Source organism: Ranitomeya imitator, chromosome 2, assembly GCF_032444005.1.
Source record: "Ranitomeya imitator isolate aRanImi1 chromosome 2, aRanImi1.pri, whole genome shotgun sequence".
NCBI lineage: Eukaryota > Metazoa > Chordata > Amphibia > Anura > Dendrobatidae > Ranitomeya > Ranitomeya imitator.
In genome coordinates, this window is record NC_091283.1 from 346,924,574 (window position 1) to 347,175,700 (window position 251,127).

General features: G+C 46.3%; 3 protein-coding genes across 3 annotated transcripts; 1 reads left to right on the plus strand and 2 right to left on the minus strand.

Moving 5' to 3' along the window:
• The first annotated feature begins 42,578 nt into the window (after window positions 1-42,578).
• LOC138667430 (uncharacterized) lies at window positions 42,579-44,412 on the plus strand. The gene is made up of 2 exons (XM_069755640.1): window positions 42,579-43,258; window positions 43,731-44,412. Exons 1-2 carry the CDS (start codon window positions 42,839-42,841, stop codon window positions 44,256-44,258), a joined length of 948 nt encoding a protein of 315 aa, XP_069611741.1. The 5' UTR covers window positions 42,579-42,838; the 3' UTR covers window positions 44,259-44,412.
• A 6,566-nt stretch (window positions 44,413-50,978) lies between these two features.
• On the minus strand, window positions 50,979-211,874 carry LOC138667432 (uncharacterized). Its single transcript, XM_069755642.1, has 3 exons — window positions 211,743-211,874; window positions 52,309-52,757; window positions 50,979-51,829 (listed from the first exon to the last, which is right to left on the minus strand). The coding sequence occupies exons 1-3, from the start codon at window positions 211,846-211,848 to the stop codon at window positions 51,029-51,031; spliced, it is 1,356 nt and encodes a 451-aa protein (XP_069611743.1). The 5' UTR covers window positions 211,849-211,874; the 3' UTR covers window positions 50,979-51,028.
• On the minus strand, window positions 113,483-114,871 carry LOC138667431 (formyl peptide receptor 2-like). Its single transcript, XM_069755641.1, has one exon. The coding sequence runs from the start codon at window positions 114,869-114,871 to the stop codon at window positions 113,912-113,914; it is 960 nt and encodes a 319-aa protein (XP_069611742.1). The 3' UTR covers window positions 113,483-113,911.
• Window positions 211,875-251,127: the final 39,253 nt, after the last annotated feature.

Here is a 251,127-nt window from a genome sequence, read left to right on the forward strand (position 1 = left end):
ACACATCTAGATAAGTTCCTTGGGGGTCTAGTTTCTAATATGGGGTCACTTGTGGGGGGTTTCTACTGTTTAGGTACATCAGGGGCTCTGCAAATGCAACGTAATGCCTGCAGACCAATTCATCTAAGTCTGGATTATATACGGGGCTCCTTCCCTTCCGAACTCTGCCATGCACCCAAACGGTGGTTCCCCCCACATATGGGGTATCAGTGTACTCAGGACAAATTGGACAACATCTCTTTGGGTCCAATATCTCCTGTTACCCTTGGGAAAATACAAAGCTGGGGGCTAAAAAATAATTTTTGTGGAAAAAAAATGATTTTTTATTTTCTCGGCTCTGCATTATAAACTGTAGTGAAACACTTGGGGGTTCAAGCTCTCACAATACATCTAGATAAGTTAAATAGGGGTCTATTTTCCAAAATGGTGTCACTTGTGGGGGGTTTCAATATTTAGCCACATCAGGGGCTCTCCAAACGCGACATGGTGTCCCATCTCAATTCCAGTCAATTTTGCATTGAAAAGTCAAAAGGCGCTCCTTCCCTTCCGATCTCTGCCATGCGTCCAAACAGTAGTTTACCCCCACATATGGGATATCAGTGAACTCAGGACAAATTGCAAAACAACTTTTGGGGTCCAATTTCTTCTGTTACCCTTGGGAAAATAAAAAATTGGGGCGAAAATATCATTTTTGTGAAAAAATATGATTTTTTATTTTTACGGCTCTACATTATAAACTTCTGTGAAGCACTTGGTGGGTCAAATTGCTCACCAAACATCTAGATAAGTTCCTTATGGAGTCTACTTTCCAAAATGGTGTCACTTGTGGGGGTTTTCAATGTTTAGCCACATCAGGGGCTCTCCAAACACGACATGGCGTCCCATCTCAATTCCAGTCAATTTTGCATTGAAAAGTCAAACGGCGCTCCTTCCCTTCCAAGCTCTGCCATGCGCCCAAACAGTGGTTTTACCACCACATATGGAGTACAAGCGTACTCAGAAAAAATTGGACAACAACTTTTGGGGTCCAATTTCTCCTGTTACCCTTGGTAAAATAAAACAAATTGGAGCTGAAGTAAATTTTTTGTGAACAAAGTTAAATGTTCATTTTTTTTAAACATTCCAAAAATTCCTGTGAAACACCTAAAGGGTTAATAAAATTCCTGAATGTGGTTTTGAGCACCATGGGGGTGCAGTTTTTAGAATGTTGTCACACTTGGTTATTTTCTGTCATATAGACACCTCAAAGTGACTTCAAATGTGATGTGGTCCCTAAAAAAAAATGGCGTTGTAAAAATGAGAAATTGCTGGTCAACTTTTAACCCTTATAACTCCCTAACAAAAAAATTTTGGTTCCAAAATTGTGCTGATGTAAAGTAGACATGTGGGAAATGTTACTTTTTAAGTATTTTGTGTGAGATATCTCTGTGATTTAAGGGCATAAAAATTCAAATTTGGAAAATTGCGAAATTTTCAAAATTTTTGCCAAATTTCCGTTTTTTTTCAGAAATAAACACAGGTAATAACAAAGAAATTTTACTACTATCGTGAAGTACAATATGTCTCAAGTAAACAGTGTCAGAATCATCAGGATCCATCTAAGCGTTCTAGAATTATAACCTCATAAAGGGACAGTGGTCAGAATTGTAAAAATTGGCCCTGTCATTAACGTGCAAACCACCCTTGGGGTTAAGGGGGTTAATATCTCCCGCCTGGAATGTCCAGGCAGCAGGGCAAAATTTTTGGGCACCCTTGAGACTCCACCCAGGCTCCACCTCAGCTACGCCTCCACCCTTCCAACCTTCCACAGTCCCACCGCCCACTCATGGAAAAACTTAACTTCTCCACAATGTCCTCACCAATCAGATATTAGCAGTTTCCATCAAGCACTAAATCACGTTCATAACCAGCAGCTTTTGTTCTGGACAAAATAATTTTTAAGCAGCCACCATTACATGGGCCCTACCCTACTCTAACCTTTTAAATATAAATATATTTCTGTGTATTTTTCTTCAAAGTAATGAGTCACATCCTTTTTTTAAAAAAAAATGACCATTAATACCACATACAAGGGACAAATACCATTGCACTATGACCAGACCACATATTACCAAACACATAGAGACCAAATATTACCCCGTACAAGGAACAAATACTACCACACCATGAACAGATCACATATTACCACCACATAGTGTCTGAATACTACAATACTGATCATTAATTTAAGAAAAACAAAAACACAATACTAATTAAAATTATGCACAGGAGATCTGTACATAGTGTACAGGTAATACAGTGATCATCGGTGACATTATGCACAGGAACTCTCTATATAGTATCAGTGTACAGGTAATATAGTGATCACCAGTGACATTATGCACAGCAGCTCTGTATATAGTGTCAGTGTACAGGTAATACAGTGATCACCAGTGACATTATACACAGTAGCTCTGTATATGTTAAGAATCAGGCTGCACTCAGATGTCATCCGAGTGCAGTCCTATTGTGAGTGTGACGATTCAAAGGGGGAAAACGGAAAGTGGACCCTCTAGACCGCGACGACGAACCCCTCCCGGATGAGCTGACCTGATAGACCGCCCCCTATACAGGGAGAGTTAGGGGCAGGCCCGTGAGGGACTATCGCCACGGAAGCTGGAGGACCAGGACGGGAGAAGATCAAGAAGAGGCGGAGATGTAGGACCACTGGATAGGGGAGTACTGCAGAGTCAGATGGGTAAACTGCAGCAGTACAGTGACTGGCGGAGGAACTGAGGAAATGCAGAGGCCAGCAGGATTCAGGAAAGACAGGATAAACCCAAAGTCAGAGGGAAAATGAACTTCACAGAAACTAAGAGTGGCCAGGAACACCTGATGGAACAAATGATAACCAGGCACAGAGGGACGGCAGGAAGCAGTTTAAATACCTAAAGGCAGGGTAGCACTTCCAGGTAACAGACCTCCAGAACCATAGAGAGGACAATAAGGAGGACCGACTTCCGGGTACTAGTCCTCCAGGACCATAGAGGAGATCAGAAGTGCACACTGAACCTGGTATTCGCGCGCGCATGAGAAGCAGAGGCCGGGAGCAAGCGCGGAGGGAGAGACGCTGCAGAAGGAGAGGCGCGCCGGGACGCTGAAAGACAGGACTGGGGAGGCGGCAGCAGCGGTATGAGAGATAATACTAGTAATACTGTGATAACCGGGGCCATTATACACAGGAGCTCAGTATATATTATTATTATTATTATTATATTATATTATTATACATTTTTATAGCGCCATTTATTCCATGGCGCTTTACATGTGAATACGGGGCAAATATAGACAAATACATTAAACATGAGCAGATAACAAGGCACACAAGTACATAAGGAGGGAGGACCCTGCCCGCGAGGGCTCACAGTCTGCAGGGGGTGGGTGAGGATACACTAGGAGAGGGAAGAGCTGGCTGTGCGGCTGTTCAGTAGGTTGAGGATCACTGCAGGCTGTAGGCTTGTCGGAAGAGATGAGTCTTCAGGTTCTTTTTGAAGGTTTCTATGGTAGGCGCAAGTCTGATGTGTTGGGGTAGAGAGTTCCAGAGTATGGGGGAAGCACGGGAGAAGTCTTGGATGCGGTTATGGGAAGAAGAGATGAGAGGGGAGTAGAGAAGGAGGTCTTGGGAGGACCGGAGGTCGCGTGTAGGTAGGTACCGGGAGACCATGTCACAGATGTATGGAGGAGACAGGTTGTGGATGGCTTTGTATGTCAGTGTGAGGGTTTTGAACTGGAGTCTCTGGGCGATAGGAAGCCAGTGAAGGGCTTGACACAGGGGAGAGGCTGGGGAATAGCGGGGGGACAGGTGGATTAGTCGGGCAGCAGAGTGTAGGATGGATTGGAGTGGTGCCAGAGTGCTAGAGGGGAGTCCAGAGAGTAGGAGGTTGCAGTAGTCGAGGCGGGAGATGATAAGGGCATGCACTAGCGTTTTTGCAGTGTTGCGGTCAAGGAAAGCACGGATCCGGGAAATATTTTTGAGTTTGAGACGACAGGAGGAGGCAAGGGCTTGGATATGTGGCTTGAAAGAGAGGGCAGAGTCGAGGATCACCCCGAGGCACCGGGCGTGTGGGACTGGGGATAGTGAGCAGCCATTGACATTGATGGATAGGTCTGGTGGAGGGGTAGAGTGAGATGGGGGAAAGATAATGAATTCTGTTTTGTCCATGTTCAGTTGTAGAAAGCGAGCAGAAAAGAAGGCTGAAATGGCAGACAGACAGTGCGGGATTTTGGTAAGCAAGGAGGAGAGGTCAGGTCCTGTATATAGAGTCAGTGTACATGTAATAATGGTAATACTGTGATCATCGGTAACATTATACACAGGAGCTCTGTATATAGTGTCAGTGTAGAGGTAATAGTGATCACTGATCACCAGTTATATTATACACAGGAGCTTTGCATATAGTTTCAGTGTACATCTAATACATTGATCACCAGTGACATTATAAACAGGACCTCTGTATATAGTGTCAGTGTACAGATAATATAGTGATCACTTGTGACAGTGTACACAGGAGCTTTGTACGTAGTATACAGTGTATAATGTCAGTGTACAGGAATAATATAATGTCAGTGTAACACGTTTACTCACCAGTGAAATCTCTAGCTGATGTCCTTCATCTTTGTTTTTCTTTTTCAAGCAGCACAGACTGCCATCACTTCGTCCAGCCAGGACTCATCTCTGCATAAAATAACACAGTTACCTAGAGCACCGCTTACAGAACACATTCCCCACTTTTTCCTTTTCTTTTACACTATTGAATAGAGATATGCTCTCGCCATTAATATATAATTGGTTATTATGCAACCCACCATTCCAAATATAAATTATAATCTGCCACTGTCCCCCACTAACAATACATAGCCACTTGTACTCTTTCCCCCAATTCATTACCAATTCATTACTAGTCACTGCATACTCAACATTCCCCATTATGTACTTCTCACTCCCCCAATTCATTATATTTACATGCCCTTTCCAGCCCAATTCATTATCATGTCTTCTTTCTCTCCAACCCTTTATTCCTTATCAACAGCTCTCCCCCACATTCAATTCAAACTGGTGTCCAGCTTTGGGTACCGGTGCTCAGGAAGGATATAATGGAACTAGAGAGAGTACAAAGGAGGGCAACAAAATTAATAAAGGGGATGGGAGATCTACAATAGATTAGCGAAATTAGGATTATTTAGTCTAGAAAAAAGACGACTGAGGGGCGATCTAATAACCATGTATAAGTATATAAGGGGACAATACAAATATCTCGCTGAGGATCTGTTTATACCAAGGAAGGTGACGGGCACAAGGGGGCATTCTTTGCGTCTGGAGGAGAGAAGGTTTTTCCACCAACATAGAAGAGGATTCTTTACTGTTAGGGCAGTGAGAATCTGGAATTGCTTGCCTGAGGAGGTGGTGATGGCGAACTCAGTCGAGGGGTTCAAGAGAGGCCTGGATGTCTTCCTGGAGCAGAACAATATCGTATCATACAATTATTAGGTTCTGTAGAAGGACGTAGATCTGGGGATTTATTATGATGGAAAATAGGCTGAACTGGATGGACAAATGTCTTTTTTCGGCCTTACTAACTATGTTACATCATTTACTCCCCCATCCTCAAAATTCATCATTATTTGCTGTTCCCAGATCATCATTTTTTCTCCCCACCACACCTTTAATTCCATTGCTGTACCCCGTTCCTCATTCTCAATTCATCATTTGCAGTCTCCCGTCACCTCCCCCACTTCATCCGTGCACCCCTCCCCTCCACTTCATGTGCAATCCCCTTCCCCCACTTCATCATGTGCAGTCCCCTTTCCCACCACTTCATGTGCAGTCCCCTTTCCCCCACTTCATCATTTTCAGTCCCTCTTACCCCCACTTCATCATTTGCAGTCCCCTTTAACCCCACTTCATTATTTGCAATCTCCCTACCCCCAAATTCATTACGTGCAGTCCCCTTTAACCCCTTCACCCCGAAGCCTGTTTTCACCTTCCTGACCAGGCCATTTTTTTCAATTCTGACCACAGTCAATTATGAGGCCATAACTCTGGAACACTTAAACGGATCCCAGTGATTCCAAAACTGTTTTTTCGTGACATATTGTACTTCACGATAGTGGTAACATTTCTTTGACTTGCGTTAGTTTGTGAAAAAAAATTGGAATTTTGGCGAAGATTTTTTAAATTTAGCAATTTTTTAACTTTTTAAAAAAATGTTATGCCCTTAAATCAGAGAGATATGTCACACAAAATAATTAATAAATAACATTTCCCATATGTCTACTTTACAGCAAAACCAACATTTTTTTTTGTTAGGAAGTTATAAGGGGTAAAAGTTGACCAGCGATTTTTCATGTTCTCCAACATTTACAAAACCATTTTTTAGGACCACCTCACATTTGAAGTCACTTTGAAGGGTCTATACAACAGAAAATACCCCAAACTGGCAGCATTCTAAAAACTGCACCCCTCAAGGTACTGAAAATCACATTCAAGAAGTTTATTAACCCTTTAGGTGCTTCACAGGAGCTGAATAAATGTGGAAAGAAAAAATGAACATTTAACGTTTTAGTCACAAAAATGATCTTTCAGGAACTATTTTTTTTTTTTCACAAGGGCAACAGGAGAAAATGGTGTCCTAATGTTGTTGCGCAATTGTCTGGAATTGAGAGCGAATGTCATGTCGCGTTTGAAGAGCCTCTGATGTGCCTAAACATTATAAAACCCTCACAAGTGACCATATTATGGAAACTAGACCCTTCAAGGATTTTATGTAGATGTGTGGTGAGCACTTTCAACCCCCAGGTGCTTCACATAAGTTTATAACGTAGAGCCGTGAAAATAAAAAAATCTAATTTTTTAAACAAAAATCTTTTGGCAACTATTTTTTTATTTTCCCAAGGGTAACAGGAGAAAATGGACTGCTAAAGTTGTTGTACAATTTCTCCTGAGTATGCCGATACCCCATATGTGGGGGAAAACCACTGTTTGAGCGCACGGCAGGGCTCAGAAGGAAAGAACTGATGTTCCGGATTGCAGACTTTTATGGAATGTTCTGCGAGAGGCATAGTTTTATAGTAATGATTATAATGCTTTTGGATTTACTGTTGTATGAATTTATAATGTGGTGTTATGTGTTGGATTGATGTGTTGGATTGCAGACTTTTTTGGAATGTTCTGCGGGGGTCATGTCACATTTGCAGAGCCCCTGATGTGCCTAAACAGTAGAAATCTCCCACAAGTGACCCCGTTTTGGAAATTACACCCATGAATGAATTTATCTAGAGGCATAGTTTTATAGTAATGATTATAAAGCTTTTGGTTTTACTGGTGTATGAATTTATAATGTGGTGTTACGTGTAAGTTGTGCGCAGTACCTCAGATTATAAAAGTGTGTTGTGTTAGGGTAAAAACAATTTTCATTAATTTGTGGACGTGTGGTACACTTTGAAGCAATTCTTCATGCAAAGGCCAGATTTTTCAGGGCAGGTTTCACAATTGTAAATCGTGCCCATTCGGATTCCCATCTTAGAGCACTCTCTGCACCGTTTTTGTGCTAGTCCTTTCCTCGCTGTTTGGTGAACTTCTCCTGGGAAGTATTGACCTGGGATAATACAGGCACTATCAGTTTCGGAATTACTTAGACCATCAGAAGTGGCATCAATTTCATCACAGTGGAAATAGTATAATAGGGACCGACAGTTCTTCCACTCCACCCAATGCAGCAGATGGACATGCAACAAGGAGTGTACATATTTAAAGAAATTAGGTCCTTACACCACAGAACTGGCATCAATTTCACCACAGTAGAAATAGTATAATAGGGACAGATAGGTTTTCCACTACACCCAATCTAGCAGATGGACACCCAACTTGAATTTTTCACATTTTTAAACATGAGGGCCTGACCCCACCAAAGTGGAATAAATGTCACGAGAATAGAAATAGTATAATTGGGACCAACACGTCTTCTGCTACAGCCAACCCAGCAGATGTAGACCAAACATGACTATTCCCATTTCCACAAATTTGTGTTAACATCAGCGGTAGCAGCTGCAACCACAGCAGGCACAGAAGCCTAAAGATATCACAAAGTGCAGCTATGTGACATTAATGCATCACACCAAAAACTGCAATATCGCCTAGTCTGTACATTCTGCGGTTGTGGTGCAAAACTCCTTGGAGATCCATGACTTGTTCATCTTGAAGAAAGTTAGGCGTTCTTCACTTTCAGGGAACATCTGGCTGTGCTTATTCGTCAGGACACCACTAGCAGCGCTGAAGACACGTTCTGAGAGAACTACTGCCGAGCACGATAAAAGACCAAAATGTGAAACGATCCAAACCCTCCCTTATGGCATTGATATTCAGTTCTAGATACTCTGCACCATCCTCTCCCTGCTTTCACCACGTGTAAGACTTGAACTCTGTTGTGTTGGTGCATGAGCTGGTTAAAAAAAAAAGTGTCAACGGACTCTCAGAAATTGCTTTTTCCACTTACACTACTGCTGCTGCTTATATTTTGGCATTGACGAATTGACGTGCCGAAGGTTGGAAGTCTAAAGCTGCGATGCGAACTGTGTGCTTCACTGCTGTCTTGGGAAAAAGCTCTCTTAAGGTTGTGTAAAAGCGTGCTTCGATACTCCAGCATTCGCAGGTCCCTTCCCAGGGAGGGAGGCACCTGGCAAAATTTGGTTTTATAACATGAATCTAACAGAGTGGCAACCCAGTAGTCAATATTAGTCCTAATCATAACTATACGGAGATCATGTTACAGATAGTGCAGGAAGAAGGCACTCATAGCCTCTACCATGAGGTAAAAGCACATTCTTTGCTGGTAGCTGGGTAAAAATGATGCTTGTTCCCTCTCACCAACCATGAACAACAAAGAGAGGAGGATTATCCTCTCCATCTGACAGTTGCATTCCCATCATCTCTTCCGCCTCCATTTGTTCCTCAGACCTTGCCCCATCGATAACAGTTTGACAGTCTGGAACTTAGGGACAATGCTATCTCTTGGTCATTCTCCTCTGCTTCCTCCTCTTCTTCAGGGACCACCATCTCCTCCCGCAGGCTATTCAAAGTCTGCCCCAGCATATAAATGACCAGAATAGTGATGCTGATAATGGCATCGTCAGCACTAACCATCTTAGTAGCCATTTCAAAACTGTGCAGAAGGGTGCAGAGGTCCTTAATCTGTGCCCACTCTGTAAACATGATATGTGCCACGTCCGTAGTGTGTTGGCCCAGGCTATATGACATACTGCGTCAGGGCTTGCTGCTGCCACAGTTGCTGCAACATGTGCAGTGTGGAATTCCACTGTCGATATCATGCATATCAACCTGTTAACTGGCATGGACAAAGAACTCTGTATCAATGCAAGTCGGCGACCTGAGGGGTGCGAATGGCGGAAATGAGTACACAGCTTCCATGCTTTCTGGAGCAACTCCCCCAGGCCAGGTTAGTGGCGGAGATATTGCTGTACCACTACGATGAGGATGTAACCCATGCAAGGCACATGTTCAAAGTTTCCCCGGCATAGAGCTGACATCAGGTTTTCACACACAGCCTTCCCTGGCTCCAGATTCAGTAGAGAATGCCACTGCTCTAACTTGGCCTGGATAGCTGTTCACAACTCTTGAGCATGTGACTGTGATCTCCAAGTCATATTAATTTGAACACTGCCTGATTCAAACCCGCAGGTTCTTGTGCACCAGGCAGCAGTTCTTCCCTCTAAGCTGGACATTTCCTTCCTAACCCAAATCCAAGTACCTGTGTTGTTTTTGGTTGTCTCCACTCTGAGTTCCTGATTGTCTCCACCCCGTTCGAACACCCAACTTAAACCTGGCATTATATTTCCTTCATTGCGAGATTATTAAGCTACCAGTCTTAGGTCAAGCTTCTTTTCATCTGCTGATCCTGTAAAATACACTGCTGTTCTTGTGTACTAACCCCTGGCAATTCCTGACTATGCTTCCTGCCCCTGTGCAGCACACACACTTGCTCAGTAGCTCCTGGCTCCCGCTGTGATACAGCTGAAGTTCCCTCATCCATTAATAGGACTCGTCTCCCCTCCCTTCACTAGTTAGTCCCCTCCTCTCCCCCAGGTCCAGTCTTTCTGGACCATGTTAGTTTCTACATGTCCCAGCCTACTGATCTGGTCAATGCCCGATATGATTGTGTGGTTGCGGACTTGGCTAGACCCCAATCACTGTAGCTGTGATCAGAATACACAGGGCAGGGTTTTGAGTGTGGCATCTACGTTAAGTGGAGCCGTGTATTGGCACTACCAGACACAGTTACTGTTCCAGTCATGGGGGACATGAAGACTCTAGACTTTGATGATCTTCGTGCTGCTTTTGATATCCCTCATGCTTCAAGTTTGTATGCCAAGGAAGCTATCCAAACAGCAAGTGATGAATAAGAAAACCATCTCTAACCATCAGGAATGTGTTGGTGAATCTGTCTTCGGCCCAGTCTTTTTCTGTCCCTGATGTTCCAGCAGTTCGCAGTATTGGGAATAACAACAGCCGACAGGAGTCATTTGAGGCATCTGAAAAGAAAGAAAATATCAATGGTCCCACTGTACTGCTGATGGGCCCTGATCCCCATGCTGTTGGACCACGCTATGGAAAAACTGAACCAGGATTCATCAATGGGGACAACTCACAAAGCTAAAAAAATGCTAAAAACATACAATTCTGCCCTTCACCTCTCCAAACAAACCTATTTCAACATCCTCATCACCTCCCTGTCCAATAACCCTAAACGTCTCTTTGACACGTTCCAGTCCCTACTCAACCCAAAAGAGCAGGCCCCAACCACGGATCTCCGCGCTGACGATCTGGCCAATTACTTCAAAGAAAAAATTGACCACATTCGACAGGAAATCATCTCCCAATCTCTTCATACCATGCACTGTACTCCCTCCCCCACTGCATCTAGTTCACTCTCTGACTTTGAACCAGTTACAGAAGAAGAACTAAGCAAGCTCCTTGCATCCTCTCGCCCAACCACTTGCACCAGTGACCCCATTCCGTCACATCTCCTCCAGTCCCTTTCCCCGGCTGTCACCTCTCACCTAACAAAAATATTCAACCTTTCCCTCACTTCCGGTATTTTTCCCTCCTCATTTAAGCATGCCATCATACATCCATTACTTAAAAAACCATCCCTCGACCAAAACTGTGCCGCTAATTATAGACCTGTCTCTAATCTTCCCTTCATCTCTAAACTCCTCGAACGCCTGGTCCACTCCCGTCTTACCCGCTATCTCTCAGATAACTCTCTTCTAGACCCTCTTCAATCTGGCTTCCGCTCTTTACACTCTACTGAAATTGCCCTCACTAAAGTCTCTAATGACCTACTAACAGCTAAATCTAATGGTCACTACTCCATGCTTATTCTCTTGGATCTCTCTGCAGCATTCGATACTGTGGATCATCAGCTCCTCCTCACTATGCTCCGCTCCATCGGCCTCAAGGACACCGTTCTCTCCTGGTTCTCCTCCTATCTCTCTGACCGATCCTTCACTGTATGTTTTGCTGGTTCCTCCTCCTCTCACCTTCCCCTTACTGTTGGGGTTCCTCAAGGATCAGTCCTAGGCCCCCTTCTCTTCTCGTTGTATACTGCCCCTATTGGACAAACAATCAGTAGATTTGGTTTCCAGTACCATCTCTATGCTGATGACACCCAATTATACACTTCTGCCCCTGATATCTCACCTGCCTTATTAGAAAACACCAGTGATTGTCTTACCGCTGTCTCTATCATCATGTCCTCCCTCTATCTGAAACTAAACCTGTCAAAAACTGAACTCCTCGTGTTCTCTCCTTCTACTAACCTACCTTTGCCTGACATTGCCATCTCCGTGTGCGGTTCCACCATTACTCCAAAGCAACATGCCCGCTGCCTTGGGGTCATCCTTGATTCTGACCTTTCATTCACCCCCCACATCCGATCACTGGCTCGCTCTTCTTATCTGCATCTCAAAAACATTTCTAGAATTCGCCCTTTTCTTAATTTCGACTCTGCAAAAACTCTTACTGTTTCACTTATTCATTCTCGTCTGGACTATTGTAACTCTCTACTAATCGGCCTCCCTCTTACCAAACTCTCCCCGCTCCAATCTGTCCTGAATGCTGCTGCCAGGATCATATTCCTCACCAACCGTTACACCGATGCCTCTACCTTGTGCCAGTCATTACACTGGTTACCCATCCACTCCAGAATCCAGTACAAAACTACTACCCTCATCCACAAAGCACTCCATGGCTCAGCACCACCCTATATCTCCTCTCTGGTCTCGGTCTACCACCCTACCCGTGCCCTCCGCTCCGCTAATGACCTCAGGTTAGCATCCTCAATAATCAGAACCTCCCACTTTCGTCTCCAAGACTTTACACGTGCTGCGCCGATTCTTTGGAATGCACTACCTAGGTTAATGCGATTAATACCCAATCCCCACAGTTTTAAGCGTGCCCTAAAAACTCATTTGTTCAGACTGGCCTACCGCCTAAATGCATTAATGTAAGGATCCCTGTGTGGCCTATTTAAAAAAAAAAAAAAAAAAAATGTTCTCATTCACTTTATGCAGTTAATAGCCCTCTGTGTCTGTACTGTTACATACTTAGGCAGTTAACTGGTTCATGCAGCTTTACATGAACACCCGAGCCTTACACTATGGCTGGTCCGAATAACTATAGCATTTGTTACCATCCACCTCTCGTGTCTCCCCTTTTCCTCATAGTTTGTAAGCTCGCGAGCAGGGCCCTCATTCCTCCTGGTATCTGTTTTGAACTGTATTCCTGATATGCTGTAATGTCTATTGTCTGTGCAAGTCCCCTCTATAATTTGTAAAGCGCTGCGGAATATGTTGGCGCTATATAAATAAAAATTATTATTATTATTATTATAAGCTACACAGAAAAAATAGAATCGCACAATGCAGAACTTTTGACAACTTTAACCCAGTTTAGCCCTATTTCTAGCCCTGAGGCAGAAGATTCAAAAGATATTGTTCTTAACAAACAGAAGGTAGCAGAGTCTCCGTACTTTCCACAGCCTTAGGCCGGCGTCACACTAGAGAGTTTTACAGATGTATGAGAGGCGCAAAAACTACGCATTGCACAAGGACCAATGATTTTCTATGGGGCAGCTCCTATCTGCCGTATATTTCTCGACCGTATTTTACGGGCATAGAAATCGCAGCATGCTGCGTTTTTCAGCGTATTGCGCAAAAAATCCGCCAATGAAAGTCTATGGGGTGAGAAAAATACGGATTACACAGGGATCATCAGTGTAACTTGCGAGAAATACGCACCGGTGTTCTAGAGAAATGCCAGCAATTCAGCGCGGTGTACAGTAAAATCACACTGACAGGTTAGAATAGAATAGATCAAATAAATGTCTACACAAAGTATAGGTATATATATGTCATTGAGACATATATATATATATATATATATATATATATTTCATAAAGAGCTAGATAGCAAAAGGCGGCAATTGAATTATCGGCTTTTCCGCTATCTCATTATCAAGCCCAACATGATATGAGACATGGTTTACATACAGTACACCATATCATATCCCGTTTTTTACATATTCCTCACTAATAATGTTACAGGGGGGGGGAGAAAAAACTCCAAATGATAGCCAAAGTCCATAAAAATGCTTTATTATATGTGGCATGAAGGTGGTGACAGCAACATGTGATCACCAGACAATAAAAAGCAAAGGCACTGGGAGCCTACAAATGCCATTAAGTTATATAGAACAATGTCATAGTAAACATTACTGGGCAGAGAAAGTGTATATACATGGTAGCCTCTATAACATGAAAACTAGACAGATGTCATTCAGGTATAGTCAGAGTAACGTACGGCACACCAAAAAAGATAGAATACATCACCCAGGCAGTGTTAGCAGATGCGGGGGATCCCAGCGCTGGGACGCTGGGATCCCCCGCATCTGCTAACACTGCCTGGGTGATGTATTCTATCTTTTTTGGTGTGCCGTACGTTACTCTGACTATACCTGAATGACATCTGTCTAGTTTTCATGTTATAGAGGCTACCATGTATATACACTTTCTCTGCCCGGTAATGTTTACTATGACATTGTTCTATATAACTTAATGGCATTTGTAGGCTCCCAGTGCCTTTGCTTTTTATTGTCTGGTGATCACATGTTGCTGTCACCACCTTCATGCCACATATAATAAAGCATTTTTATGGACTTTGGCTATCATTTGGAGTTTTTTCTCCCCCCCCCCTGTTATGTGTTTGTCTGATAGCTAGTCTATCATTTATTCTTGATATCCATGGCAAAAGAAAAAAAATTTTTTCGGACAAATAGTTACTGATATATATATTAGTTAAATATTTTTACAATTGTCCCAAATCATGTTTTATAACTTGCCACCTTATGTCGCCTTCTTAGTTATTCACTAATAATGTTAGTAGAGTCTGTGCAAAATTTGGGGGCTCTAGCTGTTAAAATAAAGGGTTAAATCACGGAAAAAAATGGCGTGGGCTCCAGCACCATTTTCTCCGCCAGTTTGGGAAAGCCAGTGACTGAGGGCAGATATTACTAGCCTGGAGAGGGACCATGGTTTTTGCCCCCCCCCCCCCCCCCGGCTAAAAATATGTGCCACAAGTCACCCTAGAAAAGGCACATCTGTAAGATGCGCCTATTTTGGCACTTAGCCTGTCTCTTCCCACTCCCGAGTAGCAGTGGGATATGGGGTAATAAAGGATTAATGTCACCTTGCTATTGTAAGGTGACATTAAGCCAGATTAACCCCTTTCTGCCAATGGACGTACTATTCCGTCCATGTGGGGTGGGCCCTACTTCCCAAGGACGGAATAGTACGTCCAGCGTGATCGGCCGCGCTCACGGGGGGAGCGCGGCCGATCGCGGCCGGGTGTCAGCTGCCTATCGCAGCTGACATCCGGCACTATGTGCCAGGAGCGGTCACGGACCGCCCCCGGCACATTAACCCCCGGCACACCGCGATCAAACATGATCGCGGTGTGCCGGTGGTGCAGGGAAGCGTCGCGCAGGGAGGGGGCTCCCTGCATGCTTCCCTGAGACCCCCGCAGCAACGCGATGTGATCGCGTTGCTGCGAGGGTCTCCCTACCTCCCTCCCTGCTCCAGGCCCGGATCCAAGATGGCCGCGGCATCCGGGTCCTGCAGGGAGGGAGGTGGCTTACCAAGTGCCTGCTCAGAGCAGGCGCTTGGTAAGCCTGCAGCCCTGTAAGTCAGATCGATGATCTGACAGAGTGCTGTGCAAACTGTCAGATCACCGATCTGTGATGTCCTTCCCTGGGACAAAGTAAAAAAGTTTAAAAAAATTTTCCAAATGTGTAAAAAAAAAAAAAAAAAAAATCCTAAATAATGAAATATATATATATATATTATTCCCATAAATACATTGCTTTATCTAAATAAAAAAACAACAATAACAGTACACATATTTAGTATCGCCGCGTCCGTAACGATCCGACCTATAAAACTGGCCCACTAGTTAACCCCTTCAGTAAACACCGTAAGGAAAAAAAATAAAAAACGAGGCAAAAAACAACGCTTTATTATCATACTGCCGAACAAAAAGTGGAATAACACGCGATCAAAAAGACGGATATAAATAACCATGGTACCGCTGAAAGCGTCATCTTGTCCCGCAAAAAACGAGCTGCCATACAGCATCATTGGCAAAAAAATAAAAAAGTTATAGTCCTCAGAATAAAGCAATGCAAAAATAATTATTTTTTCTATAAAATAGTTTTTATTGTACAAAAGCGCCAAAACGTAAAAAAATGATATAAATGAGGAATCGCTGTAATCGTACTGACCCGAAGAATAAAACCGCTTTATCAATTTTAACAGGAAGACAAGGCAAATGGTGTGCACTCAGGTCAGGGACAAGGAGGTGCTGGTAAACTGACCGTGAGGTCAAGTCAATCATTCAAAAAGGATTACCGCACACTCAAGACTGGTAAGATGCAAAAAGGTGTATGCCAATTTTATTGAAGAAAACAAAACAAAAAGAAGTGGTTGCCACATTTATATTCATTTGAAATAGACAAAAACCCGACGTTTCGACCCTCCCGGGTCTTACTCATGGGGTTACTGAAAGGCAAAGAAACTGTATAAGACAATGTTTTACATAAGGCAACATTATAGAAAGAAAAAAAGGGGGGGGGAAGAAAATTTACAAGAGGAGAGCAAAACAAGAAAACAAAACAGTACATGCAATAATAAAACACCAATAAGAGAACGAAAAGAACTATTATGTACAAAGCAACCTGAAAGGCGAAGGTAGTATGGTCAGGAACAACAAAAGGTTCTAGTAACAAGGTATAATAATAAACAAGGTATAATAATAGAAGCATGGTAACGAACTGTACAGTGTTTTACCTCAAGTCCTTTGACATAGATGCATAATAGTTGCAGTGGTAGGGGGTGTACGACAGATTCCTTGTTAAGGCACAACCTGTCATAGTGGCAAGATGACATAATAACTAAATAAGAATAAAGAGTAGGGAATGTCGATAGAACCTAACGGAGGAGGGTGGGATCCAGATATGTGAATCCAGTGTGGCATATATTGGAGAGTAGTGTTAGGTTATAGAGATAGGAGAGGAATAATAATGCTACGGGGGCCCAAGCGGGCAGATAGGAGATAATAGAGTTAGTCCAGCCATAGAGCTGATAGGTGTAGGGTACTGGGATAAAGTACCATACAGGGGAACCACATCAGCATTTGAAACTAGCAACACACGGGACAGAGTAAAAATCTGCTGTACCTTATAATAAAGCCAGTCCGGGCAGAAGTGTCCCGGGAGCACAGAATCTGGGTGGTGAGGGCCGTTAAACACCTAGTGGGTCTGTAAAAATAGGTACAGGTACGAGGGGTCAGAGGGTGATATCGGGAAAAAAGTGGCCGTAAATGGCCAGAGAAGTGGTGGCGTACGTATACCTGAAAAGGGTCCCTGGGAGGATTAGCGGCGCATCCCGCGCCTTGCTGCGATGTCCTGGGGGGAGACCCGGAAAGTGAGAGTGGCTGGGGCTGCCGCCCTCAAATAGCGCCGGACCGGAAGTACCGGATCGGAAGTGACATCGGAGCCACACCTCCGCACTGAGCTCTGTGTGACAAAAGACAGCATTAGAGCCATAGAGGCTCAACTATCTTCTACTCTGGCATCTGCGAATTGGACGAACCTTAAAGAGAAGACCGACAAGATTCTTACAGACCATCAAAAATTCTTGGAAGAGAAAAAACGTCAAAAATTTCAACGTGATAGTGACGATTATACCCATAATAGGGTCTATAGATGGAGCAATTCTACAGGCAACAATCCTTGGCGCCGGCCGTATCAACGAAAAACGGGCTCATTCAGTACAGAGAGCGACTCATCAACAGGCTCAAACAGATCCCATTTTTTATCGAAAGGCCGCAGGGGAGGTTACCAGCGTACAGACCAACAAGGAGATCGAGGAAAAATGACAACCCGGTCACAGGTAAGATACCTAACCTAGTCATTAACATTTCAGGCTATACGCACTAACCTGCGGAACTCGACGTACTGCAAAAAGGACTGTCATTTTGTCCCACTCCGATCTGGGATAGCTTCCAGCTGGAGAGGGACCTGCAGAGACTTTATCGTCTGGTGAGACTGAAGACTCACTTTGGGACAATGACGGGAAACTCCGAGAACAGAGTGTCTCCTAACGGGGACGTCTCTGTTGCGGAGATCCCTCTGACATCATTAGGTTTAAGGAACCCTAGTTCCTTCAACCCACCCCAGACCTTTCATGCTGTTGAAACGTTTATTTCATTTGTCGATAAGGATATCAAAGATCTCTCTCACCAACACCGTCTAGGTCTCTTCCCTACTCGTGCAAACCTAACACCATCCGAAAAACAGGCACTCACTTCTCTGCACAACAATAAAACCATTGTCATTAAACCGGCGGATAAGGGTGGGGCGATCGTTATTCTGGATCGTACACTACATTCCACTGAGGTGTTACGCCAACTATCAGATACTAATACCTATAGGATTATCCCAAGGGACCCTACTTTTGAAATACGGAAAAAAATTGAACATGTCATCAAAACCTATATTGATAGTGGTACCATTGACCAGCAAACAGCCAAATTCCTCTCCAAGCCCCATCCAACCACCCCGGTCTTCTATATACTACCGAAAATCCATAAGTCCTTAACAAATCCCCCCGGTCGCCCCATAGTGGCATCGACCGACTCTATATTATCACCCTTATCAGTCTTCCTGGAAAAAATCCTGACCCCACTCATTAAAAGTAACAAGTCCTTTATATTAGACACGGACCATTTCCTCAGAGTGTTAAGACAACATGGCAACATACCTCCAGATAGTCTCCTTGTGACTATGGACGTAAATAGTCTCTACACATCCATCAGCCATGAAAAAGGCATTGCGGCATCTAGATCACTACTAGAGAACTCCGGTAAATCCACCTCCTACATAAATCTATGCATAGACTTATTGAGATTAGTTCTTTACGAGAACTACTTCCTCTATGAGGATACCTATTACGTACAATGCCAGGGGACCGCGATGGGCTCGAACGTCGCACCGGCGTACGCCAATGCGTACATGAATTCATTTGAGGAGAGTTTCGTCTACACTGATGCCAGGTATAAGGAACACGCTAACTGCTATTTACGCTACATAGATGATATCTTCTTCATCTGGACAGGGTCCACCGATACATTACGGGCATTCCACCAGACCCTCAATTCCATCTACCCTGAGCTCCAGTTCACTATGCACCATGACTCCAACCAAATCTCCTTTCTGGACACCCTTGTCCGAAAGGATGATCAGGGCCTTCTATCTACTCATCTTTTTTGCAAGCCTACAGACTGCAATAGTCTTCTACACTTCTCCAGTAGCCATCCAAAGGCAACACGTAATAGCCTTCCCCGCTCACAATTCACCATGGTGGCTAGGATTGTCTCTGATCCAGGAATACTCCCCACATGCCTAGAAAACATGTCCCAAAAATTTAGGGAGATAAATTACCCGCAACATCTACTTGACCAAGAAAAAGCCCGGATCCTACAACCTCCACCACCACCTCTAGTCAATACCAACGAGAACAGGGTTCCATTTGTCCACACATTTCACCCGTTTATGCCCAAAATTGAGAGAGTTATTAACAAGCATTGGCCTCTCCTGGGTAAGGCCTACCCCAACATCACAAGCTTTTCCTCACCACCTCTTATGTGTAATAGGAGAGCCCCTAATATTAAGGATAAACTGGTTCGGGCAGACGTAGGCAGCCTACGCCCTACAACTAACCAGACTGTACTGGCTCCACACCGTTTAGGGACATTTCCTTGTCTCAACTGCGCCTCCTGTTCTAATGTCATCAGGTCGGACAGCATAACACACCCAAGGACAGGTAAGACCTTCCCGATCCGTGGTTACTATACGTGCAACTCTAACTTTGTTGTTTATGTTATAAAGTGCCCATGTGGACTCCTGTACGTAGGAGAGACCACCAAGCACATAAAAGATCGTATAGCAAGCCACAAATCGACCATTCGCTGCAGCAAAACTTGGTTACCGATCCCTGATCATTTTATCAAATGTCGACACACGATGGCACAGCTTAAATACCAGGTCATCGAGCAGGTCCCTAGACCCAGGAGAGGTGGTAACCACATTAGACAGCTCAAAATAAGAGAGACTTATTGGATCCACAAACTAGAGACCCTAAGTCCCAAAGGCCTCAACAGAGAAATTGATTGGTTACTATAACACTATGCTAATTCTCTAATTTTTTACCTTCCAGACACGTTAAGTCCACCATCCAGTAGGTGAGTTATCTAGCGCATAGTTCTAGATTTTTTGATTTTCATCAATTTTTGATCTTCATTTATCTTGTTTTCTTTTTTCTTTTTTCTTTTTTTGAGCATTTTTCTTATTTATCCTTTATTATTTTTTTATTTTTTATTTTTAATTTTTATATTTATTCTTATTTTTTCCTTTTCATTATAATTTTTATTCTTTTATTTTGGCTCATTTACTTATTTTCCCTTTTCCATTTTTTGGTATTTATTTTCATTCATTTTATCTTTGCTCCCAATTGTTTTTATTTTTTATTGGCTTTTATTTTTTACCTTGTTATCTTTACCGATGTTTTCATGGTCTCTTTCAGGATTTTTTTCATTATTTTCATTTTTTCTTTCCTCCTTGTTTATTTATTTTTTATTATTTATTTTTTATCCCCTCATATCCATCTCAGCTACTATTTCTTTTCTGCCGCAACATATAACTAGTTTTTTTTGCCCCCCTCCCTGTACCAACTTCCATCGCACTGTCTTCCTTCAGCGGGCCCCGCAGTACATCACAGGTTAATCACATTGCTAGCATCCATTACCAGGACAATGCTCCCATGTCCACCTCCTTTTCTCCTTACACACTCAGAAGCGCTTAGCCACTCCCACTCAAGGGCAACTTTTTTGCCCATACTCACACAGAGCTCAGTGCGGAGGCGTGGCTCCGATGTCACTTCCGGTCCGGTACTTCCGGTCCGGCGCTATTTGAGGGCGGCAGCCCCAGCCACTCTCACTTTCCGGGTCTCCCCCCAGGACATCGCAGCAAGGCGCGGGATGCGCCGCTAATCCTCCCAGGGACCCATTTCAGGTATACGTACCCCGCCACTTCTCTGGCCATTTACGGCCACTTTTTTCCCGATATCACGCTCTGACCCCTCGTACCTGTACCTATTTTTACAGACCCACTAGGTGTTTAACGGCCCTCACCACCCAGATTCTGTGCTCCCGGGACACTTCTGCCCGGACTGGCTTTATTATAAGGTACAGCAGATTTTTACTCTGTCCCGTGTGTTGCTAGTTTCAAATGCTCATGTGGTTCCCCTGTATGGTACTTTATCCCAGTACCCTACACCTATCAGCTCTATGGCTGGACTAACTCTATTATCTCCTATCTGCCCGCTTGGGCCCCCGTAGCATTATTATTCCTCTCCTATCTCTATAACCTAACACTACTCTCCAATATATACCACACTGGATTCATGTATCTGGATCCCACCATCCTCCGTTAGGTTCTATCGACATTCCCTACTCTTTATTCTTATTTAGTTATTATGTCATCTTGCCACTATGACAGGTTGTGCCTTAACAAGGGATCGGTCGTACACCCCCTACCACTGCCACTATTATGCATCTATGTCAAAGGACTTGAGGTAAAACACTGTACAGTTCGTTACCATGCTTTTATAATTATACCTTGTCTATTATTATACCTTGTTACTAGAACCTTTTGTTGTTCCTGACCATACTACCTTCGCCTTTCAGGTTGCTTTGTACATAATAGTTCTTGTCGTTCTCTTATTGGTGTTTTATTATTGCATGTACTGTTTTGTTTTCTTGTTTTGCTCTCCTCTTGTAAATTTTCTCCCCCCCCCACCTTTTTTTCTTTCTATAATGTTGCCTTATGTAAAACATTGTCTTACACAGTTTCTTTGCCTTTCAGTAACCCCATGAGTAAGACCCGGGAGGGTCGAAACGTCGGGTTTTTGTCTATTTCAAATGAATATAAATGTGGCAACCACTTCTTTTTGTTTTGTTTTCTTCAATAAAATTGCCATACACCTTTTTGCATCTTACCAGTCTTGAGTGTGCGGTAATCCTTTTTGAATTATCAATTTTACCAAACGCGGAACGGTATAAATGCCTCCCCCAAAAGAAATTCATGAATAGCTGTTTTTTGGTCATTCTCACAAAAATCGGAATAAAAAGCGATCAAAAAATGTCACGTGCTCGAAAATGTTACCAATAAAAACGTCAACTCGTCCCGCAAAAAACAAGACCTCACATGACTCTGTGGACTCAAATATGGAAAAATTATAGCTCTCAAAATGTGGTAACGCAAAAAATATTTTTTGCAATAAAAAGCGTCTTTCAGTGTGTGCCGGCTGCCAATCATAAAAATCCGCTAAAAAAACCGCTATAAAAGTAAATCAAACCCCCCTTCATCAACCCCTTAGTTAGGGAAAAATAAAAAAAATAAAAAATAGTATTTATTTCTATTTTCCCATTAGGGTTGGGGTTAGTGCTAGGGTTAGGGCTAGGGTTAGGGCTAGGGCTAGGGTTAGGGTTATGGTTACGGCTAGTGTTAGGGTTAGCGATAGGGTTATGGTTAGGGCTAGGGTTAGGGCTAGGGTTAGGGCTAGGGTTAAGGCTACAGTTAGGGTTAAGGCTACAGTTAGGGTTGGGGCTAAAGTTAGGGTTTGGATTACATTTACGGTTGGGAATAGGGTTGGGATTAGGGTTAGGGGTGTGTCTGGGTTAGGCGTGTGGTTAGGGTTACCGTTGGAATTAGGGTTAGGGGTGTGTTTGGATTAGGGTTTCAGTTATAATTGGGGGGATTCCACTGTTTAGGCACATCAGGGGCTCTCCAAACGCGACATGGCGTCCAATCTCAATTCCAGCCAATTCTGCGTTGAAAAAGTAAAACAGTGCACCTTCCCTTCCGAGCTCTCCCGTGTGCCCAAACAGGAGTTTACCCCAACATATGGGGTATCAGCGTACTCAGGACAAATTGGACAACAACTTTTGGGGTCCAATTTCTCCTGTTACCCTTGGCAAAATACAAAACTGGGGGCTAAAATATAATTTTTGTGGAAAAAAAAAAAGATTTTTTATTTTCACGGCTCTGCGTTATAAACTGTAGTGAAACACTTGGGGGCTCAAAGTTCTCACAACACATCTAGATAAGTTCGTGGGGGGGTCTAGTTTCCAATATGGGGTCACTTGTGGGGGGTTTCTACTGTTTAGGTACAGGCTCTGCAAACGCAATGTGATGCCTGCAGACCATTCCATCTAAGTCTGCATTCCAAATGGTGCTCCTTCCCTTCCGAGCCCTCCCATGCGCCCAAACGGTGGCTCCCCCCAACATATGGGGTATCAGCGCACTCAGGACAAATTGCAAAACAACTTTTGGGGTCCAATTTCTCCTGTTACCCTCGAGAAAATACAAAACTGGGGGCTAAAAAATAATTTTGGGGGGAAATTTTTTTTTTATTTTCATGGCTCTGTGTTATAAACTGTAGTGAAACATTTGGGGGCTCAAAGTTCTCACAACACATCTAGATAAGTTCGTGGGGGGTTTAGTTTCCAATATGGGGTCACTTGTGGGGGGTTTCTACTGTTTAGGTACATTAGGGGCTCTGCAAATGCAATGTGACGCCTGCAGACCATTCCATCTAAGTCTGCATTCCAAATGGTGCTCCTTCCCTTCCGAGCCCTCCCATGCGCCCAAACGGTGGTTCCCCCCCACATATGGGGTATCAGCGCACTCAGGACAAATTGCACAACAACTTTTGGGATCCAATTTCTCCTGTTACCCTCGGGAAAATACAAAACTGGGGGCTAAAAAATAATTTTTGTGGGAAAAAATTTTTGTTTTATTTTTACAGCTCTGCATTATAAACTTCTGTGAAGCTCTTGGTGGGTCAAAGTGCTCACCACACCTGTAGATAAGTTCCTTAGGGGTCTACTTTCCAAAATGGTGTCACTTGTGGGGGGTTTCAATGTTTAGGCACATCAGTGGCTCTCCAAACGCAACATGGCGTCCCATCTCAATTCCTGTCAATTTTGCATTGAAAAGTCAAACGGCGCTCCTTCTTTTCCGAGCTCTCCCATGCGCCCAAACAGTGGTTTACCCCCACATATGGGGTATAAGCCTACTCAGGACAAATTGTACAACAACTTTTGTGGTCCAATTTCTTCTCTTACCATTGGGAAAATAAAAAATTTGGGGGCGAAAAGATAATTTTTGTGAAAAAAAAAAGAGATTTTTTATTTTTACGGTTCTGCATTATAAACTTCTCTGAAGCACTTGGTGGGTCAAAGTGCTCACCACACCTCTAGATAAGTTCCTTAGGGGGTCTACTTTCCAAAATGGTGTCACTTGTGGGGGGTTTCAATGTTTAGGCACATCAGTGGCTCTCCAAACGCAACATGGCGTCCCATCTCAATTCCAGTCAATTTTGCATTGAAAATTCAAATGGCGCTCCTTCGCTTCCGAGCTCTGTCATGCGCCCAAACAGTAGTTTAACTCCACTTATGGGGTATCGGCGTACTCAAGACAAATTGTACAACAACGTTTGGGGTCCATTTTCTCCTGTTACCCTTGGTAAAATAAAACAAATTGGAGCTGAATAAATTTTTTGTGAAAAAAAGTTAAATGTTAATTTTTATTTAAACATTCCAAAAATTCCTGTGAAACACCTGAAGGGTTAATAAACTTCTTGAATGTGGTTTTGAGAACCTTGAGGGGTGCAGTTTTTAGAATGGTGTCACACTTTGGTATTTTCTGTCATATAGACCCCTCAAAATGACTTCAAATGAGATGTGGTCCCTAAAATAAAATGGTGTTGTAAAAATGAGAAATTGCTGGTCAACTTTTAACCCTTATAACTCCCTAACAAAATAAATTTTGGTTCCAAAATTGTGCTGATGTAAAGTAGACATGTGGGAAATGTTACTTATTATGTATCTTGTGTGACATATCTCTGTGATTTAATTGCATAAAAATTCAAATTTGGAAAATTGCGAAATTTTCAAAATTTTTGCCAAATTTCCATTTTTTTCACAAATAAACGCAGGTAATATCAAAGAAATTTTATGACTATCATGAAATACAATATGTCACAAGAAAACAATATCAGAATCACCGGGATCCGTTGAAGCGTTCCAGAGTTATAACCTCATAAAGGGACAGTGGTGAGAATTGTAAAAATTGGCCCGGTCCATAACGTGCAAACCACCCTTGGGGGTAAAGGGGTTAATAATGGAGAGATGTCAATAAGACGCCTATCCATTATTAATCCAATAATAGTAAAGGGTTAATAATACACACACACATTATGAATAAAGTATTTTATTTAAAATAAATACACACATGAGGTTGTAAAATCTTTATTATACACTTAATCCACCTGAAGACCCTCGTTCTGTAAAAGACCAAAAATAAAAAAGCAACAATATCCCATACCTTTCCAGTGCTCAGTCACATCCCATGCTGTAAATCCAACCATGAAAGGGTTAAATAATTTTACAGCCAGGAGCCTGCTAATGCAGCTGTGTTCCTGGCTGTAAAATCTGGGGAATGAATGGAATGCAGGGGAACGTAGCATCGTAGATTTGCAGGGCTGCGCCCCCTGCTGGTATAAACTCATATGAACTCTAGCGTGGGAATTTTTATGATGCGCTTTTTGTGAGTTTTTTCCGGAGCTTCCCAATGCATTAAATAGCGGCAAAAACGCAAAAAATCTGCAAAATTAATGAACATGCTGCGTTTTTTACCGCAATGCGTTTTTTTAACGGAAAAGAACGCATCATGTGCACAAAAATTGCATAATGCATTAAAAATGATGGGATGCTTAATGTATGCATTTTTTAAGCATTTTTATAGCGAAAAAACACGAATAATCCTGAACGTGTGCACACAGCCTTAAGGAGGGGTTTGGGATGCAGAAGCACCAAATATATGTCCCAGAATCTACTAGACTTGAAGTCCCAAACTTGTCCATGATTCTAAATTTGTAGGGCACACTGGAGTCATGAAAACACAAGAACTACTGTTTTGATCTTTTTAATGGCCTAATTGTAAGAAGGATGTGATAAAATATTGTATGTTTCCTCCTGTTTAACATGTGCACAGAGCAAGATGCCACAATGTTCTCTAGCATCAACATAGGGAAAGGGAAAAAGGAGTTAATCAGTGCTCACCAGAGTATCACAAGACCATGGGTGCCAGGTTCAATGTGGCTGGAATCCACTTGTAAATGCAGGCAAAGAAGAAAAACAGCACCAGGTGGTTCCCATAAAAAATTCACATTTGTCTTTTTAATCCATAGTTTGCAAAAGGGTAAAAAGCATACGTGTCACTAAATGTCAAGGGGTAAACATCCCCCGCACGCCTGACGTGTTTCGGGCTTCATGTCCTTACTCCTAGGCATCTAAAAATACAATGAACATACAAAGCTGATAACACATACACAAACCCAACCCCATATGAGAAAACAATTACAAAACAATGGATCAATCATTATATACTGGAATCAACCTTCGAATCTTGGTCTAAAAGAAAAAAGCAGAGATTCAATCATATAGTAAACAAATATCGTTCTATCAAATACTCCTCTTATCATAACTATGTAAAAATAGAACAATTCGTTGACACATATTAAATCATTTGCGATGTTAATAAGGTGTTACTGTTCACTATTACAACTATGAGGCAATGTAAGCACCACTGATCATAGGGACATTTATTTCAATTCCTTACAAGAAAAGAAAAAGACAGAAATCGTGTCCAATGAATTATATGTAGACATCAATTATGTTCATGTTACTGTGTTATACAAATATATTGCTGAAAAAAAACCATGACGGTTCACAAAATGCACACACTTGATATCATATCTACATCTATTATATTTATATAGAATTATCTTGTGTGCATGCAGGAACCTATTCACACATGCATAACAGCTACAAAGAAAACCATGACGGTTCACAAAATGCACACACTTGATATATCGGGGTTGGCTAGACATTTCTTGAAGGTACATGCATCGCGAGATCTATTAAGCCAAACGAAAAGAAAATATAGCATGAAACGACTATCGAGAGTTAATAGAACTCTCCACCATATTCTTGGATGGAGATGTTGTGCGACGTGACATGAAAATCCAGACCTCCAGGTGCCAAGCACCAAGCTCGTTGGATGGCGACAGCACTTTCCTCTCTGAAGATATCGCTGCTCTCAGTTCGGACTAACCCAGAGAGACAAGTCGAAGTCGGCAGTGCTAGGTGTGAGCTTCATTATTGTCACATGCCATGTTCACCATGGCTTCATTGCGTTTCTGCCGTAAAAAGAACCTCACCAAGATTTATGCTTCCTAAAGGTGATGACGTTTTATGAAAATGTGGATGAAAACATCTCGAAAGCAGCTTTACAGAAGTTTTGCCAGCATTTATGGCATTTATCTGACCAAGTAGCTGTCTTGTCATTGTTTGACAATGAAGGTGACCAAGAAACAAAAGCAAAAATGGTGACAAAAGAACGAATATATGTCGGCCCATGGGAAACTATACATGCCATCGAAGGAAGAACCTTGCTGCTCATTGTATGGTCAGTTTCTTTATTCCATTACTACTTTTGTACTATTTTTTCTTTTATTTCTGAGAAAAACGTTGATGATTTTATATCAATCAAAAGCAAAGATTTGTTCACTCGTCTCAAGATTGATGGATACTTCTTCATGGGAGACTAATACCGGACTTTCGGAGGCCAAAAATCGTGTATTAACCCTTATAGCAGTGAAATATACAGCTGAGAGGGCCGTAAAGTTAATGTAAGACTTCCATGGTCTAATTACTGCAGAGGAGGAAAAAAAAACTATTTTTGATACACTGTGTACAAGAACACAGAAAGTTGGACGAGGACTGCAAGAAAGAAACTTTAAAAAGAAACTATCCTAATTAAATATTGCAAGCGTATTAAGATATTATCTTTTTAAAGTATTTATTACTTTAATGAAAAGTAATAAATAATGAACGACTTCAATAAATTCTTGCTTTTTTCCTTCACAACATGAAATGTGAAATCATAGCTTAGTGACCTAATACTACTGAATTTTCCATGTATTAAAGGGAATCTGTCACCTCCTTTTTCACATATAAGCTGCGGCCACCGCCATTAGGGGCTTATCTACAGCATTCTGTAATAGTGTAGATAAGCCCCCGATGTAAACTGAAAGGTTAAGAAAAACAAGTTATATTATACTCACCCAGGGGCGTTCCAGTGCGGTCTGGGTCCGATGGGCGTCACAGGTCCGGCGCCTTCCATCTTCATGCGATGACATCCTCTTCCTTGCTTCTGTCGCGGCTCCTGTGCAGGCGTACTTTATCTGCCCTGTTGAGGGAAGAGCAAAGTATTGCAGTGCGCAAGCGCAGGGAAAGGTCAGCGAGGACCCTGAAGACGGAGGCGCATCAGTGGAACGGGGAAAGGTGAATATAGCAAGTGCCAGGGGCCTGAGCCAGCAGCGACTCCAGCACCTGACCCCCATAGCGTGCCGGTGTCCCCGCCTGCTCAGGCCACCGACACTCGGCGCCCAGCGACGATAGGTGAGTATGTCATTTTTTTTATCGCAGCAGCATACGGGTCATATTATGCTATGGATCATCTTATGGGGGCCATCAACCTTTATGGAGCAGCATACGGGGCATATACTATGGAGCATGTTATGGGGGCCATTAACCTTTATGGAGCAGCATGGGGGCTCAGGATGGGAGCAGCACAAGACAGGATGGGGCGCATAATGGGAGCAGCAGATTACAGAATGGGGGTGCAGGATGGGAGCAGCAAATGACAGAATGTGGCGCAGGATGGGAGCAGCACATGACAGAATGGGGGTGCAGGATGGGTGCAGCACATGACAGAATGGGGCACTGGATGGGAGCAGCACATGACAGAATTGGGGCGCAGGATGGGAGCAGCACATTGCAGGATGGGTGCAGCACATGACAGAATGGGGGCACAGGATGGGAGCAGCACATGGCAGAATGGGGGCACAGGATGGGAGCATCACATGACAGAATGGAGAAATAGCTTTGTAAGTGGGCACCATCACATGATATTCATAATAATATTCATCTGGGATCACCACCATGCATGTAAAACAATCATAGACACCATAAAGAAGAAAACAAGTACATGCATATAGTTGTAGGATCACCACACAACACAAGAAATAATTTCAAAAAATATACCAATTTTATTAGACACCACAAAAACACAGACAATACACACTTCCCTTAAAAACATTTAAAACTTGTTCCACATAGGACAAAAACTGTTAGATCCAAAATATTTCAGTTATCTAATACATGAATATATGAAAATATTTGAAAATGCCAACAAAACCCGACTAATAAATACCATTCTATATCAAAAAAGCCAGTAGTATATTTCTAATCGAGCAATGCACCTGGTTGTACATGCATATAGATTATATAATGTGGACTAGGGTGATCTATAGGGGAGACCAAAGTCCTAGGTGTAACCTGCAAATCACATGCCCCAATAGACCTCACAATCCTCCTCAGCATACTATGCATGTGTATAGTTGGTATTATAAACCACCCAGGGAAACAGATATCCAACAAAGTACTCCCCAAAGTCCAGAAATGACAGACCGGTCAAACAATGCCTAGCTAAAATGCTGGTTATACTTCACCCTATACCGTCTCATGGTCCACTACTGTCCTTGTTGTCCTAGATATAAGGCATAAGTCCGGGCAAAGTAACAGGACATGACAGAATGGGGCGCAGGATGGGAGCAGCACATAACAGCATGAAGGCACAGGATGGCAGCAGCACATGACAGCATGGGGGCGCAGGATGGGAGCAGCACATGACTGAACAGGGGCGCAGGATGGCAGCAGCACATGACAGCAAGGGGGGTGCAGAATGGCAGCAGCACATGACAGCAAGGGGGGCGCAGGATGGGAGCAGCACATGCAGAACGGGGGCTCAGGTTGGGAGCAGCACATGACAGAATGTGGGCTCAGGATGGGAGCAGCACATGGCAGGATGGGAGTAGCACATGACAGAATGGGGGCTCAGGTTGGGAGCAGCACATGACAGAATGGGGGTTCAGGATGGGAGCACATGACAGGATTGGAGTGCAGGATGGGAGCAGCACATGACAGAGTGGGGGCGCAGGATGGGATCAGCACATGACAGCATGGGGGCGCAGGATGGGAGCAGCACATGACAGAATGGTGGCGCAGGATGGGAGCAGCACATGACAGAATGGTGGCGCAGGATGGGACCAGCACATGACAGAATGGGGGCTCAGCATAGGAACACGTGACAGGATTGGGGCACAGGATGGGAGCAGCACATGAAAGATTGGGGGCACAGGATGGGAGCAGCAAATGATGGAATGGGGGCCCCGGATGGGAGGAGTACATGACAAAATGGGGGCGCAAAATGGGTTCAGCACATGACATGGGTGCTGTTATGACCTGGTGGTCAGGACACTAATGGACCTGGTGGATAAGAGCACACGGAATGACCTGATAGTTACTGATAATATAGGACGAGCTCTGGGACGTGGGAACTCTGCTGACCGCAATCCCTAATCCTATCACACACACTAGAAATAGCCGTGGATTGCTCCTAACGCTCCCTATGCAACTCGGCACAGCCTAAGAAACTAGCTAGCCCTGAAGATAGAAAAATAAAGTCTACCTTGCCTCAGAGAAATTCCCCAAAGGAAAAGGCAGCCCCCCACATATAATGACTGTGAGTATAGATGAAAATACAAACACAGAGATGAAATAGATTTAGCAAAGTGAGGCCCGACTTACTGAACAGACTGAGGATAGGAAAGGTAGCTTTGCGGTCAGCACAAAAACCTACAAAAAGACCACGCAGAGGGCGCAAAAAGATCCTCCGCACCGACTCACGGTGCGGAGGCGCTCCCTCTGCATCCCAGAGCTTCCAGCAAGCAAGACAACAATCAAAATAGCAAGCTGGACAGAAAAATAGCAAACCAAAGAAAAACAAGCAGGAACTTAGCTTCTGCTGGGAAGACAGGTCACAAGAACGATCCAGGAGTGAACTAGACCAATACTGGAACATTGACAGCTGGCATGGGGCAAAGATCTAAGTGGAGTTAAATAGAGCAGCCCACTAACGACTTAGCCTAGTCACCTGTGGAAGGAAACTCAGAAACACCCACAGCCACCAGAGGAAGTCCATGGACAGAACCAGCCGAAGTACCATTCACGACCACAGGAGGGAGCCCGACAACAGAATTCACAACAGGGTGCGCAGGGTGAGAGCAGCACATGACAGGATGGGGGCGCAGGATGGGAGCAACACATACCAGAATGGGGGCCAGGATGGGAGCAGCACATGACAGCATGGGGGTGCAGGATGGGAGCACCACATGACAGCATGGGGGTGCAGGATGGGAGCACCACATGACAGAATGGGGGCGCAGGATAGGAGCAGCACATGACGGCATAGGGGTGCAGGATGGGAGTAAGACATGACAGGATGGGGGCGCAAGATGGGAGCACCACATGACAGGATGGAAGCGCAGGATGGGAGCAGCACATTCCAGAATGGGGGTGCATGATGGGAGCAGCACATGACAGGATTGGGGTGCAGGATGGGAGCATCACATGACAGCATGGGGGTTCAGGATGGGGAGCACCACATGAAAGGATGGGGCGCAGGATGGGAGCACATGACAGGATGAGGGCTCAAGAAGAGAGTAGCACATAACAAGATGGAGGTGCACAAAACAGATTGGGGCTGCACATGACAGGATGGGGGCGCAATATGGTAACAGCACATGATAAGATTAGGGCACAGGATTAGGGCGCACAATGGAAGCAGCACACCAGGATGGAGACCATATACCAATATAAATGGTCGCCTCCTGGATGTAGAATGGGTTCATTAGCTAGTATATATATATTCCTCTGCCCCAGTTCATCTGACCTTTCTGCTAGGTGCAAACAATTATAAATTACTGAATAATTGTTCTTTATATCATTTATTTAGTTGTTATTGAAATATCTGGATATTTTAGTTTATACATATTTTATTCATATAATTTTAATAGTTTTCTTAATTCTTATACAAGTATCTGCCCTTTGAGTACATTATGAAAAAAGGGAACAAATGTTTATTTTAACCCCTTAAAGACCGCCAATTCGCAATAAACTGACATCCGTTAAAGGGCCTTATTGCCTCATCGCTGTTTTGAGATGGGAATAAGTAAAAAGCCCACCCCCTTGCAGCCAAAATTCCTGCAAATAACAGCTGTATGTGATAGTTGACACCCAATGGTATTGACCCCAACCAGTTTTGTAACCGATCGAGTCTGATAAAATCCTTAAGTATAGCTGTCAATCATGACAGCGGCATTTAAGTGGTTTAAAAGGGTTAAAAGATTCCCTTTGACACAATCAGACCCCACGATCGTAAAAACGAGTGCCAATCATTGCCATGATTCCCTAAGGTCATCTTATGACCCTAGGATACAGTGGCCTGTAAGATCCTGCTGTCAACAGGGTCTATGGGTATGTTTCCACGGTCAGTAAATGCGACGGATTGGACCTTGCGTACAGCCGCAGCGTCCAATCCGCAGCGTCCAGATGTCACAGCATAATGGATGGGATTTCATGAAATCCCATCTCCACTATACGTGCTCGGACGCCTCCGGCTTCCCTGCGTATACGCACATGTGGTGCGTGTTTCTAGACCACAGCATGTCAATTTATCGGTGAGACACTGACAGGTCTCAGGCACAGCACTACAAGAATACTGCAGTGCATGAGACCATCGATCAAGGTAAAAAATATATATATATTCCACAGTTGGACTAAATGAAAAAGCAAAAAAAGTTAAATTAAATATGTAAAGTAAAAAACCACTAAATCCATACAAAAATTACAAAAAGCCGTTTTGCCACTGAAAACCCAGTCTGTGTGCTGAAGCAAAAAAAAAGAAAAAAGTAAACATAATTGGTATCGCTGTGTCCAGAACGACCTGATTTATAAAACTGTCAAGTTATTTATTCTGTATGATGAATACCGTAAAAGTTGGGACCTAAAAGGTCCTGGATATTGGGACCTAAATTCATTGGCCCCTATCAAATAACCGTCATCATTAATCCAGCAGCATTTCGTCTTGAGCTACTTCTGCCTCTTAAAATCCACAGTGTCTTCCACAGGTCGTTACTCAAGAAATATGTGGAACCTCTTGAGTTTCAGATTTCAAGGATTCTAGATTCTAATCTCCAATGTCGTTCCCTACAATACCTTGTGCACTGGAAGGGTTATGGTCCAAAGGAAAAGATGTGGGTCTCGGCATCCGAGGTGAATACTCCCAGGATGGGTCATTCATTTCACACCTCTTATCTTGAGAAGCCTGGTCCTGGATGTCCAGAGGCTACTCGTAGAAAGGTGCTACTGTCACGGGTATGTCAGAGGCTGCAGACAGTTGCACTGCATCTAGCTGCAGAAGGTCTCAGCGGTTGGCAGTGCAGACTAGTGGCTACCTCCCCAGGCCCTAATTGTGTCGCCTGAATCTGGGTGGTTATTACTCCCAACTTCCTGTCCGGAGTTGTGGGTGATATTTTCTGTTTGCACTTTCCTGTTGAGGCTTGGTGCTGTAGTAGTCTGCTATTGTCCTCGTTTGAGTTTGGATGATGTCATTGTCTCTCTCTGAGTGTGTCCCCCTTGTTTCATTTATCCTTGCTGTATTTAGTGTTAGTGGGATTGACTAGCACTCATCCTGTCCTTCCCGATGCAGAGCTTATTGCCAGGGTCAGGCAGGAACTAGGCATCTTGCTCGGCGATAGCTGCAGAACCTATATAGAGATGATAGGAGAGACAGGGTCAGGTTAGATCTATCTAGGGGTCTCCACTTTCCCCTTCCCTAGTGTTTGGTTCCTGTTCGGTGATCCCTTCGTATTGCACTTTGCTTGTCCTGCACTGTGTGTGACACCAATCTAGCTAACTGACAAGTTCACTTTCAGCAACAGCAGCAGTACTAGGAGCAGTGGTCTCTCTGCACTGTGACACTGAGAAATTGGTGACAGCAAAACAAGATGTCTGCTTTTAGCATGGACAGGGTGTGACAAAACACTCTGGGATCGCCTTTGCTGGGGTCAAAGGTCACGTGGTTTGTGCATTGAATCTGAGGCGTACAGCAGGTTTTTGAGCAGGCTGACCTCAGGTCAGATTTATTAACGCGAAAGCAACATGAACAAAACAAAACATAAAAATAAATCCTAGCCTGTCCGGCACTAACTAAACAAATACGTTGCTATCTCAATAACTGGGGGGCTTCTCCCACCCAGCTAACATCACACAGATGTTGAGCACAGATCTTCACTCAAGTTTGTCTCACACAGGCAGGCAATCTGTGTGCCCCAGGCAGACGTTGGAAACCCCCAGCTGGTCATCTTTTATTCCTGCAATCATTAACCCATTAGCACCCTGAAGATACTGAGTGGCCTAATTCACATAGGACAAACACCTGGGCGAGATATACCTGCCTCCAACTACCACACCAGCATGAGTCTTACATATCCCCCCCCCCCCTCCTTGCTCAGACCACTCCGGTCGAGCAAGAACACTCTTGAAACAGTGCACTCGGGATAGGGCATCGGCGTTCCCCATCTGCACCCCAGGTCGGTGCTCCACCTTAAAAGAGTAAGCCTGCAGGGCAAGGAACCACCGGGTTACCCGACTATTACGGTCTTTGTGGAGGTGCATCCACTTGAGAGGGGCATGGTCTGTGACCAGCCTAAACTTCCTACTGGCCAGGTAATACTTGAGGGAGTCGAGAGCCCATTTAATGGCTAGGCACTCTTTTTCAACCACCGCATACCTCTGCTCATGTACATTCAGTTTCCGACTGAGATAGAGGACCCGGTGTTCGACTCCGTCCCTCACCTGGGAAAGTACAGCTCCGACACCAGTATCAGAGGCATCAGTTTGTACCACAAACTCGCTGCTGAAATCAGGAGTCACTAGTACGGGCTGAGAGCACAAAGCCCATTTCAGGCTGTGGAAGGCCTCTTTAGCAGCTGAGGTCCATTTTACCATGACGGAACCCTTCCCGTTGGTAAGATCCGTCAAGGGAGTAGCCATGGCTGCAAAATTGGGTATGAACCGGCGATAACAGCCGGCAATCCCAGGAAAGCCTGTACTTGTTTTTTGTTCACTGGTTGTGGCCAGCCCTGAATTGCCTGTATTTTGTCGATCTGGGGTTTAACCACTCCTCGGCCAATCACGTAGCCAAGTATCGGGCTTCTTCAAGCCCGATGTGGCATTTCTTGGGGTTTGCCGTCAAACCTGCATCTTGCAGGTCATCAATCACCGCTTGTACCTTCTGGAGATGAGTTTCCCAGTCCATGCTGTAAATTACGATGTCATCCAGGTAGGCAGAAGCGTACTGTCTGTGAGGCCTCAAGACTCGATCCATCAATCTCTGGAACGTTGCGGGAGCTCCGTGAAGTCCAAACGGCATATAGACATACTGGAACAGACCTTCCGGTGTAGCAAATGCCGTCTTCTCTCTGGCCGCCTCGGCCAGAGGAATCTGCCAGTACCCCTTTGTTAAATCCAGGGTCGTAATGTATCGGGCTTTACCAAGCCGGTCGATCAACTCATCGACCCGGGGCATAGGGTATGCATCAAATTTAGAAACTGCATTCAGTTTCCTAAAGTCATTACAAAACCGGATGGAGCCATCCGGTTTAGGTATCAACACAATTGGACTGGACCAGGCGCTGTGCGACAACTCAATGACTCCTAAGTCCAACATTGCCATCACTTCCCAGGAGACGGCTTCACGGCGGGCTTCCGGAATCCGGTAGGGCTTCACATGAACAGTGACGCCAGGCTCTGTGACAATCTCATGTTTCACCAACTTAGTCTGGCCAGGTTTTTCGGAGAAAAACTGTCGGTTCTGTAACAAAAATTGCTTAACCTCAGATTTTTGTCGTTCTGAGAGAGTCTCGGCAACCTGCACCTCCGGTACAGTAGGTGAACAAACCGGACGGGGCAGATCCGCCGTTAGGGCAGAGCGGTCTTTCCAGGATTTTATCAGATTCACATGATAAATCTGTTCCGGTTTTCTCTTACCCGGCTGGTACACTTTATAGTTCACTTCACCAACTCTTTCTCGGACCTCAAATGGGCCCTGCCATTTCGCCAGGAATTTACTATCCACCGTAGGGATTAGGACCAACACCCTAACGCCGGGTGCAAATGTACGGACCATAGCGCCTCTATCATAAATTTGCCTCTGGGCTCCCTGGGCCTGTAACATATGGTCCCTAACAATGGGCTTGACAGCGGCAATACGATCCTGCATTTGTGTTACATGGTCGATCACCGTTTTAAAGGGAGTGACTTGACCTTCCCAGGTTTCTTTTGCGACGTCCAGCAGTCCCCGGGGACGACGGGCGTACAACAGTTCGAAAGGCGAAAACCCTGTGGAAGACTGGGGAACTTCCCTAATGGCAAACAACAAATAGGGTAACAAGTAATCCCAGTTCTTCCCATCTTTGTCTATCGCCTTCCGGAGCATCTGTTTTAAGGTTTTGTTGAAGCGCTCAACCAGGCCATCTGTTTGAGGTTGATAGACAGACGTACGCAACGGGTCTATTTGTAAGAGCCTGCAGAGCTCCTTCATTACCCTCGACATAAATGGAGTCCCCTGGTCGGTGAGTATCTGTTTTGGAATTCCCACCCGACTAAACACTTGTACCAATTCCTTGGCGATCGTCTTGGTAGCTGTGTTACGCAAAGGGACGGCTTCCGGGTAACGAGTGGCATAGTCCACGATGACGAGGATATGTTGGTGCCCACGTGCGGATCGGAGAAGGGGCCCAACCAAATCCATCCCAATTCTCTCAAAAGAGACCCCGATGATAGGAAGGGGTACCAAAGGGCTACGGAACTGAGATTTAGGGGCCGCGATTTGGCACTCTGGACAGGACTCACAATAGTTACGCACATAATAATGTATTCCAGGCCACACAAAACAATGCAATATCCTTTCTGTGGTTTTTTGTACCCCCAGATGTCCCCCCATTATATGTCCGTGGGCCAAATCCAGTACCTTCCGCCGATAAGGTTTGGGTACCACTAACCGTTGCACTGTGTCTTCCCCTTTTTTTTCTACCTGGTAGAGCAAATCATTTTCAAGAACCATATACGGGTACGCTAGCCTAGTGTCAGGTTCTACGGGTACCCCATCTATTATTTTTACATTTTTCCTAGCCGGAGTCAGGGTAGGATCTTTCATTTGCTCGCTGTGGAAGTCATCCACCTGGACTCCCAAATCTGGCAGGCAGGGTGCCGGATGGCTGTCTGCCTCTGCCTCTCGCTGAGGTTCCTCAGGTTCCTCCGTTTCCCCCGCCATGACGGAGAAGGGGTTACTAAAGGTTAGATTCACTAACCTCCCCAGCAACATCTTCCTGTGGGGTCTCCTCTAGGGACTCGGTACCTCCAGATGGCATGGGAGAAGATTCACGGGTACAGCTACCGTGAAGAAGCAACTGATTCTCCCACAACTGCCAGAAATAGGGAAAATCCCTGCCCAGGATTACATCCTGTAACAATGCGGGAACGAGTCCCACTTTGTGCTGCACTGACCCATAGGGAGTAGAAATCCATATGACCGCTGTTAAGTACGAGCGGGTGTCACCATGCACACACGTCACAGAAAACTTGTCAGACGGACCAGACGGAAGTGCCACCAGACTAGTTTTCACCAGAGTCACCACACTTCCAGAGTCTAGTAATGCCACAACATTTTTCCCATCAACAGATAATTTACACAGGTGTTTCACTGTATCATTTTGACCCGCATTCACACTCACTAGCTGTGTAACCAAAGACATGCGTTTTCTAGAGTCTATAACGTCGCACTGCATGGGTTCAGCGGTAACAGGACAGTTCGCAGAAACATGACCCTTCTCATGGCAGCGGAAACACCTAACAGGTCCCCTACTGAGACCACCGTCCAATACTCTCGGTCTCGGAGTGCGAGCAGTCCCGGACTCCTCCCCCACAGTTTTAAGCGATTTTCCTTCACCCGTGGTCCCTGGAACAGTCTTACCAGTTCCACGAGGAGGAGGCACAGACCGGGGTTTGGCGGTGTCGTCGGGAAGTCCTTCTGCCACGGAATAACGCTCGACCAACTCCACCAGTTGATCCGCTGTCGTGGGATTTCCTTGGCTTACCCACCTTTTCAGCGCTGGGGGTTGTACTCTCAGGTACTTGTCCAGGACAACCCGCTGGATTATTTCGGGTATTGTCAGTACCTCGGGTTGCAGCCATTTCTTTGTTAAGTAGATCAGGTCGAACATCTGAGACCGCGCCGGTTTATCTTGCTGGTATGTCCACTGATGTACCCTCTGTGCCCGGACAGCCGTCGTCACACCCAGCCGGGCCAGGATCTCAGCTTTCAGACTCTCAAAGTCCTGAGCGACCTCCGGGTCCAAATCATGGTAAGCTTTTTGGGCCTCACCGGAGAGAAACGGGGCGATCAAATCGGCCCATCGTGCCTTCGGCCACTTCTCTCTCAACGCCGTCCGCTCAAACGTTGTCAGGTATGCCTCGACGTCATCTTCTGCAGTCAGCTTTTGCCAGTATCGACTCACATGGATCCTTCTGGACTCTGCTTCTGGGTCAGCGTCAGGCATGCTCACCAGGCGCTGCGCCACCTGTTGGAGAAGTTGGCGGTCTGCAACCGTCATGTCCACTAACTCCTTCAGCTGTGCGGCCATCAAGCGATTAGCTTCGTGCTGTGCGGCAGTGGCCTGCTGCTGTACGGCAGTGGACTGTACTAAGGCTTTCACCACGTCTTCCATGCTGTCGCCTGTGCCACGGTATGCCCGCGTTCTCCACCACAATGTGACAAAACACTCGGGGATTGCCTGTGCTGGGGTCAAAGGTCACGTGGTTTGTGCATTGAATCTGAGGCGTACAGCAGGTTTCTGAGCAGGCTGACCTCAGGTCAGATTTATTAACGTGAAAGCAACATGAACAAAACAAAACATAAAAATAAATCCTAGCCTGTCCGGCACTAACTAAACAAATACGTTGCTATCCCAACAACTGGGGGGGCTTCTCCCACCCAGCTAACATCACACAGATCTTGAGCACAGCTCTTCACTCACGTTTGTCTCACACAGGCAGGCAATCTGTGTGCCCCAGGCAGACGCTGGAAACCCCCAGCTGGTCATTTTTTATTCCTGCAATCATTAACCCATTAGCACCCTGAAGATACTGAGTGGCCTAATTCACATAGGACAAACACCTGGGCGAGATATACCTGCCTCCAACTACCACACCAGCATGAGTCTAACAAGGGACATGTGAATTCGGCAGCCTATTACAGAAGATCTTGTGTCATGGCGTTGTGGATGTTTTCTGCGCCCTAATTGTATGCCGGAATGTACACACATTAACTTATTAAAGTAAAAAAAATTACATTGCACAGCTCCTCTGACCTAGACACCTCCCCTCCTCATCAAACAGTCCCCTTGTCACCCCTTCTAATCAAACAGCCCCATTATCCTAGCCAAAGTCATAACAAAAGCATTAATGGAAACGCAATGATTTACCGAACCGTTACCGGATTTTGTTGACTTTTGAGAAAAATAATGCTCGGGAAACCGAACATGAATCTGAACGCTCTACATTTGAGATTGGCGAACGTTTTCCGAACAAGTTCGCTCATCTATAGAGCGAGGAGTCATTTGTGATATTAGGGTTCCAACCAGTGGCGTAACTTAAAACTCATGGGCCCCGATGCGAAAGCTCCAACGGGACCCCCAAATATTAGAAATCTTTAATGGCAATAGTCTTTTTCTATAGGCCAAAGGGACTTTTGGGGCCCCCTAGGCTCCAGGGCCCGGTGCGATTGCAACCGCTGCACCTGTTGTAGTTACGCCCCTGGTTCCCCTGTGACAAGGTAGGGGCAGGATTGAGGTGCAATAGGGTTTGTCTTTACCACAATGGTTGACATATTTTGAAAATTTGGCTACTTTTTGATAAAACACGAAATTATGAAAAAATATTGGAAGTGACCAATATATCTGGAAACAGCAGCAGGGAGATCACGCAGATTCAAACACTGCCACCAATTTGTATGGAACAACACTCCGCTGCCTCCAATCATCAGGACAATTACGCAATTGACTGACGAGTGATGGACGAGACCAAGGCTGATGTCACTACTACACCAGTTAGAGGGGAACTCACAATGAACGTAGCGCATAAAAACCTCCAATTCCAACAGATGGAATATATATACAGTCATAGAGGAAAACTAAAATCCATAACAGATCTAAAGGGAATGGGGAAGAGCTGACAATTCAAACTCCCTTTGAAATAGGCCTTCACAAGGAGCATATAAGGATGAGGGAAAATGAGTAATAGCTAGGGAGAGAGGAACAAGTTAACCCCTTCATGACCGGAGGTATTTTTGGTTTTGTATTTTCATTTTTTGCTACTCTTCTTCCCAGAGCCATAACTTTTTTATTTTTCCGTCAATATGGCCATGTGAGGGCTTCTTTTTTGTGGGACGAGTTCTACGTTTGAAAGCCACCATTGGTTTTAACATATTGTGTCCTGAAAAATGTGGAAAAAAATTCAAAGTGCGGTGAAATTGCAAACAAAGTGCATGTGGAGAAACGGGGTCAGTGGGTGCTCTCATCCGCTGGCCCAGCTGTCTTTAGCAAGACTGCATGGACCACGGATCATACCCTTGAACGCCCGCTCTATCTCCCAGTGGGCAATACACTACACAGACAACACAGGGTTAAGGTAAAACAGTGTGGCAATACTTTATTGAACCACAACACACAATAGCAAACAGAACAATCCCACCATGGCTGGAATGGCTTGGTTACATGGGCGCATATAAAAGATCACTGCGTCTTCACTTATTTCCAGTATGACATGATGTCAGAGCTCCCAGGGTCGCTGCTTCATCTGTGGATGCACGCACAGAGAAGAGGTAACGACAAGCATAGGGAGATGACCAAGAACTGTGCATAGAGTCCATACAAGGTCCAAAGCCAGTTGACACGATGTCAGAGCTCCAAGGGTCGCTACTTCATCTGTGGATGCACGCACAGAGAATAGGTAGCGACAAGCATAGGGAGATGACCAAGAACTGTCCATAGAGTCCATACAAGGTTCAAAGCCAGTTGACACGAGAGTCACCACCTGGCTTATCTGACCATCTCCATGGAACCAGGCGACCAGCGGGTCTCAAACCTAGCTTTCTCCAAACATATCCATGGTTCAGAGATGGTCACTGGGTCAGATCTGTGTTCTTCCAATCGGAGCCGAAAACCCCTAGGTTGTTTCCTATAGAAACATAGATCAGTGTCCCTCGTGATGGTGCCATGATGAATTGGCTGCAGTCCTTTCTCTTGTCTGTTGGGTGGTTTGCAGAATATCCAGCTGGTAGCTCTGTGCTACTTTCATCTCCCAGGATGTGATCTCTGAGTCTTTTTATACCCAAGGCATGTAAGCTATTTTTAGAATTACCCAGGGGCTTTTAGTCCAACATAAGGTAAACAATGGTGGTGATTGGATTAAGTAGCACTATTAGCATATAAGCACACATCAATAAACAAAGCTTAACACACTCAATGTAAGGGTACCGTCACACAGTGCAATTTTGATCGCTACGACGGCACGATTTGTGACGTTGCATCGTCACTTAATTATCGTTTCAAACATCGTAGACTGCGGTCACACTACACGATGCACGGCGCTGAAGCGATAAATTCATGACGTATTTGCGATGTAGAAGTCGTATGGGACAGTCGTACGGTCGTGTCACACACGACGATTCAGAGCAAATTTTGCATAATCTGTGCGTGACGTTGTTCACTGGGGGCGTGTTGTGCTACTAGCTAGTGTGCTGATAGGCCAAAGGTTCTGTGCACACAATTGGTTGGAAAATTTGTCACCTGAGCGCTATTGTTCCCAATGCCACCTCACTGCTTTCAAAATTTCCTTTCTTCACTTCGTACTTGGACACTTGGTGGACCTGGACATTGGAATTTTGTACTTCGCTGAATATACCACGCTTTGCACCGCTGCTTCGAGGTATGTAAACCGCTTGGGCGTGGTGGATGGAACGCTGTATGGACGGCATGAGTGCTTCGTTCCACCGCTGAAGCGAAGCGGATGGTACACTGTTGTGACTGGAGGGCTACAATGTGGCAGATGGTACGCTGTTGTGACTGGTCGTGACTGGTGGGCTACAGCGTGGTAGATGGAACGCAGTTTGGTCGGCATGACCGCTTCGTTCCGCCGCTGAAGCGATGCGGATGGTACGCTGTTGTGACTGGTTATGACCGGTTGTGTCTGGTGAGCTATAGCGTGGCAGATGGTACAATGTATGGTCACCATGAGCGCTTTGTGTGGCTGCTGTGGGGAAGCGGGCGGTAGTGGCCTATGGCGTGGCAGATGGAAGTAGCGATGCGGATGGTACGCTGTTGTGACTGGTCGTGACTGGTGGGCTACAGCGTGGTAGATGGGACGCAGTTTGGTCGGCATGACCGCTTCGTTCCGCCGCTGAAGCGATGCGGATGGTACGCTGTTGTGACTGGTTATGACCGGTTGTGTCTGGTGAGCTACAGCGTGGCAGATGGTACAATGTATGGTCACCATGAGCGCTTTGTGTGGCTGCTGTGGGGAAGCGGGCGGTAGTGGCCTATGGCGTGGCAGATGGAAGTAGCGATGCGGATGGTACGCTGTTGTGACTGGTTGTGACTGGTGGGCTACAGCGTGGTAGATGGAACGCAGTTTGGTCAGCATGACCGCTTCGTTCCGCCGCTGAAGCGATGCGGATGGTACGCTGTTGTGACTGGTTATGACCGGTTGTGTCTGGTGAGCTACAGCGTGGCAGATGGTACAATGTATGGTCACCATGAGCGCTTTGTGTGGCTGCTGTAGGGAAGCGGGCGGTACACTGTTTTGGGTTATGGTGGCCTATGGCGTGGCAGATGGAAGAAGCGATGGTAGGCATGAGCGCTTTGTGTGGCTGCTGTTGTTAAGCGTTTGGCACACTGGCAAAAGTATTGTTTAAAGGACTCTTTGTCAACCATGTAATTTTTTTTTATACTTATTTTTCAGATGTCAAATCGTGTGGAGTTCATCAGGGATTTCATCGAAATTTATCAGTCTTTTCCCTGCCTCTGGAAAATCAAATCTCCTGAGTATTGTAACAGGGAAAAGAGGAGGGAGGGTTACTTAAAGCTCATTGAGCTTTACAATTGTCATGCACCCGAAGAGGCAGCAAACGAAGCAGTTATTAAAAAGAAAATCCAGGCGCTCCGCACGGTGTGGAGGAAGGAGCTGAACAAGGTTCTTCAGACTACAAGGTCCGGAGCTTCCACTGAAGATGTTTATGTGCCAAAACTTTGGTATTTTGAACATCTTAATTTTCTGAGGGACCAAGAGGTGCCACGGACTTCCACGTGTCTTCGCAACTTGGCACCTGTGGAACAAATTGTTTCGGAGAACCACGCCGAGCAGGAGTCACAAGGGCAACAAGTAAGTAGCTCTTTGGACGAAAGTTCACCAATGTGTCCTATAATTACATAATTTTTCTCTGCATTTTATGTTTTATACTTCTGATTATCACATCAGTTTGAAGTTGTTACAAAAACATATACACATAAGTAACCCTGTCGCAGTCAAGTATTATATGGGGAACTTAATATGTATGAAATGGAGATATATGTAAACCATACCATCTAAGCAATATAGAAAATAGTATCGCTTCAAGCTGCCGATGTACTCTTGTTGAGACTATTTAGACTATTAAATTTTTGTCAGGTTCCCCTAGCAGTCAGAACAGTGTAGTTCAAAGTATTAAATAAAAGGGAGGGTTAAAGAATATTACTAAGCTTAAAATATATTATAATCTTTTTTTTACCTACTACGAATATATAGTTTGGATGCGGTTATGGTGGTACAACTTTTTGTTGCCGGGTTCATAACTTGTTTTTTTTTTCCCCCCCAGGATGACAGTGCGCAGGAGAGTACACTGGACTGTTCACTGGACTGCACGACAACAGATTTAGTGGAGGCTGCACCTGCCAGGACTCAATCGAGGCAAGGTCAAAGAAAACGGAAAGCCACCTCAGACGCCTCACATGAACTATTGAGCCTTGCTAAGAAGGTGTTGACAAGAAATGTTAGCCCTGCGTTGCAGGGGTTTGGACACTATGTGGTTGACAAACTGGCCAAAATGGACGACAACCAAAGAATACTAGCAGAGCGTCTGATTATGGAAGCAGTAAACAGGGGTACAGATGGGGATTTGGACAAGAACACTTGTTTGGTCTCTTCCCGGCCAATACAGCGGACAGAGCCATCAAATTACAATGGTTGGTCACAGTGTCAGACATCGATGCGACACAATGCTCACGTTTCCCACTTCGGCCAGCCACCCCCTAATAACTCCTACACGCCAATACCGTCACATATGGCTTCGCCCATCAGGCACCAAAGTTTTCAGCCGGAACAATCGTCGTATCATAATTTGTGATTTCCTAACTTCTTTTACATTCCTTTTTATTTTATTGTCTTGTTAAAATAATGTTTCAAATAAAAGCTTTTATTAGAAATTCTATCACTACTTTTTGATTGGTGTGTCTCGATCACAGCACTGTATGAGGGCACAAATTAACGTAACAAATTCATGTACAGTTAACTAATACAAAAAAAATGGAATGATAGTTAAACTAAATATTTTTATTGTAACAACCAAAACTGTCTTATTGGCCCGCCTACAACTGCTGGCACATGTCCCGCAGCTTCTGCAGCTCCTCCATTGCCACATTGTGCTGCTCCTGAATCCGCGCCATAGTGTGGATTAGCTTTTCTATGCCGGCTTCAAGATCCTCCTTGTTCACAGTGACGACAGCTGTGGGTCAAAAAACATAACATTAATAACACAGTAGTCTCCCGATGTGTCTTTGCTTCTGTGAAGGAAAAAAAAAAATAACAGTCAGCATATAAGGCAATACTGACTTGGGGGGGGGGTGGAGGGGTGTTTGGGTTGGGGGTGAAAGAGTGGGCCTGCCACAAAATCAAAATAACTTTATTGTGGGAACCTACTAGGATGTTGAGGCACGGAGGGCACTTCGGGATCTGAGTCTGTGTCGAATGCCTTCTGCTGTCGGCGGCGGCGCTGTCTCTTTGCCTCTGTGAAGGGAACAAAACAAAAAAAAGGTCTGTCAGCATATATGGCAACACTGGCTGCCGGGGGAGGGGGTGGGGGGGAAGAGGGGACCTGCAACTGAATCCAAATCACATAATTGTGGGAACCTACTAGGATCTGGAGGAGTAGAACCGGAGGGCACAGATGTAGAAGAGGCTTTGCGGGATGCCTCGTGGCGGCGGTGGTGCTGTGTCTTTGCCTCTGTGAAGGGAAAAAAAAAAAAAAGGTCTGTCAGCATATATGGCAACACTGGCTGCCGGGGGGGGGGAGGAGGGGACCTGCAACCAAATCCAAATCACATTATTGTGGGAACCTACTAGGATCAGTTGTCTTTGACCCGGAGGGCTCTGGGACTTCAGAGGCGGTGTGAGAAGCCTCGTCGCTACGGCGGCGCTGTGTCTTTGCCTCTGTGAAGGAAAAAAAAAAAAAGGTCTGTCAGCATATATGGCAACACTGGCTGCCGGGGGTGTGGGGAGGAGGGGACCTGCAACCAAATCCAAATCACATTATTGTGGGAACCTACTAGGATCAGTTGTCTTTGACCCGGAGGGCTCAGGGACTTCAGAGGCGGTGTGTGATGCCTCGTGTCTACGGCGGCGCTGTCTCTTTGCCTCTGTGAAGGAAAAAAAAAGTTCGGTCAGCAGTTAGCTGTGCCACATAGTACTTTTCACCGTTCATACTGTCCCATAGCTGTTGGACATAGTGGCTCTGCAACGTTCAAACTGTCCCATAGCTGTGGCACTGCAACGTTGAAACTGTCCCATAACTGTGGCACATAGTGGCTCTGCAACGTTGAAACTGTCCCATAGGTGTGGCACATAGTGGCTCTGCAACATTCATACTGTCCCATAGCTGTGGCACATAGTGGCTCTGCAACGTTCAAACTGTCCCATAGGTGTGGCACATAGTGGCTCTGCAACATTCATACTGTCCCATAGCTGTGGCACATAGTGGCTCTGCAACGTTCATACTGTCCCATAGCTGTGGCACATAGTGGCTCTGCAACATTCAAACTGTCCCATAGCTGTGGCACTGCAACGTTGAAACTGTCCCATAGGTGTGGCACATAGTGGCTCTGCAACGTTCATACTGTCCCATAGCTGTGGCACATAGTGGCTCTGCAACGTTCAAACTGTCCCATAGGTGTGGCACATAGTGGCTCTGCAACGTTCATACTGTCCCATAGCTGTGGCACATAGTGGCTCTGCAACGTTCATACTGTCCCATAGCTGTGGCACATAGTGGCTCTGCAACGTTCATACTGTCCCATAGCTGTGGCACATAGTGGCTCTGCAACGTTCAAACTGTCCCATAGCTGTGGCACATAGTGGCTCTGCAACGTTCATACTGTCCCATAGCTGTGGCACATAGTGGCTCTGCAACGTTCAAACTGTCCCATAGGTGTGGCACATAGTGGATCTGCAACATTCATACTGTCCCATAGCTGTGGCACATAGTGGCTCTGCAACGTTCAAACTGTCCCATAGCTGTGGCACATAGTGGCTCTGCAACGTTCAAACTGTCCCATAGGTGTGGCACATAGTGGCTCTGCAACATTCATACTGTCCCATAGCTGTGGCACATAGTGGCTCTGCAACGTTCATACTGTCCCATAGCTGTGGCACATAGTGGCTCTGCAACATTCATACTGTCCCATAGCTGTGGCACATAGTGGCTCTGCAACGTTCATACTGTCCCATAGCTGTGGCACATAGTGGCTCTGCAACATTCAAACTGTCCCATAGCTGTGGCACTGCAACGTTGAAACTGTCCCATAGCTGTGGCACATAGTGGCTCTGCAACGTTCATACTGTCCCATAGGTGTGGCACATAGTGGCTCTGCAACATTCATACTGTCCCATAGCTGTGGCACATAGTGGTACTGCAACGTTCAAACTGTCCCATAGCTGTGGCACATAGTGGTACTGCAACGTTCATACTGTCCCATAGATGTGGCACATAGTGGCTCTGCAACGTTCATACTGTCCCATAGCTGTGGCACATAGTGGCTCTGCAACATTCATACTGTCCCATAGCTGTGGCACATAGTGGTACTGCAACGTTCAAACTGTCCCATAGCTGTGGCACATAGTGGCTCTGCAACGTTCATACTGTCCCATAGATGTGGCACATAGTGGCTCTGCAACGTTCATACTGTCCCATAGCTGTGGCACATAGTGGTACTGCAACGTTCAAACTGTCCCATAGCTGTGGCACATAGTGGTACTGCAACGTTCATACTGTCCCATAACTGTGGCACATAGTGGCTCTGCAACGTTGAAACTGTCCCATAGGTGTGGCACATAGTGGCTCTGCAACGTTCATACTGTCCCATAGCTGTGGCACATAGTGGCTCTGCAACGTTCAAACTGTCCCATAGGTGTGGCACATAGTGGCTCTGCAACATTCATACTGTCCCATAGCTGTGGCACATAGTGGCTCTGCAACGTTCATACTGTCCCATAGCTGTGGCACATAGTGGCTCTGCAACATTCAAACTGTCCCATAGCTGTGGCACTGCAACGTTGAAACTGTCCCATAGGTGTGGCACATAGTGGCTCTGCAACGTTCATACTGTCCCATAGCTGTGGCACATAGTGGCTCTGCAACGTTCAAACTGTCCCATAGGTGTGGCACATAGTGGCTCTGCAACATTCATACTGTCCCATAGCTGTGGCACATAGTGGCTCTGCAACGTTCATACTGTCCCATAGCTGTGGCACATAGTGGCTCTGCAACATTCAAACTGTCCCATAGCTGTGGCACTGCAACGTTGAAACTGTCCCATAGGTGTGGCACATAGTGGCTCTGCAACGTTCAAACTGTCCCATAGGTGTGGCACATAGTGGCTCTGCAACGTTCATACTGTCCCATAGCTGTGGCACATAGTGGCACTGCAACGTTCATACTGTCCCATAACTGTGGCACATAGTGGCTCTGCAACGTTGAAACTGTCCCATAGGTGTGGCACATAGTGGCTCTGCAACGTTCAAACTGTCCCATAGGTGTGGCACATAGTGGCTCTGCAACGTTCATACTGTCCCATAGCTGTGGCACATAGTGGCTCTGCAACGTTCATACTGTCCCATAGCTGTGGCACATAGTGGCTCTGCAACGTTCAAACTGTCCCATAGGTGTGGCACATAGTGGCTCTGCAACATTCATACTGTCCCATAGCTGTGGCACATAGTGGCTCTGCAACATTCAAACTGTCCCATAGCTGTGGCACTGCAACGTTGAAACTGTCCCATAGGTGTGGCACATAGTGGCTCTGCAACGTTCAAACTGTCCCATAGGTGTGGCACATAGTGGATCTGCAACATTCATACTGTCCCATAGCTGTGGCACATAGGGGCTCTGCAACGTTCAAACTGTCCCATAGCTGTGGCACATAGTGGCTCTGCAACGTTCAAACTGCCCCATAGCTGTGCCACATACTTTTGGGTACCTGAGTACTAACCTCTGCGAATCTCCTGGCGAAGCTCCTGCAGGCGCTCTGGACTTTTGGACTTGAGATCGCCCCATTTTTTCACTATCTGGGCCTTGCTGCGAGTTATCCCAAACCGCTTCCTGAGGCCCTCAGACACCACACGGACAACTTCCTCCTTGTGCTGGTTGCGGTGCAGCACCAGCCCTGTGGTTTCGTACTGCATCCGATCCATTGTTCCAATAAGGAACTTGAGCTCTGGGATGCCCATAGGTGGACCACGGCGACTGGCAGCCATTATCACGATGTCAGGGGACAAAAACAAGCTAGGGCAGGCACGCAGGAACGCTGTAACGTCATCACGCCGTCATAGACCACGAGCGTACATTACGTGCCGCTCCGGCGTTATATAACGATCCTTCGAACGGCATTTACTATGTGCGTTCCTTTTGTAACGCTCAGTCGTCACAAATGTGACGCTGTTCATAAACGGCAACGCTATTGCGATGCCAATCGCGCGGCAGGACGGCGGAGCGCTGCTCCTCCTCTGGGCGTTGCTCTTCAGGGTCATTCCATCTAAAATGGCGGCGAGAATGTGTTCTGCTCCTCTGGGGCAGCCAGAAATCCTTTTTTTTATTAGTCAGATGGATGCCATGGATTACGAAGGTCTGGAGAGCCGCCCTGCCCACCCACACATCCACAAGCGAGAAGTGCTTGGCCACATAACAAGAATGATGGAGAGGAGGTTTGGCGTCTGCCGCAGTCAGCTTCAGCTGCGTAAAAAATGGGCTGACCTCCGCTATAAAACGCCACAAATGTTTGCTGAGTTGCGTGCGGAGGCAAGGCGAGGCAAGTACTAGTATGGGGGGATTGGGAGATGCACGCTGTCAGGAGGGGGGGGGGGTTTGGGAGGGAGGCTTGCGCTCATGGTTGCCAACGTGACCTCAAATGCATTAAAACACATGCCCCGTTTTGTTAAAATTTAGTTATTCTCCAAGCAGAATATGCGTTGTCCGTGAGAAAACTTGTCGGGTTCCCTAATCTCAACCACCATCTTTAAATTATTAAGATGTCCATAATTTTTACTTTCTCAATTTCCCATAAATATTAACGGAGGAGGTTGGCCTACTGATGAAATAATACGTTTTCCAAAGACAGGAAGACCATTGAACACCAGAGCCCACAGACATGTCAGAGTATCGCACCCCTGTAAAGTGTGATCTCGATTTTATGTTTGAGTATATTGTAAGCTTTGATCTGCAGCACTCAACATTTGTGTGTAAACATTGTGATTCTTTACTTTAGGTGTAGAGAGACAGCGGCGGCAAGTCAGACCCACCATTGCCACCAGTACCCCATCTTCAGGCACCAGTGGGAGCCCACAGTCCGGGACATCACGTAAGTTCACAATCATTTATTGCATTTTTTTTAACATCACACGGGACATAACAGGGTAGCTGAAATATTTGAAGACATTACAGACGCAGTAATGACCCAGCGGCCTACCACGCCTCCACCATCTGTTGCGACCATGCACCCTCGCACCCCTGTGAAGTGTGATATAAATTTTATGTTTCAGTATATTGTTAGCTTTGATCTGCAGCACTCTACATGTGTTTTTAAAGATTGCGTTTGTTAACTTTCTGTGTAGAGAGACAGTGGCGGCAACAGGTACCTGCCATTGCCAGCAGCACCACAGCATCCACCACCAGCGGGAGCCCACAGTCCGTGACGTCACGTAAGTTAACAATCATAGATTACAGTTTTCCAACTGCATACGGGACATAAGAGGGTAGCGGAAATATTTGAATACATTACAGACGCAGTAATGACCCAGCGGCCTACCACGCCACCACCAGACAGCAGACGGCCTCGCACCCCTACACCACCCTCAACACCTCCCTTTCGACACTCCTCTTCCTCCCCCGGGTCGGCGGCATTCTCCCCAGAAGCTAACATACGTAAGTGACCAAAACAGCGAGCGCTTCCCAACGGCGTGTTCCATAGTTAACCAGATCTGTTATTATTTCCTTTCAGCTGCTGCAGCAGAGGCCAGATCGCTGGGATGGGACATTAGCAGCTCTGGTTCTGGCAATGAGGAACCGGCGTCCCTTCTCCGTAAGTATCAAGATAATGCGAGTGGTTTTCTGCTGGATGTCACCATAGACAACTAAAACTGTAAAATTTAATAAAATTTACATCGCCCTGTGGTGCCAGACCAAATAGAAATTTACAACACAGAAAATTTGGTCCTGCCCCAGAGGTCGAGATGTATTTTCAGTGGAATCAACGTTGGTTCTCCAACCTCTTCTATCCACAGAACCGCCCACCGTAAGAGAGCTCCTGGCGAGACAATTGCGACTGGAGCGGACAGCAGCGCTCCTGCAGCAGACAGCAGCGCTCCTCCAGAGTCAAGTGGAGCAGCAGGGCGTGACGCTGCGACACCTCTTGGGCCGGAGATAATTTTTTTTTTTGGGGGGGGGGTTATGTTATATTTTGTTGTAAAATAATTTAAAACCAAGAAAGTGTTCCAAAAAAACCAAAAATCTTCGCATTATTTCTTTAATGTTTACCAAGCTATAAGGGTTAACAGCACCATTTTATAGGCCTCACATTTAAAGTTATTTAGAGAGGTTTATATGACAGCAAAGCAAAAAAAAAATTTTTTTTATACGGCGCGATCCTGCCAGGGTACAGCTCCAGAACCATTAAAGTACTGACAGTATTTTTCGCGACAGTCCCTTGCATCGTCTGCCTGTCTGCCAGATCCAAGAGCTTGAAGAGCTGTAAAATTATCAGGTTGTGTACGCCATTCCCCGGGCACAATATCTCCGGTTCTTGCGTCCACTGCATCAATAAACGAAGGAGGAGAATAGGAGCTCGTATCATGACGTCTCAGGAAATTATGGAGCACACAGCATGCCAAAACCACAAAGTCTATAGACGGCAGCTTCAAGTTGATAGCTGTGTGGAACACTCTAAACCGATTTGCCATAATCCCAAAGGCATTTTCAACCACACGACGGGCCCTCGACAACCGGTAATTAAAGATTCTGCGCTCCGGTGTGAGTGTTCTCTGTGCAAATGGCTTCAGCAAATGTGGATGAAGAGGGAAAGCTTCATCAGCGATGAAGACAAAATTTAGGTTTGCTTTTGTGTCTTCATTTAGTGGCAACAGCAGTTCATTGTTCCTCAAGCTTTCCCCAAATGAAGTGTGTTCAAAAACACCACCGTCGGAGACTCGACCATTCATGCCAACATCCACATCGACAAACTCATAGTTTGCATTGACAAGGGCCATGAGGATCACACTGAAATATCCTTTGTAGTTGAAAAAAAAGGATCCAGAGTTGGCTGGTTGCGTGATGCGCACATGCTTTCCATCTAATGCACCACCGCAGTTTGGAAACTGCCACAGCTCATCAAAATCGGAAGCAATCCTCTTCCAGTCATCCGCCGTCTTGGGAAACTGCAAGATGAGAAGGAAACATGTACAAATTAGGTCAAATATATTATGCACATACACTCTCATGTGGACATCCTACAGTGATTGAGGCGCAGTATGGATTAGTATAACAAAGTCAACAACCCAGAGTATGCAGGCAGCCATTTTTTCAGATGGCTTCGGTGACTCAGAGGGGGTGCTAAACAATATATCTAAATAATATAATCAATAAAATTACGTTGGGAGCAGCAAATAAAAAAGGGTGGCGCAGGGTTGGAGCAGCACATATCAGAATGGAGCCGCAAAATGGTAGCAGCACATGTCAGAATGGAGGCGCAGGATCACAGCAGCACATGTCAGAATGGGGGCGCAGGATGGGAGCAGCACATGATAGGATGTAGAACACATACCTATAGAAATGCTCGCCATCAGGGCGTAGAACGGGTTCAATAGCTAGTATAATATATCGACATAACACAGCAGCCAAAAAAATATAGTAGTACCTCCATATAATGCCTTAAGCTCTGCACAATGGCCTCGCATGTCTCCGGAATCACAACGCTCAGGAAAGGTCTGGAAACAGCTGCGGAAAACTGCAAATCCTGAAGAGACCTTCCTGTTGCCAGGAAGCGCAGTGTCACCGCCAACCTTTCCTCCACGGGCACGGCTGCACGCATCGGCGTATCACACCTTTGTATGAGTGGCGTAACAGCAGACAGTATTATTTTGAAGGATTCCTCGGACATCCGAAGGTAGTTTCGGAAATCTTGAGGGTTATTGTCACGTAACTCTCTTATGAGACCCATGTGTGACAATGTGGATCTTTTCTGCAGCCAGCTCCGGGTCCACATGCGACGTTTTCGTTTAGGACGTCTCTCCTCTTGGAGACGTGCTGCCTCAAACACCAGGGCAGCAGCAACAACAGAACTCTCATCGGAAGTGAGCATAGTTCCTAAAAAGAAAACAAACGTACAATAAATACACGTGCTTACAAAACAATGTTCTGACCATTGATCTAATAACTATATATGTTACTACTGGTATTAAATGGGGCAGTCAACCATCTCGATCTGTAAAATGATTAATTAATTGGGCCACGCAACAGCTGTGTACCTGAGGTTCTCAGGCCTACCCTACTCAAAGGAACAATCAACCACACTCCAGCGTTTATCCCCGTTGAAGCACAACATATGCTACGCTGTAGCGTTATACATACCTTTTGCGGTAAAAGTCTAGTAGTTAAAAGTCCAGGGAATCCAGCGAATTTAGGAGTTCTGTTCACAGCACGTGCTACAGAGAGAAATGAATAGCGCGCTCGAGAGCTCCGGTTTTATCCGCTGGGAACAATAGTCCTTTGTCGAATGAGCGCACAGTATTGTACCGCCCAATCAGCACACGGGAGGTGGAGAATTCAGCGCTCCTACGTAGCCAGCTCCTCCGCCCTTTACATCGTATACAATATCGTGCACACCTTTGTCACACCATGCGATCATGCCGCCACAGCGGGACACTGGACGACGAAAGAAAGTTTCAAACGATGTGCTACGACGTACGATTCACAGCGGGGTCCCTGATCGCAGGAGCGTGTCACACGCTGCGATATCGTACCTATATCGCTCGAACGTCACAAATCGTGCCGTCGTAGCGATCAAAATTGCACTGTGTGACGGTACCCTAAGTCACTATTACAGACTTACACAGTATGTTAGATAGTATAGGCTGTCTTCTTGACCCACCAGCCATAAACACTTAAATTCACAAGCCAATACACAGATAAAACGCCAGTTCTTTTGGTTTTTCAAAAACATGGTTGTCTGGGAAATTAAGATACGATCTGGTTTCTTCACAGTGCAATACCACTGTTGGTTTTTGTTTTGCTTTTTTACTAAGTTCACTAAATGCTAAAACTGACCTGCCATTATGATTCTACAGGTCATTACGAGTTCATAGACATCAAACATGTCTAGGTTGTTCTTTATCTAAGTGGTGAAAAACAAATCCAAAATTCCAAAAGAAATTAATAAAATTGCGGCATTTTCTAATACCCGTAGCGTTCCCACTTTTTGTGAACGCGGGTCGGGTGAGGGATTATTTTTTGCGTGCTGAGCTGACATTTTTAATGATATCATTTTGTTGCAGATGTGATCTTTTGATAGCTCATTTTTGCATTTTTATGCAATGTCGCAGTGACCAAAAAAACATAATTCTGGCATTTTTAATTTTTTCTCGCTACACTGTTTAGCGATCAGGTTAATCTTTTTTTTTTATTGATTGAGCGATTCTGAATGCAGTAATACCAAACATGTGTATGTTTGAATTTTTTTATTGTTTTATTTTGAATGGGTTGAAAGGGGGTGATTTGAACTTTAATATTTTTTTATTTTTTTATATTTTTTAAAACATTTTTTTTTTCACTTTTGGCATGCTTCAATAGTCTCAATGGGAGACTAGAAGGTGCCATAACCTGATCGACTCTGCTACATAAAGGCGATGATCAGAATACCTCACTTGTTATGAGCGCAGACCACCGGGTGGCGCTCATAGCAATCCGGCACTGACAACCAAAGAGGTCTTTAAGAGACCTCTGGTTGTCATGCCAACCCATCAATGACCCGCGATTACATGAAAGGAGTCACCGATGGGTGGATTTCCAGTGCAATTGCCGGAAATTCATGTTAAATGCCGCTGACAACATTTGACGGTGGCATTTAATGGGTTAACAGCTGCGGGAGGATCACGATTCCTCCCGTGGCTGTTAGCAGCACATCAGCTGATCAAATAAGCTGACATGTGCCGGAAAAGATGCAGGCTCATCGCTGGAGCCCGCACCAAACAGGGGGAGGTGTCCAATGACGGATAGATCTGTCATTGGTCGTTAAGGGGTTAAAACAGGGGAATTATGTAGAGAGCGTGAACAACTCATCCCCTGTGAACCTGTTTCTCCCTGCAGTGTCCAGGTAATTACCATATATGCTCGAGTATAAGCCGAGATTTTCAGCCCATTTTTTTAGGCTGAACGTGCCCCTCTCAGCTTATACTCGAGTCATTGTCTCAGGGGGTCGGTGGAGGAGGGGCGAGTGGCGTCTGTCACATACTCACATGCAGCTTCGATGGTCTTCGGGCCCCTGCAGCTTGTTCCTGTGTGCAGCGGTCAAGAGGTACTGCTCATTAAAGTAAGGAATATCTACATGACTCCACTCCCATAGGGGTGGAGCAGTACCAGTGACCACTGAACACCAGAACAAGCTGCCGGTGCCAAGACCGTCTGTAAGTGAGAAGCAGGGACCACGCCTGGAGCAGGTGAGTATAACGGGGTAGGGTGAGTATTGTGATATTCACCTGTCCTCGTTCCACTGCCGGGCGCCACTCTGTCTTCCGCGTCCTCTGGCTGTGACGTTCAGGTAAGAGGGCGTGATGATGTGATTAGTAGTGTGAACAGTCACTGCAGAGACCCAGAAGATGGTGCTACGCGCCATAATAAGGAGCATCTTATGGGGCCCATCATAAACTTTATGGAGAATTATATGGGGCGTATTTTGTATGGATCATTTTATGGGGCCCATCATGAACTGTATGAAGCATATGGGGCTCCCGATTCAAAATGGATATTCAAAAACACTTAACCTACTGATGTCTCAATTAATTTTACTTTTATTGGTATCTATTTTTATTTTTGAAGTTTACCAGTAGCTGCTGCATTTCGCACCCTAGGCTTATACTCGAGTCATTAAGTTTTCCCAGTTTTTTGTGGCAAAATTAGGGGTCTCGGCTTATACTCGGGTCGGCTTATACTTGAGTATATAAGGTAAACAGGAAAAATCTTTTTTCTAGGAACCTGATATCAAAAGGAGATCTGTTAACACAGAAGTAATTTTTGTTCCCATCAAAGCATCTTTCAAAGACTCTATGTCTTCAGGGTTCAGATAGGAATAGTTATGTTTGCATCGATCTGATATTTATGGGATACAGATTTTCAGTGTCGTTAAGAAAGTTAACTGAAATAGTGTCAAGGTAGCTAGACGTGAAATTGTAAAATCAATTGGAAATAGAATGCAGCAGGACAGATGGACCCTTCACCATGGAAAGCAGACACCCCCAAAAGAATTGCACTCAAAAGACCCCACAAGACACAAAACGAGAATGTTTGGCAAGTGGCAGGCTGTAAAGCACAAATTGGGTAGCCCCAACTAGCATCACTCCACTCCCGACCCCATTATATTAGAGCATTGTGGCTCTTTCCGGGCCATCGGGTGAAGCAAACCAAAGAGAATAGAAGGAACGCCAAGGGACCGTACAGCACATAACACGCCTGTGAAAGGAATGACGCCATCAGGACTACCTGGTCTATGTGTGAGAGAGCCCGGCACTTAATAACTCTTATTGTTTGGGTCTTGTGGGGTCTTTTCAATTAGATTCTTTTGTCTGTTTTTCTTGGCAAAGGGTTTATCCACCATTTTAAGTGGTACAGTACCTTTTGTAAACAGTTGAACAAGAAATACACCGCACTGGTATTTTGACCCACAGACACTATAAGTGGAAAAAAGAAAGAGCTATTTCATTGAGTACAAGAAATGAATTACAGTGGACTCCCAGGGCAAAAATCTCAGCCAACAGATGTACAAGAGAAATGCTAAGAAGCGCACGTGTGGATCAGGTCAGGAACCATTAATTCCTGAGCTGGAAGGCCCGGTCTGTGAATGAGTTGCTGATAGGAGAGCAAAGGCTTTCGTTTGGCTTCGGACATCTACTATATAAAGCTGAATGTGTGTGTGTGTGTGTGTGTGTATGTATGTATGTATGTATGTATGTATGTATGTATGTCCGGGATTGGCATCTGCACCGTCGCAGCTACAGCCACAAAATTTTACACAGTCACACGTCTGGACCCCGAGAGCGTCATAGGCTATGTTGTGAGGTGAAATTTTAACCCCGCGCGTTCCAATTCACCAAACAATTTTGCCCCTATCTACATAATGGGGAAAAAAAGTGAAAGGAAAAGTGTTGGAGGCGTCGTAGCTACAGCCACAAAATTTTGCACAGTCACACGTCTGGACCCCGAGAGCGTCATAGGCTATGTTGTGAGGTGAAATTTTAACCCCGCGCTTTCCAATTCACCAAACAATTTTGCCCCTATCTACATAATGGAGAAAAAGTGAAAGGAAAAGTGTTGGAGGCATCGCAGCTACAGCCACAAAATTTTGCACAGTCACACGACTGGACCCCGAGAGCATCATAGGCTATGTTGTGAGGTGATATTTTAACCCCACGCTTTCCAATTCACCAAATAATTTTGCCCCTATCTACATAATGGGGAAAAAAGTGAAAGGAAAAGTGTTGGAGGCGTCGCAGCCACAGCCACAAAATTTTGCACAGTCACACGTCTGGTCCCTGAGAGCATCATAGGCTATGTTGTGAGGCGAAATTTTAACCCCGCGCTTTCCAATTCACCAAACAATTTTGCCCCTATCTACATAATGGGGAAAAAGTGAAAGGAAAAGTGTTGGAGGCAAATTGACAGCTGCCAGATGTGAACAAGGGGGACTTAAAGAGTGAGAGCGATGGCGCCAAAGAGTATATACCGTACAGTTGCTAAGGTGGGGCCCCAACATGGGATACTCACCACACACGGGGATATGGACACACACAAAATGCGCCACACACTACCACGTGCTTGAACACATATACCACCCTCAGCACACATTTCACCACACATACACCAACCTCGCCACATAAAAGTCGAAACACAAAAGTCGCCGCTCAAAACTCGCCACGCGCAAAACTCGCCACATGCAAAAACTAGGCTCACGCAAAACTCGCCACAAGTGCAAAACTCACCTCATGGAAAACTCGCCACACGCAAAACTTGCACACGCGGAAAAATTTCCACATGTACAAAAGTTGCAGCACATGCAAAAGTTGCCTCACACACAACTTGCACATACTCAAAAGGCACCACACATAAAACTCGCCATGCGCAAAACTCGCCATGCGCAAAACTTGCTGCACACAACTTGCTACACTAACCTGTCACATGCAATTCGACACACAAAAAGTTGCTACATGCATGTTGCCACACAAAACTCATCTCACAAAAGTCGCTACATGCATGTCGCCACACGCAACTCAACACACACAACTTGACAAACGAAACTCGCCCTAAAACACACACAAGTCTGGTATTATCCTTCAAAAATAAAAATTAGATTAATAAGCAGACAAACTACAAGAGCAACAAATGTACCATATAGGAAATACGGCAGCTGTCAGTCACATGACCTGTCTATTATGTGTATGTGTGAGCTAATATATACTGCCAGGGGGAGGGCTTCCTGTTGGCTGGGGATTTATCAGGCTGCCAATTTAGCTTACAAATACTGAGGTAAAAATACTGAGCAAATAATGTGTGAACGAGGTCTAATACAGGAGGAGATGACACACAGGTATATACTATATACCGAGGAGATGACACACAGATATATACTATATACAGGAGAGATGACACACAGGTATATACTATATAGAGGAGATGACATACAGGTACATACTATATACAGGAGGAGATGACACACAGGTATATACTATATACAGGAGCAGATGACCTACAGGTATATACTATATACAGGAGGAGATGACATACAGGTATATGCTATATATAGAAGATGACATACAGGTATATACTATATACAGGAGAAGATGACACACAGATATATACTATATACAGGGGAGATGACACACAGGTATATACTATATACAGGAGGAGATGACATACAGGTATATACTATATATAGAAGGAGATGACATACAGGTATATACTATATACAGGGGAGATGACACACAGCAGGTATATTATATATACAGGGGAGATGACATACAGGTATATACTATATACAGGAGATGACATACAGGTGTATACTATATATAAGGGAGATGACAAACAAGTATATACTGAGGTGAAAATGAAAAGGTGTGAGTGCAAAATGAGAGGAGTGAGGGAAAATAGTGGAGTGATCGGAAAATGACAGATGTGGGGTCGAAAGAGGAGTGAGGGAAAATAGTGGAGTGATCGGAAAATGACAGATGTGAGGTCGAAATGACAAGTGTTAGGGGGGAATGAGAGGAGTGAGGGAGAAAATGAGAGGTGTAAGGGAGAAAATGAGAGATATGAGGGGGAAAATGAAAAATGTGATTGGGAAAATGAGAGGCGTGATCGGAAAATAAGAGAAGTGAGGTGCTATAACTAACCACAGATATTTACTATGCCCAGGCAACGCCGGGCTCTTCAGCTAGTATTTGTATATTTGAGTAAATGTTGATTTTTTTGTTCAAGAATAAATTTAGACTGTTGTTCATGAAAAAAAACAAGACATTCCTTGGAAATAAGCCCTAACACATCTTTTGGAGCAAAAAAATAGTAAAAGACCCTGTCCTATATATGGGGAAACGCGGTAGTTACTATAGTAACTGACACCTCTATCATCGTGGACACTAAAGAAACGTTAATAAAATAGCGTCACATAGGGGGATTATGTGTTTTACTTTCCAAAAGGCAAATAGAAAATTATAGAAAGTCCCCATAGGCGATGGGTAATATGCGGTGTTGGTGGGGTGTAAATACCACCAGTGTCGGGGAATGGGGGCAGTCAATGCCTCTTCTATCCCCAGCGTACTGGTTGCCGACCATATTGGAGATAGGAGGTGCCAACGTTTGTAGAGAGGCAAAATCTGAAGGATTCATATGTAAAATATGAGGGATGATCTCAAGGGCCGAATATTATGGGAAAATGTGTTTATTTGTAAAGAAACACATGAGACATAGAACAATGGTAATCTTATAGAATATAACAATGAGGCTTCAGATGAGCAGTGAGTTTGGGGGGACAGGGGTCTCCCATTTCACGCTACTTCTGTTAGGAATTGTAATGGATAATGGGATAATTCTGTTATAAACATACAACACAGAAAAAGAAAAACTTTACCCCTCTGGTTACAAAGCCGACATTAACACAGCGTGATTGCAGATTTATTACATAGGCCGGCGTCACACTCAGCAATATGTAAATACGGTCCATTTTTTACGGCCGTAATATGCAGAAAAGTCCCCAAAATAATGATCCATATGTCATCCGTAGGCAGGGTGTGTCAGCGTATTTTGCGCATGGCATCCTCCGTATGTAATCCATATGGCATCCGTACTGCGATATTTTCTCGCAGGCTTGCAAAACCGACATCTAATGGATTTATGTACTCAAATGTTCGGTAAAACATATATACAGTCTATATATATATGTCATTGAGACACACATATAAATACAGAATATATATATATATTTAATTTAGCGCGATATATGTGAAAAGCCGGTAATTCAATTGCCGGCTTTTCATTTCTCCTTCCCAAACCCGACATGATATGAGACATGGTTTACGTATAGTAAACCATCTCACATCCCCTTTTTTTTGCATATTCCACACCCGCACAATTTTCTCCGCCAGAATGGTAAAGCCAGTGACTGAGGGAAGATATTAATAGCCTAGAGAGGGTCCATGGTTATTTGCCCTCCCCCCCCCCCCCCGGCTACAGACATCTGCCCCTAGCCACCCCAGAAAAAGCACATCTGGAAGATGCGCCTATTCTGGCACTTGGCCACTCTCTTCCCACTCCCGTGTAGCGGTGGGATATGGGGTAATGAAGGGTTAATGTCACCTTGCTATTGTAAGGTGACATTAAGCCAGGTTAATAATGGAGAGGCGTCAATTATGACACCTATCCATTATTAATCCAATAGTATGAAATGGTTAATAAAACACACACACACACATTATTACAAAGTCCTTTAATGAAATAAAGACACAGGTTGTTGTAATATTTTATTATTCTCTTAATCCAGCTGAAGACCCTCGTTTTGTAACAAAGTAAAAATAAAAAATCAACAATATCTCATACCTTTCCGATGATCAGTCACGTCCCACGATGTAAATCCATCTGAAGGGGTTAAATCATTTAACAGCCAGGAGCTCTGCTAAAGCGCTGAAGATAGAAAAATAAGCCTACCTTGCCTCAGAGAAATTCCCCAAAGGAAAAGGCAGCCCCCCACATATAATGACTGTGAGTAAAGATGAAAATACAAACACAGAGATGAAATAGATTTTAGCAAAGAGAGGCCCGACTTACTGAATAGACCGAAGATAGGAAAGATAGCTTTGCGGTCAGCACAAAAACCTACAAACAACCACGCAGAGGGCGCAAAAAGACCCTCCGCACCAACTAACGGTACGGAGGTGCTCCCTCTGCGTCCCAGAGCTTCCAGCAAGCAAGACAAACCAATATAGCAAGCTGGACAGAAAAAATAGCAAACAAAAGTAACACAAGCAGAACTTAGCTTATGCAGGGAAGACAGGTCACAAGAATGATCCAGGAGAGAGCAAGACCAATACTGGAACATTGACTGGAGGCCAGGAACAAAGAACTAGGTGGAGTTAAATAGAGCAGCACCTAACGACTTAACCTCGTCACCTGAGGAAGGAAACTCAGAAGCCGCAGCCCCACTCACATCCACCAGAGGAAGCTCATGGACAGAACCAGCCGAAGTACCACTCATGACCACAGGAGGGAGCTTGACCACAGAATTCACAACAGTACCCCCCCCCTTGAGGAGGGGTCACCGAACCCTCACCAGAGCCCCCAGGCCGACCAGGATGAGCCAAATGAAAGGCACGAACCAGATCGGCAGCATGAACATCAAAGGCAAAGACCCAGGAATTATCTTCCTGACCATAACCCTTCCACTTAACCAGGTACTGGAGTTTCCGTCTCGAAATACGAGAATCCAAAATCTTCTCCACTATATACTCCAACTCCCCCTGAACCAAAACCGGGGCAGGAGGATCAACGGATGGAACCACAGGTGTCACGTATCTCCGCAACAATGACCTATGGAATACATTATGGATGGAAAAAGAAGCTGGAAGGGTCAAACGAAAAGACACAGGATTAAGAATTTCAGAAATCCTATACAGGCCAATGAAACGAGGCTTAAACTTAGGAGAGGAAACTTTCATAGGAATATAACGAGACGACAACCAAACCAAATCCCCAACACGAAGTCGGGGACCTACACAGCGCCTGCGGTTAGCGAAACGTTGAGCCTTCTCCTGGGACAATGTTAAATTGTCCACCACATGAGTCCAAATCTGCTGCAACCTATCCACCACAGTATCCACACCAGGACTGTCCGAAGACTCAACCTGCCCTGAAGAGAAACGAGGATGGAAACCAGAATTGCAGAAAAACGGCGAAACCAAAGTAGCCGAGCTGGCCCGATGATTAAGGGCGAACTCAGCCAAAGGCAAAAAGGACACCCAATCATCCTGATCAGCAGAAACAAAACATCTCAGATATGTTTCCAAGGTCTGATTGGTTCGTTCAGTTTGGCCATTTGTCTGAGGATGGAAAGCCGAGGAAAAAGACAAATCAATGCCCATCCTAGCACAAAAGGCTCGCCAAAACCTCGAAACAAACTGGAAACCTCTGTCAGAAACGATGTTCTCTGGAATGCCATGTAAACGAACCACATGCTGGAAAAACAATGGCACCAAATCAGAGGAGGAAGGCAATTTAGACAAGGGTACCAAATGGACCATCTTAGAGAAGCGATCACAAACCACCCAAATGACCGACATCTTTTGAGAGACAAGAAGATCCGAAATAAAATCCATAGAGATATGTATCCAGGGCCTCTTCGGGACCGGCAAGGGCAAAAGCAACCCACTGGCACGAGAACAGCAGGGCTTAGTTCGAGTACAAGTCCCACAGGACTGCACAAACGAACGCACATCCCGCGACAGAGACGGCCACCAAAAGGATCTAGCCACCAAATCTCTGGTACCAAAGATTCCAGGATGACCAGACAACACCGAACAATGAACCTCAGAGATAACTCTACTCGTCCATTTATCAGGGACAAAAAGTTTCTCCGCTGGGCAACGATCAGGTTTATTAGCCTGAAATTTTTGCAGCACCCGCCGCAAATCAGGGGAGATGGCAGACAAAATTACCCCCTCTTTGAGAATACCCGCCGGCTCAGGCAAACCCGGAGAGTCGGGCACAAAACTCCTAGACAGGGCATCCGCCTTCACATTCTTAGAGCCCGGAAGGTACGAAGCCACAAAGTCAAAACGGGAGAAAAACAGCGACCAACGAGCCTGTCTAGGATTCAACCGTTTGGCAGACTCGAGATAAGTCAAGTTCTTGTGATCAATCAAGACCACCACGCGATGCTTAGCTCCTTCAAGCCAATGATGCCACTCCTCAAATGCCCACTTCATGGCCAGCAACTCTCGATTGCCAACATCATAATTACGCTCAGCAGGCGAAAACTTCCTGGAAAAGAAGGCACATGGTTTCATCACCGAGCCATCAGAACTTCTTTGCGACAAAACAGCCCCTGCTCCAATCTCAGAAGCATCAACCTCGACCTGGAACGGGAGCGAAACATCTGGCTGGCACAACACAGGGGCAGAAGAAAAACGACGCTTCAACTCCTGAAAAGCTTCCACAGCAGCAGAAGACCAATTGACCACATCAGCACCCTTCTTGATTAAATCAGTCAACGGTTTAGCAATACTAGAAAAATTATTGATGAAGCGACGATAAAAATTAGCAAAGCCCAGGAACTTTTGCAGACTCTTCAGAGATGTCAGCTGAGTCCAATCATAAATGGCCTGAACTTTAACAGGGTCCATCTCGATAGTAGAAGGGGAAAAAATGAAACCCAAAAATGAAACCTTCTGAACACCAAAGAGACACTTTGACCCCTTCACAAACAAAGAATTCGCACGCAGGACCTGGAACACCATTCTAACCTGCTTCACGTGAGACTCCCAATCATCCGAGAAGACCAAAATATCATCCAAGTATACAATCAGGAATTTATCCAGGTACTCTCGGAAGATGTCATGCATAAAGGACTCAAATACTGATGGAGCATTGGAAAGCCCGAATGGCATAACCAGGTACTCAAAATGGCCCTCGGGCGTATTAAATGCTGTTTTCCATTCATCACCCTGTTTAATATGCACAAGATTATACGCACCACGAAGATCTATCTTGGTGAACCAACTAGCCCCCTTAATCCGAGCAAACAAATCAGACAGCAGCGGCAAGGGGTACTGAAATTTGACTGTGATTTTATTTAGAAGGCGGTAATCAATACAAGGTCTCAACGAACCATCCTTCTTGGCCACAAAAAAGAACCCTGCTCCCAATGGCGACGACGACGACGGGCGAATATGACCCTTCTCCAAGGATTCCTTTACGTAACTCCGCATAGCGGCGTGCTCAGGCACAGACAAATTAAACAGTCGACCTTTAGGAAACTTACTACCAGGAATCAAATCGATAGCACAATCGCAATCCCTATGCGAAGGTAGGGCACTGGACTTGGGCTCATCAAATACATCCCGGTAATCCGACAAGAACTCTGGGACCTCAGAAGGGGTGGATGATGAAATAGACAGAAATGGAACATCACCATGTACCCCCTGACAACCCCAGCTGGACACAGACATACATTTCCAATCCAATACTGGGTTATGGACTTGTAGCCATGGCAACCCCAACACGACCACATCATGCAGATTATGCAACACCAAAAAGCGAATATCTTCCTGATGCGCAGGAGCCATGCACATGGTCAGTTGGGTCCAGTACTGAGGCTTATTCTTGGCCAAAGGTGTACCATCAATTCCTCTCAATGGAATAGGATACTGCAAGGGCTCCAAGAAAAACCCACAACGCCTAGCAAACTCCAAGTCCATCAAATTCAGGGCAGCGCCTGAATCCACAAATGCCATGACAGAATAGGATGACAAAGAGCAGATCAAAGTAACGGACAAAAGAAATTTCGACTGTACCGTACCAATGGTGGCAGACCTAGCGAACCGCTTAGTGCGCTTAGGACAATCGGAGATAGCATGAGTGGAATCACCACAGTAAAAACACAGCCCATTCCGAGGTCTGTGTTCTTGCCGTTCAGCTCTGGTCAAAGTCCTATCACATTGCATAGGCTCAGGTTTATGCTCAGATAATACCGCCAAATGGTGCACAGTTTTACGCTCACGCAAGCGTCGATCGATCTGAATGGCCAAAGACATAGACTCATTCAGACCAGCAGGCATAGGAAATCCCACCATGACATCCTTAAGAGCTTCAGAGAGACCCTTTCTGAAAATTGCTGCCAGCGCACATTCATTCCATTGAGTGAGCACAGACCACTTCCTAAACTTCTGACAATATATCTCTACCTCATCCTGACACTGACACAGAGCCAGCAAATTTTTCTCTGCCTGATCCACTGAATTAGGTTCATCATAAAGCAATCCGAGCGCCAGAAAAAACGCATCAATATCACATAATGCAGGATTTCCTGGCGCAAGGGAAAATGCCCCGTCTTGAGGGTCGTCACGTAATAAAGAAATAATGATCTTAACTTGTTGAACTGGGTCACCAGAGGAGCGGGGTTTCAAAGCCAGAAACAGTTTACAATTAATTTTGAAATTCAGAAACTTAGCTCTATCTCCAGAAAACAAATCAGGAATAGGAATTCTAGGTTCTAACATAGATTTCTGAACCACAATGTCTTGAATATTTTGTACTCTTGCAGTGAGATGATCCACACAAGAAGACAGACCTTTAATGTCCATCACAACACCTGTGTCCTGAACCACCCAAATGTCTAGGGGAAAAGAAAGACAAAACACAGTGCAGAGAAAAAAAAATGGTCTCAGAACTTCTCTTTTCCCTCTATTGAGAAGCATTAGTACTTTGGGCCTCCAGTACTGTTATGAACTGGTGGTTTAGAAACACAATGGACCTGGTGGTTAAGAGCCAACAAAGTGACCTGATAGTTACTAATAACATAGGACGAGCTCTGAGACGTGGGAACTCTGCTGACCGCAATCCCTAATCCTATCACACCACACTAGAAGTAGCCGTGGAGTGCTCCTGACCAGACCTAGGCGCCTCGGCACAGCCTGAGAAACTAGCTAGCCCTGAAGATAGAAAAATAAGCCTACCTTGCCTCAGAGAAATTCCCCAAAGGAAAAGGTAGCCCCCCACATATAATGACTGTGAGTAAAGATGAAAATACAAACACAGAGATGAAATAGATTTTAGCAAAGAGAGGCCCGACTTACTGAATAGACCGAAGATAGGAAAGATAGCTTTGCGGTCAGCACAAAAACCTACAAACAACCACGCAGAGGGCGCAAAAAGACCCTCCGCACCAACTAACGGTACGGAGGTGCTCCCTCTGCGTCCCAGAGCTTCCAGCAAGCAAGACAAACCAATATAGCAAGCTGGACAGAAAAAATAGCAAACAAAAGTAACACAAGCAGAACTTAGCTTATGCAGGGAAGACAGGTCACAAGAATGATCCAGGAGAGAGCAAGACCAATACTGGAACATTGACTGGAGGCCAGGAACAAAGAACTAGGTGGAGTTAAATAGAGCAGCACCTAACGACTTAACCTCGTCACCTGAGGAAGGAAACTCAGAAGCCGCAGCCCCACTCACATCCACCAGAGGAAGCTCATGGACAGAACCAGCCGAAGTACCACTCATGACCACAGGAGGGAGCTTGACCACAGAATTCACAACACTTGGTGTTAACTTCACGTGGTCTAACGCAACCAACTCGAGCGGTCGTTTGGTGACGATGGGCTGCAAGGGTGCCCGTTGACTGACATGATCCTTCCTGCGTAGGCTACAGGGGCCACACTCCCGACACCACTTCTCAATGGCTTTCTTCATGCCAATCCAGTAGAACCTCCCACGGAGTAGCCTCTCCAGCTTCTTCCATCCAAAGTGTCCTGTTCCATCGGACCATTGGCACATCTTGTCTTGGGACCACGATCTGCCACACCAATTCATGAGTGCATGGGTCGATGTTCCTCCGGCACAGCCTTCCATCGTGAATAAACAGCTTGCTCCTCTCCTTCCACAGCTGTAACGCCTCCGGTGGATCATCCGGGCCGGGATGCGAACCTGCCTGCGTCAGGAGCTCTTTCACCCGACGGACCGCAGGGTCACCATCCTGGTTTTCTGCCCACCCATGATAGGGCAGGGAATTCAATGGGGCACACTGTTTTTTTTTTAATCAAATAAATTTTTATTAAGGAAAATCAATGATAACAAATGACATCAAGCTGTTATTCACAGATAATCATATATTTTATGAACGTAACTCCCCTTTCCTTTTCCCTCCCTATCCCCCCCTTCGAGACCCCTTTAATGCTTTCCCAAATTCCCATCCGATATTCTTTCCCCAATTCAAATACAATTGTATAGTATGATTATCATCTATAACATTATGCATCCTCCCCACAATTCTAATCCCATTCTATCCATGGCTGCCAAATCTTTTGAAATACATCTAGTTTATTTCTCTTAGTATAGATACTTTTTTCCAAAAAAATTATATGGTCCGCCTGCGTAAGAAAGTCTCATCTAGTCGGAGGCTCCTCCCTGATCCAGAACCGAGCTATCAATTTCCTTGCTATGAATAACAGTCTAGCAATCGCCAGTTTAACCATAGATACCACTGCTATTTCTTCCACATAGCCTAATATACAGACCAAAGGGTCCCTGGGAATGACACACCTATATACCAATTCAATCCGATTCAATACAACTGTCCAGAAGGCAGACAATCTAGGACAGTGCCACAGCATGTGTAACATGTCTGCCTGTTCCTGCGAACAACGTGGACACTCGGAATCAGACCTCAAACCCATCTTGAACAGTCTATCAGTCTATCAGGAGTTCTGTAAGCTCTATGAATCACATATAATTGAGACATCCTCCCAGGTTCGCTCATAGAGATCTTAGTCACATATTCTAAAATAGATTCCCATCTATCATCATTTATCTCTCCCAATTCAGCTTCCCATTTCACTCTAGACTTGATGGGATGTTTGGCTAGAAAGGTGAATAATAAATCTCTATACACTTCTGAAATTGCCCCCCTTGTCCCGCTGTTCTCCAAAATGGAAGCCAGCGTGATATCAAACTGGATCTCAATAAGTTTTCTCCGACATTGCGACCGATACGCATGCTGAATTCTTTTATAATGATATAAATTTAAATGTGATGGCTGGAATTCTGTTTGTAACTCCACAAATGACTTAAGTCCCCCTTGACCCATTAGCTGACCCATCTTTCTAATTCCTGCCTCTCTCCATGGCCCATATCCTTCCATTTGCTTAAATTCTTGTAAGTTTATATTATCCCATATAGGTGAGTATTTGGTAAGGCCTGTGACACCCCTAATCTGTTTAACTTTTTCCCATACCTTATGAATTAGGAGAACAGTAGGAAACCGAGAACCCAGTTTCAAAAATTGCCCCCCTTCCAAACTCTCACCCAGAGGCCATTTTCCCATCAAATAACTCAAACTACTGGGCGATTGCCCCTTTCCCATCTCCTCCCCCCATCCTCCAATATGCTGGCATTGTGCTGATAAAAAATATACCCAAGGGTTAGGGAGCGCCAAGCCCCCTTCCGCCTTTGGCCTCTGCAAAGTTTCTTGTTTAAATCTTGGGTTTTTCCCCCCCCCATATTAGTTTGCCAAACAGCGATTTAATTTTATGGAACCTACTCTGCGGAATCCAAATTGGAGAATTATGCAGTACATATAACAACTGCGGCATCACAATCATCTTCAAAAGGTTCACTCTTCCAATTACAGAGAGATGTAGTTTGTTCCACGCTGATATTTTGGTACGTATTTTTTGTAGCAGAGGGCTTAGATTAAGTTCTTCAAACCTCGTCAGAGGAAGGGTGATTTGTATCCCCAAATATTTAAATTTCGAAACTACCTTCAATTTTGCTGACATTTCCACCTCCTCAGTACCCTTTTCTACTTCATCAATGGGCATAATGCACGATTTGTCCCAATTTATTTTGAGTCCAGAGAATTCCCCAAATTCCTCAATTAATGCCACCGCGTTATCCAGATTCTTCCCTGAGTCCCCCAAAAATAACAAAATATCGTCAGCATACAGAGACACCTTCTCCTCCTTCATTCCATAGACAAATCCTTTTATCTCTCGTGCCTCCCTTATTTTAGCAGCCAAGGGTTCCACAGCTAGGGCAAATAGCAACGGAGACAATGGGCATCCCTGCCTTGTACCCCTATGCAATGAGAAACTATCAGATAATTTACTATTTACTCTAATTTTTGCCATTGGAGAGGAGTATAGCAACCCCACCCAAGATATAAACTTAACCTCCACTTCTTCATATGGAGTAGAAGTGTGGATTAATACTGACACTTCCCTAGCATAGGCTGAGTACGTCGAGTGATAAGCCTTCCTCACCCATCTTTTTTGTAACATAGCTACTTTGTCTTCTACCAGGTGTGTTTCTTGAAGGCATATCACTGAGGCCCTCAGTTTCGGCAGATATTGTAGAATTGTGACCCGCTTTGAGACATTTGCGAGACCCCTAACGTTCCAGCTTAGAATTTTAATTCTACCCCCCATGATATATCACAGTACCAAACGTTTGACTCATTAAGAAAGGAGGTCTCGATCCTCCCCCCCTTGCCCTTCCCTCCCGCCCCCCCACCTTCCCAACCTTCCAACTGAAATAACTCCCAACCTTCCCTTCCATCCCCCTCCCAAAAGATTGATTGGCTCCCACAACTTTTAAGCTGATATGAATTCACTCTCCCTCTCTATTTGAGATCTAAGAGGGCATTCTTACAGCCCAACAATACAAGCTCAATGCTCCAACCACTCTCCCGTCCACATTTATCAAACTGCAATGTCCGTTGCGCCGCCGAACACAACCCACATATACCATCATAACAATATATCATCTCAGAGATGACCATTAACTTATCAAATTCAAACTGAATAACAGGTAATCACTCTTTCCACTTCACTCAGAGTCTGCTTCAGCGGGACTGTTCCGCTCTGATATTTTTGGTGGTAGAATCCAGCCAGTGTGTCGCCTCCTCTGGATTCTGAAAAAAGTGCACCCGATCCAAGGCAGCGACTCTCAGCTTAGCTGGGTAAATCATTGAATAGCGCAAATCCAAGTCTCGTAGTTGCCTTTTGACTTCTCCAAACGTCATTCGGAGCTTTTGGACGGCTGCAGAATAATCTGGGTAGATGGAGATGCGATTGCCATCTATGGTTAGATCCGCACAGTTCCTGGCTTTCCTCAGCAGGGTATCCCGGTCCCGATAATTCAGAACTTTAGCCAAGATGACTCTTGGGGCTGATCCTGGGGGCAGGGGTCTGGTGGGCACACGATGGGCCCTTTCAACGGAAAACATTTTAGTGAGACCATCCCCTCCTACAGTGTTTTTCAGCCATGACTCAATGTACTCAGTGGGGTTATTTCCTTCCGCTTTTTCTGGCACCCCCACAATCCTCAGGTTACTCCTACGGGAGCGGTTCTCAAGATCATCAGTTTTATATTCCAGTTCAGCTATACGCTGCACATACTTTTTTTCCCTCTTCAACAGTTCATTAACCTGGTCTTCAGAGCTCCCCACACGTTCTTCCACCACCTCCACTCTCTGTTCAACTTTGCGCACTGCAGCATTAATAGCAACCATCTCTCCCTTTAATTCATCCACACGACTGTTCAGAGCTGCAAGGGCAGACTTGTTGTACATCACCACAGAGAATATATCTTTGAGCGTCGGCTCTGCTATGTCTAGTGTGTCTGGCTGTTCAAGCTGGTCAGCACGTGCATCCACATCAGGGGATCTCTATTCCTCCCCACTGCTCTTGGACTGGCCCCCTCCTTCTTGTTGTTCCCCAGGGACATATGTTGTTTCAGGTCTCTCACCTTCAGCCGCTGACAGCTCATTAGCAGCCACCTCTGACCTTGCAAAGCGTTCCAGCCGAGCGATCACCTCCATCTTCCTTAGATATGCCGCGCTCGCCCTTGTCGCCTCCTCTGCAGTCTCTGCGCCATCTTGGGCCTGAGAGCTTCCAGACGCTGCCGGCTCCTTCTGTCTCCTGCGCGTCATTCTCATGCGGGACTCCTCTCCACCTGACCGCACACTGCTCACTGCTGCTCCACGGGTCCCTGCACACTCTTAAGAGTGAATTCAGCGTTCGGCGGCGCCTCAGGTACCAATGTTTAGGGAGATTGTGGCAGGAGAGATCAGCCGCACGTCTTCTCACATTGCTCGCTAGGCCACGCCCCCCACGGGGCACCCTGTTTATTCCTGCGCCTTTTCTCCACCTGATGAGAACACTGGGTCGCCTTGGGGCGATGGAAAGCGGGAAGTTCCACCTCTTCAAATGCTTCTGGATCTTCCTCCGTTTCGGGCAAGTGAGGCATTCGTGACAATGCATCGGCATTCGCATTCTTGTGCCCTGCCCGGTATTTGATGGTGAAGTCGTAGTTGGACAGCCGGGCTCCAAGGCACCAAGTTTTGCCGTGTCCAAGTGCGTTAATGGGTTATTATCCGTGTAGACAGTGAATTTTGCTGAGGCCAGGTAGTGCTTGAACCTCTCTGTCACGGCCCAAACGACGGCGAGGAACTCCAGCTTAAAGGAACTGTAGTTGTCAGGGTTCCTTTCCGTGGGGCGAAGTTTCCTGCTGGCATAAGCGATTACTCTCTCCTTACCCTTCTGAACCTGGGATGGCACGGCTCCCAGTCCCACATTGCTGGCATCTGTATATCATACAAATGGCTGGTCGTATTCAGGGTAGGCCAGCACCTCTTCTCCCGTCAGTGCCGACTTTAAGCAGGCGAACAATGCTTCCAGTTCATCGTTCCTGTCGAATGGGGCATTTTTGCCCTTAGGTTTCTTGGACTGGTCCACCAACAGGTCTTACAATGGCACGGCCTTCTTGGTGAAGTCCTTGATAAACCTCCGGTAGTAACCCACCAACCCGAGGAATTGCCGGACTTCATGGAGGTTGCTGGGCTTCGGCCAGTCCTTTATCACCTTGACCTTGTCAGGGTCTGGGGCACTCATGTGGTCTGGGGCACTCACCACATGGCCCAGGTACTGCACCTTGGGTTTTAGCAGATGGCATTTGGACGGTTTCACATTTAAGCCAAAGTTGGACAAAGCTTCGAACACCTCGGCCAGGTGCGTCAAGTGGTCTTCATAGGTCTTAGAGAAGACAATGACATCGTCCAGATATAGCAGCACGGTTTCAAAGTTCTTATGCCCCAGACAGCACTCCATCATCCTCTGGAACGTTCCCGGAGCATTACACAATCCGAAAGGCATGTAGTTGAACGGTGTCGTAAAGGCCGTCTTTTCCCCTGGAACCTGGAACCCACTGTTAAGATCTAAGGTAGAAAAGTAGTTAGCGGACTTTAAGGCAGCCAAGGACTCCTCTATTCTGGGCAGGGGATATGCATCCTTATGTGTAATGCGGTTTAGTTGCCTATAATCCACACACATCCTCATGGTGCCATCTTTCTTCTTAACGAGAACTAATGGAGCTGCCCAGGGGCTACAACTGTCCCTCACTACCCCAGCCTCCTTCATCTCTCACAACATATCCTTGGCACACTGATAATGAGCTGGGGGCACAGGACAATATCTCTCTTTTATGGGTGGGTGATCTCCTGTGGGGATGTGATGTTGAATCCCTTTTACCTGCCCGAAATCTAGAGGATGCTTGCTGAATACCCGCTCATACTCATGAACCACCCTGTAGGCCCCCTGTTTCTGGTGAGATGGGGTAGAGTCAACGCCCACGTGCAATTCCCGACACCAATCTTTCGATTGTCCTGCAGAGCCATTGTCCTCCGCCGGATCGGACGGAACCAAGGGCCCAGGTGCCTGTATCACATTATTACTAAGGCTAGGTTCAGATTGTGTTAGTGCAATCCATTTAGCGCCTAGCGCTAGCGGATTGCACTAACGCAATGTGATATAAAGGGGTCGCGTTAAACATCCCCGCTCTCGCAGATCTCCGATCTGCGAGAGCGGGGCACGGACCGCGGGCGCGCATCGGACGCTGCAAGCAGCGTCCGCGGCGCGCCACAAAACACCGGCACATCGCTAGCGCGTACCGAAAATGGCACGCGCTAGTGATGCGCGTCCCCATTGCTGTTAATGGGCGCGCTAACGGACGCGTTGCACGGCGTTAATTTCGCCGTGCAATTCTGTCCGTTAGCGCGGTCCCATTAACGCAATAGGAACCTAGCCTAACAGTAAACAGCTTGGCAAGTGTAGCGTATTTGGTCAAGTGGACTTCTTCCTCCCAACAGTTAAGAACGAGTACTGGCACCCTCCCCTGGCGGACATCGACCACCCCTCTGGCTGTCAAGAGAGTAGGCCTATTATCTGAATACACTGGCTCCACCAGGGCCTGATAATTTTTACCCCTAAGGCCTATAGCTGCCCGACACCATATTAACATTTCACTCCTGGGGAGTATCACAATGGGGTTTGAATCACTCACTGTGACCCGGCCAATTTCACCACCAGTCAACTCCACCTGCTGTCTCTGCATCAGAGCTCTGATCTCTTTCTGCAAGGCACGTTGTTCACTGTAACCAGCTGTTTCGGCTACCTGTTGCAACAAGACAATAACTTCTGCAAGACAATTTTCTATGACATTAGTACCAATAGTCATCATGGGATTACATTCACGTCGATCAATAACGATTCCCTGGGCCTCCAACTCTACCCGCCCCACCTTGATGGTGACCTCTTTATACCCCACTTGTGGTAGTGGCTGACCATTACTGGCTATTATGGTGAAATCATCATCGGGGCCACTGGTAATGTCGGTGTCCTCCCAATAGCGTTTATAGAGGACGTAGGGCATAGTCGTCACCTGGGAACCGGTGTCCAACAGAGCGTTCATGGGGATACCGTCGATCACGATGGGGAAGACTGGTCGCCCCCCGACGTATTTGGCTCTCTAATGTTGCGGGCCGGATCGTTCTATTCCTGGAGGTTGGCCCTTTGCCCCAGGGGTTGCTCGTTTAAAGGACAGTACCTTGCAAGATGGCCCACTTGGTGGCAGCGGCGGCAAATTGGTCGTCCATCCCGATGAAAGTGATCGTCGTCTCGGCCTCTGGTCGACGGAACCCTCCTCTGTCGCTGCCAGGGGACATCCTCTGGTCTGGAAGCCAGCTGGATCTTCTCCTTGGGGGCCTCCTGTAGGGACTTGACAATTCGGGCTAGGGCAGCAACGCTCTTGGTCAGCTCTTGCATCTGGAGGCATAGTCCTGCAGGGGAGTCGTCGTCCAGAGTCTGGGCATCGGCCTCGGCAGAGACGGGTGTTTCTGGCGCCACCTCCTGGTGGTACGTGAGGGCTTGATGCCTGGGGAGTACAGCACGGCTGGGCTGTCGCTCTGGGAGCGCTTGGATGGCTTTATCTTTGAATTGCGCAAAGGTCAGGTCTGGGTTCTGCATGGCTAAGGGTATGTGTCCACGTTCAGGATTGCATCAGGATTTGGTCAGGATTTTATGTCAGTATTTGTAAGCCAAAACCAGGAGTGGAACAATTAGAGGAAAAGTATAATAGAAACATATGCACCACTTCTGCATTTATCACCCACTCCTGGTTTTGGCTTACAAATACTGACATAAAATCCTGACCAAATCCTGATGCAATCCTGAACGTGGACACATACCCTAAGAAGTATAGCTGAGCCCTTTGGTGATTGCACAGGAGCCCCTCGATGAACCGCTCATTCAGGAGTTTATCTTCATCTTGCATGCTGTTGGGGTCATTCTGCTTGATGGCCCGCAGTGCCCCTGAAGATTGAGGGCATAGTCCCGTAAGCTATCTTGTGGCCTCTGCTTGCACCCATAGAAAGTCAATTTAATTTCCGTAGCGGTGCAGGTGTCAAAGGTGGCTTTTAGCTTTGCAAAGACCTGCTGTACAGTTTTCTTATCCGCGGCGGGCCAGCACTTCACTTCTCTCAAAGCCGCGTCAAAGAGCTGTCCAGTTATCATATGAACCTTCTGAGGCTCTGTCAGGGGATAAAACTCGAGCAGGCTGCAAATCCCCTCTTTAAAGTCAGTGAACGTGTGGGCTTCTCCGGAGTATCGCGGGAGCCAGGCGGCTCCTGGTAGGTACGGCATGGAGAAGGGCATTATGGCTGTTGTGGTTGCAGCAGTGTCCGGCTGGCCGATGGGAGCGGCAGGCCCCGCGGGTTCCGGCGTTGGTACCCGGCCCACGGCTGCATCTACTACGGAGTCTGGAAGTGCCGCCACGGTGGTGGCCGCCGCTTCTCCCGAATCCGACATGGCCGCTCCTCCTTCCTGCTAACCTTCCGAGTTCCACTTCCGTAATCGGCACTTCACCGCGCCTTTTCGTTCCGCGCTCTTTTCGGCCGGCTCCACCCACAAAACAATGGCTCCTCCCCTCGCACCCCACTCGGCGTGGCAATGGCGGATTTTGGCGGCAAGTGGCAATACACAGTCTTTGCAATAAATCACAGTCCAAGCACAATTCAATACAGTTCCAAGGCACACATGACCTGATTCTTCAGGCTTAAGTAGATCCTGTTCGTGACGCCAAGCTGGAGCGCCCCCAGACACAGGGCCACGGAGTACTCGGTACCGGGGTCTCTCTGTCTCTGGCTGCGCGGATGTCACAGTGGCTAGGCCTGGTCCGCGACCCTGCTAAGGGGCATCCAATGAAAGGTGATGGTGTAGTATGTGGTGCAAGGCGCGATGAATAACGAGGACACAGGGTTGCAGTCTTTTTACCTATTTACTGAAGGCTTTGGGATCCACAATCCAGAGCACTGCTAACAAGGCTGGCTGAGACCGGCCGGTCCGATGGCACATCCAGAGTTCCCTTGGCAGGTGGAAATCAGTGCCTACCAGCTAGCGCCTGTGTGTTGTAGTCCTTCCCTGCTTAGCACCACGAGATAGTCCTCACAACTATTGTGTCTGTGTACGATGTTCTTTCTCTCTCTTTGTCCCCCAGATAATATGGCTAGGACGCACACATATGGCGGGTAGGCCTGGAGTTACTCTGGGACCCTAGAGACGCCCCTCTCCCACAGTTGCCTCCTTTATCTGCATAGGTGATTTAGGTGAGACAGCCAACCTAGAGTTAATTGTCCTGCCGTGTTAAAGTAATGAATAGAGTCTCTTACTTTCTCGGTGCTCAGGCCACCGGCTACGTGCCTCAGAAGGATGTTGCCACGATCTCAGGGACACGACTCCTTCTGGCTCTATCTCCTTTATGCTGTGATCACGCTTCTCACTTCTCCACAATAACTTCGCTTCGTGTCCTTTCTTAAGAGGCCGCTGCTAGTAGTGCAGGCGCGGCTCCGTAACGATCTGTCTTCTCTCTAGGCCGCTGTCAGGATCCCACCCCTGACAGGTCCTCTCCCCAACTCTCCCGGGCTCTTTTTGTCCTAACTTCCTGTCTAACCCCCAGTTTTACCAGAGCGTGAGGAGTGGCCTACTAGATAGAACCACCCCCCCTGGTGGCCGGAGTGTGAAGTGTCATGTGTGTCTGTGATACCTGGTCATGTGAACTCCTTTGGTGCAATCAGACGCAACATCACTCCCCTTAGTGGCAGAGCGACATTACTGCAATGACCAGGACTCTGGGGCGCTGCACTCTCTCTGATGCTACGGCAGTGCGGGAAATGGTTTCAGACACGTTTTTGAGGGATTTTTATTGTGAACCACTAATCACATTTAAAAGAGTATGAATTCACGTGAAACCATGAATTTCAGGAAATTGGACTCAAACTCGATCCTCTTCGATTGATCTGCTCATCTGTAATATATATGCATATATACTCCTTTCCCACATTAGACGTATAAGTACGTCCAAGGTCGCCTCCTCTTCTTGTATGTTTCTGGCTGCGGCGATGAGCCTGCAACCTTTCTGGCACATGTCAGCTGATTTCATTAGCTGACATGTGCCCCTAACAGCCTCGGGTGGAATCATGATCCACCCGCAGCTGTTAACATGTTAAATGCCGCTTTTAATAAATCACAGTGGCATTTAACATGATCGCGACGGAAGTGCGTTTGAAACCCCATCCATCGGCTCTTGTGTCACATGACTTTTGGGTCACCGATGGGTTGGTATGACAACCTGGTGTCTGTAGGAGACTCCTGTGGTTGATATTGTCTGATAGCTATGAGTGCTGCCCAGCGGTCGGCGCTCACACCTGATGAGCATTTTAGCTACACATACTGTGGCAGGGCTAAAGGCCTGCTATGTGTAGCACAAGCGATCAGAAGATCGCAGCTTCAAGTCTCCTTAGGGGATTATTGAGGCAAGTAAAAAGTAAAAAAATAAAAATAAATAAAAACTTTAAATCACCCCCCATTCTTCCCATTCAAAATAAAACAATTTTTTTAAAAAAAATACGCCGAGTTCAGAATCGCCTGATCTATTAATATATAAAAATAATTAATCTAATCAGTAAACGACATAACAAGAAAAAAATCAAGACTCCAGAATTACGTTTTTTTGGTCGCCGCAACATTGCATTAAAATACAATAATGGTATATTATCTGCACCAAAATGGTATCAATAAAAACGTCAGCTCAGCTCGCAAAAAATAAGCGCTCACCCAGCCCCAGATCACGAAAAATGACGACTTTTTTCTTTACAAACTTTGGATTTTTTTCACTACTTAAATAGAAAAGAAAGATCAAGAGAAAAAAATCTTGGACCCGCAGAAGCTCTGGAATAAGCGCAAAACGGCTGTTGTCCTCCTTCACTTCCCGCTCCCCCTGCTGTTCTAAGGATTGTCCCACCACATGGAATAAATTGCATTAGTTTTTTTTAAAAAGCTATAGGGACAAAAATCCTATACATGCAGCATTGGACTGGAGCATTTTGGGCCCACCAGAGAAAATCATTCTTGAGACCCACTATGTAGCTACATAGAAATAAATTCAAGACCACCAATTGTGCGGTAACACACTAATATCAGGGTATAAAAAGGCAGCACACATCTTAATGATATAGCAAGGGTTGGTGTAGCCCCCCCTCATAGAAAATAATGCAGCCCTCATATAATAAAATGTAGCCCCCCTCATAGAATATACCGTAATATAGCCCCCTCATAGAGTATAATGCAGAACCCCCATAGAATACAATGCAGCCCTACAGTATTATGGCAGCCACGTACTCCCTCGCTCACTGATATATACCGTATTTTTCGGACCATAAGACACACCTAGGTTTTAGAGGTGGAAATTAGGGAAAAATTTGAAGTAAAAAATGTGGTAAATTCTGTACTAATATCCCCCATCCTGGTATATATATTTCTCACATCCAGGTAGACATAGCCCCCCTCATCACCATCCTGGTATGATGGCACCCTCATCCCTATTCTTTTATGCATAGCCCCCTCATTCTTATCCTGTTATGACCCCCTCATCAACATCCTGCTATGCATGGCCCTCATCCTGGTATATATTGTCCCCTCATCCCTATCCTGGTATACATGGTTCCCTCATCCCTATCCTGGTATGCATGGCACCCTCATCCCCATTCTGGTATATATGCCCCCCTAATCCCCATCCTGCTATACATTGTCCCCTCATCCCCGTCCTGGTATGCATGACCCCCTCATCCATATTCTGGAATGCATGGCCCCCTAATCCCCATCCTGGTATACATTGTCCCCTCATCCCCATCATGGTATGCATGACCCCCTCATCGCTATCCTTGTATACATGGCACCCTGATTCCTATCCTGGTATACATGGCCCCCTCATCCCTATCTTGGTATGCATGGCACCCTGATTCCTTTCCTGGCATATAGCACCCTGATCCCTATCCTGGTATGCATGGCCCTCTCATTCATATCCTGGTATACATGGCCCCCTCATCCCTATCTTGGTATGCATGGCACCCTGATTCCTTTCCTGGTATACATGGCACCCTGATTCCTATCCTGGTATGCATGGCCCCCTCATCCCTATCCTGGTATGTATGGCCCCTTCATCCCTTTCCTGGTATGCATGGCCCCCTCATCCCTTTCCTGTTATGCATGGCCCCCTCATCCCCAGCCTGGCATGCATCGCTCCATCATACCTATCCTGGTATACATGGTCCCCTCATCCCTATCCTGGTATACATTGGATTGTCATCACTATCCTGGTATGTAAGGCCTCTCATCCCTATCCTGGTATACATGGCACTCTGATCCTCATCCTGGTTTGCATGGCTCCCTCATCCCTATCCTGGTATGCATGGCACCCTCATCCGTATCCTGGTATGCATGGCCCCATCATCCCTATTCTGGTATGCATGGCCCCCATCCCTATCCTGGCATACATGACCCCCTCATCCCTATCATGGCCCCATCTCTATCCTGGTATATTTTGTCCCCTCATCCCTATCCTGGTATGCATGGCCCCCATCTCTATCCTGGTATACATGTCCCCTCATCCCTATCATGGTATGCATGGCCCCATCCCTATCCTGGTATATATTGTCCCCTCATCCCTATCCTCATATGCATGGCTCCCATCCTGGTATATATTGTCCCCTCATCCCCATTCTGGTATGCATGACACCCTGATCCTTATCCTGGTATACATGGCCCCCTTATCCCTAGCCTGTCATGCATGGTCCGCCCATCCTAGTATGCATGGCCCCCTCATTCCTATTTTGGTATGCATAGCCCCCTCATCCCTATCCTGGTATGCATGGCCCCCCTCATTCCTATCCTGGTATGCATGGCCCCCTCATCCCTATTCTGATATGCATGGCACCCTGATCCCTATCCTGGTATACATGGCCCCCTTATCCCTAACCTGGCATGCATGGTCCGCCCATCCTGGTATGCATGGCCCCCTCATTCCTATTCTGGTATGCATGAACCTCTCATTCCTATCCTGGTATGCATGGCCCTCTCATTCCTATCCTGGTGTGCATGGCCCCCTCATCCCTATCCTGGTATGCATGGCCCCTTCATCCCCAGCCTGGTATGCAAGGCCCCATCATCCCTATCCTGGTATATATGGGATTGTCATCACTATCCTGGTATGTATGGCCCCCTCATCCCTTTCCTGGTATTCATGGCCCCCTCATCCCTATCCTGGTATGCATGGGATTGGCATCACCATCCTGGTATACATGCCACCCTGATCCTTATCCTGGTATATATTGTCCCCTCATCCCTATCCTGGTCTGCATGGTCCCCTCATTCCTATCCTGGTTTGCATGGCCCCCTCATTCCTATTCTGGTCTGCATGGTCCTCTCATCCCTATCCTGGTATGCATGGCCCCCTCATCCCTATCCTGGTATGCATGGCCCCCTCATTCCCCATTCTGGTATGCGTGGTCACCTCATACGGCACACGGACGGCATGTTTACACGGACACAAAGACTTGTATTGGTCCTTGTCATCTGTGCTGCTGGGAAAACACGGACATGATTGCAGCACCATAGGTTAAAAAAGGAAATGTGGCATCTGAGAAAAACATGATACACGGCTGTGTGAAGGGGGCCGTATAGTCACATAATAGAAAACATTAGCAGATTTGACATCTTTTCTACATCCTACCTCACAAATGGCAGAATAAAAAGCGATTAAAAAAATGTTACCCCAAACTACTCTGCTAAATCCCCTCTGGCTCCTCGGCCGATGGTCCGGGGTCCCTGATGGTTATAATACACTTTTATCATTTCATGCTATTTTTACATTCTCAGAAAACCCCTGTAGACATTATCCACACCCACCATTTTTGCTGCGGATCGATCTACAGTGATGGCAGGAAATACTCTGCTTTTTCTGCAGCCTTTTCACTTGCAGTTTTGTTTCCCATTCATTTGACTAAGGAAACAAATGCTGAAAAACCACAGCAACAGATTTATAAAAAAGGGTCTTCTGGCCGATGTCCGTGTCTGGCCCCTGTCCGTGTCTGGCTGGTGTCTGTGTCTGGCCGGTGTCTGTGTCTGGACGGCGTCCGTGTCTGGCCGGTATCTGTCCGCGTCCATGTCTGGCCCCTGTCTGTGTCTGTCCAGTTTCCGTGTCTGGCCGCTGTCCAAATCTGGCCTCTGTCCATGTCTGGCCAGTGTCCGTGTCTGGCTGTTGTCCGTGTCTGGCCGGTGTACGTGTCTGGGCGGTGTCCGTGTCTGGCCCCTGTCCGTGTCTGACCGGTGTCCGTGTCTGGCCGCTGTCCAAATCTGGCCTCTGTCCATGTCTGGCCAGTGTCCGTGTCTGGCTGTTGTCCGTGTCTGGCCGGTGTACGTGTCTGTCCGGAGTCCGTGTCTGTCCGGTGTCCGTGTCTGGCCAGTGTCCGTGTCTGGCCGGTGTCCGTGTCTGGCCGGTGTCTTTCTATGGCCGGTGTACGTGTCTGGCCGGTGTCCATGCCTGCTCAGTGTCCATGTCTGGCTGGTGTCTGTGTCTGGCTGCTGTCCGTATCTGGCCGCTGTCCGTGTCTGGCCGGTGTCCGTGTCTGCTCGGTGTCCATGTCTGGCTGGTGTCCATGTCTGGCTGCTGTCCGTATCTGTCCGCTGTCCGTGTCTGGCTGGTGTCCGGGTCTGGCCGCTGTCCGTATCTGGCAGGTGTCCGTCTCTGGCCGCTGTCTGTGTCTGGCCTGTGTCCATGTCTGGTCGGTGTCCGTGTCTGGCCGGTGTCCATGTCTGGCCGGTGTCCATGTCTGGCCCCTGTCCGTGTCTGGCCGGTGTCCGTGTCTGGCCCATGTCCATGTCTGGCCGCCAGGGGCGGATTAGCAGAGGGTCAATATGGGCGGTAGCCCAGGGCCCAGTGGTCTGGGGGGGGCCCTGGGCTACTACCGCACAGATTGACCCTCTGCTAATCATCTGTGAATGCCCGCCGCCGCCGGCATTTATGTGCCCCCGTACCCGGTGGGCAGAGAGAGGGGACACGCATCGGGCCCCGTCTCATCTGCTCACCGGGCCCCTTCCGGCGCCGCGGCGGTTTCCTATTGACGTGCGGGCATGCGCCCGCACGTCAATAGTTAACAACAACAGCCGCCAGCCAATTTGAGCCTGGCAGCTGAAGTCGGCCGCAGCGCACATGTTCCCGGCGTCTGACGTCATTGTCAGTCGCCGGCGAGTGTGCTCTGTTGGAGGGAGCTCACCGCTGGAGCGCGGACAGGTGATGAGACTGTTTGTTTTTTTTTTATAACGGTGGACACACTGGGGCAGATTGCTGGAGGACACTGGGGCAGATTGCTGGAGGACACTGGGGCAATGCTGGAGACACTGGGGCAGATTGCTGGAGACACTGGGGCAGATTGCTGGAGGACACTGGGGCAGATTGCTGGAGGACACTGGGGCAGATTGCTGGAGGACACTGGGGCAGATTGCTGGAGGACACTGGGGCAGATTGCTGGAGGACACTGGGGCAATGCTGGAGGACACTGGGGCAGATTGCTGGAGGACACTGGGGCAGATTGCTGGAGGACACTTGGGCAATGCTGGAGACACTGGGGCAGATTTCTGGAGACACTGGGGCAGATTGCTGGAGACACTGGGGCAGATTGCTGGAGACACTGGGGGAAATGCTGGACATACTGGGGCAGATTGCTGGACACACTGGTGGTAATATGCTGGACACACTGGGGCAGATTGCTGGACACACTGTCTGGGGGCAATGCTGGACACACTGGGGGCAATATGCTGGAGACACTGGGGGCAATGCTGGACACACTGGGCAGATTGCTGGACACTGGGGCAGATTGCTGGACACACTGGGGGCAGGACTGGAGGCATTGGCAGAATGTAGACACGGTGCATGACTGGAGACACGGGGCAGAATGAAAGACATGGGGCAGGATTGGATCATGGGGCAGGATGGATACGATGGAGACATATGGGGCAGGATGTGGAGATCATATGGGGTAGAATGGATACTTATGAGGGCAGGATGCGAGAACATATGGCTGGAGCCAGGAATGTGAGACACGGGGCCAGGATGGGGAATATTATTACCATAGGGGCTTAAGGGATATTATTACTAATTATTATTATTATTGCAGTGATGTATTTATTTTATTTTTTGAGGATACTGTTTTAAATGGGGGGCGGTCCTGTTACTGTGCAGAGTGACACTATATCGCCTTTTTTTCTTCATGTGGTGTAATGTAGAAGTTGTGAAAAATTAAGTAATGTGTTCTGCAAGCGGAGCTCGAGATAACTGTTATTTCCTGCAGAAACGAGTCCTGGCTGGAAGAAATGATGGCGGTCTGTGCTGGATGAAAGATGAAGGACTTCACCTAGAGACGTCACTGGTGAGTCAGTGTTACTTATACACTGACACTATACACTGTATACTATATACAGCGGTCCTGTGTACAATGTCACCAGTGATCACTGTATTACCTATACATTACATACAGAGCTCCTGTGTATAATACCACCGGTGATCACTGTATTACCTCTACACAGACACTGCATACTAAGTACAGATCTCCTGTGAATACTGGCACTTATGGTGATAGTAGTGTTTTTTTGTTTGTTTTTTTTATTACTGATCAGTATTGTAGTTGTAATAAACTTAGTGCTAAGTGCAGTGGAGATCAGTATCATGGGTCAGAAAAGAGGCCGAGAGACAATAGGTTAAGAGTTCAAGAATATTTATAATGATATGCAGATAAACAGCTATGACACAGCAGGTTAGTAGCAGACAGAGCTGGATAGGCAGTAAGCACGTGTACAGACGTGGAAGTCCAAGTATGTGAGATCCAGAGACCTGGAGACCAGGCTAGACCTCCTAGCAGGGAACAGTCCAGCAGCAGAGACGGGTGCAGAGCAGATCCAGGGAAACAAGTCTTTGCAATGAAGAGATGTAGAACCGGAGACAGATGGGGTATCCCAAAGTAACGAAGAAACCAGCAAGATAGCAGTTCTTCCAGCTTGATCACAAGTCAGGAACAAGATACTCAAGCAATGAGTATATATTCAGAGCTCCCTTAAATACACCACAGACAGGAACATGGAAAATCTGACAGGAAACAAGATGGCCCCCGTGAGGCCAATGACTCCATCTTAGGTAAAGGCAAAAGTAACTGAACTGAGGGCAAACAGCAACTAGAAACAGATATACAGTCCAAGTCCTTACATTACTCCCTTCTTAAAAAACGTCCTCTGGACGATCTCAAGTCTGGCTTATTGGGGTATCTGCTGTGAAACATTCTGATCAGATGGGGAGCATGGATGTTCTCCAGAGGTTCCCAGGAATTTTCTTCAGTCGAGTATCCCTGCCATTTCACCAGATACTGAAGACGTCCCCTATGAATCCGTGAATCCAAGATTTTCTCCACGACGAATTCCTCTTGCCCGTCAATGAGGACTGGATCAGGAGGAGCAGAGGTGCGTCTGGGAAAAGAATTAGGCACTGCTGGTTTAAGCAGGGAAACATGGAAAACAGGATGAATTCTTAGAGAGTTAGGCAACTTGAGTCGACAGGCTACAGGACTCACAATACCGCTGATCTTATATGGGCCAACATATTTTTGCCCCAACTTTGAAGTCGGAATTCTGAGTTTCAAGTTTTTTGTTGAGAGCCAGACCATGTCTCCTACCTTGTATGTTGGTGCTGGCTTACGGAATCTGTCTGCTGCCTTTTTAAATCTTTCCTGTGCTGAAACTAAAGTATTCTTTAGAACGTCCAAATTTTGCTGTAAAGATGCAATGCGGTCAGCAACCGCAGGCACAGACATGTCTATGGGGAGTCGAGGGAGAATACTGGGATGATATCCCTTGTTAGCAAAGAACGGAGATAATTTGGTTGAAGCATTCTGAGAGTTGTTATACGTGAACTCAGCCAACGGCAGTAGACTCACCCAATCGTCTTGAAGATGACACACGTAGCAACGCAGATACTGCTCCAAAGTTTGGTTGGTTCGCTCTGTTTGGCCGTTAGACTGTGGATGAAAAGCAGATGATAATTTTACTTGATGTCCAGAGCAGCACAGAAGCTTTGCCAGAACCGTGAGGTGAATTGAACCCCACGATCAGATATTACTTCATCCGGAGCTCCGTGTAAACGAAAAACATTTTGCACAACAAGATCCGCTGTTTGCTTAGCTGTTGGGACACCAGCACAGGGAATAAAATGAGCAGCTTTAGTCAACCGGTCTACTACAAGAATCGTGGTTTTTCCCTGTGACAAAGGCAACTCCACAATAAAATCCATTGAAATAGAGCCCCAGGGACGGGATGGAACAGGCAGAGGTTGCAACAGTCCAGTAGGTGAAGAACGAGGAACTTTTGACTTGGCACATACCTCACATGATGAGACATACCGAAGAACATCTTTCCGAAAAGTCGGCCACCAGAAAAAACGAGACAGAAATTCCTGAGTCTTCTGAACTCCCCTATGACCGGCAACCTTAGAGTCATGCATTAATTTCAACACACTCAGTTTTACTGTTTCTGGGATATACAAACGCTGTCCTTGAAACCAAAGTCCATTCTTGAAAGTCAGATTTACCTGAGTGGGTGGCTGACTCAAAAGCGAATCTGCAGCATAAGCTTCCTTAATCTCAGTTAGAAGATCCTGATTATGCAAGACGCTTACAAAGTTTTTCTCAGATAGAATGGTCCTTGAAGATGAAGCTGAAATTGCTTCATCTGAATGAATCCTGGATAGTGCATCAGCCTTCTTATTACGCGAGCCCGGCCTATAGGAAATGACAAAATCAAATGGATTAAGAAAGAGATTCCACCGAGCCTGTCTAGGTTTCAGACATCTTGCCGACCTCATGAATTCAAGATTCCGATGATCCGTGAGTATAACAATCTGTTGGGATGCTCCTTGTAACAGATGTCTCCATTCCTTAAAAGCAGTTATGATGGCTAACAGTTCCTTATTGCCAACGTCATAATTCCTTTCTGCGGGTGACAATTTTTGCGAGAGAAAGGCACACGGATGCAAGAGATCTTTCTCACCTGTTCTTTGCGAAAGTATGGCCCCTACAGCACAGTCCGAGGCATCCACTTCCACTATGAAGGCCTTGTCTGGATCAGGGTGGACAAGAATGGGAGCTGTCGTAAATCTAGATTTCAACGTAGAAAATGCTGTTTGAGCTTGAGGAGACCAGACGAATGGCGTCTTCTTCTGGGTTAACTGAGTTATGGGCGCAACAATCGCTGAAAAATTTTTAATAAAGCGTCTGTAAAAATTGGCGAATCCGATGAATCGCTGTACTTCCTTCACCGACTTAGGAGTTGGCCACTCCTGAATGGCTTGGGTCTTGCTTGCATCCATACTGAGACCCTGGGGAGAAATAACATATCCCAAGAATTGAATTTCTGTTTTGTGAAACTCACATTTCTCCAGTTTGATGTATAAGTGATTCTGCCGTAGACGATCCAAAACCATTTTCACGTGTCGCTGGTGGTCCTCGATATTGCTGGAAAAAATCAAAATGTCATCCAAATAAATCACAACAAAAATATCAAGTATATCCCTGAAAACATCATTCGCCAAATGCTGGAATGTAGCCGGTGCGTTACGAAGGCCGAAAGACATAACGAGATACTCGAAATGCCCATAACGTGACCGAAAAGCTGTTTTCCACTCATCGCCAGGACGAATCCGTACTAGATTGTACGCTCCACGAAGATCCAATTTTGTGAAGATTTTGGCACGTCGCACTCTCTCAAGTAATTCGGGAATTAGTGGAAGTGGATAAGAGTTTCTGATTGTGATTTTGTTGAGCTCCCGGTAATCAATGCATGGTCGGAGTGAGCCATCTTTCTTTTTGACAAAGAAGATTGGAGCACCTGCTGGGGAGGAAGATGGTCGTATAAACCCCTTAGCTAGGTTTTCATCTATGTATTCCTTGAGAGCTTTTAATTCTGGCCCAGACAATGGATAAATACTCCCGAAAGGAATCGCGGCACCAGGCAATAATTCCACGGGACAGTCATAAGGCCGATGTGGCGGTAATTTATCCGCATTTTTTTTGTCACACACATCACTAAAATCCCGATACTCTACCGGCAATGTCGAGTCGACCGTGACTGCAGTCTTCACTGGAGCCAGCTCTCCAGACAGTGCTGATTCATTTGGAAACTGTAATTCTTTTGTTGTCCAATTGATAGTCGGATTTCGCAGCCGCAACCAAGGCAAACCTAAAATAATAGGAAAATTGGGAGAAGAAATCAACAAAAAGGACATATTTTCAGAATGATCCGCGCCCATACGGATCTTTAATGGGACTGTTTCAAGTTTCACAGGCCCAGAAATTAGTGGAGACCCGTCCACGGTTTCCATAAACACCGGAGAGTCTCTTTTTCGTGAGCGAATGCCATGTTTTTCAGCAAAAGAGATGTCCATAAGATTGCTGCAAGCTCCAGAATCTATCATGGCGGAGCAGGTGATCCAGCAGGAACACACCTGAATTTTGATGGAAATGCAACAGAGCGAATCCCTCCTCGCTGTGGTAGAACTAACGGAAAGTAAAGCCATGTCCACAGGTGATGATGTTACTGATGAGTCATCAGGAAAATCAAAGTTTTCAGTAGATATTTCCTGTCTGTGCGGAAGAGAACACACTGAAGATAAATCCGAAAAATCAAGTCCAGTTACAGCAGCTGCGGACTTGCGATTTTTCCCGGGGCACTCTGAAATATAATGACCCGATTTACCGCAGTAAAAACATAAATTCTCTTTAAAGCGATATTCTTTACGTGCATCGATGGGTTTCCTCCGTACTGCGTCAATCTGCATAGGTTCCAGCTCTGTCTGAGATAAAGTCTTAGTCAGCGTTTCCTTGGTGGATGGAAAAGGCATAAAGTTATTACGATTAGCATCGGCCCATTTTTCTTGGCGACGTTCGGTAAGACGAATATCAATCCGAATGCAATGATGTATAAAGTCAGCCAAGTTAGTAGGTGATTCACCTCGAGCTAGTTCATCTTTGATGGAAGCAGATAAACCTCTTCTAAATACTGCATATTTCGCTGAATCGCACCATGTTGTATCCAGCACCCATTTCCGAAACTCCATTGCGTATTCCACAACAGGACGCTTCCCCTGACGTAGTGTCAGTAATGCGGTTTCAGCTGTGATACTCCGATTAGGGTCATCAAACATCTGACACATTGCTGCAGTAAAGTCTTTCAGGGAATTCAAGCACACATCATTAGTCTCAATCAGTGGATTAGCCCAGGCTAATGCTTTGTTTGTTAGCAACATAATTATAGTCAATACTTTATCCCGATCAGTTGCAAACTGGGCTGCACGTGCAGAGAAATACAGCTGACATAGATTCAAAAACCCCCGAAATTTCTCTCTTTCACCACCAAACCTGAATGGTGGGAGTTTAGGAAAAGCTGGACCAGGAGCCGGGATTGGAGCAGATACCATGTTTGCAGCTGTAATCTCCACATTTGAAAGTCGAGACGCTAAGGCCTGAATAGACGTATCAGCTACATTCGCATTGTGATTAGTTTGCGATTCTAATGTCCCACGTTTAGTTTTTATAGCCTGCAGCTCCACATGAAGTCCAGAGACAAATGAGCAAAGTTTTTTCATTCGCACCTCCATAGAATCTGACCCAGAGATCTCCATTTTTTGGGGGGGGCTTGAGTATTATGTAATAAACTTAGTGCTAAGTGCAGTGGAGATCAGTATCATGGGTCAGAAAAGAGGCCGAGAGACAATAGGTTAAGAGTTCAAGAATATTTATAATGATATGCAGGTAAACAGCTATGACACAGCAGGTTAGTAGCAGACAGAGCTGGATAGGCAGTAAGCACGTGTACAGACCGTGGAAGTCCAAGTATGTGAGATCCAGAGACCTGGAGACCAGGCTAGGCCTCCTAGCAGGGAACAGTCCAGCAGCAGAGACGGGTGCAGAGCAGATCCAGGGAAACAAGTCTTTGCAATGAAGAGATGTAGAACCGGAGACAGATGGGGTATCCCAAAGTAACGAAGAAACCAGCAAGATAGCAGTTCTTCCAGCTTGATCACAAGTCAGGAACAAGATACTCAAGCAACGAGTATATATTCAGAGCTCCCTTAAATACACCACAGACAGGAACATGGAAAATCTGACAGGAAACAAGATGGCCCCCGTGAGGCCAATGACTCCATCTTAGGTAAAGGCAAAAGTAACTGAACTGCGGGCAAACAGCAACTAGAAACAGATATACAGTCCAAGTCCTTACAGTAGTATTCAGTCTCTATGTGGTGGTAATACAGTTAGGTTCATATATATTTGGACAGAGACAACATTTTTCTAATTTTTGTTATAGACATTACCACAATGAATTTTAAACAAAACAATTCAGATGCAGTTGAAGTTCAGACTTTCAGCTTTCATTTGTGGGTATCCACATTAAAATTGGATGAAGGGTTTAGGAGTTGCAGCTCCTTAACATGTGCCACCTTGTTTTTAAAGGGACCAAAAGTAATTGGACAGATTCAATAATTTTAAATAAAACGTTCATTTTTAGTACTTGGTTGAAAACCCTTTGTGGGCAATGACTGCCTGAAGTCTTGAACTCATGGACATCACCAAAAGCTGTGTTTCCTCCTTTTTGATGCTCTGCCAGGCCTTCACTGCCGTGGTTTTCAGTTGCTGTTTGTTTGTGGGCCTTTCTGCCTGAAGTTTAGTCTTTAACAAGTGAAATGCTGCTCAATAGGGTTGAGATCAGGTGACTGACTTGGCCATTCAAAAATATTCCACTTCTTTGCTTTAATAAACTCCTGGGTTGCTTTGGCTTTATGTTTTGGGTTATGGTCCATCTGTAGTATGAAACGACGACCAATCAGTTTGGCTACATTTGGCTGGATCTGAGCCCTCAGTATGTCTCTGAATACCTCAGAATTCATTCGGCTGCTTCTGTCCTGTGTCACATCATCAATAAACACTAGTGACCCAGTGCCACTGGCAGCCATGCATGCCCAAGCCATCACACTGCCTCCGCCATGTTTTACAGATGATGTGGTATGCTTTGGATCATGAGCTGTACCACACCTTTGCCATAATTTTCACTTTCCATCATTCTGGTAGAGGTTGATCTTGGTTTCATCTGTCCAAAGAATGTTCTTCCAGAACTGTGCTGGCTTTTTTAGATGTTTTTTAGCAAAGTTTAGTCTAGCCTTTTTATTCTTGATGCTTATGAGTGGCTTGCACCATGCAGTGAACCCTCTGTATTTACTTTCATGCAGTCTTCTCTTTATGGTAGATTTGGATATTGATTCACCTACCTCCTGGAGAGTGTTGTTCACTTGGTTGGCTGTTGTGAAGGGGTTTCTCTTCACCATGGAGATTATTCTGCGATCATCCACCACTGTTGTCTTCCGTGGGCGCCCAGGTCTTTTTGCATTGATGAGTTCACCAGTGCTTTCTTTCTTTCTCAGGATGTACCAAACTGTAGATTTTGCCACTCCTAATATTGTAGCAATTTCTCGGATGGGTTTTTTCTGTTTTCGCAGCTTTAGGATGGCTTGTTTCACCTGCATGGAGAGCTCCTTTGACCACATGTTTACTTCTCAGCAAAACCTTCCAAATGCAAGCACCACACCTCAAATCAACTCCAGGCCTTTTATCTGCTTAATTGAGAATGACATAATGAAGGTATTGCCCACACCTGTCCGTGAAATAGCCTTGGAGTCAATTGTCCAATTACTTTTGGTCCCTTTAAAAACAGGGTGGCACATATTAAGGAGCTGAAACTCCTAAACCCTTCATCCAATTTTAATGTGGATACCCACAAATGAAAGCTAAAAGTCTGAACTTCAACTGTATCTGAATTGTTTTGTTTAAAATTCATTGTGGTAATGTCTATGACCAAAATTAGAAAAATGTTGTCTCTGTCCAAATATATATGGTCCTAACTGTATGTGGTCTGGAAATGGTGTTGTGGTATTTGTCCCTTGTATGTGCTATTTGGTCACCAAGTAGTGGTAATATGTGGTCTTGACATGGTGAAGTGGTATTTGTTCCTTGTATGTGATATTATTTGATCACTGTTGTTGTAATTTGTGGTCTGGTCATGGTGCGGTGGTATTTTGTTCCTTGCATGTGATATTATTGGTCAAAATATACCTAAATTGTATTGCAGATTAACAAATATTTAATAGGTTACAGCAGAGTAGGGCCCGGCCATTTTTCTGGAATAATCTGGTTCAGGTATATCATGACCCCCGTCACATGACCCCCGTCACATGACCCCCGTCACATGACCGGGGGGCCCACAGCGTCTGAACAGCCCTGGGCCCTGGCTACCCTTAATCCACCCCTGCTGGCCGCTATCCATATCTGGCCTCTGTCTGTGTCTGGCCAGTGTCCGTGTCTGGCCGTTGTCCGTGTCTGGCCGGTGTCTGGCCAGTGTATGTGTCTGGCAGTGTCCGTGTCTGGCCGTTGTCCATGTCTGGCCGGTGTCTGGCCAGTGTACGTGTCTGGCCGGTGCCGTGCCTAGCCCCTGTCCGTGTCTGGCCAGTGTCTGTGTCTGGCTGCTGTCCATGTCTGGCCCCTGTCCGTGTCTGGCCGGTGTCCGTGTCTGGCCCCTGTCCGTGTCTGGCCGATGTCCATGTCTGGCCGCTGTCCATATCTGGCCTCTGTCTGTGTCTGGCCAGTGTCCGTTTCTGGCCGTTGTCCGTGTCTGGCCGGTGTCTGGCCAGTGTATGTGTCTGGCAGGTGTCCGTGTCTGTCCGGTGTCCGTGTCTGTCCGGTGTCCATGTCTGGCCAGTGTCCGTGTCTGGCTGCTGTCCGTGTCTGGTCGGTGTCCGTGTCTGGCCGGTGTCCGTGTCTGGCCCATGTCTGTGTCTGGCCGGTGTCCGTGTCTGGCCGGTGTCCGTGTCTGGCCCCTGTCTGTGTCTGGCCGGTGTCCATGTCTGGCCGGTGTCTGTGTCTGGGCCCTGTCCACGTCTGGCTTGTGTCCATGTCTGGCCGCTGTCCGTATCTGGCCCCTGTCCGTGTCTGGCCAGTGTCTCTGTCTGGCCAGTGTCTGTGTCTGGCCTGTATCTGGCTGGTGTCTGTGTCTGGCTGGCATCCTTGTCTGTGTCTGGCCGGTGTCCGTGTCTGGCCCCTGTCTGTGTCTGGCTGGTGTCTGTGTCTGGCCGGTGTCTGTGTCTGGCCGGCGTCCGTGTCTGGCCGGCATCTGTCCGCGTCCGTGTCTATCCTCTGTCCATGTCTGGCCGGTGTCCGTGTCTGGCTGATGTCCGTATCTGGCCGGTGTCTGTGTCTGGTTGGTGTCCGTTTCTGGCTGGTGTCCGTGTCTGGCCACTGTCCGTATCTGGCCGGTGTCCGTGTCTGGCCAGTGTCCGTGTCTGGTCAGTGTCTGTGTCTGGCCGGTGTCCGTGTCTGGCTGCTGTCCGTATCTGGCCGCTATCCGTGTCTGACTGGTGTCCGTGTCTGGCCGCTGTCCATATCTGGCCGGTGTCTGGCCGCTGTCCATGTCTGGCCGGTGTCCGTGTCTGGTCGGTGTCCGTGTCTGGCCCCTGTCCGTGTAAGGCCGGTGTCCATGTCTGGCCCCTGTCTGTGTCTGGCCGGTGTCTGTGTCTGGCCGCTGTCCGTATCTGGCCTCTGTGTCTGACCAGTGTCCGTGTCTGGCCGTTGTCCATGTCTGGCAGGTGTCTGGCCAGTGTTGTCTGGCCGGTGCCGTGTCTAGCCCCTGTCCGTGTCTGGCCAGTGTCTGTGTCTGGCCGCTGTCCGTGTCTGGCCGGTGTCTGTGTCTGGCCCCTGTCCCTGTCTGGCCAGTGTCTGTGTCTGGCCGCTGTCCGTATCTGGCCTCTGTCCGTGTCTGGCCAGTGTCCGTGTCTGTCCGGTGTCCGTGTCTGGCCGGTTGTTGTGAATTCCGCTCTTGGGCTCCCACCGGTGGTTGTAAGTGGCACTTTTGTGAGTTCTGATCTTGGTCTCCCTCTTGTGGTTTCTAGTGGTATGGCTGCTCCTTGGAGTTAGCTGTCATCAGCTGCCTCCACTTATTGTCCGCTATTTAAGTCTGGCTCTTTCTTCAGCTTGTGCCACTTGTCAATGTTCCTAGCTGGATTCACATCTCTGCTTGGATTCTCCTGGTTTCCTAACCAGTTCTGCAAAGATAAGTTCTGGCTTTGCTCATTTCAGTCCACATGACTTATTGTTCTGTGCATTCTATATTTGTCCAGCTTGTCAGTATGGATTTATTCTGTTAGCTGGAAGCTCTGGGAAGCAGATTTACCCTCCACACCTTTAGTCAGGTGTGGAGATTTTGTAAACTCTGTGTGGATTGTTTTGTAGCTTTTATACTGACCGCACAGTATCCTTTCCTGTCCTATCTATCAAGCTAGACTGGCCTCCTATGCTAAAATCTGATTTCATTTCTGCGTATGTTATTTTCCCCTCCTCTCACCGTCAATATTTGTGGGGGGCTATCTTTCCTTTGGGGATTTTCTCTGAGGCAAGATAGGTTTCCTGTTCCCATCTTTAGGGGAAGTTAGATCTTAGGCTGTGCCGAGGGGTCTAGGGAGCGTCAGGTACCCCCCACGGCTATTTTTAGTTATGCTGCTAGGTTCAGGGTTTGCAGTCAGTACAGATACCACCTCCTTCAGAGCTTGTCTCATGTTGTTCCTAAACCACCAGATCATAACACCGGTGTCCGTGTCTGGCAGGTGTCCATGTCTGGTCGGTGTCTGTCTCTGGGCAGTGTCCGTGTCTGGCCGGTGTCCGTGTCTGGCCGGTGTCTGTCTCTGGCCGATGTCCGTCTCTGTGTCTGGCTGCTGCACGAGGACAGCGTGGAATAGTATAGACTGCACTATTCCACACAATAGTATATTAGGCCCCTGTAGACATTATCCACACACACCATTTTTGCTGCGGATCGATCTACAGTGCTGGCAGGAAATACTCTGCTTTTTCTGCAGCCTTTTCACTTGCAGTTTTGTTTCCCATTCATTTGACTAGGGAAACAAATGCTGAAAGACCACAGCAACAGATTTATAAAAAAGGGTCTTCTGGCTGGTGTCCGTGTCTGTGTATGGCCCCTGTCCGTGTCTGGCCAGTGTCTGGCCGGTGTCCGTGTTTGGCCTGTGTCTGGCTGGCGTCCGTGTCTGGCTGGCATCCTTGTCTGTGTCTGGCCCCTGTCCGTGTCTGGCCGGTGTCCGTGTCTGGCACCTGTCCGTGTCTGGCTGGCATCCTTTTCTGTGGCTGGCCCCTGTCCGTGTCTGGCCGGTGTCTGTGTCTGGCCCCTGTCCGTGTCTGGCTGGTGTCTGTGTCTGGCCGGTGTCTGTGTCTGGCCGGCGTCCGTGTCTGGCCGGTATCTGTCCGCGTCTGTGTCTGGCCCCTGTCTGTGTCTGGCCAGTGTCCGTGTCTGGCCGGTGTCCGTGTCTGTCCGGTGTCTGTGTCTGGCCGGTGTCTGTGTCTGGCCGGTGTCCGTGTCTGGTCGGTGTCCGTGCCTGGCCGCTGTCCGTATCTGGCCTCTGTCCGTGTCTGGCCAGTGTCCGTGTCTGGCCGTTGTCCGTGTCTGGCCGGTGTACGTGTCTGGCAGGTGTCCATGTCTGTCCGGTGTCCGTGTCTGTCCGGTGTCCGTGTCTGGCCGGTGTCCGTGTCTGACAGGTGTCCGTGTCTGGCCAGTGTCTGTCTCTGGCCGGTGTCCGTGTCTGGCCGGTGTCCGTGTCTGGCCGGTGTCCATGTCTGGTCGGTGTCCATGTCTGGCTGGTGTCCGTGTCTGGCTGCTGTCCGTATCTGGCCGCTGTCCGTGTCTGGCCAGTGTCCGTGTCTGGCCAGTGTCCGTGTCTGGCTGCTGTCCAAAACTGGCCGGTGTCCATGTCTGGCCATTGTCCGTGTCTGGTCGGTGTCCTTATCTGGCCGGTGACCATGTCTGGCTGCTGTCCGTATCTGGCCGCTGTCCGTGTCTGGCTGGTGTCCATGTCTGGCCGCTGTCCGTTTCTGGCTGGTGTCCGTGTCTTGCCGTTGTCTGTGTCTGGTCGCTGTCCGTATCTGGCCTCTGTCTGTGTCTGGCCAGTGTCCGTGTCTGGCCGGTGTCCTTGTCTGGCCGGTGTCCGTGTCTGGTCGGTGTCCGTGTCTGGCCGGTGTCCGTGTCTGGTCGGTGTCCATGTCTGGCTGGTATCCGTGTCTGGCTGCTGTCCGTATCTGGCCGATGTCCATGTCTGGCCAGTGTCCGTGTCTGGCCAGTGTCTGTGTCTGGCTGCTGTCCAAAACAGGCCGGTGTCCGTGTCTGGCCGGTGTCCATGTCTGGCTGCTGTCCGTATCTGGCCGCTGTCCGTGTCTGGCTGGTGTCCATGTCTGGCCGCTGTCTGCATCTGGCCGTTGTCCGTGTCTGGCCGTTGTCTGTGTCTGGCCCGTGTCCGTGTCTGGTCGGTGTCCGTGTCTGGCCGGTGTCCATGTCTGGCCCCTGTCCGTGTCTGGCCGGTGACCGTGTCTGGCCCCTGTCCGTGGCTGGCCGCTGTCCATGTCTGGCCGCTGTCCGTATCTGGCCTCTGTCTGTGTCTGGCCAGTGTCCGTGTCTGGCCGTTGTCCGTGTCTGGCCAGTGTACGTGTCTGGCAGGTGTCTGTGTCTGTCCGGTGTCCGTATCTGTCCGGTGTCCGTGTCTGTCAGGTGTCCATGTATGGCCAGTGTCCGTGTCTGGCCGCTGTCTGTTTCTGGCCGGTGTCCGTGTCTGGTCGGTGTCCGTGTCTGGCCGGTGTCCATGTCTGGCCCCTGTCTGTGTCTGACCGATGTCCGTGTCTGGCCGGTGTCTGTGTCTGGCCCTGTCTGTATCTGGCCGGTGTCCGTGTCTGGTCGGTGTCTGTGTCTGGCCGGTGTCCGTGTCTGGCTGCTGTCCGTATCTGGCTGCTGTCCGTGTCTGACTGGTGTCCGTGTCTGGCCGCTGTCCATATCTGGCCGGTGTCCGTGTCTGGCCCCTGTCTGTGTCTGGCCAGTGTCCGTGTCTGGCCCCTGTCTGTGTCTGGCTCGTCTGTGTCTGGCCGGTGTCTGTGTCTGGCCGCTGTCCGTATCTGGCCTCTGTCTGTGTCTGGCCAGTGTCCGTGTCTGGCCGGTGTCCGTGTCTGGCCGGTGTCCGTGTCTGGTCGGTGTCCGTGTCTGGCCGGTGTCCGTGTCTGGTCGGTGTCCATGTCTGGCTGGTATCCGTGTCTGGCTGCTGTCCGTATCTGGCCAATGTCCATGTCTGGCCAGTGTCCGTGTCTGGCCAGTGTCTGTGTCTGGCTACTGTCCAAAACAGGCCGGTGTCCGTGTCTGGCCGGTGTCCATGTCTGGCTGCTGTCCGTATCTGGCCGCTGTCCGTGTCTGGCTGGTGTCCATATCTGGCCTCTGTCTGTGTCTGGCCAGTGTCCGTGTCTGGCCAGTGTACGTGTCTGGCAGGTGTCTGTATCTGTCCGGTGTCCGTATCTGTCCGGTGTCCGTGTCTGTCAGGTGTCCATGTATGGCCAGTGTCCGTGTCTGGCCGCTGTCCGTTTCTGGCCGGTGTCCGTGTCTGGTCGGTGTCCGTGTCTGGCCGGTGTCCATGTCTGGCCCCCTTCTGTGTCTGACCGATGTCCGTGTCTGGCCGGTGTCTGTGTCTGGCCCCTGTCTGTATCTGGCCGGTGTCTGTGTCTGGTCGGTGTCTGTGTCTGGCCGATGTCCGTGTCTGGCTGCTGTCTGTATCTGGCCGCTGTCCGTGTCTGACTCGTGTCCGTGTCTGGCCACTGTCCATATCTGGCCGGTGTCTGTGTCTGGCCGCTGTCCATGTCTGTCCGGTGTCGGTGTCTGGTCGGTGTCCGTGTCTGGCCCCTGTCTGTGTCTGGCCAGTGTCCGTGTCTGGCCCCTGTCTGTGTCTAGCCCGTCTGTGTCTGGCCGGTGTCTGTGTCTGGCCGCTGTCCGTATCTGGCCTCTGTCTGTGTCTGACCAGTGTCCGTGTCTGGCCATTGTCCGTGTCTGGCCGGTGTCTGGCCAGTGTACGTGTCTGGCCGGTGCCGTGTCTGGCCCCTGTCCGTGTCTGGCCAGTGTCCGTGTCTGGCCGCTGTCCTTGTCTGGCCGGTGTTTGTGTCTGGCCCCTGTCCGTGTCTTGCCAGTGTCCGTGTCTGTCCGGTATCCGTGTCTGGCCGGTGTCCGTGTCTGGCAGGTGCCCGTGTCTAGTCAGTGTCTGTCTCTGGCCAGTGTCCATGTCTAGCCGGTGTCCGTGTCTGGCCGGTGTCCGTCTCTGGCCGATGTCCGTCTCTGTGTCTGGCTGCTGCATGAGGACAGCGTGGAATAGTATAGACTGCACTATTCCACACAATAGTATATTAGGCCCCTGTAGACATTATCCACACACCATTTTTGCTGCGGATCGATCTACAGTGCTGGCAGGAAATACTCTGCTTTTTCTGCAGCCTTTTCACTTGCAGTTTTGTTTCCCATTCATTTGACTAGGGAAACAAATGCTGAAAGACCACAGCAACAGATTTATAAAAAAGGGTCTTCTGGCTGGTGTCCGTGTCTGTGTCTGGCCCCTGTCCGTGTCTGGCCAGTGTCTGTGTCTGGCCGGTGTCCGTGTCTGGCCTGTGTCTGGCTGGCGTCCGTGTCTGGCTGGCATCGTTGCCTGTGTCTGGCCCCTGTCCGTGTCTGGCTGGTGTCCATGTCTGGCACCTGTCCGTGTCTGGCTGGCATCCTTTTCTGTGGCTGGCCCCTGTCCGTGTCTGGCCGGTGTCTGTGTCTGGCCCCTGTCCGTGTCTGGCTGGTGTCTGTGTCTGGCCGGTGTCTGTGTCTGGCCGGCGTCCGTGTCTGGCCGGTATCTGTCCGCGTCTGTGTCTGGCCCCTGTCTGTGTCTGGCCGGTGTCCGTGTCTGGCCGGTGTCTGTGTCTGGCCGGTGTCTGTGTCTGGCCGGTGTCCGGCCGGTGTCCGTGTCTGGCCCCTGTCCGTGTCTGGCTGGTGTCTGCGTCTGGCCGGTGTCTGTGTCTGGCCGGCGTCCGTGTCTGGCCGGTATCTGTCTGCGTCTGTGTCTGGCCCCTGTCTGTGTCAGGCCGGTGTCCGTGTCTGGCCGGTGTCTGTGTCTGGCCGGTGTCTGTGTCTGGCCGGTGTCCGGCCAGTGTCCGTGTCTGACCGTTGTCCGTGTCTGGCCGGTGTCCATGTCTGGCTGGTGTCTGTGTCTGGCCGGTGTCTGTGTCTGGCCGGCGTCCGTGTCTGGCCGGTATCTGTCCGCGTCTGTGTCTGGGCCCTGTCTGTGTCTGGCCGGTGTCCGTGTCTGGCCGGTGTCTGTGTCTGGCCGGTGTCCGGCCGGTGTCCGTGTCTGGCTGCTGTCCGTATCTGGCCTCTGTCCGTGTCTGGCCAGTGTCCGTGTCGGACCGTTGTCCGTGTCTGGCCGGTGTACATGTCTGGCAGGTGTCCATGTCTGTCCGGTGTCCGTGTCTGTCCGATGTCCGTGTCTGGCCGGTGTCCGTGTCTGACAGGTGTCCGTGTATGGCCGGTGTCTGTCTCTGGCCGGTGTCTGTGTCTGGCCGGTGTCCGTGTCTGGTCGGTGTTCGTGTCTGGCCGGTGTCCATGTCTGGTCAGTGTCCATGTCTGGCTGGTGTCCGTGTCTGGCTGCTGTCCGTATCTGGCCGCTGTCTGTGTCTGGCCGCTGTCCGTGTCTGGCCAGTGTCCGTGTCTGGCTGCTGTCCAAAACTGGACGGTGTCCATGTCTGGCCAGTATCCGTGTCTGGTCGGTGTCCGTGTCTGGCCGGTGTCCATGTCTGGCTGCTGTCCGTCTCTGGCCGCTGTCCGTGTCTGGCTGGTGTCCATGTCTGGCTGCTGTCCGTATCTGGCCGGTGTCCGTGTCTGGCCGTTGTCTGTGTCTGGCCGGTGTCCGTGTCTGGTCGGTGTCCATGTCTGGCCACTGTCCATGTCTGGCCGCTGTCCGTATCTGGCCGCTGTCCGTATCTGGCCTCTGTCTGTGTCTGGCCAGTGTCTGGCCGTTGTCCGTGTCTGGCCGGTGTCTGGCCAGTGTACGTGTCTGGCAGGTGTCTGTGTATCTCCGGTGTCCGTATCTGTCCGGTGTCCGTGTCTGTCAGGTGTCCATGTCTGGCCAGTGTCCGTGTCTGGCCGCTGTCCGTTTCTGGCCGGTGTCCGTGTCTGGTCGGTGTCCGTGTCTGGCCAGTGTCCATGTCTGGCCGGTGTCCGTGTCTGGCCGCTGTTCGTATCTGGCCTCTGTCTGTGTCTGGCTGGTGTCCATATCTGGCCGGTGTCCATGTCTGGCTGCTGTCCATGTCTGGCCGGTGTCCGTGTCTGGTCGGTATCCGTATCTGGCCTCTGTCCATGTCTGACCAGTGTCCGTTTCTGGCCGTTGTCCGTGTCTGGCCGGTGTCTGGCCAGTGTACGTGTCTGGCAGGTGTCCGTGTCTGTCCATTGTCCATGTCTGGCCGGTGTTTGTGTCTGGTCGGTGTCCGTGTCTGGCCAGTGTCCGTGTCTGGCCCCTGTCTGTGTCTGGCCAGTGACCATGTCTGGCCGGTGTCCATGTCTGGCCGGTATCCGTGTCTGGCCGCTGTCCGTATCTGGCCTCTGTCTGTGTCTGGCCGGTGTGCGTGTCTGGCCGGTGTCCGTGTCTGGCTGCTGTCCGTATCTGGCCGCTGTCCGTGTCTGACTGGTGTCAGTGTCTGGCCGCTGTCCATATCTTGCCGGTGTCCATGTCTGGCTGCTGTCGATGTCTGGCCGGTGTCCGTGTCTGGCCCCTGTCCGTGTCTGGCCGCTGTCCGTATCTGGCCTCTGTCTGTGTCTGGCCAGTGTCTGGCCGTTGTCCGTGTCTGGCCGGTGTCTGGCCAGTGTACGTGTCTGGCAGGTGTCTGTGTATCTCCGGTGTCCGTATCTGTCCGGTGTCCGTGTCTGTCAGGTGTCCATGTCTGGCCAGTGTCCGTGTCTGGCCGCTGTCCGTTTCTGGCCGGTGTCCGTGTCTGGTCGGTGTCCGTGTCTGGCCAGTGTCCATGTCTGGCCGGTGTCCGTGTCTGGCCGCTGTCCGTATCTGGCCTCTGTCTGTGTCTGGCTGGTGTCCATATCTGGCCGGTGTCCATGTCTGGCTGCTGTCCATGTCTGGCCGGTGTCCGTGTCTGGTCGGTATCCGTATCTGGCCTCTGTCCATGTCTGACCAGTGTCCGTTTCTGGCCGTTGTCCGTGTCTGGCCGGTGTCTGGCCAGTGTACGTGTCTGGCAGGTGTCCGTGTCTGTCCGTTGTCCGTGTCTGTCCATTGTCCATGTCTGGCCGGTGTTTGTGTCTGGTCGGTGTCCGTGTCTGGCCAGTGTCCGTGTCTGGCCCCTGTCTGTGTCTGGCCAGTGACCATGTCTGGCCGGTGTCCATGTCTGGCCGGTGTCCGTGTCTGGCCGCTGTCCGTATCTGGCCTCTGTCTGTGTCTGGCCGGTGTGCGTGTCTGGCCGGTGTCCGTGTCTGGCTGCTGTCCGTATCTGGCCGCTGTCCGTGTCTGACTGGTGTCAGTGTCTGGCCGCTGTCCATATCTTGCCGGTGTCCATGTCTGGCTGCTGTCGATGTCTGGCCGGTGTCCGTGTCTGGCCCCTGTCCGTGTCTCGCCGGTGTCTGTGTCTGGCCGCTGTCCGTATCTGGCCTCTGTCCGTGTCTGACCAGTGTCCATGTCTGGCCGTTGTCCGTGTCTGGCTGGTGTCTGGCCAGTGTACGTGTCTGGCAGGTGTCCGTGTCTGTCCGGTGTCCGTGTCTTTCCATTTTCCATGTCTGGCCGGTGTCCGTGTCTGGCCGGTGTTTGTGTCTGGTCGGTGTCCGTGTCTGGCCAGTGTCCGTGTCTGGCCCCTGTCTGTGTCTGGCCGGTGACCGTGTCTGGCCGGTGTCCATGTCTGGCCCCTGTCCGTGTCTGGCCGTTGTCCGTGTCTGGCTGGTGTCTGGCCAGTGTACGTGTCTGGCAGGTGTCCGTGTCTGTCCGGTGTCCGTGTCTGTCCATTTTCCATGTCTGGCCGGTGTCCGTGTCTGGCCGGTGTTTGTGTCTGGTCGGTGTCCGTGTCTGGCCAGTGTTTGTGTCTGGCCCATGTCTGTGTCTGGTCGGTGTCCTTGTCTGGCCGGTGTCCATGTCTCGCTGCTGTCTGTATCTGGCCGCTGTCTGTGTCTGGCTGGTGTCCATGTCTGGCCGCTGTCCGTATCTGGCCGGTGTCCATGTCTGGCCGTTGTCTGTGTCTGGCCGGTGTCCGTGTCTGGATGGTGTCCATGTCTGGCCGGTGTCTATGTCTGGCCCCTGTCCATGTCTGGCCGCTGTCCATGTCTGGCCGCTGTCCGTATCTGGCTGCTGTCCGTATCTGGCCGCTGTCTGTGTCTGACCAGTGTCCGTGTCTGGCCGTTGTCCGTGTCTGGCCAGTGTACGTGTCTGGCAGGTGTCTGTGTCTGTCCGGTGTCCGTATCTGTCCGGTGTCCGTGTCTGTCAGGTGTCCATGTCTGGCCAGTGTCCGTGTCTGGCCGCTGTCCGTTTCTGGTCGGTGTCCGTGTCTGGCCGGTGTCCATGTCTGGCCCCTTTCTGCGTCTGGCATGTGTCCGTGTCTGGCCGGTGTCTGTGTCTGGCCCCTGTCTGTGTCTGGCCAGTGTCCGTGTCTGGCCGGTGTCCGTGTCTGGCCGGTGTCTGTGTCTGGCCGCTGTCCGTATCTAGCCCGTCTGTGTCTGGCCAGTGTCTGTGTCTGGCCGGTGTCCGTGTCTGGCCTGTGTCTGGCTGGCGTCTGCGTCTGGCTGGCATCCATGTCTGTGTCTGGCCCCTGTCCATGTCTGGAGGTGTCCGTGTCTGGCACCTGTCCCTGTCTGGCTGGCATCCTTGTCCTTGTCTGGCCCCTGTCCGTTTCTGGCCGGTGTCCGTGTTTGGCCCCTGTCTGTGTCTGGCCGGTGTCTGTGTCTGGCCGGTGTCTGTGTCTGGCCGACGTCCGTGTCTGGCCGGTATCTGTCCGTGTCCGTGCCTGGCCTCTGTCCGTGTCTGGCCAGTGTCCATGTCTGGCCTCTGTCCTTGTCTGGCCGGTGTCCGTGTCTGGTGGGTGTCCGTTTCTGGCCGGTGTCTGGCCACTGTCCGTATCTGACCAGTGTCCGTGTCTGGTCGGTGTCTGTGTCTAGCCGGTGTCCGTGTCTGGCTGCTGTCTGTATCTGGCCACTGTCCGTGTCTGGCTGGTGTCCGTGTCTGGCCGCTGTTCATATCTGGCCGGTTTCCATGTCTGGCCGCTGTCCATGTCTGGCCGCTGTCCGTGTCTGGTCGGTGTCCGTGTCTGGCCCCTGTCCGTGCTTGGCCGGTGTCCATGTCTGGCCGGTGTCCGAGTCTAGCCCCTGTCCGTGTCTGGCCGGTGTCTGTGTCTGGCCGCTGTCCGTATCTGGCCTCTGTCCGTGTCTGACCAGTGTCCGTGTCTGGCCGTTGTCCGTGCCTGGCCGTTGTCTGGCCAGTGTACGTGTCTGGCAGGTGTCCTTGTCTGTCCGGTGTCCGTGTCTGTCCATTGTCCATGTCTGGCCGGTGTCCGTCTATGGCAGCTGTCCGTGTCTGGCCGGTGTTTGTGTCTGGTCGGTGTCCGTGTCTGGCCAGTGTCCGTGTCTGGCCCCTGTCTGTGTCTGGCCGGAGTCCGTGTCTGGCCGGTGTCCGTGTCTGGCCCCTGTCCATGTCTGGTCGGTGTCCGTTTCTGGCCGCTGTCCGTATCTGGCCTCTGTCTGTGTCTGGCCGGTGTCTGTGTCTGGCCGGTGTCCGTGTCTGGCCGGTGTCCGTGTCTGGCCCCTGTCCATGTCTGGCCAGTGTCCGTGTCTGGCTGCTGTCCGTATCTGGCCCCTGTCCGTGTCTGGCCAGTGTCTGTGTCTGGCCGGTGTCTGTGTCTGGCCTGTGTCTGGCTTGCGTCCATGTCTGGCTGGCATCCTTGTCTGTGTCTGGCCCCTGTCCGTGTCTGGCCAATGTCCGTGTCTGGCACCTGTCGTGTCTGGCTGGCATCCTTGTCTGTGTCTGGCCGGTGTCCGTGTCTGGCCGGGGTCCGTGTCTGGCCGGTGTCCATGTCTGGCCGGTGTCTGTGTCTGGCGGGTGTCCGTATCTGGCCGGTGTCTGTGTCTAGTCGGTGTCCGTTTCTGGCCGGTGTCCGTGTCTGGCCGCTGTCCGTATCTGGCTGGTGTCCATGTCTGGCCGGTGTCCGTGTCTGGTTGGTGTCTGTGTCTGGCCGGTGTCTGGCTGCTGTCCATATCTGGCCGCTGTCCGTGTCTGACTGGTGTCAGTGTCTGGCCGCTGTCCATATTTGGCCAGTGTCCATGTCTGGCTGCTGTGCATGTTTGGCCGGTGTCCGTGTCTGGTCGCTGTCCGTGTCTGGCCCCTGTCCGTGTCTCGCCGGTGTCTGTGTCTGGCCACTGTCCATATCTGGCCTCTGTCCGTGTCTGACCAGTGTCCGTGTCTGGCCGTTGTCCGTGTCTGGCCGGTGTCTGGCCAGTGTACGTGTCTGGCAGGTGTCCGTGCCTGTCCGGTGTCCGTGTCTGTCTATTGTCCATGTCAGGCCGGTGTCCGTGTCTGGCCGGTGTTTGTGTCTGGTCGGTGTCCGTGTCTGGCCCCTGTCTGTGTCTGGCCGGTGTCCGTGTCTGGCCGGTGTCCGTGTCTGGCCCCTGTCTGTGTCTGGCCGGTGTCCGTGTCTGGCCGTTGTCCGTATCTGGCCTCTGTCTGTGTCTGGCCGGTGTCCGTGTCTGGCTGGTGTCCGTGTCTGGCCCCTGTCCATGTCTGGCCGGTGTCCGTGTCTGGCCGCTGTCTGTATCTGGACCCTGTCCGTGTCTGGCCAGTGTTTGTGTCTGACTGGTGTCAGTGTCTGGCCGCTGTCCATATCTGGCCGGTGTCCATGTCTGGCTGCTGTCCATGTCTGGCCGGTGTCCGTGTCTGGTGGGTATCCGTATCTGGCCTCTGTCCATGTCTGACCAGTGTCCGTTTCTGGCCGTTGTCCGTGTCTGGCCGGTGTCTGGCTAGTGTACGTGTCTGGCAGGTGTCCGTGTCTGTCCGGGGTCCGTGTCTGTCCATTGTCTATGTCAGGCCGGTGTTTGTGTCTGGTCGGTGTCCGTGTCTGGCCAGTGTCCATGTCTGGCCCCTGTCTGTGTCTGGCCGGTGACCGTGTCTCTCCGGTGTCCGTGTCTGGCCGGTGTACGTGTCTGGCCGTTGTCCGTATCTGGCCTCTGTGTCTGGCCGGTGTCCGTGTCTGGCTGCTGTCCATATCTGGCCGCTGGCCGTGTCTGACTGGTGTCAGTGTCTGGCCGCTGTCCATATCTGGCCGGTGTCCATGTCTGGCTGCTGTCGATGTCTGGCGGGTGTCCGTGTCTGGTCCCTGTCCGTGTCTCGCCGGTGTCTGTGTCTGGCCGCTGTCCGTATCTGGCCTCTGTCCGTGTCTGACCAGTGTCCGTGTCTGGCCGTTGTCCGTGTCTGGCTGGGGTCTGGCCAGTGTACATGTCTGGCAGGTGTCCGTGTCTGTCCGGTGTCCGTGTCTGTCCATTGTCCATGTCTGGCCGGTGTCCGTGTCTGGCCGGTGTTTGTGTCTGGTTGGTGTCCGTGTCTGGCCAGTGTCCGTGTCTGGCCGGTGTCCGTGTCTGGCCGGTGTCCGTGTCTGGCCCCTGTCTGTGTCTGGCCGGAGTCCGTGTCTGGCCGGTGTCCGTGTCTGGCCCCTGTCCATGTCTGGTCGGTGTCCGTTTCTGGCCGCTGTCCGTATCTGGCCTCTGTCTGTGTCTGGCCGGTGTCTGTGTCTGGCCGGTGTCCGTGTCTGGCCGGTGTCCGTGTCTGGCCCCTGTCCATGTCTGGCCAGTGTCCGTGTCTGGCTGCTGTCCGTATCTGGCCCCTGTCCGTGTCTGGCCAGTGTCTGTGTCTGGCCGGTGTCTGTGTCTGGCCTGTGTCTGGCTTGCGTCCATGTCTGGCTGGCATCCTTGTCTGTGTCTGGCCCCTGTCCGTGTCTGGCCAATGTCCGTGTCTGGCACCTGTCGTGTCTGGCTGGCATCCTTGTCTGTGTCTGGCCGGTGTCCGTGTCTGGCCGGGGTCCGTGTCTGGCCGGTGTCCATGTCTGGCCGGTGTCTGTGTCTGGCGGGTGTCCGTATCTGGCCGGTGTCTGTGTCTAGTCGGTGTCCGTTTCTGGCCGGTGTCCGTGTCTGGCCGCTGTCCGTATCTGGCTGGTGTCCATGTCTGGCCGGTGTCCGTGTCTGGTTGGTGTCTGTGTCTGGCCGGTGTCTGGCTGCTGTCCATATCTGGCCGCTGTCCGTGTCTGACTGGTGTCAGTGTCTGGCCGCTGTCCATATTTGGCCAGTGTCCATGTCTGGCTGCTGTGCATGTTTGGCCGGTGTCCGTGTCTGGTCGCTGTCCGTGTCTGGCCCCTGTCCGTGTCTCGCCGGTGTCTGTGTCTGGCCACTGTCCATATCTGGCCTCTGTCCGTGTCTGACCAGTGTCCGTGTCTGGCCGTTGTCCGTGTCTGGCCGGTGTCTGGCCAGTGTACGTGTCTGGCAGGTGTCCGTGCCTGTCCGGTGTCCGTGTCTGTCTATTGTCCATGTCAGGCCGGTGTCCGTGTCTGGCCGGTGTTTGTGTCTGGTCGGTGTCCGTGTCTGGCCCCTGTCTGTGTCTGGCCGGTGTCCGTGTCTGGCCGGTGTCCGTGTCTGGCCCCTGTCTGTGTCTGGCCGGTGTCCGTGTCTGGCCGTTGTCCGTATCTGGCCTCTGTCTGTGTCTGGCCGGTGTCCGTGTCTGGCTGGTGTCCGTGTCTGGCCCCTGTCCATGTCTGGCCGGTGTCCGTGTCTGGCCGCTGTCTGTATCTGGACCCTGTCCGTGTCTGGCCAGTGTTTGTGTCTGACTGGTGTCAGTGTCTGGCCGCTGTCCATATCTGGCCGGTGTCCATGTCTGGCTGCTGTCCATGTCTGGCCGGTGTCCGTGTCTGGTGGGTATCCGTATCTGGCCTCTGTCCATGTCTGACCAGTGTCCGTTTCTGGCCGTTGTCCGTGTCTGGCCGGTGTCTGGCTAGTGTACGTGTCTGGCAGGTGTCCGTGTCTGTACGGGGTCCGTGTCTGTCCATTGTCTATGTCAGGCCGGTGTTTGTGTCTGGTCGGTGTCCGTGTCTGGCCAGTGTCCATGTCTGGCCCCTGTCTGTGTCTGGCCGGTGACCGTGTCTCTCCGGTGTCCGTGTCTGGCCGGTGTACGTGTCTGGCCGTTGTCCGTATCTGGCCTCTGTGTCTGGCCGGTGTCCGTGTCTGGCTGCTGTCCATATCTGGCCGCTGGCCGTGTCTGACTGGTGTCAGTGTCTGGCCGCTGTCCATATCTGGCCGGTGTCCATGTCTGGCTGCTGTCGATGTCTGGCGGGTGTCCGTGTCTGGTCCCTGTCCGTGTCTCGCCGGTGTCTGTGTCTGGCCGCTGTCCGTATCTGGCCTCTGTCCGTGTCTGACCAGTGTCCGTTTCTGGCCGTTGTCCGTGTCTGGCCGGTGTCTGGCTAGTGTACGTGTCTGGCAGGTGTCCGTGTCTGTACGGGGTCCGTGTCTGTCCATTGTCTATGTCAGGCCGGTGTTTGTGTCTGGTCGGTGTCCGTGTCTGGCCAGTGTCCATGTCTGGCCCCTGTCTGTGTCTGGCCGGTGACCGTGTCTCTCCGGTGTCCGTGTCTGGCCGGTGTACGTGTCTGGCCGTTGTCCGTATCTGGCCTCTGTGTCTGGCCGGTGTCCGTGTCTGGCTGCTGTCCATATCTGGCCGCTGGCCGTGTCTGACTGGTGTCAGTGTCTGGCCGCTGTCCATATCTGGCCGGTGTCCATGTCTGGCTGCTGTCGATGTCTGGCCGGTGTCCATGTCTGGCCCCTGTCCGTGTCTGGCCGTTGTCCGTGTCTGGCTGGGGTCTGGCCAGTGTACATGTCTGGCAGGTGTCCGTGTCTGTCCGGTGTCCGTGTCTGTCCATTGTCCATGTCTGGCCGGTGTCCGTGTCTGGCCGGTGTTTGTGTCTGGTTGGTGTCCGTGTCTGGCCAGTGTCCGTGTCTGGCCGGTGTCCGTGTCTGGCCGGTGTCCGTGTCTGGCCCCTGTCTGTGTCTGGCCGGTGTCCGTGTCTGGCCGCTGTCCGTATCTGGCCTCTGTCTGTGTCTGGCCGGTGTCCATATCTGGCCGGTGTCCATGTCTAGCTGCTGTCCATGTCTGGCCGGTGTCCGTGTCTGGTCGGTATCCGTATCTGGCCTCTGTCCATGTCTGACCAGTGTCCGTTTCTGGCCGTTGTCCGTGTCTGGCCGGTGTCTGGCCAGTGTACGTGTCTGGCAGGTGTCTGTGTCTGTCCGGTGTCAGTGTCTGTCCATTGTCCATGTCTGGCCGGTGTCCGTGTCTGGTCGGTGTCCGTGTCAGGCCAGTGTCCGTGTCTGGCCCGTCTGTGTCTGGCCGGTGACCGTGTCTGGCCGGTGTCCGTGTCTGGCCGCTGTCCGTATCTGGCCTCTGTCTGTGCCTGGCCGGTGTGCGTGTCCGGCCGGTGTCCGTGTCTGGCTGCTGTCCGTATCTGGCCGCTGTCCGTGTCTGACTGGTGTCAGTGTCTGGCCGCTGTCCATATCTGGCCGGTGTCCATGTCTGGCTGCTGTCGATGTCTGGCCGGTGTCCGTGTCTGGTCGCTGTCCGTATCTGGCCCCTGTCCGTGTCTCGCCGGTGTCTGTGTCTGGCCGCTGTCCGTATCTGGCCTCTGTCCGTGTCTGACCAGTGTCCGTGTCTGGCCGTTGTCAGTGTCTGGCTGGTGTCTGGCCAGTGTACGTGTCTGGCAGGTGTCCGTGTCTGTCCGCTGTCCGTGTCTGTCCATTTTCCATGTCTGGCCGGTGTTTGTGTCTGGTCGGTGTCTGTGTCTGGCCAGTGTCCGTGTCTGGCCCCTGTCTGTGTCTGGCCGGTGACCGTGTCTGGCTGGTGTCCGTGTCTGGCCCCTGTCTGTGTCTGGCCGGTGTCCGTGTCTGGCCGCTGTCCGTATCTGGCCTCTGTCTGTGTCTGGCCGGTGTCCGTGTCTGGCCGGTGTCCGTGTCTGGCCCCTGTCCATGTCTGGCCGGTGTCCGTGTCTGGCCGCTGTCCGTATCTGGCCCCTGTCCGTGTCTGGATTGTTTGTGTCTGACTGATGTCAGTGTCTGGCCGCTGTCCATATCTGGCCGGTGTCCATGTCTGGCTGCTGTCCATTTCTGGCCGGTGTCCGTGTCTGGTCGGTGTCCGTGTTTGGCCCCTGTCCGTGTCTGGCCGGTGTCTGTGTCTGGCCGCTGTCCATATCTGGCCTCTGTCCATGTCTGATCAGTGTCCGTTTCTGGCCGTTGTCCGTGTCTGGCCGGTGTCTGGCCAGTGTACGTGTCTGGCAGGTGTCCGTGACTGTCTGTTGTCCGTGTCTGTCCATTGTCCATGTCTGGCCGGTGTTCGTGTCTGGCCAGTGTTTGTGTCTGGTCGATGTCCGTGTCTGGCCAGTGTCCGTGTCTGGACCCTGTCTGTGTCTGGCTGGTGACCGTGTCTGGCCGGTGTCCGTGTCTGGCCCCTGTCTGTGTCTGGCTGGTATCCGTGTCTGGCCGCTGTCCGTATCTGGCCTCTGTCTGTGTCTGGCCGGTGTCCGTGTCTGGCCGTTGTCCGTGTCTGGCCCCTGTCCATGTCTGGCCAGTGTCTGTGTCTGGCCGCTGTCCGTATCTGGCCCCTGTCCGTGTCTGGCCGTTGTCCGTGTCTGGCCGGTGTCTGGCCAGTGTACGTGTCTGGCAGGTGTCCGTGACTGTCCGTTGTCCGTGTCTGTCCATTGTCCATGTCTGGCCGCTGTCCGTGTCTGGCCAGTGTTTGTGTCTGGTCGGTGTCCGTGTCTGGCCAGTGTCCGTGTCTGGCCCTTGTCTGTGTCTGGCCGGTGACCGTGTCTGGCCAGTGTCCGTGTCTGGCCCCTGTCCGTGTCTGGCCGGTGTCCGTGTCTGGCCGCTGTCCATATCTGGCCTCTGTCTGTGTCTGGCCGGTGTGCGTGTCTGGCCGGTGTCCGTGTCTGGCCCCTGTCCGTGTCTGGCCGGTGTCCGTGTCTGGCCGCTGTCCGTATCTGGCCCCTGTCCGTGTCTGGCCAGTGTTTGTGTCTGGCCGGTGTCTGTGTCTGGCCTGTGTCTGGTTGGCGTCCGTGTCTGGCTGGCATCCTTGTCTGTCTGGCCGGTGTCCGTGTCTGGCCGGTGTCCGTGTCTGGCCGGTATCTGTCCGCGTCTGTGTCTGGCCGGAGTCCGTGTCTGGCCGGTGTCTGTGTCTGGCCGGTGTCCGTGTCTGGCCGCTGTCCGTGTCTGGCTGGTGTCCGTGTCTGGTCAGTGTCCTTGTATGGCCCCTGTCCGTGACTGGCCCCTGTCCCTGTCTGGTCGCTGTCCGTATCTGGCCTCTGTCCGTGTCTGGCCAGTGTCCGTGTCTGGCCGTTGTCCGTGTCTGGCCGTTGTCCGTGTCTGGCCGGTATCTGTACGCGTCTGTGTGTGGCCGGAGTACGTGACTGGCCGGTGTCTGTGTCTGGCCGGTGTTCGTGTCTGGCCGCTGTCCGTGTCTGGCTGGTGTCCTTGTCTGGTCAGTGTCCGTGTCTGGCCCCTGTCCGTCACTGGCCCCTGTCCCTGTCTGGCCGCTGTCCGTATCTGGCCTCTGTCCGTGTCTGGCCAGTGTCCATGTCTGGCCGTTGTCCGTGTCTGGCCGGTGTACGTGTCTGGCAGGTGTACATGTCTGTCTGGTGTCTGGCTGCTGTCCATATCTGGCCGCTGTCCGTGTCTGACTGGTGTCCATGTCTGGCCGCTGTCCATATCTGGCCGGTGTCCGTGTCTGGCCGCTGTCCATGTCTGGCCGGTGTCCGTGTCTGGCCGGTGTCCATGTCTGGCCACTGTCCCTGTCTGGCCGGTGTCCGTGTCTGGTTTGTGTCCGTGTCTGGCCCCTGTCCGTGTCTGGCCGCTGTCCATATCTGGCCGGTGTCCGTGTCTGGCCGCTGTCCATGTCTGGCCGGTGTCCGTGTCTGGCCGGTGTCCGTGTCTGGCCACTGTCCCTGTCTGGCCGGTGTCCGTGTCTGGTTGGTGTCCGTGTCTGGCCCCTGTCCGTGTCTGGCCCCTGTCCGTGTCTGGCCGCTGTCCGTATCTGGCCTCTGTCCGTGTCTGGCCAGTGTTCGTGTCTGGCCGTTGTCCGTGTCTGGCTGGTGTACGTATCTGGCAGGTGTCCATGTCTGTCCGGTGTCTGTGTCTGGCCGCTGTCCATATCTGGCCGGTGTCCGTGTCTGGCTGGTGTCTATGTCTGGCCCCTGTCTGTGTCTGGCCGGTGTCCGTGTCTGGCCCTTGTCCGTGTCTGGCCGGTGTACATGTCTGGCTGCTGTCCGTATCTTGCCTCTGTCTGTGTCTGGCCAGTGTACGTGTCTGTCCGGTGTCCATGTCTGGCCAGTGTCCGTGTCTGGCTGCTGTCCGTTTCTGGCCGGTGTCCGTGTCTGGTCAGTGTCCGTGTCTGGCCGGTGTCCGTGTCTGGCTGGCATCCTTATCTGTGTCTGGCCGGTGTCCGTGTCTGGCCGGTGTCCGTCTCTGGCCGGTGTCCGTCTCTGTGTCTGGCTGCTCCACGAGGACAGCGTGGAATAGTATAGACTGCACTATTCCACACAATAGTATATTAGGCCCTGTTCACACTGAGCTTCTGCAGTGCATCCGGGGGCTCTGCCTGAATCCCCCTAAAATAGGAGTCACATAAATGAATTCCATTTGTTTCCTTTTTCTGAAATTGACCGTCTGATGTATTTTCTTAGAGTCTCAGTTTGTGTTTTTATTCTAGTGTCCACTTTTCTGTAGCTGTTGGGACAGATGAACACGTTCAGAAAAAATAAATAAATCACGTGGAATTCATGTGAACTCCTTTCCTGTCATTGCAATCTATGGCTCTATACAGGATTGAGGCAGAACCCACCGGGCGCAGTAAAGACAGTGTGAAAAGGCCCTAATGTAAAGCACAGGCATTAGACATTAAGTGCTGATCCCTATTATGGCGACTCTACAATTACAGAACTATATATGCAGCACATATACACAGATATACACTATACATGTACACATCACAGTATGTCTACTTTATACATATAGAAACATACACTATATACTATATATACAGTATACAGACACATACACATATAAAGTATGTACACACAGAAACATTCAGTTTATATACAGTATGCTCACATACATATACGGTTTATACATACATATTCACACAATAAACTGCGCACATGCAGTGTACATATATAATAAATACACACACTGTATACTGTATGTACATGCATATACAGAACTTCAAGCTGTCATTGAAGTTAGAGGGGGAATACACGGTAATAAGAAATAGGGTATTTGAACTTTTGATCAGGGTCATTTGGATGTTTTGGGTTGTCATAATTATTTATAAAGAGAAAACACAGTAGTTTGACATAAAATGGATTCACCCAACCACTAACCATGAGTGGTTTTATCATTCATATTCTCTGAAAAAGGCCAAGAAAGAAAAAATTCTGACAGGGTATGTAAACTTTTGAGCACAACTATATATTTATATATTTACACACCGCAGATATACACAATCGTACTATATACTGTATATACAGTGGGGCAAAAAAGTATTTAGTCAGTCAGCAATAGTGCAAGTTCCACCACTTAAAAAGATGAGAGGCGTCTGTAATTTACATCATAGGTAGACCTCAACTATGGGAGACAAACTGAGAAAAAAAAATCCAGAAAATCACATTGTCTGGTTTTTTATCATTTTTTTTGCATATTATGGTGGAAAATAAGTATTTGGTCAGAAACAAACAATCAAGATTTCTGGCTCTTACAGACCTGTAACTTCTTCTTTAAGAGTCTCCTCTTTCCTCCACTCATTACCTGTAGTAATGGCACCTGTTTAAACTTGTTATCAGTATAAAAAGACACCTGTGCACACCCTCAAACAGTCTGACTCCAAACTCCACTATGGTGAAGACCAAAGAGCTGTCAAAGGACACGAGAAACAAAATTGTAGCCCTGCACCAGGCTGGGAAGACTGAATCTGCAATAGCCAACCAGCTTGGAGTGAAGAAATCAACAGTGGGAGCAATAATTAGAAAATGGAAGACATACAAGACCACTGATAACCTCCCTAGATCTGGGGCTCCACGCAAAATCCCACCCCGTGGGGTCAGAAAGATCACAAGAATGGTGAGCAAATATCCCAGAACCACGCGGGGGGACCTAGTGAATGAACTGCAGAGAGCTGGGACCAATGTAACAAGGCCTACCATAAGTAACACACTACGCCACCATGGACTCAGATCCTGCAGTGCCAGACGTGTCCCACTGCTTAAGCCAGTACATGTCCGGGCCCGTCTGAAGTTTGCTAGAGAGCATTTGGATGATCCAGAGGAGTTTTGGGAGAATGTCCTATGGTCTGATGAAACCAAACTGGAACTGTTTGGTAGAAACACAACTTGTCGTGTTTGGAGGAAAAAGAATACTGAGTTGCATCCATCAAACACCATACCTACTGTAAAGCATGGTGGTGGAAACATCATGCTTTGGGGCTGTTTCTCTGCAAAGGGGCCAGGACGACTGATCCGGGTACATGAAAGAATGAATGGGGCCATGTATCGTGAGATTTTGAGTGCAAACCTCCTTCCATCAGCAAGGGCATTGAAGATGAAACATGGCTGGGTCTTTCAACATGACAATGATCCAAAGCACACCGCCAGGCAACGAAGGCGTGGCTTCGTAAGAAGCATTTCAAGGTCCTGGAGTGGCCTAGCCAGTCTCCAGATCTCAACCCTATAGAAAACCTTTGGAGGGAGTTGAAAGTCCGTGTTGCCAAGCGAAAAGCCAAAAACATCACTGCTCTAGAGGAGATCTGCATGTAGGAATGGGCCAACATACCAACAACAGTGTGTGGCATCCTTGTGAAGACTTACAGAAAACGTTTGACCTCTGTCATTGCCAACAAAGGATATATTACAAAGTATTGAGATGAAATTTTGTTTCTGACCAAATACTTATTTTCCACCATAATATGCAAATAAAATGTTAAAAAAAACAGACAATGTGATTTTCTGGATTTTTTTTTCTCAGTTTGTCTCCCATAGTTGAGGTCTACCTATGATTTAAATTACAGACGCCTCTCATCTTTTTAAGTGGTGGAACTTGCACTATTGCTGACTGACTAAATACTTTTTTGCCCCACTGTATGTACACACATACTATATACACACATACACACACTATATACTGTACATGTACACACAGATACACATATATACGTATACTTATCAGGTCCTGCTGATTCACTTGTGCAGATCCCAGGACAGTGCTTTAGGAGTAGCCATGATGAGTAGGAGGGGACAAAGAGAGGGCTGCAGACATCTTCCTGACCCCCGCGCCATCTAAACTGTGCTGTGCTGTGAGATGGCCCCTCCCCCTCACTCTCACATTCTATCCTGACATTGCCGGCTATTAAAGTGAAATGAATATTCACTGCTCTCCACGCCCATGAGCTCATTTCTGTTTAGCAGTGGGCACAAGCATTAGCTAGCAGCCGGCTCCTGCCTCCTGTCACCCGCTACTCCTCTGCTGTTGCTGGTGCTGGGCAGACCCCCCTGACAGGCCCCATAGCAGCTGTGTGGTGTGCCGTTATTAGTGACACACCACTGGCTGTGGCCCCTGAGGCAGCGGGGGCCCTCAGCAGCTGCCGGCCCTGTATGCCAGCAGATGTCAGTGCCTGGGCCCACTGGAGAATGACCTGGTGGGCCACTCCGACCTGGTGTACATGTTTGGTATCTGCATGCTCATAATGACCTGGAGAATCATCATGGCAGATCAGTTTTAGCATTTGGTGAACATAGTAAAAAAAAAAGTAAAAAACAATTGTGGAACTACACTTTTTGTTTTCTGCAATTTCACCGCAGTTTGATTTTTTTCCCCATTTTTCAGTACATTATATGGCAAAACCAATGGCGTCAATCAAAAGTGCAACTCGTCCCGCAAAAAACAAGCCCTCACACGGCCATAGTGATGAAAAATAACAAAGTCATGGGGCAAAAAACAGAAACACCCAAGGTGGTGAAGGGGTTAACTGATGTGATCTACTGGGTCACTTTATTATTATGGTGGAATTACAATTTGTTTTTCACCATTTCACTTCACTTGGGATTATATTTCACCCATTTTTCAGCACATTATGTGGTAACGTGAAGGGAGACTTTCATTATTACATTTCAGCCTGCAACAATCAGTCCTTCATGGGAAAATAATGTTTTATGATTTATGGAAAGGAAAAAGGAAGGAAACTGGAAAAATGTCCCAGTCTCCAAGGGGTTAAGAGGTGTGACATAGAGGAGGTCCCAGGAATATCCATTAGACAGCAGCAGGGCGAGTGTCTCCTGTGTCTCCTCGCTCTCTGCTCAGGTCATTAGGATGGTCACCGAAGGCTCTTTCTAGCCTGGAGGGGATGGATCTGAGGAAACCGTGTTGGAAATCCGCTGTCAGAAACACATAAATGATCGGATTCAGGCAGCTGTTCAGACAAGCCAGACTGGTAGTGATAGTTTGTACTATATGGAATGTCATGCGATACCAATAATTGATTATTATGTAATCTCCATAATAGGATATGATGTAATCTCTATAATACAAGTATATTAGTGGCCAGATGTAATACGGAAACCAGCAGATGAAGAAACACGATATAACAGCGGTGATGATCCTGGAGGATCTCTGAGATCTCTGGGATCTCTTACTTTTTCTAAGTTTGTAGAAAATGGTGACATAAGAGGCGACGATGATGAGAAATGGGATCACACACATTATAATGAATCTGATCCACTGAGTGGTCTCATGTAACTCTGGGTTATAAGGAGATCTGTAATAATAATATCGACACCATTCACCTAGATCACCTACATGGTAGTCATATACATAATACAGAGCACCGGCCACAGTGACGCTCAGCCCCCAGATGATCGCTGCAGTGATTCTCACCAGGTTACGAGATCTATGGACTTTGGCCCAGAATGGCCACATGACGGACACCCAGCGGTCAGTACTCATGGCCGTCAGGAGGAGAACACTGGCGATCATGTTCACATTAAACAGAAAAATGTTCACTATACAACGTGCAAAATGTGGGGAGTCTGAGGGAAGTGTAGCCCAGTCAGCAATTCTCAGGGGGAGAGATGAGCAGCACAGGAAGTCCGCGATGGCCAGGTGGAGGAACCACATGGCACTGATTATGTTCTTCATCCTGAATCCGGCAATCCAGATGACTAATCCATTACCGATAATCCCGAGAGCAGAAACAATGCTGTATAATGTCATGGACGTCTTCTCTAGAATCTTATCATAATCTATCTCATCGTATTCGCCAGGTGACCTGAGGAGACAGAACAGGGCAGACATTAGGGGAATGAGGAGTTTATAGTTCCATCAGTTTCTCCCTTGTACCTGGAGGGCGGCGCTGACATCACAGTGGGGTCACACTGTAGGAAAGTAATAAGGCTAATCTGTAATACATATGGCCGTACATCCAGACACCTCCCAGGTAGAGGGATGGACCATGCACATTCTGGCCACGCCCCTGACCATGCCCATTTCCCTTTTCTCCCCCGGCAGGAGGAATTGTCAGAGGGGCGCTGGCAGTGAGGGACATTGAGCAGACGCCTGAGCCTGCTGGGGGTAGACCCAAATCCAGGACTGTCCGCTGTATCCGGCACAGGTGGGACTTGACATTGGTATTGTCGACTACCGAAAATAAGTGCGTCCCCAAGGGTCACCGACCCCTCTTCCTCCCATTCCCGAATAACGACATGAGTCTCAAGTTGGATATTATTGGCCACAGTGGCCTTTATTATAAACAAACAAAACATATAACCGTAAACATGAGATGGGAAGGTGTCCTTGAAGCTAAAAGTCTGGTGTTAACCATAGTATAAACAAGTGGACAAGAGACCAACCGTAGATTACTCTCAGCCGTTACCCCACAAGCTCGAGAGCACCAAAATACCCCGAAGAGTTACCCTTGTCCAACTTAGGAATCTGACCCACCATTACCAAGTGTCAGGAATCCTGACCGTTGCCACCAATATGTCACGATTCACACCGTGACTGTCACCCCTACGTCACGGATCGGGGTGACTGTAGGCCAACAGACGGCTATCACATGTGCAGGGGGGCTTATCTTAGTTATCCCTCCACTCCACAATGTGATGAAAAAAACACACACAAGGCTAATGACCTCTTAGTTTACAGCAGGGGCTTATTCTAAGTATCCCACTGCTCTACAATATACCACGAACTGCAGGGATTTATGTATATCCTGCTTACAGTTCCACTTAAAACTTGCAGCTCTCTGTTGCCCCCTTACTCTCAGGTAAGATTAGGTACTGCACCTAGGGTAATTAGTCACCAGAAAGGCTGCCTGCTATGTACTGGCTATTGGGCATGCTGCAGCGACGCGATAAACTACTCCCACTCAGGCAGGAACAATAATTATCAACGCCGAAGTCGCTACAACAACACCCAAAGGCCTGCACGGTATGCTGCCACCAGCTTCGATTAAACGGGTCCGAAGCTAACCCAAAACAGTAGCGAAATTCCCTTCAGGAGACAGGGTACGCTTTAGAGCCCTTACCTCTTGGTAAGCGAACAGCAGGTGTGGGAGGTTCCGCTCCCAGTCACGCCCTTGAGTCTCAACCAGCATGCGTAGCATCTGTTTGAGGGTGCCATTGAAGCGTTCACACAAACCATTGGTCTGTGGGTGATACGCACTCGATAACAGGTGCTTCACCTGCATTTTCTTACAGAGAGCCTCCATTAGGCGAGACATGAATTGGGTCCCTGGATCAGTGAGCATCTCCCTGGGAAATCCTACACGTGAAAAGATAGCCAACAGGCCATCTGCCACCTTATCTGCCCTAGTTGATGACAGAGCTACTGCCTCTGGGTACCGGGTAGCGTAGTCTACCACAGTAAGGATGTATTGCTTTCCAGAGCTGCTGGGGACAGCCAGCGGGCCCACAATGTCCACCGCGATACTCTGGAAAGGCTCCTCTATCACTGGCAAAGGGATCAGGGGAGCCTTAAGAGCAGGCCCCGCCTTCCCCACTCTTTGACAGGTGATACAGGAGCGGCAGTAGTTTGACACATCTGTCCCCATCTTAGGCCAATAGAAGTGTTGAGACAGCCAGGCCTTACTTTTGCTGATCCCCAAGTGTCCAACTAGCGGGATCTCATGGGCAATCCGCAACAACTCACCCCAGAATTGCTGCGGGACGACCAGCTGTCTTTCCCTCAACCACTCCTTTTGTGATTCTCCGGGTACTATCTCCCGGTACAACCTTCTTTGTTCCCAGAACACCCTCTCCTTATCAGTCTCGGAGATGGGCGTCTCGGCGAGTTGTCTCAAACTCTCTAGGCTCGCATCTGGGTGCAGAGCGGTCTGAAACTCCTGGCTAGGGGAAGCCAGAAGCGATGTCAGGGTCCATTTCCCACGGGAACCCTATTGAACCTGCTCTGGGTCCACCTCTGGTTCAGTCACAGTGATGACTGAGGAGGGTCCGGAAGGCAGACAGTAATCTGCATTCCGGGCACTCTGACTGCGGGTGACAGCAGCTACGTAGGCTGTCTCCCCGGGGATTTCTACCGACCCATCAGCCGACGCTGCTATTGGCTCTACCTCCCAATCCACCCACATTACCTCAGGAGCAGGGCTACTTATGGGCCAGTTACCTTCCTCGGTGGCACTGGTGAATTGCATGGCATCACCTTCCTCACGGTTCCCATGTATCTCCCCATTTCCTGTAGCACCGACACTTGCCCCTGCTAGGGGTTCCTCAGCCGTCTCACTCCACAGAGCGACGTGGCTGAGCACTCCTGTACCTATGGACACATCAACTTGCACAGAAAAATCATTATCAGGTTTAGTTGGCACAGGTACAACATTTTCACCATCAATCCTAGGGAAAAAATGGTTATCAGATGCATCATTACAAGATAAAGCATGGTCAGGTAACACATGCGATTTCCCATCGTCATCATCATCATCATCAGCATTAACGTTACCCTCGTTAGTAGATTGGGGAGGGGTGTCAGGAACGTAGTATGCAACCATCCTCCCCAAATCAGTCCCCAACAAAACATCAGTGGGCAAATTATCAGACAGCCCCACTTCCTTCACCCAGCTCCCAGCACCACAATCAATATAAACCCAGGCCATTGGCTGATGCCCCCAATCTCAGTGACAGTTAGGGTTTTCCCCAGAATGATTTCTTCAGGGGCCGCCAGTTTGGGTCGGATGAGGGTTCGTTCAACCCCGGTGTCCTTGAGGCCTGTAACAACATGGCCTCCCACAGTGACGTGCTGTACGTTGTCACACACCCTCCCAGCCACACCACCCACCAAAAGAACTGCTGCATTAGACCCTGGGGCCTTGGATGAGGGGTTCTTCGGCTTGTCTGTACAGTAGTGACTGATATGGCCAGGCAGCTGGCAGTGGAAACACAGGCGAGGGTTGGTGGTAGGTCTGGGGTTGTTGGCCACGGGGACAGGGCCTCTGGTGTGTTGGCTGGCAGGGGTACTGGCGTTTGTTGCAGGCTTACCCCCTCTCCAGCTGGTGGTGAGTGGCTTCCGCACTTCCGATCTACGGTTGGCCTCATAGGCATCAGCAATCTGCGCGGCTTTCGTCACGTCTTTGGGTTCTCTGTCCATCACGAACTGTCGGACCTCAGCTGGGCAAAGATGTAAGAACTGGTCTTTGATCATCAGGTCTCGCAGCTGTGCAAAGGTGGTCACTGACAGTCCTTGGGTCCACTGGTCAAAGTGGGTCCCCAGTCCATGCACCACATCACTGTAACTTTTGTGTGGGCCACGTTGGAGGGTCCGGAACTTTCTACGGTACACCTCGGGTGTAAGCTAGTACTTGGCTATCAGAGCCTGCTTGATGGCCTCATAGTCTCCATCTTGTTCTTAAGGGAGGGTAGCAAATGCCTCCAGAGCTTTGCCTCTCAGCCCTGGTGTCAGATATCGTGCCCATTGGCCTCTAGACAGCCGGTACTGTCTGCAGGCTTTCTCAAAGGCCCGCAGAAAAGTGTCCAAGTCCCCGTCCTTTTCCATAACAGGGAAGTGATCGGGCCGGGGCTTTGGTATCTGAGCGCTGCTGGGCTCATGGCTGGACTGGGACGACCCCTGCATTTGCAGTCGGGCCATCTGCAGCTGGTACTCCCGCTCCGCTTGCCGCTCGGCTCGCTGGGCCTCTCCCTCAGCTCGGGCCTCCTGCCGGTATTGCTGAATCAGCTGTAGGCATCCATCATGGTCATCAGTGGGGAGTTCTTCCAAGGCCGCCAGCAGGTGGGGGTCCACTTCGCCCTGATTGCTAATAGGGCCGGCATTCAGTGGTTTGACCTCTGCTGCAGCCCCATGTTCGCTTTTACTGGCTTCTGCGGCCTCTGGGCTCTGAGACCTGGCTTGGTCTGCTTCAAATTGCACCAGTTCAGCGACCATTTGAGCCTTGGTCTTGCCCGCACAGTCAATCTGCTGTGACATGCACAAGGCGATAAGAGTGTCCTTGGACTGCTTCTTATAAAAGGTTTCTCCCAGCACAACCATGGTTACCAAATAAAAGATAGGACAGAAAAACGAAGACAAAGGGAGGGGATAATTACCAGTACACAATTGTCTCACAACTAATAAACACTGAGTTCGTTCTCCAAACTTATTTGCGCAGAGTCCTCGCAAGAACTTTGAGCAATCATTCCTCTCACTAAAAACTTGCAAACCAAATCACACCGTGACCGTCACCCCTACGTCACGGATCGGGGTGACTGTAGGCCAACAGACGGCTATCATATGTGCAGGGGGCTTATCTTAGTTATCCCTCCACTCCACAATGTGATGAAAAAAACACACACAAGGCTATTGACCTCTTAGTTTACAGCAGGGGCTTATTCTAAGTATCCCACTGCTCTACAATATACCACGAACTGCAGGGATTTATGTATATCCCGCTTACAGTTCCACTTAAAACTTGCAGCTCTCTGGCGCCCCCCTTACTTTCAGGTCAGATTAGGTACTGCACCTAGGGTAATTAGTCGCCAGAAAGGCTGCCTGCTATGTACTGGCTATTGGGCACACTGCAGTGACGCGATAAACTACTCCCACTCAGGCAGGAACAATAATTATCAACGCCGCAGTCGCTACAACAACACCCAAAGGCCTGCACGGTATGCTGCCACCAGCTTTGATTAAACGGGTCCGAAGCTAACCCAAAACAGTAACGTAATTCCCTTCAGGAGACAGGGTACGCTTTAGAGCAGTGGTCCCCAACCTTTCTGACCTTGAGAGCCACATTCAGCTTAGAGAGAGGGTCATGAGCCACATTCAGCACTGAGAGAGGGTCGTGAGCCACATTCAGCACTGAGAGAGGCTCGCGAGCCACATCCAGCTCCCACCTCCTTCAAAGTAGTGTCAACCAAAGCCCCCATTACAGGTATAATGATAACCAAAGATTTTCCACAGAAATCACTCCAGAGCAATACACTGAGATCCAGGGGTATTCTCCCAACACACTGTCACATCCAGCTTTGAGCACCTCTTCTAACAGGTAGTACAAACCTCCAGCATACCATACCTGAAACATCTCTAAACCCCTAAGACCAGTAAATGTGCATCCAGATCTGCAATTTTGTGCAGGGCTACTCACAAATTTCACCATTTTGAGATGTGCTCTTTATACCTGTTTGCTAGACCTGGACCTAATGCATCAAGCTGGCAGAAAGTTGTGAGCCACACTTCATGGGACCGTGAGCCACATGTGGCTCCCGAGCTAGAGGTTGGGGAGCCCTGCTTTAGAGCATAAAGAACGAAAACTAGTAATTTATATATTTTACTCCGTTAAAATTAAGGCAGTGTTTATATAAAAATATTACAAGGATGTTACAAAAGAGACAATTGCAAATATGTACAAGGTAATTATAAAAAAAACAAGGATTACATGAGAAATCAACACTTACATGTGTTCAAAGCATTGCAGGCAACCAGGCTAGTGGAGTTTCCATCTGTCCCAGTGCATTAGGACTCTGGTTAGGAACAGCTCTTCAAGTCAGACTCACATGGGCTCCAGCAGACAGACTCCCCAGGTAAAACTAACTGCTCAAAGCCTGGCAGACACTTATAACCCGCAGTCCGTGACATCACCAAAAGGGCTGGCTGTGAGGAAAATGAAATATCATATAAGTTGAGTTTCTCTTGTCAGCCCAGGCGGTGGGCTACAAAACCCCCCTTCCCTTTCACTCAGCCAAGAGCTGCCTTGCCAATGTATGTGGGGGGAGATTTTATTGCCTCTAGCTCTGAGAGCCAAGGTATTTACGACCGGCATTTCCTGCAGTGTAAGCTCTGTCCAGCTATAACTGGTATGGAAACTTCCAGAATCATGGAAGTCCTTTGTTCTGCTTTTGTAAGATATTAGGCAAATCATTTAAGTTAAGAGCACGAAAATATATATTCTTAATCCCCATCAGAGGATCTATCCATCACTCTAAACACGGGCTTCTAACTCCATCTGGTAAAGAAGTAGGGATTTCTCTGCAATCCGGTATCACAGATAGGACATATTTGACCTCATTAGAATGCCCACGTTAATCCGAGAAGAATGCTGGGTGTGTTATGACTATGACATGTTTTGTAGCGAAGTTATATAAAATAGACAAATTTAAGGCTGAATTAGTTAGACTGAAAAGGTAGGAGGGTCTGGGATAGCCAGCCCTTTTTGGTGATGTCACCAAGCTGAGGTATAACTGTTTTGCCCAGACTCCAGCAGTCAGTCTGCTGCTGGGAGAACATGTGAATCCGTTCTGAAGAGCTGTACCTCATGCATTGGGATTTTTGGGAGCTCCGCCCACCAGCATGGTTTTTGCCTGAACTGATATGAACTAAGAACATGTGAGTGTTATCTTTTCTCCTTTAATCCTCTTTATGTTATAATTACCTTGTACATATTTGCAATTGTTTCATTTGTAACATCTTTGTAAAACATTTTGATAAAGCACTGCCTAATTTTTATAGGGCATAATATTTAATACTAGTTCATTCTCCATGCTCTAAACGTACCCAGTCTCCTGAAGGGAATTACGCTAATGTGTTGGGTTAGCTTCGGACCCGTTTAATCGAAGCTGGTGGCAGTTTACCGTGTGCACCGTGCAGGCTTTTGGGTGATGTTGTAGCGACTGCGGCGTTAATAATTATTGTTCCTGCCTGAGTGGGAGTAGTTATCGCTCCGCTGCAGCGTGCCCAATAGCCAGTACGTAGCAGGCAGCCTGTCTGGCGACTAATTACCCAGGGTGCAGTACCTAATCTGACCTGAAAGTAAGGGGGGCGCCAGAGAGCTGCAAGTGTTAAGTGGAACTATAAGCGGGATATACATAAATCCCTGCAGTTCGTGGTATATTGGAGAGCAGTGGGATACCTAAAATAAGCCCCTGCTGTAAACTAAGAGGTCAATAGCCTTGTGTGTGTTGTTTCATCACATTGTGGAGTGGAGGGATAACTAAGATAAGCCCCCTGCACATGTGATAGCCGTCTGTTGGCCTAAAGTCACCCCGATCCGTGACGTAGGGGTGATGGTCACGCTGTGGATCCCTGACATATTGGTGGAAGCGGTCAGGGGTTCATGACAAATTGACGGCCACGGTGTAATCGTGACACTGGCTTATCCAGACCCTCCTCTCTCTTCCGTCTTAGTAGATTCAGCCTAAATGTGTCTAATTTCTTTAACTCCACTACAAAACATGTCATAGTCATAACAAACCCAGCATTCATCTCGTATTAACATTCTAATGAGACCAAATATGTCCTATTTGTGATGCATAATTACAGAGAAATCCAAACTCTTTACCTGATGGAGTTAGAAGCTCATGTTTAGAGTGATGGATAGATGCTCCAATGGACGTTAGCAATCTCTATTTAAGATTCTCTTAGCCCCAGTCATTGGCCCAATATCTTACATGGAACAAAGGACTTCCATGATTCTGGAGGCTTCCATAGCAGTTTCAGCTAGTACAACTCTCCACTGCAGCTATGCCAGTTGTAAATACCTTGGAGAGCGGGGTGAGGGGTTTGGGAGCTGAAAGTCAGGAATTTCCAGCAAGAAGCAATAAAACTCGTCTACACTCATTGACAAGACAAGCTAAACACAGAGTGAAGGGGAATCAACGCCCACCCTACATGTGCTGGCAGAGAAACTAAACTTATTATATACATTTTCCTCACACCAAGATTCCCCCAAATCACCAGACCCGCAACCAAAACTTATACCAACTGGAGAATCCATATCCCGACGGACCCCCCAGGCCAATTTAGCACCAACTCCAAGGACCCCTCCCCCGCCACAATGAGGATACTTGACCCCTCAAGTACCCGAGACCCCACAACCTTAACCGCTATGGCTCATTCGATTCCAGACTGCAGCCCCAGGGCCCACAAATCAATGCCCACTGCATTCAGATGAACGCCATCACCCAACAGAAATTGGTCACCACCACTTTCCAGCTCGAAATGACGCACGGCCAAGCCCCCATTCCGCACCACAAAACTAGGCACGGCCCTATTCACCTTAATCCGGGCTTTATTAATCTTGTCCACGGACCTGGCGTGCTTCCAGGATTTCCGTGGAACAATCTCCGACCACACAATACTCACTTCCCGAAAGGAAACCCATAACCTCAACAAGTCATGTTTTACGTCCCGGATCAACTCGTGACAAAGGTGAACTCCCAAGTCGTTTCCCCCGATGTGTAAAACCAAAATATCAGGAGGCCTGTCTAATTGAACGCCATTGTGTACTTCCTGTAAAACTCTGTTCCAACTTAAACCCCAAAATCCCAACCACCTGACGACGGCCACATCCCTGGAAAAGCCGAGCTGTCTTCCATCCGGTTGGACGTCTGCCCGCTTTGCACCCCAGTACACATAGGAGTGGCCAACAATCCACACCAACAGCGAGGACGAACCTAAAAAACATAAACAACTTAGACAAGCGCCAACAACAAGTAACAAGACTAAACAGTCCCCAGCCTATCAAGGCCTCACATAACTCCGATAACGGCCAGACTCCCACCGCCCTATCCTCTGTATCATCGCAGGAGCCAATCCGTTCCGCGCTGCCTCTGTAGCGGCCCCGATCCGAAAAGAATGTGAGGCGAACCTGGAAGAATCCACACCAATGGCCTCTAAAGACTGCAGAAAAACCACCACAAACTGATATTTGGACAAAAAAGACCCGTCCTCATGGCGCAACAAAGGCCCGTCCCTACATGGGTGAAGCCTATCAAAATCCTGCCAGCAGCGGACGGGACACATAACAGAACCCGGGACAGCGCCCAAAACCACCTTTTTACCCCATTCCGTCTGATCAGTCTTAGACTTCCGAATCCAAAATTCCAGCAACCCTTGGGAAACAAAAAAGTCCCCCGCCCATAGACCCCCTTGACAAACCGTAGTAGGCGACACCAGCTCCCCCACCTTTAATGCTCCATAAAAAGCCAACGAAAAAGCTAGGCGAAATAACGCAACCTCAAAGCTAGAAACACATATATCACCCAGACGTGCCCCCAATCGCTCCAACATCTCAAAAGACACCGGGTGCCTGTGATCACCATGGCTACCTGATCTCCTCAATCCCTTTGCAGCTTTCTTTACCAAAAAAGACTTTGTCGAGTCTTGTAGGCCCCGGAGCCTGAAACCAAAAGCTAAAGCCGCTATCGTCCTATCAACCTTTGCTGCCGACCATCTCCGGTCCACCCAATGCCTCATCCATAAAAACAATGCCCCCACATGGTCCCGACCAGTACCCGCAACACCACAAGACGCCAACCAGCTCTCCCACGTACTCCATACCGCCTGATAACACAACCACGTACTATGTGCCAAGGATGCTTGAATTAAAGGTTCTGCAGCGTGGACACCACGCTCCAAAGCTCTGCTGGGCATTCCAGCCACGTCTCCTCTGCTTCCGGAGCCAGCAACCGAAAACGCTCCCACTGGAAACGAGACAGAGAATTGGCAATGCAGTTATTAACACCGGGCACGTGTGTTGCCGTGAAATAAGCATTCAAGAATAAACAAGACAAAACCAACTGCCGAAGAACTCGGGGGGCGACCCTGTCATCAAACTGTTAATGGCACACACGACTGCCATATTATCACAATTAAAATGCACTGTTTTGTTTCGAAAATCGTCCCCCCAAAGCTGTACTGCCACCAAAATCGGAAAAATCTCCAACAAAGTAATGTTCCGTACCAACCCCGTTTCAGACCAAGTTTCCGGCCATCTCGCAGCACACCACCGGCCCAGAAAAAAGACCCCAAATCCCACACCGCATGATGCATCGGTAAACAAATCCAAGTCCGCGTTACCCACCACTTCCTCCATCAACAAGGAACGCCCGTTGTAACAGGACAAAAAACGGTCCCAAACCTCCAAGTCGGCCTTGAATTCGGACGACAAACGAACCAAATGATGCGGGGCAGAAATCCCGGCCATAGCGCTAGCCAATCTACGTGAAAAAATCCTCCCCATGGGGATAATTCGGCAAGCGAAATTCAATTTTCCCAGAAGCGACTGCACTTCATGCAGCGGCAATTTCTTCAAACGTCTATCACGGGCCACCTCGTCTCTCAAGTCCACCACCTTGTCAACCGGCAATCTAAACTCCCACTTCACGGAATCGATAACAATACCCAGAAAAGTTAAACTCGTGCACGGACCCTCGGTCTTGCCCGGTGCCAGCGGAGCCCCAAAACGTTCAGCAACCCAAACAACCGTCCTCAACAGAACCTCGCAACATTGCAACCGATCCGGACCTATGCACAAGAAGTCGTCCAGATAATGAATCACCGAATCCAAACCAGACACATCCCGCACCGCCCACTCCAAAAAAGAACTGAAGGCCTCAAAATAAGCGCACGACAGCGAACAGCCCATCGGCAAACAACGGTCAACATAAAACCCGCCGTCCCAATAACAGCCTAACAACCTCACATTATCGGGGTGAACAGGCAATAAATGAAAAGCCGACTCAATATCGGTCTTAGCCAACAAATGACGTATAAACCACCGAACAAAGCTCTGGATCAATCCCATCATTCACGGACCTCCCTTTCGGGTATGACAAATGTTGAATGAGCCTAAACTTATTGGGCTCCTTCTTGGGAACCACACCCAAAGGCGACACCACCAAATCGTTCAAAGGAGGAGTGGGAAAAGGTCCAGACATCCTACCTAAAGCCACATCTTTGCTTAACTTTTCCGACACGACTGAAGCGTGCAACTCAGCCGACTTAAGGTTCTTCAAACTCGGTGGTACAACAAAAGCCGGGGTGGGTATACAAAAACCAACACTAAACACGGCCCTGAGCAACTCAGCCCTCTCCCTATCGGGGAACCTACTTAGATAGGGGGCCATCGCGTCCAACCTCACCGGAGTCACCCCTTTTGGAATTACCCTCTGGCTTTCCCTTCTTCCTGAAACACTTGGATGCTCCGTGGGAAGCGCCATTGCAGTGCGAGCACAAATGCTTGAACTTACAAGTTGCCCCGAACTTACACTGGCCCTCGTTGAACTGCCAACAGACGCCATGCTTCAGGTTGTCCCGATTAACCCCCGGTTCCTGAAGAGGAACCTTGTGAAGCGCCCTGGCCGGAAGTTCTGGCCCCGCTCTGAAAGGAGTGAACAAACTTCATTGGTGCCATCACGCGCAACCACAAGCCAATGTCCTTCTGATCCCACTGGATCGCAGGACGAACCGCCTTCCGCTGCCGAAACTGCTCATCATACCTTAACCATGCTTGACCTCCATAGGCCCTATGCGCCTCACCTATGGAATCCATATAACAAAACAAAGCAGAGCAATTATCGGGAGCTTTCTCCCCAATAACGCTTGCTAAAATCGCAAATGCCTGAAGCCAATTTACGAACGTCTGAGGAATAAGACGCCATCGCCGCTTTTCCTCAACTTCCTTCTTGCTATCCTCCTTCTTAAGGTTAAATTTTTCTAACGGCAAAAGCGAAAATATCTCCACGTACTCATCCTTCCAAATCTTTTCATGCACCTCTTTCTTCAAGTGCGCCCCTAACGGCCCCTCAAAACAGACATATACCTCACCACGCGCCTTATCATCCAGCCGAATTCCCCCTTCATTCTCCTTCTCAGTCTGCACAGATACCGAGACTGGCTCCGCCGACCTGCCCTGTTCAGTAGAAACGCTTCCGGACAACGCCACTCCCAAATCAGATGATCCGACACAAGCTGACAGAGGGGACGGCCCTGGCCCGCCACCGCCCAACCGTGACAACAGCTCTCGTACACCCGACAACAACTCCCTCACCCCTTCACGACTCGCATCCGCCGGCATATCGACTCCATCACCCCGCTCAACATACCCCACAACCTGATCTACAGAAGTCAAACTCGGCGCCGAAAACGCGGGGGACAAACAATACATAGATGAATTCTCACCAGGCTGCAGGGGAGCTGCGATCCCCCAGCCGCAGATGCTGTCGCCGTCCAGCCGTCCCTTGATCCCGAAGCCATCCTTGCGCCCTCACGGACGTGAACTGCACTCCTCAATGCTGCTCCAGCAGACCCGACCCCTGCAGAGGGGATCGTGCTGAGACCGTCGGCCAAAGGGACAGCTTGGTGTCTTGAAGGCCCAGACCTGGACCCGCCATCCGAAACACCACAGTCAGATGCCGCCACAGGAAGATATGCGGGCCCGGTCGCAGGTCTGTGAGGGTAATTGTGCGCCCCAGCCGTGTCCAGCAGCCTCGCTGGGTCTGGGGCGCTGCCTGCCGCTGCCGCTGGAATGCTCCGCCGCCGTCTCGTGGTGCTGCGGGAAGCAGGCTGCCCAGCCTGGGCATCACCGCGGTGGCCCGCCATGACATCGCTCTGTCCAGTGGCGTTTCCGGCGTGCGTAGGCCCAGACCCCGAAGTGATGGGGGAGAAGGCCCGACTGCCGCCGCAGGCCCCAGCGCGGCAGATGGATTCGTCCCGGACTGCGGCCTGCTGGAGCGCTTGGGAGCAGGCACGCGGCCCTGAGGGTCCTGTGAGGGGCTCCTGCGCCGCCGCTGGGATGCCGGGGGAAGGTCGGGGGATAAACGTTCTGGAGGTCGCACTCTCCTGGACTGCCGCTCGCCGGACCCGGCCGCCGGGGAATCCATACCGCTGCTGCCGCTGCCGCTCCCGCCCAGGATGCCGGATACCTGGGCCTCAAGCCAGCTGGGAGGCTGCGACGCCGACGCCACCCGCAGCTGTGCCAGCACGTGGTCGCTGGACGCCATGGTAAGCGCTGGCGTCCCTTCCTGCTCGCAGGTCTCCAGAGCCCGAAGTGACCGGCTCCTCCCCCCCACTCAACCCTTAGCCGCTCTGGCCATGATTAGCCCTTCCGTAGGAGAGAACCCCACGCCCCCTTCTTCTTGCTCCAAACCCCCTGTCATGGCGGCTTCCACGCACGCCGCCCCGGGCAAGGAGGTGGGGCGGCTCGCTCCATCCTGGTCTAGAGATGGATCCCGGTGTAACTGGCCAGATTATACCCCCTGCCCAGAATATACCCGGGGTTACAGTGTAACGGAGCTGAGCCGTGTGTGTACAAGGTGTACGGAGCAGAGCCGTATGTGTACGAGGTGTACGGAGCGGAGCCGCGTGTGTACGGAGTGGATCCGCATTTGTACGAGGTGTAAGGAGTGGTTCCGCATCTGTACGAGGTGTACGGAGTGGAGCTGCGTGTCTACGGAGCGGAGCCGCGTGTGTACGAGGTGTACGGAGAGGAGCTGCGTGTGTACGAGGTGTACGGAGCGGAGCCGTGTGTGTACGAAGTGGAGCTGTGTGTGTACGGAGCGGAGCCGCGTGTGTACAAACTGGAGCCGCGTGTATACGAGGTGTACGGAGAGGAGCCGCGCGCGTGTGTACGAGGTGTACGGAGTGGATCCGCATGTGTACGAAGTGTACGGAGCGGATTCGCGTGTGTACGAGGTGCACGGAGAGGAGCCACGTGAGTACGAGGTGTACGGAGAGGAGCCGCATGAGTACAAGGTGTACGGAGAGGAGCCGCGTGTGTACAAGGTGTACGGAGTAGAGCCATGTGTGTACAAGGTGTACGGAGCAGAGTCGTGTGTGTACGAGGTGTACGGAACAGAGCCGCGTGTGTGTGCAGCGCCCCAGGGTCCTGGTCGTTGCAGTAATGTTGCTCTGTCACTATGGAGAGTGATGTTACGTCTGATTGCATTGAAAGAGTTCACCTGACCAGGTATCACAGTCACACACTACACTTCACACTCTGGCCACCAGGAGGAGCAAAGGGTTCTATGTATTAGGCCACTCCTCACACTTGGGTAAAACTGGGGGTTGGATAGGAAGTTAGAGAGAAGCTGACTGGGTTTTGACCAGGCAACATCCTGTGGCAGAGGGTGTTGTGGGGAGAGATTCAGGGAGGACTCACTCAGGGGTGGGATCCTGGCAGAGGCCTAGCGAAAAAGGACAGAACGTTACGCCTGCACTACCTTGCGGCGGCATCTAAAGAAAGGACACGAAGCGAAGTTTATTGTGGAGAAGTGAGAAACGAGATCGCAGCATTAAGGAGATATCCAGTAGGAGTCGTGCCCCGAGATCGGCAACATCCTACTGAGGCGCGTAGCCGGTGGCCGGAACGCCAAGGAAGTATTGGGCTCCAAGCATTACTTCAAACAGCGGCAGGACAGTTAATTATAGGTTGGCTGTCTCACCTAAAGCACCTAAGCAGACATAGGAGGCAATTGTGGGAGAGGGGCGACGCTAGGGTCCTGGAAGAACTCCAGGCCTACCCGTCATATGGGTGTGTCCTAGGCATATCATCTGGGGGACGGAGAAGAACATCAGAAACAGAAACAACAGTTGTGAGGACTATCCCGTGGTGCTCAGCAGGGAACCGAGAAGAAGAAGCCCGGTACCGAGAGCCCCGCGGCCCTGCGTCTGGGGGCGCTCCATGTACAAGGTGTACGGAGCAGAGTTGTGTGTGTACGGGGTGTATGGTGCAGAGCCGCATGTGTACGAGGTGTACGGAGCGGTTCCGCGTGTGTACGAGGTGTACGGAGCGAAGCCACATATGTACGGAGCGCAGCAGCATGTGTTTGAGCTGTACAGAGTGGAGCTGTGTGTGTACAAGGTGTACGGAGCAGAGCCGTTTGTGTACGAGGTGTATGGCATGGAGCCACCTGTGTACAAGGTGTTCAGAGCGGAGCCGCGTATGTACGAGGTGTACGGAGCGGAGCCGCCTGTCTACAAGATGTATGGAGCTGAGCCGAGTGTACGAGGTGCACGGAGCGGAGCCGTGTGTGTACAAGGTGTACGGAGTGGAGCCGTGTGTGTACGAGGTTTACGGAGCGGAGCCGTGTGTACGAGGTGTACAAGGAGCAGCCGTGTGTGTATGAGGTGTACGGAGCAGAGCCGCATGTGTACGAGGTGTACGGAGTGCAGCGGCGTGTGTACGAGCTGTACGGAGTGGAGCCGTGTGTGTACAAGGTGTACAGAGCTGATCTGCGCGTGTACTAGGTGTACGTAGGTGTACGGAGCAGAGCCGTGTGTGTACTTGGTGTACAGAGCGGAGCTGCGTGCATACGGAGCAGAGCCGCAAGTGTACGGAGAGGAGCCGCGTGTGTACAAGGTGTATGGAGCAGAGACGTGTGTGTATGAAGTGTACGGAGCGGAGCCGTGTGTGTACAAGGTGTACGGAGAGGTTCTGCATCTGTACGAGGTGTACGGAGCGGAGCCACGAGTGTACAGAGTGGAGCCGCAGGTGTACGGAGAGGAGCCGCATGTGTACGATGTGTACGGAGCGGAGCCGCGTGTGTATGAAGTGTACAGATCGGAGCCGCGTTTGTACGAGGTGTATAGAGCGGAGCCGCGTGTGTACATGGTGTACAGAGCGGAGCCGCGTGTGTACTAAGTGTACGGAGCTAAGCCGCGTTTGTACAAGGTGTATGGAGCGGAGCCGCGTGTGTACGAGGTGTACGGAGCGGAGCCGCATGTGTAGTAGGTGTACAGAGCAGAGCTGTCACGATATGGTATGGAATATCAAATAAGTAGTAGTTTCTCCACCATAGCTGAGGGATTTTTGGCACTTCTGACCATGGTTCCAAAGAACACATGGCAGACCCTGGGCTCAAAACCCCCCCTTCCCATTACTTCAGAGTTTAGCTTTCCTTCTCAGAGAGTGTGGGGGTTTTAGGAGAGCCAAGGTATTTACGACCAGCATTTCCTGCCGTGTAAGCTCTTGTCCAGCTATAAGTGAACTAGAAACTTCTAGGATCCATGAAAGTTCTTTGTTTGGTTTTTGTAAGATATTATGCACACCGTTTATGTTAAGATCACGAAAATATATATTCTTATTCTCCCTCCGTGGACCTACCCATTCCTCGAAACACGTGCTTCTAACTCCGTCTGGTAAAGAAGTAGGGATTTCTCTGTAAATATGTATCCCAGATAGGACATATTTGATCTCATTAGCATGACCACGTTAATCCGAGATGAATGCTGGGTTTGTTATGACTATGACATGTTTTGTAGCGAAGTTATAGAAAGTAGATAAATTTAAGATTGGAAGTACTCAGAATGTAGAGAGAGGAGGGTCTGGATAAGCCAGCCTTTCTGTGATGTCACTAGCTGCAGGTCTTAAGTTTGTGGCAAGCTCTCAGCAGTGCTCGTTCTGCTTGACTTCTTGTCTTCTTCTGGAAAGCCCTGAGCACGTCTGTCACGATTCCCCTGACAACTGTCACCAATTGGTCAGGATTCCCACCGTGACCGTCACCCCTACGTCACAGGTTGGGGTGACTTTAGGCCAACAGACGGCTATCACATGTGCAGGGGAGCTTATCTTAGTTATCCCTCCACTGCTAACAATGTGATGAGAAAACACACGCAAGGCTATTGACCTCTTAGTTTACAGCAGGGGCTTATTCTAGGTATACCACTGCTTTCAATATACCACAAACTGCAGGGATTTATGTATATCCCGCTTACAGTTCCACTTAACACTTGCAGCTCTCTGGCGCCCCCTTACTCTCAGGTCAGATTAGGTACTGCACCCTAGGTAATTAGTCGCCAGAAAGGCTGCCTGCTATGTACTGGCTATTGGGCACGCTGCAACGACGCGATAACTACTCCCACTTAGGCAGGATCAATAATTATCAATGCCGCAGTCGCTATAACGCCACCCAACTACCCGGGTTCAAAACGTATGCTGCCACCAGCTTCGATTAAACGGGTCCGAAGCTAACCCAACACAGTAGCGTATTTCCCTTCAGAAGACAGGGTAAGTTTAGAGCAGGATGAACGAACTAATATGAAATATTATATCCCATAAAAATAATTAGGCAGTGCTTTATCAAAAACATTTTATAAAGATGTTACAAATGAGACAATTGCAAATATGTACAAGGGTAATTATAACAAAGGGAATAAATGAGAAAAAGCAACACTCACATGTTAAAAGCATGACAGGCAACCATACGTCCCAGCTCATTTGGACGTGTGCAGGGCTCTTCCAGGAGAAGACAAGAAATCAAGGAGAAAGTGACTCCTCAGAGCCTGCCAGACACTTAAAACATTAAGGCTGTGACATCACAGAAAGGCTGGCTTATCCAGACCCTCCTCTCTCTACATTCTGCCTAAACTTTAAACTATTTTCTCTAATTTCTATAACTTCACTACAAAACACGTCATAGTTCTAACAAACCCATCAATCATCTCGGGTTAACGTGAGCATTCTAATGAGATCAAATATGTCCTATCTGGGATACATATTTACAGAGAAAACCCTACTTCTTTACCAGACGGAGTTAGAAGCCCGTGTTTCAAGGGATGGGTAGATACACCGAGTGGGAATACGAATATATATTTTCGTGTTCTTAACGTAAACATTGTGCATAATATCGTACAAAAACCAAACAAAGGATCTTTCATGAATTTTGGAGCCATTTTTCCTGTTCTAGCTGGAGGAAGATTCTAACCTGGTCGTAAATTCCTCTCGGCCATAAAACTTCCCCCAGTACATTGGCAAAGCAGCTCTTGCCTGAGGAAAAGGGAAGGGATTTGAAGCTACAACTGTTGCAGCATCACTCCAAGAAGGGGGGCTTAGCCCACGCAGGCTAGCAAGAAAACTCACTTACGATATACATTTTCCTCACAACGTCCAATGAGCTGGGACGTATGGAAAAACTCCCCTAGCCTGGTTGCCTGCAATGCAATGAACTGAGAACATGTGAGTTTTACCTTTTCTCATTTAATCCCTGTTTATTTTATAAGTACCCTTGTACATATTTGCAATTGTCTCATTTATAACATCTTTATAAAATATTTTTGATAAAGCACTGCCTAATTTTTATGGGATATAATATTTAATATGAGTTCATTCTCCATGCTCTAAACGTACCCTAAGTCTTCTGAAGGGAAATACGCTACTGTGTTGGGTTAGCTTCGGACCCGTTTAATCGAAGCTGGTGGCAGCATACATTCTGTACTAGGTAGTTGAGTGGCGTTGTAGCGACTGCGGCGTTGATAATTATTGATCCTGCCTAAGTGGGAGTAGTTTATTGCGTCGCTGCAGCGTGCCCAATAGCCAGTACATAGCAGTCAGCCTTTCTGGCGACTAATTACCCAGGGTGCAGTACCTAATCTGACCTGAGAGTAAGGGGGCGCCAGAGAGCTGCAAGTCTTAAGTGGAACTGTAAGCGGGATATACATAAATCCCTGCAGTTTGTGGTATATTGAAAGCAGTGGGATACCTAAAATAAGCCCCTGCTGGAAACTAAGAGGTCAATAGCCTTGTGTGTGTTTTCTCATCACATTGTTAGCAGTGGAGGGATAACTAAGATAAGCCCCCCTGCACATGTGATAGCCGTCTGTTGGCCCAAAGTCACCCCGACCCGTGACGTAGGGGTGACGGTCACGGTGTGAATCGTGACGAATTGGTGGCAGCGGTCAGGGGATTCCTGACAAATTGGTGGCAACGGTGGGATTCCTGACAAATTGGTGGCAAGGCGGTGGGATATTAGAGCATTAGTGATTTGGTTTGAGCAATCATTCCTCTCACTAAAAACTTGCAGAGTTCTTGCGAGGACTCTGCGCAAATAAGTTTGGAGAAGGAACTCAGTGTTTTATTAGTCTTGAGACAATTGCGTACTGGTAATTATCCCCACCCTTTCTCTTCGTTTTTCTGTCCTATTTTTTATTTGGCAACCATGGTTGTGCTGGGAGAAGTTTTTTATGAGAAGCAGACCAGAGACACCCTTGTTGCCTTATGCAAGTCACAGCACATTGACTGTGCAAGCAAAAACAAAGCCCAACTGGTCGCAGATCTGGTGCAATGGGAAGCCGCTCTAGACCACTCTCAGAGCTCAGAGGCCGCAGAAGCCAGCACCAGTGAACATGGTGCTGCAGCAGAGGTCCAACCACTGAATACGGGCCCTACTGGCAACCAGGGGGGTGCAGACCTCCTACTGCAGCTGGCTCTGCAACAATGCGCCGCAGATGACCTAGAGGGACGTCGGCAGCTGATTCAGCAATACCGGCAGGAGGCCCAGCAAGCCGACAGAGAGGCCCGAGCCGAGCGGGAGGCTGAAAGAGCCGAGCGCCAAGCCCAGCGAGCACATGAAACGGAGATGCTCCGGCAGGGGGGATGCCCTCCACCGCCCAGAGACGTGAGCCCAGCAGCGCTCAGATACCTAAGCCCCGGCCCGATCACTTTCCTGTTATGGAGAAGGACGGAGACTTGGACACGTTTCTGCGGGCCTTTGAGAAAGCCTGCAGATAGTACCGGCTGCCTACAGATGAATGGGCACGATACCTGACACCAGGGCTGAGAGGCAAAGCTCTGGAGGCGTTTGCTACCCTCCCTCAAGAACAAGATGGTGACTATGAGGCCATCAAGCAGGCTCTGATAGCCAAGTACCAGCTTACCAGCCTGCTATCATGTATATACAGCACTCAGCCTCCTATCATGTATATACAGCACTCAGCCTCCTATCATGTATATACAGCACTCAGCCTCCTATCATGTATATACAGCACTCTACCTCCTATCATGTATATACAGCACTCAGCCTCCTATCATGTATATACAGCACTCGGCCTCCTATCATGTATAGACAGCACTCGGCCTCCTACCATGTATATACAGCACTCAGCCCCCTATCATGTATATACAGCACTCGGCCTCCTATCCTGTATATACAGCACTCAGTCTCCTATCATGTATAAACAGCACTCCTCCTCCTATCATGTATATACAGCACTCCTCCTCCTATCATGTATATACAGCACTCAGCCTCCTATCATGTATATACTGCACAGCCTCCTGTCATGTATATACAGCACTCAGCCTCCTATCATGTATATACAGCACTCAGCCCCCTATCATATATATATACAGCACTCTGCCTCCTATCATGTATATACCGCTGTCACGATTCCCCTGACCGCTGTCACCAATTGGTCAGGGTTCCCACCGTGACCGTCACCCCTACGTCACGGATTGAGGTGACTTTAGGCCAACAGACGGCTATCACATGTGCAGGGGGGCTTATCTTAGTTATCCCTCCACTCCACGATGTGATGAAACAACACACACAAGGCTATTGACCTCTTAGCTTACAGCAGGGGCTTATTCTAGGTATCCCACTGCTTTTCTATATACCATGAACTGCAGGGATTTATGTATATCCCGCTTACAGTTCCACTTAACACTTGCAGCTCTCTGGTGCCCCCTTACTCTCAGGTCAGATTCGGTACTGCACCCTGGGTAATTAGTCGCCAGAAAGGCTGCCTGCTATGTACTGGCTATTGGGCACGCTGCAGCGACGCGATAACTACTCCCACTCAGGCAGGAACAATAATTATTAACGCCGCAGCCGCTACAGCAGCACCCCAAAAGCCTGCACACGGTATCGCCGCCACCAGCTTCGATTAAACGGGTCCGAAGCTAACCCAACACAACAGTAACAGTAGCGTATTTTCCCTTCAAGAGACTTAGGGTACGGTTTAGAACAGGAGAACGAACTACTATTAAATATTATATTCCATAAGAATTAGGCAGTGCTTTATCAAAAATATTTTATAAAGATGTTACAAATGAGACAATTGCAAATATGTACAAGGGTAATTATGAAATAAACAGGGAGTAAATAAGAAAAGGTAACACTCACATGTTCTCAGTTCATTTCAGGCAAAACCATGCTGCAGGCAGATGTCCCAATGCATAGTACAGATCAAGTCTCCAGGCAACACAACTCCAACTGCCGGCTGGGTTAAGTGTGGGGGCTTATATAGTCCAGCCTTGGGGCATCACTAATGATATTCACTGAGGTCTCCGAGATATTTACATTGTGAGACTCTCAGGACAAAGACATTCCTGACTAAGAAGGGAGGGACCACAGGTGGCTTTGCATGATTGGTCACCTGCAGTGTAAAGCCACACCCTGCTCACACACAGCTTCAGGTTACCCAGTGTCTATCCTAGGGTTGACTGGTTGTATTCAGGAAGGGGAAAAAGAGGGGGAGGGGTTTCAGCGACCATGTGTTTCACAGCACCATGGTTAGCGGTGCCGAATTCCCTCAGCTATGGTGCTAAAAGGCAGGGAAACTACTACCGATTTTATACATTGTCCTCACAACCGCACTCGGCCTCCTATCATGTATATACAGCACTCGGCCTCCTATCATGTATATACAGCACTCGGCCTCCTATCATGTATATACAGCACTCGGCCTCCTATCATGTATATACAGCACTCGGCCTCCTATCATCTATATACAGCACTCGACCTCCTATCATGTATATACAGCGCTCGGCCTCCTATCATGTATATACAGCGCTCGGCCTCCTATCATGTATATAGAGCGCTCAGCCTCCTATCATGTATATAGAGCGCTCAGCCTCCTATCATGTATATACAGCGCTCATCCTCCTATCATGTATATACAGCGCTCATCCTCCTATCATGTATATACAGCGCTCGGCCTCCTATCATGTATATACAGCGCTCGGCCTCCTATCATGTATATACAGCGCTCGGCCTCCTATCATGTATATACAGCGCTCGGCCTCCTATCATGTATATACAGCGCTCGGCCTCCTATCATGTATATACAGCGCTCGGCCTCCTATCATGTATATACAGCGCTCGGCCTCCTATCCTGTATATACAGCGCTCGGCCTCCTATCCTGTATATACAGCGCTCGGCCTCCTATCCTGTATATACAGCGCTCGGCCTCCTATCATGTATATACAGCGCTCGGCCTCCTATCATGTATATACAGCGCTCGGCCTCCTATCATGTATATACAGCGCTCCGCCTCCTATCATGTATATACAGCCCTCGGCCTCCTATCATGTATATACAGCGCTCGGCCTCCTATCATGTATATACAGCGCTCGGCCTCCTATCATGTATATACAGCGCTCGGCCTCCTATCATGTATATACAGCGCTCGGCCTCCTATCATGTATATACAGCGCTCGGCCTCCTATCATGTATATACAGCACTCGGCCTCCTATCATGTATATACAGCACTCGGCCTCCTATCATGTATATACAGCACTCGGCCTCCTATCATGTATATACAGCACTCGGCCTCCTATCATGTATATACAGCACTCGGCCTCCTATCATGTATATACAGCACTCGGCCTCCTATCATGTATATACAGCACTCGGCCTCCTATCATGTATATACAGCACTCGGCCTCCTATCATGTATATACAGCACTCGGCCTCCTATCATGTATATACAGCACTCGGCCTCCTATCATGTATATACAGCACTCGGCCTCCTATCATGTATATACAGCACTCGGCCTCCTATCATGTATATACAGCACTCGGCCTCCTATCATGTATATACAGCACTCAACTTCCTATCATGTATATACAGCACTCGGCCTCCTATCATGTATATACAGCACTCAGCCTCCTATCATGTATATACAGCACTCAGCCTCCTATCATTTATATACAGCACTCGGCCTCCTATCATGTATATACAGCACTCGGCCTCCTATCATGTATATACAGCACTCGGCCTCCTATCATGTATATACAGCACTCAGCCTCCTATCATGTATATACAGCAATCGGCCTCCTATCATGTATATACAGCACTCAGCCCCCTATCATATATATACAGCACTCAGCCTCCTATCATGTATATACAGCACTCAGCCTCCTATCATGTATATACAGCACTCAGCCCCCTATCATATATATACAGCACTCAGCCTCCTATCATGTATATACAGCACTCGGCCCCCTATCATGTATATACAGCACTCAGCCTCCTATCATGTATATACAGCAATCGGCCTCCTATCATGTATATACAGCACTCAGCCTCCTATCATGTATATACAGCATTCAGCCTCCTATCATGCATATACAGCACTCGGCCTCCTATCATGTGTATACAGCATTCATCCTCCTATCATGTACTGTATATACAGCACTCAGCCCCCTATCCTGTATATACAGCATTCAGCCTCCTATCATGTATATACAGCACTCAGCCTCCTATCATGTGTATACAGCATTCATCCTCCTATCATGTATATACAGCACTCGGCCTCCTATCATGTATATACAGCACTCGGCCCCAGGGCTGCCACTAGAAATTTCGGGGCCCCATACTGGCAAAATTTTCGGGGCCCCCTTGAAACTCCGCCCAGGCTCCACCCCAGCCCCGCCTCCAGGCTCCACCCCACGAACTGTCCACAGTCCCACCACTCTCTCTTGGAAAATCTCCACTTCTCACCTATCACACATTAACAGTTCCCATCACCAGATCACACATATAGCCGGCAGCTTTTGTTTTGGCCAAAAGATTTTTTAATCCGCCACCACAACAAGGTAGACACTTTTGGCCGGGCCCTACTCTACTGTAACCTACTAAATATTTGTTAAAATATGCAATACAATTTAGGTATATTTTTGTTTATTTTTCAATTTTTAAAATGACCTATAATACTACATACAAGGAACAAATACCACAGCACTATGACCAGATGACATATTACCACCACAGTGATCGAAAAATATAAAATACAAGGAACAAATACCGCTACACCATGACCAGACCACATATTACCTCCACATCATGACCAGACCACATATTACCAACAATGACTGAATACTACAATACTGATCAGTAATACAAAAAAAACCCACAATACTATCACCATCAGTGCCATTATGCACAGGAGATCTGTAATTAGTAAGCAGTGTCTGTGTACAGGTAATACAGTGATCACTGGTGACATTACACACAGGAGCTCTGTATATAATGTATAGATAATACAGTGATCACTGGTGACATTGTACACAGGACCTCTGTATATAGTATACAGTGTATAGTGTAAGTGTATAGGTAACACTGACTCACCAGTGACGTCTCTAGGTGAAGTCCTTCATCTTTCATCCAGCACAGACCGCCATCACTTTATCCAGCCAGGACTCGTCTCTGCAGGAAATAAAACAGTTATCTCGAGTTCCGCTTGTAGAACACATTACTTAATTTTCCCAACTTCTACATTACACCACATGAAGAAGGCAACATAGTATCACTCTTCACAGTAACAGGACCGCCCCCCCATTTAAAACAGTATACTCAAAAAATAAAATAAATACATCACTGCAATAATAATATCCCTTAATTAGCCCCTATGGTAATATTCGCCATCCTGGCCACCGTGTGTCTCATTTCAGGCTCCAGCCATATGTTCTCTCATCCTGCCCTCATGAGTATCCATTCTACCCCATATGATCTCCCCATCCTGCCCCATCTGTCTCCATCGTATCCATCCTGCCCCATCTGTTTCCAATCCTGCACCATCTCTGTCCAGCACTCTGCCCCATCTCTGTCCAGCACTCTGCCCCATCTCTGTCCAGCACTCTGCCCCATCTCTGTCCAGCACTCTGCCCCATCTCTGTCCAGCACTCTGCCCCATCTCTGTCCAGCACTCTGCCCAGCACTCTGCCCCATCTCTGTCCAGCACTCTGCCCCATCTCTGTCCAGCACTCTGCCCCATCTCTGTCCAGCACTCTGCCCCATCTCTGTCCAGCACTCTGCCCCATCTCTGTCCAGCACTCTGCCCCATCTCTGTCCAGCTTTCTGCCCCCCATGTGTCCAGCTTTCTGCCCCCCATGTGTCCAGCTCTCTGCCCCCCCCGTGTCCAGCTTTCTGCCCCGCCCCCCCTGTCCAGCTTTCTGCCCCCCCCCCCCGTGTCCAGCTTTCTGCCCCCCCCCCGTGTCCAGCTTTCTGCCCCCCTTGTGTCCAGATTTACTGCCCCCTCTGTGTCCAGATTTACTGCCCCCTCTGTGTTCAGATTTACTGCCCCCTCTGTGTCCAGATTTACTGCCCCCTCTGTGTCCAGATTTACTGCCCCCTCTGTGTCCAGATTTACTGCCCCCTCTGTGTCCAGATTTACTGCCCCCTCTGTGTCCAGATTTACTGCCCCCTCTGTGTCCAGATTTACTGCCCCCTGTGTCCAGCTTTACTGCCCCCTCTGTGTCCAGCCTTCTGCCCCCCCTGTGTCCAGCTTTACTGCCCCCGTGTCCAGCTGCCTTCTGCCCCCCTGTGTCCAGCTGCCTTCTGCCCCCCTGTGTCCAGCTGCCTTCTGCCCCCTCTGTGTCCAGCTGCCTTCTGCCCCCCTGTGTCCAGCTGCCTTCTGCCCCCCTGTGTCCAGCTGCCTTCTGCCCCCTCTGTGTCCGGCTGCCTTCTGCCCCCTCTGTGTCCAGCTGCCTTCTGCCCCCCTGTGTCCAGCTTTACTGCCCCCCTGTGTCCAGCCTTCTGCCCCCCGTGTCCAGCTGCCTTCTGCCCCCTCTGTGTCCAGCTGCCTTCTGCCCCCCTGTGTCCAGCTGCCTTCTGCCCCCTCTGTGTCCAGCTGCCTTCTGCCCCCCTGTGTCCAGCTGCCTTCTGCCCCCTCTGTGTCCAGCTGCCTTCTGCCCCCCTGTGTCCAGCTGCCTTCTGCCCCCTCTGTGTCCAGCTGCCTTCTGCCCCCTCTGTGTCCAGCTGCCTTCTGCCCCCTCTGTGTCCAGCTGCCTTCTGCCCCCTCTGTGTCCAGCTGCCTTCTGCCCCCTCTGTGTCCAGCTGCCTTCTGCCCCCTCTGTGTCCAGCTGTCTTCTGCCCCCTCTGTGTCCAGCTGCCTTCTGCCCCCCTGTGTCCAGCTGCCTTCTGCCCCCTCTGTGTCCAGCTGCCTTCTGCCCCCCTGTGTCCAGCTGCCTTCTGCCCCCCTGTGTCCAGCTGCCTTCTGCCCCCTCTGTGTCCAGCTTTACTGCCCCCCTGTGTCCAGCTGCCTTCTGCCCCCTCTGTGTCCAGCTTTACTGCCCCCTCTGTGTCCAGCTGCCTTCTGCCCCCTCTGTGTCCAGCTGCCTTCTGCCCCCCTGTGTCCAGCTGCCTTCTGCCCCCCTGTGTCCAGCTGCCTTCTGCCCCCTCTGTGTCCAGCTGCCTTCTGCCCCCCTGTGTCCAGCTGCCTTCTGCCCCCTCTGTGTCCAGCTGCCTTCTGCCCCCGTGTCCAGCTGCCTTCTGCCCCCTCTGTGTCCAGCTTTACTGCCCCCCTGTGTCCAGCTGCCTTCTGCCCCCTCTGTGTCCAGCTGCCTTCTGCCCCCTCTGTGTCCAGCTGCCTTCTGCCCCCGTGTCCAGCTGCCTTCTGCCCCCCTGTGTCCAGCTGCCTTCTGCCCCCCTGTGTCCAGCTGCCTTCTGCCCCCTCTGTGTCCAGCTGCCTTCTGCCCCCTCTGTGTCCAGCTGCCTTCTGCCCCCTCTGTGTCCAGCTGCCTTCTGCCCAAACCTCCCCCCCCCCCCCCGATCGCCGCTCTCCGCTCTTAATAGAAAAAAAAAAAGTTCTACTTACCTGCCGCGCTCCTGATCTCTCCACGCAGCTGCACTGTGCACTCGCCGGCGACTGACAATGACGTCAGACGCCGGCGACCTGCACGCTGCGGCTGTTAACTATTGACGTGCGGGCGCGGGCCCGCATGTCAATAGCGTACAGCTGCAGCGCCGGCCGCCGCTAAGGGCCCGGTTCAGCCTGCGGCTGCCGGTAGGGGCCCGGTGAGCAGGTAAGAGGGGGCCCGGTGCGGGCCCCCTCTGCTCACCGGGCCCCTTACGCCAGTCACGGCTGTAATGCCCTGATGGCGGCCCTGCTCGGCCCCCTATCATGTATATACAGCACTCAGCCTCCTATCATGTATATACAGCAATCGGCCTCCTATCATGTATATACAGCACTCAGCCTCCTATCATGTATATACAGCACTCAGCCTCCTATCATGTGTATACAGCATTCATCCTCCTATCATGTATATACAGCACTCAGCCTCCTATCATGTGTATACAGCATTCATCCTCCTATCATGTATATACAGCACTCAGCCCCCTATCCTGTATATACAGCTCTCAGCCTCCTATCATGTATATACAGCACTCAGCCTCCTATCATGTATATACAGCACTCAGCCTCCTATCATGTATATACAGCACTCGGCCTCCTATCATGTATATACAGCACTCAGCCTCCTATCATGTATATACAGCACTCAGCCTCCTATCATGTATATACAGCACTCGGCCTCCTATCATGTATATACAGCACTCAGCCTCCTATCATGTATATACAGCTCTCAGCCTCCTATCATGTATATACAGCACTCAGCCTCCTATCATGTATATACAGCACTCGGCCTCCTATCATGTATATACAGCACTCAGCCTCCTATCATGTATATACAGCACTCAGCCTCCTATCATGTATATACAGCACTCGGCCTCCTATCATGTATATACAGCACTCAGCCTCCTATCATGTATATACAGCTCTCAGCCTCCTATCATGTATATACAGCACTCAGCCTCCTATCATGTATATACAGCACTCAGCCTCCTATCATGTATATACAGCACTCAGCCCCCTATCCTGTATATACAGCTCTCAGCCTCCTATCATGTATATACAGCACTCAGCCTCCTATCATGTATATACAGCACTCGGCCTCCTATCATGTATATACAGCACTCAGCCTCCTATCATGTATATACAGCACTCAGCCTCCTATCATGTATATACAGCACTCGGCCTCCTATCATGTATATACAGCACTCAGCCTCCTATCATGTATATACAGCACTCAGCCTCCTATCATGTATATACAGCACTCAGCCTCCTATCCTGTATATACAGCACTCAGCCTCCTATCATGTATATACAGCACTCAGCCTCCTATCATGTATATACAGCACTCGGCCTCCTATCATGTATATACAGTACTCAGCCTCCTATCATGTATATACAGCACTCGGCCTCCTATCATGTATATACAGCACTCGGCCTCCTATCATGTGTATACAGCACTCAGCCTCCTATCATGTGTATACAGCACTCAGCCTCCTATCATGTATACACAGCACTCGGCCTCCTATCATGTATATACAGCACTCGGCCTCCTATCATGTATATACAGCACTCGGCCTCCTATCATGTGTATACAGCACTCAGCCTCCTATCATGTATACACAGCACTCGGCCTCCTATCATGTATATACAGCATTCCTCCTCCTATCATGTATATACAGCACTCGGTCTCCTATCATGTATATACAGCACTCGGCCTCCTATCATGTATATACAGCACTCGGCCTCCTATCATGTATATACAGCACTCAGCCTCCTATCATGTATATACAGCTCTCAGCCTCCTATCATGTATATACAGCACTCAGCCTCCTATCATGTATATACAGCACTCCTCCTATCATGTATATACAGCACTCGGCCTCCTATCATGTATATACAGCACTCAGCCTCCTATCATGTATATACAGCACTCCTCCTATCATGTATATACAGCACTCGGCCTCCTATCATATATATACAGCACTCAGCCTCCTATCATGTATATACAGCACTCGGCCTCCTATCATGTATATACAGCACTCGGCCTCCTATCATGTATATACAGCACTCAGCCTCCTATCATGTATATACAGCTCTCAGCCTCCTATCATGTATATACAGCACTCAGCCTCCTATCATGTATATACAGCACTCCTCCTATCATGTATATACAGCACTCGGCCTCCTATCATGTATATACAGCACTCAGCCTCCTATCATGTATATACAGCACTCCTCCTATCATGTATATACAGCACTCGGCCTCCTATCATATATATACAGCACTCAGCCTCCTATCATGTATATACAGCACTCGGCCTCCTATCATGTATATACAGCACTCGGCCTCCTATCATGTATATACAGCACTCAGCCTCCTATCATGTATATACAGCACTTACATCCATCTCTGCGGTTTGGGGGGTTAATTGCTGTCACTAATAAATGATTGCAGTGCGGTTCTCTATGTCCGGCTCTGGTCACATCTGTTATTATACAGGAGCCACAGCACAGAGCCGAATCCTCTGCCCCACAGACACCACTGACCCCTGATGGGCGACACTGAGGGCAGAGGGGCTTGATGGGTTCTCCAGAGGTTCCATCATTATGGGAGGAATAATCGCTGCAGGTAGAGCTGATTTATCCCCATGAATACGGATGTAATCGGGGCGGAGGTTCGGATATAGATGAGAATGGAGTCTGCACTGATGTCTCATGAGAAATACAGAATTAGGAATATAAACTTACCAGTTGTTGTAGTCCAGAGTTGTATTAGATGTGGTCAGATTATCATAATAATAATAATAATTTTCATCTTCAGCAGCGTTGTCCATTCTGAGGATTCACCTACAGTAATAATAATACAACAGACCATGTAATCACGTATCAGTAGGATTCCTGTGGTGAATGCGCTCTCCAGCCATTGTTTCCTCACTGTCCCCTGTTAGTAATCAGTAATGTGTGTAGCGAGCGTATTACATTACTGACCAGTCACCGTCTTCTGCCATTTCCAGCTTTCTTTGCCTCGTTCTGCGTCTCAAAGATTAAAGAAGTTATCCACTACTATATAGTTTTTTTTTTTTTCATAAATCTTGCTATTATGTGCCACTGAAAACATCTACTGTGTTTATTTAGCAATATTAGCTGTTATCATGCTGTAGCAGCACATTTTCAGTGCTGGATTCAGCTCTCATGGGGTTAATCGACAACTTCCTTTCTCCTGAGTTATTGTGCTCTAATACTACAAGTTCCATGATGCTTTGCACTGCCACTAGGCCCCTACCACACCCACTCCAAAAACACACCCAAACCCCTCCCTCCTCTCTCTTCAAAAAGATTTGTGGTGTCATTTCTGTCCAACTCCTCTTTAAGGCTACGTTCACATTAGCGTTGCGCCGCCGTGCGTCGGCGACGCAACGCGCGACGCACGCTAAAACGCACGCAAACGCGCGCAAAAACGCGCGCGTTTTGCGACGCGTGCGTCGTTTTCCGACGAAAATCGGACGCACAGAAAATGCTACATGTAGTGTTTCCTTGCGTCCGACGCTAGCGTCGGAAGCGACGCACGTGGCGAAAAACGCCACCAAAACGACGCACGCGTCCCCTATGTTAAACATAGGGGCGCGTCGCCGCTGCGTCGCCGCTGCGTCGCCGGCGCAACAGCGACGCACATTGGCGGAACGCCAATGTGAACGTAGCCTTACATTTTTACATTTGTCCAACCCACACTCCATTAGATAGATAGATAGATAGATAGATAGATAGATAATAGATAGATAGATATTAGATAGATAGATAGATAGATATTAGATAGATAGATAGATAGATATTAGATAGATAGATAGATATTAGATAGATAGATATTAGATAGATAGATAGATAGATAGATAGATAGATAGATAGATAGATAGATAATAGATAGATAGATATTAGATAGATAGATAGATAGATAGACAGATAGATAGATATTAGATAGATAGATATTAGATAGATAGATATTAGATAGATAGATAGATAATAGATAGATAGATAGATAGATAGATAGATATTAGATAGATAGATAATAGATAGATAGATATTAGATAGATAGATAGATATTAGATAGATAGATATTAGCTAGATAGATAATAGATAGATAGATATTAGATAGATAGACAGATAGATAGATATTAGATAGATAGATATTAGATAGATAGATAGATATTAGATAGATATTAGATAGATAGATAGATAATAGATAGATAGATAGATATTAGATAGATAGATATTAGATAGATAGATATTAGATAGATATTAGATAGATAGATAGATATTAGATAGATAGATATTAGATAGATAGATAGATAATAGATAGATAGATATTAGATAGATATTAGATAGATAGATGATAGATAGATAGATAGATAGATATTAGATAGATAGATATTAGATAGATAGATATTAGATAGATAGATATTAGATAGATAGATAGATAATAGATAGATATTAGATAGATAGACAGATAGATAGATATTAGATAGATAGATATTAGATAGATAGATATTAGATAGATAGATATTAGATAGATAGATAGATAATAGATAGATATTAGATAGATAGACAGATAGATAGATATTAGATAGATAGATATTAGATAGATAGATAGATATTAGATAGATAGATATTAGATAGATAGATAGATAATAGATAGATAGATAGATAGATATTAGATAGATAGATATTAGATAGATAGATAGATAGATAAATAGATAGATAGATAGATATTAGATAGATAGATATTAGATAGATAGATAGATATTAGATAGATATTAGATAGATAGATAGATAATAGATAGATAGATATTAGATAGATAGATAGATAGATAGATATTAGATAGATAGATAGATAGATAGATAGATAGATAGATAGATAGATAGATAGTAGAAAGATAGATAGATAGATAGATAGATAGATAGATAGATAGATAGATATTAGATAGATAGATAGATAGATAGATAGATAGATAGATAGATAGATAGTAGAAAGATAGATAGATAGATGATAGATAGATGATAGATATGGGATACATAGATAGATAGATATTAGATAGATAGATAAATAGATATTAGATAGATAGATATTAGATAGATAGCAACAACATCCCATCATAAATCTCCACCACCTGTATGATGACAAACATCTTAACAACCAAGGAGTCAGCCTTCTTGCCAAATGCTAAGAGTCCATTCCCAGGAGTAAGCTGCATTTGACATGAGCTCCTGAAATTTAAGCAATTTATACCTTGTAATGGGCAACCTGTAAGACGAAACTTGGAAAATACGTGCTCCATGGAAGGCAAAAGCGAGCAGGACTAAAATACACCCAAGAAAGAAAAATATAAACCAGGATAAAAGAGGAATTTCGATGATAAGGAAGATCTACCCCCTGCACAGGATTCAAGCAGCAGAGCATATGAAAGCTGGAAGACCCCAGAGCTAAACACCAAGAGGTAAGGCCATCTCTCTGCATCTCAAACCCTTTAGCATTGAACTCTATAGAATCAAAACCTATAGAATCTCCCCAGAGAACAAGCACAATATAAAATAAGCAACATGGAAAGAAATAATATTTTGGATAATGAAAATCCCAGCACTATAGCTAAGCCCCCTATAGAGGTCAGTGCCTCAGCCCCAGCAGATGGCAGGGTCTCAGGCGTCAAGGAGATAACATATCCCAGAGATCACAGGAGCATGGGAGAAAAAAAGGCCATAAAACATTCCATCATCAAAGAGGAACCAGAAACTCTCTTTGCAGACTTTACTAAGAAAGAGAATAGAAAGACAAATTATCTCTTCTATAGTGAGCAGCCTGAGGCATGGCACACAGCCTTGTGCAAATACTATAAAAACATTCTAAAAAATGGCATCAACAGGGGCTGACAAATCAGAGTAAAAGACCCACAAAACAAGGATATCTCACTCACCATCAATCTATACCACTCTGGCATAATAGTCATACAGGGCAATGAGGACAACCTCGAGGCATTTGAGGAAATCTTCCCTCATATCAAACTCAAGGCTCAAAAATATAAAATAGTAAAGCCAGCACGTAGAAAGAGTGATGGGCCCACACGTACAAAAAAGACCACCAGGGACCCCCCTGCAGCCCAAAGCTCTAATAATGCACTCCCCTCATTGGACACCCTCAGAGAATGCCTGTCCCAGCTGGAGAGAGACTTCACACTGCTTAAGGAACAGATCCAAAGACAGACAAATGACCCAACAGATGCAGAGATAACCAGACTGAGGTGTGTACTGGACTCAGCGGTGCAGGAAATCAAACATGAACTATATGAACTACGGCAAGAAAATGCTAAATTAAAAGGAGAAATAGAAAACCTAAAGAGCCAGACACCACCCCTAACACAGGAGGGGGACCCAGGGAAGGAGACAGGTGAAGACACAATGAGAGCTAACAGCCAAACCACCACTAACTTAAATAACTGCCTATATATTGAGGGCAAAAGAGAAAATAACCAAGAACCACAGGATGGGCCAGACCCAAGCACCAAACAAACCCCAAGTCTAGAACAAAAGCAGACCACAACAACAGGACAGAGCAACAAGAAGAACGTAAACAGAATCTCCCATAGGAGCAGCCAACCAACATGTCCGGATATAGTCCTGATTATAGACTCCAACGGAAAATACCTCAATACAAGGCGACACTTCCCAGGAAAAAAGGTCTCCAAAATCCGCTGCTCAACTATAGAACAAGCAAAGGCCGTAATTGACAATCCATATTTCACCAACCCAAACCACATCGTCATACATACTGGCACCAACAATCTCCAGGACCAACACCAGCAGGTAGCAGGACAATTGTGTCAGCTGGCAGAGACCACACAACAGAAGTTCCCCAGCAGCAAGATCATCCTGTCATCTCTGCTGCCAAGAAAAGATTCCTTCCAATACATCACCCAAGACGTCAACAGAGAACTAATAGCCAAGATCAATACGATGCTAGACATCACCCTGGCACAACATCCCATCATAAATCTCCACCACCTGTATGATGACAAACATCTTAACAACCAAGGAGTCAGCCTTCTTGCCAAAGAACTTAAAGACATTGTACTCAACAGAGTCCCTGGACCAAGAACCCATACAAACCGAAAACCTATAGGAAGAGCACCAACTAACAGACCTAAAATGGAATATGCTCAACGAACTGAAAACTGCAACCTGTATGGAAAACCAGTCTATGAGAGACACAAACCATGGAAGACACCACCCTCCCCACACAGAGTGAAACAGAGCAGTGAGCTGGCAGAAATAAAGACCATGATCAGCTCCATATGCAAGAAACTCACGCGACTGGACCAATTGCCTACAACAAGTTCACCAGTCAGCAACCCAAGATGTCCTATGCAGGACAGCCCATTACAAGGTATACAGCTACACAATGTCAACTCTAATCATTAGTAGCTGGAACATCCAGGGCCTGAACACCTCAGCCTTTGGATACAAGACAAATGACCCAGACTTTAACCAAAGACTGAAAGACATTGATATACAGATCCTCCTTGAAACATGGACTAAGGCCAATAATGAATCCTATGTCCCCATCGGATACAGGGAATTCTCTGTCTCCGCCCTGAAAAACAAAAACATCAAACAGGGCCGGAGCTCAGGAGGAATATTAGTATGGTACAAAGAAGAGCTCCATGAACATATCAGAGCAGTGAAGAGAGGAGACAGCCATATCTGGATAAGAATAAGCCGCTCCATCCTCACATCCGTGGCCGACATCTACCTCTGTGCAGTGTACGTAGCTCCTCCAGAGTCTCCATACTTCAACCCAGACAGCTTTGAGACCCTAAAGACTGAAGCTGCCCATTTCCAGACTCTTGGGAACGTTCTCATCTACGGAGACCTCAACGCAAGAACGGGAAGAGAAAGAGACTACCTGACCACTGATGGGAACATCTATATACTTGGAGCAGATACCGACTGTGACAACCCAGTGCACACCGACAGGAACAGCTATGATTGCACAGTTAATAAAAGTGGCAGAACGCTGTTGAACCTATGCCGAAGCCTTGGACTTCGTATCCTCAATGGCCGCACCAAGGGAGACTCACTGGGAAGACATACCCTAAACTCCCATGGGCGCAGCAGTGTGATAGACTATGCCATCACAGATATGGACCCTACAAATATTGGCGCCCTTATAGTCACCCCACAAACACATCTGTCAGACCATAACCAACTGCTCCTATACATCAAATCCACAAAGAAATCACCCTCACAAACCCCGCAAAAGACCGGCCTCTTTAGCCTGCCACCATCCTTCAAATGGTCCAAGATGTCGGCCCCAAAATACAAAGATGCCATCAACAGACCAGAGATCAAGGAGAAGCTCCAATGTTTCCATAATAACGTGTATGAACTCAACCCAGAAGGAGTACACCTAGCGGTAAGAGACCTTAACGACATTCTATATGCCATGGCAGAAATGTCTGACCTGAAAAGAATCATCAACAAGAGACCGAGTAAACAAAATCCCAACAACTGGTTTGACAAAGAATGCAAGACCATACGGAAGGCCCTAAGAATGGCCTCAAATAAAAAACACAGAGACCCCAATAACCCCACTCTGAGAGAAGCCTACCACACCGCACAACGAAATTACAAAGCCATCCTCAGAAAGAAAAAGCAAAACGACATCTCTACCAAACTCCTCCAACTCCAAGATGCCCTTGAAGACAACAAATTTTGGAAACTGTGGAATCACCTTGGATCCAACCAGAAAAGCAACAGCCTCCACATCCAGAGCGGCAACATCTGGCTCCAGTACTTCAAGGACCTCTACAATGACATCCCAAGTGAAGACCTGAACCTGGCACAAAAAGAGCTTGTGAAAAAACTGAAAGATATGGAGGAAAAGTTCAAAGATTTCCAAAATCCTCTGGATACACCAATCACACTGACAGAAATAACAGAAAGGATCACACAGATAAAAGGTAAAAAAGCCAGTGGTCCAGATGGGATCCTCCCAGAAATGCTGAAATACAGCCCTCCAGACATCCAGGCTGCGATAACAAAACTATTTAATATTGTACTGCAGGCCGGCTGCTTCCCCAAAAACTGGAACCAAGGCCTCATAACCCCTATACACAAAAATGGGGACAAGTACGACCTAGCAAACTACCGAGGGATATGTGTCAGCAGCAACCTGGGTAAACTCTTCAACTGCATCCTGAACAAGAGGATCCTCACCTTCCTCACCGATCACAACGTCCTCAGCAAGAGCCAAGCAGGGTTCATGCCAAACCACCGCACCACTGACCACATCTACACTCTGCACAGCCTCATCAAGAGCCACGTCCACAATACAAAGAACGGGAAGATATACGCTTGTTTTGTGGACTTCAAGAAGGCCTTCGACTCAGTGTGGCACCCAGGACTATTCCTAAAATTGCTGGGGAGCGGAATAGGAGGCAAAACATATGATGTCATCCGAAGCTCCTACACAGAGAACAGTTGCAGTGTGAAGGTCAACGGAAGGAGGACAGCCTATTTCCAACAAAGTCGAGGAGTGAGACAGGGCTGCAGCCTCAGTCCAACGCTCTTTAACATCTACATCAACGAGCTGGCAGTGGCCCTAGAGTCCTCCTCAGCACCAGGACTCACCCTCCATGACACCCAGGTGAAATTTCTGCTGTATGCAGATGACCTCGTGCTGTTATCACCAACTGAGAAAGGCCTCCAAGATCATCTGAAAATCCTAGAGACCTTCAGCAGCACATGGGCACTGCCAATCAACGAGAAAAAAACTAATATCATGGTGTTCCAGAAAAGAAAGCAGAAACCCACTGGCAATCCTACCTTTATGATAGACAACCGTCCACTTACTGAAACCAACAGGTACACCTACCTGGGCCTAGAACTCAGCCAGTCAGGGAGCTTCAAGCAAGCCATAGAGTCACTAAAAGACAAGGCATCCAAAGCCTTCTATGCCATCAGAAGGCGTCTGTACCACCTCAAGGCACCAGTAACCGTATGGCTAAAAAATTTTGACTCCATCATTGCCCCAATTCTTCTATACTGTAGTGAGGTCTGGGGCCCAGTCTCATACCCAAACTGGTCAAAGTGGGACGCTGGGCCGACAGAAATATTCCACCTAGAGTTCTGCAAGCATCTTCTCCAAGTCCATCGGAGCACATCAAATAGCGCCTGCCGAGCAGAGCTGGGCAGATTCCCACTACACATCGCAATAAAGAAGAAGGCGCTGTCATTCAAGGCTCATCTACAAAGTAGCAGTCCCAGCTCCTACCATCACAAAGCCTTCCTACACCAGGAAGCCTCAGGAAGCCTCCCAAGGAAAAGTACCCAAAGCCAGTCTGACCAAGCCATCAACCTCCATAGCCTGACAAAAGGTGAAATCCAGAAAATGGTACACAAAGTCAAAGAGGAATATCTCAGCATCTGGAGGAACGACATAAACAAATCCCAGAAACTGACAATATACCGGAATCTACAGAGGGAGTACAAACTGGCCCCATATCTAGAGAAACTAGAAAACCCCAAAGATCGACAGATCCTGAGCCGGTACAGACTGAGCGCCCACAGCCTACTCATCGAATCCGGGCGGCACCAACAGAACTACAAGCCTCGAGAGAACAGACTCTGCCAGCAGTGCCCCCAGGAAGCCGTGGAGGATGAGGCCCACTTCCTGCTGAGGTGCCCCAAATACTCCGCAGTGAGGGACACTCACTTCAAGAGGCTGTCTGATCTCCTCCCAGATTTCACCTCCAAGGAGGAGGAAGAGAAACTGCCGATAATACTGGGGGAAGAGGAAAGTGCAGTGGCCGTAGCAGCGGAATATGTCAGTGCCTGCCACAGACTAAGAGGAGCCTGATATGTCATGGACTCCCGTACCCCAACACTGGACATATCCCTATCCCCCGACTAAAGAGCCCGATATGTCATGGACTCCTATACCCCACCCTGGAAACATCCCCTATCCTCTAAAAGGAATTTGATATTCCCTGGACCTCTATATGCCCCCCCTCCCCCACTCCCGTATTTTTACCATATGCTTTGGCAATGCTAACATGTACTTAGTCCTGCCAATAAAGCTCATTTGAATTTGAATTTGATATTAGATAGATAGATATTAGATAGATAGATAGATATTAGATAGATATTAGATAGATAGATAAATAGATATTAGATAGATAGATATTAGATAGATATTAGATAGATAGATATTAGATAGATAGATATTAGATAGATAGATAGATATTAGATAGATATTAGATAGATAGATATTAGATAGATAGATAGATAGAATTAGATAGATAGATAGATAGATAATAGATAGATAGATATTAGATAGATAGATAGATAGATAGATAATAGATAGATAGATAATAGATAGATGATAGATATTAGATAGATATTAGATAGACAGATATTAGATAGATAGATAGATAGAATTAGATAGATAGATAGATAGATAGATAGATAGATAGATAATAGATAGATAGATATTAGATAGATAGATATTAGATAGATAGATAGATAGATATTAGATAGATATTAGATAGATAGATATTAGATAGATAGATAGATAGACAGATAGATAGAATTAGATAGATAGATAGATAGATAGATAATAGATAGATAGATATTAGATAGATAGATAATAGATAGATAGATATTAGATAGATAGATAGATAATAGATAGATAGATAGATAGATAGATAGATAGATAGATATTAGATAGACAGATATTAGATAGATATTAGATAGATAGATAATAGATAGATAGATATTAGATAGATAGATATTAGATAGATAGATATTAGATAGATAGATAGATAATAGATAGATAGATAGATAGATATTAGATAGATAGATATTAGATAGATAGATAGATAGATAGATAGATAGATATTAGATAGATAGATATTAGATAGATAGATATTAGATAGATAGATAGATAGATAGATATTAGATAGATATTAGATAGATAGATATTAGATAGATAGATATTAGATAGATAGATAGATAGATAGATATTAGATAGATATTAGATAGATAGATATTAGATAGATAGATAGACAGATAGATAGAATTAGATAGATAGATAGATAATAGATAGATAGATATTAGATAGATAGATAATAGATAGATAGATAGATAATAGATAGATGATAGATATTAGATAGATATTAGATAGATAGATATTAGATAGATAGATAGATAGACAGATAGATAGAATTACATAGATAGATAGATAATAGATAGATAGATATTAGATAGATAGATAGATATTAGATAGATAGATAGATATTAGATAGATATTAGATAGATAGATATTAGATAGATAGATAGACAGATAGATAGAATTAGATAGATAGATAATAGATAGATAGATATTAGATAGATAGATAGATGGATAATAGATAGATAGATAGATATTAGATAGATAGATATTAGATAGATAGATAGATAGATATTAGATAGATAGATATTAGATAGATAGATAGATATTAGATAGATAGATATTAGATAGATAGATAGATAGATAGATAGATAGATAGATAGATAGATAGATATTAGATAGATAGATAGATAGATATTAGATAGATAGATAGATAGATAGATAGTAGAAAGATAGATAGATAGATGATAGATAGATAGATGATAGATATGGGATACATAGATAGATAGATATTAGATAGATAGATAAATAGATATTAGATAGATAGATATTAGATAGATAGATATTAGATAGATAGATATTAGATAGATAGATAGATAGATAGATATTAGATAGATATTAGATAGATAAATAGATATTAGATAGATAGATATTAGATAGATATTAGATAGATAGATATTAGATAGATAGATATTAGATAGATAGATAGATATTAGATAGATAGATAGATAGATAGATAGATAGAATTAGATAGATAGATAGATAATAGATAGATAGATATTAGATAGATAGATAGATAATAGATAGATAGATAATAGATAGATGATAGATATTAGATAGATATTAGATAGATAGATATTAGATAGATAGATAGACAGATAGATAGAATTAGATAGATAGATAGATAATAGATAGATAGATATTAGATAGATAGATATTAGATAGCAAGATAGATAGATATTAGATAGATATTAGATAGATAGATATTAGATAGATAGATAGATAGATAGATAGATAGATAGATAGATAGATAAATAGATAGACAGATAGATAGAATAAGATAGATAGATAGATAGATAATAGATAGATATTAGATAGATAGATAGATAGATAGATAGATAATAGATAGATAGATATTAGATAGATAGATAGATGATAGATAGATAGATAGATAGATAGATAGATAGATAGATAGATAGATATTAGATAGATAGATATTAGATAGATAGATATTAGATAGATAGATTGATAGATAATAGATAGATAGATAGATAGATATTAGATAGATAGATAGATATTAGATAGATAGATATTAGATAGATAGATAATAGATAGATAGATAGATATTAGATAGATAGATATTAGATAGATAGATAGATAGATATTAGATAGATAGATATTAGATAGATAGATATTAGATAGATAGATATTAGATAGATAGATAGATATTAGATAGATATTAGATAGATAGATAGATAAATAGATATTAGATAGATAGATAGATATTAGATAGATATTAGATAGATAGATAGATTAGATATGATCCCGCCCACCATTCCCAGGAGTAAGCTGCATTTGACATGGGCTCCTGAAATTTAAGCAATTTATACCTTGTAATGGGCAACCTGTAAGACGAAACTTGGAAAATACGTGCTCCATGGAAGGCAAAAGCGAGCAGGACTAAAATACACCCAAGAAAGAAAAATATAAACCAGGATAAAAGAGGAATTTCGACGATAAGGAAGATCTACCCCCTGCACAGGATTCAAGCAGCAGAGCATATGAAAGCTGGAAGACCCCAGAGCTAAACACCAAGAGGTAAGGCCATCTCTCTGCATCTCAAACCCTTTAGCATTGAACTCTATAGAATCAAAACCTATAGAATCTCCCCAGAGAACAAGCACAATATAAAATAAGCAACATGGAAAGAAATAATATTTTGGATAATGAAAATCCCAGCACTATAGCTAAGCCCCCTATAGAGGTCAGTGCCTCAGCCCCAGCAGATGGCAGGGTCTCAGGCGTCAAGGAGATAACATATCCCAGAGATCACAGGAGCATGGGAGAAAAAAAGGCCATAAAACATTCCATCATCAAAGAGGAACCAGAAACTCTCTTTGCAGACTTTACTAAGAAACAGAATAGAAAAACAAATTATCTCTTCTATAGTGAGCAGCCTGAGGCATGGCACACAGCCTTTTGCAAATACTATAAAAACATTCTAAAAAATGGCATCAACAGGGGCTGACAAATCAGAGTAAAAGACCCACAAAACGAGGATATCTCACTCACCATCAATCTATACCACTCTGGCATAATAGTCATACAGGGCAATGAGGACAACCTCGAGGCATTTGAGGAAATCTTCCCTCATATCAAACTCAAGGCTCAAAAATATAAAATAGAAAAGCCAGCACGTAGAAAGAGTGATGGGCCCACACGTACAAAAAAGACCACCAGGGACCCCCCTGCAGCCCAAAGCCCTAATAATGCACTCCCCTCATTGGACACCCTCAGAGAATGCCTGTCCCAGCTGGAGAGGGACTTCACACTGCTTAAGGAACAGATCCAAAGACAGACAAATGACCCAACAGATGCAGAGATAACCAGACTGAAGTGTGCACTGGACTCAGCGGTGCAGGAAATCAAACATGAAGTATATGAACTACGGCAAGAAAATGCTAAATTAAAAGGAGAAATAGAAAACCTAAAGAGCCAGACACCACCCCTAACACAGGAGGGGGACCCAGGGAAGGAGACAGGTGAAGACACAATGAGAGCTAACAGCCAAACCACCACTAACTTAAAGAACTGCCTAAATATTGAGGGCAAAAGAGAAAATAACCAAGAACCACAGGATGGACCAGACCCAAGCACCAAACAAACCCCAAATCTAGAACAAAAGCAGACCACAACAACAGGACAGAGCAACAAGAAGAACGTAAACAGAATCTCCCATAGGAGCAGCCAACCAACATGTCCGGATATAGTCCTGATTATAGACTCCAACGGAAAATACCTCAATACAAGGCGACTCTTCCCAGGAAAAAAGGTCTCCAAAATCCGCTGCTCAACTATAGAACAAGCAAAGGCCGTAATTGACAATCCATATTTCACCAACCCAAACCACATCGTCATACATACTGGCACCAACAATCTCCAGGACCAACACCAGCAGGTAGCAGGACAATTGTGTCAGCTGGCAGAGACCACACAACAGAAGTTCCCCAGCAGCAAGATCATCCTGTCATCTCTGCTGCCAAGAAAAGATTCCTTCCAATACATCACCCAAGACGTCAACAGAGAACTAATAGCCAAGATCAATACGATGCTAGACATCACCCTGGCACAACATCCCATCATAAACCTCCACCACCTGTATGATGACAAACATCTTAACAACCAAGGAGTCAGCCTTCTTGCCAAAGAACTTAAAGACATTGTACTCAACAGAGTCCCTGGACCAAGAACCCATACAAACCGAAAACCTATAGGAAGAGCACCAACTAACAGACCTAAAATGGAATATGCTCAACGAACTGAAAACTGCAACCTGTATGGAAAACCAGTCTATGAGAGACACAAACCATGGAAGACACCACCCTCTCCACACAGAGTGAAACAGGGCAGTGAGCTGGCAGAAATAAAGACCATGATCAGCTCCATATGCAAGAAACTGACGCGACTGAACCAATTGCCTACAACAAGGTCACCAGTCAGCAACCCAAGATGTCCTATGCAGGACAGCCCATTACAAGGTATACAGCTACACAATGTCAACTCTAATCATTAGTAGCTGGAACATCCAGGGCCTGAACACCTCAGCCTTTGGATACAAGACAAATGACCCAGACTTTAACCAAAGACTGAAAGACATTGATATACAGATCCTCCTTGAAACATGGACTAAGGCCAATAATGAATCCTATGTCCCCATCGGATACAGGGAATTCTCTGTCTCCGCCCTGAAAAACAAAAACATCAAACAGGGCCGGAGCTCAGGAGGAATATTAGTATGGTACAAAGAAGAGCTCCATGAACATATCAGAGCAGTGAAGAGAGGAGACAGCCATATCTGGATAAGAATAAGCCGCTCCATCCTTACATCCCAGGCCGACATCTACCTCTGCGCAGCTTACGTAGCTCCTCCAGAGTCTCCATACTTCAACCCAGACAGCTTTGAGACCCTAAAGACTGAAGCTGCCCATTTCCAGACTCTTGGGAACGTTCTCATCTACGGAGACCTCAACGCAAGAACGGGAAGAGAAAGAGACTACCTGACCACTGATGGAAACATCTATATACTTGGCGCAGATACCGACTGTGACAACCCAGTGCACACCGACAGGAACAGCTATGATTGCACAGTTAATAAAAGTGGCAGAACGCTGTTGAACCTATGCCGAAGCCTTGGACTTCGTATCCTCAATGACCGCACCAAGGGAGACTCACTGGGAAGACATACCCTAAACTCCCATGTGGGCAGCAGTGTGATAGACTATGCCATCACAGATATGGACCCTACAAATATTGGCGCCCTTATAGTCACCCCACAAACACATCTGTCAGACCATAACCAACTGCTCCTATACATCAAATCCACAAAGAAATCACCCTCACAAACCCCGCAAAAGACCGGCCTCTTTAGCCTGCCACCATCCTTCAAATGGTCCAAGATGTCGGCCCCAAAATACAAAGATGCCATCAACAGACCAGAGATCAAGGAGAAGCTCCAATGTTTCCATAATAACGTGTATGAACTCAACCCAGAAGGAGTACACCTAGCTGTAAGAGACCTTAACGACATTCTATATGCCATGGCAGAAATGTCTGACCTGAAAAGAAGCATCAACAAGAGACCGAGTAAACAAAATCCCAACAACTGGTTTGACAAAGAATGCAAGACCATACGGAAGGCCCTAAGAATGGCCTCAAATAAAAAACACAGAGACCCCAATAACCCCACTCTGAGAGAAGCCTACCACACCGCACAACGAAATTACAAAGCCATCCTCAGAAAGAAAAAGCAAAACGACATCTCTACCAAACTCCTCCAACTCCAAGATGCCCTTGAAGACAACAAATTTTGGGAACTGTGGAATCACCTTGGATCCAACCAGAAAAGCAACAGCCTCCACATCCAGAGCGGCAACATCTGGCTCCAGTACTTCAAGGACCTCTACAATGACATCCCAAGTGAAGACCTGAACCTGGCACAAAAAGAGCTTGTGAAAAAACTGAAAGATATGGAGGAAAAGTTCAAAGATTTCCAAAATCCTCTGGATACACCAATCACACTGACAGAAATAACAGAAAGGATCACACAGATAAAAGGTAAAAAAGCCAGTGGTCCAGATGGGATCCTCCCAGAAATGCTGAAATACAGCCCTCCAGACATCCAGGCTGCGATAACAAAACTATTTAATATTGTACTGCAGGCCGGCTGCTTCCCCAAAAACTGGAACCAAGGCCTCATAACCCCTATACACAAAAATGGGGACAAGTACGACCCAGCAAACTACCGAGGGATATGTGTCAGCAGCAACCTGGGTAAACTCTTCAACTGCATCCTGAACAAGAGGATCCTCACCTTCCTCACCGAGCACAACGTCCTCAGCAAGAGCCAAGCAGGGTTCATGCCAAACCACCGCACCACTGACCACATCTACACTCTGCACAGCCTCATCAAGAGCCACGTCCACAATACAAAGAACGGGAAGATATACGCTTGTTTTGTGGACTTCAAGAAGGCCTTCGACTCAGTGTGGCACCCAGGACTATTCCTAAAATTGCTGGGGAGCGGAATAGGAGGCAAAACATATGATGTCATCCGAAGCTCCTACACAGAGAACAGTTGCAGTGTGAAGGTCAACGGAAGGAGGACAGCCTATTTCCAACAAAGTCGAGGAGTGAGACAGGGCTGCAGCCTCAGTCCAACGCTCTTTAACATCTACATCAATGAGCTGGCAGTGGCCCTAGAGTCCTCCTCAGCACCAGGACTCGCCCTCCATGACACCCAGGTGAAATTTCTGCTGTATGCAGATGACCTCGTGCTGTTATCACCAACTGAGAAAGGCCTCCAAGATCATCTGAAAATCCTAGAGACCTTCAGCAGCACATGGGCACTGCCAATCAACGAGAAAAAAACTAATATCATGGTGTTCCAGAAAAGAAAGCAGAAACCCACTGGCAATCCTACCTTTATGATAGACAACCGTCCACTTACTGAAACCAACAGGTACACCTACCTGGGCCTAGAACTCAGCCAGTCAGGGAGCTTCAAGCAAGCCATAGAGTCACTAAAAGACAAGGCATCCAAAGCCTTCTATGCCATCAGAAGGCGTCTGTACCACCTCAAGGCACCAGTAACCGTATGGCTAAAAATTTTTGACTCCATCATTGCCCCAATTCTTCTATACGGTAGTGAGGTCTGGGGCCCAGTCTCATACCCAAACTGGTCAAAGTGGGACGCTGGGCCGACAGAAATATTCCACCTAGAGTTCTGCAAGCATCTTCTCCAAGTCCATCGGAGCACATCAAATAGCGCCTGCCGAGCAGAGCTGGGCAGATTCCCACTACACATCGCAATAAAGAAGAAGGCGCTGTCATTCAAGGCTCATCTACAAAGTAGCAGTCCCAGCTCCTACCATCACAAAGCCTTCCTACACCAGGAAGCCTCAGGAAGCCTCCCAAGTAAAAGTACCCAAAGCCAGTCTGACCAAGCCATCAACCTCCATGGCCTGACAAAAGGTGAAATCCAGAAAATGGTACACAAAGTCAAAGAGGAATATCTCAGCATCTGGAGGAACGACATAAACAAATCCCAGAAACTGACAATATACCGGAATCTACAGAGGGAGTACAAACTGGCCCCATATCTAGAGAAACTAGAAAACCCCAAAGATCGACAGATCCTGAGCCGATACAGACTGAGCGCCCACAGCCTACTCATCGAATCCGGGCGGCACCGACAGAACTACAAGCCTCGAGAGAACAGACTCTGCCAGCAGTGCCCCCAGGAGGCCGTGGAGGATGAGGCCCACTTCCTGCTGAGGTGCCCCAAATACTCCGCAGTGAGGGACACTCACTTCAAGGGGCTGTCTGATCTCCTCCCAGATTTCACCTCCAAGGAGGAGGAAGAGAAACTGCCGATAATACTGGGGGAAGAGGAAAGTGCAGTGGCCGTAGCAGCGGAATATGTCAGTGCCTGCCACAGACTAAGAGGAGCCTGATATGTCATGGAGTCCTATACCCCAAGACTGGACATATCCCTATCCCCCGACTAAAGAGCCCGATATGTCATGGACTCCTATACCCCACCCTGGAAACATCCCCTATCCTCTAAAAGGAATTTGATATTCCCTGGACCTCTATATGCCCCCCCTCCCCCACCCCCGTATTTTTACCATATGCTTTGGCAATGCTAACATGTACTTAGTCCTGCCAACAAAGCTCATTTGAATTTGAATTTGAATTTATTAGATAGATAGATATTAGATAGATAGATAGATAGATAGATATTAGATAGATATTAGATAGATAGATATTAGATAGATAGATAGATAGACAGATAGATAGAATTAGATAGATAGATAGATAATAGATAGATAGATATTAGATAGATAGATAATAGATAGATAGATAATAGATAGATGATAGATATTAGATAGATATTAGATAGATAGATATTAGATAGATAGCCCCATCCACCTCCCCTATGCCATGGACTATAGCCCCCAACCTGGATCTGCCCCATCCACCTCCCCTATGCCATGGACTATAGCCCCCAACCTGGATCTGCCCCATCCACCTCCCCCCACAGCTCCTACCCAACATCCCCTCAGTCCCTATCCCTATTGCCTCTATACACTTGCTTTGGCAAAACTGATGTGTATTTGGTCCTGCCAATAAAGCTTCTTTGAATCTTGAATCTTGAATCTTGATAGATAGATAGATAGACAGATAGATAGAATTAGATAGATAGATAGATAGATAATAGATAGATAGATATTAGATAGATAGATAGATAGATATTAGATAGATAGATAGATAGATATTAGATAGATATTAGATAGATAGATATTAGATAGATAGATAGATAGACAGATAGATAGAATTAGATAGATAGATAGATAGATAATAGATAGATAGATATTAGATAGATAGATAGATAGATAGATAGATAGATAGATAATAGATAGATAGATAATAGATAGATGATAGATATTAGATAGATATTAGATAGATAGATATTAGATAGATAGATAGATAGACAGATAGATAGAATTAGATAGATAGATAGATAATAGATAGATAGATATTAGATAGATAGATATTAGATAGCAAGATAGATAGATATTAGATAGATATTAGATAGATAGATATTAGATAGATAGATAGATAGATAGATAGAATAAGATAGATAGATAGAGATAGATAGATAGATAGATAGATAATAGATAGATATTAGATAGATAGATAGATAATAGATAGATAGATATTAGATAGATAGATATTAGATAGATAGATAGATAGATAGATAGATAGATAATAGATAATATATAGATAGATAGATAGATATTAGATAGATAGATAGATAGATAGATAGATATTAGATAGATAGATATTAGATAGATAGATATTAGATAGATAGATAGATAGACAGATAGATAGAATTAGATAGATAGATAGATAATAGATAGATAGATATTACATAGATAGATAGATAATAGATAGATAGATAGATATTAGATAGAAAGATATTAGATAGATAGATATTAGATAGATAGATAGATAATAGATAGATAGATATTAGATAGATAGATAGATAGATATTAGATAGAAAGATATTAGATAGATAGATATTAGATAGATAGATAGATAATAGATAGATAGATATTAGATAGATAGATAGATAGATAGATAGATAGATAGATAGATAGATAGATATTAGATAGATAGATATTAGATAGATAGATAGATAGATAGATAGATAGATATTAGATAGATAGATAGATAGATAGATAGATAATAGATAGATAGATAGATATTAGATAGATAGATAGATAGATAGATAGATAGATATTAGATAGATAGATAGATATTAGATAGATAGATAGATATTAGATAGATAGATATTAGATAGATAGATAGATAGATAGATAGATAATAGATAGATAGATATTAGATAGATAGATATTAGATAGATAAATAGATAGATATTAGATAGATAGATAGATAGATATTAGATAGATAGATATTAGATAGATAGATAGATAGAGATAGTAGAAAGATAGATAGATAGATGATAGATAGATAGATATTAGATAGATAGATAGATAATAGATAGATAGATATTAGATAGATAGATAGATAATAGATAGATAGATAGATAGATAGATAGATAGATAGATAGATATTAGATAGATAGATATTAGATAGATAGATATTAGATAGATATTAGATAGATAGATAACACTGGTCAACAGCATTTTTGGTGCCAAAGATATTTCATTGAATTTAGGGTAACTTTGGGGTGCTGATTCTGAATATGTCATCAGTTTTGCCGGATTGGCTCAAGTTTTTGAGATTTTTGGTATCTTATTTATAGCACTTGTTGGTAAATGCGACGCATCATCTCATTAATTTCTTTGGATTAGTACTTGAACTGAGCAGTTCTCAATATAGTTTTGTGTTAATTAGTGTTCTAAAAGTTTGTTCATAGCTTGATTTTTGCACTAACTTTATGTTGTTGTCTGTTTTCCAGTGAAAAGCATGAACTCATCAAGAAGAAGTTGTCTTAACGATCCAGACTCATTCTGTTACATTTGTGGTGAATACACACTGCCAAAACATAGAAGAAACATAACAGACTTCGTAAAAAAAGTGTATTTTGCCTATTTTGGGGTTATGCTTGGGGACCAAGACAAGTTTTGGGCACCACACATAGTGTGCAAAGCATGTATCGAATTATTACGAAAATGGAGCAAAGGACAAAGAAAAAGCTTCAAATTTGGTGTTCCAATGGTGTGGAGAGAGCAAAAAAATCATCATGATGACTGTTATTTCTGTGCAGTGCAAGTGCAAGGATTCAATAAGCATAAGAAACGAAAATGGGAGTATCCTAACATGGAATCTGCAAGAAGGCCTGTCCCTCATTGTGAAGATGTGCCTGTACCTGTGTTTACCATGTTACCTGACCTTCCCCCACCTGATGATGATGAAGTGTGTATTGGCAGTGTGTATTCACCACAAATGTAACAGAATGAGTCTGGATCGTTAAGACAACTTCTTCTTGATGAGTTCATGCTTTTCACTGGAAAACAGACAACAACATAAAGTTAGTGCAAAAATCAAGCTATGAACAAACTTTTAGAACACTAATTAACACAAAACTATATTGAGAACTGCTCAGTTCAAGTACTAATCCAAAGAAATTAATGAGATGATGCGTCGCATTTACCAACAAGTGCTATAAATAAGATACCAAAAATCTCAAAAACTTGAGCCAATCTGGCAAAACTGATAGCATATTCAGAATCAGCACCCCAAAAATACCCCAAATTCATTAAAATATTTTGGACACCAGAAAATTTTTTTTCTTTTGTTGACCTGTGTAATAGATAGATATTAGATAGATAGATATTAGATAGATAGATAGATAGATAGATATTAGATAGATAGATATTAGATAGATAGATAGATAATAGATAGATAGATATTAGATAGATAGATATTAGATAGATAGATAGATAGATAGATAGATAGATAGATAGATATTAGATAGATAGATATTAGATAGATAGATATTAGATAGATAGATAGATAGATAGATATTAGATAGATATTAGATAGATAGATATTAGATAGATAGATATTAGATAGATAGATAGATAGATATTAGATAGATATTAGATAGCTAGATATTAGATAGATAGATAGATAGACAGATAGATAGAATTAGATAGATAGATAGATAGATAATAGATAGATAGATATTAGATAGATAGATAATAGATAGATAGATAGATAATAGATAGATGATAGATATTAGATAGATATTAGATAGATAGATATTAGATAGATAGATAGATAGACAGATAGATAGAATTAGATAGATAGATAGATAGATAGATAATAGATAGATAGATATTAGATAGATAGATAGATATTAGATAGATAGATAGATATTAGATAGATATTAGATAGATAGATAGATAGATATTAGATAGATAGATAGATAGATATTAGATAGATAGATATTAGATAGACAGATAGATAGATATTAGATAGATAGATATTAGATAGATAGATAGATATTAGATAGATAGATAGATAGATAGATATTAGATAGATAGATATTAGATAGATAGATAGATATTAGATAGATAGATAGATAATAGATAGATAGATATTAGATAGATAGATAGATATTAGATAGATAGATATTAGATAGACAGATAGATAGATATTAGATAGATAGATATTAGATAGATAGATAATAGATAGATAGATAGATAGATATTAGATAGATAGATAGATAGATAGATAGATAGATAGATAGATATTAGAAAGATAGATATTAGATAGATAGATAGATATTAGATAGATAGATATTAGATAGATAGATAGATAATAGATAGATAGATATTAGATAGATAGATATTAGATAGATAGATAGATATATATTAGATAGATAGATAGATAGATAGATATTAGATAGATAGATATTAGATAGATAGATAGATAGATAGATAGAGATAGTAGAAAGATAGATAGATAGATAGATAGATAGATGATAGATAGATGATAGATATGGAATACATAGATAGATAGATATTTGATAGATAGATAAATAGATATTAGATAGATAGATATTAGATAGATAGATAAATAGATATTAGATAGATAGATATTAGATAGATAGATATTAGATAGATAGATAGATAGATAGATAGATATTAGATAGATATTAGATAGATAAATAGATATTAGATAGATAGATATTAGATAGATATTAGATAGATAGATATTAGATAGATAGATATTAGATAGATAGATAGATATTAGATAGATATTAGATAGATAGATAGATATTAGATAGATAGATAGACAGATAGATAGAATTAGATAGATATGGGATAAATACATACAGATAGATCTATATATCTATATATCTATTTCCATAGATATGTCCATATCCATGTTTCTAAACCCCTTCACCCCTGGAGCTTTTTCCGTTTATCGCTCCCATTCTTTCCAGAGCCATAATGTTTCCGTCAATATGGCCATGTGAGGGCTTATCTTTTGCAGGACAAGTTCTACTTTTGAACGACACCATTGGTTTTACCATGTCGTGTAACAGAAAATGTGAAAAAAATTCAAAGTGCGGTGAAATTGCAAAAAAAGTGCAATCCCACACTTGTTTTTTTGCTTGCCTTTTTGCTAGGTTCACTAAATGTTAAGGCTGTGTGCACACGTTGCGGATTTGATTGCAGATCCGCAGCGTTTTTTGCCGTACGGAATTGCATCAAATCCGCAGTGTAGTGCACAACCAATGCAAGTCTATGGGAGCCGCAGACTTGTTGTGCACATGCTGCGGAAAAGGCCACACCGAAACGCAGTTTTTTTTTTTCTCCGCAGCATGTCACTTCTTTTGTGCCGAACTGCAGCGTTTCTGCACGCTTACGCCGGGATCACACTACAGCAAGATACGGCCGAGTCTCGCGAGTTAAAACCAAGCTCTGGCACCGGCACTCTGGAGCGGAGCGTGCGGCCGCACAGCAATACATGGAGCCGCACGCTCCGCTCCGGAGTGCCGGTGCCGGAGCTTGTATTTAACCTGCGAGACTCGGCCGTATCTCGCTGTAGTGTGACTCCGGCCTTACACTTTCATTGAGATGTAAAAAATATCTGCAGTTTTGTTGCGGATGTGGGTCCAAGAAACGCTGCAGTTCAGGAGGAGGGAAGTGTGTGGGTGGTGACCAGGGCCGGACTGGCCATCGGGCACTTCTGGCAAATGCCAGAAGGGCCGTTGCCAGTAGTGGGCCGCTGCACTCTTTCTCCCCTCCTCCCGCCAGTGCCGCCGCCGCATTCAACTACAGGTCCTTCTCAAAAAATTAGCATATAGTGTTAAATTTCATTATTTACCATAATGTAATGATTACAATTAAACTTTCATATATTATAGATTCATTATCCACCAACTGAAATTTGTCAGGTCTTTTATTGTTTTAATACTGATGATTTTGGCATACAACTCCTGATAACCCAAAAAACCTGTCTCAATAAATTAGCATATTTCACCCATCCAATCAAATAAGTGTTTTTTAATAACAAACAAAAAAACCATCAAATAATAATGTTCAGTTATGCACTCAATACTTGGTCGGGAATCCTTTGGCAGAAATGACTGCTTCAATGCGGCGTGGCATGGAGGCAATCAGCCTGTGACACTGCTGAGATGTTATGGAGGCCCAGGATGCTTCAATAGCGGCCTTAAGCTCATCCAGAGTGTTGGGTCTTGCATCTCTCAACTTTCTCTTCACAATATCCCACAGATTCTCTATGGGGTTCAGGTCAGGAGAGTTGGCAGGCCAATTGAGCACAGTAATACCATGGTCAGTAAACCATTTACCAGTGGTTTTGGCACTGTGAGCAGGTGCCAGGTCGTGCTGAAAAATGAAATCTTCATCTCCATAAAGCATTTCAGCCGATGGAAGCATGAAGTGCTCCAAAATCTCCTGATAGCTAGCTGCATTGACCCTGCCCTTGATGAAACACAGTGGACCAACACCAGCAGCTGACATGGCACCCCACACCATCACTGACTGTGGGTACTTGACACTGGACTTCAGGCATTTTGGCATTTCCTTCTCCCCAGTCTTCCTCCAGACTCTGGCATCTTGATTTCCGAATGACATGCAAAATTTGCTTTCATCAGAAAAAAGTACTTGGGACCACTTAGCAACAGTCCAGTGCTGCTTCTCTGTAGCCCAGGTCAGGCGCCTCTGCCGCTGTTTATGGTTCAAAAGTGGCTTTACCTGGGGAATGCGGCACCTGTAGCCCATTTCCTGCACACGCCTGTGCACAGTGGCTCTGGATGTTTCCACACCAGACTCAGTCCACTGCTTCCTCAGGTTCCCCAAGGTCTGGAATCGGTCCTTCTCCACAATCTTCCTCAGGGTCCGGTCTCCTCTTCTCGTTGTACAGCGTTTTCTGCCACATTGTTTCCTTCCAACAGACTTACCATTGAGGTGCCTTGATACAGCACTCTGGGAACAGCCTATTTGTTGAGAAATTTCTTTCTGGGTCTTACCCTCTTGCTTGAGGGTGTCAATGATGGCCTTCTTGACATCTGTCAGGTCGCTAGTCTTACCCATGATGGGGGTTTTGAGTAATGAACCAGGCAGGGAGTTTATAAAAGCCTCAGGTATCTTTTGCATGTGTTTAGAGTTAATTAGTTGATTCAGAAGATTAGGGTAATAGGTCGTTTAGAGAACCTTTTCTTGATATGCTAATTTATTGAGACAGGTTTTTTGGGTTATCAGGAGTTGTATGCCAAAATCATCAGTATTAAAACAATAAAAGACCTGACAAATTTCAGTTGGTGGATAATGAATCTATAATATATGAAAGTTTAATTGTAATCATTACATTATGGTAAATAATGAAATTTAACACTATATGCTAATTTTTTGAGAAGGACCTGTATACCGGCATCTATGACGTCGCCTCCGTCATGCAACGGATCCGTCGTGTTTTGGGGGACCGTCGGCACGAAAAAACGTTCAAGTGAAAGTCTTTTTGGCCGTCGCGACCGCCATTTTCTACTGCGCATGCGCTGCAGAAACTCCGCCCCCTCCTCCCCGCACTTCAGAATGGGCAGCGGATGCGTTGAAAAACTGCATCCGCTGCCCACGTTATGCACAAATTTCACAACGTGCGTCGGTACGTCGGCCCGACGCATAGCCACGGACCCGTAACGACGCAAGAGTGAAAGAGGCCTTAATGAGTGTTGAATTTAAAAAAAAAAAAGAGCGGAAAAAAACGGCGTGGGCTCCCGCGCAATTTTCTGCGCCAGAGGGGGAAAGCCGACGGCCCATGGCCAATATTTGTAGCCTGCTATGAATACCAGCCCACAGCTCTCTGCGTAGCCTTTACTGGCTATTAAAATAGGGGGACCCCCCAAAAAAAAGACGTGGGGTCCCCCTATATTTTATAGCCAGAAAGGCTACGCAGACAGCTGCAGGCTGATATTCATAGCCTAGAGAGGGGCCATGGATATTAGCCCCCCCCCTCCCCGGCTACAAATACCAGTCCGCAGCCGCCCCAGAAATGGCACATCTGTAAGATGCGCCAATTCCGGCACTTAGCCCCTCTCTTCCCACTCCCGTGTAGCGGTGGGATATGGGGTAATAAGGGGTTAATGTCACCTTGCTATTGTAAGGTGACATTAAGCCGGGTTAATAACAGAGAGGCGTCAATAAGACGCCTATCCATTACTAATCCAATAGTAAGAAAGGGTTAATAAAACACACACACATTTGGAAAAAAGTATTTTAATATTCTTCATTTAACCATACTTACCATACTTCTGCGCCTGCAAAAAAAGTAAAATAATAAACCGTATACTACCTGTCCGCCGTAGTCCAATTAATAACGAGTGTCCCACGACGATCTCCCCTATAGAACAGTGACATTGGGTGATGTCACTGCTCTATAGGACCCTCAGTGACACACTGACAGGAGACAATGGCTCCTGCAGTGCATCACTGAGATTACTCTAGTTCACTGGTCTCACTTTATGGCATTTGCTGCGTGGGAAAATGTCTCACCCAGCAATGCCATAAGTGAGACTAGGGACTATTTTCTCACAGGGGCGTAGGAATACCTTGTGAGGAATACATGATGGAAGGATACCTTCCATCATTGTGTTCCTGGAGCCCCTGGAGAGTGGTCGCATCAGCTGATGCTCCTGCTCTCCACTGGGAGATCGTCGTAGGACACTCGTTTTAATTGGATTTCTGCGGATCAGGGAGTATATTGTTTGTTTATTATTTTAATATTTTTTACAGGTGACAATGGCTTCGGGGAACAAAGTGACAAGTGATGGTGAGTATGTACTCTGTTATATGTACTGTATGTCTGTATGTATGTTGTATGTATGTACTGTGCATGGTGCATGTCATCGCATGGTGCATGTAGCATGTCGCATGGTGCATGTCGCATGTTGTCGCATGGTGCATGTCGCCGCATGGTGCATGTTGCATGTCGCCGCATGGTGCATGTCGGCGCACGGGGCATGTCACATGGTGGCGCATGTCGTCGCATGGCGCAAGTCGTCGCATGGCGCATGCAGCATGATGTCGCATGTCGTCGCATGGTGCATGTCGTCGCATGGTGCATGTTGCATGTCGTCGCATGGTGCATGTCGTTGCATGGTGCATGTCGCATGTCGTCGCATGGTGCATGTCGCATGTCATCGCATGGTGCATGTCGGCGCATGGTGTCGCATGGTGCATGTCGCCGCATGGTGCACGTTGCATGTCGCCGCATGGGGCATGTCGGCGCATGGGGCATGTCACATGGTGGCGCATGTCACCGCATGGCGCATGTCGTTGCATGGTGCATGTAGCATGATGTCGCATGTCGTCACATGGTGCATGTAGCATGTCGTCGCATGGTGCATGTAGCATGATGTTGCATGTCGTCACATGGTGCATGTAGCATGTCATCGCATGGTGCATGTCGTCGCATGGTGCATGTCGCATGTCATCGCATGGTGCATGTAGCATGTTGCCGCATGGTGCATGTCAACCAAAAAAAAGTGTATGCATAGAAATTGGGATCACCACAATAATACAATAATAGTACACAAATACAACTTTATTAAGGGAACTTTAGAAAAGATACATAAAAACACTTAAAAACCCCATAATATGACCTGGGGTAACGGGTCAATACAAAATGACAGATAAATGTAATAACATAATACACAACTTTGTACAGCTCATATGCAACAGTGAATAAATAGCAGAATCAATATTGCCAACATGTGGGCATACAAATCAAACCCACTACCTCCCATACCATCAGAGCCAGAACCCTGGATTGGGTCCAGGTACACACAATAATTTTCCCCAAACTGGGGGTAGCAGTGGAAACAGATGGTAGCAAAAACACAGTAGCCCTCAAGGAAAATCCACGTCCCTAACCCCTAATGTAGAGATCATCTTGTATCTTACCCTCCCTAAATAGATTGGAGAGTAATGGGGATCCTGGCTGGGTGAATCCAGAGGCACTGAAGCAGGCTGTGCAGTTGTGGGAGACCCACGCGTATCGACGCCTATAGCGTCTTCCTCAAGGTCAATACCAAATGGTGCATGTCGGCGCATGGTGTCGCATGGTGCATGTTGCATGTCGGCACATGTTGCATGTTGGCGCATGGTGCATGTCGGCGCATGGTGCATGTCGTCGCATGGTGCATGTTGCCGCATGGTGCATGTCGCATGTCATCGCATGGTGCATGTAGCATCGTGCATGTAGCATGGTGCATGTTGCATGTCGGCGCATGTTGCATGTCGTCGCATGGTGCATGTCACATGTCGGCGCATGGCGCATGTCGTCGCATGGCGCATGTCGCATGATGCATGTAGCATGTCGTCGCATTGGCGCATGTCGGCGCATGGTGCATGTCGGCGCATGGTGCATGTTGGCACATGGTGCATGTCGCATGTCATTGCATGGTGCATGTCATTGCATGGTGCATGTCGGCGCATGGTGCATGTTGGCGCATGGTGCATGTCACATGTCGGCACATGGCGCATGTCGTCGCATGGCGCATGTCGTCGCATAGCGCATGTCGTCGCATGGTGCATGTAGCATGATGTCGCATGTCGTCACATGGTGCATGTAGCATGTCGTCTCATGGTGCATGTCGTCGCATGGTGCATGTCATCGCATGGTGCATGTAGCATGGTGCATGTAACATGGTGCATGTCGCATGTCGACGCATTTTGTCGCATAGCGCATGTTGCATGTCGGCGCATGTCGGATGTCGGCGCATGTTGCATGTCGTCGCATGGTGCATGTCGCATGTCATTGCATGGTGCATGTAGCATGATGCATGTAACATGGTGCATGTCGCCGCATGTTGCATGTCGGCGCATGTTGCATGTCGGCGCATGGTGCATGTCATTGCATGGTGCATGTAGCATGTCGTCACATGGCGCATGTCGGCGCATGGTGCATGTTGGCGCATGGTGCATATCATCGCATGGTGCATGTAGCATGGTGCATGTTGTCGCATGGTGCATGTCGACGCATGGCGCATGGTGCATGTCGGCGCATGGCGCATGTCGGCACATGGCACATGTCGTCGCATGGCGCATGTCGTCGCATGGCACATGTTGTCGCATGGTGCATGTCACGTGTCAGCGCATGGCGTCACATGGTGCATGTCGTCGCATGGTGCATGTCGTCGCATGGTGCATGTCGCATGTGTTGAATGTTGTCACATGTTACGTCACATGGTGTGTCTTGTATGTATGTACTGTGTTTTTTTTTTTACATTCAACACATTAGCCGGATGATGGGACTACTACTGTCCCATCATTGGCTAATGTGTTACTCGCTGTCACTGTAGAAGGGAGAGCCCGATGGGACTTGCAGTCCCATCGGACGATGCTTGCACACAGAGACGCCGCCGCCACCGCACAGTCCAGCACCTTCGGCACAGACCCCCGCCGTTGCACCGGCCACCGCCGTTGCACCGGCCGCCGCCACAGCACCGGCCGCCGCCGATGACGCACCGGCAACCGCTGCACCGGCCGCTGCCACGGCACTGGCCGCAGACGCAATGGCCACTGCACCAGCCGCCGATGCACCGGCCGCCGCCGACATGGCACCGGCCGCCGCACCGGACCCTGACGACGGCAGCAGATCCTAGCACAGCCCCGCCCGCAGCACACACAGCCCCGCCCACCCCAGCACACACAGCCCCGCCCACCCCAGCACACACAGCCCCGCAGGCAGCACACAGCCACGCCCACAGCCCAGTCACTCTTGAGTGACTGCTGACTGTGGGGGCTGGTCATGCCTGTTGCCGACGTCACGTCAACTTCCAGAGTCTGGAAATTGACGTGACGTCAGCGGAAATTAGCGGTGGCTGCAGCCTGGGGGTCACGTCACCCGGACTCAGCCACTGCCATAGCGCCGCTCACAGGCGAAAACGGCAACAGAAGGTATTTACACAATTCATTAGGGGCCCAGGGGGGATACATTGGGGGGTTACATGAAAGTAGTGGACAACCCCTTTAATACTGAAAGGTGACCTCCGACCACAGAGAAGTGGAGTGGAGCCGCAGTAGACTGGAGCAGCGCTGGAAACGGCAGATGACGGCGGCTGGTAAGTAATGGAATACACTCTACACACATTACTGATCACTAACAGGGGGACAATAACCACATCGGAGGCTCCTGTAATCACACGGGTCTCCAGCTTACACTATGGGGGTTTATATAAAGCCGGCTGGAGTAAGATGAGCTGCACGCTGTATAGTTATAGTTCATGGGACCAGGATCCAAAAATATTGGTGCTGGGGAAAGCTTAGATAGGAACCAGTTATTAAAAAAGTGGGATCCCACCACTGATAAAGACACCATTATCTGCTGTGGAATGACGTCTTTCAGATTTATCATTATCACTCATCGCATGAGACATAACACCCAAACCAGGGCAATATCTTCTGGAGATGCCTCATGGGAATCTGTCAGCACAATCCTCTCCCCAACTGGTTATATGGTCGTGTTCCTCTGTGACCATACTGAGAAGACACAACACGGCCATATACACAGATTGGGGGCTGGGAGAATTGTGCTGACAGATTCCCTACAAGAAAGAAAATTCCATCAGGTGCAAATTACTGTTATAATAAACTGCTGCTCTGTAAGAAAATTATAATAAAAGATAGATAATAGACAGATGATAGATAGATAGATAGATAGATAGATAGATAGATAGATAATAGATAGATAGATAGATAGATGATAGACAGATAATAGATAGATAATAGTTATATAGATGATAGATAGATGATAGACAGATGATAGACAGATAATAGATAGATGATAGATAGATGATAGACAGATAATAGATAGATAATAGTTATATAGATGATAGATAGATGATAGACAGATGATAGACAGATAATAGATAGATAGATAATAGATAGATAAATAGATAGATAGATATCATTACCTTCTTTTCTTCTCCACCAGGATCCCTTCTCTTTGGTCAGTGAGTGCAGCGGATCTTCTGCCCATAACCAGCATTGCCGCTGTATATACTGTATATATATATATATATATACACTTCTCCGCCCCAATCCATCAGACACTTCTGGTAAGTGCAATTTATTATAAACTACGGAATAATTGTTTTTTAGATCATTTATTTAGTTGTTATTGAAACATCCGGATATATTAGTTTATACATATTTTATAAATATATTTATTAATGCCTTTTCCTGACTCTTATACAATCATCTGCACTTTGATTCCATTATGAGAAAAATGTAATACAAATATTTTTATTGTATTTAAAGTAGACTTTCTACCAACATTTTTCACCTAGGGCTCGACACACAATGTAATAGCGGCTGCAGAGCGGAATAAAATATATATATTTTTTATTTTGCCTTTCCGTTAGCAATCAAATTATTTGGCACCTAATGAGTAAATCTTTGTTAAGTCCATTTGGGTATTATCAATAACTTGCACTTCTTCTCCCTGTATGATGTTGATCAATCATAAGCAGGCAGCACTCGAGCAAATCATCAAGACCCTCTGCTGGCAGCTCCCTTTGCAATTGCTGTCATTGAAGTCCCAGATGTGCTTGATGGGAAACAAGTTTTTATCTTGGGTGTTTGACCTTTCATCTTGACTCATTGTTGAAGACCTTAAACCCCATGGCAGACCCCATTGCTCTATTCCAGCCTCTGGTTTCTATTTGGAGAACATGTGGGCAATGCATTAAAGGGGCTAACACGAGTGAATGGCACAGGTCCTATTGCTGTGATTATGTTGTGGGGTGGCATAATCTATGATAGACACTCTGCACTATGTGGGATTTATAGTTATAAAAAGCCACTGGAATAAACTCCTCTATAGGCTTCTCAATAAGTTAGGGGCGTCTCTGCACAACTTTCTATTAATTAGAGGGGGATAGCTAAGCTTTCTTATGCTAGTGAAAAAAAATCAGAGAAATAGAATCTATCTATTGTGAGTAAGTGACTGGTGTCGCTTTATGTCCCATAGGATGTGCAAAGAAGCATATTGAGGCAGCGGGAGTGTATTGCAGTCACAGGCGTAGCTGTGATTGCAATGCAGAATAAAAGTTAGTGTTAGTCTTGGACAAGCTATTTGTCCAAGGAGATTAAAGACCTGCCATGGGCTTTTATTTTTTAAATGGACTACAGGAAGGTAGCGGGGCAGTCTGTTTCCTCCCCCAGCCCGGGTTTTCCATGTGGCCTACGGCCACAGGATCTCTGTAAAAGCCCCTGCAGCAGAGGGTTGGGTGTGTCAGTGTGGAGTTTCCAAGGTGCAGGGCAGACAGCTCTGCAAAAGCTCAGCCTGTGTGAGGGAACACAGCACCAAGCAGAGTGAACTCCTAGCATCCCGCAGCATTATATAGTGGTACATTCACCCTCGGCAACAGGCTGAATTTACGGACTGTCTTGTTTCTTGGCTGCAAATCGGAGGATACCGTTTGTTTTGTTTTCAAGTTTTGAACATTATATCTGTGTTTACTTTGAACTCTCCTGGGTCACTGCCTCTTCACTGCACAGTGAGGACACCGCTGCACTACACTATATATATCTATCTGGTAGGTGTTAATGATGAGCGAGCACAAAAATGCTCAGGTGCTCATTGCTTGGGTCGAGATAATTGTAGTGCTCAGGTGCTCGACCCTAGCAATAAGCCCAATTTAAGTCTTCGAAACTCGAGCATTTTTGCCATGAACAATGTTGTCAGAGTCTTATGCCACTTTTATGCCACTCACCAAAAACTTACAAAAACGAAAGCAAAATTGGTTTTCCTGGGAAATTTGTTAAGGAACATCCTTTCCAAGGTAATGACTTGCATAAAAGACATAATAAATTACCAAAAACAAAAATGCTCCTCCACACCTTGGGCTATGTTCACACGTAGCGTTTTTGATGCGTTTTTCTACTTTAGCATTGCTTTCAACCAAAACAAATGCATTCACTCGGAAATGTAATTTTAACATTTTACAACCTTAGCTGGCCTTGTGGTGTGTGACCCATCCTGTCTCACTTATGAGACTTAAAGTCCCAAAGCCTATTTTTATAGGGTCATCAGGCAGCCTTTACTATTCTGAAAGGGCCAGCAGTCGGCCCTCACTATTCTTAGAGAGCCAACAGCAAGCTATGCTTGGTTGTTCCCATTATTAAACAGTGGGTCTCCTATCATGTTATTGCGTATGCAGGGAGTGGCAGGGCTGCACAAAATTTGGACGCACCCCAATACCCCTTTGAAGAGCTGTACAGGATGGCCACCTGAAAGCAACGTTCCCATTATTATGAAGTTGGTACTCCCATACTGTTTGCCTATGCAGTGAATGCAATGCCTACCCTAAATTTAGACGCACCCCAATTTCCCTTAGAACAGCCACCCCAATACACCTTAGAACAGTCACCTCAATACCTCTTTGAAGAGCCATACAGGATGGCCACCTGAAAGCAATTTTCTCATTATTAGGAAGTTGGTGCTCCGATACTGTTTGCTTATGTATTGCATGCAAGGCCTGCCCTGCATCAAATTTAGACGAACCCCAATATCTCTTTGAAGAGACGTCCTGGATAGCCACCTGAAAGCATTGTTCCCATTATTAGAATTTTTGTACTCCCATACTGTTTGGATATGCAGTGAATTGTTGAGCCACAAGAACAACCTGCATTGGAGAATGTCATTGTTGAGAATGAAGACCTAGCAGTGTTGCATTTCAGTGTTGAGCATGAAGAACATGCATTGGAGAATTGCAGTTTTGAGGATGAAGACCTGACAGTGGAGAATGTCAGTGTTGAGGCAGGAAAACCTGCATTAGAGAATTTCAGTGTTGAGTCAGAAGAAACTGCAGTGGAGAATTGCAGTGTTGAGGTTGAAGAACCAGCGTTGGTGAATTGCAGTGGTGAGCCTGAAGACCCAGCAGTGTTGCATTTCAGTCATGAGCATGAAGAACATGCATTGGAGAATTGCAGCGTTGAGGCTGAATACCTGGCGATGGAGCATTTAAATGTTGAGCCTGAAGAACCAGCAGTGGAGAATTGCAATGTTGAGGCTGAACACCTGGCAATGGAGCATTTAAATGTTGAGCCTGAAGAACCAGCAGTGGAGAGTTGCAGTGTTGAGGCTGAACACCTGGCAATGGAGCATTTAAATGTTAAGCCTGAAGAACCAGCAGTGGAGAATTGCAGTGTTGAGGCAGAAGAAACTGCAGTGGAGAATTGCAGTTTTGAGGCTGAACACCCGACAGTGTGGGAACCAGGCTGCAGTAGGGGATCTGGCTCCTGAATTAGTGGGAACACTCCAGGCACCAGCTAAGAATCCAGAGGCTGCTGTGATTTCAGATGCAGCAGCCACATTTGCACCTACTTGCCGAAAAGGTGAACACATAGGGTCCAAGGGACAAAAAGTACGTCGCCCGACAATACCCGCATTCACTGGCTTGGGACATTGAGTGGCAAGCGCTGAGGCAGGAGAGGTGATAGACAGCACAGAAAGATGGCCAGGAGAGGAATACATATAAGTGGAGTTCTGGACAGATGCCTGACTTGCTGGGGAGTTTTCTGAACCTGGAGGACACAGCACCCAGGCTGGGGGCCCGAACCAGGGCCGCCATCAGGGCATTACTGCCCTGACTGGCGTATGGGGCCAGGTTCTGAGATGCAGGTTCAGTGTCTTCTATTGCGTTGCGGGCCCTTCCGGGACCGCAACGCAACAGTTAAAGACGCAACAGTTAAAGACGCAACTAGGGTTGAGCGAAACTGATCGGACAATTTAAAGAATCGCCGACTTTCGGCAAAGTCGGGTTTCATGAAACCCGACCCGATCAAAGTGTGGGATCGGCCATGCGGTCGGCGATCTTCGCGCCAAAGTCACGTTTCATATGACGCTTTCAGCGCCATTTCTCAGCCAATGAAGGAGGACGCAGAGTGTGGGCAGCGTGATGACATAGGTCTCGGTCCCCACCATCTTAGAGAAGGGCATGACAGTGATTGGCTTGCTTTCTGCGGTGTCACAGGGGCTATAAAGGGGTGTGCACGCCGATCGCCATTTTCCTTCTGCCGATGTTAGCATAGGGAGAGGTTGCTGCAGCTTTATCAGAAGAAGGGATATAGTTAGGGAGGGAAGATTAACCCCCAAACCGCTTGTGCTGTAGCGCTTTCCACTGTCCAACACCACCATTTGTTTGCAGGGACAGTGGAGGCTAGATTTTTGTGCATCAGCTCTGTAGCTTATTAGGCTGCCTTATAAGGCTCCCTGATAGCTGCATTGCTGTTTGGACGCTGCTGTGCAAATCAACTGCTTTTTTAAAAGCAAAAATCCTGTTGCCCCTTTCTGCACAGTTATCTTGTTTATTTGTCCACACTTTTGTGTGCAGCAGTCCTTTTTATTGCTGCCATATTTTTCCTGAGATCATTGTAGGGAGATTGAAATTGTACTACAGTCCTTGTATTTTTTCATATATCTTCCAGCCACTTTCTCCCACCTACATTGTGTTGTTTTATACAATGGGCCTGAGTTTTGGTTCAGTCTCCCCCCCAAAAAAGGTGAGATTCAAATTCTCACAAAGTGGATATACTGCAGTCCTGTTAGTTTGTTGTATGTCAGCCAGCCACTTTCTGCCACTTAGATTGCGTTGTTTTATACACTGGGCCTGAGTTTTGGGTCAGTCTCCCCCCAAAAAAGTGAGTTTCACATTCTCACACAGTGGATATACTGCATTCCTGTTAGTTTGTTGTATGTCAGCCAGCCACTTTCTGCCACTTAGATTGCGTTGTTATATACACTGGGCCTAAGTTGTGGTTCAGTCTCCCCCCAAAAAAGGGGAGATTGAAATTCTCACAAAGTGGATATACCTCAGTCCTCTTAGTTTGTGGTGTATCAGCCAGCCACTTGCTGCCACTCATATTGCGCAGTAAAATACACTGGGCCGGAGTTTTGCTGCAGTTTAACCCCAAAATAGGGAGATTTAAATTGCCACTAAGTAGATCTACGTCAGTTCTGTTTGTCGTATATCTGCCAGCCACGTTCGGCCACTTACTGTAGTGTAATACACTGGTCCTGATTGTTGCAGCAGTCTCCCACCCAAAAAAGGGAGATTTAAATTCTCAACAAGTTTATATACACCTTCTACCTTGTTTTACAGTACCATATAACGGTTGTTAGTTTGGTTTAATTTTCCCAAAAATGAGGAAGTCTGGTGGAAAAGGCCGTGGGCGGTCATTGCCAGCTTGTAATGATGGTGGTGGTGGAGCATCTTGTGGTAGTGGGAAAAGCAAAATAGCACCTAAGGCTCCAGTTGTTCAGACAGCGTCATCGTCTGGCTACACAAGGCCTCGAAGGCTTCCTTATCTGGGAGTAGGAAAACTGCTTTTAAAGCCGGAGCAGCAGGAACAAGTTTTGGCTTTCATTGCTGACTCAGCCTCTAGCTCTTTTGCCTCCTCTTCAGAAAGTTCGAAATATAAAAGCAGCGAGTCGTCAGTGGATGCTCCCGGGCAGGAACAAGTTGCTTCCTTGTGTCCTTCACCCAAAGCAAAAGTGAAGGATGCGGCAGGCAACACTACAGTTTACTCCATGGGGCTCTTTACACATACCGTGCCAGGGTTAGAAAGGGAAATAGTTAACAGCCCATTTCAAGATGGACATGGAGTGCACAGATGCACAGCCACACCTAGATTATCATGGTGTTCCATTGACTCAGATCACTACATTGCCCTCGCAGTGTACTGAGCCAGAATCTGACCCTGATGAGACTATGGTGCCCCGACCCGAATGCTATAGCACCTTACACGGTGACACAGAAGGTGCACAGGACATTGAAGAGGAGGTGAGAGGTGATAGATGACCCAGTTGTTGACCCAGATAGGCAGCCATTGGTTAAACACGGTGCCGCTGGCAGTAGCTCAGAAGTGGAGGATGATCCGCAGCAGGCATCAACATCGCAACAGCTTTCATCTGGCAGGCCCCTATCTGGTCACAATCGTTTGACAAAACCAAAAACACTTTTAGGACAGCATGGCCATCCGGTAAAAATAGCACAGCGTGCAATGCCTGAAAAGGTATTCGATAGTAGGAAGAGTGCAGTGTGGGAATTTTTTAGCCAAGATCCGAATGATCAGTGCAAAGTTATCTGTAAGAAATGCTCAAAGACCTTTAGCAGAGGAAAGAATGTCCAAAATTTAAATACAGCATGCATGCGTAGACATTTAACCAGCATACACTTGCAAGCCTGGACTAACTACCGAACGTCCCGTAACGTTGGTGCACCCGCTCAGAATTAAGGTAGTCAGCAACACTACATTGCTTCCCTCACTGTAAGCCCACCGTTTAGGACACCACCTGCAGCAAATGTGGAGGTATCATCGCAAGGCCAAAGCAGTCAGGGAATCACCAGGTTCTTGGTAGGAAACACTGTATGTAGGTCAATCTCAAGAATACCATCACCAACCCTCTCTCAATCTGCCATGTCCACCACCACCCCCGCTAGTTCCAACATATGCAGCTCTCCAGTCCAGCTCACCCTACAAGAGACTCTCGTTAGGAAAAGGAAGTACTCATCCTCTCATCCGCGTACACAGGGATTGAAGGACCACATTACTAGACTAATCTCGTTAGAGATGATGCCCTACCGGTTGGTTGAAAGTGAAGCTTTCAAAGCCCTGATAGCCTACGCAGTACCACGCTATGACCTAACCAGTCGACACTTCTTTGCGAGAAAAGCCATCCCAGCCCTCCACCAGCATGTCAAAGACCACATTGTCCATGCACTCAGGCAATCAGTCAGTAGAAAGGTGCACCTCACAACAGATGCATGGACCAGTAGGCATGGCCAGGGACGTTGCGTGTCCATCACGGCGCACTGGGTTAATGTGGTGGATGCAGGGTGCACAGGGGATAGCCATAGTGGGACAGTTCTGCCTAGCCCACGGTCTACGAAACAGATGGCAGTAGGCGTTCGACACCCCTCCTCCTCTAGAAGCGAAAGCTCGTCCACAGAGCGCAGTCGCATGACCACTCCATCCGCAGCTGCCAGTGTTGAACATGAGGTGTCCCATTATGGAACAGCTAGTGGTAAGCATCAGCAGGCTGTGTTGTAAATGAAGTGTTTGGGCGACAACAGACACACTGCAGAACTACTTGCCGAGTACTTGCAGCAAGAAACTCAGTCATGGATGGGTAGTGTACATCTTGAGGCAGGCAAGGTAGTCAGTGATAACGGAAGGAATTTTATGGCTGCCATAGCCCTTTCTGAACTGATACACATACCTTGCCTGGCTCACACCTTGAACCTGGTGGTGCCGTGCTTTCTAAAAAGTTATCCGGGGTTATCAGCCCTGCTCCTGAAGGTGTGAAGACTTTGCTCGCACATCCGCCAGTCGCCCGTACAGTTCAGCCGTATGCAGAACCATCAGCGATCGCTGAAGCTTCCCCAGCAACGCCTAATAATTGACGTTGCAACAAGGTGGAACTCCACACTGCACATGCTTCAGAGTCTGTGCGAACAGAGGCGTGCTGTAATGTATTTGTGGGAGGATACACATACCCGGGCAGGCAGTTGGATGGCAGACATGGAGTTGTCAGGTGTGCAGTGGTCGAAGCTACAAGACTTCTGTCAAGTCCTTCAGTGTTTTGAGGAATGCACACGGCTGGTAAGTGCAGACGACGCCATCATAAGCATGAGCATCCCCCTAATGCGTCTGCTGATGAAAAGTTTGACGCACATTAAGGAGCAGGCGTCTGCAGCCAAGGAGGAGGGAAGCCTTGATGACAGTCAGCCATTGTCTGCTCAGGGAACTCTCCTGGACGAGGTGGCAGACGAAGAGGAGGAGGATGATGGGGATGAATATTTATGGGAGGATGCTTCTCAGGGGGCAATAGAAACTGGTGGCGTTGCAAGGTCAGGTACAGGGTTTTTGCCAGAGACAAGTGATGTTGATTTGCCAGAAAGTGCTCCTCAACCCAGCACAAGCAGTGAATTGACACCAGGAACATTGGCCCACATGGCAGAGTATGCCTTGCGTATCCTAAAAAGGGACCCCCGTAATTATAAAAATGACCGATGATGATTACTGGTTGGCCTGCCTCCTGGATCCACGCTATAAAGGGAAATTACAAAATATCATGCCACATGAGAACCTTGAGCAAATATTGGCTACCAAGCAAGCAACTCTTGTAGACTGTTGGGTTCAGGCATTCCCAACACACAGCGGCGATGATGGTTCTCACACGAGCTGTAGCGGGCAACATGGCAGAGGTGTTAGAGGTGCACAAATCAGAAGTGGCGTTGGACAGAGGGGTTTTATGACCAGGTTGTGGAGTGATTTCGTAATGACCGCAGACATGACAGGTACTGCTGCATCAATTCAAAGTGACAGGAGACAACATTTTTCCAGTATGATTACGAACTATTTTTCCTCCCTTATCGATGTTCTCCCTCACGCGTCATTCCCGTTTGATTACTGGGCATCTAAAATAGACACCTGGCCTGAATTGGCAGAATATGCATTACAGGAGCTCGCTTGCCCAGCTGCTAGTGTGCTATCAGAAAGAGTCTTCAATGCTGCTGGTTCAATACTGACCGAAAAAAGGACTCGTCTGGCTACCCAAAATGTTGATGATCTAACCTTCAATAAAATGAACCAATCATGGATTTCAAATTATTTTGCCCCACCTTCCCCAACTGACACGTTGCTTGCCTGAAAAATGTCTTGCTTTTGGACTCCTGTTACTGACTGCTCCAATTCCTCCATTTGCAGCTGCTGAATGTCCACCATAGGCCATTTTTTTACCTCCATAAATGGGCTGACTCCCCCCACAGGGCCGTTGTCACCACCTAGCGCAAGCACACGTGCGAGTGCCGTTTGCCTGGACAGGTGGGTGTGCCCACTCTTGGGCGACAGCACTGGCACAGGGTCCCTCATAGTACAATGAAGTGTCTCTGACGGTGGTGGTGCACAACCAGCATCAGACACACCGTCGTAATATGAGGCGCCCTGGGCCAGTACCGCCACCCACGAGACTGTCCCCCCCCCAGCTCGAACAGCGCTCTACCACTTGCAAAACTTACCTCTCCCAGCTTCACCACTGTGTAGTCTGTGCTGTTAAATCCTTCAGTGGCACTGCCAATCAAAATTTGTTGAAATGATAGATGATAGTAAAAATATACAGGGGCCCTGGCCTCCATTTAGACCAGTTAATACTTTTAGACACACCAAAAAAGACTACCTTCACATAAGGGCCAGTATTAAAAAATAACTTTTATTAATAAACCACACTGTTAAAAATAACATTGGTGAGGAAACCACCTATAACACAGGACAAAAGGTGGGTAGTCCAGGAAGGCTCCACAGCATATAAGACAAAGTCCAAACAAGTGTTCATGTGCAATTACTCATGTACCCATAAATAGCAGCATAGGTAATCATATAATAATAAATATAAGACATTCAGTACAGCATAGAAGGTATAGTTACCAAGGATAGGAGCGCTCCTGGGGACCCACCACACCCGACGCGCGTTTTGCTTGAAATGCTTCGTCTGGGGGTGGTTAGGTGCCAGCTGAAGTTCATATTTAAATACCAATGGACCAATAGGAAGAGTGCCACACTCAAACTCACTAAATACACACACCAGTGGACGTATGCACAGGTGCGGCAGTTAGACGCCGGCATACTGAAGTGTCAACTCACACAAAGGACCAAAGCTGCAGTAGAGGATAATCGCTAATAAGATACCGTAAACAAACCGCAACACAGCGGCCGCGACGGGACCCAGCAGGACCGGAAGTGACGATATGGTCCGACGCAACATCCGGTGCGTCCTTAGTAATCATAGCAACCGCCGATAAAGGAAGATCATGGCGCTATGAATGACGCTCACACACTGCCAACACATCCACACAAAGGGCTGCATAACAGACACAAGCCGCGAGACCGGAAATGACGGTACGGCCAGGAATAGCATACCGGTGCGTCCACCAGTAGCCATGGAGACCGCCGAAAAGGGAAAGCAGCAACTTAGCATACATGAAGACTGCTCCAATAAGCCTATGCGACATACACATAAAAGGACACCATGTAAAACATGCAACAACAGTGCCAAAATAGCCACAATTGTCCAAAGAAGCACAGGGCCAGGTGTATATATATATAAAGTGCATACCTAGAACAAGAATAAGTCCGACGTATATGGCTTATAGAAAAACGCCAGAAAAACTGCGAAGTGAATAAGTGCACAGTGAGAATGTGAATGATGCTGAAGGGAAAAAATATTATATATTATACATAATATATCAAAGGAGATAAAAAACACATACATATGCAAATATAAAAGACAAAATACATATATATATATATATATATATATATATATATATATATAGCAGCATAATGTAGATATAACAACAAACTAGTGAAATACATATAAAAGAATACAAAGTGATAATAGGCACATGAATAAATGCACATGAAGCACAAAATGTATACAGGCGCCAATCCATAGCCAGATCAAAAAGATAAAGCAGCATCCATACAGGCATCTCCCAATAACCGACCCTAAAGGATCAAAAAGAAAGCAACAAATGAACCATAGTAAAAACAATAAAAACAGCTAAAACCTAAAATTAAAATCAATTCCAAAGAACAGCACTGAACGTAAGAAAATTAATACCGCAACATCAGGTATCAATGGAACAAGAAACGGAGAGAAAAATAAAGGTGAGTACCCTGCATCCATCTATCCAAATAGGCATGATAAAGAGGTATTTAGCTAGGAAGAAATGAGGAGAAGCTATTGTGTTCATTAAGGCCCAATGGTGAAATGGTATCCAACTTAAAAATCCACCTGGCTTCTTTCTGGGCTAGCATCTTCTTCCAATTGCCTCCTCTAGGTCCAATAAATGCTTGGCTCCTTCAAGCCAATGACGCCACTCCTCGAATGCCCACTTCATGGCCAACAACTCGCGATTACCAACATCATAATTACGCTCAGCAGGCGAAAACTTTCTAGAAAAGAAAGCACATGGCTTCATCACCGAGCCATCAGAACTTCTTTGCGACAAAACAGCCCCTGCTCCAATCTCAGAAGCATCAACCTCAACCTGAAATGGGAGCGAAACATCTGGCTGGCACAACACAGGGGCAGAAGAAAAACGACGCTTCAACTCCTGAAAAGCCTCTACAGCTGCAGAAGACCAATTGACCACATCAGCACCCTTCTTCGTCAAATCAGTCAACGGTTTAGCAACACTATAAAAATTAGCGATGAAGCGCCGATAAAAATTAGCAAAGCCCAGGAACTTTTGCAGGCTCTTCAAAGATGTCGGCTGAGTCCAATCGTAAATGGCCTGGACTTTAACAGGGTCCATCTCGATAGTAGAAGGGGAAAAAATGAACCCCAAAAATGAAACCTTCTGAACTCCAAAGAGACACTTTGACCCCTTCACAAACAAGGAATTTGCACAAAGGACCTGGAACACCATTCTGACCTGCTTCACATGAGACTCCCAATCATCCGAAAAGACCAAAATATCATCCAAATACACAATCAGGAATTTATCCAGGTACTCTCGGAAGATGTCATACATAAAGGACTGAAATACTGATGGAGCATTGGAAAGCCCGAATGGCATAACCAGGTACTCAAAATGGCCCTCGGGCGTATTAAATGCTGTTTTCCATTCATCGCCTTGTTTAATATGCACAAGATTATACGCCCCTCGAAGATCTATCTTGGTGAACCAACTAGCCCCTTTAATACGAGCAAACAAATCAGACAGCAACGGCAAAGGATACTGAAATTTGACTGTAATTTTATTAAGAAGGCGGTAATCAATACAAGGTCTCAAAGAACCATCTTTCTTGGCCACAAAAAAGAACCCTGCTCCTAACGGTGATGACGACGGGCGAATATGGCCTTTCTCCAAGGATTCCTTTATATAACTCCGCATAGCAGCGTGTTCTGGCACAGATAAATTGAACAATCGGCCCTTAGGAAACTTACTACCAGGAATCAAATTAATTGCACAATCGCAATCCCTATGAGGAGGTAGGGCACTGGCTTTGGGCTCATCAAATACATCCCGATAATCCGACAAAAACTCTGGAACTTCAGAAGGAGTGGAAGACGAAATAGACAAAAATGGAACATCACCATGTACCCCTTGGCAACCCCAGCTGGACACAGACATAGATTTCCAGTCCAATACTGGATTATGAACCTGTAGCCATGGCAACCCCAAAACGACCACATCATGCAGATTATGCAACACCAGAAAGCGGATATCCTCCTGATGTGCGGGAGCCATGCACATGGTCAATTGGGTCCAGTACTGAGGCTTATTCTTGGCCAAAGGCATAGCATCAATTCCTCTCAATGGAATAGGATACTGCAAGGGCTCCAAGAAAAAACCACAGCGCCTAGCATACTCCAAGTCCATCAAATTCAGGGCAGCGCCTGAATCCACAAATGTCATAACAGAATAGGATGACAAAGAGCAAATCAGAGTAACGGACAATAGAAATTTAGACTGTACCGTACCAATGAAGGCAGACCTAGCGAACCGCTTAGTGCGCTTAGCACAATCGGAGATAGCATGAGTGGAATCACCACAGTAAAAACATAGCCCATTCCGACGTCTGTGTTCTTGCCGTTCAGCTCTGGTCAAAGTCCTATCACATTGCATAGGCTCTGGCCCATGCTCAGATAGTACCGCCAAATGGTGCACAGCTTTACGCTCACGCAAGCGTCGATCGATCTGAATGGCCAAAGACATAGACTCATTCAGACCAGCAGGCATGGGAAATCCCACCATGACATCCTTAAGGGCTTCAGAGAGACCCTTTCTGAAGATTGCTGCCAGGGCACATTCATTCCACTGAGTGAGCACAGACCACTTTCTAAACTTCTGACAATATATCTCCGCTTCATCCTGACCCTGACACAGAGCCAGCAAGATTTTCTCTGCCTGATCCAATGAATTAGGTTCGTCATAAAGCAATCCAAGCGCCAGGAAAAACGCATCAACATCACGCAATGCCGGATCTCCTGGCGCAAGGGAAAATGCCCAGTCTTGAGGGTCACCACGTAACAAAGAAATAATGATCTCTACTTGTTGAACAGGATCACCTGAGGAGCGAGGTTTCAAGGCAAGAAACAATTTACAATTATTTTTGAAATTCAAGAACTTAGATCTATCACCAAAAAACAAATCAGGAATTGGAATCCTAGGCTCTGACATCGGATTCTGAACCACAAAATCTTGAATGTTTTGTACTCTTGTAGTGAGATTATCCATCCAAGAGGACAGACCTTGAATGTCCATGTTTACACCTGTGTCCTGAACCACCCAGAGGCAAAGGGGAAAAGAGAGACAAAACACACTGCAAAGAAAAAAAAATGGTCTCAGAACTTCTCTTATCCCTCTATTGAGATGCATTAGTACTTTAGGCCACCTGTACTGTTATGACCTGGTGGTCAGGACAATAATGGACCTGGTGGTTAAGAGCACACGGAATGACCTGATAGTTACTGATAATAAAGGACGAGCTCTGGGACGTGGGAACTCTGCTGACCGCAATCCCCAATCCCATCACACACACTAGAAACAGCCGTGGATTGCTCCTAACGCTCCCTATGCAACTCGGCACAGCCTAAGGAACTAGCTAGCCCTGAAGATAGAAAAATAAAGCCTACCTTGCCTCAGAGAAACTCCCCAAAGGAAAAGGCAGCCCCCCACATATAATGACTGTGAGTAAAGATGAAAATACAAACACAGAGATGAAATAGATTTAGCAAAGTGAGGCCCGACTTACTGAACAGACTGAGGATAGGAAAGGTTGCTTTGCAGTCAGCACAAAAACCTACAAAAAGACCATGCAGAGGGCGCAAAAAGACCCTCCGCACCGACTCACGGTGCGGAGGCGCTCCCTCTGCATCCCAGAGCTTCCAGCAAGCAAGACAACAATAAAAATAGCAAGCTGGACAGAAAAATAGCAAACCAAAGAAAAACAAGCAGGAACTTAGCTTCTGCTGGGAAGACAGGTCACAAGAACGATCCAGGAGTGAACTAGACCAATACTGGAACATTGACAGGTGGCATGGAGCAAAGATCTAAGTGGAGTTAAATAGAGCAGCCAGCTAACGAATTAACCTCGTCACCTGTGGAAGGAAACTCAGAAACACCCACCAGAGGAAGTCCATGGACAGAACCAGTCGAAGTACCATTCATGACCACAGGAGGGAGCCCGACAACAGAATTCACAACAGCCCCCCACAAATATTGACTGAGAGGAGAGGGAAATAACATACGCAGAAATGAAACCAGGATTTAGCATAGGAGGCCATACTAGCTAAAAAGAAGGAATAGAACAGAGTACTATGCAGTCAGTATTAAAACACTAGAAAATATCCACCACAGAAAATACAAAACACCACATCTGACTAAAGACATGGAGGGTATATCTGCATCTCCAGAGAAATAGCTAGGCTGCAAAAAATCCTTCACAGACTAAGCTGGACAAGACAAAAACATGAGAATGCACAGAACTATAAGGTCCACAGCAGGTGGACAGCAAAAACAAAGCCAGGACTTATCTTTGAAGAAAAGCACAGCAAACAGGAGAGACCAGAAGGGATGATAATCCTCCAAAAACAATGGACAACTGGCACTGACTAAAGGATCAAGCAAGGCTATATAGCCCAGCTTAAATTGCAAAAAATAGATACACCTGATAAATGCTGCGATCCAACTACTGCAGCAATACCACTCATAACCACCGGAGTGAGCCCAAGAGCAGAATTCACAACAGTACCTTCCCCCCCCTTGAGGAGGGGTCACCGAACCCTCACCAGAGCCCCCAGGCCGATCAGGATGAGCCAAATGAAAGGCACGAACCAAATCGTCAGCATGAACATCGGAGGCAACAACCCAAGAATTATCCTCCTGGTCATAACCCTTCCATTTGACCAGATACTGAAGACTCCGCCTCGAAAAACGAGAATCCAAAATCTTCTCAACCACATACTCCAACTCTCCATCAATCAACACCGGGGCCAGAGGATCAACAGAGGGAACAACGGGCACTACATACTTCCGCAACAAAGATCTATGGAACACATTATGGATGGAAAAAGAGGCTGGAAGGGCCAAACGAAAAGACACTGGATTGATAATCTCAGAAATCCTATAAGGACCAATAAACCGAGGATTGAACTTAGGGGAAGAAACCTTCATAGGAACATGACGGGAAGACAACCAGACCAAATCCCCAACCCGAAGCCGGGAACCAACACACCAACGACGGTTAGCAAAACGTTGAGCCTCCTCCTGAGACAACACCAAATTGTCCACCACATGAGCCCAAATCTGCTGCAGCCTGTCAACCACAGAATCCACACCAGGACAATCAGAAGGCTCAACCTGCCCTGAAGAAAAACGAGGATGAAAACCAAAATTACAAAAAAAAGGCGAAACCAAGGTAGCAGAACTAGCTCGATTATTAAGGGCAAACTCGGCCAATGGCAAGAAAGCCACCCAATCATCCTGATCAGCAGACACAAAGCATCTCAAATAAGTTTCCAAAGTCTGATTAGTTCGCTCGGTCTGGCCATTTGTCTGAGGATGAAATGCGGAAGAAAAAGACAAATCAATGCCCAGCCTAGCACAAAAGGCCCGCCAAAACCTAGAAACAAACTGGGAACCTCCATCGGACACAATATTCTCCGGAATGCCATGCAAACGAACCACATGCTGAAAAAACAACGGAACCAAATCAGAAGAGGAAGGCAATTTAGGCAAAGGTACCAAATGAACCATCTTAGAAAACCGGTCACAAACCACCCAGATAACCGACATCCTCTGGGAAACCGGAAGATCTGAAATAAAATCCATAGAAATATGCATCCAAGGTCTCTCAGGGACCGGCAAAGGCAAAAGCAACCCACTAGCGCGGGAACAGCAAGGCTTAGCCCGCGCACAAATCCCACAGGACTGCACAAAAGAACGCACATCCCATGACAAAGAAGGCCACCAAAAGGACCTACCAACCAAATCTCTGGTACCAAAAATCCCAGGATGGCCAGCCAACACAGAACAATGAACCTCAGAAATCACTTTACTAGTCCATCTATCAGGAACAAACAGTTTCCCCACTGGACAGCGGTCAGGTTTATCAGCCTGAAACTCCTGAAGAACCCGTCGTAAATCAGGGGAGATGGCAGAAAGAATCACCCCTTCCTTCAGAATTCCGACTGGCTCAAGAACCCCAGGGGAATCAGGAAAAAAACTCCTAGAGAGGGCATCCGCCTTAACATTCTTAGTACCAGGAATGTACGAGACCACAAAATCAAAATGGGAGAAAAACAGGGACCATCGAGCCTGTCTAGGATTCAGCCGTTTGGCAGACTCGAGGTAAATCAGATTCTTATGATCGGTCAGGACCACAATACGGTGCTTGGCCCCCTCAAGCCAATGTCGCCACTCCTCAAATGCCCACTTCATAGCCAACAACTCCCAATTGCCGACATCATAATTGCGTTCCGCAGGCGAAAACTTCAGAGAAAAGAAGTCACACGGTTTTATCAAGGAACCATCAGAATTCCTCTGAGACAAAACGGCCCCTGCCCCGATCTCAGACGCGTCAACCTCAACCTGAAATGGAACAGAAACATCCGGCTGACGCAACACAGGGGCAGAAGTAAATCAGTGTTTAAGCTCCTGAAAGGCAGAAACAGCCGCAAAGGACCAATTCGTCACATCAGCGCCTTTCTTCGTCAAATCGGTCAGAGGTTTAACCACACTGGAGAAGTTGGCAATGAAACGACGATAAAAATTAGCAAAGCCCAAGAATTTCTGAAGGCTTGTCACAGATGTGGGCTGAATCCAATCATGAATGGCCTGAACCTTAACCGGATCCATTTCTATAGATGCGGGAGAAAAAATGAAGCCCAAAAAATAAACCTTCTGCACTCCAAAGAGGAACTTTGACCCCTTCACAAATAAAGCATTATTACGGAGGATCTGAAATACAATCCTGACCTGTTTCACATGAGACTCCCAATCATCGGAAAAAATCAAAATATCATCCAAATATACAACCATGAATTTATCAAGATAACTCCGAAAGATATCATGCATGAAGGATTGGAACACAGATGGAGTATTAGAGAGTCCGAATGGCATCACAAGGTATTCAAAATGGCCTTCGGGCGTATTAAATGCAGTTTTCCATTCGCCACCCTGTTTAATACGAATAAGATTATATGCCCCTCGAAGGTCAATCTTAGTAAACCAGCTAGCCCCCTTAATGCTAGCAAACAAATCAGTAAGCAAAGGCAATGGGTATTGAAATTTGACCGTGATCTTATTCAAGAGGCGATAATCAATACAGGGTCTCAAGGAGCCATCCTTCTTGGCAACAAAAAAAATCCTGCTCCCAATGGTGAAGAAGATGGCCGAATATGCCCCTTCTCCAAAGACTCCTTAATATAGCTCCGCATGGCGGCATGTTCTGGCACAGACATGTTGAAAAGTCGGCCCTTAGGGAACTTACAACCTGGAATCAAGTCAATAGCACAATCACAGTCCCTACGTGGTGGAAGGGAACTGGATTTGGGCTCATCAAATACATCCTGGAAATCTGACAAAGACTCAGGAATTTCAGAAGAGGGGGAAGAGGAAATTGACATCAAAGGAACGTGACCATGAACCCCCTGACAACCCCAACAAGTCACAGACATAGATTTCCAATCTAACACCGGATTATGTACCTGTAACCATGGAAAACCCAGCACAATATCATCATGCAAATTATGCAACACCAGAAAACGACAATCTTCCTGATGGGCTGGCGCCATGCGCATGGTCAGCTGTGTCCAAAACTGAGGTTTATTTTTAGCCAACGGTGTAGCATCAATGCCCCTTAAAGGAATAGGGTTCTGCAAAGGCTGCAAGGGGAAACCACAACGTCTGGCAAATTCTAAGTCCATTAAGTTCAGAGCGGCGCCTGAATCCACAAATGCCATAACAGAAAATGATGATAATGAGCAGATCAAGGTCACAGATAACAGAAATTTAGGTTGTACAGTACTGATGGTAACAGAACTAGCGATTCTCTTTGTACGCTTAGGGCAATCAGAAATAATATGAGCAGAATCGCCGCAGTAAAAACACAACCTATTCTAACGCCTGAATCTTTGACGTTCAGCTTTAGACAAAATCCTATCACACTGCATAGGCTCAGGGCTCCGCTCAGAGGACAACGCCACAGTGTGCACAACTCTGCGCTCGCGTAAGCGCCGATCAATCTGAATGGCCAGAGACATAGAATCACTCAGACCAGCAGGCGTGAGGAACCCCACCATAACATCTTTAACGGATTCAGAAAGACCCTTTCTGAAAATTGCCACCAAGGCAACCTCATTCCATTTAGTCAGTACAGACCTTGACCTTGACACAGGTCCAGCAAGATTTTCTCAGCTTGATCCACAGAATTAGGCTCATCATACAATAACCCCAATGCTTGAAAGAAAGAATCAACATTAAGCAAAGCAGGATTGCCAGTTTCCAGGGAAAATGCCCAATCCTGTGGGTCACCACGCAGCAGGGATATGATGATTTTAACCTGCTGAATGGGATCACCAGAAGACCGGGGTCTCAATGCAAAAAAACAGTTTACAGTTATTTTTGAAACTCAAAAATTTGGATCTGTCACCAAAGAATAAATCAGGAGTGGGAATCCTAGGTTCTAAGGCAGGAGTCTGAACAATATAATCTGAAATACCCTGTACCCTAGCAGCAAGCTGATTCACACGAGAAACTAACTCCTGAACACTCATGTTATTACTAGGTTCCGCAGCCACCCAGAGATTAAGAGGGAGGAACAGACCAAACAGGCTAAGGAAAAAAAAATGGCTCAAAATCTTTCCTCCCTTCTTCTGAGATGCAATTAACTCATTGTTGGCCAGTTGTACTGTTATGATCTGGTGGCCTTGGAGCAGCATGAGACGTACTCTGGAGAAGGTGGAACCTGTACTGACCGCAAACCCTGAACTTAACAGCGCAACTAGAAGTAGCCGTGGGGGGTACCTAACACTCCCTAGACCCCTCGACACAGTCTAAGAACTAACTACCCCTAAAGACAGAAACAGGAAACCTATCTTGCCTCAGAGAAAATCCCCAAAGGAAAGACAGCCCCCCACAAATATTGACTGTGAGAGGAGAGGGAAATAACATACGCAGAAATGAAATCAGGATTTAGCATAGGAGGCCATACTAGCTAAAAAGAAAGAATAGAACAGAGTACTATGCGGTCAGTATTAAAACACTAGAAAATATCCACCACAGAAAATACAAAACACCACATCTGACTAAAGACATGGAGGGTATATCTGCATCTCCAGAGAAATAGCTAGGCTGCAAAAAATCCTCCACAGACTAAGCTGGATAAGACAAAAACATGAAAATGCACAGAACTATAAGGTCTACAGCAGGTGGACCGCAAAAACAAAGCCAGGACTTATCTTTGAAGAAAAGCACAGCAAACAGGAGAGACCAGAAGGGATGAGAATCCTCCAAAAACAATGGACAACTGGCACTGACTAAAGGATCAAGCAAGGCTATATAGCCCAGCCCAAATTGCAAAAAATAGATACACCTGATAAATGCTGCGATCCAACTACCGCAGCACTACCACTCATAACCACCGGAGGGAGCCCAAGAGAAGAATTCACAACAGTTTCCTTCTCATCCTGCCCATTTCCCAGTTACTGCTAGATGAGTCTGCTGGTACATTGACCCAGACCACTACATTCCCCTTGCACTCTACACAGCCAGTATCTGACCCTGCTGAAAGTCTGGTTCCCCTTCCCGCACACTATACCACCTTACACGGGGACAAAGAGGAAGGTGCAGTTGAAAGTGCAGGTACCTTCATCAGGTAGGGGGGGGCATACTTGTTGGCGACGTCACTGGCACAGGGCCCCTCATAGTACGCAAAAGTGTCTCTGCCGGTGGAAGGCGCCCCCACCGTCAAACACACCGCCGTACTTTGAGGGGCCCTGTGCCAGAGCCAATGCAAACGAGTGCGCCCCACTGCTTGCTCAGGATCACAGCACTTGCAAAGTTGAAATACTTACCTCTCCCTGCTCCACCGCCGTGACGTAGTCCGCGTTTCTTGGGCCTACGAAAAACTTGAGCCAGCCCTACTCCCCCCCCCCACAACTTTAGCCAAATGACCCCCAATTTTCAATGCCTAACTATTATTATAAGGTAAATTAAGATTGACAAGCTTAAGTAACAAGAATTGATGTTTTTGGCATTAAAATGGGCAGTGTAGGTGTTTTTCTGTCCTGCACTCACTGCCGACTTTGCTTCCCCATTGACTTACATTTGTTTTCGTGTTTCGGTCGAATCCCTGACTTTTCGCAATAATCAGACGATTTCGCGAAACTCGACTCGATCCTAAAAAAGTAAAAGTCACTCAACTCTAGACGCAACAGTTAATGCCGCCAGCGAATCGGAGGCTGGCAGCTGACGTCAGCGTGCATCGCCGGCATATGACGTAATTGTCATTCACCAGTGAGTGAAACACAGGGAGACTGATCTTCGCCGCAGGAGCACGGCCAGGTAAGAATAAAGGTTTTTTATTATTATTATTTTTATTGAAACCGGCAAACCGCAATGTTTCAGGATGGAGACACATGGACGGGGGCAGAATTGGAGACAAGGGGGCAGAATGCAGACACGGGGGCAGAATGCAGAAACGGGGGCAGAATGCAGAAACGGGGGCATAATGGAGACACGACGGGCAGAATGCAGACACTGGGGCAGAATGGAGACATAAGGGGCAGAATGCAGACACTGGGGCAGAATGGAGACACAGGCAGAATGGAGACAAGGGGGCAGAATAGAGACACGGGGGCAGAATGAAGACACAGGAGCAGAATGCAGACACGGGGACAGAATGGAGACACGGGGCAGAATGGAGACACAGGGGCAGAATGGAGACATAAGGGGCAGAATGCAGATACTGGGGCAGAATGGAGACACAGGCAGAATGGAGACCAGGGGGCAGAATAGAGACACGGGGCAGAATGGAGACATTGGAGCAGAATGAAGACACGGGAGCAGAATGAAGACACGGGGACAGAATGGAGACACGGGGCAGAATGGAGACACAGGGGCAGAATGGAGACACTGGGGCAGAATGCAGACACGGGGACAGAATGGAGACACTGGGGCAGAATGGAGACACGGGGGCAGAATGGAGACAAGGGGCAATGTGAAGAAACCAGATTGTATCTTAATTTCCCAGACAAGCATGTTTTTGGAAACCAAAAAGAACTGATTTTTTATCTGTATATTGGCTTGTGAATTTAAGTGTTTATGGCTGGTGGGTCAAGAAGACAGACTTGCCAACTGATATACTATCTAACATACCATCTAAGTCTGTAATAGTGACTGTACATAGGGTGTGTTAACCCCTTTAGGGTGGTTTGTACGTTAATGACCAGGCCAATTTTTACAATTCTGACCACTGTCCCTTTATAAAGTTATAACTCTGGAACGCTTCAACGGATCCCAGTGATTCTGACATTGTTTTCTCGTGACATATTGTACTTCATGACAGTGGTAAAATTTATTTGATATTACCTGCGTTTATTTGTGAAAAAAAAAGGAAATTTTGCGAAAATTTTGAAAATTTCGCAATTTTACAACTTTGAATTTTTATGCAATTAAATCACAGAGATATGTCACACAAAATACTTAATAAGTAACATTTCCCACATTTCTACTTTACATCAGCACAATTTTGTAACCAATTTTTTTTTTTGTTAGGGAGTTATAAGGGTTAAAAGTTGACCAGCAATTTCTCATTTTTACAACACCAATTTTTTTTTAGGGACCACATCTCATTTGAAGTCATTTTGAGGGGTCTATATGATAGAAAATACCCAAGTGTGACACCATTCTAAAAACTGCACCCCTCAAGGTGCTCAAGACCATATTCAATAAGTTTATTAACCCTTCAGGTGTATCACAGGAATTTTTGGAATGTTTAAATAAAAATGAAAAATATTTAGAATTGAGTGTCATCAGTAGTTGATACCTTTTAATGGCTAACTGAAAAGATGGTAACAAATTGCAAGCTTTCGAGACTACACAGGTCTCTTCATCAGGCAAAGACTAAAACAAATTCTGAACAATCACATATTTATGCACAACATAGCACAGAGAAAAAAAAGGGGGGGAAACCATGGATAAGACAGGTGACATGAAGCAGAATTACCATGAGTGATAAACAATTATGTCCATAAATATTGGGCCAGCTCTTAGATAAGGAATGTTTTATTGTCCTCTGATTAGGGTCTCTGTTGTGATGACCCCTTATAGTCTGAGGGGCAAGTTCCTTAGTTGATGTAAAAAGACATAAATCCATGCGACACATTCATTCCTCCACTAAGGCTGTCAAAGGTCGTCATCAGTTTATATTCCAAGACTCTTCTGTCTCTCTGAGATTTGAAGCTACCTTTTAACACAAGTAATTTCATGTCAATAATGTTATGATTTGGGAGACAAAAATGTATTGCCACAGGTAGATCCATTCTTTTTTCGCTTATTGTATGGCGATGAGAGTTCATCCTTGTTCTCAGTTTCTGCTCTGTCTCCCCAACATACATTCCCCCAGTTGGACATTTAGTACAAAAAATTAGGTACACCACATTAGAAGTGACGCAGCTGAAAGTACCTGGTATCTTGTAGTCCTGATGTGAATTGGGGATCTTTATCTTGTCCGTGGTCATTATAAATGGACAGGTTTTACATTTTTTCTGGTTGCAAGGAAAGGTACTTGCAGCTGTTGGAGAGGACAGGGAGCTCTTGATAATGATGCTTCTTAGATTTGTTCCAAGAACAATTGAAAACCAGATTACAAGGAAAATCCAAGAACAATTGAAAACCAGATTACAAGAGCCACCAGAATATCAAAGAATCACCTGCTACATTACAAAGCTAAAGAAGAAAATAACCGGGTACCTCTAGTAGTTACCTACAATCCAAATCTGGAGGTGCTAAGGGGAGCTGCATGGAAATTACAACCTTTACTACAAAAAGATGCCCGCTTACAATCCATTTTTCCAGACCCCCCACTACTGTGTTTTAGGCAGCCCCCAAATCTAAGAAGCATCATTGTCAAGAGCTCCCTGTTCTCTCCAACAGCTGCAGGTACCTTTCCTTGCAATCAGAGAAAATGTAAAACCTGTCCATTTATAATGACCACGGACAAGATAAAGATCCCCAATTCACATCAGGACTGCAAGATACCAGGTACTTTCAGCTGTGTCACTTCTAATGTGGTGTACCTAATTATTTGTACTAAATGTCCAACTGGGGGTCTGTATGTGGGGGAGACAGGGCAGAAACTGAGAACAAGGATGAACTCTCATCGCCACACAATAAGAGAAAAAAGAATGGATCTACCTGCGGCAATATATTTTTGTCTCCCAAATCATAACATTATGGACATGAAATTACTTGTGTTAAAAGGTAGCTTCAAATCTCAGAGAGACAGAAGAGTCTGGTAATATAAACTGATGACGACCTTTGACAGTCTTAATGCAGGATTGAATGTGTCGCACGGATTTATGTCTTTTTACATCAACTAAGGAACTTTCCCCTCAGACTATGAGGGGTCATCACAACAGAGACCCTAATCAGAGGACAATAAAACATTCCTTATCTAAGAGCTGGCCCAATATTTATGGACATAACTGTTTATCACTTATGATAATTCTGCTTCATGTCACCTATCTTATTCATGGTTTTCCCCCTTTTTTATTCTCTATGTTGTGCATAAATATGTGATTCTTTAGAATTGGTTTTAGTCTTTGCCTGATGAAGAGACCTGTGTAGTCTCAAAAGCTTGCAATTTGTTACCATCTTTTCAGTTAGCCATTAAAAGTATCAACCACTGAGGACTTTCAATTCTAAATATTTTTCTACATTTTGAAGGACGTCCAAGTTCAAACAACTCTCAACCCGATCAAAGCTCTCAGTCTGTTGGTATCATTTAATCCTTCATGTGACTTGCAATCACAATACATTTTTAACACTATGCATCTGGAAAGGGTTACAGGAAGACACATTTTAAATAATTGATTCTTCATCTCATTGGTTAAATCTAACTTAACAACAAAGCTCTCAAATATCTCTGAATTTCTACACACATGGATTGATTCATAATATGTCAGTATAAATGTTACAATTTATAATCTGGAGTTGGGCTGTTATTTTTAACCTCCTTTCTTCTATTGCTAGTGACTTTCCTGCATCAGTTCCTCCTACATCACTTCTTCCCATGTCCACTCCAACATCTCATCTTACTATGTCACTTCCTAAGTCACCATACACAAGGTCACCTTCAGCAGTGACTACAGACACGTCTCCCATCATTTTGTTGAATTTCCACATTACAGAAAATATAACTAACATTACAATCAATATATATTATTATAATATTGTATATTGTATTATAGCGAGTGGTGGTGAGGTGGCAGAATGGTTATTGCAGGCTGTAGGCTTTCCTGAAGAGATGGGTTTTCAGGTTCCATCTGAAGGATCCGAGGGTGGTGGATAATAGGACGTGTTGAGGTGTGGAATTCCAGAGGATGGGGATATTGGGGAGAAATCTTGGAGGCGGTTGTGTGAGGAACGAATAAGTGTGGAGGAGAGTAGGAGGTCTTGGGAGGATCGAAGATTACGTGAGGGAAGATATTGGGAGATTAGTTCAGAGATATAGGGAAGGGACAGGTTGTGGATGGCTTTGTAGGTCAGTGTAAGTAGTTTGAACTGGATTCGTTGGGGAATTGGGAGCCAGCGGAGGGATTTACAGAGGGGAGAAACAGGGGAGTAGCGAGGAGAGAGGTGGATTAGTCAGGCAGCAGAGTTGAGGACAGACTGGAGTGGTGCAAGAGAGTTAGCGGGGAGGCCACAGAGGAGGGTGTTGCAGTAATCAAGGCGGGAGATGATGAGGGCATGCACAAGTGTTTTTGTAGATTGAGGGCTGAGGAAGGGACGGATTCTGGAAGTATTTTTGAGTTGGAGGTGGCAGGAGGTGGCAAGAGTTTGGACGTCCGGTTTGAAGGACAGGGCAGAGTCTAGAGTTACTCCGAGGCAGCGGATTTCATGTGCGGGAGAGAGCGTAATGCCACTTATCATATAGATAGGTCGGGTACTAATATCATTAGTATGCTTTGAAAAGATACAATCTCTGACACAAATTTATGAAATATTTTAAAATATTTTTCAATTCTTTTAAAAGGCGCCAGCTTAGAATCTAACTTTAGATTTTCCATTTCACATTCTTCATATAAGCTAAGCCATAAAACTTCTAAGTTAGACTTGTCTAAAGACGTAAATCTTAGTCTACTTTGGTTAGAAAAAAATGATAACATCCATTTTTCTTACCTTGAGATAACTCAGCTTGTAGCTCCTCTCTTATACTAGGCTGGGCTTGATCATCAGCACTTCTCAACACGTCTGGCACTTGTAGCCCTCATCAGAAGATTCTAGATCTACCTGATAACGTAGAAGCTTGATTCCTTTTGAACTTGGCTCATCACTTCCCCCTTCATGCTTCGAGTTTGAATCGGGTATCATAGCAGCTCACCAATGTTAAATATACATTTTCTGCGTATATTTACTTACTCAGGACTTCTTACCAGTTGCGATACTTCAGAGAAAATGTCACAATGATTCTTGTAAAAAATGTAATGGTTTATTGAATTGTCCACCATAAAGAATTATTGTAGCAAAATACAGAATACCTATTTTTATGTCCATGGTTAGTTCTTTATTTTAGTTGAGACTATATTATCCTTTTTCTGTGTGGAAGCTTCGTGTTAGCTTCTTTATCTATGCATGTCAGTGTCCAAGATTAAAACAGGGCAGAAGCACATGTCAGCCTCAGAGTGTTGACCCCGAGTGAAGAGATCCCCCTTGTATGTCATGTGGCACATGTATGTCCTGAACTCAGCACCTTATGCATGGCGTTATCATCCATATCCTGAGCTAGATGTACAGAAATATCTTGTGTAAATGTCAGCAGAGGTACACTGCTCAAAAAAATAAAGGAACACTAAAATACCACATCTTAGATATAACTGAGTGAAATATTACAGTTGCAAATCTTTATTCATTACATAGTGGAATGTGTTGAGAACAATAAAACAAAAATTATCAATGTAAATCAAAATTAATATCCCACAGAGGTCTAGATTTGGAATGATACTCAAAATCAAAGTGGAAAATCAAATTACAGGCCGATCCAACTTCAATGGAAATGCCTCAAGACAAGGAAATTATGTTCAGTAGTAGTGTGTGTGTGACCTCCACATGCCTGTATGACCGCCTACAACGCCTTTGCATAATTCTGATGAGGCGGCGGATGTTCTCCTGAGGGTTTAGTCCTGTCTGCTCTTTTTCCGGGCGAATCATGTCAAGGCTTAACTTTGTTCTGCCTCATTCTGGGCTCAGGTTTGTTATTTAGATTCCAGGCATCCTGCTTGTGGTGTCAGCTATAGTTCTGCCTTAGGTGTGTGAACCTGACTCTGGTAACTCTTGATTTGTCCTGCTGTGATCCTTGACTTGTCCCGTGTCTGTTGACTCCCTCTATCTGCCCTTTTCCCAGTGTTTCTCTGTTTGTCTGTTTGATTCTCTGGTTCCTGACTTGGCTCATATTCAGACTCGTTCTGCTTTCTGACTGCTGCTGAACCTCCTGGCTAGTTTTCTGAACACTTTTACTGCTTATCCCTTTTTTGTACTTCTGCCTCTGATTGTATTTTGACTCGGCTTGTCCGACCACTCTCTCGCCACTTGGTGGCGCCTGTGCTGCTGGTCTGTGGTACTTCTCTGTGTATGCTGCAGCAGCATAACACTAGTAGTGTCATGCATCATTAGAAAAACAGGGCCCATTGCGCCTGCACATGGTCTGACAATGGGTCTCAGGATCTCATCCCAGTACCTAATGGCAGTCAGGCTACCTCTGGCAAGCACATGGACGGCTGTGCGACCCTCCAAAGAAATACCTCCCCACAGCATTACTGACCCACTGCCAAACTGATCATGCTGGAGGATGTTGCAGGCAGCAAAACGTTCTCCACGACATCTCTAGACTCTGTTACTTCTGCCGCATGTGCTCAGTGTGAACCTGCTCTCATCCATGAAGCGCACAGGGCGCCCATGTCAAATCTTCCAATATTGGTGCTCTCTGGCAAATGTCAATTGCCCTGTAAGTGCAGGAGTAGGCACAATCAGATGCTGCGGTCTTCTGGCTCCTCTCTGTCACAGTAACCACATGCCAAACAGAAACATGTCACCAATTCCGCATTTATCTCCCACTCCTGGTTTTGGCTTACAAATACTGATGTAAAATACTGACCAAATACTGAGCAGGTGAGACTAAAACTATTATAATGTCTCATTGTGGTCAATCATCTAATTCCAGAGCATTAAAAAAAAAACATGAAAAAACAAATAAACAAAAATTTAAATTTGGGCTTAAGAGTATAAATGTGAAATTGGTAAAAAAGACAAGTGGCACAACCTCACTGAAACATGGTTATCATGTTTACACTAGTTACAATGGGGGAAATAATTATTTGATCCCTTGCTGATTTTGTAAGTTTGTCCACTGACAAAGACATGAACAGTCTATAATTTTAAGGATAGTTTAATTTTAAAATTCAGAGATAGAATATCAAAAATAAAATCCAGAAAATCACATTGTATTAATTACATAAATTTATTTGCATTTTGCAGTGCGAAATAAGTATTTGATTCCCTACTAACCATTAAGAGCTCTGGCTCCTACAGGCCTGTCAGACTGCTAATCAACTCATTACCTGAATTAAAGTCAGCTGTCTTACATAGTCACCTTTATAAAAGACTCCTGTTCACAGACTCAGTTAGACTCTAACCTCTACAACAGTGTTCCCCAACTCCAGTCCTCAAGAGCCACCAACAGGTCATGTTTTCAGGATTTCCTTAGTATTGCCCAGGTGATGGAATTGTTGCCTGTGCAGGTGGTGCAATTATCACCTGTGCAACGCTAAGGAAATCCTGAAAACATGACCTGTTGGTTGCTCTTGAGGACCGAACTTGGGGAACACTGCTCTACAACATGGGCAAGACCAAAGAGCTTTCTAAGGATGTCAGGGACAAGATCATAGACCGGCACAAAGCTGGAATGGGCTACAAAACCATAAGTAAGACGCCGGGTGAGAAATAGACAATTGTTGGTGCAATAGTAAGAAAATGGAAGAAATACAAAATGACTGGGGTATTCTTGATCATGAGGAAGCTTTTGCTAAGTGAAGAGAATGGGGCATCAGACTGCGCTGCTCGCCTGTCAGGATAATGTATCAGAGAAGTCCAAGTAGATGTAATAGAGAATAAACTTTATTTCGACATGTTTCGTGGTAATCACACCACTTCCTCAGGACAGTCTATACACATACAGAGTCTTGTATTTATAGCAAAAGAAGGCACATGGTGACGCCTCCTTTCAAAAAAAACACACCACACCCGGTGAGCGGGAATCTGACTTAAACACATATTCAAACACATATGTACATCATAAAACACAAGAAACAATCATAAAGTATAATTGAGTATAGCACTTAAAGCCATTGCTCATACATGTAAAAATCTAAATACAGAGAAACCCATTTAAAAAGAGAAAAGTAAACGAATAACTTTTGCAAGCTGGGGGAGTGCTTGAACTTACGGTGTTAAAACATTTATTCTTTGTCAGGGCCCTGCTACTGATGTTTTAACCCCTTAGCGACCGCCGATACGCCTTTTAACGGCGGCCGCTAAGGGTACTTAAAGCACAGCGCCGTTAATTAACGGCGCTGTGGAAAAAGTGAATAGCGCCCCCCAGAGTCGGATTTTCTCCGGGGTCTCGGCTGCCGGGGGTAGCCGAGACCCCAGAGAACATGATTCGGGGGTTTTTTAACTGACCCCGCATTTGCGATCGCCGGTAATTAACCGTTTACCGGCGATCGCAAAAAAAAAAAACGCGATCTCTTTTTAATTTCTCTGTCCTCCGATGTGATCGCACATCGGAGGACAGAGAAAAGGGGTCCCAGGTAGCCCCCCAATACTCACCTATCTCCCCCGATGCTCCTCGTGTCTCCCGGTGGGCGCCGCCATCTTCAAAATGGCGGGCGCATGCGCAGTGCGCCCGCCGGCCGGCACCGGGAGAATCTTTGGGGTCTCGGCTGCCGGGGGTAGCCGAGACCCCAAAGAATATGATCGGGGTCGGTTTTACCGACCCCTGTTTTGCGATCGCCGGTAATTAACTGTTTACCGGCGACCGCAAAAAAAAAAAAAAGTAAAGTGTAATTCTCTGTCCTCTGATGTGATCGCACATCAGAGGACAGAGAAATAGGGGGATTCGGGGACCCTAGCATACTCACCTGTGTCCCTGGGTCCTCCTGCTGCTCCTCCTGGCTGCCGGGGAAAAGAAAATGGCGGGCGCATGTGCAGTACGCCCGCCATCTGTCTCCATCTGCTGGCCGGCAGGAGAACAGCAGTTGGGGCTAAAATTAGGGTTAGGGTTAGGGTTAGGGTTAGGGGTAGGGTTAGGGCTAGGGTTAGGGCTAGGGTTAGGGCTAGGGTTAGGAGTAGGGTTAGGGCTAGGGGTAGGGTTAGGGGTAGGGTTAGAGTTAGGGCTAGGTGTAGGGCTAGGGGTAGGGTTAGGGCTAGGGTTAGGGCTAGGGTTAGGGCTAGGGTTAGAGCTAAGGTTAGGGCTAGGGCTAAATTTAGGGTTAGGGTTGGGGCTAAATTTAGGGTTAGGCTTCTTTCACACTTACATCGGTACGGGGCCGTTGCAATGCGTCGGCCCGACATACCGACGCACGTTGTGAAAATTGTGCACAACGTGGGCAGCGGATGTAGTTTTTCAACGCAGCCGCTGCCCAATCTATGTCCTGGGGAGGAGGGGGCGGAGTTACGGCAACGCATGCGCGGTCAGAAATGGCGGATGCGATGTACAAAAAAACGTTTCATTGGACTTTTTTTGTGCCGACGGTCCGCCAAAACACAACTGATCCAGTGCACGACGGACGCGACGTGTGGCCATCCGTCACGATCCGTCGGCAATACAAGTCTATGGGCAAAAAACGCATCCTGCGGGCACATTTGCAGGAGCCGTTTCTTGTCCAAAACTACGGATTGTGACGGATGCCAAATGACGCAAGTGTGAAAGTAGCCTTAGGGCTAGGGTTAGGGTTGGGGATAAAGTTAGGGCTATGGTTGGGGCTAAAGTTAGGGTTAGAGTTGGGATTAGGGTTAGGGCTTGAATTAGGGTTGGTATTAGGGTTAGGGTTGGCATTAGGGTTACGCTTGGGATTAGGGTTAGGTTTGGGATCAGGGTTAAGGTTAGGGTTGTGATTAGGGGTGTATTGGGATTAGGGTTAGGTTTGAGGTTAGGGTTGAGATTAGGATTAGGGGTGTGTTGGATTTAGGGTTTTGATTAGCGTTATGGTTAGGGTTGACATTAGGGTTGTTTTAGGGTAAGGGTTGTGATTATGGTTAGGGTTAGTGATTAGGATTATGGATCAGGTTGGGATTAGGGTTAGGGGTGTGTTGGGGTTAGGGTTGGAGCTAGAATTGGGGGGTTACCACTGTTTAGGTACATCAGGGGGTCTCCAAACACGACAGCCAATTTTGCGCTCAAAAAGTCAAATAGTGCTCCCTCCCTTCTGAGCTCTGCCGTGCGCCCAAACAGTGGGTTACCCCCACATATGGGGGATCAGCGTACTCTGGATAAATTGGACAACTACTTCTGGGGTCCAATTTCTCTTGTTACCCTTGTGAAAATAAAAACTTGGGGGCTACAATATCTTTTTTGTGAAAAAAAAATATTTTTTATTTTCACGACTCTGCATTCTAAACTTCTGTGAAGCACTTGGGCATTCAAAGTTCTCACCACACATCTAGATAAGTTCCTTGGGGGGTCTAGTTTCCAAAATGGGGTCACTTGTGGGGGGTTACTACAGTTTAGGTACATCAGGGCCTCTGCAATCGCAACATAATGCCCACAGACCATTCTATCAAAGTCTGCATTCCAAAACGGCGCTCCTTCATTCCGAGCTCTGCCGTGCGCCTAAACAGTGGTTTACCCCCACATATGGGGTACCAGCATACTCAGGACAAATTGGACAACAACTTTTGGGGTCCATATTTTCTGTGAAGCACTTGGGCATTCAAAGTTCTCACCACACATCTAGATAAGTTCCATGGGGGGTCTAGTTTCCAAAATGGGGTCACTTGTGGGGGATTTCTACTGTTTAGGCACATCAGGGGCTCTCCAAACGCGACATGGCGTCCGATCTTAATTCCAGCCAATTCTACATTGAAAAAGTAAAACGGCGAGGGGCGTGGCCTAGGCAGCAATGGTGTAAGGTGTGCGGTGCCTAAGCTCCTGAGTGACATCGTCTGAAATCAACTCAAACCGTGGAAAAACAGCATCCTTTGGTAAAAATAATCGAGGATATGTTCCCAGTATCTCTCTAGGATAACAGAGAGCCTAAATTTGTGACTTAATTGTCTCTTCTGAGAGAAATTCCTGTCAGCATTTTGAGGCCTGTCAATCTTTGTGACAGGAATCCTCAGCTGTTTTTCCTGCCGGTTTTCTCCCTATTAAATTGACTGTGATTCCTCAACTTGTCCACCCAGTACTATGACAACCCACCTGACAACAGAAGAACCCTCAAAATTAACGGGTCACAGAGTTTATTACCTTCACCCCGACACCGGCCCGGCTAATTAGAGAAGTACCAGCTCTCCGGGCGCCATCTTAGAAAATCTGACACAATAGGAGTATTTACCTGCCCATCTCTATACAGCACCAAGCCTCCCCGGTCTGAAAGGCGGAGGCAGAAAAGAACAATTAAGGATTCAGGGAGGATCCAGTGAAGTGACAGACAGCGCTTCTTGCCACCTCCAACACTCCCCTGGACTTCGCATCATAGGAGAAAACAGAAGACGCCGCCATTTTATTGGTGGCCAGCGGCGGACCAGGCGACACACACGATCGACTCCTGTTAAAGCTGCGCTGGACAACCCAAGCTGGACCCGATCAGCTGCAAATCTAATCGGCGGTAAGTTCCAGCTCCTGGCTGGGAAAGTCCCTGCACCGGAAGACGACAACGCGGCAACACAAGCTGAGGACTTAGACAGCCGGCCGGACTGCTTCAGCGCCATTTCTGGAGGTGGTGAGTTCCAGTCGTTGGCTTTGAAGACCCTGCCAGATCCACTAGCAAGAAGAGGAGACTACAACACAACTAATCCTGCTGTTAGGAGCCTGAAGGGCTTTTAATGCAAAAGAGCTATAACCTAATTTCTCTGGTAGGATCAAACCTAGGTGAATAGTATTAGTTTACACACCCCTCTGCATCTCTGCATAGTCATAACTACTGCCTGCCTATATAGTACCTTCTATCTCCTAAATTATATTCTTAGGGTTATTCTAATAAGCAACCCTTTGTCTCTTACTTCAGAGTTACCAGTAGAGAATTCTGATTAATCCTCCCTAAAATTCTTCCACGACAACATATAAATCATTCTATATAACTCCAACTTTGCTGGGAGATTTAGAGTGTGGGCAACCCTCCTACCCTATTCTGTGACTGTCTTAGTTACTACTATCTGAATTCTAGAGCACAGATCGGGGATAATTATGAGTAAATCCTCGGCCAAACCCCAATTCTCAAACATGGCCTTATCTAATTCTCAAAAAGCCCAAAAATTTAAAGGGGTAGGGCGAAATACATCAAAAGACTTGATAACTAAAACAAGTCCCAATAGGTCCAGGTCCCCACTAAAAGATGAGGAAGATTCAGACCACGAAAAACTCTCTAACCAAAATGAAGTAAAACAATCCTCCCCCACTACTATTATAGAGATGGATTCATCTACCTCTTTAAAGAGGAAAATTCCAGAGGTTATAGCCGAAAAATACACTACTCCACATGACTCATCTGACGAGGTCTCAGAAACCTCTCCTAACTTGAGTCCAGCTAAATCCAAGCAAAAAATAAGTAACCCAAACATAGACGATACCCAGGGATTTGATCTGAATTCTGTGGGGATTCTTATATCTAAATTGACAGAGAAAATGGACAAATTCGAAAATGGTATGAATGAAAAATTTGATAAACAAAATAAATTACTAGAAGACTCATTGTCCCTCCTCAGCAAAAGGATGGATGGGTTTGAGGACAGAATTAAAAAAATAGAAGAGAGGCCAGATCTAACCTCTAAAATAAATAAAGACATCACAAAAGAGTTGCACAAGCTGAAGCTCAAAGTAGCGGATTTAGAAGATCGAAATCGCAGAAACAATATTAAAATTAGGGGCATCCCCGAGACCATAGGTCCAAACAAACTGGAGGAATTTACCAAAAAATTATTCAGGAAAATTATTCCCTCCCTAACAGAGCAAGAGCTAGAAATTGACAGAATACATAGGCTGCGAAAACCGCCCACCATCCCTAAAGACCTACCCAGAGACACACTCATGAGAGTGCACTTCTTCAAAACAAAAGAAAGAATCCAAAATTACTTTAGAGAAAATAAACATTTCCCTGAGCCATTTGAAAAACTAAAAATATATGCTGACCTCTCCAAAGAAACGATTGAAGGGAGGAAAACTTTTCAAAGCATTACCATACCTCTCAGGGACAATGAAATCTCCTATAAGTGGGGATTCCCACTCAAGTTAATAGTCAACTACAAAGGCAACTTTATCGTTCTTAATTCTCCAGAGGAAGGCAGAGACTTCTTGCACTCCATCAGTATTCCTCTTCAACCACGACATAAGGATCACCTTGACTCTGATGGTAAAACATGAAGAGTTTTTGTTCAAGTTTATTGTTTACTTAAATGGGAAACTATCCCGATAAGAAGCTAATACCTATTTTTGGTCATTCTTGTTAATGTTACATGGGTATAAGTTCAACAACCAAGAAGGTGTTGCTTGGGAGCTAGTAACACGAACTTTTCCCCCAACAGGTGAAGTCAGGTTCACCGAAGTGGACCACTTCAAGTGGACATTACAGTTTATTGTTTATTGTTCTTACTCTTACTTTACGTATATTGATTTCTTAATCCTCACAGGTTTGCTGCTACACAATGAGTTTAAAGATATTATCTTACAATGTTAGAGGCTTAAATAGTCCACACAAAAGACACACCCTTTGGAGAGAACTATCCAAAAGCCATGCTGATATAATTTGTTTACAGGAATCCAAATTTAAACACTCAGACAACCCAAAATTTTCGCATAAAAATTTCCCACATATTTACAAGTCGGACAACACAAAAAAGAAAGCCGGTGTGGTCACAATCGTTAAAGGAACTATCTCATTTGAATTTCTAGAGGAGATCAAAGATGCTAAAGGGAGGTTTCATATTCTTGTTTGTTCCTTGAATAACCAGATTTGCACAATCATCAATATTTACGCCCCCAACACAGGTCAAATAGGTTTTCTGAACAAAGTAAATAAAAAAGTAATGTCAATCAAGAGAGGTGCCATGATTTGGTTGGGAGACTTTAATTTGGTACCAAATGCAAATATGGATTCCTCCACCCCAAATAGATACCGACAACATACTTTAGACAATTGGATACACCAAAATGAATTATTTGACATCTTTCGGTGTCTAAACACCACTTCAATTGAATACACCCATTTCTCTGACCCTCATCAATCAGCGTCACGAATTGATTTAATCTTATCGGACATTTTTACGCTCCCTAAAATCTATAGAATCACAATAGAAAGGAAAACATTCTCGGACCACTCCCCAGTTTCAGCAGAAATCCAAATTGGCCACTCGGTTAATAAAAATTCACTATGGAAATGTGACGCTAACCTACTACACCACCCTGACCATAGATCAATATTAGAAAAATCACTAACAAATTATTTCACAGAGAATTCACCTACTGAAACATCCCCTTTCACCCATTGGTGTGCCCATAAGGCAGTCATGAGGGGTATCATGATCCAAATCTCTGCAAAAAGGAAAAGGTTGCTTAGAATTCAGATTGAAGACATTCAAAATAAAATAAAAGACAAAGAAAACGAACAACTAAGTTTAAACCCCCCGTCTACTCAAATTAAAACAGAGCTACTGAACCTCAGGCAGGAGCTTAAGAAAATCATATTTTCATCATTCCACACCATGGTCAAAATTTCCAAAATGAAGCAATATTCCTCAATTAATAAGCCAACGCGTTACATGATTAATAGAATGAAAAAAATAAGACAAGCAAACAGGATCACCAAAATACAAACAAAAAATGGTACAACGGTATCTCATCCCCAAGATATAGCCAACTCCTTTGCAGATTATTACAGCAAATTATATAATTTACATTCCCAGCCCTCCACCCCACTTCCAAATGTTTCTGACATTGAAAAATTCTTGACCTCAATTAGCCTTCCAAAATTGACCCTTGATGATTTAGAAAACTTAACCTCCCCTTTTTCCCTAGAAGAAATAGAAAGAACCATTCTTCAACTCAAGGACCTTAAATCGCCAGGCCCTGATGGTTTTGGAAACGAATATTATAAAACCTACACCAAATTACTCTCCCCACATCTACAAAACCTTTTTAATATAGCTAGTTCCTCAGGTAAATTCCCAGCAGAAATGTTAGAATCGACAATTATTTTAATTCCCAAACACAATTCGGACTTAACCCTTGTTAATAATTACAGGCCAATTTCCTTAATCAATACAGATCTGAAAATTTACTCCAAGCTAATTGCAAATAGGCTCAAATCCTATTTGCCGTTATTGGTTCATGGGGACCAAATGGGTTTTATAACAGGTCGTCAAGCGTCAGATGGTACTAGAAGACTTATCAACTCAATTAAATTGATTCATTCCTCTAAAGTGCCATCTGTAATTATTACTCTAGACGCCGAAAAGGCTTTTGACCGATTAAACTGGCTTTATTTAACATCAGTACTTCAAAAATTTGGGTTTAATGAAAAATATATCAACAGTGTAATGGCACTCTATTCAAAACCAACAGCCAAAATTTATGCAAACAACTACTCCTCTACACCATTTAACATTTCAAATGGTAGAAGACAAGGGTGCCCTTTATCTCCGCTGCTTTATATTTTATCAATGGAACCACTAGCGCAATCAATTAGGCAAAATAATTCCATAAAAGGTCTACAAACGCGAACACGCCATTATAAGATAGGGCTCTTTGCCGACGACATGATGTTTACCCTGACGGACCCCTATGAATCAGTTTCGGAGCTACAAAAAACCCTTCAATTTTTTTCAACTATTACCCTTTTTAAGATAAACGAAAATAAATCCAAAATATTGCCATTTTACTTGACGGAATTAGAAACAAAGAAAATAAAAGATATAGTTTCATTCAGTTGGTCGGAAGGAGACCTAGACTATCTAGGTATAATCATTTCAAAAAAGTTAGACACATTAATGAAGAAAAACTTGAACAAACTCTTGGAAAATATAAACAAAGACCTGGGTTTCCTCGGTACAAAAGACCTCTCATGGTGGGGCAGAGTATTGGCAACTAAAATTTTTATTGTCCCAAAAATCTCTTCTATACTGAGAACACTTCCCCTAAAAATCAACACCTCCTACCTGACTAGCTTCCAATCAACAATAAATACGTTTATTTGGAATAAAAAAAGGGCCCGCATTTCCACAAACATTCTATATAAATGCAAGGAATTTGGGGGCATAGGCTTACCAAACATTACAGCTTTATATCTATCGAATTTAATAAAACAAAGCCAGTATTGGTTCATGAAAGAAGATCCTCCGAATTGGCTTGACCTTGAAATTGAACTTAACCATAGGAAATCTCCCAAAGAATTGGTTTTTGACCATATTCTCAACAGACCTTATAAGGCCTACGCCCATCACCCTATCTTTTCTCCCATTATATATGCCTGGAATAAATTGTCCAAACGAAAGAGAGGCTCCAACAGGAAAATCCTCCTCCAAAATACCCCTATAGAGATTATCATGCTTACCCAAAATATTAACCCCTCCCCCATATGGAGAGACAATGGGATTCAAAAATTAAATGATATTTATGATGGGGTTAAATTTCTCACCTTCAGCTCTATTAAACAAAAATTTAAAATACCCTCCTCAGCCTTTTTCCCTTACATGGTACTAAAGGACCAAGTTCAAAAATTCATTACAAACAAACCAAAAATATCTGAAGCAACTATTAATTTACTAAAAAATCCCACACACAATTTATTTTGGAATAACAAGCAAATATATCGGTGGTTTAAGAATGACATACAATTCAATAAGTTAGCTCATATGATAAAATGGGAAGGGGATCTGAATGTAACGTTCACTCCAGAACAGTGGGAAAATGCAATCCACTTTACTTATGCATCAAACATCTCCATGACACTGAAAGAGGCCTATTATAAAATAATAACAAGATGGTACTATACTCCGGCTCGCCTTTCTCATCTGCCGTCAGGAGGATCTCCATTATGCTGGAGAGAATGTGGAGAGCGTGGAAGTTTGCTACATGTGTTTTGGTCATGCCCCCGGGTAAAACCCTTATGGAGGCAAGCCATAAAATTAATTAACAAATTATTAACAGGTAATATGATAGTTACCCCTGCAATGGCCTTGTTGTCCCTGAACTGGGAAAAAATAGACACAAATGTGAGATCTCTTATCATCCATATCTGCCTTGTGGTCAAACAAATCATAGCTTTCCATTGGAAGAATCCGACTTTACCGGCTTTTACTGAAATTATAGACCAAATTAACTTAAGGCCCCTTCACATTTAGCGACGCTGCAGCGATACCGACAACGATCCGGATCGCTGCAGCGTCGCTGTTTGGTCGCTGGAGAGCTGTCACACAGACCGCTCTCCAGCGACCAACGATGCCGGTAACCAGGGTAAACATCGGGTAACTAAGTGCAGGGCCGCGCTTAGTAACCCGATGTTTACCCTGGTTACCATGCTAAAAGTAAAAAAAAATAAACAGTACATACTTACCTACAGCCGTCCGTCCTCCAGCGCTGCGCTCTGCTTCTCTGCTCTCCTCCTGTACTGTCTGGGAGCCGGAAAGCAGAGCGGTGACGTCACCGCTCTGCTTTCCGGCTCACAGCCAGTACAGGAGGAGTGCAGAGCACAGCGCTGGAGGACAGACAGCGGTAGGTAAGTATGTACTGTTTGTTTTTTTTTACTTTTAGCATGGTAACCAGGGTAAACATCGGGTTACTAAGCGCGGCCCTGCGCTTAGTTACCCGATGTTTACCCTGGTTACCAGTGAAGACATCGCTGGATCGGTGTCACACACGCCGATCCAGCGATGTCTCCAGGGAGTCCAGCGACCAAATAAAGTTCTGGACTTTATTCAGCGACCAACGATCTCCCAGCAGGGGCCTGATCGTTGGTCGCTGTCACACATAACGATTTCATTAACGATATCGTTGCTACGTCACAAATAGCAACGATATCGTTAACAATATCGTTATGTGTGAAGGTACCTTTACACAAGACATACGAAGAAAACTTTGCAATAGTAAATAATTACTATACGAAACATGATAGGAAATGGAAGAAATGGGTTGAGGTAAACTCCAATCTATCGCATTAAAGGAAAGATGATGGCTTCTACATACCTGTGAGGTTATTACGACTTATTATATGCTCTTTGCTATTATTATATGCTAGTATATGTTACTATATGTTAATCTGTTAAAAATTGTTAATCATTATCAAATTTTGTTTAAAATGGACAGTGTGTCCACAATGTTGTTCTTACCTTTCCCCAACCCCCCCCCCCCCCACCTCCTTCCCCTATTCCCTTGTGAGCTGACTCCACATGCTAATATTAAATTTCAAAGATATAATAAAATTATTTGAATAAGTATGATCACAGGTTACCATTCCCCAAACCCATCTCCCCTACCTCCCTCCCTCTCCTTACCCTTATTCCCTTGCGAGCTGACTATATGATTATTTCCACATGCTAATATTAAATTTCAAAGTTATAATAAAAATTATTTGAACAGAAAAAGTAAAACGGCACTCCTTCTCTTCCAAGCTCTGCGGTGCGCCCAAACAGTGGTTTACCCCCACATATTGGGTATCGACGTACTCAGGAGAAATTGCACAACAATTTTAGTGGTCTAATTTCTCCTGTTACCCTTGTGAAAATAAAAATTTGTGGGCAAAAATATCATATTTGTAGAAAAAATGCGATTTTTTTTTTTTCACGGCTCTACGTTATAAACTTCTGTGAAGCACATGGGGGTTAAAAGTGCTCACCACACATCTAGATAAGTTCCTTAAGGGGTCTAGTTTCCAAAATGGTGTCACTTGTGGGGGGTTTCCACTGTTTAGGCACATCAGGGGCTCTCCAAACACGACATGGCGTCCAATCTCAATTCCAGCCAATTCTGCATTGAAAAAGTCAAACGGCGCTCCTTCACTTCTAAGTTCTGCGGTGCGTCCAAAAAGTGGTTTACCCCCACATATGGGGTATTGGCGTATTCAGGAGAAACTGCATAACAAAATTTATGGTTACATTTCTGTTACCCTTGTGAAAATTAAAATTTGTGGGCAAAAAGATCATTTTTGTAGAAAAAATGCGATTTTTTTTTTCAGGGCTCTACGTTATAAACTTCTGTAAAGCACATGGGGGTTCAAAGTGCTCACCACACATCTAGATAAGTTCCTTAAGGGGTCTAGTTTCCAAAATGGTATCACTTGTGGGGGGTTTCCACTGTTTAGGCACATCAGGGGCTCTCCAAACACGACATGGCGTCCAATCTCAATTCCAGCCAATTCTACATTGAAAAAGTAAAACGGTGCTCCTTCACTTCCAAGCTCTGCGGTGCACCCAAACAGTGGTTTACCCTCACATATGGGGTATCGACGTATTCAGGAGAAATCGCACAACAACTTTTGTGGTCTAATTTCTCCTGCTACCCTTGTGAAAATAAGAATTTGTGGGCGAAAAGATCATTTTTGTGTAAACAAAAGCGATTTTTTATTTTCACGGCTCTACGTTATAAACTTCTGTGAAGCACTTGGGGGTTCAAAGTGCTCACCACACATTTAGATAAGTTCCTTAAGGGGTCTAGTTTCCAAAATGGTGTCACTTGAGGGGTTTCCACTGTTTAGGCACATCAGGGGCTCTCTAAACGTGACATGGCGTCCCATCTCAATTCCAGCCAATTCTGCATTGAAAAAGTCAAACGGCGCTCCTTCACTTCTAAGTTCTGCGGTGCGTCCAAAAAGTGGTTTACCCCCACATATGGGGTATTGGCGTATTCAGGAGAAACTGCATAACAAAATTTATGGTGTCATTTCTGTTTTTACACATGTGAAAATAAAAAAAATGGTTCTGAATTAAGATGTTTGCAAAAAAAAGTTAAAAGTTAAATGTTCATTTTTTCCTTCCATATTGTTTCAGTTCCTGTGAAGCACGTAAAGGGTTAATAAACTTCTTGAATGTGGTTTTGAGAACCTTGAGGGGTGTAGTTTTTAGAATGGTGTCACACTTGGGTATTTTCTATCATATAGACCCCTCAAAATGTCTTCAAATGTGATGTGGTCCCTAAAAAAAAATGGTGTTGTAAAAATGAGAAATTGCTGGTCAACTTTTAACCCTTATAACTCCCTAACAAAAAAAAATTTTGTTTCCAAAATTGTGCTGATGTAAAGTAGACATGTGGGAAATGTTATTTATTAACTATTTTTCGTGACATATCTCTCTGATTTAAGGGCATAAAAATACAAAGTTTGAAAATTGCAAAATTTTAAAATTTTTTGCCATATTTCCGTTTTTTTCATAAATAATCGCAAGTAATATCGAAGAAATGTTACCACTAACATGAAGTACAATATGTCACGAAAAAACATTCTCAGAATCAGCGGGATCCGTTGAAGCGTTCCAGAGTTATAACCTCATAAAGTGACAGTGGTCAGAATTGCAAAAATTGGCTCGGTCATTAAGTACCAAATTGGCTCTGTCACTAAGAGGTTAAACCATTGAGCTTGTTTGGGATTAAGTGCTTGGGAGTTCCCAGGTGCTCCCTTGCTACTGGAGTTATAATTCTCCCTATCTCTATAAAGTTTTTTTGATTTTTTTTTAAATCGTTCCCTGTTCCAGTTGTAGATTTTTTGTAGTGATAGCTGAATTCAATTTATTGTATTCAGGGTGTGTATTAAAATGCAACAATTCCATACAGTACACACCAGAGTGATTCTCTCTGCTGCAGCTTCAGCAATGGTAGTCCGTTTTTTAAACAAGCATTGCAACATACCTTGGGTACAATTGTTTAAAACAGTCTCCCACTCTTCTGTGAAAACCGGATCCTGTGGGAAAGCAAATAGATGGGTTGATCCTCAGACCTCTAGGACAAAGTTTTTCATCCAGGTAAATAGAGAGGAACCGTGCATCGATATAATAATGCAGTTCCTCCCTTAACAAGTCTTCTAGTTGATGGAATAATTTCCTCATCCTTGTAGTCTCCTCCGTGAAAGGTGTTGTATCATTGAGGTCAATTTGCGGCTGAGACTGGTTTCCAATGGTTTGCACAATGAGTCTCTCTCGGAATGACAGTCTGTGTGGGAAGTAGTCCATAATGCCCTGCTGCTGCTCAAAACCATAAAAGAGGAAGTCTTGAGGAACCTCCTGAACGTGTGACAAGGTAGCTAGAAGGAATATAAAGCTTTCATAGGGTCTTATCCAAGATAAAGGGAATATTTGTGAGAGATAGCATAAATTCACCTATTATGGTTGTGTGAGACATAACCACTGCACTTAGCATTGGCGGCTGCTGCAAGCCCCGATGTAATAATCCTTTGCTAGGTGAAGAGAATGGGGCATCAGACTGCGCTGCTCACCAGTCAGGATAATGTATCAGAAGTCCAAGTAGATGTAATAGAGAATAGACTTTATTTCTATGCATTTCGTGGTAATCACACCACTTCCTCAGGACAGTCTATACACATTCAAATACATGATCTTGTATTTATAGCAAAAGAAGGCACATGGAGACGCCTCCCTTCAAAAAATACGCCACACCCAGTGGGCGGAAATCTGACTTAAACACATATTCAAACACATATCACAGCAGCCGCCGATGCCAAGTGCAGTGGTTGTGTCTCACACAACCATAATAGGTGAGTGAATGTATACTATCTCTCACAAATATTCCCTTTATCTTGGATAAGACCCTATGAAAGCTCTATATTCCTTCTAGCTACCTGATCATGAGGAAGGTGAGAGATCAGCCAAAAACCACACGGGGTGAACTTGTTAATGATCTCAAGGCAGCTGGGACCCTGGTCCTAGCCCTGCGCTTAGTAACATGATATTTACCCTGGTTACAAGTGAACACATCGCTGGATCGGTGTCACACACGCCGATCCAGCGATGACAGCGGGTGATCAGCGACCAAAAAATGGTCCTGATCATTCCCCAACGACCAACGATCTCCCAGCAGAGGCCTGATCGTTGGTCGCTGTCACACATAACGAGATCGTTAGCGGGATCGTTGCTACGTCACCAAAAGCGTGACGTTGCAACGATATCGTTAACGATATCGTTATGTGTCACCAAGAAAACCATTGCTAACTCATTATGCAGTAAAAAAATTTAAATCCTGCAGTGCCTGCAAGGTCCCCCTGCTCAAGAAGGCACATGTGCAGGCCCATCTGAAGTTTGCCAATAAACACCTGGATGATTCTGTGAGTGACTGGGAGAAGGTGCTGTGGTCAGATGAGACAAAAATTTAGCTCTTTGGCATTAACTCAACTCGCCGTGTTTGGAGGAAGAGAAATGATGCCTATGACTCAAAGAACACCATCCTCACTGTCAAGTATGGAGGTGGAAACATTACGGTCTGGGGGTGTATCTCTAAGGGCACAGGACTACTTTACTGCATCAGTGGGAGAATGGATGGAGCTATGTACTGTAAAATCCTGAGTGAATCTCCTTCCCTCCCCCAGGACATTAAAAATGGGTTGTGGCTGGGTCTTCCAGCAAGACAATGACCTAAAACATACAGCCAAGGCAACAAAGGAGTGGCTAAAAAAGAAGCACATTAAGGTCATGGAGTGGTCTAGCTAATCTTCAGACCTTAGTCCTATAGAAAACTTATGGAGGGAGTTGATGCGCCGAGTTTCCAAGCGACAACGTCAAAATTGTAATGATCATCTGCAAAGAGGAGTGGACCAAAATTCCTCAAGTGAACACATCGCTGGATCGGCGTCACACACGCCGATCCAGCGATGACAGCGGGTGATCAGCGACCAAAAAATGGTCCTGATCATTCCCCAACGACCAACGATCTCCCAGCAGAGGCCTGATCGTTGGTCACTATCACACATAACGAGATCGTTAGCGGGATCGTTGCTACGTCACCAAAAGCGTAACGTTGCAATGATATCGTTAATGATATCGTTATGTGTGACTCCAGCTTAAGAAGTGACTTGTGGTTAAAACAATTCTCACATTCTGTGTTTTACACGGTGAGACCTTTGCTGCCCTACTAGATTTCAGTTGTGGTTGAAGCACTTTCCACATGTGTCACATAAAAAAAAGCTTCTTCCTCTGATTTTTATTCAAAATTGATTTTTGAGAACAAGATTTCCCACATTCAGAACATGAATATGGCTTCTCTCTTGTGGGAAATTTCTGATGTGTACCGACATGTGATATCTTGTATATGTAAAATATCTTCCACATTCTGAGCACGAAAAGATCTTCTACCCAGTGTGACTTTTTGATGTGCATATAAATTTTCCTTCCGTTTAAGAGATTTATCACATTGTGAACATGAAAATAGTTTTGTTCCTGTGTGAGTCCTTTGATGTCTAACAAGATTTGATTTCTTGCTAAAACATTTCTCACATTCTGAGCATGAAAATGGCTTCTCCCCTGTGTGACTTCTTTGATGTGCCACTAAATGGTTCTTCTGTTTATAAAATGTACCACATTGTGAACATGCAAATGGTTTCTCACCTGTGTGAAGTCTGTGATGTCTGTATAGATCTGATTTCTGGATAAAACATTTCCCACATACTGAACATAAATAAGGCTTCAGCCCTGTGTGACTTCTTTGATGTACCACTAAAACTCTCTTCAGTTTAAAAGATTTACCACATTCTGAACATGAATATGGCTTCTCCGTTGTGTGAATTTGCTGGTGTGTCGCAAGATTCCATTTATTTTTGAAGCATTTCCCACATTCTGAACATGAAAATGGCTTCTTATCTGTGTGAATTCTCTGATGTGATCCAAGTTGGGATTTAAGGTTGAAGCATTTTCCACATTCTGAACATGAATAGGGCATAATTCCTGCATTAACTCTTTGATTTTGCTTCACAATGTGTGGTGAATATATATTGCTGAGAAGGGCTGAGTTTTCAAACGGGTTAATGGCGTGCTGTTCATATGCATCTTGTGTAATTCCTTGATCACTTACTTTAAAATTTGAAGATTTATTATATCGTTCTTGGCTCCAAGCATAGTTATCTGCTAAGAATAAACTAATTTTTATAAAGGTTTTTCATAAGAAATGCAAGTCATTTAGTCAGGTGTCTATTTATTAACTGAAGAAGGCAGCTATGACATCACAATTTAACAGAATTTTTGTCTTCTTCATTGTATTGAAGAAGCAAAGTTTCAATCTGCTTATCACCACCCTTTTCTAGTAAAATGCTCAGTAAAACATCATAAAGTCACCTATCGGTCAGTGCTATTATGCAGTGTATGTCCGGTTCACACCTTTCTAGACACAATGAAAAAGAACTGATTGGATAGAAAAATTTTAAGAAAACCACAACCTATAGTCCATTTCATCAAAAGAAGATGTAACCCAGAAAGAAAGATCAATTTGCTACTAATAAAAGGTGAACAATATACCTTATAGATAGAAATAACCTTCAGACAGTGCAAATGATAAGGTTCTTTTTAAATTTGCGAATTCCTTCCGACAATGTCGGTAAAAGGGTTGTGGTATCCTTGGACGCCCATAAGGCTTTTGATTGCGTGGAGTGGAGCTACCTGTGGTCGGTGCTGGAATGATTGGGGTTTTGACCTAAATTCATCTCATGGGTGCGGCTGTTGTACTCTTCTCCGGTGGCCAAAATTAGAGTTAATAATGCGCTCTCTGAGACCTTTTCTTTGTCTAGGGGAACTAGACCGGGCTGTCCTTTGTCCCCACTGCTTTTTGCCTTGGCGGTGGAGCCCCTTGCTGCCAAAATAAGAGGGTCCCAGGAGGTGAGAGGTTTTATGTATGGGGACTCAGAAGATAAAGTAGCGTTGTATGCTGATGATATTTTGCTTTTCTTGGAGGACTCGGAGGGGACCCTGGTTAGGGCGGAGGCCATCATTGAGGAATTTGGGAGTTATTCGGGCCTAAGGATCAATTGGGACAAATCTAATATGATGTTGATAGTTGGGGATTATGGAGATAGTGAAATGAGAGATTCGTCTACAAAGCTGAGGTTAGTTGATAAATTTAAATATTTGGGGATCCAGATTGCTCTCCCTTTGACTAGCTTTGAGGAACTGAACTTGGCACCACTTTTGCGGAAAATACGCACTAAAATCCAGGCGTGGAAAAAGCTACACTTATCGGTAATCGGTAGGGTAAATCTTATAAAGATGATTGTGATGCCGCAATTTCTTTATGTGTTACACAACTCCCCTATCTGGATATCGCAGAATAGATTTCGTAGGATCAGATCCTTGTTTGGTGAGTTGATCTGGGGAGGAAAAAGCCCCAGATTTAAACAGGAAATTCTACAAAGGCTAAAGACGGAGGGTGGGTTGGCGCTCCCTAATCCTTGGTTATGCTTTTTGGCATCACAGTGTCAGCATTTTAGGGGATGGGGCGAGGAGTCTGGTGGGGCGCGGACAACCTGTAGCCTGAAAAAACTGATTGGGTTGAAGGTACTGAGTGAGGGTCTGGAGGGTGGACATTTCCAGGAGAAAGGTTCTAAATTCTGCACTATTAGGCTTATTCATAAGGTCTGGGACAAAGTAAAGGGAATTAGGGGAGTGAGGGCACTTACTAGGTTCTCACCCATCTGGAATAACTGTTTTCTACAAGAGTTCAGACAGATGCTGGGATTCCATGTTGGGAAGGAGGCAGGCATTTCTCGAATGGGACAAATCGGGGCAGAATTAAGAATTTCGAGGTACTGCAGGAAGAGTTTCTACTGCCAAACTCTGAGGTGTATCAGTATAGTCGCATCTCTCATGCGTTTCAGGCACAGTGTAAGAGAGGGCCTGTGGAGATTCAGGTAGACCTCATGCTGGATTTTATCCTTATGGGGGGAGGCACAAAGGGGGCGATGTCGGGAATATATGAATTCCTTCTATTGTCTTTCTTAGAGGGGCACCCTATTAGAGCCAGAGCGAAATGGGAAAATGACCTGGGGTGATCGACAATGATCGTTGGGACTTAATATTGCAATACGTACCCAAAATCTCAATGAGTGAGCCTGGGAGGTTGTCACAACTATTTGTTATCCATAGGGCTTACAGAACTCCGGACATGTTATTCAAGGCTGGTCTGAGACCTAATTCAGAATGCCCTAGGTGCTCGCAGTCCGAGGCGGGTATCCTCCATATGATGTGGCAATGCCCCAGGCTGTCCTCCTTTTGGATTGTGGTGCTGAACAAAGTGGAACTGTCATATAATTGTTCTATACCGCGAGATCCCTTGGTATGTGTTCTAGGTTACGTAGAAGAGATTGTAACTGATAATTTGTATAAAATGGTTATTGCTAGATTGCTATTTATTGCGCGAAAATTGATCGCCAAGTTCTGGATTAGGGAAGAGCCACCAACAAGAAGAGACTTTCTGATGCAAGTGGATTATATTATTGCTTTGGAGAAGAGTATCTACTTTAAGAGAAACAAGATGGACCTCTTCCACAGGTTGTGGAATTCTTGGCTTGAGTCAATTTGATTTAAGGGACCTTGTTCGTGTTCTTGGGCCTTTTGTCCTCTTGGGAGCGTTATCGATATGCCATCTTCCTTTTCTTTTTTTTTTTAAATCTATTTATGATGTAGCAAACTGGGGAGGCTCACGTCAGGTCTGTAAAGGGTGGGGGGAGGGGAGGTAGGAGTTTGGTTTGATGTTAAAATGTTTCTCAAAAAGTAAAAATATATATGTTCACTGTTTACAGTAATGTAATTTCCATGTATTATCCTTACTGTTCAATAAAAATATCTGATTAAAAAAAAAAAAAAAAGACAGTGCAAATGATACTTTAATCCATCCAACGATTTGATGTGCCCATTTTTCGACTCCAACTAAGGGAATCACTGGGTTGAGACATGGTTATGCTGGATATGATTAAACCACTCTGTCATGCAACTCCAACCAGGATTGAATTGGACATTGAGTGGCTACCAACTTAATGCCAACATGCCCATTTTAAGAAATCCACTTACCGTATATACTCGAGTATAAGCCAAGATTTTCAGCCCAAATTTTTGGCCTGAAAGTGCCCCTCTCGGCTTATACTCGAGTCACTGTAGCGGTGGGGTCGGCGGGTGAGGGGGAGAGGGCGCTGAGGCATACTTACCTAGTCCCAGCGATCCTGGCGCTCCCCCTGCCGTCCCACGGCCTTCTGTGCTGCAGCTTCTTCCCCTCTTCAGCGGTCACGTGGGACCGCTCACTAGAGAAATGAATAGGCGGCTCCACCTCCCATAGGGGTGGAGCCGCCTATTCATTTCTCTAATCAGCGGTGCCGGTGACTGCTGATAGAGGAAGAGGCTGCAGCACAGAAGACCGTGGGACAGGCGGGGAGCACCAGGATCGCTGGGACTAGGTAAGTATGTCATATTCACCTGTCCACGTTCCAGCCGCCGGGCGCCGCTCCATCTTCCCGGCGTCGCTCTGCTGTGACTGTGCAGGTCAGAGGGCGCGATGACGCGTATAGTGTGCGCGCCGCCCTCTGCCTGATCAGTCAGTGCAGAGACGCCGGGACCGGACGCCGGGAGCTGCAATCAAGAGAGGTGAGTATGGCTTTTTTTTTTTATTGCAGCAGCAGCAGCAGCGGCACAGATTTATGTGGAGCATCTATGGGGAAATATGAACGGTGCAGAGCACTGTATGGGGCACAGCTATGGGACAAAAATGAACGGTGCAGAGCATATATGGGGCACAGATATGGGGCAATATGAACGGTGCAGAGCACTATATGGGGCACAGCTATGGGGCAATATGAACGGTGCAGAGCACTATATGGCACAGCTATGGGGCAATAATGAACGGTGCAGAGCACTATATGGCACAGCTATGGGGCAATATGAACGGTGCAGAGCACTATATGGTACAGCTATGGGGCAGTATGAACGGTGCAGAGCACTATATGGTACAACTATGGGGCAGTATGAACGGTGCAGAGCACTATATGGCACAGATATGGGGAAATAATGAACGGTGCAAAGCACTATATAGCACAGCTATGGGGAAATAATGAACGGTGCAGAGCACTATATGGCACAGCTATGGGGAAATAATGATCTATTTTTATTTTTGAAATTCACCGGTAAATGCTGCATTTCCACCCTAGGCTTATACTCGAGTCAATAAGTTTTCCCAGTTTTTTGTGGCAAAAATTAGGGGTGTCGGCTTATACTCGGGTCGGCTTATACTCGAGTATATACGGTAATCTAGATTGACTGGAATTTTGACCGTTTAACAACCTCATACTGACCAGTCCACCTAATCTTTTCAAACTAAGAGGATTGACTAGAATATTGAAGGTTTACCAACTTGGTGCTGATGAGCCCACCTAACAACTCCAAACTAGAAATATTGACTGGAACATTGATAGTTTATCAACGTAATATGAACAAGTCCATTTTACAACACAATGCTAGACAGACTGACTTGGCTCACAATGGTTTCATTTGATTTACTGTTGTTAAACCATCAATAACCCATTCAATCCTCCTAGTTTGGAGCTGTTATATGGTTATCGTTGTGTTATGTCTGCATCGACTGAGACATACAGTGTGGAAAAGAAGTATTCAACTGCTGATTTGTTTTTTTCACTATCAAAGAATAGAGAGGTCTGTAATATTTTTGCAGGTACACTCCAACTATGATATAAAAAAAATTCAGAAAATCACATTGTATGATTTTTACATAATTACGGTAATTTGCATTGCAAAAACAGAACTTAATATTTGGTACAGAAACCTTTGCAATCACAGAGGTCAGACATTTCCTGTAGTTCTTCACCAAGTTTGCACACACTGCAGGAGAGATTTTTGGCCCACTCCTCCATTCAGATCTTCTCCAGATCGTTCAAGTTTCAGGGCTGTCTCTGGGCAACATCGAGTTTCAGCTCCCTCCTAAGATTTTCTATTGGGTTCAGGTCGGTCTGGAGAAAAGCTAGGCAACTCCACAACCTTGAGCTGCTTCTTACGGAGCCACTCCTTAGTTGCCCTGGCTGTTTGTTTCGAGTCATTGGCATGCTGGAAGTCCCAGCCACAACCCATCTTCAATGCTCTTATTGAGGGAAGGAGGCTGTTGGTCCAAATCTCTAGATACAGTAGTGTTTAAAATAATAGAAGTGTGTTCAAAAACATGAGTCGATCACAAAATTTTTACATTAGTTTTTATTTCCATGCATTGGAAACATTGCGCACTGTTTTCTAGCTCAAAACATGAAGAGAAATATATTGAATTTTTAACTACTTTACAGAAAATAACAAAAAATGAATATTGAGCTGTTCTAAAAAAATAGCAGTGTGTGAATTTGTCTTTACAAACTCACTATATGTACTTTTTTGAGGATTTAGCATTCCTGTGAATCACTAACCTTATATTTAATTGTATAAACTCAGTTTTTAGAACTGCTTCACATCTATGTTGCATAGAGTCAACCAACTTCTGTTACCTGTCAACTGTTATTCCAGCCCAGAATGCCTGGACTACAACCTGCAATTTTTTGGCATATATTGGCTTTGCTTCAGAAACGTCATTTTTAATGTCACCCCACAAATGTTCTATCAGATTAAGGTCCGGGGATTGGGCCGGCCGCTCCATAAACTCAATTTTGTTGCACTGGAACCAAGATTTTGCTCATATCCTCTTTAGCGTAAAGCAACATGACCTTTTCAAGTATTTTTAATATATGCAAATTGGTCCATGATCCCTGGCGTGTGGTAAACAGGTCCGGCACCACAGTAAGAGAAACATGCCCATATCATGATGCTTGCACCACCATGCTTCACTGTCTTCAGGGTGTACTGTGGCTTGAATGTAGAGTTTTGGGGCCATCTGATGAACTGTCTGCGACCTTTGGACCCAAAAAGAACAATTTTACTTTCATCAGTTCACAAAATGTTTCTCCATTTCTCTTTAGGCCAGTTGATGTGTTCCTTGGCAAATTGTATCTGCTTCAGTACATGTGTATATATATACATATATATATATATATATTTTTTTTTTTTTTTTTAAACAGTGGGACTTTGCAGGGACTTTTGGCTAAGAGATTAGCTTCACACAGGTGTCTTCTAACTGTCACAATTATTACAGGTAACTTGAGACTATGTTTGATCATCCTGGAGCTGATCATTGTCTGAATCTTTGCCATTCTGTCTATTCTTCCATCCATTCGAAAGGTAGTCTTCCATTTTCTTCCAAGGAGAAATGCACGTATAACATGTCCTGGCTTCACCCTTAAATAAAGGCCACCTGATTCACACCTGTTTCTTCACAGAATGATTGACCTCACTAATTGAACTCCACACTGCTACTATGTTGAACACATGCCCTTTCAATTAATTATTCTACTACACAGACTCAAAAACTTGTAGATCATGAATGCAGAGACTGTTGGTTTTCTTAGAATCTACTGCATCAACTGGTAAATTGTTTGACATCTGGTAATATAATTTAAACCAAAAACAGTGATTAATCTGGTTAGTCATATTGTACTGCTATTATTCTGAACACTACTGTATATCCATGCTCCCTTTAATACAGTGCAGTTGTCCTGTCACCTTTGCAGAAAAGCAGCCCCAAAGTATGATGTTTCCCCCACCATGCTTCATGGTTGGGACGGTGCTCTTCGGCGAGTGGAGTGAACACCAAAAATGTATATTTTGGTCTGATCTGACATCTTGACCTTCTTCCCATGCCTCCTCTGGATCATTCAGATGGAACATTGGCATAATTCAAATGGGCCTGGACATGTGCTGGACCTTGCGTACTCTGCATGATTCTAATCCAAGATGGTGTAGTGTGTTACCAACAGTAATGTTTTAGACCATGATCCTAGCTCTCTTCAGGAAATTGACCACGTCCTCCCATGTTGTTCTGCGCTGATTCCTGACCTTTCTCAGAATTATACCCCACGATGCGAGATTTTGCATGGAGCCCCAGACCGAGGAAGATTGACAGTCATCTTGCGTTTCTTCCATTTTCTAATAATTGTGCAAACAGTTGTTGCCGTCTCACCAGACTCTTTGCCTATTGTACTGCAGCCCATCTCAGCCTTGTGCAGGGCTACCTGGCGTCCTTAGACAGTTTTTTGGTTTTGGCCACTGTAGAAAGGTTGTAGTGTAAATGATTGAGTGTGTGGACAGGTGTCTTTTATATAGGTAACGAGCTCAGACAGGTGCAATAAATACAGGTAATGAGTGCAGAGTAGGAGGGCTTCAGAGCCAGGTCTGTGAGAGCCAGAATTTTTGCTGGTTGGTAGGTGATAAAATACTTATTTCATGCAATAAAATACAATTTAATTATTTAAAAATTATACAATGTGATTTTCTGTTCTTTGTAGGTGGGAAATCAAATATTTATTTTCTCCACTGTAGATTGCTTATCATCTTGATGGTGATGAGCCCATTATATAATTTCAGACTAGGAGGGTTGTCTTTGACATTGAAGATTTACCGACCTAATGCCAACCAATCCATTTTACAGAACCAGACTAAAAGGAATGACTGGACATACAATGGTTTCATCTGATTTACAGCAACATGCACATCCAATGAAGAGGAAAAGACTGACTTTTTGAGGATTTACCACACTTCCTGTAGGCATGCATATTACCAAAGCTAGAACTGACTGTACACCTTCATTAACATGTTATAGAACCACAACAGACTATAAAAATAATCTACAATTCAACCTTCACAAAACTGAGTGGAACCAGGCTGCAAACAGAAACTATATATGAGTCTGATAAGAGCTAATAAATATCTAGTCATAAAAGTGGTCAAAACAACTCAGCAGATGGTGAAGACATAAGCCTCATTCATGTAGAAAAATGTTATGTCCATATTCCATTTGAATTTACCCAAGTTTTATTTGTGTGACCACGTATACCTGAATTACATATTCATCCATATTTATTATTATTTTGGCTGAAGGAGAGAATACACAATAGAAAAAAACCGACAGACCACAAATCGAATGAGAAGAATCTGTGACCTCTCAGCATTTAGTTTTTACTACTCACCAATGCTGCTATCGGCAGGAAGCTCCTCTTTAATATGGGTCAGATCTTCACCCTGAAACAAATATTGTAAAAGTCACAGACAGATGTAGAAGTCACATCTATGATCAGCTCTAATCCTGCCATCTCCACCGTTCTCATTACACAAGTATAAAACATATAATACTGGTGGATAAAACAAGACTGGACACAAGACCTTCACAGCCGTCTACACATCATAGGGGAGATCTCATGACACCTTCTCTCCATCTACCTGATGATCCTGAGGAACATTGGGATCTTCTTGTTTACAGTCCTGTGGAAGAAGAGGATGGGGACATCTCTCTGGTGTTGTCCTCTTACTGGATAGATCTGGAGGAAACACATACAGGGAGTGAATTCATTCTTTACACACAGATAATTTTAGGTCGTTCCGGTCAATTACCTGGTGATGTGGGGGGTTGGGGAACCTCCATCATGACTCCCTTGTCAGATCTCAGTAATAAATTTAAAAATCAATTAAGGACTCTATTGAGGAAATATGTGGAAAAAGGCATACGCTCTAAAAAACTTGCTAAAAAATTCTTGCATGAATTTCCTAAAACAACCATATTGGTATTAGATCCCAAAAATCCATAAATCATCTATTATCCCTCCCGGTCGTCCAATTATTTCAGGAGTAGTTTCTCTTACTGAACCTCTGTCAGAATATTTAGACTGGCTTTTAAAACCCATTTTGAATAATATTCCATCTTACATAACAGACGTGGGTGCTTTTTGGATGGCAATTTCTTTAGCCTCCATTGATGTAGTCAATCTGTACCTGAATCCCGCATCATTTGGGGATTGAGGCGATTCAACATATCTTGAAAAAAATGGACAGAAGTGAGAACTACATAAATTTTGTTACTGAAGATTTGAATTTTGTATGATCACACAATGCCTTCCAATTTATGAATATATGGTATTTGCAATATGTGGGAACCGCGATGGGTACACCTTCAGCTTGTGTTTTCACTAATCTTTTTTAAGCATTTTTTTAAACCAAGTATATTACAACGGAAGCAAATCCATATATCAAATCATTATTATTATTATTTATTGTTAGGGTATCTGTCCACGTGCAGGAAACGCTGCGTGTCTGACGCTGCATAGAGCCGCAGCGTCAGACACGCAGCATCCAGATGTTACAGCATAGTGGAGGGGATTTAATGAAATCCCGTCTCCACTATGCGTGGTAACACGCACGCGGCGGCCTTGCGACTCCGGACATGCTGCGCGTCTTTTCAGATCGCAGCATGTCCGTATATCTTGCGGCGACGCTGCGTCGCCGCAAGATATAGCACAGGGCCCTATGGTGGGGAGTGATGATCCCGGATGTGTGCTATGAACACATCCGGCATCATCGCGTCCCAGAAAGGGGGCGGGGCTTACCGCAGAGCGGCTAAGCCGCTCCGACGATACCGCCGGCCATCCTGAAAGTGGACACATACCCTTATAGTTCCATTTATTCCATGGCGCTTTACATGTAAGGAGGAGTATACATAATAAAAACAAGTACAATAATCTTAAACAATACAAGTCATAACTGGTACAGGAGGAGAGACGACCCTGCCCGCGAAGGCTCACAATCTACAAGGGATGGGTCAGAATACAGTAGGCGAGGGTAGAGCTGGTCATGCAGCGGTTTGGTCAATCGGTGGTTACTGCAGGTTATAGGCTTGTCGGAAGAGGTGGGTCTTCAGGCTCTTTTTGAAGGTTTCGATGGTAGGTGAGAGTCTGATATGTTGTGGTAGAGAGTTCCAGAGTAGGGGTGATGCGCGAGAGAAATCTTGTATGCGATTGTGGGAAGAGGAGATAAGAGGGGAATAGAGAAGGAGATCTTGTGAGGATCGGAGGTTGCGTGCAGGAAAGTACCGGGAGATGAGGTCACAGATGTATGGAGGAGACAGGTTGTGGATGGCTTTGTGTGTCATGGTTAGGGTTTTGTACTGGAGTCTCTGGGCAAAGGGGAGCCAGTGAAGGGATTGACAAAGGGGAAAAGCTGGGGAATAGCGGGGGGACAGGTGGATTAGTCGGGCAGCAGAGTTTAGAATAGATTGGAGGGGTGCAAGAGTGTTTGAGGGGAGGCCACAAAACAGGAGGTTGCAGTAGTCAATGCGAGAGATGATGAGGGCATGGACTAGGGTTTTTGCAGATTCTTGGTTGAGGAACGAACGGATTTGTGAAATATTTTTGAGTTGAAGTCGGCAGGAAGTGGAAAGGACTTGGATATGTGGTTTGAAGGAGAGATCAGCGTCAAGGATTACCCCGAGGCAGCGAGCTTGTGGGACTGGGGAGAGTGGGCAGCCATTTACTGTAATGGATAGGTTCGTTGGGGGGTCACATGAGATGGGGGAAAGATGATGAATTCTGTTTTGTCCATGTTAAAGTTTTAGAAATCTAGTGGAGAAGAAGGATGAAATAGTGGTCAGACATTGAGGGATTCTGGTTAGTAGGGAGGTGATATCTGGTCCAGAGATGTAGATCTGTGTGTCATCAGCATAGAGATGATACTGAAAGCCATGAGATTCTATGAGCTGTCCCAGGCCAAAGGTGTAAATGGAGAAGAGCAGGGGCCCTAGGACTTAACCCTGTTGGACTCCAACAGATAGGGGGCAAAGTGAGGAGGTGGTGTGTGAGTGGGGGACGCTGAATGTCCGATCTGTTAGGTATGATGAGATCCAGGATAGGGCCAAGTCTGTGATGCCAAGGGATGAGAGGGTCTGTAATAATAGGGAATGGTCCACTGTGTCAAAGGCAGCCGACAGGTCCAGGAGGAGGAGGACAAAGTAGTGTCGCTTGCTCTTGGCGGTTAAGAGGTCATTGGTGACCTTAGTAAGGGCAGTTTCAGTGGAGTGGTGTGACCGGAAGCCAGATTGTAAGAGGTCAAAGAGGGAGCAAGAAGAGAGATGGGAGGACAGTTCAAGGTAGACGTGTTGTTCCAGTAGTTTGGAGGCATAGGGGAGAAGTGATATAGGGCGATGCCTAGATACAGAGGATGGGTCAAGAAAGGGCTTTTTGAGGATAGGTGTGATGGAGGCATGTTTAAAGCTTGAGGGGAAAACACCAGTTGTTAGTGATAGGTTGAAGAGATGGGTTAGGGTTGGGATGAAGACTGTGGTGAGGTGTGGGATGGGATTGGGTCAAGTGCACAGGTGGTGAGATGTGATCTTGAGAGTAGAGTGGAGAGTCGATCTTCTGTAATGGTGGAGAGGTTGGTTTTGGAGGTGGAGGGCTGAGAAGTCGGGAGGAAGGGCTCTGGGGGTTGTTGACCAAAACTGTCTCTGATGTTATCAATCTTCTGCTTGAAAAATGAGGCAAAGTCTTCAGCTGAGATGAGTGGGGAGGGAGGAGGTGCTGGGGGACGGAGGAGAGAATTGAAGGTGTTGAATAACTGTTTAGGGTTGTGAGACAGGGAGGATATGAGAGATGAGAAGTAGGTTTGTTTAGCTGTGGTGAGTGTGGTCTTGAAAGAAGTGAGGGACTGTTTGAATGCGATGAAGTGCTCGTTGGAGTGGGATCTTTTCCATCTGCACTCAGCAGCCCTGGAAGCTCGCCTCCATTCTTTGGTCAGGCTGGTGTGCCAGGGCTGTCTGTTGATTTTGCGAGCTTTGGTATGTGTAAGTGGGGCAGCAGATTCCAAAGCTGCAGCTATTGTGGTGTTATATAGAGCGGCAGCGTCATCTGCATTGTGTAAGGAACTTATATCTGTGAGAGGGAGGAGGGATTCAGAGAATGAGTGTAGGTCAAGGTGTTTAAGATTTCTGCGAGGGTGTGAAAGTTTGTGGGGTGGGGATTGTAGATATGGAGTGGAGAGGGAAGAGAATGTGAGAAGGTTGTGGTCAGAGAGAGGAAGAGGTGAGTTAGACAGGTTAGATAGGGAGCAGAGGCGGGTGAAGATGAGGTCCAGTGTGTGGCCATCTTTGTGGGTGGCTGTAGAAGACCATTGAGTGAGGCCGAAGGAGGAAGTGAGAGATAGAAGTTTAGTGGCAGCTGAGAGGGATGTGTCAATAGAGATGTTGAAGTCGCCCATGATGATAGTAGGGATGTCCGCGGAAAGGAAATGAAGTAGCTAGGTGGTGAAGTGGTCAAAGAAGGTGGTGGCTGGCCCTGGGGTGTGTTGTGAATTCTGTGGTCAAGCTCCCTCCTGTGGTCATGAGTGGTACTTCGGCTGGTTCTGTCCATGGGCTTCCTCTGGTGAATGTGAGTGGGGCTGCGGCTTCTGAGTTTCCTTCCTCAGGTGACGAGGTTAAGTCGTTAGGTGCTGCTCTATTTAACTCCACCTAGTTCTTTGCTCCTTGCCTCCAGTCAATGTTCCAGTATTGGTCTTGCTCTCTCCTGGATCGTTCTTGTGGCCTGTCTTCCCTGCATAAGCTAAGTTCTGCTTGTGTTTCTTTTGTTTGCTATTTTTTCTGTCCAGCTTGCTATTTTGGTTTGTCTTGCTTGCTGGAAGCTCTGGGACGCAGAGGGAGCACCTCCGTACCGTTAGTCGGTGCGGAGGGTCTTTTTGCGCCCTCTGCGTGGTTGTTTGTAGGTTTTTGTGCTGACCGCAAAGCTATCTTTCCTATCCTCGGTCTATTCAGTAAGTCGGGCCTCACTTTGCTAAAATCTATTTCATCTCTGTGTTTGTATTTTCATCTTTACTCACAGTCATTATATGTGGGGGGCTGCCTTTTCCTTTGGGGAATTTCTCTGAGGCAAGGTAGGCTTATTTTTCTATCTTCAGTGCTAGCTAGTTTCTTAGGCTGTGCCGAGGCGCCTAGGTCTGGTCAGGAGCACTCCACGGCTACTTCTAGTGTGGTGTGATAGGATTAGGGATTGCGGTCAGCAGAGTTCCCACGTCTCAGAGCTCGTCCTATGTTATTAGTAACTATCAGGTCACTTTGTGTGCTCTTAACCACCAGGTCCATTGTGTTTCTAAACCACCAGTTCATAACAGTACTGGAGTCCCAAAGTACTAATGCTTCTCAATAGAGGGAAAAGAGAAGTTCTGAGACCATTTTTTTTTCTCTGCACTGTGTTTTGTCTTTCTTTTACCCTAGACATTTGGGTGGTTCAGGACACAGGTGTAGTGATGGACATTAAAGGTCTGTCTTCTTGTGTGGATCATCTCACTGCAAGAGTACAAAAAATTCAAGACATTGTGGTTCAGAAATCTATGTTAGAACCTAGAATTCCTATTCCTGATTTATTTTCTGGAGATAGAGCTAAGTTTCTGAATTTCAAGAATAATTGCAAACTGTTTCTGGCTTTGAAACCCCACTCCTCTGGTGACCCAGTTCAACAAGTTAAGATCATTATTTCTTTATTACGCGGCGACCCTCAAGACTGGGCATTTTCCCTTGCGCCAGGAGATCCTGCATTATGTGATATTGATGCGTTTTTTCTGGCGCTCGGATTGAACCTAATTCAGTGGATCAGGCAGAGAAAAATTTGCTGGCTCTGTGTCAGGGTCAGGATGAGGTAGAGACATATTGTCAGAAGTTTAGGAAGTGGTCTGTGCTCACTCAATGGAATGAATGTGCGCTGGCAGCAATTTTCAGAAAGGGTCTCTCTGAAGCCCTTAAGGATTTCATGGTGGGATTTCCTATGCCTGCTGGTCTGAATGAGTCTATGTCTTTGGCCATTCAGATCGATCGACGCTTACGTGAGTGTAAAGCTGTGCAACATTTGGCGGTATTTTCTGAGCATAAACCTGAGCCTATGCAATGTGATAGGACTTTGACCAGAGCTGAACGGCAAGAACACAGACGTCGGAATGGGCTGTGTTTTTACTGTGGTGATTCCACTCATGCTATCTCCGATTGTCCTAAGCGCACTAAGCGGTTCGCTAGGTCTGCCACCATTGGTACGGTACAGTCGAAATTTCTTTTGTCCGTTACTCTGATTTGCTCTTTGTCATCCTATTCTGTCATGGCATTTGTGGATTCAGGCGCTGCCCTGAATTTGATGGACTTGAAGTTTGCTAGGCGCTGTGGGTTTTTCTTGGAGCCCTTGCAGTATCCTATTCCATTGAGAGAAATTGATGCTACGCCTTTGGCCAAGAATAAGCCTCAGTACTGGACCCAACTGACCATGTGCATGGCTCCTACGCATCAGGAGGATATTCGCTTTTTGGTGTTGCATAATCTGCATGATGTGGTCGTGTTGGGGTTGCCATGGCTACAAGTCCATAACCCAGTATTGGATTGGAAATCTATGTCTGTGTCCAGCTGGGGTTGTCAGGGGGTACATGGTGATGTTTCATTTCTGTCTATTTCATCATCCACCCCTTCTGAGGTCCCAGAGTTCTTGTCAAATTACCGGGATGTATTTGATGAGCCCAAATCCAGTTCCCTACCTCCGCATAGGGATTGCGATTGTGCTATCGATTTGATTCCTGGTAGTAAGTTTCCTAAAGGTCGACTGTTTAATTTATCTGTGCCTGAGCATGCCACTATGCGGAGTTATGTAAAGGAATCCTTAGAGAAGGGTCATATTCGCCCGTCGTCGTCGCCATTGGGAGCGGGGTTCTTTTTTGTGGCCAAGAAGGATGGTTCGTTGAGACCTTGTATTGATTACCGCCTTCTTAATAAAATCACAGTCAAATTTCAGTACCCCTTGCCGCTGCTGTCTGATTTGTTTGCTCGGATTAAGGGGGCTAGTTCGTTCACCAAGATAGATCTTCGTGGTGCGTATAATCTTGTGCATATTAAACAGGGCAATAAATGGACGAGTAGAGTTATCTCTGAGGTTCATTGTTCGGTGTTGGCTGGTCATCCTGGAATCTTTGGTACCAGAGATTTGGTGGCTAGATCCTTTTGGTGGCCGTCTCTGTCGCGGGATGTGCGTTCGTTTGTGCAGTCCTGTGGGACTTGTGCTCGGGCTAAGCCCTGCTGTTCTCGTGCCAGTGGGTTGCTTTTGCCCTTGCCGGTCCCGAAGAGGCCCTGGACACATATCTCTATGGATTTTATTTCGGATCTCCCTGTCTCTCAAAAGATGTCGGTCATTTGGGTGGTTTGTGATCGCTTCTCTAAGATGGTCCATTTGGTACCCTTGTCTAAATTGCCTTCCTCCTCTGATTTGGTGCCATTGTTTTTCCAGCATGTGGTTCGTTTACATGGCATTCCGGAGAACATCGTTTCTGACAGAGGTTCCCAGTTTGTTTCGAGGTTTTGGCGAGCCTTTTGTGCTAGAATGGGCATTGATTTGTCTTTTTCCTCGGCTTTCCATCCTCAGACAAATGGCCAAACTGAACGAACCAATCAGACCTTGGAAACATATCTGAGATGCTTTGTTTCTGCTGATCAGGATGATTGGGTGTCCTTTTTGCCTTTGGCTGAGTTCGCCCTTAATAATCGGGCCAGCTCGGCTACTTTGGTTTCGCCGTTTTTCTGCAATTCTGGTTTCCATCCTCGTTTCTCTTCAGGGCAGGTTGAGTCTTCGGACTGTCCTGGTGTGGATACTGTGGTGGATAGGTTGCAGCAGATTTGGACTCATGTAGTGGACAATTTGACATTGTCCCAGGAGAAGGCTCAACGTTTCGCTAACCGCAGGCGCTGTGTGGGTCCCCGACTTCGTGTTGGGGATTTGGTTTGGTTGTCGTCTCGTTATATTCCTATGAAAGTTTCCTCTCCTAAGTTTAAGCCTCGTTTCATTGGTCCGTATAGGATTTCTGAGGTTCTTAATCCTGTGTCGTTTCGTTTGACCCTTCCAGCTTCTTTTTCCATCCATAATGTATTCCATAGGTCATTGTTGCGGAGATACGTGGCACCTGTGGCTCCATCCGTTGATCCTCCTGCCCCAGTTTTGGTTGAGGGGGAGTTGGAGTATGTGGTGGAGAAGATTTTGGATTCTCGTATTTCGAGACGGAAACTCCAGTACCTGGTTAAGTGGAAGGGTTATGGTCAGGAAGATAATTCCTCGGTCTTTGCCTCTGATGTTCATGCTGCCGATCTGGTTCGTGCCTTTCATTTGGCTCTTCCTGGCTGGCCTGGGGGCTCTGGTGAGGGTTCGGTGACCCCTCCTCAAGGGGGGGGGGTACTGTTGTGAATTCTGTGGTCAAGCTACCTCCTGTGGTCATGAGTGGTACTTCGGCTGGTTCTGTCCATGGGCTTCCTCTGGTGGATGTGAGTGGGGCTGCGGCTTCTGAGTTTCCTTCCTCAGGTGACGAGGTTAAGTCGTTAGGTGCTGCTCTATTTAACTCCACCTAGTTCTTTGCTCCTTGCCTCCAGTCAATGTTCCAGTATTGGTCTTGCTCTCTCCTGGATCGTTCTTGTGGCCTGTCTTCCCTGCATAAGCTAAGTTCTGCTTGTGTTTCTTTTGTTTGCTATTTTTTCTGTCCAGCTTGCTATTTTGGTTTGTCTTGCTTGCTGGAAGCTCTGGGACGCAGAGGGAGCACCTCCGTACCGTTAGTCGGTGCGGAGGCTCTTTTTGCGCCCTCTGCGTGGTTGTTTGTAGGTTTTTGTGCTGACCGCAAAGCTATCTTTCCTATCCTCGGTCTATTCAGTAAGTCGGGCCTCACTTTGCTAAAATCTATTTCATCTCTGTGTTTGTATTTTCATCTTTACTCACAGTCATTATATGTGGGGGGCTGCCTTTTCCTTTGGGGAATTAATCTGAGGCAAGGTAGGCTTATTTTTCTATCTTCAGTGCTAGCTAGTTTCTTAGGCTGTGCCGAGGCGCCTAGGTCTGGTCAGGAGCGCTCCACGGCTACTTCTAGTGTGGTGTGATAGGATTAGAGATTGCGGTCAGCAGAGTTCCCACGTCTCAGAGCTCGTCCTATGTTATTAGTAACTATCAGGTCACTTTGTGTGCTCTTAACCACCAGGTCCATTGTGTTTCTAAACCACCAGTTCATAACAGGGGGGCGGTAGATGACAGCCAGTTGGAGGTTGGAGGGGGAGTAGATGCGCACAGAGTGCACCTCAAAGGAAGGGAGGGTAACAGAGGTTGGCAGTGGGATTGGGGTGAAGGAGCAGGTATCTGACAGGAGAAAACCAACTCTTCCGCCATGTTTGCTGCTGGGGCGGGGTGTGTGAGAAAGGTGGAAGCCACCATACGAAAGTGCAGCAGGAGAGGCTGTGTCAGAAGGGGTGAGCAAGGTTTTGGTGACGGCGAGGAAGGAAAGTTTGGCAGTAACAAAAAGATCATGGATGTAGGAAAGCTTGTTGCAGACAGAGCGAGCGTTCCACAGAGCTCCTGTTAGTGGGCCTTGGGAAGTGGGGGCTGGGCGAATGGGTGTAAGGTTAGAGAGGTTACAGAAATTTGTGATAGAGCGTTTTAAGGGGGGTAGAAATGACTGTGGGAATGTGGTGAGGAGGACCAGGATTTGGAGAGATATGACCAGCAGTGAGAAGGAGCAGAAAAAGTGTTAGCAGGTGGGAGCAGGAGAGGACATGAAGGGGCTGTCTGTGTTTGGAGACAGAGGATTGTATGTTAAGGAACAGTTTTGTGGAGGAGGTGAGGTGGATGGGGAGGATTGAAGAGGAGATGAACAGTTCTTTACTAGGAGTAGGGATTAGGGGAGTCTGCAGAAAGAGAAGAATTATAGGGGTGAAAGTGAAAACAAACAGACATTTTTTTACAGTAACTGGCCAGTTACCTTCAGTTCCCTTCTGGTTCAATTCTGGTTTTAATTCTAAAATTAATCTTCACACTTCTAGGACACACTTATAGGAATCACACAACAGGCTAAAGTCATTGGGAGGAAGAATTTATATTTCAAGAGGATTTGGGACTTTGCCTCCATACATATTGGGTGGATTGGTCCCTCTGAGTTAGGTCCACTTGGGGCCTGTCCTTGTTAGGACAGGAGTTACATAGGGGCTACAGGGTAGATATACTATTTTAGCCCTGCCTCCTTTCATCTACGTGGATCCTTATTGTGTCATACGGAATTACACACTGTCCGGCAGCTTGGGTGAGATCAAACCATTTTGTATATAGAGCACTGGTTCACCTGAGCACTTTGTATGTATATGTTTCTTGTTTGTGTCCTATTGGGTGTGCGTTTTTTAGTGTTTACTATTAAAAGTTATGTTTTATTAGTGGATATCCTCCACAGCTGATATTGTCTTGAGCCAGAGGGTAGATGTGTGGTGTGATTTCTACACACCTTTGCTTCTCCAGACTTTTGCTATGCAATATATGTACAACTAAGTGCATTCAGGTGTGAAGCAGAGAGGAGTGGTCTGTGCGCATCTTGGTCAGAGAATTAAGGGTGGACCAGATGCATACAATCAAGCATTGAGTAAACAAGCTCATAAATAACACAGTGTAAGCTGGGGTTAGCTGATTTTTGAAAGGCATACCATGTCAAATACATCAAAGCTTATCTGCATTATGTGGATGATGTCTTTTTGGTATGGTCCGCTACTGCAGAGCAGCTTTCTGAATTTGTTGATTATTTAAATCATTTAAATACCGAGAATATCAAATTTACCACTGAGTTTGGTGACAAAAATCTGCATTTTTTGGATTTTAACCCCTTACCGGCATCGGACGTACTATACCGTCCGATGCCGGCTCCCCTGCTTTGATGCAGGGCTCCGCGGTGAGCCCGCATCAAAGCCGAGACATGTCAGCTGTTTTGAACAGCTGACATGTGCCCGTAATAGGCGCGGGCAGAATCGCGATCTGCCCGCACCTATTAACTAGTTAAATGCCGCTGTCAAACGCAGACAGCGGCATTTAACTACCGCTTCCGGCCGGGCGGCCGGAAATGACGTCATCGCCGACCCCCGTCACATGATCGGGGGTCGGCGATGCTTGTATATTGTAACCATAGAGGTCCTAGAGACCTCTATGGTTACTGATGACCGGTGGCTGTGAGCGCCACCCTGTGGTCGGCACTCACAGCACACCTCCATTTCTGCTACATAGCAGCGATCAGCAGATCGCTGCTATGTAGCAGAGCCGATCGCGTTGTGCCTGCTTCTAGCCTCCCATGGAGGCTATTGAAGCATGGCAAAAGTTAAAAAAAAAAGTTTAAAAAAATGTGAAAAAAATAAAAAAAACATAAAAGTTTAAATCACCCCCCTTTCGCCCCAATCAAAATAAATCAATAAAAAAAATATCAAATCTACACATATTTGGTATCGCCGGGCTCAGAATCGCCCGATCTATCAATTAAAAAAAAGTATTAACCTGATCGCTAAACAGCGTAGCGGGAAAAAAAAATCGAAATGCCAGAATTACGTTTTTTTGGTCGCCGCGACATTGCATTAAAATGCAATAACGGGCGATCAAAAGAACGTATCTGCACCGAAATGCTATCATTAAAAACGTCATCTCGGCACGCAAAAAATAAGCCCTCAACCGATCCCAGATCATGAAAAATGGAGACGCTACGAGTATCGGAAAATGGCGCAATTTTTTTTTTTATTTTTTTTTTTAGCAAAGTTTGGAATTTTTTTTTCACCACTTAGATAAAAAATAACCTAGACATGTTTGGTGTCTATGAACTCGTACTGACCTGGAGAATCATAATGTCAAGTCAGTTTTAGCATTTAGTGAACCTAGCAAAAAAGCCAAACAAAAAACCAATGTGGGATTGCACTTTTTTTGCAATTTCACCGCACTTGGAATTATTTTCCCGTTTTCTAGTACACGACATGCTAAAACCAATGATGTTGTTCAAAAGTACAACTCGTCCCACAAAAAATAAGCCCTCACATGGCCAAATTGATGGAAAAATAAAAAAGTTATGACTCTGGGAAGGAGGGGAGCGAAAAACGAACACGGAAAAACGAAAAATCCCCTGGTCATGAAGGGGTTAAAGTAATGGTTACAAATGGAAAATTGGTAACAGAGACTTATAAAAACCTCCATCCACTAATTCTCTACTCCAATACAATAGTGCCCATCTCCGACATGTGAAAACAGGATTACCTTACAGTCAATACCTAAGATTAAGGAAAATTAACAATACAGATGCTTTTTTTTTTTAGATAATCAGACGAATTGACTAGTAATTTCAGAGAAAGAGGTTATCCAAATTTTTTTTTTTTAAATGCCTTTAATAGAGCTAAAAACCACACACAACATGGTTTATTTGATAGTAAACCAGGCAAAAACAAGGGCACTGGTGAGAGATCTGTGTTCAATTTTAAACACAGCCCTATCGATAATATTTTGAGACAAGCGATAAACAGAAATTGGCATTTATTGGATTTATTGGAAAATGACGAGGATCTCAACAATCTAGCAAGAGGTAGACCAATTGTATCATTCAAACGTTGTCAAAATATTGGGGACATATTAATGAAACACAGAATTTCTCCTGATATTAATAACTGGCTGGATTGAACCCGTCACAAAGGTCAGTTTAAATGCAGAAATTGCTCTTTTTATGATCATCATTTAGCCATTAATCTGTTGAAAATAGGCCCTGTATTGCATGAAGTTAAGAATTTTATAACCTGCAGATCAAAATATATTGCAGTAGCGTGGCTACCGGGAGGGGGGGCGGGGGGGTAGCACACCCAGAGCTACGCTACTGTAATGGTAACATTCTGCGGCAGAGCAGGGAAAATCGATCTCCCTGCTCTGTCGCCCGGCCGCTACAGGCCCCTGAGCAGGTGGGGGGCCCCGCCAGGGGCCCTCATCCGTCATCGCTTTTTCAGCTGTATCAGCTACATGCCGCTACAGCTGACCGTATTGATGGGAGAAGGAGCGTTATGTTCCTTCTTCCATCATCCCTCTGTCAGTGTCTGACGTCGCCAACATGGACAGCGGGCGCAATGATGTCACTGCCGGCGCCCACGGTCCAGAGGTCTGCCTTTGGGGGGTGCTGCCTTACTACAGGGTCTGACTGTGGGGGTGCTGCCTTATTACAGGGTCTGCCTATGGGGGTGCTGCCTTATTACATGGTCTGCCTATTGGGGTGCTGCCTTATTATGGAGTCTGCCTATAGGGGAGCTGCCTTATTACAGGGTCTGCCTATAGGGGTACTGACTTATCAGAGGGTCTGCCTATGCGGGTGCTGCCTTATTACAGGGTCTGACTATGGGGGTGCTGCCTTATTACAGAGTCTGCTTATGGGGGCTGCCTTATGCTATAGAGTCTGCCCATGGGGAGTGCATTATACTGTATGGAAGCCTATGGGGAGTGCATTATACTACATTGTGGACTATTTGGTGCATTATGCTATATGGCGGCTATCTAGCGAGACCGCGAAGTCTTCTGGGTAATTTCGCAATGCATCTCTGAGAACGGAAGCTGGCGGACGACGGAAGGTGAGAAAAGCAGGTTTTTGGTTTTTTTTATTACTTTTAACATTAGATCTTTTTACTATTGATGCTGCATAGGCAGCATCAATAGTAAAAACTTGGGGACACACAGGGTTAATAGCAGCGTTAACGGAGTGCGTTACCCGCGTCATAACGCGGTCTTAACGCTGGCATTAACCCTGTGTGAACGATGACTGGACGGGAGTATGGAGCGGGCGCCGGCACTGACTGGACGGAAGTAGGGAGGGACTAATTCTCGGCCTGACTGTGCCCGTCGCTGATTGGTCACGGCAGCCAGGACAGGCAGCTGGCGAGACCAATCAGCGATGCAGGATTTTCGTTACAGACAGACGGAAGTACCCCTTAGACAATTATATATATGGATTATCTTCAGTAATAGCGCGGTCATCTGCTGAGGTTCTCCTCCAGTATTAGGGCGCGTCACCGAGTTGTAGTCAAGGTTACCCGGTTAGGGGCCCACTCAGAAGTTTTGCCCCCCCGAACCAAAACCCTAGCTATGCCTCTGATTTATTGTATATGTTATTTTTTGTCCTTGCTGTTACTTTTATATAGGCAAAACAATTCGTCCTTTATTTATCCATTGGGGCTGAATGACAGGTCTGATTTGTCTACGTCTTTATAAAAAAATGTATGATATGTCTTTATGTCAGTTGATTGCATTATGACGTCTACCACATGTGCACCTGGTATAAGGGAGGTGGTTGTTCGTCTCAGTATGTTTGGACCCGCAGAAGCGCTGGGAAAGGTGCGAAACGGCTGTTGTCCTCCTTCACTTTCCTGCTCACCCTGCATGTTAAAGGATTGTCCTGCCACATGGAATAAAGAACATTAACCATTTTTAAGAAGCAATAGTGATTGCGGTTTCCTTTTCTCAATATTGAATGCACTTGGCCTTCAACACATTTTTCATACACCACCTAGCTCACTATCAGGTGGTGTGCTTTATACTAAGGACTGATTTAGACTGCAGTCAACAGATTGGTGCCGTTTTTTCACTTTTTGCAATATATATATATATATTTTTTTTTTTTTTTCAATAATTTACTTACAAATTCAATTTACATATAAAAATCAGACATTATTCATAAAATTCTAACAATAAATTATGATAATGTGTTTTCTACCGGGATCCTGCTTGTCCCTTTCTTGCCTTCCCTCTGATGATCAGCTCAGAGCAATGAGCATTAGGTGACCGCGATGGGGGCAGCAGTAATCCGGGATGGGGGATTTTAACAGGGAGTCCAGTGTTGTGCATGGTGAGCACGGAGCACCACTTGTTTATCTATCTTATTGACACACACAGAGCGTTTTATTTGTTATTATTAAATTAATGCAGTGCCCTCCCATTAATGGGGTAACACCGTTTTTTTAATGCAAACAAGAATTTATATGCAACCAAGAATAAGAGAAAACAAATGACTGTTGTGTTCAGGGCTCCTTTGTCTGTTGAAACATCAGAGAACTACACGTCCTTTTATATATGGACCAATGATAAAATAATAAAGCAGATAGTCCCCTCCCATGCCGGCACTGTTCCCGCCGTGTCAGCACCCGTGCTCCCGGGGTTCTCGTGCGGTTGTTGTGTGACCCATGATGCCGGCGCTCAATCAGCGCTGGCGTAACTGTCCTCGCCTTCGGGCAAATCGAACATGAAAAGGAAGTCCGTGCTCCAGCTGATCTCAGACTTCCTCTTCATGCTCAATTCGATAGGAGGCAAAGACAGTTATGCCAGCGCCGATTGGGCGCTGAGGTCACGTGTCACAACACCGCATAACGAGCCATGGGGAGAGCAAGTCCCGACACCGCGGGTATGACACCAGCATGGGAAGCAAGTATAAGGTTTTTTTTTGGGGGGGGCAAGCGAGGGGAATGAGAAGAAGTTATCCAAGTAGTGGACAACTTCTTTAAGGAACTGTGTTTCACTTATAAGATGCACCAATCCTCCCCTTTGCTCCCCGCAGCTGCAAAAAAATTTGTGGTGATGCTGATAGTTGGACTCTTGTGCTGTATGTTTTCAAGAGTGGCTGGGTTCTGCTTCTTTTTTCTCTAAACATATTATTTGTGAACTTTAATATTTTGAAGGATTAATATTCACAACTAGAATGCAGTCATGATGTGTAGATTTGTCTATGGAAGTGGGCGTGGGTGCAGTGCGGATTCATTTAAGATTGATTCATATATTTATTTTATTAATGTGCCAGCGTGATTAGACTGAAACTGCACCTTGCCTTATTATTTTTGGCAGGCTCTTTGTCTCCAGGTCCATATTTGCGTGCAATTTGTCATTAAGAGTACTTTTTCTTTTCTTCTCTTCCCCTCACCCATGCCCTGTATGATTTACTTTTTTTAAGATATATATTATGTAGAGCTGTTATCTACTAATTATTGAAATATTATTTGTAGTCATTTTTATGCATTTCTCAAGAACTACATGATTGGTAAAAAAAAAACACAGGTAGGTATCTATTCTTGATTTAAAGGGTTTTTTTTGGTCAAAATTGATAAGTCTGCATTCACTCTGTGAATCCACCCTGGGACTGCAATGTATGCATGAGTTATACATACCCCGCCCAGTGGGCGTGGCCTCTCTCCATACACTTGTCTAGTGAAGTGGATGGCCAGTGGTCGTGTCCGACTGGGGGGCACTGTATGGAGCGAGGCCAGGAATATGTATAACATATACATACCCTCCGGTCCCGGGTCTGAAACACACACAGTAACCGCGGTGGGGGGATTCATAAGTCTGCAGTTACACAGAGTGACTGCAGACTTATCGGTTTTGATCAGGCAACCCCGTTAAATACAAAATTTGGGGAGACAAGTGCAATATATAGATTTGCAAATAGGGTGCAGTAAAGTGCGCTTCTGTGTGTAATTGAATCTCGTAACCATAGCATTCGATGTGTCACTGTAACAGACCCCTGCTCTGACGTGGGATTGTGGGTAGGTGACGTCAGACGCTATGACTGGGGCCAGCGACACTCATTACAATGATGTCAGCGCCCAAGACTGACAACCTTAGTCACTCTATACCCCTTCAAAAGAATCCTAAGCAAAACGTGCGTCAGGGGGACTTGCAACATGTTGGACCTGTACTTAAGAGTGGTAATTATTAATGCCTAGTTATAAAATATGGATATGGTGGAAAAGCTAGATCTAATTATGCTATCAGGGATTTCAGTGGAGTAGAATTATTCAAGAAGGATTTTTGACAAACTGCAGTCTGCCTTTTAATAATTATCACAACTAGGTGGCAACATAATGTTGGAAAGGTCTTCTGTATTATGAATTAAAATGTACTAATGCATATGAAGTATCATTGAGATTAACCCTGTCATTTCAGTGCTACTTGATGTTATTTATCACACATGGCTCCTTATTCTTTCTATTAACCCATTATTTTGTTAACTTTTTGTAGGCTATTTCACTATTCAAAATTCATCTTCTGTCTTGGGATCCTTTATCCCTTGTCTGGATGAACGTCTCAGACCCAGATACATAAATATGTATGAGCAGATATGATATGGAACTAATTAAAAAAAAAATGTGCCCTATGAAGATTGTTATTTTGTGTCAATTATGTATGGTCTAGCCACGTGAGGCTTCTTTACGCACCACAATTTTTTTAAATCAAAACTTTAAAAATCGTCTAGAATTCGATTGTCACCGCGCTGAATAGCACAAGTCTGCAAACCAAAAGTTAAAGAATTGGTGAGGTAGAAATAAACAGGTCACGACCATGGACCATGTCATGAAGCATGGGGTCAATCACATCAAGAGGCAGTAGTCCAGAACTAGATGGAGAAACATTGTGCCACATAAAGCCACGAGCTAGCAGTCTAAACTAAATCAGACCATAAGGCCAAAACCTATTCAAGCCATGAGGCTATAAGCTAACTTAAAGTTAAAAAGTCAAAAGCTAACAAAGGCCATGAGGCAAAAGGCTAAACTAAGCAAAGCGAAAACATCAAAGACTAAACCAAGTCACAAGATAAATAATAAAAATAATCTATAGCACCAACATATTCTGCAGCACTTTACATTTTAGAGGAGACTTGTACCGACAATAAAAGACATTACAGAACAACAATAATTACAGAAATCTACAGATACCAAGAGGCGTGAGGGTCCTGCTGTTCGCACGCTTACAATCTATGAGGACATAGGGGAGACACGAAAGGTGGATGGTAACAATTGCTTTCATTGCACGGTCCAGCCATCAATGTAATAAATAGGGTGTTCATTTAATACTGAATGAAACGTTAACCAACCAGTATGTGTAAAAAGTACAGACACAGAGGTCTATTAATTGCATGAAGGGTGTGATAACAGATGATAAGAGTGTCCTGATTTGGAAGGAAATTTTGTATGAGAAAAACAGGGATAGTTACATAAGTGAGATGAGGCGGTAAGCCAGTCGGAAGAAATGCATTTTTAGGGCACACTTAAAGCTGTAGGTACTGGGGATTAATAGAAGTGTCCTGGATAGTGCATTCCGAAGAATTGATGCAGCAAGAGAGAAGTCTGGGAGACGGACGTGGGAGGTTCGGATTATTGAGGATGTTAATCTTAGGTCATTAGCAGAACGGAGGGCAGAGTGGGGTGCTAGACTGAGATGAGGGAGGAGATGTAGGGTGGTGCTGAAGCATGGAGCACCAGTATTAGAGGATTGGGAGAAAATTTTATGTCGGATATGGTGGATTTTTTTCTTTGAAATAATTGACCAAATCATCAGCGCTGAGGTCGGTGGTCGGGGCCTTCACTCTTGGATTGAGGAGGGAATAAAAAGTGTCAAAGAGATGCTTAGGATTGTTGGATTGTGAGGGAATGAAAGTGTTGAAGTAGGTTTGCTTAGAGAGGTGAAGGGCAGAGTTGTATGTTTTAAGCATAAACTTTTATAATGGGTTAAATCTTCAGCCAGATTTGATTTTCTCAACAGACATTCGGCGCACCTGGAACACCGCTGGAGAAAACATATATGCAGCGTGTGCCAGGGTTGTCGCCATCTGTGCCAAATTGTTCTAAGTATAGGAGGTGCAATTTCATCCAGGGCACTCTGCAATGTTTCATTATAATGCTTCAGTGTTGAGTCTGTTTGTGAGAGAGAGATTGGGGCCAATGATGACTATAGATTCTTCATAAGTTTCTGGGTATTAAAGGGAACCTGTCACCTGAATTTGGCGGGACTGGTTTTGGGTCATATGGACGGAGTTTTTGGGTGTTTGATTCACCCTTTCCTTACCCACTGGCTGCATGTTGGCTGCAATATTGGATTGAAGTTCATTCTCTGTCCTCCATAGTACACGCCTGCACAAGGCAAGATTGCTTTGCGCAGGCGTGTACTATGGAGGACAGAGAATGAACTTCAATCCAATATTGCAGCCAGCATGCAGCCAGCGGGTAAGGAAAGGGTGAATCAAACACCCGAAAACTCCGCCAATATGACCCAAAACCAGTCCCGCCAAATTCAGGTGACAGAGTCCCTTTAATGTCACGTATACATTTCTATAAGTGTGGTAAATGGGGGTGTCCTGAGTGGGGTAAGCGTTCTTGACAGAGAATGAAAGAACGTTGTGGTCAGAGAGTGTGGGAGGGGAGTTTGTAAAGTCATGCACTGAACAGATCTGTCAGAAGATATGGGAGAAGAAGCAGCGTGTTTCCATCTTCGTGAGTAGGAGAGTTTGTAAGCTGTGAAAGGCTGAAGGAGGAGGTTAGGTATAGAAGGTGAGTGGAAGATGGGGAGAGGGGATTACTAAAGGTGGTGTTGAAGTCCACAATGAAGAGGGTGGGGATGTCACAGGATAGAAAGTGAGGAAGCCAAGTAGCAAAGTGATCCAGGAACTGACAGTAGGGGCCCGAGGGGCGATACACAACAGATGATTTCCAGAGGGCACAATTTAAACAGACAGAAGGCATGCAAGTAATATCAATTAAATTTGCAGGGTTTCTGAGTGTAGCAGGGGAGGGGGTTCAACTTTCTATTACAAGGGCTAGGGTTGGGAGAGATATCTCCTGTGACCAAGAGAAGGAGGATGGAGAGAGTGGGCAGATGATTAAGTGATTTGTGAGAACATTTTTTGTGTTGTATGGAGGGAGTGAATAAATCTGCAGAATTTAATATGATGTATAAAGACTGTACCTTTCCATCTGCCACCATTACACTCTAATAGCATGTCAATTTATCTATTCTTCCTACAGATACGTCATTCAGCTTTTCCATCCTGATTTTCCCTATGCAGTCCCACTAACAGGAGTTCTACGGAACACTCGCTCTGTCTCCAACAAACTTGCCTTCCTTGGTATCACTGAAACCTGACTCATCCCCTATGGCACAGCCTCTCCAGCTGCACTTTCTTATGGTGGATTCCATCTTTCTCACACACACCCCTCAACTGCAAACATGGTGGAGGAATTGTTTTTCTTTGTCAGACAACTGCTCCTTTACCCCAACTCCACTGCCACCTTTTGTTACCCTCCCCTCTTTTGAGGTGCACTCTGTGCGCATCTGCTCCTTCTACAACCTCCAACTGGCTGTCATTTACCACCCCCCATGGCCAGCCACCATCTTCTTCGACCACTTCACCACCTGGCTACTTCATTTCCTCTCCACTGACATCCACACTATCATTGGTATGGTGACCTCAACATTCCCACTTCCGTTGCAGAAATCTTAAGCACCTCGATCCACACTCACTCTCTGAATACTTTCTCCTTCTTACAGACATAAGTTCCTTACACAATGCAGATGCTACTACCGCTTTATAAAACACCACAGTAGCTCCCCCTCACACATACCAAAGCTCACAAAGTCAACAGGCAACCCTGGAACACCAGCTTGACCAAAGAACTAAGGTGGGCTTCCAGGGTTGCTGAAGGGAGATGGATAAGATCCCACTCCAACAATCACTTAAAGGGAATCTGTCACCTTATTTTTTGCTTATAAGCTGTGGCCACCACCATTAGGGGCTTATCTACAGCATTCTATCGCCCCATATCACTTCTCACCTATGCCTCAAAACAACCCGTCCATCTTGAACTGTCCTTCCACCTCTCCTCCTGCTCCCTCTTTGACGGCTTACGATCTGGCTTCCTACCGCATCACTCCACTGAATCTGCCCTGACTAAAGTCAATGACCTACTAACCAAAGCCAAAGCGACACTACTCTGTCCTCCTCCTTGCCTGTCCTCTGCTTTTGACACAGTGGACAATTCCCTATTACTACAGATTCTTTCATCTGTCATTTTTTCAATTATAGAACTTTATTCTTGGTGTCTGTCTTTTCATACAGTGTGTCTACGGGGTTAGTAATGGGGGTGTCTTTTTGACGCCTCTCCATTACTAACCTTGGGCCTTGATGTCACCAGGCAATACAAAGGTGACATCAACCCCCCAATTATCACCCCACATGCCACCGCTACAGGACAAGTGGGAAGAGCCAGGCAAAGTGCCAGAATTGGCGCATCTAATAGATGTGCCTTTTCTGGGCAGCTGCGGGCTGCTATATTTAGGCTGGGGGGCAGTATCCATGGCCTCTTACCAGACTGAGAATACCAGCCCCCAGCTGTCTGCTTTAGCAAGGCTGGTTGTCAAAAATGGGGGGACCCCCATGCCATTTTTTAAAATTATTTAAATAATTAAAAAATACGGGGTGGGGACCCCTCTATTCTTGATAACTAGCCTTGCCGAAGCTGACAGCTGAGGGTTGCGGCCTCAGCTGTGAGTTTTGCCTGGCTGATTAACACAAATAACACAAATACAGGCGAACCCACGTCGTTTTTTTTTTTAAATTATTTATTTACAGCACAGGAGCAAATGATGAATACTCCCATCTGCCGCTCCTGCTCTCGCTGTTATTAGTGGCAGCAGGTATCGGATGATGGGAGTAGTTATCCCATCAACTGAACCAGTGACCGGAGGTAAACTTAATAACTCCGATCACAGCTGAGCACTCCCCCTGTCTTTTGACAGCAGGGGATGGTTTCACCGCCGATCAGATGCGGTATTTGCCGTGCTGTCATGCACATGACAGAGCAGCAAACACTGGATGTTCGGGCTTCCCATTGAAGTGAATGGGGTCTGGGTTCAGGTTCGGGTCCGGGTACTGCTCTCGAACCGAAACTTTTTGTAACTGTTTGTCCGAACCCGCCGAAACGAACATCCAGGTGTCCGCCCATGTCTACTCATTACCACAGGTAGACTCTTTTCATCTACTTTCCATAACTACATCTCCATACTCTTCACTAACAGATTAAGGATGAATTTAGCACGTATCAACTTTTCGTTCTAACATTATTATTACACGCACGCGGGAAGGCTGTGTAGTAGTATATACAGCTTTACGCACCATTATTAAGCAGCAGCGCTGGTACATATTTGTACATGTTGTGATGCAGTGACCCATGTTACAGGATTGTAAATGTGTTGCAGAGAGAGTGTGCGCTGTAAGCCTGAAGTAAAGTTGTTCTAGTACCTGTAGTCCCGCAAGTATTTGTGTTTGTTTACTTAAAAGGGAGGCTTGCAGGGTTAGTGAGAGAGCTGGGTGGGACTGGTTAACCACACAATTTGTCCAGCTTCACTGGAACCAGGACTGACAGGAGTCAGTGTGTGGAGCAGGAGCTCCTGTAAGGTAACTCCAGATAAAAGGGGTTATGGGCAGAGAAGTATCTGATATTGGAACAGACTGTTGGTGCTTGTTGTGCTCCGTGGACGTTAATGAACTGTTCGGCGAGTTAAAGTGCTATGGTCTATGAGTAGGCCTGTGATGTGCAACATGGCCTACGGTGTGGTTTATGATGCCTAAATAAAACAAATAAACTGTTTTTGTGAGAAACTGTGCCTGAGTGCTTTAATCCCGTTGCCAAGCAAGTGTCCCCAACCCACTCAGGTAGCACTATCTCACAATGTTTAATATCTATCTTGGCTGAAGTAGAAAAAAAAAAAGCAATAGAATAGACCAAAAAGTGAATGAGAAAAATCTATGACTTCTCTGTATTTAGTGGTCACGTCTCACCTGGGTGGTTTTCTGTAGGAATCTCCTCTTTACACCGCTCATCACCCCTCACATATATCTTTGTAGTATTAATATGGGTCAGATCTTCACCCTGAAACAAATATTGTAGAAGTCAGACAGATGGAGAAGACACGTCTATGATCAGCTCTAATCCTGCCATCTCTACCGCTCTCATTACATAAAGATAAAACATATAATACTGGTGGATAAAACAAGACTGAGCACAAGACCTTCACAGCCATCTACACATCATAGGGGAGATCTCATGTCACCTTCTCTCCATCTACTTGATGATCCTGAGGAACATTGGGGACTTCTTGTTTACAGTCCTGTGGAAGAAGAGGATGGGGACATCTCTCTGGTGTTGTCCTCTTACTGGATAGATCTGGAGGAAACACATACAGGGACTGAATTAATTCTTTACAAACAGAATTATAGACTGTGTGTATTTAGTTCTGTTTATTACCTGGTGATGTGAGGAGCTGGGGAACCTCCATCATGGCGTCCTTGTGCAGATTTTTGTGTACTTCTAAATACTCCCACTCCTCCATGGAGAAATAAACAGCGACATCCTGACACCTTATAGGAACCTGACACATACAATAATACCGTCATCCCCCAATCCCTTCATAGCGTTACTATATAATGTCCTAGCATTCCCAGCAGTGTCACCTCTCCAGTCAGCAGCTCAATCATCTTGTAGGCGAGTTCTAGGATCTTCTGGTCATTGATGTCCTTGTGTATCAGGGGGTGAGGTGGAGGCCCTGTGATTGGGCTCCCGGATCTACCCCATCCCTCAGACACAGGGTTCTGACAGCGCTCACTAGAGGTCTTCTTCACTACTGTGTAATCCTGGTTATGGAGAGACACATTCATAAATCCTCACCTCTCCAGTTCTGTCCATCTGTTATTCCCATAGATAAGAATGATGTAATGTGACGTCATCACAATCTCTCACCTCTCCTGTAAGCTGGAAGAGGATCTCTAGGGTGAGGTGCAATATTCTCTCTGCCTTGTTGTCCCAGTCCATATCATCCTTGCTGGGTAAAACAGGAAAATGAACTTGTACTGATGATCTCCACTGAGAGGATCGAATATTGTAGAGACCTAAATGGGAAGATGATGAGCTTGATGAGATGAGATAATGAGGGAGGCAAGATGTCAGTTGCGCACATAATACCTGGCTCTGTCTAGTTCTGTGTGTCATGCATCCCGCAAAGCAGAATAAACTAGAAAGCTGGAGTAATTTGCATGGCAGAACTCAATTGTCTCTGCTCCTTGTACTGCAGCAGCTCTGCCTGAGGAAAACCCTAACATACTATACGACCTTAAAGCTATAACTGAATGTAGCTCGGTACATACAAAATAACTTTTTAACAGGTTCACATTGCGTTAGTGCAATCCGTTTAGCGCATGCGCTAACGGAATGCGCTAACGCAATGTACAAAAAGGGATTGCATTTAGCGATCCCGCTAGCGCAGATGCCCGATCTGCGCTAGCGAGAACGGACCCAAAAACGTTGCAAGCAGCGTTCGAGGTCTGTCAGAATCTAACGGGACATCGCTAGCGCATGCCAAAAATGGCTTACGTTAGCGATGCGTTAGTTACATTGTGTTAGTTACATTGCGTTAGTGGCACTATGTAACGGATTCCGTTAGCGGACTGCCACTAACGCAATGTGAACCTAGCATGAACTTTGGTCTGCAGCATGCAGATGTCCATATCCTACGAAAGGGGATGTCAGGTGTTAAGAACGAAGTCCTTGATATTGAGGATCTAGCTACACCACTCAAGGAAAGGGTTTAGGTTTTAAAATCTGCTTCTGCTGCTCAAAAGAATTTGATGGAGGATCTTGAAAACTGCCTGCGTAGATCTAACTTCAGACTGATTGGGCTCCCAGAAGGTCTTGAGTGCAAGGATCCATGTGTGTTCTTGGAAGCTCTACTCAGCAATATTCATGAGGCTCATTCTTCCTCCCTTCTTTTCTGTACCTTCTGACTCCACCACCTGGTACTACTCTATATGTGGAGGGCAATGAATATTCATTTCTCTTTAATAACAGTATCTTGGTATGATTGTCCCCCAACCCCAGTCCTGGTATTCATGACCCCATCCCCATCCTGGTATGCATGGCCCCATCAGAAAACATTAAAAACAACGAACCATTGCACTTAGCTACCCGGCGCTCCCTCGCAGTGTCCTGCTCCGGTGCCAGAAACTGCTTTATGATTGTAAGCAGCCCATGGCATGGCCATCATGCGCTGCTCA

Coding starts and splice junctions, on each gene's coding strand:
- LOC138667430 (XM_069755640.1), top strand. CDS start 42,839: ATGTCAAATCGTGTGGAGTTCATCAGGGATTTCATCGAAATTTATCAG. Junction 43,259..43,730: donor AGGAGTCACAAGGGCAACAA/GTAAGTAGCTCT, acceptor TTTCCCCCCCAG/GATGACAGTGCGCAGGAGAG.
- LOC138667431 (XM_069755641.1), bottom strand. CDS start 114,871: ATGACATTATACAGCATTGTTTCTGCTCTCGGGATTATCGGTAATGGA.
- LOC138667432 (XM_069755642.1), bottom strand. CDS start 211,848: ATGGAAAGCTATGATTTGTTTGACCACAAGGCAGATATGGATGATAAG. Junction 52,758..211,742: donor ACAACAAGGCCATTGCAGGG/GTAACTATCATA, acceptor TTTTCTTTTTAG/GAACTATGCTCACTTCCGAT. Junction 51,830..52,308: donor GCTTAAGGCATTATATGGAG/GTACTACTATAT, acceptor CTCATCTTGCAG/TTTCCCAAGACGGCGGATGA.